Raw genomic sequence first — 288,358 nt, forward strand, 5'->3', positions numbered from 1 at the left:
AAATTTCTCCAGTTGACTCGAATGAATGAATGAATGAATGAATGAATGAATGAATGAAGAGTGAATGACTTGTGAATGAAACCAAAAATTGCATACTAGATTTAAGTTCTTAGGCTATCCCATTTACGTTCTTACTACTCTCATTTAAGGCTATAGACTGTTCGTAGAAATAGACTACATAGTATCATCGATAGTACACTCAGATTGTAACATACTAATATTCAGTTCATTTATTTTAGACTTATATTTGAATAAGTTTTCCTTTGTGGTGGTTTACGTGGGTGGTAACATTCTCTTTGCGATATTCAAGATCCACCCTCGACACTGCTAAACTCGTTAAAAATTAAATAATTGAAAAAGAGGTTCAACCTATTAAATACATAAAAGAAATGTAGTGATTACATTCTTATTTAATAGTAACTATAAATGGGACCGGTTTCGACCCTAGTCCAGGTCATCGTCAGCCGTAAAAACATGTAAAACAATGCATGTGAAAAAGAAAAAGATTAAGTGAACTCTGGATCGGTATAAGATGAAACATAAATTAACGATCGGGGTAGAAATTGTGAGTCACTTAAAAGAAAACAGTACGTAATATTAAGAATGGTAGTATTAATGTAAAATATCATTGTAATCAATTACTGTAATTGAGATATGCAAGTCCAAAAAGGAATTACAATAATACAATTAATTAAGATTACTACTGATGAAAAATTGTAGGATAAATAGAGAGCGGATAATAACAAAAAACATATCAACTTATACCCTAAAGAATATATCTACAACTAGCTAGCTACAACTGACTTTGAACGTCGGATGATCATCGGCGCACGGGTCATTGCATTGCGGAGGTTACACACGGATTCGGGTTTCAGAGTTCAACAGTGTCGAGGGTGGATCTTGAATATCGCAGAGAGAATGTTACCACTCACGTAAACCACCGCACAGGAAGACCACAGGTGTGTAATGAACAGATGTCACATCGCCTCTGCAGAACCATACTGGCGCTCGACAGCCTACTGTGAGTTGGATCACCGCCCAGTTGAATGTTGGGAGTCAGGACCCCATTTTTACCCGGACTGTAAGGAGGCAACTGCACCGCATAGGCTTCACCAGCCGACAACCAACTCTTGTTCTTTTGCCGACACCTCGACACAGAGCTCAACGACGTGCATGGGCCCGTAAACATCGGCAATGGACCACGGACCAGTGGCGACATGTGGTATGGTCCGATGAATCCTGGTTCCCGTAGTATCGAGCTGATGGGCGCGTGAGAGCGTCACATCTGCCCCATGAAGCTATGCCAACAAGGTTGTGTCCAGGCGGGAGGTGGCACAGTTCTGGTCTGGGCGGCGTTCTCATGGTCGCAATTAGGTCTCACTGTCCGGCTGCAGGGACCGCTGACAGGTGCACTGTATGTGGACATTTTTTCCAGACCATCTGCAACCCGTTCCGGCCCTGGAGTACCCTGATAGAGCAGCCATGTTCCAACAGGACAATGTGCCATGTCACCGCTCTGTGGTGGCATGCAGGTGGTTGGAGGAGCACTCCAGTGAAGTTACGACCATGGATTGGCCCTCCAAATCCCCCAATCGTGATCCTATCGAGCATTTATGGGATGCTGTCAATGCTGGTGTACGCTCCAACTACAACCGACCAATTGTGGGTAGCAATGCAGGATGCATTGGTCCAGATCCCTCCAGAACGATCCTCGTAGAATCTATGCCTCGCCGTATTGCTGCTGTTTTGAGGTTCACAGATTAGCAACTCGTTAATAACATCACATTCAGTGTCTTCCCACGACTTTTGGCCACTCAGTGTACAATGATCATCTTTCTGAAGTAAATATCAATCACGCAAAACAGCTGGGAACTTTTAATACAGTAAAACCTCGTCAAGACGTTTCTGCACAGGATAATGGAAAAGAACGTGTTAAGCGAGAAAACGTACTACTGAATATATGAATAAAAACTATCCAATAGGGATATGGAAACTCTAAATACGATTTTTTCTGACATAAAGACATTTTACATCCTGTATCCGTAGGTAGGTACAGTGTTAACTATATCTAGCAAACATGAGAGAACAAATATGAAAACCTATTCTGCTAGGGCTTATAGAATAACAGTGGAGTGGAGGTTGTGAGAAAGACCAAACAAATATGAAAACTCATTCCAAAACAAATGTTAGTATAAGCCTTTTATTTCGGAGCAGTGGGTTATTAAGCATTATTCTCTGCTCGCACTCTTTGACAATGAACTGCAGATTACTCTTGACCATGTGCGACTGGCAGGAATTACTTTGGCCGCCATCTTGAATCAAACAAAACTTCAACCTAATTGAGTGATCGAGTCAAAACTCGCAGGGGAGAGTTCAACATTTGCGGCCTCTGCGTGCTTTTAGATGCAGACGCCAGTCCACTTTCTGACAGATTTTAATTTTGTCTTCATTTGTAAGGAATGTCACGACTTTTTCCGTATCCATAACCAGGCTATCACAAGACAAATATGTACCACGTTAGTCAATTTCACACAATTATGTTCCTAATCCAGATGTAGGCTACTATATCACGCAGCAAATATTCGCTACACTTCACTGTACCACTCAACACAAAATAAATTTCTAACTGAATGGAATGCGAAATACAAGCACAAATACGCTCTGTTAATCAGCAATCTCGCTACAACCGGCAAGCAAAACTGAACATTCCTGAGGCTAACGGCTTGCTCCTCGAAGGTGCAACTTAACCTGTGAAGTTCAGGAATTCAAGTCCTTCTCCCGCAATCACGCAACTGTGGCGACGGCTCTTACCCGAGAAATTACATTTCTTGCACAAGGGATGACAAATAACATTTTCAGGGCTAGGAAAAATGTGATCATACTAAGCGGTAATAGCGAAAAGCGAGGCATTTTTATACAGATTTAATACGGTGAGAATCGGGACTTAGAATTTATGATGTGTTAAGCGGAAAAAACGTATTAATGAGGAATGCACTAACGAGGTTTCACTGTAATTTCAATGTGTCAACTTTTGGTTGAAACAGGCTAGAGCTTGGGTTAACAAGACACTTTGAGCATGCAGTTAGGTTAGGGAAAATAAAAACAACACTATTAGTACTTATTCCAAGTATCAAAAGCTTCCATTTATTCACATTCACAATGCACATCACAACAATACAACATGCAATTACGCAATATAAAAATCTCATGCTTCCCTAATGTTCTGTAGGAAGACCAAATGCGAGTCAAAGCTCTCATTCCAGGGGAGGACCAATGGGTTGGTTTGAGCTGAAAATACTTTTTTACAAGCAGTTAAAATGTATGAGACATTTAAGTACAGCAAATTCAGCAACACGACTAGTTAAATTCTCCCTCAATAACATCCAATAATAATAATAATTATTATTAGTACAATCTTAAATTCTGATAAGAAAATAGTCACTTTAGAATAAAACAGGGTGATGGTTCACTCCAATGGGCATAAAAATTAAACTCTGCTATAAGCAACAATATTTTCCTAACCAAACAAGATTTCTTTTTATGTGGATGGAATTTGAAATTGAGCTTTAAATTTTGTTCTTCACATCACAGTGTTAGTTTGAGCTGTAAAGTCCATTAGTGGCACACAGTACCAGCTACAGACACCAGTGAAGAATCCAAGCAATTGCAAACTTATGAAGGTGCAAGCATTATGGAGGAATTAGCAGTATATATTACATTTAGGTTAATTTTGAATAAACAAACCCTGAAGTACCTTTTAGGGCAAATTATTGTAAGTAATTACGAGATAAAGTCCCCTTCTCTTCTACCTATTGTGCTTCGTTTTCAATTCTTTTATTCAGTGTTGAAGAGCAAACTACCCTCATTAACGTTACCATTGATGCTTTCACGGCCTGTACTCACAGACAAGATATAGGCTTTTGGGCTTATGCCGTATCAAGAAAATAAGGTGAAATTCTTTACATTTCGGAAGCCTCTGTGGCTCAGGTGGCAGCACGCCGGCCTCTCACCGCCGGATACCGTGGTTCAAATCCCAGTCACTCCATGCGAGATTTTTGCTGGACGTAGCGGAGGCGGGACAGGTTTTTCTCCAGGTACTCCAGTTTTCCCCGACATCTTTCATTCCAGCAACACTCTCCATTAACATGTCATTTCATCTGTAAGTCATTTATCATTGCCCCATAGGAGTGCGACAGGCTTCGGCAGCCGGCACAATTCCTATCCTCGCCGCTAGATGGGGGCTTCATTCACTCCATTCCTGACCCAGTCAAATGACTGGAAACAGGCTGTAGATTTTCATTTGCTTTACATTTCGCAGAGAACTTTGTCTGCGTCTTCAGAAGAAAATCTTGACTGTTCACGAGGAAGACTTCTTGAAGAATGAAGTTTGAATTTAGACGTATGCGTTCGGCGAGCCATCTGGTGATGAATGAACGTACCACTTCTATTATTAATATCTAAATTCAAACTTCATTCTTCAAGAAGTCTTCCTTGTGAAATCAGTATTTTCTTCTGAAGACGCAGAGCAAACATCCAATGTCTTCAAGACTTGAAATGGCATCTGGATTTTCAGCACATCATTGGCAGAGACACTATTACGAGAGGAAATTGGAAAAGGTGACAAGAGCTCTACAGATACCGCTCATAAAATTTTAGTTTTAATTTGTGGTGTTCTGGTACCCAAATGATGATGATGCTTGTTTTTTAAAGGGACCTAACATCTAGGTCATTGGCTTTGCTTTTAACATTATAGCGCAAGTTGACGTTCATGTTTTCAGTGACCCCTACCAAGTCCTTATACGCAGACACTGGGAGGAAATCCGAGAGAGAAAGCTGAAAGAATTCAGAGCCAAGGCACTTGATACTTGACCTGTGGTAACAGTGGGCGGGGTGAGCCCGCTCAAGTTACTTTCCATGGTGGTTGAAAGTATTTATGCGAACTAGACCAATTCTACAAATTTTATTAGTAATCTGTATGCTAGCAAGTTTTAGAATTGTATAACCTTTCAAGGATCTGTTCATATCAGTATACATACAATGTAAACCCTGCAGCATGTATGCTTTCAGAGTAAGGTTGAACTGTCTGCCATGATTATAGTCTCAATTTAGTCACATCAGCTCTTTCCACTTGTCTGGTGGAAGGCAGATAGGTAATTCCAGATCCTGGCCTAATGACCCAGATGGAATGCAACACCATTGAAGTGGCTGCGATTTCAGCTCGTGCGAGACGTAAGGTAAAACATAACAGTTCAGTATGTTACGATACCTTAATTTGCTTTCTGCGTATAGGGGTGTTGGGGAGAAGCATTCAAATTTGACTAAGTTGTAAAATTCAAGGACAGCCTATTCTATTTGCAGAGAAACTTGGTAATTGTGCCATGGGCCCAGAAGTTATCGTAACTAAGTTTAATGTATGCTGTTGGTGAAAATGGAAAGTTCCTGGCGAAAGATTATGAAGAGAAGTTAGTCTCTCTTCATAGATATCCACAGGAAAGTAGTTTGGAACGTGACAGCAGTGATGGTGAATACCAGTACAAGAGTAAGTTTATACGTTTGTTTAAAAAAGTTATGTTAATTCCATATTTAATAAACAGTTTCAGTTATAACCGTAAATAAATATATATGTCAATATAAAGGTGAGTGACGGTACCAGGCCTAATCTTTTTCTGCATAGTAAAATGGAAACAAACAGCAGAGAAGCATATTTGGCTATGAATGGAATCCTACAATCTTCAATACTCTTTTGAATATTCAATAACGTGTTAAGAAACACAAAATGCAATCTACTATGTGAAATTACGAGGCTTCATAAAAAAAAAAGGTCATTTTAGTTCTAATCAAATTCAATTTCCTCATTCATCATATATCCTGCACACCAATGTTTTAACTCGCCTTTTGGGGGAAAAGCGAGAGAGATATATACACACGAGTAAATAGGGAAGTACTTTGAAAATATAAATAGACGAGCATTGGGAGTTCAGATCTAGCAAAAAAATTGAACACTTTTCAGTAAGAGACTACGCCTTGTTGACAGGAAATAATCATTTTAAAAATGAAACTTAGTCATCTTTGTTGAAAAATTTTGATGGTTTGCTGCACCAAACACTGATAAAAGAAAAGTACTCTTCTTCCTCACCCCAGTCAAAAGTTATTAACAAGAAAATCATCATCTTCATAATTAATTAACCTTCTATTTCTTGGCATAAAGTTCTTTAGTTCCATTTCTCATAATGCCCATTAGTTAGAACCATCACCATAACAAATTTTTTCTGTTTCTGTTCATATATTTCACAATCATTCAAGCTTATTAATTCTTCTCTAATTAGTTTTAAAATATCATCTTACTGACAAACTTATCTCAGTGAGATTTCGAATCTTACAACTTTAATGAAGCCCAAATACATAGCAAAGCGACTCCGAGCTTCCATCTCTTTGGCTTCCCAAGTAGGAAGATGCCCTGGAAAATTTAACCCACAAGAGGTAACCAGCTTCAGATGAGTAGAGGCTATCAAAGCCTTTTACTATATTACAAATACAATAATTATAATAATATTGCTATCTTTTGAGGAAATATACAGTAATTATAATAATCTCAGTTGACAACATCATGTGCAATGAAAAATAATTATATCTAATAATTCAGTTTTCTTTTGCACTCATCGATAAATGAAGTAATCCATACCAAAAATAGGTAACTCTGTAGAAAATACACTTTGATGTTCAAAATACTGGAGGGAATAGACTCTGAACAAGCGCAGAAAACAGACAAATGAAGGTAATAGAACTCTCAAGCGATTGTTCTACTAAAAGTAGCAGAAAGGCATTTTCTTGGCAGGAAAAAGTAACAAAGCTTAATTTATATTCAGGATCATTTGAGCAACATGGTTTAGGATTTCTGAAAAAGAGGGAAGGTTCATACTACATCCAGTTCAGTACAAAATACTGATCTTATTCTCAAACAGGAGAAACTAACATACAGCCAATTGAATTAAGCCTGTAACTAAAATGAAGGTGACAACTGAGCTGGATGTAGTATTATGCAAGAATTAAAAAAGACAGTTCCTCAAGTAAGGCATATAAATTGAGGCCACTTTGGTTTCATTATTATTGTACGTTACAGCTAAGTTCTGTAAAAATTTATAAGCTTGATCTTTCTCCTTCAATATAACTATGTACATCACAAGAATATAAAAAAGTGTTCATTCAGTGTCTATGTGTTTGCACACCCCGCCCTCATCATCGCAACATCACAACGAGACCAGCTTGGGCGGAACAGAATCCGGGCTCGAAAGATCCACGCACCCCGAGTTGCGCTGCTGGCTCGAGCACGACGGCACTAGAGGGGCGGACACGGGCGTCAGACCCGTGCCGCCTTCCATGAGGGAGTCGAAGTTGAAGGGGATCCCCGACGAGGGCGTGGTGATGGGTACTCCCGCGACCTCCGACACTGCTACAGCGGCCTTGAGGGTACTGTGGGAGGGAGTGAAGGCCGCAGCCACGGGGAGAGAGTTAGGTCGAGGTGGCTTGGCACCGCCGGTCGCGTCCGATCCGATCATCATCCGTTTTGCCGGCGGCGGTTGGCACAGCGGCGCCGAACGAGTCGCCACCACGGCCGCTTCTGCAGATTCGGACTTGAGATGCGCCTCGTCTTCGGGCAGCTTCATGGGAGGAAACGCGAACGGCTTTATGTCCGGAGGAGAAGGGGGGTCCAAAGATCCATTGAGGCGGCAACACGCCTTGTGAGCCTCGAGAAGGAACTCCAGCTCCTCCTTCTGCATCTGCAGCTGCTGTATCTCCTGCTGCAGTCCTTGCTTCTTCTGTTCTAGTCCCTCAGTTTCCTGCAAAATAAATGGAGAAATCAGTGATTAGTTACTTTCAAGAATCTAACAAGAAACTAAATAAACTAAGGTAAATAAACTAAAACCTCAGTTATCCATTGACCTTTAACTGTCAGTTAATTAACCATTAAGACTCCCTTCTTTCCCCTTCCCACGCCCAGGGTCATGGCTGCTGCAGCGTACTCCAACTTTGTTATATGTTATAATGGTCCGCGTTATCAATACTCGCATAAGTAACAATTAATTATTATTCACATATTTATTTTAGGTACATGTTTTGGAACTTTTCCAATGACTTCATCAGCCAGTTATACAATACCAACATGATATACCTAAGAACCTATCCACTCTTATGTTACACTTAAAATATCTAAAACCCTGGCTATGTTATTAAAATATCACATGAATACTCAATGGATTATGCTTGTCATTAATACAGTTGTCATGACAAGCAAACTATTCACCTCGGACGACATCATCAAGCAGTACATTACGAACTGGTTCATAACGCAGCGCCAGGAATTTTACGAGACGACCATTCACTGCCTTGTGTCGCAATGGGACAAGTGCCACAACAGTACTGGGCAATACTTTTGAAATAACAGTATAGGTCTCCATTTTATAGCCTCCGGCTTGTTTCTTTTTGAATGACCCTCATCATCTATCTTTACATGCACCGCTCCTCCATTCCTAACTATGAGAGTTTCCACTATTACATTATCCAAATCTACACATTTTGACAACCTTTTCCTCCCAATCAGTGAAAACAAAAATTTGAGTTACAATTTCCCTTTAAATAATTTTGCAGGCATTGTTCATTGCAACTTAAATGCCTTATCTGTTCTTGCCACCAACAGTACCCTGACCACCCTAACCTCAATTGTAGGAAAACCAGAACCTAAGTTTGTAAACCAAACGCGAGAATGGTGGAAACAGAAAATGTACACCAATTTGAGTTTCATTTTTAATATTATTCATTTTGAAATAATTTCTCTAATATTAAATGTTTGATTACACAGATTTCAAGGGCAAAATATCTTAACACCTTACTGTGCCTCTAGTGCCAGCAGATCTTGAAACATTCCACTGAACTGATCCGAACGTTTCGAAACAACTCACCAAGTCGCTTTTCCCAAGCCTACAACACTAGGTGCAACTATTATTAAGATTAGTTACTCGCAATACTTACAAGAAGTAGAGCGTTGGTGTGGTCCACTCTCCTCTTTCTGCATCTTGCAGCTGCCATTTTGTTTCTCTCACGTCTGATCCTACGTCTCTCCTCCTCTTCGGGACTCAGCTGTTGAAATTAAACCAAACATTCAGGTATTTTGTCATGTTTAACTAAATAGATCTAGAAAATAAATACGTAAGTTTGGAATGGTAATCAGTAAAAAGAAAACTGTAGTCATGCACTGTGAAAAAGAGAAAAAGAGAACCCAAGAACATAGATGGAGAACGGTTAGACAATGTAGAACAGTTTACATATCTAGGTAGCATTATTAATGGAAGTAATGAAATCAACCCTGAAATTAATAACAGACGAATAAAGGTACAACATTTTATCATCAAGTCAGAGAGCTTTTATGGGATAAAGTACCCAAGAGAACGAAATTAACATTATATCAACAGTATTTCATACCAACTGTAACACAGAGACTAGAAGCGCTGGTAACTAATAACGGACGAGATAGTAAGACCCAAGCAGTAGAAATGAAATTTTTAAGAACATCGGTAAAAAAGACAAGAAGAGAGAATTCAAAATATTAAAATCAGAGAAGAGCTAAATATAGTACAGAAGATACAGAAAGCAAGACCGAGATGGTTCGGACATGTAAAAAGAATGGGAAAGGAACGAGTAGTAAGAAGGGAATTGGAAAGAAGTTGAGGGAAAGAGACTAGTTGTAAGGCCGAGAAGAAGGTGGATGGATCAGATTTCTAAGAACATTATAGAAGCTGGATTGGATATGGCGGAAGTAATGGAGCAGGAAAACTGGAAGGACAGAAAGGAATGGAGGAGGCTTGTTAACCACACCCGGGTGACTGGAATAGGACATTGATGATCATGATTAATAAACAATTTAAAAGAAGCAATATTCTTTTGGAAATTTTGCTACAAGAGGGAAAAGTAACATTCAGAATTCAATCAGACATTACTAAAGACAATACGTACATGAGAGGGGGAACTAATTCAGAGTACTTCATGTTGATTAATTTTATTAGAAAGTAATGGGAGACCAAAAACAATTTCTAGCAGGTGAAGCCCTCCTTGTAGCAAAGTTTTCACACAACACAGCCACTTTCTTTTCAGATTTGCTTTACACAATGGTAACTCACCCCTGCATTTTTGGCCGGCCGTCTCCCTCCCGTATTCCTGCGCGTCGTTGTGGATGCCGTGGAGATGGTCGCAACTGCATTGCTCACAAGTGGTCGCGAACTCGAGTGCGCAACCGATGTGATACCCCCCTGCCAGCCTTTGTTCTCCACGAGACTCATGTATGTGCTACCTGCAAAAAAGAGAAGAAACAAATGTAAGATTCCTCTTGCCACAAGCCACTAATTGTGTGGACTGTTCAATATCAAAGTGAACCATACCACTTGGATCAAGAACGTGCTGTGCTGTGTTTTTGCTATCCCAAGATCGGGACAAATATCACAAAGGTACTTTCAATTACTTACTTTTTAATGAGACAGTTTCATAAATGAAACTATAAAAATAAAACTGACTGGATCAAATGGTGCTGGATCACCATTCTGATTATACTGAAGGCAATCTTGAATAAGAATTACTCTTCATTCATGATTGTCAAAACTACAGAATAGAGTAATTTACTTATGAAAAACAGAAACATCAGACAAGAAAAAGAGGAAAATATACTTTTTCATACAAATAATTTTAACACCCACTGAAAATGAAAATCCACAGCCTGTTTTCAGGCCAGGAACGGAATGAAGGATAAGAATTGTGCCGGCTGCCGATGCCTGACTCGCTCGCTCGTCTGGGGCAATGATTATGACTGACAAATAAAATGAAATTATATTGCAGAGTTTTGCTGGAATGAAAGATGACAGGGAAATCCTGAGTACCTGGAGAAAAACCTGTCCTGACTCCGCTTTATTCAACACACATCTCAAATGGAGCAACCAGGATTTGAACCATGGAACCCAGCACTCAGAGGCCGGCAAGCTGCCGCCTGAGCCCGAAGGCTCATCCCATTCATAATCAGTGTATGGAAGTTTACACAAAGTAAGCAATTTTTTCTTTTTCTTTTTCCATGCAAATAACGGATTGGAAGTAATCTGAGGATATTCTTACAGAATGAGATGTGTCATTTGCGTCTTGTGTTCAAAGGGTTAGTTTTCTCAGATTCAATATCTGCCTAACTCTTAGAACTCCTGTAATATTACTGGTTGTCAAAATGTTCACACTTTTCCAGCAGTTCATTGCACATAATGAAAAACAACACTTAACCTGATTTTCAGACATACTGAACCGACGTAATGTGTACCAATAGACCTACGCGTGTAATTACGAGTAGCCTATGCTCAAACTAATAACTGCCCTGTCAACAAAGAGAATGAAGGTTGAGATACATAACTGTGTTGCCAATGCTTCCTGAGCAAGAATTATAATTTCTTAATGATATTACAGGCATTGTGTATTTTCTGTATGGGGTAGCTAGAAAAGTGAGCAGAGAGGTCAGGCGTGTTAACACGCTACAGTTTGGAGCCACGCTCTGCATTTGAGAGAAAATGTGTGGGTTTGAACCCCCACCACCAACTGAGCCATGAAGGCTCGCCCCATTCATAATCAGTTTTCTGCTATTTCCCCCCACTTTCACTTCCAGGCAAATACTGGGATAGTTCCGATTCGCAGGCCACAGCTGATTACTCATCTAATTTAATCTTTATTAGCTCCTCAACTGAGGTTGGCATCAGGAAGGCCATCCTGCTGTAAAAACATACATCTGTTTATTATGGTAAGAAGATCATGCCTTCATCTTATTTTGTACCAATACTCATATAGGAGCCTGGGCCTTGAATCAGAGAAGAGGAGTAGAAATATCGAGTTCCTAAGGAGCTTACTATGAAAAACCAGACGAGGCGAAAACGTGAAACAGAACTGAGAGCAAAACTAAGGTGGTTTGGATGCACGATGAGAGTGCAGAAGAAGAATGGCTTTCAACATTTTTGCATTCTTCCCATTTATGTGGGGTCTGCCTTGTTGCAAAGTTTCCTCCATTTCAATCGATCCACAGCATCCCTAGAGCTGAGTTTGGCGAGTTGCAGGTCGTCTCCCACCCTATCCAGGCAGCGTGTTTGAAGTCGCCCTCAAGGTCGGTGACCTTCCATGTTCAGTTGAAGGGGAGTCTTTGCAACCGAGGTTTCACTGCTACGGAGTATAGGTCCGTACCATCCCAGATGTGATTCACGCAGTTTGTGACTGGGGCAACCTTGAATTTCTTCCACACAGCATCGTTCCCAATTTGGTCTAGTTGAGTCCCGCCATTGGAGCATCGCAACATCTTAATTTCTACTGTATGAAGTGCCTGTTCATGCTCCGATGTTGTAGGCCAGCATTCAGCTCCACAAAGGGCCACCGGTGTAATCACTGTGTGGTAGACTTGAGATTTTAGACGCAATGGAGTTTTCTTATCGGACAGGACTGCAGTAACTTGGTGCCATTTCATGAATGCGGCACCGACTAATCTTGACATCAGGAATCGTACTGCCATGACCCTAGGTATTTGAACTGGGTCGCTTCATTAAGTTGAATGTTACTGGCTTTACGTCCCACCAACTACTTTTACAGTTTTCAGAGGGGCCAAGGTGCCAGAATTTAGTCCCGCAGGAGTTCTTTTACGTGCCAGTAAATCTACCAACATGAGGCCAACGTATCTGAACACCTTCAAATACCACCGGACTGAGCTAGGATCGAACCTGCCAAGTGGGGGTCAGAAGGCCAGTGCCTCAACTGTCTGAGCCACTCAGTCCGGCTTGAGTGTGCAGAACAACAAGATATCGAAGAAAGCATTAGAGAAGATTATCAGCAAAAAAAAGCTAGATGTGGAAAGACTCAGTAGTGGTAAGTATTAAAACAAGAGGGCAGCAGTACAATGACTGAAGAATAAAGATGGAATACAGCTGAGAGCTTTATTATGTTACCCTACCGTGTGTGTGTGTGTGTGTGTAATTGGGATGGATGAAGTTATTAGCTAAACTTGTGGATATAAAGGTATAATTATGTAGTTTCCACATTATCCAGTAGGTGGAATAATAATCATCCCACGTTAGGATGGTTTGTTTATGACCACAGACTAACACCTCCAAAACATAATCCGAGAACTCTGGCAGCTTCTCACCTTGCGTGATGGGCTGCACCACCGGAGGCACAAAGCCAGCCTCGTTCTGATGGCTCTCCACTTCACTTTGCAGCTCAATGAACGTCTGCTCGATGTTGCGGAGAGTCGTTGGGGTCAGCGTTGGCGTCGTTCTTGTTGGTACACCAGAGTGCAGACCATCCAAAGGCACAAACTGAAATAGAAGAAAATGCCATGTACAGTTACAAAAAGTTTGGTTGATCAAGACAAAGGTTAAGGCAAGAAAGATAAAAGAACAGCAGAATTCATAACTTAAATACACTTTTGCTGCACCTGTGATTATTATTATTATTATTATTATTATTATTATTATTATTATTATTATTATTATTGCAAGTGATCGCGGCACTGTTTCAAACACACTAGACGTCACTATATCAGTCTGCACCGACATCGCTGTTTACGCAACACTGCCGCCCTTAAACCCAGATTAACCAAATCTACAGGGTAACCAGACATCGCCAGTTCCAAGTAAACAAGTTGCGACGCTTACCGGTACCCATTTTGTAAAATTTGAGTGTGCGAATGTCCTATTAAGAATTTCATTCCTTAATAACATAGGGGCGATAAGTTCCGCACCTGTAACTTCCTAGGCTCATCCAATCCACACAAGCATTTTTCTATTAAATGGCAGTGTACGATATATCGAATTATGAACAGAGAATGGACCCACAATTCCCGACAACATTCGAAATGTCTGTGCTTTTGCTAATCAAGATCTTTGTAAGAAACACATGGTGCAATCATTTGCGATCATATGGTCTGTAGCCTACAATTGACCAGCTACTGTTTTGCCAGATATTTTTCTTTTCTTTTACGATTCGATATCAAAGTATTTAAATTTAATTACATTTCTAAGCTTATTTAATGAAGAAACGCATTAGCTTTAAAAAAATCTGTTCAGCTAAATAAAGTAACAGAACACACTTCTGTACTTTTCAATGTGCTTATTTGTCTGAAATTGCAGCATTCTTTACACAACCGGAGACTGATTACATTTGCAAAGCCTAAATTTTGTAATAATTATTCAGAAATCTACAGATTATCGTTAAATGGAAGCACAGGGATACAAGCAGGAATGTTTTAAATTGGAAAAGGGGTCAACACAACATGCATCCAGGATCTGATGGTTAAGTTAAACAGGGTACATCTCTGACTAATTTAGCTAAATTTTATTGTAATAGGACGATACTCTCCTCGACAAGAAATAAGAGAAACTGTGTCAATGAGATGCATTCCAATCTATATGAAATTAATTTAAACGGGATGGTATAATAATTTAATTTACGAGCTAAAATGTAGAATTTTGTCAGACATCTCTGCCCACACTACACGATTAACCTGCAGGCATCTCTTTCCACCAGTAAACAATTCTCTGAAGAATGTTGAACCACGAGGTTTGCGAAGGAATTGGAACAGTCTGGAATGCGGCACTGAAATAACCACGCGCTACACAGCAGTCCAAAAACATTATCACCTTTGTTGCAAGTCCACCCCAGGTCATTGTCAGCATATAAAATACAGAACACGTTATAAATAATCAATTCTAATCATTTTACATATTAGGTTGTATAACCGGTATCTTCAAGTACGAACGGTGAATTGGTAAGTTAAATTATACTGTACAACTAAAATAAAATCAGAGGAAAGTATTTTCTTAAACTGAATTTGGACAAAAACAAAACATTCACCTGCTGAAACCACAGTTCCGGTGGAAAGAAACTGCTCAAATCCAACGGCTCCATCATACAAAAAAATAAATATTGCAGGAATTCGTATCTTCGTTGCTTTTTTTCTTCACTTATTTGGCAAAGAAAAGAAAGCTCGTTCGTTCGTTGGAGGGGCACCCCCGCACACCCCGAAGAGCAGGATGTGTTCGATAAGCGAAATCTCCTTGCTAGAAGAACTTCTGATGGGGGTGTCCTCCGGTGTGAGACTCACAGCAAACCCGCACGCTCGATCCGGCTAAACCGACTGAAGTGCGCGCTGCAAGCATCATCATGTTCCGTTTTTAACTCGCTGCTGAATTTTCCTTCTCTCCCACCAAATGTTTTTCTCGTCTTCTTGTTGGAGAGCTTTTTGGCAAGCGGCCCTAATGTACGCTGTGTAGATCCAAAATCCACGACACCCACGACAGTTCCTTCGTTCTCAAACAAAACAAACACCTATTTAATCTGCGATAATGTTCACCACAGAACATTATTCCGCCGAAACGGACACTCCACAAAAAAAATCATTATCTCGGATTACAATTTAACAAGAATGAATGATACGAAATTGTTTTTATTCTCTCTTGCTATTGGGGAGAAACATTTTTATAATATTATTATAACATTCCATATTACACACAAGATAGAAAGAATCCTACAATTTTATAATATCAGCTTACACAGAATCAGAAGCCCAATCGCCAATACTTCTATATTAGAATAAAATTCGCAGACTTATCAGATTTAATAACTTACGAATCACATTTGATCAATCAAATCAGAGGATTAAAAGATACACCTTGCACTTCCAACTGAATCATTAAACCAATGTGAAATCCGGCATTAAAAGAACAGAATATTACGAAAGGGACGGAAATGCTTACGATGTACTAAAAAAAATTCCACCCAGAATACTGGTTTGATTGGCGAATGAATTAGTTACCGACAGAAAATCTTACGGAACTCAGACATTAAAACCCTGGCACAGTACAAAAGAAGTGTAACATTGTGCATAATTAATATGAGGACGCCGTGCGATCAGGATCGCGCAGCTGTGTGCTTGCATTCGGGAGACGGTGGGTTCGGACCCCACTGTCGGCAGCCCTGAAGATTGTTTTGCATGATTCCATTTTCACACCAGGCGAATGCGGGAGCTGTACCTTAATTATGGCCGCTTCCTTCCCACTCCTAGCCCTTTCCTATCACATCGTCGCCATAAGACCAATCTGCGTCGGTGCGACGTAAAGCAAATTGAAAATAATATGAAGACATTTCTGTGCCCATAAATATCGCCGAAAACTAATGGCCCCGCACAGATTTAACAGAACAGTCACCCAATCTCTCTTGTTATCTGAGAAGTGTAGGGTGAATAAATCCTAGTTAAAATTATTTTGAGTTCCTAGTGAACCGACAAAACATATTCACGTTACAGAAAATCGAGTTTATACCGACAGCAATAACCGAGGGCGCACGATTGTAAAAAGAAAAAACAATTAAATTACCAGTATGTAATACAATGAATCATTCTTGTAAGGATGCAAAATGCAAGTCTGTTGGCGACGAAGATTGTTCAAGATTACTAAGAACGGCCGGCGCCAACTCCAAACCGCTGGCATGTCCGACAGCTTCGAACCGGAAATTCTTAACATCGCCCACGCGAAGTTCTTGGCTCCTCCTAGCAGGATCGACAGTGGAGTCGTACAGACAGACCTGCCCCGGCTAAGCGCATTCCATCAAACACACGGCATGCAGCATTCAACTTCACTTAAATCATACATGCGAATAGTATTTTCGCACGTTAAACCAACAAAAGTTCACACGCTAAACAGAAAAATGCAACAAAATTACACGCTGTCCAAATACTGTATTTCTTAGAAACTAAACGGTGAATGCATAATTCAACCATGATAACATGCACCGACTTAAAAATAGAAAGATCTGAACTTCCTCTTACATGAGAAAGTAAGGTTATGTTTTAGATTCATCGAACATTATAGATTACCATGTGGCAAAAATCGCCAGTATTCAAATCAGAAAAGAAGGCATGATCAAAAATTATTTCCTAGACAGCTAAAATTCATGATGTAGCAAACAGTAACTTACTGCAGCAGAAAGGATCAAAATTCAAAAATCAATTCCACACAACTTAACATGATCATGTCGGGCTGACTAGCTCAGACGGTTGAGGCGCAGGCTTTCTGACCCCAGCCTCCTACCTCAGTCCGGTGGTATTTTAGGTCCTCAAATACATCACCCTCGTGTCGGTAGATTTATTGGCACGTAAGAGAACTCCTGCGTGACTAAATTCCAGCACCTCGGCGTCTCGGAAGACCGTAAAATTAGTTAGTGGGGCGTAAAGCCATTATTATTATTATTATTATTATTATTATTATTATTATTATTATTATTATTATTATTATTATTAGAATGATCTTGGCGAATGTACGACTGTGCCTTTGACGTTTTTGAGTAAACAAAACTCGAATGACTTCTACAAATGAAGAGAACGACAAAATTCTGAAACGAGGATTTCTAAAACAGTACTCCTCGTGCAAGACGGAAGAAATGTGTATTCGGGCAGAGTGAAAAATGAAACGCATAAAACACAGTCCAAAGTTCACGAACAGGACTTCATGAACGATCAGTTAAAAGCAGCGCGAATATCCCTTCCTCGTCGTAACGACCTCCTTACGTAATATTGGTATTAGTGAGGTTAACATTGACATTACAGGAGTTCACTTCAAAAGTCTACGACAGGAACATTTAGTCTAAACCATATTAATAGTACCGCACACTAAATATTACTAATGCCTGAATTCACGTGAAAAAGTCATGCTACATGATGCAATATCGCCAAATACCACGCACGCACGTTCTAAAACAGCGCCAATTGAAAGTTCCTCCGGTATTAAAACTGAACGACAATAAAATTCGTACAGCGTAGTTCATGACAGTAAGAACAAAGACAAAGGAGGATGTACGTGAGACAAAGCGCAAGCGTGTAACCAGTAGAAGAAAAAACAACAAAAGCAATGCAATGCTTAGCACTTCTGTCAAACTGCCAACAGCACATGTTCCTGCGCACTCACATCCTTCAGAAGACTCTTGAGGGTTGTTTTTTACCTTCAGTGGTAAATCCGATTTCGCTCTCCACTTGACACAATGATACACAACGAAATACTGAGGATGATTTCGTTACGAACAATGGGTGGAACTCGGGGTCCCTTAACTATCTTTTTTCACGTGACAGCTAGCGGTCATGTGACTATCGCCCAGGCACCGCCCTAAGTGTCATTGCGCAAGCGGAAGTTCCCAACTCGGCGGCTTATTCACGTTCCTAGCCACATTTCAATAATCTAGAACTACACCACAAACCACCGAATTTGATTGATGTCCGTGATGAGGGAGCTAAATATCCACGCCGTCAGTCACGAGGGGAGAGGCCCCTCACCTACCAATTAAGGAGGTCAGTGTACAGAAGATGATATTTAAGGAGACCCAAATTTCAAAAAGTAAAGGTATGTAAATAATATTTTTTATGTCCCACTAACTACTCTTGACGGTTTTCGGAGACGCCGAGGTGCCGGAATTTTGTCTCACAGGAGTTCTTTTACACAAGAGACCCGCAGAAATTCACTGTTTTCTTAAATTTAAAAAAACACTGCACGCGTATAAACGGAATTGTATTCTTTCCCGAATTAATTTTCGAGTTCTTTGTCAAAACAACACAATCCGATACATTCTAGCGTCAATTAATACCTAGCAAAGAAATGTCTGTGGAACGCCGACACCAATGAGAGAAAAAAGAAAATAGCAAGATACATGTCTACAAAACACATCGTCTCTTTGCCTGCGAAAAATCGCTACGTGAAAATATTGTGGAAGAAGTACGGACACCCAGCATATACCGCATATTAAGAGCGAAAATTTCTTTACGTTACTCGCGCAATATTGAACCTTATCGTCCAAAGTTTTACGTTGAAACTTTTCACACAGACACGACATGGCTTCTGACGAGTTAAAATTTAAATCCTTATCGACGAACTTTCAGCTGAGAAAAGAAAAATACGGAGTATTCGTACAAGGCCTATAATACTTTCAAAAGTTTGTGTAATAGAATTTAACCCACCACTCCGAAAGCAGATGCCATTGACACAAATGCAAACTAGTTGCTAAATAGTCTAACATCTGTTACATTACGGAGACAAACCGAAGCGATATGCTGTAGTTTCTAAAACATGCTATACACGATAAAAATTCGCGCAAGGAAAACACATGTGCGATTCTATAAAGCAGATTGACTTTATTCAGGGAGAAGACACTACCTCAAGGTCGTGGAGAAAACGCGGCAACAACGTACTCCATCTACCGACTACGTGACGTCACCCTGACGTCACACATTTTCGTGTGAATGCCACCTGTCTGACGCAATGGAATCATCGACGGAAATGACTGGCCTAACAGGTATTCCAGTCTCATTACAGAAGCAGGACAAATTCCAGTAGAACAAAAAGTCAAATTAAGGTACATCCCCAGCACTCGCCTGATGTGAAAATGGGAAACCAAGAAAAACCCGACAGTGGGGTTCGAACCCATAAACACAGAACAAGGTAATAATAGAAAAGACTGCAGAATTGTTTGACCAAATTAAACAACCACGTTATAGGTTTCAACACTTCATGAAACAGTAACTGAAAGTTTACTGAAGGAAGAATACAGGGCCAGTCTTGTCAGTACTGTGATTTCTAAATTCCACCCACAACCATATCCTGTTCCTTCCTTCAATCGCACATTAGCGGGACTGACAGTGATGACTTGCATTAATTTACTCTTCCCAAGCAAGCCTTTTCCTCCAATAATTTCGACAGAGCTTACGTCAATCGCCAATTACGAACTCGTTGACCTTTGCCTGCGCTCTTTCAAACTAATATACTTCCAAATAAACCATGCGTTCCTGAGATTTAAAAAACAACTTCACAACGTCTAAACCGGGCAGCACATGTGCGCTCTGCGATAATCGAACAAGGTGATTTTCAATTACTGTCAATACCTTCTAATGCAAAACTCGAAATAACTTGTTAGTAACTATTTTTGAACAAACAATGTAAAAAGCCGAGGGACGGAATTCATACCCAAGACGTTATTCGTGACAGCGTTTGTGGAGAAATCACATAGTCACGATTTCAAATGATGGAAAAGAAAATAAATTCTGAAGTTTGTCTGAGGTGACGGGCCTCTGATTCTCATGTTGTGCATTACAGGGTTAAAACAGCGATTTGAATCTATAACTATTCGAGGATTGTTACGTCATGTCAGGTAACCCATCCTATGTGAGAAGTAAGGGTAAAGTCACAAAAATTAAGGGTCTTTTAGGGCAGGAAAAGATGACTAAAAGAGAGGCTGGGTGCGATAGTGAAAGCAAACTTCAGTCTGGTGTGCCGAGGTCACCCCTGCCTCATTGGCAATGAGCCCCTGAAAGGCATGTTTCCAAATATTGTTACTAGATCAGGTCACCTCAGCATGGTGCCAACTTGCTCCTTCTCCCGAGATATGCGGCGCAGTACTATTTCAATATCAGCATATAGCAATCTTACATGAAATTTAGAAGGTGTCCTCACCAGGACTCGAGCCATGTCGGCCGCATGAAAACAACAGGTGTCCAACTGCCCGCGAAATTGTTAATCGCCACACACTCCACTCAGTAACCCACAACACTTCAAACAAACGAGACCTGATAACACGCATTCTTTAACCTGTGAACTTTTCGATTGACATACAGTGGGCTATGTTTCACCTTATATTAAAACTGACACTGAAATCAGCTTACCAACTTCTTGTCATCTCGTCCCCAGTCAGAATACATTGTAAGGTAGCTATTGTCGTCGTCACGGTCCAACAGCAATGGGCCTAAAGGAACCAGCTGCGACATGAATGAATATTCTTGCTTGATTCGAACGGATTCGAACCTCCTCTCCACCAGACTAACCCCCTGTTACACAGTAACAATGATACAGTTCACGTGTGCGTATACTGTTGATGTCACTGAACGTCAGCGCGAGATATCACAGTATAAATAATACACGAAACTACTGCAGAATTATCACAGAACGTTTGAGGTCTTGCTCGCACAACCACTCGAGTCTGCCGTCAGCGAACAACTGCTGATCATGCGGGTCTTGCCTTCGGTTTTACAAGGTCGATCTCGCCCCCCTTTCTCTGCCCATTGCCGTGCTCTGACGTCATGCAGCGTTGCTAGTTCGTGGAAGACCGACTTGTGGCCAAGCAGAGTGAGAGGAGAAGGGGGCTTTGCTTCGCGCAGCCAACTGAGACGTTCTACAGAACTGCCGTCTTGTGCTGGGAACTTCTCTACAGCAGCGTTACTTCGCTCTTGGTTCTTCCTGTCGTGAAATAATGTCAACAAAAATACCACGCCCCCTTCCCGTAACTAGGACCGTAACGGAATGAATTTCCCCACAGACAGGTGATAACCTAGCAGTTGGTTGCTGTGACAGGAGTGGTACCATGATATCCAATGGCAGGAAATCTTATCAAAATGTTTGTAGTCGAGATGTATCCACTCCAGATTTGTGAGCGTATCTTTACACTGCAACCGTACTTGCATAAAAATTAGGCTGAGGCCTTGTATCACAAGTCTTATGGGACGAAGTATCGGATTCCTAAATGTCAACAGACTGTCTGAAGAAATAATTTCGTTTCTAGGACCAAATAATTTACACTCAACCGTCCATCGTAAGCCTTCTTACCTACAGTGATTGCCGAGAGTTATGAACAGGCTCGGAACTTCAGTATTTAGAGTTTATTGTAGAAGTGGGATGTCTTTGTTATCGCATCTTCGCTCACTATTATGTTCTCAGAACTGGCTAATTACTTCAAAAGCCTTGTTGATGGTCGTGAGTGGCAGCAAGGGATGGTTATTATTGGAGCAGGTTGGGAAACCCGCAATATTTCAGAAGTATGTAACTACCGTACTCCTATTGACGAAAGAAGCTCTGGACTACGACGGCCTACTACTCTGTAATACAAATAATAATACTGTGATGTGTGCTGTAGCTTTATCAATATGAAAATCATTCTTCACCTACTGAAATAAGAAGCAGTGATCGGCCCCTCACAAGCCCCGCGGGGTCTGCGAGATCCTTATCGCCGACACTGTTGAAAAGGGTGGGGGACAAACTGCAGCCTTTCCTTTGCACTCTGGATCCTCACTGTAACTTTTCTGAGAAGTTACAGCTGTTTTACAGGTAGGTCTGCAGCCCCAATGCCAGAAGAGTACTGGCTCCTAGAAGGGGTGGGAGAGAGGCATAGAAAACTGAACTACATAGGAGTCATTTATTTTCCAGGCTGAAAGTATCCTACATTGACCAAGGGACTGTGGTTAGCGGTTATAATTGTTTTAAGAGAAAGTGTAACTAGGCAACCATCCTAATGGTGGTGATTATTGTATTAAGCAGACTCGAACAGCTGTTTTTCTTGACCCCACCATCCGGTTCGAAAGAGACTTATCCTAGGCCAAGGAAGCTGACCAGATGAACCATACATCTCATATCTGAGAGAGAGACAACATTCGCGCAGAAAACTGGTCCGTGATGGGAAGCAGAGGCAGTGAACCTAAGCATACGTGGTAAATCTCGAAAAAGCTTGGAATTCAGCACACGAATCTGGAAAAAATAATAGTGGACATTTTAAAAAATTCGGAGACAATATTTTAAATCATTCATACTATTCCGAAATGATGTCATTTAGCGTTTCCTTTCTGTACAATAATTTTAATATTTCCGGGCATCATCGCCTAAATTTTAAAAATTCAGAATCCTTGTGGTCATTCACTGATGTCTTTTGGAAAACATATTTGCAAACATCCCCTATTAATACTACCGCGCGAGTCAGTCGTGCAGCTGTGAGCTTGCATTCGGGAGATAGTGTCGGTAGCCCTAAAGATGGTTTTCCGTAGTTTTCCCATTTTCACAGCAGGCAAATGCTGGGGCTTCCACGGCCACTTCCTTACTACTCGTATCCCTTCGTAGCCATAAGACCTATCTGTATCTGATTATTGTAATAATAACATCATTAATGCCCCTCAAAATATCACAGTTAACAATAACATAATATCTCGGACAGATTGCATTAAATATCTGGGAGAATGGATAACAAACAACACAAAAGAAAAGGATGTTTCATATGACAAAAATATATATAAAAAGAAATCTCTGTCCTGGAACTTGAAATTAAGACATTATCAAACAGTGGCCCGGCCAGAAATTTTATATGCAGCAGAAACTTTTAAACTTACAAGAGTTGGGATCTTGAAAATTAGAAGTTGAAAGAAGAATTTTGAGAAAAATACTGGAACCTATAAGAAACAACAATGCCGAATTTAGACTACGATCAAACACAGAGCTATATTTAAAAGTTGAAAAACTGACAACTGTAATGAGGAAAAGAAGACTCCAGTTTTTTGGACACATTTTTATAGAACGAATAACAACAGACTAACTAAACAAATCCTCAACTTATTGAACAGTTACAAATCTAAGCCAATGTGGTTCAGTGCAATTGAAAAGGATATGAAAAACGCTAGAATTAAAATAGATACGATGGACAACAGAACACATTTCAGAGAAGTATCACGAAAGGCAGAATTTCAGGAGAGAGAGAGAGAAAGAGAAATGAACAACTGGAAGAAAATGGACTTCGTTTTTTTTTTAAATTCGTGTGACTATTTCTAGCCGAGTGCAGCCCTTGTAAGGCAGACCCTCCAAATAGGGTGGGCGGCATCTGCCATGTGTTATAATAATGTTATTGGTTTTTCGTCCCACAAACTACTTTTACGGTTTTCGGAGACGCCGAGGTGCCGAAATTTAGTCCCGCAGGTGGTCTTTTACGTGCCAATAAATCTACCGACACGAGGCTGACGTATTTGAACACCTTCAAATACCACCGGACTGAGCCAGGATCGAACCAGCCCGGCTGGATAGTGTTATGTGTGGTATGTGAGTTGCAGCGATCTTGGGGACAGCACAAACCCAGCCCCCGAGCCATTGAAATTAACCAATGAAGGTTAAAATCCCCGACCCGGCCGGGAATCGAACCCGAGACCCTCTGAACCGAAGGCCAGTACGCTGACCATTCAGCCAACGAGTCGGACAGATAATGGACTGAAGAGGGAAAAGAACAACAATCTCAGAAAATGAAGGAAGTATGGAAACTAAGAAAGTTAAATGCAAAGAAAAGTAACTCAAGTTGATTTATGGCAGAAAGGGAGGGCGTGAAGAAGAACTGACCAAGGGAGGTCGGATAGGAAAGAAGGCCAGCCTGACAAGTGGAAACAGTGGTCGCCAACCCTGGTGGATGCATTCTACCGCCCCGACCTACACAGAGTTGTCCCTTAGAAGTGAATTCGCTAGTCTTAACTGTTAGTCCTATTCAGAAATGGAGCTCACCCAATATAGGTTACTTAGAATTTAATTTTCTACATAAAAATTGAAGTATTCAAGGAAATATGACGAATAATGTTACTCGGGTAGTAGAATAACTGACAATGGCAGAAGTAAGGAGGAGAGACAATACAGACTAGCACAAGCAAGGAAGGACTTTCTTAAGAAAAGACATTTGCTCACTTCGAACACTGATATAAGAATTAGAAAGACGTTTCTGAAGACTTTTCGTCTGGAGCATGGTCTTGTATGGAAGTGAAACGGACGAGAATCCGCTCAAAAAGAAAGAGAATAGAAGCTTTTGAAATGTGGTGTTACAGAAGAATGCTGACGGTAAGATGGACAGGTCGAATAACAAATGAAGAGATACTCAATCGAATTGGTGAAAGGACAACGAGGTTACGTAGCGCATTCCTATCTACGAAATGTCACTGTAATATTTGTCACAAATGGAATATAATTGCTTTTACACAAATGAAGTAAAAAAAAATGCGGTAAATTAAGAAATAGTACGAAATATTTTACTTGCTGAGAATGATATGGATACACACTTTACTACCTTACTAATTTTTTTTTTTTTTTTTTTCCTGCTACGTGCAACGCTTCCGTATGTGTTTTGTTTGTTTAACACTTTGTGTGTGATTCCTTTGCTCACTGAAGTTGTTTGCATTAATTAGGTGTCGTTTTCTTCACGTTGCTCATTCGTTTTGTGCCCTAACTCATTCATTAACCGGTATATTTATTGGTCCAGGGATCATGCTATTTTGCTGTTAACTGCCCGCGCTAGTCATATTGACAAAGATAATGAGAATTCACAGACATAGCACTCCTATTCGTTGGTGCAAACCCTGGACCTCAAGAAGGAAACAAAAGACGACACGAGCAGCGGAATACAACATAAGGGAGTCTTGTCTACAGCCCGTAAGGACGTATGCATATTTCTCTAGTAACGGCGGTATTTCTTAATTTACCGCAGATTTTACACTTCACTTGTGTAAAAGGAATTGTGTTCCATTTGGGACAAATATTACAGTGACATTTCGTAGATAGGAATGCGCTACATAACCAACAACGATTTGGCGAAATTTAACCGGAAGAAAAGTCAGAATTATAGGACATCGTAAGACACCCAGATCTTGTTCAGTTAGTTTTTGATGGAAGTGTAGGTGGTAAGAACGGTAGAGGTATACCAAGATACGAATGTGACGAACGGATTGGATTTAGGATGCAGTTGTTACGTAGAAATGAGAAGGTCTGCATAGGACAGGGTGGCATGGAAAGATGCACCGGTCTATGGACTGATGACCCGAATAACACACAAACATTCATACGCATTTTATTTCAAACTCTGACAAACTAAAATTACCAGCAAACTGTTATTCTTACCTATATTTTTAAAAATGCATGTAGAATTAAAATTCCTACTATGAAAAATAGGCATTTTTCAATTTTACCGTGTCAAGGAAGCATTTCGAGCATGCAGCGCAAGGTGCTCGCATGTCAGCGCCGTACAGCTGGGTGGTTGCGAGTGAAAATCGTTATTTTTATTCACCAGTGGTGATAGAAATTTGGAGGCGAAGGCGGGGGAGGAATGAAATGAAACGAGCACCATGCCAAAGGAAATGTAGGCATATGCCTGGGAATTTGACTAATCTGTTGGAGGTACAGGTTTCCTCGCTACAGCCTTAAGACACGTCAACTTACGTAAAAGACGAAGGAGAATACTGAATTCGTGATTGCTAAATCGGAATTCCAAAGTATCGTACCGAGTCTTCAAAATTATGGAATGCTACCAATCAAGGCCGTACCCAGGATTTTTTCGGAGGGGATTAGGATTGGGGGGGGGGTTCCGAAAACAAAAACTATAGTAAATATTGTTTACTTTCAAATAGGAGCCTGGAAAAAGTGGAAGCAATGCCAGGACTCAGCTAAGGGGCCCGTGGTCGCCAACCCACGCCCCAACGTTCAGAGCCCCTAGGGTCCCTATTAGTCGCCTCTTACGACAGGCAGGGGATACCGTGTGTGTTATTCTACCGCCCCCACCCCAGCCATGAGAGAGACTGACATGAGCATCGTACCCGATATTGTAAATAAATTGCAGGCAAGGAGATCAGTGCTCGTTGAAGTCTAAGTGTCTGTCCCTTGCCATGTCAACTAAAACAACGTCACGACAATCAAGAGTAGGGAGAAACAGAGTCAGTATTAGTCTGGCATTTAGCTCATACGGAAATACATCTCCATGTCGTTCAAGACGATGAAGCGCTCCAAAAAATATTTTTAAACTTTTTTTTTTCCTTTTGTGATCAGACCAATCAAGTGTTTCATTCATAATTAAGCCGAAATTTCTAACCATTTTACTGTAGGGAATAATGTTACCGTTTAGTAGGATAGGTGGGATTGTTGCATTGTGCAGCTCAATTTTCGTAATCCTATTATGATTGCCCGAGTTTTTGTGGTTTTTAGTATAATCGCACGTTTTGTCAGTATCATACGATCTGATATCGTACATCGTGCCAGGCTCAAAATTATCGTACTGGTTGGCAACCCTGATGAAATTTGATAGAGAGGGTGATCACAAGGTAAGTCGTCATTGTACTGTACAGTATGTTACCAAGAGAGTACAAATCTAAATCATTCTAGCTTCAACGCGGGCGGAGATAAAAACAAAGTAGTCTATGGGGCAAAAATATTAATTGTACAGACTAAATTGTAATTTTATTTATGGGTAGAGGTGGTATAAATTACGTGTGACGAAACATTCTTGTGTACAATTTAAAACAGCTACAGTTTGTGAAGCGTGAATATTAGCACGTGTTGAGCGGCGTGTTTATGTTCTGCGGCACACATGTTTGCGCGCAAGCCAACTAAACAAACAGATCGCCACGACTGCTACCAACACCTGTCGCTGGCGTCTTCCTTACCCTTCGTCTCACCGTTATGACAATCATGCATACTTTCGTGTTTCTTCTCTGATTAACTGTTAAGCCTATAGGGCTAGAGAGTTAATTAAAAGTTAAATGCCAGTTGGAAAGACCACAAAGTGAAGCTAAACCCGAGTTCAACGTTTTTCTACGGACATGGCTAAAATGTCACTAAAGGAGGTTAAAAAGAGGAAGCTAGAATGGATTCTAAAATAAAAATACAGTATATATATATATATATATATATATATATAGATTGCTTGGCTTTCGCAGATGACATTGCCTTGATTACGGTCACACTGCAGAACGCCAAAATCCAAATCGAAGAAAGTTAAGAGCAAGCAGGAAAAATAGGTTTACAAATCTCTTTCCCAAAGACAATTTAGAACAAACGGCAAAAATTGTTCTGACAAAGCAATCATAGATCAAAACAAAATCAAAAAATAAACTCTTAAATATTTATGTGAATGACGGAAAATAAGCAATGAAAAAACGGCTTAGAGGTAAGAGTAAAGAAGAAAATTAAACAGTGATGAGACCTGAGACTCTTTATGGCACCGAAACACAAACTAATGCGGAAAGGTGAGAGTGGTGGTGGTGATTACTGTTTTAAAAGTACATATATATAACACTAATCCGAGAGAAGAAATGGAAGGGATCCTACACTTCGAAAAATGAAGGTATCGGTCAAAGAAAGACATGGGCGTGAAAATGAAAGACTCCGTAGCTCTCGCAACCTAATAGGTTCGGGATCGGAAAGGAACAAGAATTGCCCAAGGGAGGTCGGATAGGATGTATGAAAGTGAGGAGCCTAGCACTGGAAACAATGCCAGGACCGCTAAGGGCCTCGTGGTCGCCATCCCACGATCTCAAGATAAGAGCCCCTTTTAGTTACCTTTTACGACAGGCAGAGCATACCGTGGGTGTTAATCTACCGCCCCCATTCACAGGGAGACGAAAGGTGAGAAACAAAATCATGAATACAGAAGACTGGTTACAAGCTTCCTTGGCCCAAGGGCAACAGAAGAATACAACACGCCCCGATCTAAAAAAGAAATCGACGTACATGTAGAGAATATAGTACACAAGATGCGTAAAGATTGTCGTTTTCAAGATATTTGAACAGAATTAATAATATCAGACTGAAAAAACAAATGTTTCATAAAATCATAAAGCTTCAAGTACAACCAGCATGATTTACAGACATTAAATGACCTCAAAGAAACAAATATTGACATTAAGGATACGCATAATGGGAAGTTATTTATGGACAAAATACAGGGATGAGGGGAAAAAAAAAGAAGGAAAGCAACCACATAACATCGAACAGCTACGGAAAGAGATCAGAACGGATGAAACAAATGTGAGCGGAGAGGAAAAAGGAACATGGCAAGAACTGAAGTACTGAACGTACTCTCTAAAAGTGCTATTCGATTAAATAAACAAATAAATAATAAAAATAACTTGTTAATAAAAAAGTGTCTTGAAAACAGGAAAAAAAGTTCAAGACTTACGTGTGGAGTGTTCTAACAAACAGGACTGAAACACGGTCAGGCTAGAAGCAGATAAGATGTGGTTTTGGGGAGACGATAAAACCGAACAGTAGCGCTGAGAGAATAGAATAAAATAAAATAAAATAAAATACTCCCAACTCCTAGTTCCGGATCGCCTGAAAACTGGGAGAAGGCAATCATTTACTTGATACAACCATTAAATATTTCTTGTTGCAACTATTTGTCTATTACAACATTAAATAATACACTGAACAGTGTTCAGATCCATTCTACAAATTATCACACTGGTTTTTTTTTGTCCTAGATGTTATACAATGAGACATATTCTAGAATAAACATGCTTCTTGTCCTTAAATAGTTTTGTTAGCGATTGTTTTGTTTTCTCTTTATTTCCTTTTGCCCCCTTTTTAAAAAAATACGGATATTTTGTTGTTCTTCCCGACGCAATCCACTCTTATTTATTTTTTAATTTTACGACTCCATGGGAATTCTATATCTCAGTCTTCCAGATCGTCTTTCTCCACGATCACTCAGCTCTTCATTTTTCTTACATTTACACAACTTCTTTTTAGCTTATGTCGTTCTTAACTTTACCGAAATAACTGTTTGTATTACACGACAAATTTATAGCAAAAGTATGTAACGGGAGTAATAATCAGCGCAGGCAACTCACTACCAAATCACAGATAAACAGACATCGAGGAAATATGCTGGGAATTTATAAGATGATGATGATGATGATAGTGGTGGTGGTTGTTTTGTACAGCGGCCTAACATCTTTGGTACCTAATGGTACGACGCGAAAAGAAACGTAATAATAATTAACGTTTTAACATTTATCCACTGACTCGAATTTAAAAAATGATTATGAAGAATGAATGTGAATTTAAAATTTTCAGTAGATCTAATTCGCATACCTTTTTTACTTGTAAAACGATATAAAAATAGACCGAAGGCATAGAATAAGGCGGCATCGCATTTGAAGTGATATATATCATTCAAATTAAGAAATTAAAATAACACAAAAATACACAGATTAACTAAAACAGTGTCGATAAAATCAAACTTAATTAACACTCAAATTAAAAACAAATTGAAAATGCACTTTTATACACGATAAAACAGGCTACTAACCCTCATAAAACGGATGACGAGGTCTGCTGACTGCTGGTTATCTCGTAGGTTGAGGAAGATGGTAGTTGGAAGTTTTGGACTACGGCACAGATCGCCCAGGTCCAGAATTTACAAGATGTCACATCGGCTGTTAAAAGGTGACCTTATGGCGACGATGGGACGGGAAAGGGCTAGAAGTGGGAAGGAAACCACTGTGGGCTTAATAAAGGTACAGCCCCAGCATTTGCCTGATGTGAAAATAGGGAAGCCACGGAAAACCATTTTCAGGGCTGCCGACATTGGAATTCGAATCCATTACCTCACGAATGCAAGCTCACAGCTGTGCAAAGCGAATGTCGCTATTTCGTCACTTTTGCATGAACTGATTTCTAACATTGAGTCTCCAATGTATGAAACTTTATTTTCATGGTTCGATTACGTGAAATCCGTAATAATCAGCACCGCTTCCGTATTACCGTAGTATATAAGAGAAAATCGTAGAAACTACGATAAATCCGCAGTACTTCGCAACTCTACACCCACCCTCACGGGTTTTAAAGGGAAACTACTGGATAGAATGATTCTGTATGTAAAGAATTGGAGCGCAGAGCAAATTAGAAAAGGGATTTTATCTACTGCGCACTAGCTACTGCAATGACTGAAGAAAAAAAAAAAACGAGAACTATCCATTCGATTGTATGCATATGAAGCCAGGTGGACCTGATAACCCCGTCATCGGCTCGATACCGACCAGGAGGGGACAGGTCATGAACTCTACCACTGCGCAAACCTAGCCTAGTTGAACTGTCAGTATTAGTATTTCTTTACCGCAATTCTGCTCAGAAATATGGAAGGTCTAGAAAAAAAAAAAGGGGGTGAACCTCCATGTACATAAAACATGTTCGCTAGACCTATCTTAAGATGAGATATTATTTATATAAATAAAATCGTAACGACCGTGTTTCTGTAGATTGAATATTCTTTTCAAAAAGTTTCGTAGAGTTACCCGTTTCAGATCTAATAATGACCATCCGTATATTTTTTTTTAATATTTGTCGTCCGAGTTCTTGTAACTAGAAAGCTACAGTAAATATTTCTACCAAATTTCATATTTAGGATCTACCTGTCCTTGAGAAGGTTTTAGGGCCAACATTATTTCTAAGTCCCTGAACAGACTAGATGTTTATAGGAGGATCGAAACAGTGATTTTACACACGCACAAAATATACATGATCAACTCTAATACGTATTTATGTAATTAGGTCTATCAAAAGTGTATATACACAAACGTTTAGTATATGTTATTTCCGTTATTAGGACTTATTCATCGTACGACTGTAAATAACGGATATGCTTATGAAAAATCTGATTTTTAGTCCAAGTCCCCTGGAATACTTCGTGCATGTCACTTCAAGGTGGGTCAACGGGAAGAGCTACACAGCCAGTTTACTTTTTTCGATAGAACTGATAATAGGGAAGGTCTTCAGCAACAACGCCACGCCAGTGGGCAGAGAAAAACCCAATATGTAACAGAGAATTTCGCACAACTTCACGTTACTAGCATGCGCTTTTAGAAAACTATCAGTTTATCATGCCGTATTCAACGTTTGAATACAGGCATGTAATTTCGCATAAATTCATTAAGGAAAATATGAAATCAACTGCAAATTATCGTGCGAAGAACGGCTACAACTGCTAGTTTACAATATTTACATAGTTCACAAAATAATTTAATACTACTGTGCAAGATATATATATATATATATATATATACACACTTAATTTCTTACTGCTCGTTCCTTCTCTCTATAGACAGTTAGCGAATCACCCACTCATTCAATCATTCCTGTGCTCACCTAGGCTGCTTCATTTCACTCTGCCATTCACTAATTCTTTTTCTCGCACACTTCGTTTCATTCTACCAGTCTGTCATTCACTCCTTCACCCACACTCGCACAGACTCAGGCAGCAGGTCCATTAAAGTACATTTTTCTTTATATACATCTGACATTTTGGAAGAGGCAAGTTCTTGACATCCCCCGACAGGCGAGTTCCATAGCTTTGCGGAGCGCCAATAAAAACCCTTCTGAAAGGCAGAGATAAGGACGCAAGGCGGACAACGGGTAACTCCTTTGCCTCTCTGAGCTGAGCGGTAAACAAGCGATTACTTAGGAAGGGTTGGATTTCTATAGACGCAGAGAGGGATTTCCGGAGAAAAATCAGATTAGTTTGTTTGGCTATTGTCTCAATGTAAGGTAACCTTATTGAACGCGGGAGGGAGTGAAGGTTGATTAGCCTTTCGGCGCGGCGCTGTAGCATGTTCTCCGCTGTTGTGGGATGCCAAGTAGTTAGACCATACGTCAGTACGAGCCGAACCATGCAAAGCTAAGCTGATATTGCTCGTGGACTGAAGCCTAAAATTCTTACATAGAAAGCCCAGGATTCTGTTGCCTTGCGCGTCCCTTCTTCACATTGTATATTCCACTTTAAATTGCCATATAGTTATGCCACGTACCTAGTTTATAGTTATTTCGTGACGGGATTTCTGGACCAATTCAATCTCATATAATTACAATTATCTTTAAATCTTGACACTTAGACTTGCACTCGTTTAAGATCGAGATACACGGCAGAAATGCATCCTGAACCTGACACCCTCCGATAAGCAGTATGTACGAAAATGCATGCAAGCAAGACACATTTCGTGGTATAACACGTGATTGGCTGAAAATGTATCTCTGAAGTCCCGGATTACAAGTACAGGGTTATCATACACTGAAGTTTATCTACTTTTTTTTTTCTAACTAAGTACGTATGGTATGCTATTCGAAGGAGTATAAATTATAGCAAGAAGGTGTCTCAATTGAATTAAATAGTCAAAACAATGAACGAGTAAGTCAGTTCACATACCTTGGGAGCACCATAACAGATAATCTGGACCCTGAAAAAGAGATTAGACGCCGTATTGAGATTTCCAGATCATCTTTTCAAAGGATGAGGTCAATCTAAACCTCAAACTCAGATAAAAGCTGTTGAGATGTCACGTCTGGTTAACACTGCTTTAAGGAGTAAAGGCCAGGACTGCCAAAGCTCCCTCCATGAACAGATTAGAGGCCTCTGAAATGTGGTTACACAGGAGAATGGTCAGAATAGCCGGGACAGATTTTGTAACAAATAATGAAGTGTTAACGAGAGCTACAACTGAGCGAGAACTGGCAAAACAAAACAAAAAAATCAAAGCCAGGAAAACAGCTTATTTAGGCCATATTCTACGAGGTAGAAAGTACTGGCTTCTACAAGGAACGAGAGAAGGCAAGCGAGGAACTGGTAGACCACCGACGTTATGGCTCCAGAACGTCAAACACTGGACTTGCATAAACACCGAACAACTCTTCAAGTTAGCTAAAGAAAGGGATACTTTCTCGAGGGTGATCGCCAATGTCTGGGTCGGGGATTTTAACCTTAAATGGTTAATTCGCTTGGCTCGGGGACTAGGTATTTGTGCTGTCCCCAACATCCCTGCAACTCACACACCACAATTAACACTATCCTCTACCATAACACGCAGTTATTTACACATGGCAGATGCCGCCCACCCTCATCGGAGGGTCTGCCTTACAAGGGATGCACCCGACTAGAAATAGCCACACGAAATAATAATAATAATAATAATAATAATAATAATAATAATAATAATAATAATAATAATTTATTAAATATATTAATAATACAGTAATATTTATTATTATTATTATTATTATTATTATTATTATTATTATTATCTCCCCTATGGGAGTAATGTAAAGAACCTGTACCCGCTCTATCGTCCTCTAAGCCGCATACGCCATAACATGAGTATATTTCGCGTACCGGAGAAATTTACGTATTTTTTGCGTTATTTTCCGCAAAGTTCGTATTAAATTCTTTGCGACTGCTTTTAATTATTGTTACACTACTCGTATGTCACTTCTTGTCTATTTTTGTTTGTTTTAATGCGGAATGTTGAATACTATTCTTAGCAAACAAAGTAAGGGTCCCCATACTACGAAAAACGTAAAATTAAGCAATTTCCTTGCAGTACCAGTCAAAAGTTTAAGACCACATAAAGAATTCACGAAATGTCATGTGTCATCAAACCACGGAAGATTTAAAAGTATATGCTCAAAATATCTCTATGAAACGAGCTCGTAGTGCGACAGACTTCGGCTTCGATCACACTGGAGGCACTCTTATGCGAGTCATTTGGTGGCGCGCGCCTGCGCAAGCGTGCACATATAAACAAAATCTGCACGAAAGCGACCGAAACAAGTGGTCACTTGTCCATCGCTGCTCACACTGCCCGCCACAAGCAAGTGCACGCTTGTGAAAGCTTGATCCGACTCCACTTCGAATATTTGTTTTGTAGTTGCAAGCGTGCGTGATCTCAGTTGATTTCTGACCATCGAGGCTTCTCTTCAGGTGTGATTTTATCCAGTGTATAGTAGAAAGTGTCCGATATCATTCTGAAGTATTCAAAAAACTTATTAGGCTGTCTAAGCAAATCGTTGAATATTCGTGCATACTCTCCATCTTCCTCTCTGTCCAAAAAATACTCGTTCACCCACTCTTCCCTGATTTCCTGCTCATCCAAAAATAAAAACTTTAAAACATTTTCCAAAACAATGTCCTCATCGTCTGACATCTCAATTTCGACTGACCTGTTTATAATAATTAACTTGCACCTGCTTGCATTTAGTGTGAGCACATTGCTGTTCACGCCAGCTTGCGCACGCGCGCGCCACCAAATTACTTGCACAAGCGTGCCTCCAATGTGATCGAAACCTTCATATTATTATTATTATTATTATTATTATTATTATTATTATTATTATTATTCATCGATAGTGTTAGAGAGTACTCAGCTGTGGTTCCCTGCAGAGTTAACCTTATCACGATCCCCATTTTGGAATGTTTTTCGCCGACAATAAAAACACGAAAACTGCAACATTCGTTAGTGTGATATATTTCTGGAATTGGATAAATTAATTGTAAATATTAGTAGGTTTGTCTTGGAAGGTCACACCAAATAATACAAATTTTTGGTAATTTAATATACTGTATAGCCTACTTTAATTGGTTGCAAGTATCATTACCAAGATTTTTTGTAGACTTAGCAATGGGTGTGGGGCCATTTTAGTATAATTATAAAAATTCCAAAAATATGCAGCACCATGATTTTTGCGTGTTTTATGTTTTTCGAATCAGGGCCAAAATGATTTTTCTTTGATGATGCTTGTTTAAAGGGGCCTAACATCGAGGTCATCGGCCCCTAATGGTACGAAATGAAATGGCAACAAAAGCTTCAAAATCATCCACTGACCAAAATAAGAAAATGTCATGAAGAATGAATGGATAGACATAAACCCCACAAAAAACAATAAACAAACAAACAAACAAACAAAAGTGGATCCGACGCAAGAAAAGATCAAACAATAGCATTACTGACCAAGGGACCACTTATAAAGCATAATCCTGAATCGAGGATGCTTGATGTCTAAAGGGGTCCAAAATCCATGTCTAAGACCCCACAGAATGCTACATGTCAAGAGTAAAATAGAACCATGGAATTTGTCATGTTGGGGTACTAATCAAAAGTAGCAAAGACTCACGGTGTTCCACACAAGATGGTACTAGTCATAAGTATTGTACTTCGTACAGGTAACGCAAACCGATGAGGTTCCTCACGTAGGTGTACTAGTCACTGGTGCCGGTATTCTCGTGGTGTTCCTCACATAGTGGGTACTAATCACAGGCAACGCAGACCCACGGTGCCGCTCATATAGCGGTACAACTCACAGGCTACGCAGAGTTGCTCATGGGTACGACGCACGGGTACTGGAAACCCACAGACCAGCCTCTTTGCTGCTACTAATCACAAACCTATTTTGTACCTAATATAGTGATACTACTCGTAAGTACAGGCAACCCATGGTGTTCCCCGCGTGATGGTACGAATCAAAAGTAGTTTCATGGTTCTAATTCAATTATCCGTTGGTCGCCCCTTTTAGTCGCCTCTCACGACAGGCGTGGGTGTATTATTCGTCTGCAGGGGGTAGAGAGAGAGAAAAAAATAAGAAAGAAGGGATCCGCCACTTCGAAAAATTAAGTAACGGACGAAGAAAGGCAAGGGCCGCGAAGGGCGTGAAAATGAAAGACTCCCTAGGCCTCGAATGCTCTAATACCGTCGGGGTCGGAAAAGAACAAGAGTTGACCAAGGGAGGCCGGACAGGATAGACGAAAGTGAGAAGCCTCGCACAAGTAAGTGGAAGCAATACCAAGACTCAGCTATGGGCCCCGTAGTCGCCAATCAAACTCCCAAGTTGAAAGCCCCTTGGGCCCCTTTTAGTCGCCTCTTACGACAAGCAGGGGATACCGCGGGTATATTCTACATGTGCGTCCCCCACCCGCAGGGGGTTTATTTTTCCTTGCCTTTGTCAGGACAAGCTATTGGCGTCAAACTTATCTGACCTGATAGTTTCATTTGCGCTCTGCGGATGGCATCCGAGAACACATTTCTGATGCCGAGAACTCGCACTGACAGCTATGACAAGAACAAGGAAAAATTGACCATTTTAGCGCTGGTATGAAAAAAAAATAACCGCACAAAAATCGGTGCCGCATTTTTTTCGGAATTTTTATATTTATACTAAAATGACCCCGAACTATTGCTAAGTCTATAAAAGAATCTTTGTGGTGATACTTGAAACCAAAGAGTATATAGTACATGTATGTTCAGTCTTCAGCCCTAAGGCCGGTTGGATACTCAATAGCTCTGCCATCAGCTGGCATCACTGAAGAGACGTATTAGGGAAATGAGGAGTGAGGTAGTTTCCCATTGCTTCCCTCAATGAGCCAAAAGTTGCTATTGCATATCAGTCTGCCAAGCCCACTGAAATGCATGCACCGACCGGCCCTATGAGCAACATTTTCATACCATTCATAGCAGGGACTGGCTGTACAAGGAATGGCATTACTAGCATCGCTCATACCTCAGTCACTTTCATATTGTCAAAGCCAAGGATAAGACAGACAGATCAATGAAAGTAACAAAATTGCTCTAGCCTATACCAGAAGACATAGTGCACTGTAAACACTAGGTCCTGCCAGCAAAGGCATATATAACCCGAGTCCAGCCCTTGTAAGGCAGACCCTCCGATGAGGGTGGGCGGCATCTGCCATGCGTAGATAACTGCGTGTTATTGTGGTGGAGGATAGTGTTGTGTGTGATGTGCGAGTTGCAGGGATGTTGGGGACAGCACAAACCCCCAGTCCCCGGGCCATTGGAATTAACTAATGAAGGTTAAAATCCCCGACCCTGCCGGGAATCGAACCCGAGACCCTCTGAACCGAAGGCCAGTACGCTGACCATTCAGCCAACGAGTCGGACAACTTATACAATGGTTGGCGTAAATAACTGAAATCAGGCGACGTATATATGATATTAGATGCGAGAGCTCAGGAAAAAAATACAGATGTCCAGTAGCACAATTTTAGGTTCTCGGTGGAACTTCATGATTTTTTTTTAAATGTAGTCTACAACTTTTGACCGGTACTGTAATTGTGCCGAAAGTTGAAGGGGCAAAGGCCCCGGAAAGGTTTCGAATTGTGAGTTTTTGATAGCTCTAACTAATAAACGAATTTCGAAAATCACTTGCTTCTTTACTAGTTTTTTCTTTGTTATTCAAATCCTAGCCAAGAAACATTTACATAATTCTTTCTGTAATGTGTTCCTTAGTTCAATACCCTCAGCCGTTCTGATTTTTTGAAAAATTGCTACACCAAATGTAGTTATAATGGCTTACGTGAAACTCTGCATTGACTCACTTTAGCGCTCGTACAGGTGCTTAAGTGAAACAATGCATTGACTCACATTAGCGCTCGTACAGGTGCTTAAGTGAAACAATACACTGACTCACTTTAGCGCTCGTGTAGTGGTAGAAAAAGGCAAACTGCTAACCTAATCGAGCAGATAACGATGATTGTGGAAAGGATTGTAATTTTTAGAAATAAATTAAGAATATTATTCTCATACTTCATTACATTTGATTTACGGTACATAAAATTCGTAGCTCACATCCCTAGGATGTTTTCAACACCGAGTTGCTTGCCCAAATGTATAGAACTGGATTTTTCTTCTTTTATTACCGATAAATGTCTCATTTCTATTTAATTTCTTGTAATATTTGGCTTCCATCGAACTGTTTGTTGTATTTTTGTGGTTAAGCAACATGACAAAGTAACTGGCTATAACTTACCATCAGAATTACATCCAACTGTACAAGATCAAATATATAAGAGATTAATCTTTGATTTGAATTTTGAGGGAATCAACGCCACATTACTCCAGTCGTCATGATACTCGTCTGATATGCACGAAGCAGCCGGGGCGGTAGATGAGAGTTAAGTTGGCCTCCGGGTCTTCCAACCCGCCTTAGTCATATCACGTAATCATACCTGCACCAACCTGTTTGTTGTTGCCTTATTTTTTCGGGACTACCAGCCAGCGCTGCCAAATTTCGTATAATCTCTTCATCTACAAACAGAATTACAGGCCGGGCTGAGTGGTTCAGAGGTTGAGGCACTGGCCTTCTGACCAAACTTGGCAGGTTCGATCCTGGCTCAGTCCGGTGATATTTTAAGGTACTCAAATACGCCAGCCTCGTGTCGGTAGATTTACTGGCACGTAAAAGAACTCCTGCGGGACTAAATTTCGGCAGCACCTCGGCATCACCGAAAACCGTAAAAATAGTAGTTAGTGGGACGTAAAAACAAATATTATTAACAGAATTCAGACGGCATGTTTCAAAACTTCGGAGTACTGCACAAGTTGTATCAAGTTCCTACACATGACTACATTGTTGCACAACGTTTCGCACTGTAGAGCAATATATCTTCAATTATTATTGTATTATTCTCCACAGTTTCAATTACCCCGCCTGGTGGCCATGATCGTTAAGGCGCTGAAGTCTAAACTGTCTGACACCGAGGTTAGCCGGTTCGAGTCCCGTTGGTCGAAAAAAAATTCACCAATATACAATTTCTAATCACTAGACTGCTTGCCAAAAGCCTGGATTAAATTCCAAACCTCTCCGCAATGCTCATATGGAGTGAGGGCATATGACGCTGTTGATGGTGACTAGTCCGTCGGATGGGGACATTAAGCCTTGAGCAGACCCCTTGGTGCTATTCGACAGGAGTAGGCTATGTGCCGGCACCGGGTTTCACCCTCTCCCTACTATCATATATCACGTCATTCATTTCATCTCATTAACTCCTCTGATTAGGTTGACGTCAGGAAGGGCATGCGGTCATAAAAACCCGCCACAACAGATTCATCTCTCTTCATACCCGACTCCGCAGGCAAACGGGACAAGGGTTGGACAAACGGTTTTGAAATATGTCAGATCATCTCTCGGAGTGTTGGTTGTTTTATAGTAGTTATAACGGATATATTCAAGAATTAAGAAAAAACTGCGTAGACTTCTGTTTTTTATTTTTATTTGTTTAATAAAAAATGTTTTCATTCTCCTCCCTGAAGGGGAGGCGCGGGCTACCTAAAAGGTAACGCCTTCTCTCTGGCCAGGAGATTCAGGCGGGTTGGGAGATGTAAAGGATTATGAAGGTGGGAATGTAAGAAGTGTAGAGTAAGGAGATTTCGAAGGGGCATTTCGACCTCTGGGATACGTTTTCTGTTCTGTTTTTTTTTTTTTTTTTTTAATTTAATATTAAGGGCTACATACATGTATGTACATTGTACATCCATTATAATTTTGTCGATTGGGACTATACACATTTTGTAATTAGTATTCATTTTATTTACATTGTGATAATTATTTGAGAAACCTATGTTTATGTGAAATGTTAACGAGTGGACGAAAGAAATTTACAAATGTCCTACTCTTTTTCATTGCTGAACCACGGTCTTAAATCCTTGCGAGTGGACATAACATTTCTGTTCTAGCCAAAATAAAGGATCACCGATTTAAAGAGAAAAAAATACCAGGACTTCAGTCCCTCTTACTACTAATCAACTAAAAATATGAGAACGAGAGATTCTCAGACCATGGAAAGTCCGATACGAAAGACGAAAATGTGTAGCCCGGCACAAGTATGTGGAAGCAACACCGGGGCCCCGTGGTCACCAACTCACGCTCCGAAATTGATAGTTCTTGAGGGTTGCCCCTTCTAGTCGTCCCTTACGGCAGACAGGAGATAATGTTGATGTGTTCCATCGTCCCGACCCATAGGGGTAAGGAGAACTGGTCTTTCGGCGTGAAGGTTCATCACAATGTAAAAGGTAACAATACACAGAGGTTTTGTCATGCCTTATAAGTATTTACCAGTCGCGACTGGTTGTATCAAAAGCTGGGTGTTGCATCAACATTTGCAATGTCAAAATGTTATATGAGAAACTTACAAAAGGAAACCCTATTGTCGTTAAATAATGAACTACATTCCTATTAAAACTTAAATATACCCAGCAATTAAAACACAGGAGATAAGAGGCTACAGTTATTCTTAGCTCACGTGAAAAGAAAATTTGCCCTCCTGTTTTTCACTGATGCAAAATGTTGGTAATATTGTGGGTGGGCGTATGTGATGTACCCTTGTAGCGTGGAAATTAAATTACCTTTGAGAGGAGAGAAAGCAGACATGAAGTCATCACCGCAGAGTGGTGCAATCTAACGGGGTCATTTGGAGTTGTTTCTCGACATGAGATTTGCTGGTCTCGTGCAACACCCAAGGACCGATACTGGCTAGCGTGCTACCTCATGTTAACGTACATGCATAGGCTTACCGCTTGGGAGTTGCCGTAGGAAAGCAAACCCCCTGAGTTTGGTTCAGCGTCTAGTCGTCAATTACGAAGCATTAGCACATCGAACGATTAAAGATGGTTGATTTTAACATATTTTAGAATATATATGCTGGGTTTATTAAACCATAAATTTAGAAGAAAGGACGAAAAATAATTGAGAGCTGAACAACTCTGCAACAATACCACGCACCGCCCCTGATTTTTACTCACGGGAAAAGTATGAAAGACCATACAATTTTTAAATACATATGTCGAAATTGAAGTCAACTCAAGGGCAGAGAGAGAGAGAAAGAAGAATTTAATTGAAAGCGATGCTGGTACCTCTGGATTTTTCAAGTACAACAGCGACTAAATAAAAGCTGCTAGGCAGCCGATACGATAGCAATCTCCTGAAGACTAAGATATTTTATGCAGCCATTGGAAGGTTGGCAAGATGTAAGAATAAACATTCAGTATTCCCCACACTCCCAAGTCCCCTCGTATTACTCCGAGCTCCCCTAACAGGAAAACCCATTTCCCAGCCCAGCCCTACCCCCACGCTTATATAAAATGCACAACAGAAAATCAATATTGTCCAACTGAAGCTGCAGTGAACTGCTCTCTAACTGCACCTGAGACTGCACCGAGAGCTCTGAGAAGTTGGGCGAGACATAATCTGAAACTCCAATGTCTAAAAAGACTGACAGCCGAAACCATTTCCCCAACATGCAATATGAGACAGACCGTTTCTTTCAACAAAAAAGAGTTGCAATGTTACACAAGACTGTAACTAGCCAGAAAGCAGATTTATTTTTTCAACTTCCACCGCATGAATTTTATGCTCAGGGTTGCCAGGTTGTTCGTTTTTCCCGTATTCTTACGTTTTTTACTGTTAATTTAGCCTTACGTTTTTTATTTCCCTGTACAGCATCTTTTTAAAAAATTGGCTCTGGCTTGTAGTAGGACCCATAACACTTCTTCCCCTTAATATAACAAAAATACACATTTTTATTATTATCTTTATTAGGGTTCTGTCGTACGGGAGAGCTAATGAGAATCAATCGGGACAACACAGTTCGCACACTGATTGCTGGAAGCCTCAGTAAACATCACTTACAGATCTAAGAAGAAGTAGGATGTCTTTCCACAAATGGATCCACAAGAGGAGTTGATATGGTTGTCATCGACCGGGCGAAAGGTACGGTGACTGAACCCCCTGTAACATTCGAGGAAAATGAACAGCAGCCTCGATTAGTGTGCGAGGAGAAAAATGCCGTCTTATGAACCGTGCACCGAGGATCTCGGAAAGAAGTATAAAATTACAAAACGGGAAGTCACTAGAGGGACAATTCCTAGGGAGACGCTGAACTTCGTAAGAATAAACAAAATCCCAGACACTATTATCCAGACCATAGCGGACTCTGTGTTGAAAAATGCATTGGCTATTCTTAGACACTATTTGGTACTCCCTGACTTGAAGTACCACGTATTGGATTCTCTTTTTCAAAAAAATCTGAAAGACAATCTGCCTGATGGTTGGCAACTTTAATCTTGAGTAATGACTCAAGCCTTGCTTAAACCGAACACCATATAAAATAAATATTGTTCATATGAACTGATCAGGAGGCCGATCTTTCGACTCCCTAATAGGGGCGGTTATCAGGTGGATTATCTCTGCCTCAGTTATGCAAGTTTGGATTGCCGCAATAAACTTGATGTGTATATTCAGAAACAGCTGTAAAACTTTCATGTCGCTAAACGAAGGCAGAAATATTAGTGAAAAACATTAGTATCTAAAAGTATTAGTGATTTTGTTATAATTTCCTGAATTCACCGGAAATTATCAAGTGGATTGATGTTAGGAACAGGAGTCCACCCGAACTCATAAAATCAGAGCTTCTAATTGTAATAAATTTCGCCATTCCCTGCAGAGAGTTTCTTTTAACCTGCTGAAGAATTACAGAAGATAACTACATAACGTTAAATCGGTTTCAAAATACCGAAGTGTTGCGAAGCAATAGGGTTTAAGACAAATATTTTGATCGGAATTGACATTTAATACAAATTATGAAGGTATGAGTTATTTAAAAACATGTCAATAAAAAATCTTCCTTTAATTTTTTGAAAACTGACAGCCCTAATAATATGCTATTATGATGAGTTAAGATGGTTAATCTTCATTACTTGGAGTAATAAGTTTTTAGCAACAAATCCGAGGGGCCATGAAATAATGGTTAATTACAATCTGTATTAAAAAATCAGTCTCCAGTGATAAGAATAGAGGGCTTTGAAAAAGAAGCAACAATCCATAAAAGAGTGAGGGAAGGCTGCAGTTCGACCCCCGTAGATTTCAATGTTTATATATAACAGGCGGTAAAAGAAATCAAAGAGAAATTTGGAAGAGGGAATCACAATCCAAGGAGAGGGAATCAAAACCCTGAGATTTGCCGATAATATTGTCATTTTATCGGAGTCCTCAGAAGATCTAAAGAAATCGCTGAATGGTACGGACAGTTTCGGAGGAGTAGTACAAGAAAGTCCAAAAGAAATGTAATGGCCTGCAGTCGAACAAAGGCAGCTGATGCAGGAAATATTAGATTAAGTCGTAAAGGAAGTAGATGAATATTGTTACTCGGGTAGTAAAATAACGATTGCAGAAGGATATAAAATAGCACAAGCAAGGAAGGATTTTCTTAAGAGAAGAAATTTGCTCACTTCGAACACTGATACAGTATACGAATTGGAAAGAAGTTTTTGAAGACTGTCGTATGGAGCGCAGCATTGTATGGAAGTGAAACATGGACGATAACGAACTCGGGGAGAAAGATAACTGAAGCTTTTGAAATGTGGTGTTACACAAGAATGCTGAAGGTGGGTAGATCAAATCACGAATGCGGAGGTACTGAATCGAATTGCTGAGAGGAGAACAATATGACTAAATATGACGAGCAGAAAATATAGAATTACAGGACATATCTTCAGATAACCAGGACGTGTACAGTTAATTTTTCAGGGAAGTGTACATGGTAAGAACGGTAGGGGTAGAGCAAGATATGAATATAAAAAATAGATGTAGGATGTGGTAGTTACGTAGAAATGAAAAAAGTTAGCACACTATAGGGTGCCATGGAGAGCTGCATCAAACCAGTCTATGGACTGATGACCCTAACAACAAAAACAATATAGCCTTCGAATAATATAATCTATGGTCGGAGTTTTGTCCATGGCGACTTTACAGTGTTTCTCAATCAAGAAGAAGATACCAGCTGTGGGACAAATGCCGAATCCAATTTATTTAGGCCTATTCAATCTGATTATGATGCATATTTTTTGTTCTACTTTCACTTAAAGCACTTATTGTTTGTAGGGAAGGATATTTCTTACAGTCATATTTTTTGACACTAGGTTTCGCAAATGACTGGCTTTTATCTGAATGCGCATGCGTTGCGACACTACATTAGGAAACAAACAATATTCGTCATTTCCAACTTTTCGTGGAACTAAATTGGTAATTTTGAGGTTATAAATGTTTTGGTCCGTTACTTGGTTTGCAACATGAAGTGGGAGATGTGAAGAAATAGTGAAATGTCTCGACTTGTACGCAGTCCAGACGTGTTTATGGGATTTTAACGATGTTATTTTTAAAATAAAGTCGAATGCATTACTGGTATTGAATCTATTCTGGAAGGTAGTAATACGGGTGGGCTGACAGTTGAACTCAAAGACAAAATTCATTAATATTCGGACTATCTACACGAATGAAGATAGAGAATAGTAAGAAGTCCAGTAGTGGCACGGAATACATTTATAAGCCGAGAATTCTAGAGTTCACCGCTGCTGATTTACAATACACGTCTTAAAAGTAATCATGGACGATACCCACAGCACTTGCATCGAATACGGTTTGTTCAATCGCCTACTGCAATAACGCTGAAAGGGACATGAACCACATTGTAGTCACCATTCTGTGCAGTCTACGGCTCTGTTGCAGAAACCTGTATCGCCGGATCATGCGTTGCCAATTACTATACCTACTCTGCTAAATGGGCTCAGTTATGCTACTTATGACCACCTGTATAACTTTTGATTGTATTCGGGAGATAGCGGGTTCGAACCCCACTGTCGGCAGCCCTGGAGATGATATTCCGTAGTTTCCCATCTTCATACCAGGAAAATGCTGGGGTTGAACCATAATTAAGACCACGGCCGCTTCCTTTCCACTCCTAGCCCTTTCCTGTCCCATCGTCGCCACAAGACCTATCTGTGTCGGTGCGACGTAAAGCCAATTGTACAATTTAAAAAAAAGTTTGATTAGTGTACAAATTACAGTTTGAGTGATCTGTCACAGTGAACAATGAGTGACAGCGTGAGTAGATTATTATAATTTGCTTTCCTGGTGATTTTTCAGGTATGGGCATAAAGAAATGAACTACATGTGTGACTATTTAGGTCATCATGCATAAACCAAACAGTGTATAACAGTATTCTTGGCAGAATGGGCAAGACCCCGGAAACCATAAATAAAATTTAAAAATAAATAAAAAATACTGCTGATTCCCTGTTGACGAAAACAGTTTCCAAAATAAGTTATTTAAATATCTTACGCATGATTTATTTACAAGAATATAACATTAAGACAGAGTTAGATATTTTCTTTGTAGGCTCTGAAATCTTCTAAAATTATATTTTTCATTAAGTTTGTAGGGCGTCCTAGATGCCGTCTTCTATTTTTCTATTCTCCATACCATATTCATTCGTTGTTTTTATCAGCCTTTTAAAGACACAATATCTCTGCGACCGAGCTCGATAGCTGCAGTCGCTTAAGTGTGGCCAGTATCCAGTATTCGGGAGATAGTGGGTTCGAACCCCATTGTCGGCAGCCCTGAAGATGGTTTTCCGTGGTTTCCCATTTTCACACCAGGCAAACGCTGGGGCTGTACCTTAATTAAGGCCACGGCCGCTTCCTTCCCACTCCCAGGCCTTCCCTGACCCATCGTTGCCATAAGACCTATCTGTGTCGGTGCGACGTAAAGCAACTTGCATATGAGCATATACAATACTTAAATAACACTAAAGTAAAATGCAGAAGATATCAAAACTACAGTATCCACTAGTATTTCCATGTGAACCACTACCCATGCAATTACTTTCATGAAATTCCTTCATAAAATTACTTAACTCTAGAACTTTTCCTTATTAATGACCTTCAGCATACTATGACTTACAATTTACAAAAGAATATCAAGCTCTTAAGTCAATTACAATCAAAGAGGACAGAAATTTGGAGTGACTTTTATATAACGGACTAGCTGATGTACCCATGCTTCGCTACGGGATTCTTAGGAAGACTGGCTTGGTGGTTTTCCTAACTGAATTCAACATGGGTCATTACAAAAACGTCAGTAAGAATGTAGCGATTGAAGGCAATGTTATCATATAAAATACTCGATCAAATGAAAAACTGCACACTTTCTCACTTTCAACGAACAGTACTACGGTGCCGATCTAACAGTCCAAAGTTCCAGAGCTGGATTAACCAGGTCGCAGACTGCCGTGAACACTCCTCTGTCATTATTCCGTTAAATATGCACACTACTCATTCCAACCAGTGCCTCAGAGTAGGGATTGAATAGCTCGAATGCTAAGATGGACCATTGTATTACGTACCAGTAATATCAGAAAATGTATGAACCAGAGGAATGGCATGCTAAAGAAGAAAGTTAACTCCCCAGCTATTTCCCGCCAATATACAGGCAGGCTGTTACACTCGATACGACCAGGCGAGTTGGCCGAGTGGTTAGAGGGGCGCAGCTGTGAGCTTGCATCCGGGAGTTTGTGGATTCGAACCCCACTGCCGGCATCCCTGAAGATGGTATTCCGTGGTTTCCCATTTCACGCCAGTCACACCAGACTGTACCTTAATTAAAGCCTAGGCCGCTTCCTTCACACCCCTATTCTTTTCCTATCCCATCGTCGCCATAAGACCTACCTGTGTCGGTGCGACGTAAATCAAATTTAAAACACCTCGGTACGCTGCAGTAATCCTATCTATCGGGGATGAGTGGAAACAGAAGACAAAAAGCACATCACAACAAACAATGGTCAATGTAATGTTATTGTTGATAAAGTTTATGAGCTTTCTACATTGCAGGCCTTCACATTAGTTTTCATTCGACTCTGTGATATTAGGGCGTCTAACAAAATTATTTATATCGTAGACTGTAGTTACTTATTCTCAGACTTTACATACCTATTTTCACTCAATTCTGTTTACCCATTTTCTCGTGACTCGGCGCTGATATGACTTAGTAACAAAAATCCAAATTCATTAAATATCTCTGTGATTATATGCGGTACGGTAACAATGCATAAGACATAAGTGATCGGAAATTTAATAACTTCTTACATAACTACTACTAAATTACGACATAACTAAAATTATGTTAGTTATGTAGTATTTATCGATACCTTCCTACCAGGTATCCCTTGAGAACCTTATTTGAGAAATAAATAACTTATTTGAGAATTACATTTCAGGCCTTCCCCTAAACTACCATTTCGCTCAGCGCGAATAAAATAATTTATAGCCTAAATTGTAGCGGTTCATCACCCGACTTTAGATTCCGATTTTCATTAAATTCTCTTCAGCCGTTTTCTCGTGATGCGTGTACAGACAGACATTACGGAAAAGAAAAAAATGCATTTTCTTGTTACTGTGGACATGACCGATACAGAAATACCATTCTTTTAAAATTCTGAACAATGTACAGACAAAACTCATATATATAGATGCAATGACAACAGACAATTGGTGCCAAAGTTGCTTCGACCTCAGACATACAGTGACTCTGCAGCGGTCCAACATAAGGCATGTGTTGTAGTTAGTTTTCATGAACCGAACCATAATTGTGTGTGCCGATGGTGTGAAAAGTTTTGTGGCCGTTACCACGCCCTGGAGTGCCAGAGAGACCATGTTCCCTGACAAAACTTCGTAGCGAATTAGTTTCTATTCTTGCACATTATGCGCTTTACTATTTAATAAAAATTAGCTGTGAAACCTAGTGTCGTATAAACTAGCCATAGGTAAGTAAAACAAATATGTTCACACACACGAACGAAATAATACTGAACTCTACGTATTCGCCGGTATTACGTAAATTCAGTGTAATATTTACAAACCTAATTTTTATTATATGGAATGTAGAAGTGAAAAAATGATTACCGCTAGGGGGCCTATATGCAATTCGTGACATACGAACTGATTATAACTTTTCTTTTTTTTTACGTCGCGCCGACACAGATGAGTCTTATGGCGACGATGGGAGAGGAAAGACCTAGGAATTGGAAGGAAGCAGCCGTGGCCTTAATTAAGGTACAGCCCCAGCATTTGCCTGGTGTGAAAATGGGGAAACCACGGAAAACCATCTTCAGGGCTGCCGACAGTGGGGCTCGAACCCACTATCTCCCGATTACTGGATACTGGCCGCACTTAAGCGACTGAAGCTATCGAGCTCGGTTAGAACTCTATTGCTCGAGTGCAAAATCATCCTCGACTGGGGAGTACTCTTTACCTCCCGTATGGCATACACACTTGGCTTTACGTCACACCGACACAGATTTTACGGGGACGATGGGATAGAAAAGGTCTAGGAGTGAGAAAGAAGCGACCGTGGCCTTAATTAAGGTACATTTGCCTGGTGTGAAAATGGGGAAATCATGGAAAACCATCTTCAGGGCTACCGACGGTGGGGTTCGAACCCACTTATCCCCCAAATGCACGCTGATGACTACGCATCCCAAACCGTGCGGCCACTGGCAGAAATATAATATCTCTAGAAATGCAAAAATGAGACCTCAAACTTTAATTAGATCTGAAGCATTATACGCAGGAGATTCTCAACACTTCGAACACACATCCTATTTAAAAAACTGACAATTAAGGAAAGGAGGATTATCCGAAAAATTCTTGGTCCCAACCTCAAAGATGATGTTTATAGACTTCGGAGCAACTTAGAAATATACGTACACCCCACACCGAAAATATATCAAGCGTAATCCGGAAAAGACTGATAACGTTTCACGCTCACCTCTTCAGATTACCAGCCGAAAGAATCAGTAAACGTTTGTTATCCTACTTCAGGAGTCTGAAAACGATTCCTCCGTGGTTGGTGGAGATCGATAAGGATCTTTTAAAGTGCGGAATCACGGAAACAGACATTTAACTCCGAGCACCACTCTCACAAAGATAGGTTCAACAAGAGGTAGTAGTCCTAATTCGACTGAAACATGTCCATTCTGATGCATGGAAGATAGCACACTTCGAAAGGATGAAAACCTGGTGGGACCGCAAGAAGACAAACTGTTATGATATTGCGGTTCTTGGTGGCCCTGACGATTAATAATAATAATAATAATAATAATAATAATAATAATAATAATAATAATAATAATAATAGCATCGAACTATCTGACATAGGTTCAAAAGAAAGACAGCACTCTACATCCTGAGCCATTCAGTTCGATAGTAGTATGACAATGTCCACAGTCGTACAGTAGTTGTGAAATACACTATTAGGAAATGTTGAAGAAAGAAAACAAAATTAACCGCGATTTGACAAATGTTTTTCCTCCGCAAAATGACTTTTCTTTAGTGGGGAAGGTACAGTACAATACCACCGCTGTCCTTGTCAGGAACAATGTGTCAAGTGTCGCAGAGAAGTGGCTAAGTGGGAAGTTAACAACGTGACTTATTAACGGGTACGCCGCAGCCTTTTGACAGACAAGCCGCTAATTGTAGGGACCCTCACACAACCTGCTGACCTTGTCTCACCACTGGGGTACTTCACCGGCCTATGCGGAAATTTCGGCAATTTTCCCCTTTACAGGGCCGCTGAGGTTGGCGAACTCTTATTAGTTCTGTTACAACGAGAACTGAAGCGGTAAGAGGAAGGACACTTATTCCAAGAAGGTTTACAAAAGTGAATAAATAATAATAATAATAATAATAATAATAATAATAATAATAATAATAATAATAATAATCGTTCAGTTGAGATCGGCCCCAGTGGCTCTCAACTTAGGAGCGTGGGCTGGTGACCATGGGGCCCTCAGCTGAGGCCCGCCATTTCTTCCACTTGTGCCAGGTTCCTCACTTTCATCTATCCTATCCGACCTCTCTTGGTCAGCTCTCGTTCTTTTCCGACCCCGACGGTATTAGAGCACTCGAGGCCTACGAAGTATCATGTTCACGCCCTTCCTGGTCCTTGTCTTTCTTTGGTCGATACCTTCATTTTTCGAAGTGTCTGATCCCTTCAATTTTTCTCTCTGATTAGTGTTATATAGAGGAAGGTTGCCTAGTTGTACTTGCTCCTAAAACAATCACCACCACCACCACCACCACCACCACCACCGGTGACAAACTAATGGTTGACCGGGCGAGTTAGGCGTGCGGTTTGGAGTGCGCAGCTGTGAGCTTGCATCCGGGAGATAGTGGGTTCGAACCCCCCTGTCGGCAGCCCTGAAGATGGTTTTCCGTGGTTTCCCATTTTCACACCAGGCAAATGCTGAGTCTGTACCTTAATTAAGGCCACGTCTGCTTCCTTCCTATTCCTAGGCCTTTCCTGTCCCATCGTCGCCATAAGACCTATCTGTGTCGGTGCGACGTAAAACAAATAGAAAGAACTAATGGTTGTCGTGAAATATCGCGTGGTCATCAGCCCCTACTGATCAGTGTTTATACGAAGAGGACCTAACTAGCCTCTCCTTTATACGTTGTTCAATAACCCAGTAATAGGTCTTCAAAGCGATATCTTGGGAAGTGTTTTACTGCGTTACAGATTCTGAACGGTGGTCTCGTGTCTCGATATAACACGTGTTGCGAGTGTCTCCAGTGACACAGATACCCAAAATGGCCAGACTCTCACCCTCTTATGATGACCAATTATGGTCAAGATGCTTGGGGGGGAACATGATTTACGACAAGCAACACTCCGTCTTCCCCTCGGCAATACAACAATCTGGTAACGTCAACTCATTCATATCAGGGGGCATACAATTTACAGAAACGTAGGATGAATATTGCATAGCATAGCAGACGATAGGCGTAAACTGCATTAAATTACTCTTTTGTACCAGGTACTTTCTGAAGACATTGCTGCCTATCTCTCCAGCAAAATTTCGTCGCCTTGGTTCATTCTTTCGGTCTCTTACCCAGAAATGCATGTACACCAAACAATTACATATCATCGGTTATTCACTTGTTTGGATAGTAAAAGAGGCGTCAACGTTGGAGGCAAGAGAATTTAATGTATACGATTTCCTGATTATGTGGCAGTAATAGCTGAAAAAGTGAAGGACCTCCGCAAAATAATGAGAGAATTAAAAAGTGTTAAGACTAAGGAATGGACATAAAGAGAACTAAATTCACGATACTTTGAGGTAAAGGTGAAAAAAGCGACAATCAAGATAGGGAGAGAAATTATTGAACAGGTGAATAAGTTTAAATATTGTGACGAAGACCTTCACTCTATAACAGTCACAAAAGCTCGAACTGCCTTGACCAAGGAAAGTTTCAACAAGATGAAACAACTCTTGTGGCCCGCAAGAGAAAGATCTGAGGAAGAGATTTGCAAGGTGTTATGTATGGAGTACATGGACATTGAGGAAGGAAGAACAGAGAAGAATAGAGGCATTTGAGATGTGGATATGGAGAAGAATGAAGGAGTAAGCTGGGAAGATAGAATATCAAATGAGGAAGTTCTGAAGAGAGTTGGAGAAGTGAGGAACATGTTGGTCGTAATCCGAAAAAGGAAGAAAAAATTGAATAGGGCATAATTTAAGACATAATACTTTACTACAAGTAGAAATGGAAGGGATGATAAAAGGAAAACAAAGAAGGGGAAGGAGACGATATTAGTTATTAGAGAGCATTAGAAAAAGAAAGGAAGATAATGTAGAAGTGAAGAAAAGGGCACAAGATCGAGAGATATGGAGGTCACAGCCATGACTGGACCTGCCGGATGGCAGAACAGGCTATGATGATTATTATTCACTGTCACTGCCTCAATACGGTGGAATACTGCCCCCAAAGACATGAAGGTTGCTGTACCGAACAGTAGATTTATAACATCCTCCCCAGCAAGGTATCTGTATGAGTGAAACGAGTGATTGTGTATCAAAATGATGAGAGATTCGTGTAGATGTAATTTACGTCAATGATTAAATTTAAAATAGTCTATCGGCATAATCAATTAGAAATAAACGCAGTTAGTACAAATTACGGTAGCAATTTTTATCGGGTACTGAGAGGATCAGTTAAATCTATTTAATATTTTCATTGTTATGAGTAGCATTTTTTACTTTTCTCTGAGGTATTGTAATGTAGTTAATATTTTTCAAATCCGTTCAATGTATATAGTTATTTCTTATGTATGCATTTGCTCTTCTGGCGAGACCTAGTGTTTACAGTGCACTATGTCTTCTGGTATGGGCTAGAGCAATTTTGTTACTTACATTGTTGTGTCTCAGTCTTATCCTTGGCTTTGACAATATGAAAGTGACTGAGGTATGAGCGATGCTAGTAATGTCATTCCTTATGCAGCCAGTCGCTGATATGAATGGTGGGAAAATGTTGATAATGGGGTCTGTTCGTGTATGCATTTCAGTGGGCTTGGCAGACTGATGTGCAATAGCAACTTCTGGCTCAGTGAGGAAAGCAACGGGAAACTACCTCACTCCTCATTTCCCCAGTACGCCTCTTCAGTGACAATTAGGCCATCTATGACAGCTAATGGTGAACCTGTTGAGGATCCAACCAGCCTTCTGGCTGAAGAATGAACACACACGCACTGCCTGGTGTCATTTCTTGAGCATTCAGTACTTTTGCACCCATCTCAAGGCGCAGGCATGGCAAAGTGTAGCTTCCACCAAAGTCACAGTGACCATATGGAAGCTGCTGGGGTATGGTTAGTGACATTCTGAGCACGACCAGTACGTCTGATTCTTATGAAAGGTGTTGCTCATGGGATCAGTCTTGCTGCAATAGCACTTTCTCGCCCAGTGAGGAAAGCAATGGGAAACTACATCACTCCTCATCTTGCCTAGTACGCCTCATTTTGGTGCTGCCATAGATTTTTTGTGGTTTTCCTATAACTTCATAGCCTTTGGTGGTGCTATTTGAGGATCCAACCAGCCCCTCGGTTGGTGACCTATATGTGTGGTTAAGTGTAAAGAGTCAAAAGCCCTAACTTCACCACGGTCAATAACGGCTTTCTCAATCAATCAATCAATCAATCAATCAATCAATCAACACTATCGTTCCTTTGATAATTTATATTTCTATCGTGGACCTAAAGTGTCATAAAATACTTGCTTGACACGGCAGTTGGCGTAATTTCATTGAAGAGACCATAATTATTAACTATTAGAAATCTACATGGAGGAGAACGGTGTACTGATTTTCGCCTAAATGGGTTTGGTTTAGGATGTCAAGTGGAACACAAGTTCAGATTCCAAATCTGGGGCAATCTGACGATGCCAAAGCATGAACAACGTTGATTTGTTTTAAAACCTCCCAATAATCATCGGAAAAATTATAAGAATTTTTCATGATAGAAAAAAAAAAAAGAACTTCAACGAGATTATTAATAAAACAAAAGACGAAAAGAAGTGGTCCCAGGATAGTGTCCTGCGGAACGCCAGATGAGAGACGAGATCTTCCACTGAGATTGTTCTGCCAGGAACGGTCCTTATGTATACTTTACCTCAGAAAAATTAGCCTATATTTAATTTTACACATTCTTTACACGCGAGGATATTCGTACTGTGTGGATGGCCGGTGACCGAAGATTGGAATCTTACCACCTGCACAATATGGCCATTACATTTCAAACAAGGGGATTTTGAAATAACTTTATTGTTAGCTATAGATTACAACAGTTATTTAACGTGTTGACAAGCCTATGAGGCACAGCTATGGCATTAAAACTCCCTTAAATGTCGCCGACCTCTGCCAGGATGATACCGTTATCTTCGGAATAGAAACGCTTTTATTAAGTTCAGCTCGAAGCCGGGACTCCATCAATAATAAAAGAACTACTCTTTTCAGCCCTGTACACTACTGCAAAACGAAAAGCACTGAGAAGTTAGTACCCATTGAAGAGACAATGATATGATTAGCTAACTGCAGATCATCAATAAGCAAGGCGCGCATGCGGTCGGAGTCTGCTCGGCGGATCATTAGCTACTGGACCGGCTGGCGCCCCGACTCAGCCGCAGTGCACCTTTATAGAGAAGACGACAGTGAATGGTCTTACATCACACATACACAGTATGACTTGAACTTTTCCACTGTGTTTCCAAACTCTACACTAGCAACTGAAGTTTCCTGTATGGATCAGTAACGGATTATCGGTCTCTGGATCTCAGGGTAGTGTGATTTCTGTACGATGTAGACATGACGTACGCAGTGACCCAAACCCCCCAAACCACATGGCACTACAGCCCTTGAAGGGCCTTGGCCTACCAAGCGACCGCTGCAGATTACGAAGTGTCGTGTGGTAAGCACGACGAATCCTCTCGGCCGTTATTTTTGGCTTTCTAGACCGCGGTCGCTATCTCACCGTCAGGCAGCTCCTCAATTCTAATCACGTAGGCTGAGTGGACCTTGGACCAGATAAAAATCCCCGACCTGGCCGGGAATCGAACCCGGGGCCTCCGGGTACGAGGTAGGCACGCTACCCCTATACCACGGAGCCGGCGTATGTACTGACACCCGACAAAATTAACTCAGCCATAGCACGACTAAAAGGGACCCTGCCAAGTACAGTTATTTAGTGATTTGATTTTAGGATTACTCAAAGTTGACTTAACTTGGAGATCTATCAATGTCTGATGATTCAACCGCAGGTAATTCCGAATACTACTACTACTACTACTACTACTACTACTACTACTACTAATAATAATAATAATAATAATAACAACTTTACGTCCCACTAACTGCTAAAAGAAAACAAATCGGTCCAGTAGAACGGCCGGATGGACTGAACAAAACTGTTTTTAGTAAACTTTTGTATTATGTAAATAATAAAATTTCGCCCGAAAGGACGTGGGTTCGAATCCCCGTCAGGAAGTCGTAAAATTTAAGAAACGAGATTCCCACTTCCGGAGGTGCATATTGTTGTAACCAAAGTTGAAATTTATAAAACACAACTTTTATTGCTTCACTTTATGATATTTACACAAATAACTGAAATTTATTTTGAAGCAAAAAGGAATATTGAATCTTGAGAAAAGTCTGTCTTTATACAATATGTACAGGTTTACAGTCTTTATATACACTTCTATCTTGAAAAGATAGTCTTTGTGAATTGACACGTTGATAGTCGAAAACTATCTGGCACACTAACATAAATGTCTTTGAGAGTCCTTGCTTGTTGAAGTGCCTGAATTCCTAAAAAGCAAGTTCAATTGATTGAAGAAATTCCACCTAGCGAAACTAAGGGAGCTTGCATAACTTAGGGAATGAAAATGGCTTGTAAAAGAATTACGGAACATAGGCAGCGGAAACAGGTAAGGGAGCGGTGACCAGAGGTGAAACCTCGTACTGCCAGAAATTCAGTCCACCTGGTCGAAGCACATTTTCAAGAGGAGTAGCCTCCGTGCTCGACGTAGGGTGTATTCTGGAGCTGGACACCGGGCAAGTGGGCAATTGAGCAGGCAGGGAGCTCCTATTTATAGTACACTCGATGGTCAGGCACGCGCACTGAGGGCTGCGCGTCGAAGCTAGCAGAATGATACACAGGCGCGCGTGCAGCTGGCTGACGGAGCGAGAAAGGGAGCGCCGGACATACAACACATATGGCCCTGAGGTTCACTGAGCCTACACCAAAAACGAGTACCAGGTTAATTCCTGGGGGCAAAGGCGGCCGGGCGTAGAGCTAACCACTCTACCCCATCACGTGCCGCGGTTAACAATGGAAGCCTTTACCTTCCACTCCTCCAAGGGCCTTCATGGGCTGTACGGGGGTGTCTTTGTCTTTTAAATAATAAAATTGAATTTCTTGCATACCACTTTGATAACGTCGTTTCAGCAAATCTCTTTGTAACTGCCGCCATCTTTGATTTATTCACTGCCTTGTAAACACAATACTACGCTTTAACTTACAAACCGGAAAGGATTGTAAATCACCTTCGATAATTCACAAACCGCTGCCTACCAGGTGCGATAATCTCATTTCGATAATATTTCAGTGATAGTCGACCGTGATTGGTTGAAAGTGACTGGATTGGTAAATATTCAATGCGTGGCGGATGATGTAAATAGTAATTCTAATTTGCAAATACAATAAGCCCATTCATTAGCAGTACGCGAAGTACTCAGAAGAGTTTGTTTGCCTTCCTTCGTGCGCACATGCCTTTTATTCTTTTACTGTACGTTTCTTTTTCCTCTCTACCTAGCGAGTCGGCCATGTACTGTACCTGTGAGCTTGCATTCGGGAGATGGTGGGTTTGAATAGGCTAGATGAAAGTGACGAGCCTGGCACAAGTGGAAGCAATGCCAGGACTCAGCTAAGGGCCCCGTGGTCGCGAACCCACACTCCGAAGTTCAGAGCCCCTGAGGCCCCTTTTAGTCACCTCATACAACAGGCAGGAGATACCGTGGGTGTTATTCTACCGCCCCCACCCACAGAGGGAAAATAGTAAGTATGAGGGGTGTTTGTAAAACTAGGGAAGATCACAATATGAAGATAAAGTTGGAAATCAATAGGACAAATAGGGGAAAATATTATTTTATAGGAAGATGAATAATGGAATAATTTACCAAGGGAGATGTTCAATAAATTTCCAAATTCTTCGCAATTATTTAAGAAAAGAGTTGGTAAACAACAGACAGGGAATCTGCCACCTGGGTGACTGCCAATAACATGTTGGTGTGGTAACAGTCAACTCATTTTCTAACGGGCTTTCTTCGCACGAAGTTAATCATATTTAATGAGTTAATTATATTTTTCAAGCTTCATTTGAACTGTTTTTCCATTTAATTTCGTTCGTATATTTTTATGTTGTAATCGAATATTATAAACGATACTTTACTGAAAAATGAAACCTGTTAAAGTTAGTTTGTATTTAACATCAGAGTGGTACATGGCTGGCAGTTGAGCAGCTCAGCCGTTAAACCATGGAGGTAGTCAAATAAAACGCAATAAAAAAATGTAATCATCTTATAACAACGAATAATCCCTTTGTTTATATAACCTGACAACATATTGCATTGTTTCTACCCGTTATCATTATAGTAGATATTCATAACTTTTTACATTTTATTTGAGAAGACCCGAATTTCATTCCTTACGACCCATTAGTGTGAAGAGAGAATGGTTGCCCAGTCGTGTTTCCTCTCACCACCACTCATTATCTAATATGCTGGAAGGTCGAAGCGCAGTCTTGTGCACAAAAGCCGACAAAAGGCCATTTCTATGAGCTGCAAATCCAGTCCATGAGTAAGTGAGACGCCAGTACTTCCCAGAATACGTATATATTTAGCTGTAAGCTATCTAGATAAGCCAGATTCTCACAACACAATGACTCATGTTCCCGATATCGGAGGGCCACAAACAAAAATGCGATAATGAGCGAGAGACTACATTATCAGAGTATCTCAAAATAAAACAAGAATCTAATCTGCAATTCTCCCACGGATTCCGATATATAGGATCGTCCATGTGTGCGACCTCAAAGAAAGAAATTCCAAGAAAATGTCCTTAAAATAGTCTAATATGATCTAAAACCGTACAAATTTGACCGAACATATTTAAATATATCCTAAGAATAAAGTCTTGTGAATAGTGTGTATGTTGTATGTTGGGTATTCAGCCCGAAGGCTGGTTTGATCCTCTGCAGCTCCGCCAACAGCTGTCATAATTACCCTAGGCGTCACTGAAGAGGCGCATTAGGGAACTGAGGAGTGAGGTAGTTTCCCGTTGCTTTCCTCACCAAGCCAGCCGTTGCTATTACATATCAGTCTGCCAAGCCCACTGAAATGCATGCACCAACCGACCCTATGAGCAATATTTTCACACCATTCATAACAGAGACTGGCTGCATAAGGAATGGTATTACTAGCATCACTCCTACCTCAGTCACTTTCATATTGTCAAAGCCAAGGATGAGACTGAGACAGGTCAATGAAAGTACCAGAAGACATAGTGCACTGTAAACACTACATCTCGCCAGCAAAGGCATTTGTAATAATACTAATACCCCCCCCCCAACCCCACGGCACTTAACGCCCTAGAAAGGGCCCGAAGGCCTGCAAATAACGAGGGGTCGTGTTGTCAGCACGACGCATCCTCTCGGCCGTTATTCTGGGCTTTCGAGACCGGGGCCGCCATCTCACCGTCAGACAGCTCCTCAATTCTAATCACGTAGGCTGAGTGGACCTCGAACCAGCCCACAGGTCGAGAGAAAAATCCCTGACCTGGCCGGGAATCGAACCCGGGGCCTCCGCGCGAGAGGCAGACACGCTGCCCCTACACCACGGTGCCGGCGTAATAATACTAATACTATAACCAAATACACTATAGAGAATGTGTGCTACTCAGCGAGATATTGCAAGACGTTGATTGCCGGCTCTCCTAGCGGTCCCGCTCTTGAAGACGGAGTGTAGTATAGCTGAGACGGGCAAAGAGTACCCAGCGGCATTCAAAGAGTTCGGCAAACGTTTGATCTCCCTGGCCACTTATGGGCCTAGCAGGGGGTGATTTATGACGGCAGTGGGCTTTAAAACGGAAGTTCGCATTCCCCTTCAGAAATCCTCACAACTCTGTTGCCAATGCACCTCTTGTTAAACAGACGTCAGTCTTTTTTCAGCTCAGACAATTCACACTTGCTTTGTTCGCTGTTTGAAAGTTTTGGATTATTTCTTTGCTACTATTTGTGAAGTGTGTTGCTTTTCATTTCACTTCATGCAGTGATGTGGAGACCATGGGAATCACACCTGGATATTATACAACCGGGGAGAATTACCAGTACCCCGCCCAGGCGGCCTCACCTGCTATGCTGAACAGGGGCCTTGGTAGGGGATTGGAAGATTGGAAGGGATAGGCAGGGAAGAGGGAAGGAAGCGGCCGTGGCCCTAAGTTAGGTACCATCCAGGCATTTGCCTGGAGGAGAAGGGGGAAAACACGGAAAACCACTTCCAGGATGGCTGAGGTGGGAATCGAACCCACCTCTACTCAGTTGACCTCCCGAGGTTGAGTGGACCCCGTTCCAGCCCTCGTACCACTTTTCAAATTTCGTGGCAGAGCTGGGAATCGAATGCGGGCCTCCGGGGGTGGCAGCTAATCACACTAACCACTACACTACAGAGGCGGACAATTATTATTATTATTATTATTATTATTATTATTATTATTATTATTATTATTATTATTATCCCAGTGCCTAGTTCGTGATTTTACTTTTCCTTTGTTGGGCGAGTTGGCCGCGTGGTTAGGGGCGCGCCGCTGTGAGCTTGCATCGGGGAAATAATGGGTTCAAGCCCCACTGTCGGCAGCTCTGAAGATGGTTCTCCGTGGTTTCCCATTTTCACACCAGGAAAATGCTGGGGAAGTACCTTAATTAAGGCTACGGCACTTCCTTCCCACTCCTAGGCCTTTCCTAGCCCATCGTCGCCATAACACCTGTGATGGTGCGACATAAAACAAATTGTAAATAATTGTTGTACTTTTCCTTTCTTTACTGAAAGCGAGACACTGATATTAGCAGCATGAAATTACGTATAATAATTTAATAGGCCTAGTTTGGTATCAATTTAAGTTTAGTCTTTGTCGAGTTTATTTGCCAATTCCTTCTTCCTGTTTTTTCTTTCTTTCTTTCTTTCTTTCTTTCTTTCTTTCTTTCTTTCTTTCTTTCTTTCTTTCTTTCTTTCTTTCTTTCTTTCAACATCTGCGACCACCGCACGTGTTAGCCACGAAACAAATTATTCTGCGATATCGGTTAGTGCTGTGGTTCATGAGGAAGTTTTTATATTTATATTTTGACTTTAGAATAAATTAAATGTTAACATGTTTAAATAATCGACGCAAAATATGACAACCTTGCTTTTGACAGAGCTCACTTGTCTTTTAAACGACACGCGCCTCTTGTGTCCAGAGGAAAGAAACCGACTGACAACCCTCATTATCACTAGGGCGGGCAGAATGACAACCCTCATTATTACCAGGGTGGGCCAAGTTTTGAGATCAGAGAATACCGCGTGAGTATGCTTTGAGCGTCAGGACTATAGTAGTGCTACCGATCAGCTGATGTAGTGTGAAATTTTGTTCTTGGATTTGCGTTGAGAACATTTTCGTGAAAATTTCATTCATCCGGGGAAACAATTTTTGAATTGCAATCAGACACGCACTGAACCATCTCTGGGAAGGTTTGTGCTGTTTTCGGCTTCAATAACTTTGAACTTGTGAAGCTATCGAAATCTTTCCTCGAGACAAAACAGTGTAAGTAAATTTCAATATTGTAAAATATTAGTGTACACATCACATTAGGTTTAACATTTAGTTGACAGTAAGTATTCTTATCTCATATTAATTATTGAATCGAAAGTAAACAATGGCCTACGAGTTGCACTCGCAGGTTAGATTTTAATATGTTGGTTTCTTTCGTTGTAGGTGTCATCAATGGGTTATGAAATGATGAAGTGATTTTGATGACATTTACAAGAAAAAAGGAGGTAAATTGACGTTAAAACTGATTTGCCTATATACCCTTAATTCGTTTCTTAACCCTAAATCTAATAAAAATGAAACAAACTGCTGAAACATATTTTAGAACCTTTTTTTTTATATTTAAGAGTTAAGCACCTAAAATAACATTTTAACACCTAAAAATACGAGGTCAAGTAATCACTATTGCATGGGGGGGGGGGTGGTAGTGCAGTGTGTTGTCCGGATATGAAGAGAAAAGTGTGTGTGTTTGTTCAAACACCCAGTCTCCGAGCCGGAAGAATTAAACGCGATTAAAATCCCCGATCTGGTCAGGAACTGAATCCAGGACCCTCAGAACCGAAGGCGTCAACGCTGACCAGCTATCTTGAAAAACACAAGGCGAAGAACTGAACCGACTGCACCTTAAGTAATCATAATCATCATCATCATCATCATCATCATCATCATCATCATCATCATCATCTCGAAGGAGATGGGTTGTCTCCTTTATTGTTTAAATCTTGTTTACGAATAACCCTTTGTAGATTACGTGAAAACAAAATTAATTTACACTCTTTGGTTTTCGCTGATGACTTAGTAGTATTGCCTAATAATAGACGGGAGGAGCCTCCGTGGCTCAGAGGGCAGCGCGTCGGCCTCTCACCGCTGGATACCGTGGTTCAAATCCCGGTCACTCCATATGAGATTTGTGCTGGACAAAGCGGAGGCGGGACAGTTTTTCTCCGGTTTTCCCTGTCATCTTTCATTCCAACAACACTCTCCATTCTCATTTCATATCATCTATCAGTCATTAATAAAACACTTCGGGAGCGGCGACCCCATCGTACTAATAGCCTATATCTGCTTCATTCATTCCATCCCTGACCTGGTCAATGACTGGAAAACAGGTTGTAGGTTTTCAATAGACAGGAAGCAACTGCATCCATTGAAAAACTCCATGAAATTGAACCCAGATCAGGACTCCAGATCTCATACCAGAAAACTCACTACATGGAAGGATCTCTTCAGTACCTAGATGGACAACCAAAGAAAACCCAATATGGCAAATTATCTGAAGTGTCTAAATTCAAATACCTGGGAGAAGTCAACAGACTCGCTTGGAACAGATAATTAAAAAAATCATATCCCGAAATGCAAAATTAAGGCATTACAACGCTGTAATCAGGGACTCCCGAAGTGTTATGAAGAAATTACAAAACCTCCAGTGGAATCTCAATGGTCTTCGGAATGGGAAACATCTCAACTGCATAAAGGTAGAGCTTATGCTCTCGTACTCCTAAGCCATGGTATTATAAATTTCATCGGTCACGAGGTCTAACGGTATCCATCATCCGAATGAGGCTCAATCATGGATCCCTTCACATCGCCATCGCATAGGAGTTTCGGATTCTCCGCGCTGTCGATGTCAGTATGCGGAGGGTGGAGATCTCAAACCACATTTTGTTGAAGTGTGGCCTTCATGATGCTTCCCGAAGCCGCTTTCTATCTGAACTAACTGATCTACAAGTGCCGTTCCCGACTAGCGCTACATTGGTGTTGCACGGTGAAAACATTTCAGTTCTCAATTTTGAGGTGGACTTTTTGCGAACCGCGGATGTAAGAATTCGACTTTGTGCTCTTCGCATTGTTGCCAGTGTTTTGTTTGTTCTCCACATCTTGTCGCGGAACAGAGATTCAGTGTAGTGTTCTCTACATGAAGATGTTGGACGATTTGGTTTTCATTTATTATATGTATTTTGAACTGACAATTCATATTTTTGTATTAGTGCTGTGAGTGTTCCTTGTGCATGGAGGATAACCAAATGTTGTTCCAACAAAGGTCAATTAAATTAAAAATATAAAGAAACACTGTAATCAAGCCTGAGGCACTATATGCATCTGAAACACTGATCATTGGGGGCAGATCATTGATTGAAGATGTAGAAAAGCAAGAAAGAAAAATCTTTAGGAAAATTTTTGGACTAGTGTGTAGGCCTACAGGGGGAATCTGGATGATAAGGAAATCTCATGACCTGTACCAACCCTCGGAGAAAATCTCTCAGAATAAGGTAATCAGATTTACCAAAAGAATTCTGAACCTTGCCCTATCAATGAAAGTAAAAAAGAATTGGCTGCTCGAAGTAGGAAAAGATGTTCAGGAAATATGCATGACAGATGACATTGTATTAGACGGATCCAAGTTCAGAAAATTAGTCGACAATCACCGCTTTACACTCCACCATCCAAGCACTACCGCCAACAAAACCTGGTCAGAAGATCGCAAGAAAAGCCACAGCGAGAAGATGAAGAGATTTTGGGAGAAGAAAAGGACAACGACATCAGCTAAATAAGTTCTACTGCACTCCTTAGTCGGCCACAACGAAGAAATAATAATAATAATAATAATAATAATAATAATAATAATAATAATAATAATAATAATAATAATAATAATAATAATAATTAGCAGTTTCCCGCTGGCTCCGCCCGCAATGTACAATGTATGGTGTTGTTCATTACTATCCTCACGGATGTATTTGCAAAGTTCCGACTTAATGAAATAAAGCACATGATCTGCTGCGGTAATAGAATGTAATATTGTGTCAAGAAAACACTTGAAAATACATCACACAAAGAAACTGAATTAAACGTTCCTTGGAACAACACTACGCGCCGAACTATTAAAAAGTCCTTCAAAGATCTTCGTCATGGAGACAAATGTACTCATAACTATTCTCATAATCTACCAATTTAAGTAGTTATTACCTCAAAAGAAAGCGCTTGATCCACTGGGTGTTTTTAGACCAAAACGAACTGCGTACCTCAATTAGAACGAGAGATATGATTGGTTCAATGAGAAAAAAATGTTGAAGAAATGAGACGTCAAATTTAATGTGCACTCATAACTTTGCTCAGAATGAACCAATTTGAATAGTTTAGAGCTGAAATGAAAGATCTTGATCCACTGAGTGTCCTTAGGTCAAAACGAACTCCGTACCTCAATTAGAGTCAAAGATATAATAGCTTCAAAGAGACAAAAAATTGAAAAAATCAAATAATTTGAGGAAGGCGAAAGTTAAGTGATTTATAGTGCCTGATGACAAATCTGTGTATGAATACCTTTCAGTTAAAAAAAATGAAGGAAATCGACCGGATAGAATGGCCGGACTGACTGACTTTAGTTTTCATCAATTTTTTTTAATATATAGATAATCGTTTTACGGTTTTCGGAGACGCGAGATAATGAAATTTTGCCCCACACTTTTCCCGTGCCGGTAAATATTCCGTCACGAGGCTGGCGTATTTGAGCATCTCTAAAATACCTCTAGACTGAGCTCAACGAGCCAGAACTCAAACTCAACTTAACTCACAAGGTTTAGCAGTTATGTAGAAGAAGTTTTAACTGTTTTGTGTTACACTGACTATAACTTGGTAACTTCTCTGCGTTCACCTCTACATGCACTGTATCCCGTCTATTGACCTGAAACGGGTAGCCCAGACGGCCTTGCACCAATTTGATCCGGATACAGATGGCCGTGGTAGCGTTAACAATCAATTTAACACGAAAAGGGATACCAACTATCCCACAAGGGATGGTCAGGTGAGTGAGGCCTTGATGAGCACCGTAGGGAATTGCTGTCAGTGAAATGAAGTTGGAAAGTGCTACCGTTTTTACAATCCTAGGACCTTGTACTAATTTGATCTGGTCTACTGATGACCTTGCGCATTTACTTAATAGTGAAGTGTGCACGCTTGAACCCTTCTACCACCCAGCAGGCCATGATCGTTATAAATATGGTCTGACACCGTGGTTAGCCGGTTCGAGTCCCTTTGGTAGAAAAAATAATTTTCCCCATCAGAATGTTGGTCGGCAATCACTAGATCACTAGATTCACCTCTCTGCAGTGTCCATATGGACGGAGGGCATATGACGCTGTTAATGGTGATTCACCCGTCGGATGGGGACGTTAGGCAAACCCATTTGTGCTATTCGACAGGAGGAGGCTATGTGCCAGTACCAGGCTTCATCCTCTCTCTACATAATTATCCCCACATCCATACTTCTGCTGTGGGTGGGAGCGGTAGAATAACAGGCACGGTATCCCCTGCCTGCCGTAATAGGCGACTAAAAGGGGCCCCAGGGGCTCTCAACTTGGGAGCATGGGTTTGCGATCACGTGGCCCTGAGCTGAATCCTGGCATAGCTTTCACTTACTTGCTCAAGGCTCCTCACTTTCATCAATCCTATCCGACCCCGACGTTATTAGGTTTCCGAGGCCTAGGGACTCGGCGTTTTCACACATTCCGCGGCCCTTTGGCCGGTAAGTTCAGTTTTCGAAATGTCGGCTCCTTTCCATTTATTCCTCTCTGATTAGTATTACATAGAAGATGATTGCCTAGTTATACTTCCTCTTAACCACCACCACCACCACCACCACCACCACCACCACCACCACCACCACCACCACCAACAACAACAACAACAAAACGCGCAGGTCGCTCGTGGGAGTCAAATAGAAAGATTTGCACCAGCCGAGCCGAACATGTCCTCGGACACTCCCCGGCACCAATGATAATTTCAGTTTTTTTTTTTGACTATATTTCACAAAAGTTGAGATCACACACACAGTGATGGGATAATTGAATGCAAAATAAGCGCTTATTCGATTATTTCATCTTATTCAATTATTCTATTATATTTCCCATTCGATTATTTTTCGATTATTGATTCGAATGAATGAGGGAATCGAATAGTGAATTTTTCCCTTCGATTATTCATTCGAAACTGCATTCGAATGTATGAGGCAACTGAATAGTGAATGCTTTCGAAATAATCGAATGAAAAGTGATGTTATTAAGACAGTTAATTCACTAATTTAGTTTCAACATCTGGAGATATGTTTGGAAAAAGGCGTATTTCTATTTTCACAACAGTTCATCTATTCGCTTATTTCAATCTATTATCCATCCGACGCACTTAAACCGTTGATTCACGACGTATCCGAATATTCCATGCGATACAGCTGAATGATATTTGAAACTCATTCGATTACTTAATTCGATTATTTATGGAAGTTATTCGATTATTAACCCATCACTAAAACACACACATACACAAAATGTTAAATATGTCTTCAAGCTAGCTAGCTTGCAGACTTTTCATTGTTATAATTCGATATGCATTGGATAGAAATTGATCCTTGATCGATCTACTTGGCCTCAGATTTGCTATTGTCGAAGAATGGTGCGTGTGAAGGGAGTACAGTACTGTATTCGTGCGAAAATCCGACATCCTGTTTTTGACACATCTTTACGTTTCATGACAGAAAATATGGGTTTCGCAACATTAACTGTGATTTAAGACGACGTGGCATTTGGCCCGCAGACCTGGTTTAAAACGACATTACGTCACTTGAGTTTGAATCTGCATGAAAAATGCAGCCTAGTTCCTGTCCTCGTGATCTTTGTCACGGCCTCTTGGAAGACATTTCCCCTGTACACATCTCTCCCTCTTGGCTTTTGATTGCGAGATAATTTGTACCGTCACGCAGTGACATTACGCTAGATATATATTTTTTTCGAGGTGTCTGTGCGGCCGCCTTCCATAAGTCCAACCCCTCGTCCACGTCGTGGGAGGTGGGCAACGACATGAAGTAGGGGCTTGCCTGTAAGGGTGATGTACAGCGGGGACTGTTGTGTGTCCCAGGACCGCGACGGTAGCTGTGAAGGCCCTTCAGGAACCTTGAAAAGTGACAGCAAACGGAGCTCTGGTGAAGTCCTCAATGGCAGATGCGGCGCAGAAGGAGACCTTTGGAACGGCAAATCTGGCAGACGAGGCAATCCTTTTCCCGTGGGGTTAAAGAAATGGGGGAAACCACTGGCTTGTGCTGAAGAGGGATCTTCAAAGGCTAAGGGGGACAACCCCTACGGAAAACGGCAGGCTTGGAGCTTCAGGTGGCAGCCCCACCACCAAGCTCGGGTGCTGTGGGGTAATAACTCGCACATCTTAAATGCACTTATTAAAGAAACCGAAGTGAAACGAAACCGGATGGATACCTCAATGACGAACTTTGGCCCGAAACGGAAAATGAGAATTGGTTGTTGGAATGTTAGAACTTTGACCGAGGAAGGTAAACTGAAGCAGGTTGAGGAAGAGATGCAAAGTTCACAGCATTGGAACGGAATCCACAAGGGGCACGGAGGAGAGGTCGTCCTAGGAAGACCTGGAGGACTGTAGAGAAGGCTCTTGAAGCAGAGAAGACTTGGAAGGAAGTTAAAATATTGACAAGTAGACGACCACAGTGGAGACGTTTCACGAATGCCGTATGTTCCAGTGGGAACGAGAGGAAGTAAGTCAAGTCAGTCTGTGTGGCCACTCGAAGGGCTAACTTTACGTCCCTGCTTCACTGTGTTAAAAGTCATATCCAACCCCTATACTTCTCAAAATTACGACATGGCGTCGTTAAAGGAGAGGGGAAAGCATTCCAGAGAGGTCTACCTGCTAACCTAGACGTAGAAAATATGACGACGAAGGGACTACAGACGTCACATTCTTTCTGACATCGGGACCGATCCCGGATTAAGAACACGTTTCAGTAATAACACTACGTCTCATTTTGACACAGTACAGTAGAGACTTACACAAACTTCTCTTTCCTGCAAACTTACGGTTTTGTGGCAGTGCCTCCTTACCATTGCAGTGGCGTAGATACGACTATTCCTTGGAGGGATATAGGAAGGAGGGGATAATAATAATAATAATAATAATAATAATAGATAATAATACATTTTAAATGCGAAGTGGTCAATTTAAATGCAATTTTCGTCGGGGGGGGGGGGAATGAAAATCCACAGCCTGTTTCCAGTTTCAACCGTTCAGAAATTATTATTGACTGACAGATGAAATGAAATTATATTGGAGTGTGTCTCTGGAATAGAAGGTGTAGTACCCGGAGAAAAACTTTTCTCGCCTCCGCTTTGTCAAGTATAAATTTCACACTGAGTAACTGGGATTGAGTCACGGAACCCAGTGGTGAGAGGCCGACGCGCTGCCGCCTGAGCCACGAAACAGGGTCTCCCCCTGTGGGTGGGGGCGGTAGTCTTAACACCCACGGTATCCCCTGTGTGTCGTAAGAGGCGACTAAAAGGAGCCCCAGGGGTTTTCATGGAGCGAGAGTAGGCGACCCTGGGGCCCTTAGCTAAGTCCTAGCATTGCTTCCACCTCTCCCAGGCTCCTTTCATCTATTCTATACGACCTCCCTTGGTTAACTCTTGTTCTTTTCCGACCCCGACGACATTAGGCTGCGAGGCCTAGGGAGTCTCATTTCCACGCCCTTTGTGGCCCTCGTCTTCCTTTGGCCGACCCTTCCATTTTGCTCTCGCTGAATAGTGTTATATAGAGGGACTAGCTGATGTACCCGTGCTTCGCTACGGAATTCTACATTGTATACAGAATTCTAGGTTAGGTAGTGTACACGTTGTGAGTAAGATTGTCTTAAATTGCATAGCTCTTAACGTTACCCTAGAAACGCGACGGGAGGTCACCAAACATGTTTTCTCATATGAAGACTGAGGGAATTTTCACTGTAATCGTAGACCCAATTTCATACCATCAGTCACAATCAGGTTGGGATGTTTTCATTATAATGCCTTTTTACATCCTCAGAAAGACTATCTTAGTGGTTTCCCCAAATGAAATGAACATACAATGACGTCAATAGGAATGGCGCGATTAAAAGCAATGCTTTCATAATACTCGTTCAAATTAAACACCACACATTTTCTCACTTTTAACGAACAGGACTACGCTGCCTATCTAACAGTCCAAAGTTCAAGACCTGGAATGACCAAACCGCAGACAGCCGTGATCCGTGAACACTCTTCGGCTTTCTTCGGCGGGGAGAGGGTCGAATAGTGGAGACTCCCAGGGCAAAAACTATGCCCAATTACTATTCTGTTTCCTAGGAGTATCCGATGAGTCGGAAAATATCAATTCACTACACTGGTGGCGTAAATATTTATCTGACTTGAAGGCAAATTTTTCCTCCAAGCCAGAAGATAACCCCCCTCTTCACTGCTAGTTTGGAATAAATTGAATGTAGAATTTAATAAAAGTGAAGAGAAAGAAGCTTTAATTAAGAAATGGCTCTTTTCAGAGTTGAATTTTGAGTTATTTAGTGAATATTGCGGTGATATAATTTGGAAAAGGCCTAAATTGTTATTCTAAAACAGTCCATTCTTCTTCTTCTTCTACTACTACTACTACTACTACTACTAAGTATGCACACTGCTCATTCAAAACAGCGCGTCAGAGTAGGGATCGAATAGCTGAAATACTATGATGGTCCAGTGTGTTACGTACCAGCTGTATCAGAAAATGTATGAACCAAAGGAATGGCATGCTAAAGAATTAAGTTTTCTAACTCCCCGGCTATTTCCCGCCAATATTCAGTCAGGCTGTTATACTCGGTAAGCAGCAGTAATCCCATCTATCGGAGTTGAGAGGCAGCATAAGAGACAAAGAACATCACAATAAACAATGATCAATGTAATATTATTGTTGATCAATGTTATGCACTTTTCATATTATAGGCCTTCACATTTCGTTTTATTCCCACTCTGAAATACCACTCTTATCATAGTCGGTACGGTAAAACTGAATAAAAGATAAATGATCGGAAATTGTATTCTCTATAACTTTATTATATAGTACTTTTCGATAGGACCAATAACATTGGTTGAATGAAATTGTTTATAGCTTAGACTGTAGTTTCTTATTCCCCTACTCTATACACCGATTTTCATTAAATTCTGTTAACCCATTTTCTTGTGGCTCGGCATTGATATGGACTTGGCAACAAAAATACAAATTCATGAATATCTGTGCTATCATAACCGGTACGGTAAAAATGTATAGGACATAAATGGTCGAAAATTTAATTCTCTATAACTTTGGTTATGTAGTAGTTATCGATACGACAACTAATAATATAAATATTTGAGAATTACATTTAGGCCCTCCCCTAAACTACCATTTTACTCAGCGTAAATAAAATTACTTATAGCTTAAATTGTAGTGGCTAATTTTCCGACTTTGCATACCAATTTTCAATGAAACAGGATCACTAATAACGTAAATATTTAAAAATTAAATTTTAGGCCTTCCCCTAAACTACCATTTCACTCAGCGTGAATAAAATTATTCATAGGCTAGATTGTAGCGACACATTCCTAGACTTTGCATACCAATTTTTATGAAGATATGACTACTAAAAACATAAATATTTGAAAATTACGTTTTAGGCCTTCCCCTAAACTACCATTTCTGTCAGCGTGAATAAAAATTTTTATGGCCTAGATTATAGCAACTTATTCCCCGACTTTGCATACCGATTTTCATTAAATTCTCTTTGGCTGTTTTCTAGTGATGCGTGTACAGACAGACAGACAGACAGACAGACAGACATTACGGAAATGTAAAAAGTGCATTTCCTGGTTACTGTGGACATGACCGATGCAGAAATACCATTCTTTTCAAATTCTGAGCATTGTACAGACAAAACTCTTATTTTATATATATAGATTACATCTCAGGCCTTCCCCTAAACTACCATTTCACTCAGTGTGAATAACATTATTGATAGCCTAGATTATAGCGACCTATTCCCCGACGTTGCATACCAATTTTCGTGAAGATACGACCACTAATAAAATAAATATTTGACAATTCAATTTTAGGCCTTCCCCTAAACTACCATTTCCTTGAGGGTGTATAGACTATATTGTAGCGACTTATTTTCCATCTTTGCCTACCGATTTTCATTAAGACACGACCACTAATAACATAAATATTTGAGAAATAAATTTCAGGCCTTCCCCTAAGCTACCATTTCACTCAGCGTGATTAAAATAATTTATAGCCTAGATTGTAGCGGTTCATCACCCGACTTTGCATTCCACTTTTCATTAAATTCTCTTCAGCCGTTTTCTCGTGATGCGTGTACATACATACAGACAGATAGACAGACAGACAGACAGACAGAAATTACGGAAAAGTAAAAAATGCATTTTCTTGTTACTGTGGACATGACCGATACAGAAATACCATTCTTTTCAAATTCTGAGCAATGTACAGACAAAACTCTTATTTTATATATATAGATGGTTGCCTAGTTGTACTTCCTCTTAAAACAATCAGCGGGCGAGATGGCCGTGCCGTTAGGGGCGCGCAGCTGTGAGTTCGCATCCGCGAGATAGCGAGTTCGAATCCTACTACCGGCAGCCCCAAGGGTGCCCATGCCCGGGGGCAAGGGCGGGCCGAGCCCCCGCCCCCTTCCTCTAGCTCTCAGGTAAGGAAAAAATCTAATGTAGTCAGGTGTTTTTCTTTCAAGAAAATGATTTAGAAGTCGGTATTACTAGAAGTGGTAGTACCACCCCCACCAACAGGCAGGGAATACCGTGTACTGTGGAATACAAGTCGCCATTCATCTTCCAAAATATTAAAAATACTACATACCCCCAGGTCAAGGCCCCTCCCTTCAGACTGTCATATGGACGCCCACGGGCATCCCTGAAGATGGTTTTCCATGGTTTCCCATTTTCACACCAGAAAAATGCTGGGGCTGTACCTTAAGGCCACGGCCGCTTCCTTCCCATTCCTAGGCCTTTCCTGCCCTATCGTCGCCATAAGACCTAACTCTGTCGGCGCAACGTAAAGCAAATGGCAAAAATTGCTACCACTCTTACAGGGGGAATATGAAAAATAAGTCATTTGTATTGTTATTGCAAAATTGATGTTTTTTATTATGTTATGTTTTCGTATCTAAGAGTACAAGCGACTCGTGCTACTGTGCCATTGCATCTCTAAGGCGTTGTTCGCGAATCTGTAGCGATTGGAATACACAAAATTCGTCCGTTCATTCTGGCGCGTCTGGGGGGAGCGTTGCCGTGTCCCTCTTCTAGAAGGCCTTGCACTAATTTGGTCCGGCGGAGCGGAGTGGAGCACAAGGAGCGTGACGCAGGCCGTATGAAGGTCGAGGAGTTCTCCGAGACAAGACCATTTGAGGGGCGGGTCGTTAACACACGAAGCAGGAAGGAGGTAACAAGGAATGAGGTAAGCGCCACTTCCAGAGGTAACATCATCCTCCATCTAAGGTAAGACACTCGCGACATTCCTAACGTTTGCGTGATACACCGCTAATTTTTGCTAAGCATCTTTACTATGAAGGCCCTACAGTATACTATCTGTGAATTGTAACTTCATATGTTTCTATGGCGGAATGTCGATCACAGAATGATACAGTTTTAAAGTTACGAACATAGCAGAATCCTATCTTCAGAAAGTTTTATAAATACCCTCGAAGGGCTGAGTGGATCAGACGGTTGAGGCGCTGGCCTTACCATCTAAACTTGGCAGGTTCAATCTTGTCTCAGTCCAATGGTATTTGAAAATCCTCAAATACGTCAGCCTCGGGTCGATAAATTTACTGGCACTTAAAAGGACTACTGCAGGACAAAATTTCGGCATCTCTGAGTCTGCGAAAACCGTCAAAAGTAGTTAGGGGGATATAAAACCAGTAATATTATAAATACCCTACTTACGTTGCTCAGCGATCCAAAAGCTGTGGCACGAAGTATTATTTGTGAAAAGGTACGTTCAAAGATATAATAATAATAATAATAATAATAATAATAATAATAATAATAATAATAATAATAATAATAATAATAAACTTTGCTTTATGGGAGTGAAAGCTGGGTGGACACAGTTTCCAGTGTATGGAAACTTCACCAGGATTACTTTATCCAAGAACTGGAAAAGATCCAGAAAAAAGCAGCTCGATTTGTTCTGGGTGATTTCCGACAAAAGAGTAGCCTTACAAAAATGTTGCAAAGTTTGGGCTGGGAAGATTTGGAGAAAGGAGACGAGCTGCTCGACTAAGTGGTTTGTTCCGAGCTGTCAGTGGAGAGATGGCGTAGAATGAAAAAAAAATGAAATGACGTATGGCTTCTAGTGCCGGGAGAGTCCGAGGACAAGTTCGGCTCGTCAGATGCAGGTCTTTTTGATTTCACTTCCGTAGGCGACCTGCGCGTCGTGATGGGCACGAAATGATGAAGATGCCACACACCCAACCCCCGTGCCAGCGGAATTAAGCAATGATTGTTAAAATTCTCGGCCCTGCCGGGAATCGAACTCGGGACCGCCGTGACCAAAGGCCAGCACGCTAACCATTTAGCCATGGAGCTGGGCTTGGCGTGGAATGACATCAGTAGACGAATACGTTTTGAGTGTGCCTTTTAAAGCAGGAAATATCACAATATGAAGATAAAGTTGGAATTCAAGAGGACAAATTGGAGCAAGTATTCGTTTATAGGAAGGGGAGTTAGGGATTGGAATAACTTACGAAGCGAGATATTCAATAAATTTCCAATTTCTTTGCAATCATTTAAGAAAAGGCTAGGAACTCTGCTACCTGGGCGACTGCCCCAAATGCAGATCAGTAGTGACTGATATGATTGATATCTTATTCATAAGTTAGGAGTAACAGACGTGAAAGTAGCGAGGGTGGTTGCTGGTACAAAGAGGTGGGGAGAGCAGGAGGAGATAAAGGCTAAGTTAGGAATTAACTCGACGGATGAAGCTGTACGCATAAATCGGCTTCGGTGTGGAGTCCTGTGACGTGAATGGAGTAGGATAGGTTACCTAGGAGAATAATGGACTCTGTTATGGAGAGTAAGGGAAGTACAGGGAGACCAAGGCGACGGTGGTTAGACTCAGTTGCTAATGATTTAAAGGTAAGAGGTATAGAACTAAACGGGGCCACAGCACTAGTTACAAATAGAGGATTGTGGAGGCATTTTCTAAATTAACAGGCTGTTACAGTGAACGCTGAAAGGCATGCCAGTCTATAATAATAATAATAATAATAATAATATAAATAGATCGAAGTCCTAAGAGAAACAGCGGAGAAAGTCTTCAGGTATTGTTTAAGAAACAATACATTACCAGTAAGAAGTACCAAAACACAGCACACAATTTCAATATCTCGGCGAAATAATTCAGGAAAAGAGAATAGATTAAAAAGCCAGCAAAATCAGTTACAAAGAAGAATGGAAACAGCATCCCTACCCACCCTAAATTTCTACTACTAAAACTGCACTTCCATATCTTACGAACTATTACTGCAATTCGGCCATTAAATCAGACTGTCACTAACGATTGGAAACCGTAATTTTGAACAAGAAAAACACATACTGAAAACTGACGGAAAAACAAAAGACCCCCAAAACGTAAGGTGAATAATTCTAGACCCAAAACACAAGGGCGAACAATACAGACTGAGAAACGAACAGGAAGTCAAAATAGTGACATAGTGACGTTAGAAAACGAAGACGACTGCTATGCATATTTACTATGAAAGGCATAAAAATAAAAACCCCATGGTGGAACAGTCCCGAAGGGCCATGGGCTACCAACCGACCGCTGCTCAGCAAGGAGGCCTGCAGATTTGGTCAGCACGACGGAGCCTCTCGGCCGTTATTCTTGGCTTTCCAGACCGTCAGATAGCTCCTCAATTGTAATCACCGTAGGCTGCCCTCAGATGCAGGTAAAAATCCCTGGCCTAGCCGGGAATCGAACCCGGGGCCTCCGGGTAAGAAGCAGGCACGCTACCCCTACACCGCGGGGCCAGCTATGAAAGGCATGACATTTTTTTTTACTTGAATGTCCTCATTTCTTTACAGCCCTAATCATTCTTCACGAAACAGCCTCGTTATTGGCGAGGTTAGGAGACCACTACCAAGAGGAGATAACTCGTATGTTAACTTCATCTATAAATAGGACAGGCCGAGTAACGTCTGCAAAATAACCGAAGTCAAAACAGACGCGAAAACAGCCATGGACAGGGAGAGAACCACTGAGACATGGCTTCCCAACCTTATCGCACAGCAAGACGCGAGCAGAATGTTATTAAATAATAGAAATAAGACTATTATTGGCCTTTAAACACGCTATTAATTATAAAGACTGTCTTATTAGGTTCCGTTATCTCTTCACGTACGAAAACAAAGATAAAAATAATATCGGATCCTTAGCTGTTGTCAACATTGCTGGTGTAATTACATGTTCAAGAATGCAGTAAATCGATTATGTAACAGTATAAGGTAAGCATATGAAAGTAAAGAGGTGAGAAGGCTAGACCCACTTTCAGTAAAATGAGTCATCTACTGTATTCTGCTGTCGTGATGGTGGTGATTATTTTTTTAAAGAGGAAGTACAACTGGGACCCATCCTCTTATTAAAACTTAGAAGAAAATAAAATGAAGAGGTCCAATCCTTCGAAAAATGAAGGTACTAGCAAAAGAAGGCAAGGGCCACGAAGGGAGTGAAAATGAAAGACTCCCTAGGCCTCGAAAGCTCTAATATCGTCGGGGTCGGAAAAGAACAAGAGTTGGCCAAGGGAGGTCGGATAGGATAGATGAAAGTGAGGAGCCTGGCACAAGTGGAAGCAATGCTAGGACTCAGCTAAGGGGCCCGTGGTCGGTAACCCACGCTTCCCATTTAAGAGCCCCTGCGGCCCCTCTTACGAGAGGCAAGCGATACCGTGGATGTTATTCTACCGCCTGCACCTACAGGGGGAACTGCTGCCATGACCTTGCCCTGGACATCAAGATCAGAATAGAGAATACCGTGCGAGTTGGCTATCAGCTTGCATTCGGGAGATAGTGGGTTCGAGGCCCACTGTCAGCAGATTCGAAGGAGGTTACCTGCGTTTTATCATCTTCACACCAAGCTGTATCTTAATTAAGGTAACGGTCTGTTCCTTTCTCGTCCCACTGTTAACACTAAGACCTGTGTGTTCGTGCGACGTAAACAAGCGCCTTGTCAATACTATGTAGCTTTTTATAGCATTGACAAGGATGACCAGTGATTTACAGTGGTTTTATATATCAATACGCACCAAAACCAAACCATAATTTTTAAAATAATTTTAAAAAAACATAGGTCAGTTATTGATCATTGCCCCAGAGGAATGCGGCAAGCTTCGGCAGTCGGCACAATTCCTATCCTCGCCGCTTCATTCAGTCCATCCCTGATCCGGTCGAATGACTACAAACAGGCTGAGGAATTTCATGTACTAAACTTCCGTGAATTTGCGTTGTATAAGCGCTTTGTTCCGAGCTGTCAGATGGGAGAGGTGATGGTGATGGTGATGGTGATTGTGGCTTTAAGAGGAAGTACAACTGGGGAACCATCCTCCTATTAACACTCGAGAAAAAGGAACAGGTCCAAACCTTCGAAAAATGAAGGTGTCTGCAAATGAAGACAAGCGCCATAAAAGGCGTGAAATTGAAAGACACCCTAGGCCTCGAAAACCTACGTAATACCGTGGGGGTCGGAAAAGAGCAAGAGTTGACCAAGGGAGGTCGGATAGGATAGATGAAAGTGAGGAGCTTGCCGCAAGTAAGTGGAAGCTAGGGGAATCGTGGTCGCCAACCCACGCTCACGAGCCGAGATCCCCCTTGGTACCCCTTTTAGTCGCCTCTTACGACACGCCCAGTATACCGCGGATTTTATTCTACCGCCTCCATCCACGCAGGGATCAGTGGAGAGATGGCGTTGAATTGAATTTGTAGACGTATAAGCTTGAATTCTGAATGGAGCTTTTAAAGATAGGAAACAGCATAATGTGAAGATGCAGATATTAATTTATAAGAAGAGGAATTAGGTATTTGAATTTATCAACGGTACGTTCGATAAATTTCAAAGTTTTTGAAATCATTAAAGAAAATGACTAGGTTAACAATCGATAGGAAATTGGCATCCGGGTGACAGGCCTAAATACAGATTAGTAATGGAGTGATTGTGTCTTCCTATATTACAGACTTAACCTTGTCACTGGAGGATGAAGTAATTTTAACCATACCAAACCCCATATAAAGCCCTGTTATTGTCTTGGCGGATGCAAACTGTATGGCAAAAGACAAAGACAAAGTCACCTCCGTACAGGCCATGCAGGCTCTTGGAGGAGTGGAAGGTAAAGGCTCCCACCACTGTTAACCGCGGCACGCGGTGGGGTACAGTGGTTAGCTCTACGCCCGGCCGCCTTTGTCCCCAGGAATTAACCTGGTACTCATTTTTGGTGTAGCTGAGTGAACCTCAGGGGCATATGCACCTCCGGAAGTGGAAATCTCGTTTCTTAAAAAACTGTATAGCAGTGCAGATAATTCTGGCGATAATTTGTCAATGATAAACTTATCTATTTTCACTCAGGTATACTCTTATTTTTGCTTGCGATTAGGCAACCCTTGGCATTGATATGGGATAATGACGATACATCTAAAGAGCCTTGAGACCATAAATCTGACCTAAGCCTAACTGGCTCCTGCCGGCAATTAGTGTAAGGAAGGCCCAAAGGTTCCGAAAGAGAACCACTCAATATGTCTACAGTTGTCGCGAGAGGAAATCCCTCATAAATCTTTGGCTGGGTGTTGGGGTTCTGATGCCAGGTATCAGGCCTACTGTATCATGTTACCAGATCTATCCGTTCCAATACCTTCGGTGTAGTTACACTATCCGCGGATAATCATTCACGGATGCGGAGAGGATGAAGGAACTGAGGATGTGGATAATATGTATATCCGCGCAGGGCTCTGACCCCCTGGCGCAACAGCCTCGAAGGGCCTTGGCCTATCAAACGACCGCTGCTCAGCCCGAAAGCCTGCAGATTACAATGTGTCTTATGGTCAGTACGACGTTAACTCTCGGCCGCTATTCTTGGCTTACTTGACCGCAGCCACTATCTCACCGTCAGATAACTCCTCAATTGTAATCACATAGGCTGAGTGGACCTCGAACCAACCCTCAGATTCTGGTAAACATTCCTGATCAGGCCGGGAATCGAACCCGGTACCTTCGGGTAAAGAGGTAGGCACGCTAACCCTGCATCACGTGTTCGGCGAAGTAATGTTAAACCTTCTACGCACACTGAATGAATCGAATACTTCAAAATCATATAGAGTCCACTAACTTTCAAGGTCCACTTAAGCGGAGGATTATGTTATAGATAGGTTTGTTTTGTTGACACCCAGAATTTATTAGCGTTTCATTTTTGCTCTTTATGAATAATGTTTTGTTGCTAAGCAGGGGCAATTTCTTCGAAATATGATGCATTTGTTAATAATAATAATAATAATAATAATAATAATAATAATAATAAAATTAGGGAGGATTGGAAGGCTATTGGCATAATAGATACATATCCACTAACAACTGTGCAGGAAAGATCAGTTTACAAATCACAGAAGCGGAGAGAAATGGGAGTAGCGACAGAATGAAGAGATGTTGGGAAGAACGAAGACGTGCTGAACAAGACACTCGAGATCCCCTAAGGGTCGAAATAAATCATTAAATAAATAATAGTAGTATATAATGCGTTTTTCCCTCTAAGGAGCACGTAGAACCATTATTAACACTGGACTTCTTGTTCTTATCTTCCCAGAACGTCCTCATCCTTTCACTATGGACTTCTGTCCAAGTATTTTTGAGTTTCAAGTTCCTGGCTGGTGGGTTCTCGGATGTGAACTTACGTGAATTTATTTTCTGTCTGAACGTGGTCCATGTAGTTGCCAGTGCGTAAATATTAATTTCTGCAAGGTCGCTTTGAGTGTCAACCAATCAGCGTAATTTGGTTTGTCGGGTTCCTTTAATGACGATTATATCATTATTATTATTATTATTATTATTTCGTAGTTTAAAATATTATGCCAATGAGTAGGGAAAAAATTTCGCCACAAACTGGGTCAACGGCAGCCACAGTTCATTAGTTGTAAGTGTCTGACTGAAAGAAGTAAATAAAGTTCGGTTGTGTTTGATTACGGAGTAGTAACATAAATACAATACAGCTTACATTAAAAAAAAATGCCAAACAGATTATAATCACTGGCTTTTCTGAACTCGAGCAGGTGCTTGGAACAGGCAGTAATGTGATTCAACTGGCAGTGTCGGACGGTGCGTGACCTTGCTCACTCTCATACACATTATCAGAAAAGTGCAGTGATAATACGACAGTGCTGCGCTCTCGAACTCTTCAATGCCACAAGTTCAATGCTTCACACGGCCGGCATGACGCTATGTTACAGCTTTGGCACAAACAAAAGAACGACGTAGTAGTTGGTATACTAATGACATAAAAAGCAATCCTTCACAAACATACTCACTAGCTCTCTCTGTTAAAGTGTCATATACTACACTCATTTCTTTGTATACAGGTCATCATCGAAATTACAACTCGCTATCGTATTACAGTAAACTGGTAAACCATATCCCTGCAAAAAGGCAACGTTATCTTGTTGACGAAATAATGACCTGCGGCAGTTATTCCATTCTCAAGGTCAATTTTTCAATGCGAACAACTTTCAAGCTTGCGTGACACGAGGCTTCCCGGCCATCTTACAAGCATGTACCGTAATATTTCACATCGTAGATTTTCCACGTACGAATATCATATGCAGTGTAATCAATGTTTAAACGACTACGGACATTATCAGTCCACATAGGCTAATGGACTCGCAGCTTGTGACACAAATAGAGAACATTGGAATAGCCACCGAGCCGTCTCCTTTGTCTCCTCGGTTCTGTATGAGTTGCGCCGAGTAAAATTTGCGCCGGGAGTAGAGGGGGTTATTTCCAAGTTCAAGGAATGTCTGTGAATATCTGTAGTACTGAGATTTTGAAATGAATATATAAAAAATATTTATTCACTCTATCTTCTTTTGCTAGTTTTACGTCGCGCCGACACAGATAGGTCTTACGGCGACGATGGGACAGGAAAGGGCTAGGAGTGGGATGGAATCCGCCGTGGCCTTAAGGTACAGCCCCAGCATTTGCCTGGTGTGAAAATGGGAAACCACGGAAAACCATTTTCAGGGCTGCCGACTCCCGAATACTGGATTCTGGCCGCACTTAAGCGACTGCAGCTATCGAGCACGGTATTCACTCTATCAATGTTGGTTTCTTGCACATTTAGAAAACCTGCATCGTATTTATATCAGTGGGTGAAATGTGTATAACTACGTAGTTTGACTTAATTTACAAACCAAGTGTGGAAACATGGAATCAGTCTTTCAGTCTTATGAAGAATATCCACAGCCTGTTTGTAGCTGACAGGGTCAGGAATAGAATGAATGAAGAATGAAATACCTCTAAAGGAAGAAAATACTGCCGAATGCGAGATCTGGCGTGCTTTTGCGGACGAAGATTAATGGATGGCAAATGAAATGTAGCGAATTTGTTGAATAAAGAATGACCAGTGAAAACCCTACGTTTCCCCGACATGCACCCCTTATGAAATGATAGGGCTCAAGAATGAACCATAGCTACTGCCAAAGAAAGGAAATTGTGTGCCCTGGCGAGGCCTGTCGCATTCCCCTGGGTACAAACGATTGATAAATGACAAATGAAATTGTTTCAAACAGTGATGCTGATATAAATATGAAGAAATTTTGAACGCGAGCTTTGTCCAGCATAAACGCTATCTAAAGTGATCGTAGATTTAACCCCCGGGCCAGTGATGGGAAGCCTACGTTCCATCAACGTCATGAAGCTTTTTTAATCTTAACAATAACTGAAATTTACAGTTTTCCGTCGCAAATGTTCATTCTATCAGCGTTGTTTCATTCCCTGTGGAATTTCCAAACAAGACCTCTAGTTCCTAGAATGATTAATGACGATGGCGCAAGTTTTACTGATTTTAACACGGCGCAACTCATACGACACCGTCTCCTCAACCCGAAGGTTGGTGGGTGGGCAGCATGATCTCCCAATGACTACCGCTCTTGAGCCAGGTGTTTAATTAGTTGGAAGGGCTTCTTTTTATGTCATCCAGAAATTCTGTTCTTGGTCGACCTCTTTTTGGGCTCCCTTTTACTTTTCCTTCGATCAGTGAGATGCACCAGGATGAGTGACGCAAGAGATGACCAATCCAGCTGTTCGGTCGATTTTCAATTGTTGGTAACAATGAGCGTTTCTCTTCTACTCTATTCAAAATTTCATTTTTTACCATACTTGTCCATGGTACTCGTAGCATTCGACGCAAACACCACATTGCAAAAGCTCTTATTCTTGTCTTGTCCCTCTTCAACAGAGTCCAGGTTTCTGAGGCCTAAGTTGCAATGCTCCAAACAAAGCTTTGAGTAAAATGTTCCCTCACTGAAAGTGATGTAGCCTTTGATGTTGGCAGAGTTTTCTTATTGAAGGCTTCTGTGGGCCTGAGGAATACCAGAGCGGACATCATTTTTACATCTTCCAACTGACGAGACGAGACTTCCCAAGAATTTGAACCGTTTTCATTTGGGCAAGTCTTTCTCCATCCAAGCAGACATTTGCCTAGTATGTTTTGATACGGGTTGCTCCTTGGATCCTTGCTGTACAATTCTGGTCAACTCCAATGACCTTTAGAGCCCAATGGAATTAGGTTCACTCGCCCTGCAGGTGAGGATATAAAACACATCAACGAATCTCCTGACTGCCATAAGATGTTAACGTAACTTAGTTACTGGCAGGCGAGTGATGTAGCAGATTTTAGAAGGCAGTGAAAGACAAGAGACAAAAGAAATAACAGAAAAAAAGAAAGGAGGAACCCGATATAGCGAATTCATTAAGATGTGTTTTTGCTTGAGAAGTCTTATTGCTGTATATACAGCAGAGTAAATAAATGCATTAAATACAGATTAGTGACCAAGAGTTATAAGCAGTAACAAGCCCAAGGGACTCTCAACTTGGGAGCGTGAGTATGCCGACCACGGGGCCCTTAACTGAGACCTGGCATTGCTTCCACTTACTGTACTTGTGCTAGGCTCCTTTCCGAACTCCCTTGGTCAACTCTTGTTCTTTTCCGACACCGAGGGTATAACGTATGGAGACTTACGGAGTTTAATTTTCACGCCCTTGATGGCCGTTGTCTTCCATTGGCCAATACATTCATTACTGAAGTGCTGGATCCCTTCCATTTTGTCCGTGTGATTAGTGTTAGAGGATGGTTGCCCAGTTGTGCTTCCCCTTACAACAATAATAACCACCACGACCACACCACTACGTCTCCTTTTCTGAATAGAGTTAAAACGTAATGATTATCCAGTTATACCGTACTTCCTTTTAAACAATAATCACCGCCATCATTACCATTAGTTTTCATGCCGACTGGGTAGCCCATGCGTTTTATGCTCTGTATTCCAAATTCGAATCCCAAGATGGCCGATTGAGAATTAGGAAAATAAAACAGATCAAAATCTGTATTATTTTTAATTTGCAATACGAATACTGTAAGACAAAGTCTTGAACACTGACGGGTGTGTGGAAGAGATATGAACACATTTCATGCGGGTTTTCTTCTGTTTCGTCCTGGTGGGCCACAGGCACGAGCAGTGTCGCACATTGAGCTTGATCCAGTTTTACGGCCAGATGCAGCACCTGACAACCCTAATAATAAGCCTCCGTGGCTCAGACGTCAGTGTGTCAGACTCTCACCGCTGAGTTCCATGGTTCAAATCCCGGTCACTCCATGTGAGATTTGTGCTAGACAAAGCGGAGCGGGACAGGTTTTTCTCCGGGTACTCCGGTTTTCCCTGTCATCTTTTTGGTTGTGATGGTGTTGGTTATTGTGTATTCTTTTGCTTTACGTCACACCGGCACAGATAGGTCTTATGGCGACGATGGGATAGGAAAGGCCTAGGAAGTGGAAGGAAGCGACCGTGGCCTTAATTAAGGTACAGTCCCGATATTTGCCTGGTGTGAAAATGGGAAACCATGGAAAACCATCCTCAGGGCGCATTATCTCCCGATTACTGGATACTGGCCGCACTTAAGCAACTGCAGCTATCGAGCTCGGTGGTTATTGTTTTACGAAGAAGTACAACTAGGTAACCATCCTGTAAATAACACTAATCCGAGCGGGGGGGGGGGACCCGACACTTCGAAAAATGAAGATATCAGCCAAAGAAAGACAAGGGCCACGAAGGGCGTGGAAATGAAATACTTCCTAGGCCTCGAGTGCTCTAATACCGTGGGGATCGGTAAAGAACAAGGGAAATCTGATAGGATAGATGAAAGTGAGGAGCCTGGCACAAGTGCAAGCAATGCCAGGACTCAGCTAAGGGCTCCGTGGTCGCCAACCCATGCTCCCAGGTTAATAGCCCCTATTTAGTCGCCTCTTACGACAAGCAGTGAATACCGTGGGTGTTATTCTACCACCCACACCCACAGGGGGATGTCATCTTTCATTCCAGCACCCCCCTGTGGGTGGGGGAGGTAGAATAATACCCACGGTATTCACTGCTTGTCGTAAGAGGCGACTAAATAGGGGCTCCAGGGGCTATTAACCTGGGAGCATGGGTTGGCGACCACGGGGCCCTCAGCTGAGTCCTGGCATTGCTTTCACTTGTGGCAGGCTCCTCACTTTCATCTATCATATCCGACCTCCCTTTGTCAACTTGTTCTTTTCAGACCCCGACGGTATTACGTATGGAGGCCTAGGGAGTCTTATTTGCATGCTCTTCGTGGCCCTTGGCTGCCTTTGGCCGATACCTTCATTTTTGAAGTGTCGGACCCCTTCCATTTTTCACTCTGATTAGTGTTATATAGAGGATGGTTACCTAGTAGTACTTCATCTTAAAACAATAATCACCACCACCACCACCTTTCATTCCAGCGACACTCTCCAATATAATATTTCAGTTCATCGGTTCATCACTAATCCTTGCCTCAGAGGAGTGCGATAGTCTTCGGCAGCCGGCACAATTCTTATCCTCGCCGCTAGATGGGGCTTCATTCTATTCCTGACCCGGTCGAATGACTGGAAACAGGCGGTGGATTTTCGATAGTAATAATAATAATAATTATTATTATTATTATTATTATTATTATAATAGTAATAATCGTATGGCCTGTGTCAGTGTTTACATTCTGTTTTATCTACCACACGGCTGAGTTTTAATTCATTTTGTCGAGTTAACACCAAATGTGTCACCAGTGATCAGTTTATGTACAGACAGGAAAGGGTGAATTTATCCTTTCCGTTCTTCAAAAATCGAACTACAGTACCTCTGCTGGATTTGAACCCGCGATCTTGCGCAGGCCAACGCTCTACTATTGATCCACAGATGGAGCTACCCTTTTTAGTGCTGTCTCATTTTTCCCACATTTCATGGCCCTTCCCTTTCATCAAACTGTGTGTTCAACATTACTTCGAGGTACTCCCACATGCGAGAACGAGGCGATAAAGAGAGAAGATATATTCATTTTCTGAGATATCATGAGTTTCTAACTGAAGTGAAATTTAAAGAGTCAATAGACATCCGTAAACTCTCTATTACGTGTTCCTATAAATTCCTGGGCAAGCCATAGCATGCCATTTCAAAAAGCCAGTTAACACGCACGCGACGAGCTGAGTAAAATGAAGCAAGCACCAAGCAGTTGAAATTTACAGCACATAACGCAGGCCGGGTGTGCGCTACACAAGCCATGCAGGACGCGCGGGAGGGGAACCAACGCAACGGCATCTGACCATAGCCATGACGCAACCTTGTAACCGCCAGTCGGGAAGGCTAGCACGAAGCAGCGTCAAACGCAGCGAGCGAGCGAGTCTCTACCGCCAGTAAGCAAAATGGCAGCGTTTCGTGCATACGTAGGTCGTCAAGGGCTGGTCGCTGTCGATTCCGTTGAGGGAGAAAAGATCATCGCAGAAGTGCGGAAACATCCTGAGATCTGGAATCTGAAGTGTGAGGATCATCAGGACAAACATAAAAGACAGGAAGCGTGGAGAAAGATTTGCCAAGTCATCATTGAAGATTTTGACCGAAGACCCGAAGAGGAGAGGATCGAAATAGGTATGGTCATTTTCAATAATAATACCTACCATTATTATTATTATTATTATTATTATTATTATTATTATTATTATTATTATTATTATTATGAGTAGTTGTAGTACTAGGCCAACTATACGGAAATTAGTACTGAATTTTACATTTAGGCCGTGGTGCGTAGATGTTGACAAAACATGTTAAGGCCGTTTGAGGTTCTGGAAAGAGGAGGGAGACAGTCATATCGAATTCGAACTTTCAACATAAAGAAAATATAATAGGCTACATCGTAGATCATCACATACCAGGCCTATTTTCTAGCGAAAGCCGGCAAATGTTTTGGAGGTTAGGTTATTCTGCGATCGAACTCCATTCTCCGTGTGTATTTAATATTCTCTTGTATATCTTCTAATATGTACTTTCTCTTTCAGAAGCTTTTTTTGTGTATCTCACACGCTCCCAGCTGGTATAAAAAAAGTGAAATCATTTACGTATTTCACGGCCATACAGCGTAACTGTTGGATACGTAAACATTACAACGCGATTTTTCGACCACCCTGAGCCGTGAAAAAGTTATCTTAGAAAATTGATATCTTTTTTCTTGGAAACAAAATTCTGAAATTTATAAACTATATTTAAATCATTCTAATGTACATTATACTGTGTTAACATTTGGATTCAATCGGATGAGGGGTTTTGGAGAACCAATCTCTTAAAGTTGACGTTTGGTTGAAACACGCTCAAAAACTGGCACATTTTGCGTTCCACTTGCGATAACAAATATTGTAATATAAATTAAAAATTCGAAACCCTACATAACCTAACGTGAAATTAAGCGGGAAAATTGTGTTATTGTATTTTCAATGGACCTACTGGTTATTTCATAAACAACCTCCAAACGCGAGTGCACATAATATTGTGGTCGACAGTAGGCCTAAATTCACTACAAGAGCTTTCATACTTTTTTTAAGCATTGCAGTGAACATTACAGGTTTACCCCAACTGCAATCCACATCATTTTATGAAAAAATTATGAGCTATAGGCCCTACAGTATATTGAACAGCCTCGTGTCGGTAGATTTATTGGTAGACTACGTAAAAGAACTCCTGCGGGACAACATTCCGGCACCTCAGAGTCTCTGAAAAGCGTAAAAAAAAATAGTGGGATGTAACTATTTTTTAACAATCTGCTTTTCGTTGCAACGTCGCCTTATGGCGAAAATGGGAAACCACGGAAAGTCATCTTCAGAGCTGCAGACAGCAAGGTTCGAACTCAGTATCCCCCGAATGCAAGCCGACAGCTACGCGACTCAAACCGTGCAGCCACTCGCCCGGTTTTATTTTTACTGCAATCAATTTTATTGTATGTTGTATGTTAGGTATTCAGCCCGAAGACTGGTTTGATCCTCTGCAGCTCCGCCAACAGCCTAGGCGTCTTGAAGAGGCGTACTAGGAAAATCAGTGAGGTAGTTTCCCGTTTTCTTCACCGAGCCAGCCGTTGCTGTTACATATCAGTCTGCCAAGCCCGTTGAAATGCATGCACCAACCGACCAAATGAGCGATATTTTCACACCATTCGTAACAGGAACTGGCTGCATAAGGAATGATATTACTAGCATCGCTCATACCTCAGTCACTTTCATATTGTCAAAACCAAGGATGAGACTGAGACAGGTCAATGAAAGTAACAATTTTGATATAGAGCATACCAAAGGACATAGTGCACTATAATCATTTTATTATGAAGGGAAAACAGACTTAGGCAGTTTCTTCTTTGTGATAACTTCCTGGCCTGGCTCTAAGGCTATTTGGTTAGCATGCTGATCTTAAGTCCAAAGGGGCAGAGTTCAATTCCTGCCCGGGTCCACGATTTCAACATTCACTGGTTAAATTAATCTGGCTCGGGAACTGAGTGTTTATTATTAAAGGAATTGAACATTCTCGACTAGATCAAATGCAAGGCTTTTGGACTCCATATAACACAGGCATATTCTAGACTTGATATAACAAAAGCATAATAAAATTTCGAAGTTTTATAGCTCTTTCTATCGAGCCATGGTAGAGTACCGGCCTTCGAATGCTGAAGTCGAACCCAGCATAGGTAGGCCTAATTGAGTTTTTGAAGGGCGGAAAATAATCCAACACTCCGTGTCGTACGTTGGCGGGTAACATGTTTGGTTTTACCCGACAAAGTTAATTATTCATAACCGTGCCTTGGGTCGCTCAAAAGATTTCCGGTTTCTCAGCCATCTGGCGGAGTAACATGCAAGCCAACAGCCTAAATCACGTCAGATTAAAAAGTCGCACATGAGGTGGAGTTACAGGATAAGAAAAGAAAGTCCGATACGAGAAACCGAAATAAAATATAATTACTACTACTACTACTACTAATAATAATAATAATAATAATAATAATAATAATAATAATAATTTTCATTTAGGGTATTGCTTGAAATTTCTCTGGGAAATCTTCTTGTATCCATTCTTCGAACACTATTTTTCCACCTTCCTTGTAGCCTATGTACTATACATGTTGGGAGCGGTCTGTTTTCCATTCATGCCTGACTAACTCACGGGATTATTTAAAGTACCTTGGTGTTAATATAATGAAATATCTTAATTGGTGTAATCACAAACGGGATACGGGATTCTGTCCAGCTCCATGGCTAAATGGTTAGGGTGCTGGCCTTTGGTCACAGGGGTCCCGGGTTCGATTCCCGGCAGGGTCGGGAATTTTAACCATCATTGGTTAATTTCGCTGGCACGGGGACTGGGAGTATGAGACCTGCACCTGGCGAGCCGAACATGTCTTCGGACACTCCCAGCACTAAAAGCCATACGCCATTTTCACTTTAACGGGATTTTAAATAAAGGTTACAGATCTCTTCATAAGGTCGAGTATTTAGGATGTTATAGTAAGGATGTATAAGCCACTAGGAAGACCACAAATAGAATACTATTCTAGTGTACGGACTTGCTTGATATGGCAACTGAAAGAGTCGAAGGGTGATTTCCGAGAACAGTAGTGTTACGAACGAAAATTAGGAAGAATTGGGAGTAAGCAATTTTCTTTCCCCTGGCCAGCGACCAGTTGGAAGGACAAGTTACTTTCAAAGTCTTAAAATAATTATTTTACATCCCATCAACTGCCTTTACACTTGTCGGAAACGCCAATATGCCTGAATTTTGTACCGCAGGAGTTCTTTTATGAACCAGTAAATCTGAGGATACGAGATTGGCGCATTTGAAACACCTTTAAATTACTCGCCCTCGTAGCAGTTCAAGTACCTCTGTTTTCATAAATGATTTCAAAGAACTTTAAAATTTATAAAATATCCCCCTTGGTAAACTTTTCTTCCTATAAACTAGCATTTTTCCCAATTTGTCCTTTTGAATTCCAACTTTTAAAAATTTTCATTGAAGCATATTCGTCTGCTAATGCCATTCCACGCCATTTTTCCACTGACAGCTCGAAACATACCACTCAGTCGAGCAGCTCGCCTCCTTACTCCCGAATCTTACCAGCAACATCACTCGTCTGTTGGAAATCACCCTGAACAAATCGTGCTGCATCCCTTTGGATATTTTCCCGTTCTCGTATCAAGTAGTCCTGGTGTGGGTTCCATGCACTAGAACCATACTCTAGTTGGGGTCTTACCAGAAACATGCGCCCTCTCCTTTACATCCTTACTACAATCCCTAGGTACCATCATAACTACATGAAGAGACCTTTATTTAAAATCCCATTTATTTCATTACCCCAACAATGAAACCAACAACCAACCAACCGTCACCGTCAGAGAAGTCTTAAGGTCGTATTCAAGAACAAGACTTTCAGCGAATACTTTGCAAAGCTTACTTTGATACGAAAGTCTAACTGCTCTAAGTCTGTTTCATAGACGTTACTTTCTCCAAAGTCGACTTTGGTTGAAGGAGACTTAGCAAAGTCGAGATTTTATGCACTGTATTTGAGGTTGGCAATTATGTCTGAAACAATAATAGAAAACAAGAGAAGAGCGGCTTCAGTCAAACCCTTTTCATGATTTCTGATCAGGCCTTGCGTATCGTAATGTTGTCTCTTCTTTTTCTAAACTATAGACGAAAATGAAGATCTTCAGCTTGTGAAAACATGACAAACCGAGGCCTTTTCCTGGCAAACAGTACAGATACCCTCCTGATTTTTCTGCTGTTGGCTGGCTTGCACTTCGTAAGTCAGCAAAAACCAGTTTAAAATTACCTACAACAAAAAATTGGCCTATAACTAGAACATTGACGGCATATAAAATAAATAAGCGCAATCGGTTAGTTGCAAAAGCATTACAGTAAATAATAACTTGAGTCTATTAATTCACATTTACCCGTGGCATAGTATCTTAAGCAACTAGCACTTGCATTGGAGGAATAAGTAGTCCTATTTGATTTTCTGTCATTAGAGCATCATCGAACATCGCAAAGATGTCTTAACACAGTTTATCGTATCCGTACCTAATTTTGAATTCCCTGCAGAACTCAGTCGCGTTTTGCGCATCTGTATAACTCGACGGTAAGTATGTGCGGCTGGGATAATCTCCTGGACATTTTCCACAAACTGGATTATGTTTAGAATGTTCGCCATTGTATTACCCTCTACGGTCGACTTCGTGAAGTCAAAGCACGGACCATTGGCGACTCTGGCGCAAAGTCTCGGTCAAAGTCTACTTTCCGCGAAGTCTCGACTATGAATAGGAAAATGGTGACTTTGGTGGGTACAAGGCCGAATTTGCTTCAAAGGTTTGTTCTTGAATACGATCCTTAGTCGTCGATACATGTGCTTCTCTATTGGAAAAGCAGAGTTAAGTATGCGAAAAGTACAGACGTTCTACTCTGTTTCTTTTATACGGCAAAATCTCAAAAGATGATCTTGTCTAAAATAATACATTTGACCACAGACCTAACTCTGTTATTCTGGTGAAGTCACAGCCGACATGTTGAAGAGACTGGAGCTCAAAAGAGTTTAAATGCGAACATACAGTCCGCGAAACTTTCCGTGATACTTCGATTTACCGGGGTGAGGTGTAAGGAGGGAGCTACCCCGGTTCTGGCAATACTGCCAACTGAATGGAAATGAAATTGAATTGAATCGATAGTATGATCGATCGATAAGAATTTTCTAAACCGTCGTTTCCGTGTAGGAGTTCTAGGTTGTTCCTGTGATGTACCTTGATTTTCCTCACTCATGTTCAAACTTAACCTATATTTCGACTTTGCCGTGTAAATAACAGTATTTAAAGTGTTACAATTATACCGCCATATGTCTCACGGCGATGCATAATGGTTTCATGTTTTTTTGTATCGGAGGTTGCCAATATGAATCTCGAAGATATCCGAGGTCTACCGATTCAGCAGAGCCGAAGTATCACTAAACGTTTCGCGCACTGTAAAACCGTATTGGCCGATTGCAGAAACGGTATTTAGACTATGTTTACGGTGAAAATATGTCCAAGTATGGTTGCAGCGTTGCTAAGACGTTATTTATCACATAGACACGGTCTAAAACCTATGTTCAACCTGCCATATTTAAACACTGCCGAGAACACTGTTTAACCTCAAATTTTAGGAATGAATCACAATCAGAGGTTATGTACGATGACACATATGACACAAGGGACAGTCCGGTTACTATCACTTGACTATAAATCTTGGCAACCGATATATTTTATTATATTTAGGATCATTTCCCTGGTATTATAGGTCACTTCGATTACACTCATACCAGAATAACTTCTCCCGATAGTCAGAGGGCTGTCACATACATCAACCAGGAGGGTTTCAGTTATATTTACTGCCAAGTAAGCACACACAATAGTGACTATTCGTCGCGCCAATTCACGTAAGTTATCGGCAAGTATGAAATAGGAAAGGCAGGGACTGGGAAGGAAGGGCTGTGGCCATAACAAGAGCCCCAGTATTTGCCTGATGTAAAAATGGGGGAAACAACGGAAAACAATCTTCAGGGCTGCCGATGGTACGTTTCGAACGTATGATCTCTAGAATGCAAGCTACATCTATATGGTCCGTACAATTCATTCAGTTACACAGTGCTATAGTTCCATCTTCCGATCACAGAAGCTATTTAAGTTTCACTCATCGTAACAACGCTATGATCAAAGCTACACTTCCTCGTACGGTGGCGTGTCGCTCTAAAGTCGATACTATGAGATGTTACTTCCATCGAAAGCGATATTCTTATCTGTGGGCAAGTCGTGCTCATGCTTAGCCATATGTGAGTTATGTAATGTGTAGGACGACGACAGCTCACTAACGTTTGGCGCGCGCACCGACGAAATTAATTGGTTGCGACAAGCAAAGAGTGAATGGAAGGTACTTCCGATTCCATTTTCTAACCAATATTGACATTTTAAACGTCTATAGAGCGTTCCAAACTTAAATTGCAGTACAGCATAGATGGAGGGCGCTGTTGCGAAATCGACTCGTGAAGATCACGCTCGAGTGTGACTCAAACAGGGCGTCAGAGTTCCACACTTTTCGTTTGTAATTTTAAGTTCATTCATTCATAAATTGATATTTGTAGGATGGTAAAATAAATACAACATACCTTAATCACTGTAGTTGCTCTCAGACAATGGACGTACACCTATCATTTCTGCAAGGTCTGATGTTCCCGCTTTGGATGAACTGGGTTCGGGAGATGAACTTGAGGATGATCCGGACGATGAAGAAAGTCTTATTAAAAACTGTTCATCGTCAACATCGTCCTGTAATTCGTCTGCTTTCCACAAAGCTTCCCATTTTTCTTTACTTCTTTCGCGTAATTATCCCAATTGTTCACCGTAATGTTCTTATACGCAGCGGTTATTAAATTTTCCATATCATTTTTCTTGAATGATACGTTATGATACCGGATGTAGTTTTTCACCTGGGACCACCCCATCTCAATAGGGTTTAACTCGCAGCGATAAGGCGGGAGACGTTGAGAAGCGATGTGCAACAATTCTCGCTTGAGCATCCCGCCCTCAAAAGATATTTGCTTTTTACGTAACCTCTGTACGATGTAATCTTTTCGCCAACAAGTCAAAGGTTCCAATTTACGGGAATGATAAGCGGCATTGACCAGCACAATCACGGCACTTTCGGGAGTGTTCGGTAACGGTTGTTCCGAAAAAAACTTCTCATTAATTTCACCAGTCATTTCCTCGTGGGCGTGTTTTTATGGCATAAAAATGTTAGTTAAGCATTTGGAACAATACCATATTCATTACCCGCGTGGACTAAGGCGAATCGCGGTCCTCGGCTTTTCGGTGGCCTAAATCCCGAACTCACCCCTTCAGTGGCAGCCTGCCGTGCACTTTTCACTGTCGTATCCTTCCATTCTTTTGTTACTGTCTGTCCAATATTTACCCACGATTCATCTGTGTAAATTATAGCGTTATTTTGTGCCCTCAAACGTTTTATCTCCCTGAGATATCTGAGCCTCCAATTAATAAGTTCATCGGTTTCAATGAAAGCTGCTTTATTACCCCGTCCTAAATAACGGAAGCCTATATCATGTAAGAAGCGGTGCAATGTAGTTTTGGAAAATCGTGGCAAAGAAACTTCTCCATTTACCCGACTCAAAATCACGTTCAATGTCGGTGGTATGTTAACAAATAAGAGAGAGTGAACCAACGGACGCACTCCATTTTGCACAATTTCATCATATTTAATTTTCCTTGCCATTTTTTCTGCTTTTTTTTTTTTTTTTTTTTTTTTTTTTGCGGGAGCTCGCAAAGGACCATGTGTGTGTTCCTTCCTTATAGCGTAGATTGTTCTTTCGGAACAACCTGTAGCTTTAGCTGTTTCGCTGACTGCGCTAGTCACATTCATAGTCTTTAAAAAATAATCCAGGACACTCATTACAATATTGCGTTCCTTTCCCCTGAGTTTACCTACGGAACGTTTCTTTTTAATTTGACGATCCATTGTACATCCTTCTGCACTTTTTCTTCGAACTAAGATCCCCACGCACAAGCACGAACTCCAGAACCACACAAACGAAATACACTTTCCCCTCAAGAATTGTAGGCCTACATATGTCACTGATTGTATTTAATCACTATTATACATACTACTGACAAAATGAGCACTGCACTGCATGCGACTGTCTGGAAATGTTAGAAAGTGCATGTTTGGGGAATCAGTACCGGTACTTCAGCCAGCCGAGTCACGCGCGAAACCAAAATTCAAGGAGACATTCTTCCTGTCACAAATTAAGAACTAAGCAAGATAAGAACTTCGGGATTGTTTTAAAAATAACTTCCATATATGTAGTCCATTTGCCTCGTTTTGACCCCCATGTAAATTCAATAGGAAAGACGCTGGCCAGCGACTGACTCCATAGTGGGATGTACAAGGAATGATAAGAAGTGAGGTGCTTTTGCCATTGCGTTCCTGAACGGAACGAAAATTACCATGACATCCAGGCGCAACTATTAATTCCTAAACTGTCACAGCATTCCGGCACTAAAAGCCATAAACGTATAGTAATCAGTTAAATATCGAGTTTTGTTTTCCCGTGATACAACGAACAGGCAGGCAGACAAAAAACGATCAACGTACTTTCGGGTTTCGTATATCTAATCTGAGATAAAAGCAAGAACTTAAACTTTCCAGGCACAATTTTAAACCGGCGCCGGAGTCTCAAATTAGGTGCCTGAGTTGGCGACCAAGGGACCTCAGTTGAGTCCTGGCATTGCTTCCACCTATTTGTGCCAGGCTTCTCACTTTCATTTATCCTATCCGAGCTCCCTTGATCAACTCTTGTTATTTTATGACCCCGACAGTATTAAAGCATTCGAGCCCTAGGGAGTCTCATTTTCACGCCCTTCGTGAACTTTTCTTTCTTTGACCGATACCTTCATTTTTCGAAGTGTCGATCCGTGGTTAGTGTTATATAGAGGATGGTTGCCTAGTTTTACTTCCTCCTAAAACAATAATCACTACCACCACTTAAGAGGGAAACGGCCTTGGCCTTAAGGCACAGTCTCCATATTTGCCTCGGGTGAAAATGGGAAACAACGGAAAATCATATCCAGGGCAGACGACAGTGCTGTTGCAATCTGATTCGTTCAATGTGTTTTCAAATCTTCCATGTTAGTCTCTAATCAGCAATTTATTCTGTCTGTATGGGTTCTATGACCTACAACAACAACAACAACAACAACAACAACAACAATTTGCTTTACGTCGCACCGACACAGGCAGGTCTTATGGCGTCGATGCGATAAGAAAGGCCTAGGAGTGGGAAGGAATTGACGTGGCCTTAATTAATGTAAAGCCCTAGTTTTTGCCTCGTGTGAAATTGGGAAACCATGGAAAAACCTGTTCAGGGCTGCCGACAGTGGGGTTCGAACCCACTATCTCCCGGATGCAAGCTCACAGTTGCGCGCACCTAACTGCACGGCCAACTCGCCCCGTGTTTCTATGACTCCTTGACACCATAGTCCTCATGCTTCCTCTGGGGGTTCTCAACATGAGATGCTGAATTGGCGAGACAAGGGGTGTCGTCTTCCATTTGTGGCAGGCTTTTCTCACGTTCATCTTTCCCATCCAACCTCCCTTTACCATTTTTATTCTCTAAAAACCGTAAAAAAACGTTAAATCCAATAATATTTTATCACTATACGAGGAAAAAATGGGAGAAGGAAGGTGCACACGGGAAGGACATGGAAAGCTGCATCAAACCAATAAAAATGGTATATTAAGGAATATAGACGCAGTGCCCCTGTGTGTGTGTGAGAGAGAGAGAGAGAGAGAGAGAGATAGAGAGAGAGAGAACGATTTTGTTTTCGATCTATTTCGCCGTGTTTTATGGCTTTACTACTGTTTTTATGGAATTCGGCTATGTGTTTTTTAAGTGTCAAGGGATATTATTTTGGTGTGTCCGTAATCTGCTTGATCTGCGTTTTCTAATGTTACTGTAAATGAATTACTCCTTATGACTTAGAGTTCTTTTTCCTTTAATGTTTCTGATGTCTCTGTTCAGTATTAGGGTTTCAGTCAATCCCCATTGATCTGCATTTAGGGCAATTGTCCAGGTCGCGCATTCTCTGTTGTTTACCTACTCTTTAATGATATCAAGGATGTTGAAAATTTATCAAAACATCTCCCTTGATAAATTATTCCATTTCTTCTTCATATAGGGCCATCTGGGGCAAATGTGGGACAGCAAAATGTTGGGGTAAAAGAGGGACATCATCATACCTCCTTACAAGTAAATTATCTGTAAGCTTTATTAGTGGCAATACATTATTTTGAGTTTATTGAATGGCATGCAATAACTAAATTACAAAAAATTACCATGTGATAAGCAAGAAAAATAATGAAAAATTTACACTCATTTTCAGCATTAAAAAATTTGGTTTCTGGTAAGAAATAAATAATATTTATACGAGTTATTTGCCCCAATTTGTCCTTTTGAATTCCAACTTTCTCATTGTATGATCTTTCCTATTTAAAAAATTCCACTCACTTATTCGTCTACTGGTTTCACTCCAGGCCATCTCTCCACTGATAGCTCGAAACATTCCGCTTAGTCAAACTGTTCTTGTCCTTACTTCCAAGTCTTTTCAGCCCGAAATGTGCATCATTTTCTTATTACTAAAACTTACTCCTTTGTCGGAAATCAGCCAGAACACACATACACAATCATTATAGACTGTTATGCCTTTCAGCGTTCAGTCTGCAAGGCTCTGTGAATTTACTAAACGTCGCCACAATCCTCTACTTGCAGCTAGTGCTGTGGCCTCATTTAGTTCTTTTATTTTTAAATCGTTAGAAACCGAGTCTAACCATCGTCGTCTTGGTCTACCTCTACTTCTCTTACCCTCCATAACAGAGTCCATTATTGTCCTAGGTAACCTATCCTCCTCCATTCGCCTCACATGACCCCACCATCGAAGCCGGTTTATGCGTACCGTACAGCTTCATCCACCGAGTTCATTCCTAAATTAGCCTTTATCTCCTCATTCCGAGTACCCTCCTGCCATTGTTCCCACCTGTTTGTACCAGCAATCATTCTCGCTACTTTCATGTCTGTTACTTCTAACTTATAAATAAGATATCCTGAGTCCACCCAGCTTTCGCTCCCGTACAGCGAAGTTGGTCTGAAAACAGATCGATGTAAAGGTAGTTTCGTCTGGGAGCTGACTTCCTTCTTACAGAATACTGCTGATCGCAACTGCGAGCTCACTTCATTAGCTTTACAACACCTTGATTCAATCTCACTTACTATATTACCATCCTGGGAGAACACACAACCTAAATACTTGAAATTATCGACCTGTTCTAGCTTTGTCTCACCAATCTGGCATTCAATTCTGTTGAATTTCTTACCTACTGACAGAACAAATCGAGCTATTTTCCTCTGAATCTCTTCCAGTTCCCGTGTCATGTAATACCGATGTGGGACCAATACACTAAATCATATTCTTAGCAGAGACTTATACGCCCTCTCCTTTACATCCTTACTACAACCCCTAAATACCCTCATAATCACATGAGGTCTGTAACCTTTATTTACAATCCTGTTTATGTGTTACCCCAACTAAGATCTTTTCTCATATCAACACCTAGGTACTTCGCAAGAGTTATTGTCATTCCAACAACACAGTAAATTAAAACAGAGTACTTCTCTTTGTGAAACTTACAGCCTGAATTTCATCCCATTCACCATCGTATTGTCTGCTGTGCATCTCACACCCTGCTAGAGTTATTTCTCCCAGTCGCTCACAATCCACAACACATCTATCCATTGATAGATTCTCGTTTGATGACCGTATTATGTCTTAGCCCGCCTGGTGGCCATAATCGTCGCGACGAGGCGCTGAAGTCCAAACGGTCTGACCCTGTGGCTAGCCGGTTCGAGTCCCATTGGTCGGAAAAAAAAAAAAAAAAAATAGACATCAGAATGTTGTCTGGCTGTGTAGTGGTATACAATTTATAATCAATAGATTGCATTCCAAAAGCCTGGATTAAATTCCAAATCTCTCCGCAGTGCTCATAAGGACGCTGTTGATGGCGATTCATCCGTCGGGTGAGGACGGTAAGCTTTGAGCACACCTCTTGGTGCTATTCGACAGGAGTAGGCTATGTGCCGGCACCAGGTTTCACCCTCTCCCTTCCTACTATCATATATCACGTCATTCATTTCATCTCATTAACTCCTCTGATGAGGTCGACCTCAGGAAGGGCATACCGACGTATTAAAAAAGGCGATATGCTGTATCCATGTTTTGGTACCGTCAACTGGGGTGACTAAGATCAAACTGTAGTACTAATGTACTAAATAAAAACTACAGTACGTGGGATTTAGGAAAAATTAAAAAACTGATAAATATTGCATAGAGCACTTAATATTTTTCGTCCATAGTTACCCCAGTTGACTATCCATGTTTCACACGTTCATTATTATTATTATTATTATTATTATTATTATTATTATTAACTAAGGCCTGGTTTCATCAACGTGGGTTAAATATTCTCTAACCCTGGGTTTGTTAACTTAGGGTTAATATTTTAACTCATTCTTACAAGTCACGCGTTTCACCAAGCTATTTCGGCAGAGGGTTAACTAACACCGCGTTAACCCTCGCAGGAAACAGCTGTCCTAATAATCAAGGAGGCAGTGACTAAAAATCAGAGATCATGAACACACTTCTTGCGTGGTTCTTTTGTTTATTTCTTGCGCTGTATTTCGTTTTCTTCCTCAGGTCCATGGTAGATATTTTTCTTTCGTGATCTTGAACGAAAAGTGGAAGAAGTGCAGAAGAAAAATAGTGGCACGAATTTTTCTGCTTTAGAAAAATCATTACTTATTGAATTAGCCACCGAGTACCGAAGTATTATAGAATGCAAGAAGATTGACGGTATACAATTAAAAGAAAAGGAGGATACATGGAAAAGAATAACAGGGGAATTTAATAATATTGCCCACGTTACAGTGCGATCTACGAAACAACTAAAACAGTTCTATAAAAATGTTAGCTTCTCTGTGCCAAGAGTTGTTTTGAAAGTTGGCACACCTTCACAGCAATATTATACATGGAAGTAAATATACAGTTTAATTTCAAAGTGCATTTCTGTATAACCACTACGTAATACACAGTATAATGTTCATAAGTGTTGTACTATTGAAGTGGTGGTGTGCAGTTGCATTCTTATATGCCACTGCAGTGCTGTCGTTATCAATGTGAAGAATGATGTCATTCTCAGTTCCAACATTCCTGTTCCTTCTCCTTCCTGTGAGATACTGACGCAGAGTCAAGTCCTGTGGGGGAAGTTAATCTCGGGTCTCCACAGCAATATTGTGTAATACCGCTGTTGCTACTATTACGGTCAATGTAGTTTCTTTTAGTTACAAGCCCAAGTTTGTTTCGATCAGCTGTGTATTCTAACCTCTCGCGAACTTCATCGACGAATTTTCTGACGACGGTTTTTGAAGTCTATCTCTTCAGAAATTATTCCTCAGATAGATTTTCAAAGTCTTTCCTTCTTATTATAGGCCTATTTCTGTTAGGAACACCGTTTAACAAATCTAAATAAAGCGACTTTGCATCAAATGCATGATTTACTGTGGCCATATTGCTTTTAACCTCGAATAAACAGTTTAACCCAGGTGAAAGGCGGGGTTAACTTAACTCCGGTCTTAACCTAGAGTTAAAAATAACCCTCCTTGATGAAACGGAATGAACAGTCAAACTCAGAGTTAAAACTGTGTAACTCGGGGTTAAGGTTTAACCCACGTTGATGAAACCGGCCCTCAGAGAGTTAATGTTGACTAGATGATTAACGTTATACTTTCATATACATTGAAACTTATTGTCTTCATTTCAGGTAAGAAGTTAACGTGCAGATGGAGAAGCATCAAGGACAACTACACGAGGATCTTGCGGAAGAAACAGTCCGGCGAGATTTCCCCCGATGGAAAGGAGTACGTCTATGCCCGCCATTTGTCTTTCTTGGATCCCGTTACAAGGCCTGGAATGCGACACTGGAAACCCGCAACAGCAAGAAGAAGAACCACCACCTCAAAAAGACGACTCAGACCCATCAGAATAAAGCGATCACCAGCGAAACAAAGAACACAGGATTTCGAAACTGTATTTGTAAATTCTGCGGAAACTGTCGCGAGCTACATTGAGGAGGATGCTACACCGGTACAAGTAACAGAGCTCGCCGAGAGCGCGGAGGACCAGAACACTGTTTCCGTGAATACTGCTACACATCCAGATGATTCTTCGTTTTTTGATTCCCTATTACCGATCATTAGAAATTTCAATGTGGATCAGAAATTGGAATTCAGAATTGAGGTTCTGAACCTCGTCAGAAAAATTAGAATGGCAAACACTTTGTACTCGTACCCCGAAGTCTTCGTGCCAGAAAATGCGCTGTACACCTCATCTGCAGGAGACCAAGTCCCATCCCAAAGAACACTTCTCCAAATTAAGACAGCTAATTCCTCAGCGAGCTGTTCATCATTTGGGGACAATTAGACACATAAGCCCAAATCTCTGAACATTTAAATGCTTCTCTAATACAATGTTATAATTTGTGCAACGTTTTCTTGTATGTGTAAAAAACAATCATGACAAAATAAAATATAAAATAAATCAATTCTTCTGTAAGTAAAAGTTCGCGCGTGGTTTTTTTTTACGAAAGTATTTTTTTATAGGGTTTAGATTTCTATGACCTATGAACACTGGAAATATGCATTTACTAATGCAAAATAACAAAATATGACAACGACTTTGAAATATTGTCCAAAATACTTAGAAAACCAGTAGCTAACAGGTTCTAACGAATTCTTTCAGTCCACAAAACTACTTCATTTAACCACACAATATTTCTAAGAAGAGGAAATCCAAAATAAACATAAAATCACTGGGCAGTATCAGCAGAAAACGTGTGAATAATATTTGGAGACAGGCAAAAAATATTATATGACCAACAATGATCCGAGATGTTTTAATGATAAAATACTGTAAAATAAAAACCTTATCATGGTGTTCACAAAAGTTAGAAAGATGTTTGATTAAGCTTACATTGTAGAAAGAGCCGGGATAAAAATCACTTGTCATAGAAATCTGCACCCTAGTTATTTATGTTAAAAGATACATGAAAGTATTTCTTACCCTTGCATGACATATGTTTTTCCATAGCTTGTAATATTTATACAACCTATTTATTTTTATGTAATAAATGCGTTTGTGCCTTGCTATCGAGGGCTGATAACCTGGATGTTAGACCCCTTTAAACAACAAGCAGCAGCAGCATCATCATCATCATCATCATCATCATCATCTCGCTGCTTCTTCATCCCTTCCCTTTTCCAGATTCTCTCTGGGTAGGGTAGTGTACCAAAGCCCTCCACCTTACTCGATCTTTCCACCATTCCTCTTCTAGTACTTTATTGCTTTCGACTCATCTATTTGCAATACAGTCCACAACAGAGCTCCATCTCATTCTAGGACGTCCCCTAGGCCTCTTTCCAGTCTCTGTATCCATGAATGTTCTCTTTGTTATTCTCTCTCCTGGCATTCTCATGTGTCCAAACCATTTTAGCTTTGCTATATCAATTTCTTGAAGTTTACACACTCCACGCTTCTCCTTATTTCCTCATTTCGTATTCTATCTCGTCTTTTCCTGTATGCTCCTCAAGAACCTCATTTCAGCTGCTTGTATCTTACTTTGGTTCCACTTAGTCAACGTCCAGGCTGCTGAAGCACAGGTCAGTATATGTTTATAATAGGACGAGTATAAAACCCTCTTGCACTTCAATGGCACATCTTTGTTCCATACAATGTCTCACACACTGGCAGAAACTTGCAGACTGCTGTATTCTTAAATCAATTTCTCCATCCAAATGTCCATCTTGTGATATCACGCTGCCCAAATATTAAAAAATGTTCACTACTTCAAGAGGTTCATTTCCTATTTTTATCACTCCCCTGGATTTTCTGTTACCTCTTGTCATGATCAAAGTCTTACTTTTCACAGTACTAATCTTCATTCCAAAATGTCTTATCTCCTCATTCCATAAATCAACTTGTGTTTGTACTTCCTCTTCATTATCTCCCCAAACTTCAATATCATCATCTCGCTACCGACAGAAATAATGATAAACGGGGTTAAAAGTCAGGTTGTGAGTTTCACAAATAGGAAAAGTCCTCTCAGTTTTAATTACTGCGTTGATGGGGTGAAAGTTCCTTTTGGGGATCATTGTAAGTATCTAGGTGTTAATATAAGGAAAGATCTTCATTGGGGTAATCACATAAATGGGATTGTAAATAAAGGGTACCGATCTCTGCACATGGTTATGAGGGTGTTTAGGGGTTGTAGTAAGGATGTAAAGGAGAGGGCATATAAGTCTCTGGTAAGACCCCAACTAGAGTATGGTTCCAGTGTATGGGACCCTCACCAGGATTACCAACTGGAAAAAATCCAAAGAAAAGCAGCTCGATTTATTCTGAGTGATTTCCGACAAAAGAGTAGCGTTACAAAAATGTTGCAATGTTCGGGTTGGGAAGAATTGAGAGAAAGAAGAAGAGCTGCTCGACTAAGTGGTATGTTCCGAGCTATCAGCGGAGAGATGGCGTGGAATGACATTAGTAGACGAATAAGTTTGAATGGCGTTTATAAAAGTAGGAAAGATCACAATATGAAGATAAAGTTGGAATTCAAGAGGACAAACTGGGGCAAATATTCATTTATAGGAAGGGGAGTTAGGGATTGGAATAACTTACCAAGGGAGATGTTCAATAAATTTCCAATTTCTTTGAAATCATTTCGGAAAAGGCTAGGAAAGCAACAGATAGGGAATCTGCCACCTGGGCGACTGCCCTAAATGCAGATCAGTATTGACTGATTGATTGATATTGGTGACTTAAAAAAAATTAGTGTTTGTTGACGTGTAAACGTTCAAAATACAAAATGATATATTCATACCAGAAGATGTATTATCTCTAATCATAAAAAAATGTTTTCTCCCTTTACAGTTTGCTTTACATCACCCCGCTATCTTATAATTAGAACTTCCGTACCACCACCTCTTCTGATGTTGAGAATGTTTTCTACCAACAGGTTAACCACAGTGTCAGATTATTACAGACTTAAAGCCTTAACGATCATGGCCACCAGGCGGACAAAGACTGCCTTATAGCAAAGTAACTACACAGTTTAAAAAAATAGGGGAACATGTTTTTGAACGTGTGCCATGCTCCACAAAACAATACCTCACATCCGGATATATTACCAACTAAACCTTTATTCTTCACCGTTGAAGTATACAAAAGAATATTGATCGATTCGCGTTCATTTTCAGAACACAAACGGAAATTTCCAAATAGGGGCGAAAACAAAGTGATAACCGTCCTCCACGAGCATTTATCACAGCTTGGCACCTACGTGGCATGCTCCGTATAAGTCGACGGAGGTCACATTGCGGTATCAGGTCTCATCCTTTAATGAGAGCCTGTTCAAGGTCTTTGAGAGCCTGTGGTGGAAGAGGACGCCCACGAACACTTCTGTCAAGCCTATCCCACACGTGCTCGATGGGATTAAAGTTGGGACTCACTGCTGGCCATTCCATCTCTTGAATGTCCAGTTCTTGCAAGACAGCTATGATGATGCGTGCTACACGAGTCCTGGCATTGTCGTGCATGAGTACGAATTCAGGGCCAACACCGTATGCAGCAACCAACACATGCTGTAGCAGTATCTGCTCGGTGTACCCCGCAGCGGTAAGATTACCACGGACGACGACGACAAGATCCGTACGGCCATCAATACTGCTGCCACTCCACATCATCACAGAACCTTGTCCGAATCGGTCGCCTTTCTGGACAACATTTGGCATACTGCTCACCACGGCGTCTCCATACACGTTGACATCCATCACGCTGTGTCAGGGGAAATCTGGACTCGTCTGTGAACAACACAGATCTCCATTGGCGAAGGTGCCAGTTGACGTGGGTACGGACAAACAGAAGGCGAGCTGCGTTGAACGGGGCACTCTTAACAGGACGTCTGGGTCGTAAGGACACTTCCCTTAATCTGTTCCTTACTGTCTGGTCAGACACTGTGACTGCAGTGACCGTCCTGAGGTCTTGTTGCAGTTCTCTGGCAGTTGCTGAACGATGCCACAACGCACAGATGGTCAGATATTGGTCATCCTGTGGGGTTGTCATGCGTCCACGACCTTGTCCAACCCTCCTTGTGAACTGGTCTGTCTCATTGTAACGACTCCACAAGCGGTGAATAACTAACGGAGAGACACTGAGATCGACAGAAATACGACGAAACGTCCATCCTTCCTGTATCAAAGTGACGGTCCTTGCGACTTGAACCTCGTTAGGATGTCTCATGGGATGTGGCTGACATACAGCGTGTTCAGATAACCGCAGTAGTCTGTGTACCTCACAACGACACACGGACTCACCGCTATTCACTTTGTTTTGAGGGGTCACCTGACAGTTGAATGCATGGCTACGCATATAGATTGAGTGTAACTTCTATTTGACATACCCTGAGTAGCTAAGGTCTCAAAGTAAGCTGTACGACCATTGGAACCTAATCTACAAAATTAACGTTTCACATACCAGACGTTACAAAACATATTATCCTAATTTTTGTAACTGTGTAGTTATTTACTCACCAGCCGTGGAGAGCGATGTTTTATCTTAGAAGTAACGGGTAAGGTAAACATACCACTTTACTGGCTGTAGTAAACAATATTTTACAATATTATATTATAGCGAGTGAATTTACTTAATATTGTATTATAATTCTGACACGTCACCACCCAAAACGTGCATGATCGAGATGGCCGTGACAAGAAAATCAATAAGTTACAAGAAATTATAAATCTGGAGCGTCCAAATAATAAACATGGAGAGAAGAGTTCGGGAGATCAAAACCCAAAGAGTTAATTTGAACCAATCAGAGAAAATGTTGGAAAGCGAACCGGAGTTCAACTAATCAGAGGCTCTTTAAATGAAAGTGTATGTAAAGTGTTCTTTTCCGTACACTTTTGAGTGAACAGTAAGGAATAAAAGTACTGTATTTAATATCCCATATTATAGCAAACACAAAACAACTGCCGGCGCTGATGCGCATACGTCGATGTTACAAGACCATCTGCAATACCAGCGAAGATTTTCTCGACCTATATCTCAGCTCCGTTTTGGAAACCTTAGTCATGTTCGCGGGCCGCAGCTGAATAAGCCAATTTTCGTAAAATTGTGCAAATAGTACAGAAGCACCATTATGAAATAATATGCATAGTTCAATTGAAATGAGGGTTTGATCATTTTAATTGCTTAAAACATTTTAAAATTGCATAATAAAAGAGTGAAATTTGGAAGCCGGGCTGAGTGGCTCAGACGGTTGAGGCGCTGGCCTTCTGATCTCTACTAGGCAGGTTCGGTTCTGGCTCAGTCCGGTGGTATTTGAAGATGCTCAAATACGTCAGCCTAGTGTCTGTAGATTTACTGGCACGTAAAAGAACTCCTGTGAAATAAAATTTCGACACCTCAGTGTCTCCAAAAACCATCAAAAGTAGTCAGTGGGACGCAAAAATATCATTACTACTTGAAATTTGGATTTTAAATGTTTTAAAATAACAAATGATCTGTTGAGAACAAGGGAATACTTGAAGAGGAACTAGTATTAAAGAATCATTAGTTCTGAATTGGGTCTATAAGGTGTATAAAAATTAATACGTTTTTTTAAACGAGCTAATAAATGTTTGTGACTTTTCTTCACATTATTTCTTGCAGTGTATATACGAATAACGCAATGTTCTTAATGAGCAGATGCAGCCGCCACCATCGTCAGTTATCACTCCTCCTCCTCGTTCCCTGCCAAGGAAAAATGTGCGCCTCATTCTGTGAATTATCACCGTGTAATCACATTTCTTCTCGAATGAATCGCCTGCATAATGCGATCCTGCACTGCAGTACACATCATGTAGCTAACGAGCGTTTCTTGCACCAAGCATGCGACTGAGATGCAATCATGGATATAACTTTTTTTTTAAAGATATTTGACATGACTCAATATTACTGCTTTGTGTCCGTAGCTCTTCAACCTAAACACTTCTAAGTGATGATGATATTAATAAGGAATGTTTCTCTGAATTTCAATGTGTGCTTAGCATCAGTTGTCTGTTAAGTTTTTCTAAAGAGAACGAATCTCAGAGTTTTATGCAGTATTAAGAAATACTACTTGGAGACATTTTTCGGCTATTAAGATCATCATCATGCCTTTGCTGGCGGACCTAGTGGTTTGTTGGGTTTTTTTTGTTGTTGTTTTTTTTTTTTTTTTTTTTTTTTGCTATTTGCTTTACGTCGCACTGACACAGATAGGTCTTATGACGACGATGGGATAGGAAAGGCCTAGGAGTTGGAAGGAAGCGGCCGTGGCCTTAATTATGGTACAGCCCCGGCATTTGCCTGGTGTGAAAATGGGAAACCACGGAAAACCATCTTCAAGGCTGCCGACAGTGGGACTCGAATCCACTATCTCCCGATTACTGGATACTGGCCGCACTTAAGCGACTGCAGCTATCGAGCCCTGTGACCTAGTGTTTACAGTGCACTATGCCTTCTGGTATGGGTAAGGTAAGGGTTATTCTGCCCGAAGGCAGGTCCGAACCTCCGCATAGGCGTTCCTGAGCCGGAGTTTACGTGCGGTAGGGCGGCCAGTTCCTTTCCGCTCCTCCACTCCCTTACCCCCCACCAACAGCGCGTGGCAACCCATCCACTCCTGACCACGCTCAATGTTGCTTAACTTCGGAGATCTCACGGGATCCGGTGTTTCAACACTGCTACGGCCGTTGGCTCTGGTATGGGCTAGAGCAATTTTGTTACTTTCATTGATCTGTCTCAGCTTTATCCTTGGCTTTGACAAAATGAAAGTGACTGAGGTATGAGCGATGCTAGTAATGCCATTCCTTATGCAGCCAGTCCCTGCTATGAATGGCGTGAAAATATTGCTCATAGGGTTGGTTGGTGCTTGCAGTTCAGTGGGCTTGGCAGACATATGTAATAGCAATTTCTGACTCGGTGAGGAAAGCAACGGGAAACTACCTCACTCATTTCCCTAGTACGCCTCCTCAGTGATGCCTAGGCCATCTATGACAGCTGATGGCAGAGCTGTTGAGGATCCAACCAGCCTTCGGGCTGAGGACTAAAACAAACAACAACAACAACAAGGCCATAATCAGCACACAAACACTTAAATAAGATTAATAGCCTTATAAATTAAACGAAGGTCTTCGTATTTCAATTCGGAACTAAGTTAATGTTTTTACTGATGTTAGCTATTTTAAGTTTAAAATTAAAGTAAGTATTTGCCGTTTAATGCCTGGTTTGCATTATTACATGTCAACATATGTTGGATAAATAATAATTAATATTTTTAGATTATATTGTGTATTGATTAGGTGGTTGATCATACTTTTTTTGTCTCAAGTTAGTCAATACGGACCAATATGAACATGATTACTTGTAGTGAAAATGTTTAGTTTATTGTGTAGTTTTCCTTCAATGAACTGCTAGGTAAACACGAGTGCTCAACTGTGGAGCTGACGTATCAATTTCTATTGTTTTGCTGCTCCCATAGTAGTTGGAAAACAAATGCGCAGATACCAACATTTGCGCTTACGAAGCATGCGAAAGTCTTAACTATACTTTTATCCTATTACAAATGTTCCTACCTGTACGTAACAGCAATAATGCTCTCTGTACTTTCATTCTACTGTTTCCGATTTAAGAGGAAATCATGTGTCCACGCAACTTTCACTCCAATTCAACAATTCCACCAGAAAACCAGACAATGCAAGGGTAACTTGTTTTGCGAAACGTCTTTCTTGTAACAAAATACAGAACACTGCAATTGTACACATATTAGATTTATTTGACTAAACCTCCTTTCCTCCCCCGGGGCTCTCAACTTGCGAGCGTTGATTGGGTGTTTGCCGAAGTCCGGCATTATTTCCTCTCTTGATCCGACCTCTTTGGTTAACCACGGTTAACTCTTCCTGTAGTGGCGTCTCAGAACTCACGAGTATCGAAATTCACGAATTCCAAGAAGAGGATTAGTTAGAGTAGATTTCTTTACCCCGGCCAGTTCTCCTTTGAATGGATAAATGTCCACCCTACCCACATAACGACTGTAGATATTGGAACATTTAATCGGAACTGTGCGAAAAGGTCCATTGTTACGTTAGCTGGAACTGCGTGCCCTGTGGCAATTGGAACTTCAAGATGGGAACCTGTCGTGTAGCCTCGCACAGAGAATGCGCGACAGAGGGTTGAGAACCCACGGACGCGGTGAACCAGCACACTGAGGCTTGTGTCATCAGATACACAATGATGGGTTCCTTAAATTAAAACGCTATTGTCACTTTAAATTGTAACTTTACCAGCACACGCGGATGACAGTGTTTTATGACAAATCATACTGTTTCGCTCGCTTTTTCTTCTCGCTGCTTATAAAACCTATTACCGTCGTACACCCAATTTAGTTTACCCTTTTGCAAAGTAATGAATTCCATGTTGTGCGCTGCTCGATGACACTAAGCAGAATAACTGAGGAAAGTACTATACTTGGAGAATTAGGTCTATGGTAGTGTGACAATTTCTTTTAACAATACCTGAGAATACTATTCTAAAAGTGGGTGGACGAACAGGGGTTGAAGGGCAGCGTGAGTCACCGCTTACCTCATCCAAGGCCAACTAGATTTTCTTCATCCCTCCTGCGGTTATCGCAGGTGCTTGCTCTCCAGAGTCGTGCGTTTTCAGAATCATGAAAATGCCAATTTAGCTGCTAGTTCGTAGTCGCGAGTTTTGATACTATTTTCTACGAATTTAGGCTCGTGAGTTTTGAGACGTAACCCTTTCTCTTACGACCCAGGCCTAGAGTTTCACTTTTCACGAAACCTGTCCCTTTCTTTTACCGACACCTCAGCTTCCCCTGTCCATCAGCAGTGGAGTGTCTCTGCCTCTGGAACCGAAGATAACGGGTTCAAACCTGGCAGAAATAACTTGGTCACATTTTTGAAGGGTGGAAAGAAGTCCATTAAGCACTTTATGTCATACGATGTCAGCGTGTTAAAGATCTCTCGCAACTCATTTGATGTTTAAACATAAAATCAATTCACAGGCCAATAAAAAAACTTTTTAACTTTAATAGGCAATTCTTACGGTTTTGTTGTTACTGATTGCAGATCTGACCTCAACTGTTTTCTACCATTCGCGGTTTCTTCACAATGTGACTTCGTTACAAACCAGAAAATTAGCGGAACATAATGTAGGAATGAAAACTAAATATTACAATATGTACAAAGTCTAAACAAGAAGGTATCTATTAGATAGGCGTATGTGTCCATTTCCTTATACTTCCTTTCCCTCTTCTCCTTATAGCTTTCTGTATAGCTTTTTCTCCTGTGAGTCGCTTGCTAAACTTCTCGGCGAAGTAACCAGCAGTAGTCTCCCATCATACTGGTCATTTTAATATGTTCATGGAAATGGTTATCTTGCTCCTCACTCACATCCCCCAAATAGTCTGACAAAAAAATTCAAGGCGAGTGTTCAAAAAGTGAATCTTAAAGTTCATCAAACATCGTAACCTGTGGGTCCTTTTTGTTGCCCAAGAACTTGGTAACAATCTGCCTGAATGATACCCAAGTCTCCCTCTCATCGACTTCCATTTTTGATTCCAAGTTGGAATCTAACATCATATTTCGGATATCAGGGCCAACAAACACGCTTTCTTTCATTTCTGCTTCTGATAAATGAAGAAAGTTCTTCCTGAGATACTTGAAACATTGCCCATCTTTGGGTAAGGCTTTCACGAACTGTTTCGTTAGGCCTAATTTGATGTGTAGAGGTGGCAGCAGAATGCTGTCCGGATTCTTGAGGTTCTTGCACAAGAAAAATAAGAATCAAGAGGACCGTGATCTAACTGTCCATACATTCTACAGCCCAGTGCAACCACTTCCATCTTAATTTAAACTCATTTTTACTTGTTTCATAGTGTACAAAATACCTTCGAATTTGCTACAAATTTAATTTCCTTAGGCCTAAATATTTAGTTCTGAAATGTAAAAAAATGAATGATACAGCTTTTTCATTCTCATAATCGGATTCAGGACGCTAAAAGCCGTAAATACGGAAAATTTATTTAATTTTTTTTTCATCGTTGGTATGTATTTACAAATCAGCCATAAGGTCACCTATTTGTCTAATACAGTAAAACAGTATGCCTAAACTGACATACAGGAAGCCTGAAGGATCGGACGTCTACCATTCTTTTAACTACTGTTAAGGTAGGATGATTGCCCAGTTGTACTTTTTAAAACAATCCCCACTACTATTTTTTTCTCCACTGTGTACTAAGGCAACTCAGACAACAGGAATGTCATGGAACAGACATGACTACTATTATTGCCATAATTAACAGCACGAAACGATTTTATTACATCAATAATCACTAATGCTGTTAGTGATAAGAAGTTTCACAGATACGCTACCGGCATTTGATAGAAAAACTATAGTTGAGTAGCCATAATTACTTCCGCGTACGCATTGGATGTCCTGGAGCTATGCGAGTTTTGAGTCCTATTAACATGCAATTATCTTCATTGAGTCAAGGAGGACATAGCTCCGTCTCCGAGACGACGTAACAGAGTTTAAATGTCCTGGCGCCGTAGAAGGATATAGGACCTTGGTTACGTACGTTATATAATACTAGTAGACATCGGATTTTATGGAAATGTATATTTTGTTTGCCGATATGTATGGCAGACCTCCAAACACAAGGAAGTGCGTTTGAAGATTAAACTGGACGAATTATTAGGTTTAATTATGCTTATAAATGCATATTTGCACATATTTGAGACTGGTGTATACATTTCAAATTTAGGATTTAAAACCAATGTGGTTTCGGACCACAGAGGGGTTGACAGGATCAGATTTTCAGTATGCTCCAGGTAATTGAAAAAAAATGCTACGAGAGGAATAGGCAGCTGTGTTTATGTTTCGTAGATCTAGAGAAAGCATATGACAGGGCACCGAAGGAAAAGATCTTCGCCATACTGGGGGACTATGGAATTAAGGTTAGATTATTAAAATCAATCAAAGGCATTTATGTTGACAATTGGGCTTCAGTGAGAATTTATCGTAGAAAGAGTTCTTTGTTCAGGGTACTTACAGGGGTTAGACAAGGCTGTAATCCTTCACCTTCGTTGTTCGTAGTTTTACATGGAACATCTACTGAACGGTATCAAGTGGCAGGGAGAGATTCAGTTAGGTGGAAATGTAGTAAGCAATCTGGCCTATCCTGAGGACTTGCTCTTAATGGAAAATTTTGCCGAAAGCCTGCAGTCTAATATCTTGGGACTTGAAAATAGGTGCAATGAGTATGGTATGAAAATGAGACTTTCGAAGACTAAATTGATGTCAGTAGGTAAGAAATTCAACAGGAGTGAATGTCAGATTGGTGATACAAAGTTGGAACAGGTCGATCATTTCAAGTACTTAGGGTGTGTATTCCCCCAGGATGATAGAGAAATTGAATAAAGGTGCAGTAAAGCTAATGCAGTAAGTTCGCAGTTGCGATCAACAGTATTCTGTAAGAAGGAAGTCAGTTCCCGGACGAAACTCTTTACATCGGTCTGTTTTCAGACCAACTTTGCTTTACGGGAGCGAAAGCTCGGTGGACTCAGGATATCTTATTCATAAGTTAGAAGTAACAGACATGAAAATAGCGAGAATGATTGCTGGTACAAACAGGTGGAAACAATGGCAGGAGGGTACTCGGAATGAGGAGATAAAGGCTAAGTTAGGAATGAACTCGATGGATGAAGCTCTACGCATAAATCGGCTTCGGTGGTGGGGTCATGTGAGGCGAATGGAGGAGGATAGGTTACCTAGGAGAATAATGGACTCTGTTATGGAGGGTAAGAGAAGTAGAGGGAAACGAAGACGACGATGGTTAGACTCAGTTTCTAACAATTTAAAGATAAGAGGTATAGAACTAAATCAGGCAACAGCACTAGTTGCAAATATAGGATTGTGGCAACGTTTAGTAAATTCACAGAGGCTTGCAGACTGAACGCTGGAAGGCATATCGTTCTATAATGATTATGTGCACGATTTCGACTTTTATTATGCACATTTTAACGAATTTTATAAGCAGTCATCAATAAAATGTTAAGTAATTAATGCCGTTAACTATTTAGGGAACTGGCACCTATCAAGACACACTTTCAAATCATATCAGGAATATGTGGAATGCGACTTTGTGATTCATTGGACTTTATGGAGAACGTGAAGCATGATCTGGAAGGTATCCCAGGAAACCTCGGACTCCGCCTACAAACAAAATATCGCGATGTCCTTAAACGAAATCCGGGCTACGACATCACGATAGTAATAAACAAATATTTGGCTGATAATGAGGATCTACGAAATTGTTTAACACCTGCACTCGCCCCCGAATTCAAGTACTGCCCTGCCACATCCATAGAAATTAGTCTTCACAGACAGATGCTACAGATTTAAACTGGAAAACTTGAAGACTGGACGGGAAAAAGACAAGCAGTGTCAAATAAAAGACGAAGGTGTATTTAAGTATGTTTCTTCACGTTTGATTTTATTCACACGGTTTTCTTACAACCTTACGGTACTGATTTAGCATGTGTATTAATTAACACACTGTGTTTTATCTAAGAGACGTGTGCATATCAATGTTACCGAATATTAATTTCTTGTTTTTCAGTCATTTTTCTTTGTTCTGCGTCCTTTCGTGTCCTTAATTATGCTTCACACCATACTGCGATACGCGTTAGGTTCAAAACGATGTCTTTCCGTGCTATACATATTCCTCAAAGTGTCTGTTTGGTTCAAAATGCTACGAGTCTACTTGCGTAGGCGGAACAAAGTGTAGTGTATCCAAAGATGAGTTTGCTGCGCTTCTGACAGGCGCGAAACAGAGCAAGTCAACAATCACTGTTGTTGCTTATCCATTACGAGAAAGTCTTTCGGTAACTTCAGAACTTTAGGTTAAATTCTGTGGCAAAATGATGGAGAACGGTGTTATCGAAGAGAAATCAGCAGAACCCCGTAAGAAGAAACGAAGATTGAATACGCGCACGGTAGAGCGTGAAGCCATTCATTATTCAGAAATTGTAGAACTCGTGCGTATAAAATACAACCTGCCGAAGAAGAACGACGTAAAAACCTACTGAAGCAGACGACTGAGGAGCATTTCAGTTCTGCTCAGGATCAGGTGGATGTAAAACAATGACAATGCTGCAGTTGACACGAGCGACTGCCCCAATGAACAATGATTTTAACCGGAAGATAAATTACATTGTAATGTTAACAACTTCCGTAATTTAAAAAACAAAAAATAAGTATGCAAATGGAAAATTATGTGTTTATATTTACTTGGAATTGTAAATTTTTAACATTTCATGTTTAATTTAGTCTGTGTCGCTCAAAAAATAAATATTTAAACAGACAACTGGTTCACTCATTTCAGTGAGTTCGGAGCAAAAAGCAATTTGTCCCTACGTTTTTCTGGTATTTTTAACTTTATTTCTTTGACATTAGCAGTGGCGAAGTTAGGGCTCGTGGCCCTCTCTTACACTTAAGCACATAAATTACATGTTAATACATATTATATAAAAGAGATGTACTATTCTATTATAAAATCAAGGATAACTAACCTAAATAACACATATGGAGAACGTATAAAGAAGAATGAAAGCAAATCTCACTGGACTATCATTAAACAATGAAAATGCCGGGAATAGTTTTCCGGCCATTGGTGACCGGTCAGTTTTCCGTAAACTTCACTCCAACGGAGTTACGAGGTTTCCTTCGCCCAGCAACGATATACAGTGGAACCTCGATATCTCGAATCACCTCGGGAGCTACTTTTTATTTCGAGATATAGAGAAAAACCGTTTTTGAGCATATATTTAACTCCTATTATAGCAACTTTTTAGAAGACAGGGTACAGTACCTTCGTTACTGTAACACCTTTAGAAAAAATCCGTTAGTCTCTTCTGTTTGTTACTGTTAACCTTTCCTTCCTTCACGTTCAAACTTCTCATCAATACCACACAGCCAAGATTCGTAAATGGATCTTGTCATCCGCAACGTTGCTTTTGTACGTGACCGGTAATTAATTCATACCCGAGAAACACCGAGGCTTCGCCGATTTTCCGATCACTAGAAGTTTTAGTTTTTCGGTTCCCGTCATATTAGCTCCCAGCATCACTGTAACCCTTTTATTTGTTAACTGATCCTCACAAACCACAAATGCCATATCGCACAGCTAACGTTGCACAAAACTCGAATTACAGAGTACTTTTTGCTTCAAGGGAGGAAACGTTTGCTTCGAGAAATCGAAAAATTCGTGTAACCGAATTTCCAGTAATACACGTGAAGAATAGCAAAAACGGCCGGGAAATTTAAAGTCACTTCGAGATACTGAAAATGTGAGTAATGGAGGTTCGAATGTAAGTTATATAGAATAGGCTACATTATTGGGGAACAGGGTGGTGAAGAGGCTTAGCTGCTTGCCGCCTCCATCTCAGCGACCTTCGTTTGATTCCCAGTGTTGCTGGAGTGGGATTTTCCGTTGAAAAAATTCCCTGGTGTCAGTTTTTCTTCCGGCGGGAGGGAGCGGGGGGGGGGGGGGCGGGCGAAGCCCGCTCCTCCTCGCGTGGCAATCGACACTCATCTACATTGCCTTCGACATGCTATTATAGTAGTTCTACGAAGAAAGAGATAGCAGGAAGGAGTGGAATGTGATACTACGAGTATCGGCCTGTTTGCACGTCAGACGTGTTACCAGGCAGATTTGTCTTAGGCGTGGTATTAAGGGTCAGGACAAAACCACATAGGCGAAAAGAGAAAGAGCCTACATGTAAAAGTTGACTTCCTGGTGTCAGGAAGGGCATGCGACCTTAAATCCCCGGAAGATGATATTTATTATTACTTCGCATCCAGCAACAATCATTTATTGTTTTGATATAATCGCAATATACTTAGTACTTAGGTGGTTACGAAAGTAAAACAATTGGATTTTGTTTGAATATTATGTTATTTATTTATTTATTTATTTATTTATTTATTTATTTATTTATTTATTCATTTATTTATTTATTTATGTGGTTAAGTTGGGCTCTTGGCCCTCTCTTACACTTAACCATACATTTTTTTTACAGCATTAATTTAAAATATGATAATTACAGTTATTGATAAGTAAGTCAGATAAGGAATAACAATAATACAATTAAGATTACTATTGATGAAAAATTACGGGATAAATAGAGAGTGGATAATAAAAATATATCAACCTAATACCTAAAGAATTTATCTACCAACTACCTTAAAGGAAAAACTTATTCTAATATAAAGCAAAAATAAATTAACTGAATATTACTATGTTACAATTTGAATATACTTAAGTATATGTTACTATGTAATCTATTTCTAGGAACAGTACATAGCCTTGAATGAGAGGAGTAAGAACGTAAATGGGATAGGCTGAGATACTTAAATCTAGTACGTAATTTTTTTTTTCATTCACACGTCATTCATTCTTACATCCATTCGAGTCAACTGTATGTATTCTGGAGGAATTTACGGTAAGCTGTTATAAATGTCCCAGACGAGCAAGACTTTTTAAATATCTTCCTGGATCGTATTCCATAACCTCGAAGCAGAGACCAGGAATGAATCGCTGTAGGTATTATTGTTCGATGCGGTGCTATTTCAAGTTGTGATCCGGAACGAGTGTTCATTTCGTGGAATGAAGAAAGAAGCCTAAAAATGCACGATAGATAGGTGGGGCTGTGTGTAGAAAGCAACTGATAGACGAGGGGCATTTGGTGGGTTTTTCTACGGTCATTTAAACTTATCCATCGCAACTTTTTGTAGTATGGTGTTATATGAGCATCATGTCGGAGCTGGAAGGCATATCGAACGCAAGAGTTCTGTACACATTGTAGTTTTGCTGCTTGTTCACAGGTTAGGTTAATCAATATACTGTCACAGTAGTCAAAGATTGAAGTGTTTGCATTGGTTTTAATTTAAGGTCCAGTGCGAGAACACTTATGACGCCTTAAAGGATAAAGAGATGCATGTACTTTTCTGCACACATTAGTTATATGCTCATTCCAGGTCAGCGTCTCATTTAAAGTGACCTGAAGGTTTGCAACCATCTTGGAGTATGGCACTTCAATATCATCAATGGTAATTGGAGTATTATTATTTAGAGCACATAGTAAACTTTTTTGTGCCCAATTATGCTTTGGGTCTTTCGTGGGTTGATGAGTAAGGCGTTTCTGGCATACGTCAAGAGTACTCGTAGGTCTGTGTTCATACGTTGGATGGACCACTGTGTTAGGGCATAACGTTTTTATGGTTTGCTGAAAAGTTAGTATTCGTGGACAAACTGCTTTTTTGAAATGATACTACTCGTATGGTTTCATTACACTCGAATTCTGTACAATTCATAATGTCAAAGTTAACAAATCAATGTTAATATGAGTTTTTGACTGAGGGGTGGATTTCGCATAATTTCTTTAAACAGCATCAAATCCGTTGCGTGACGTCATGGCAGTCTCGCTCGCTGGCCCGCAACACCGCAGGCGGGAGGTAAATGAACTGTGTTACAGCCGCTCCTAGTTCGTTTGGGGAGTGCAAGCCGTGGTCAAAGGTAAACTGAGGTGACTCACAGGTGCTCACACTGGGTTTCTAGCTCAACCTCATGGCAGAACAGAACAACAGGAAGTTCTCTTATCTCTCCAAGGCCTCTTTCTTTTTCTACACAACAATTAGCTGGCTGGCCGGCCTGGCGACATGTCACAACACGCACTGTCTGTCGCTGAAAACTGATCTCCAATTGCCGGCACGAATACTTCCAAGGTCGCTGTACTCATATCGACAAGTGACGGTATTTTATTTATACAGTTGTTACTACGTGCATTTCAGACCTTTGTGCTTTACGTCGCACCGACACAAGGAGGTCTTATGGCGACGATAGGATAGGAAAGGGCTAGGAGTGGGAAGGAATTGGCTGTGGCCTATGAATAGGAACTGTCGCACCATTTGCCTGGAACTGAAAATAGGAAACTGCAGAAAAAACAATCGTCAAGAGCTGCCGACACCACTCCCCGAATGCAAGCTGATAGCTGCGTGACCCAAACCGTGCAGCCACTTGCTTGGCGATAATGTCTTTCAAAGTGAAAACAAGGTTATCACTCCTTTGTAACAATAACAGGAAAAAGAGTTCCCACTCCTCCGAGAATTAGGGGGTGACTGTAGACCTGCTCAACAAAGTAGTGTAGCCCAGTTGATTGCTTCGCCTACAACGCTCTAGACTCCCGCTCGGCTGGCAGTTAATGTTAAGAATCTCTATCAGGAACATATTTTAGCATACAGGTGAGTCCTAAAATCTACGATACTGAAAGGAATGCGAATAAGCCCATTAGGACTACCCAAAGTATTTAGCGGCGTGCATTTCCTGTCCTTTGTGCCCATATTTCTATCATTCGTTTACTGTAGGCTTCCTTTCTGTCTTTAGACCAGATTGTTCCACTCTTCTTCTTTGGCCTTTCCTCTTGGTGAACAGCTCTCTGTAAATTTTGGATCTGAAGTGTATCCTGTTCTGGACATTACTGGTGTAATTTTTGCCTGTTTCAAATTGGTTCTGATTTCGGCAATCCATTTCGTTGTGTTCTGTTTTTGTAGAATTAGACTATTTGTTTAGTAAGCCAGCCTGGGTGGATTTTTTTAATATGTCCATAGAATCATAAACTGTGTTTTCTCATGCCACCCAATATTTGTGTATTGTTTGATTTCCCGTCTGCCTCCGAGTCGGTATTGTCCATCTGCGAGTATTGGGCCTAGAATTTTTCTTATGATTGTGTGTTCCTTTTTATCAGTGTTTTTCAATGTATGTTTTCCTATTTAAAATTAGCGTTTCGGATCCATAACGACATTCTGGTTTAATGACTGTATTGTAATGTGTTCGTTTTGTGTGCTTGGAGATACATTTTTTCTTGAAGATAGCCTACTGTAGGTTAGTCGATACGCACTTTCCATCTTTTGGCATATGATTTCATTGGCTTTTCTCATTTCGGGTCCATTTTCCTTAAATGTTTCACCAAGACACTTAAATCGTGATACTCGTACAATTTTGTCTCCATAAATTTTAGTGCTTGTTTGTTGCAGGTAACGTATTCAGTTTCTTCAAAAGATACCTGACGCCGACTTTTCCCGCAATTTATTTCAGGAGTTCAATCTGACTGTGGGCTGTTGAATGCTAGATCGTCTGCAAATGCTAGGCAATCTACCGCTAATTTTCTTCTCTGAAGTGATTGATTGGTGAATTTTAAGCACTAATTCCTGTTTGCGCCATTCTTGTATTGCTTTTTCAATTTATTAATATTATTTTTATAATTAAGAATGTTTTGGGTTTCATCAGTTGCCCTGAACAAGTTTCTGTTAACAAGATTCAACATTTAAAATGACAACGAAAACACGAATTATTCCCCGTATTTACACGATACACATTCATATTGGCACAGAAGCTACGTGACCTCCCGTTACACATGAAATTGTTGGCAAGTTTTCCTTGAAGGCGCACCTCGCCGCTACCTAGCAGTTCCGAGAAGCGAGCCACTGGCAGTAGTTGCACAACACATCAAACACCAGGAACGTCCTGACGAACAGCTGCGCAGAGATAGAGAATCCCAAAAGTCGGGCCCGCGGACAATTTCAATGTGTCTATCGATCTGCGGCAACAGTAGGTTGAACCATTCAAGAACATGGCTCCTACAGTACTGTCAAGGTCGCTAAAAACAGGTGAATATCGGCATGCGGTACGCTCGTTGCCATAGGAACGGCATCCGTGATATAATACCAGGATTGTCCACGCCATTCGTCACGCGTAATCTCGTAACTGGGTGTTCATTCATATCCTATGCGCACTGAATGGAGAGGTATTACGATATTCGTGCCAGCTAATAACACATTTGCCAAATGTATGCTTTTGTACAGAACCAAGCAGCTGCGCGGTAGGGGTCACGAAGCTATCAGCTTACATTCGTCAGATAGCGGATTCAAACCCCACTGTCGGCAGCCCTAAAGATGGCTTTCAATGATTTCCCATTTTAACGTAGACTTATGTTCTTCGACAATCGGTACACGGAAGAAAAAAATAAGACGCTTTTAGTGTTTGGACAGAACGCGTATATCGCCGAGATTATTTATCATACGATTATGTTTAAACAGCGTTTCAAAGTAAGCCAAAATGTGTGCTAAATATGTGACGTCACACGTATACTCGGTGTCGTATGAGTAGCGCCGAGTAAAAGTTGCGCCGTGTTAAAATCAGTAAAACTTGCAACGTGGACATTAATCATTCTAGGAACTAGAGGTCTTCTTTGGGAATTCCACAGGGAATGAAACAACGCTGATAGAATGAACATTTGCGACGGAAAACTGTAAATTTCAGTTTGACGCTGATGGAACGTAGGCTTCCCATCACTGCCCCGGGGGTTAAATCTACGATCACTTTAGATAGCGTTTATGCTGGACAAAGCAGGTGTTCAAAATATTATTTCTGATTTGTTCATATTTATATCAGCATCACAGTTTGAAACAATTTCATTACTCGTTTATACCTAGGGGAATGCGACAGGCCTCGCCAGGGCGCACAATTCCCTTTCTTTGGCAGTAACTATGGTTCATTCTTGAGCCCTATCACTTCATAAGAGGTGCATGTCAGGGAAACGTAGGGTGAGACAGTTTTTTTCTGTTTTTACTGGTCATTCTTTATTCAACAAATTCGCTACATTTCATTTTCCATCCATTAATCTTCGTCCGCAAAAGCACGCCAGATCTCGCATTCGGCAGTATTTTCTTCCTTTAGAGGTATTTCATTCTTCATTCATTCTATTCCTGACCCTGTCAGCTACAAACAGGCTGTGGATATTCTTCATAAGACTGAAAGACTGATTCCATGTTTCCACACTTGGTTTGTAAATTACGTCAAACTACGTAGTTATACACATTTCACCCACTGATATAAATACGATGCAGGTTTTCTAAATGTGCAAGAAACCAACATTGATAGAGTTAATACCGAGCTCGATAGCTGCAGTCGTTTAAGTGCGGCCAGTATCCAGTATTCGGGAGATAGTAGGTTCGAACCCCAATGTCGGCAACCCTGAAAATGGTTTTCCGTGGTTTCCCATTTTCACACCAGGCAAATGCTGGGGCTGTACATTATTTAAGGCCACGGCCGCTTCCTTCCCACTCCTAGCCCTTTCCTGTCCCATCGTCGCCGTAAGACCTATCTGTGTCGGTGCGACGTAAAGCAAATTGAAATAATAATAATAATAATAATAATAATAATAATAATAATAATAATAATAATAATAATAATAATAATAATAATAATAATAATAATAATAATAAAGTGCTCCTATATTTCCGAAATGCCTGCAGCTACAACTTCGACATCCTATAAACTACCTTGATTCACTTAGAAGACCTCATAATCCCCAGCGAGCGAGTAGTGATGGCGGTGATAACTGATTTAGGAAGAAGTACAACAGAGCAACCCTGAAGCACTGGCGCTCTAAGTTATGCCTCGAGTACTGGTGCCTAGTCCCACAGACCTGTGTATACATTTTTAAAATATTATTCTAAACTTTAACCAATATGTAGTTTATTTTAATATAGGCACATTCATAAATCTAAACACGTATACTACATTTTACAGGCGCACTTAAAATTCTAAAAATCACTGTAAAAATTTGTAATACTAATGTATATTACAGAACTACAGAAGTCTGGCATTCGCAATTACATATACACAATGTTCTAAAATACCAAACATTTCCTTAAAAATATTTATTTATGTATTCATTTATTTATTTATTTATTTATTTATTTATGTCCAACCTTTGTCCCGTTTCTCTACGGAGGCGGGTATGAAGAGAGACGAATCTTTGTATCGAATTTCTACGACCGGATGCCCTTCCTGACGTCAATCTCAGAGGAGTTAATGAGATGGAAAAAATGACGTGATATATGACAGTAGGAATGGAGAGGGTGAAACCAGGTGCCGGCACATAGCCTACGTCTGTTAAATAGCACCAAAGGGCTGGGCTTGAAATACTGTAACTGAATTTGCTATTTATAAACCATTTAGAAATTGGACACACCTGGCATGAAAATTCAGCATAACTAAGACATAAAAACCTTTACGAAATTTGCAATAGTACTTGGTCTTACTGTCTTTTCTGCAAACATAGAACATTATCTTCCTCTTCTTTGATTCGTTAGGATTTGATTCTATATCACTTCCACAGTCTTCTTCCATTAACATTCTTATACGCTCACACTCTTGTTCGCTGGCGATATTTCACTAAATAAAATGTCATTAATATAAAAGTTCACCCTAAACCATCCAAGAAGTACTTAATCAAAACATGAAACAATTTTTAAGATTTTAATGCGCACAGACGTCATTTTATGGATGTGCGCTTGCAGTTATTCCTACACGAGCAATGGCGCCAAACGGCTATTATTTCGGGTTGTATAACTGATCATGTAACCCGACAATACGACCTCGCCCTGAAACAAGATGAGGAAAGAGGACGGTGCACAGAGCAACAGGCTGCAGAAAGCTTCATTAAATCAATCTTCGATGGCAGATCAGTTGATTGCCCATCGACTTTGATTTTATGATTGCGTTGCAGAAAACCCCTGATCAACTTGCTCCGAATTACTGACTGAAAATCTGAAAAGGAAATTAATCTGGCAACAGTGCACTTCGTGACCACTACCATGTTGGTTCGTTAAGGATGGTGTCGAGCAGACAAAGTGGCCGTGAATCACGAAACAGCTGATAGTGTTCTGCGACAGCTGAATGATAGCGCTTTCGAGGCTTTGTTTTGATTTAGTTTTCGACCAAATGAGTGATAGACCCACTAAGAAAATTAGAAGGCCGATTTTTTTTATTGAATGGCAGAGCCCTCTTACTTAATATGTCGGAAACATTTATATTATTGAAAGCAAAAAGCAGATGCTGTGTGGGCAAAACAAAGAACCATTATGGAAAGAAAAAGATTTGCGACTTCAGTGAAGCCAGTTGTGAATAACTGGCACAAAAACAAACATAAGAGTTCTCACTTAACCCAATATTTTGACAAACCCACTTTCATTACTCGTAAAAAAACAGTTTAGTCTATATCTAAAATGAAAGATCTTCTTAATATGATTTCTTTTTATTGTTCGAAGATGTCTTAATCAGAAGAACACGTCCTAAATTACTAGATATCTAACTATCAGACTGGCGAACACTGCATGCGATGATCGGAGTACGGTACGAAAATTACAAAAAAGCATGTTGACTTATTAATTCTAAAGTTTAGTTTTATATGAATATTAATATGCTAGGGATTCGTATTTATTTCAAGACTAAGTATTTTGTTGAGCGAAATAAACTTCCTTTGGTCAATACTGGTATAAGATTGAGGTTTTATCTGGGAGTATTATCCGCGAAGCTTTTAGCGACACTTCGTTTTACGGGGGTGAGGAGTAAGGAGGGAGTTTACAACAGTTCCGGTAATACTGCCAACTAAATGGAAATACAATCTGAATTGAATCGATAGTATGATCGATCGACATGAATTTTCTAAGCTGTCGTTTCCGTGTAGGAGTTCTAGGTTGTTCCTGTGATGTACTTTGATTTTCCTCACTCATGTTCAAGCTTAACAATTTTTATAACAGTGTTTATAAAATGTTGCAATGATACCGCCATATTTCTCACGGCGATGCATAATCGATTCATATTTTTTGTGTCAGAGGTTGCCAATAAGAATCTCTTAGATAACCAAGGTCTACCGATTCAGCACTAGAGAGCCGAAGTATCACTAAAAGTTTCGCGGATAATAGGAATTGCGTAAAACAAAACATTACGTCATTCAAATCGCACATTGTACATCAACATCAATTGAATAACATTTAAACGTTTAATCACATGTGTTTAATGAAAGAGTTGAGTTTAAAGAGAGCAGGGATTGACTGAAGATTCAGTGCTTGATCAACATGAGGGGTGGTGGTGGTGATTGTTTCAAGAGGAAGTGCAATTGGACAACCATCCTCTATTAACACTAAGAGAGAAAAATTCAAGGAGTGTAACACTTCGAAAAATTAAGGTATCGGCCAAAGAAAGACAAGGACCAAGATCGGCGTGAAAATAAATAAATAAATGAATTAATACTCCCTAAGCTTCGATACCTAACACCGTCTGAATCGGAAAAGAACAAGAGTTGTCCAAGAGAGGTTAGATAGGATACATGAAAGTGAGGAACCTGGCACAAGCGGAAGTAAAGACAGAACTCGGCTAAGGGCCGCGTGATTGCCAACCCATGATCCAAGGTTAAGAGCCCCTCTAACGACATGCAAGGGATACCGTGGGTGTTATTGTACCGTACCCACCCACATGCTGGTCAAACACTGACTGCTTTTTCTGCAACTCAAACAGAATGATTGCCAATCAAATTCCAGTCAAATTGTGATTGGATTTTCTCGAACCTGGCATAAGCGCTAGTGCTGCAGCAACATTCCTCCTCTATAAAGAGGAGTTCGGTTAAAATGTTATCAACCTAACTTTACGTTATCTTGGCACGACTTTGGTACGTTTTGCACACTTTGTGTATTCTTATTGACTTACGGCATATGTACATGTAATAGGGCCTATATTTGCTTGTGTGGATTATTACAGCGTGGTTTCTCTTCAGTCCGGCAAATAATAGCAAATTTCAATAAGGGAGCCGAATTATTTACACAAGACAAACACCTGCATGTGGTTATAGAGGGCTAATGCGTTTATCAAAATAAAGGCAGAAATATGTAACATTAAACTGAGTGAAGGTGAGAGAGAGAGTGTGTATCCTTAACTACTCATTAAGCTTGAAAACCTACTTAATTATGAATATCTTGATTGATCATTTATTACCATTTACATGGTTAAGGTAACCACCGTTACAGATACTCACATTGAGTTTAGTTTGTTGGTGGTTACGTCTCGAGATTTCCACACGTAACTGGTCAAGTTGGCAGCTGCGATAAAAAAAAATTTAAAAAAAGGAATAGGGCAGCGATAAAGACGAGTACTATGTAAGATGTACTACTGCCCAACAGTGACATAAGCAGCGGAGACCCGGATAATGACGAAAAAGACAGGAGAATAAAATCCCAGCCACTGAAATGAAATTTTTAAGTAGTATGTTACAAAGACAAGAAAGGACAGAACAAGAAATGAGGACACCAGGAAGGAAATCGCAGTGGAAAAGCTTTAGGACAGAATTGAGAGAGATAAACTTAGATGGTTTGGACATGTAAAGAGGATGCTGAAGCGGATGACAAACTCAGACAGGAGGAGGGAGGGCAAGAGGGAGGCTCAGAATATATGGTGATTGGAAACGACCACGAATAGTACGACTAGAAGAAACCTGGATTTCAACACACGCTGTTTTAAGACGTTACGTTAGATTTAAGTTATAATTTTGACGATTTTCATTCCCCAAATGATTGGATGCGCTAGTTACTGCCTAAATATTTAAATCTCAATTTTCCTAATTGTATTTTTGAGTGTTCAGATCTTTGCGATCGTGCTCTAGCCAGTATCGTACTATAAACATTACATCTGATCAGAGATAGAAGCTCTAAAAGTGCCAAGTCATTTAGCAGAGTGCGCGCGCTGTGCAATGACGTGGTGTACCACGCCAGACGGAGCTAGCCAAGCCCAGACAGCCTTCAGGTGAAAGTCAGAACACGGATCTGCCGCTTTACAGGGAAATACGAAATGAGGTCGCCCCTCACCCACGTTGGTAAAACCCCGATACAATTCGCGACAACAAGTGGACAATTCATTTCTTTTAACGGATTTTCCTGCCATTTCACCATAACAGAAGCCATCTAGTGCATGTTAATTTCCATCAGGTGGAGGTTTGTGAAATGTGTGTTAGGTATTGCATCTGCGTAACACACATTACACTTCCATAAAACCTGGTGTATTATTATTATATTATTATTATTATGAAACAGAAACAAGCTCGTCGGGGGAAGAGAAAAATGGATGCAGAACCGGTTTTGATGACCTAATAAATGCAAAATCTCGCCTAAAAATCTAAAAATTTTCAAAAATGATCTAAAATGGGCGAGAAAATGACCCAAAGGCCTACATGTTTATCAACAATCGTAAAAATGTGCACTGTCCACATTAGGATGAACTCATAATGGAGTGAATAAAATAAATAAATAAATAAATAAATAAATAAATAAATAAATAAATAAATAAATAAAATACTACAGCAACGTCTGAGAGAAAATTTCAGTCATTTAAAAAAAAAGTTTCTTACAAGCAAAATAACTGCATTCGTTTGTCTTTGATGTGTTGATTCACCAACGTAAATGCATAAAAATGACTAAATAATAACGCAGAGCAAAGAATTTTAAAAAATGTAACGAATAGTTGAAAATGACACAATGAGACAAATTTGCAAAAACCGGGCGAGTTGGCCGTGCGCGTAGAGGCGCGCCGCTGTGAGCTTGCATCCGGGAGATAGTAGGTTCGAATCCCACTATCGGCAGCCCTGAAGATGGTTTTCCGTGGTTTCCCATTTTCACACCAGGCAAATGCTGGGGCTGTACCTTAATTAAGGCCACGGCCGCTTCCTTCCAACTCCTAGGCCATTCCTATCCCATCGTCGCCATAAGACCTATCTGTGTCGGTGCGACGTAAAACCCCTAGCAAAAAAAATTTTTGCAAAAAAGACCTAAAAGTAAAAAAAAATGCAACTAAATAACGAAAAAAAATTTCATAAATATGCACTTCTGTAATCAGGGCGCCACGATCAGGATTTTGTGTAAGTTAGCAATGTGTATAATGGTGCGACAGTTAAAAGATTACCTGTCATTAAAATCCCGTCCCTGGTTACGCCAGTCTATCAATTAGTTAGGCAATATCAAGAAGACTGATGAATGAAGAATTGTACACTGTCCTTGTAAATTTGCATTTTCATGTTTGTCCTTTTCTTTTCTTCCTTCCTCTTGCTCTCTCTTGCATGCTGACGAATCATGGAATGTATCCTATTGTTAGGCCTGGTTTCCGCCTCTGTGGTGTATGGTTAGTGTGATTAGCTGCATCGCCACGAAATTTTGAAGGTGGTACGAGGACTGGAACGGGGTCCACTCAGCCCGAGAGGTCAACTGAGTAAAGTAGGCATCCTCGGAGTGGTTTTCCGTGGTTTCCCCGCTTCTTCTCCAGGCAAATGCCGGGATGGTTCCCAACTTAAGACTACGGCCGCTTCCTTCCCTCTTCCTTGCCTATCCTATCCCCCACACGGTCAGCATAGCAGGTGAGGCCACCTGGGCCAAGTACTTGTACTCCGACCAAAAGTCTCACGCTCCAGGACACTGCCCTTGAGATGGCGGAGTCCGAGGGAATAAACCAAACCTGGACGGTGAACTGATTAAATAACAATCATAATTAGGCCGGAGATTTTTAGCATTTATCATAATTACCTACAGTGTATACATTATTTTGTAAAATAGTTTTCTAAAGAAAAACAACTCTGATAAATGTATCATATTTTGATAATATTAATGTGAAGTTAAAATAGCATTTGCATAGTATATGTACCAATGCATTAAATATAATAAAATTGTATTTAAACTGATATAGGCTAAAGCATAACAGAAAATATATTTAATGCAAAACCAGAAAAATGACAAGAAAATCTACAAAAATTAACCAAAGTCACGTTCATGTATCAGTTGTACTGTTGAAGGGAATCGTAAAACACGCCTGATCTTATTCTCTGCCCGGCTCCATGGCTAAATGGTTAGCATGCTGGCCTTTGGTCACGAGAGTGCCAGGTTCGATTCCCGGCAGTGTTAATTTCTCTGGCACGGGGGCTGGGTGTATGTGTCGTCTTCATCATTATTTCATCCTCATAAAGACGCGCGGGTCGCTTACGGGTGTCAAATCAAAGGACCTGCATCTGTCGAGCCGAACTTATCATCGAACACTCCCGGCACTAAATGCCATACGCCATTTCATTTCATCTTATTCTCTCATTCGTGTTCTCAAACTGTATTTACTGATGCACAAATATCCATGGTTAATTTTGTGATCAATAGTTACGAGTGTGACATACCTGACTATACGTTATTTTCTAGCCAATGCCGGTTTATTTTCACAATATTCTAAAAATCAATCTTATAAAGGGTTATTTCATTACATTTTATTTGAATGGCGGTGATTACTGTTTTAAGAGGAAGTACAACTACGCAACCATCCTCTATATAGCACTAATCAGAGAGAAAACAGGAAGGGACCCGACACTTCGAAAAATGAAGATATCGGCCAAAGGAAGACAAGGGCCAGGAAGGGCGTGTAAATGAAAGACTGCCTAGCCCTCGGAAACCCAATAGCGTCGAGGTCGGAAAAGAACAAGATTTGACCAAGGGAGGTAGGATAGGATAGATGAAAGTGAGGAGGCTGGTACAAGTAAATGGAAGCAATGAGGGCCCCGTGGTCGCCAACCCACGCTCCCACGTTCAGAGCCCCTGTGGCTTTATTTCAATGGCATGATTTGCCTGGTGTTCAGAACTCTTAACTTGCATAATATACTTTATTTTACTTTTACGTCGGTGATTTATTATTACATTTTAATTCATGTTTGTTTGTTTTTCCAACCCTTGTCCCGTTTCTCTACGGGTTGAAATGAATCTGAATCTGTCATGGCGGGTTTTTTATGACCGGATGCTCTTCCTGACGTCAACCTCATCAGAGGAGTTAATGAGATGAAATGAATAACGTGACATATGATAGTAGGGAGAGAGTGAAACCCGCACCCGGCACACAGTCTACTCCTATCGAATAGCATCAAAGGGTCTGCTCAAGACTTAATGTCTCCATCCAACGGACGAATCACCATCAACTGCGTCGTATGCCCTCACTCCATATGAGCACTGCGGAGAGGTTTGGAATTTAATCCAGGCTTTTGGCACGCAATCTGTTGATTATAAATTGTATACCACCACCTCCCCTACCCTGCCGCCTTATATTCTGATGATGAAATTTTTTCGACCAACAGGACTCGAAAGGGCTAACCATGGTGTCAAACCGTTCAGACCGCCGTAACGATCAGGACCACCAGGCGGGTTTTAATTTATGTTTTAATCATTTATGGGAATATACGGCACTGCGAATCAGATCCACTATTTTAAATTCATCATCATTTTCGTCATTATTTTATTAATCCTAGTCAGCTGGTAAATTTTAAATTATAATCTTTCATTTTTTTACCATTAGGGGCCGATGACATAGATTTTAGGCCCCTTCAGGCAATAATAATAATAATAATAATAATAATAATAATAATAATAATAATAATAATTATTATTATTATTATTATTATTATTATTATTATTATTATCATCATCACTCGTGAAGATGTGCATTGTTTTAAAATCAAGAAACATAATATCAGACTCATATTTTATCACACAGCTTCTGGTACAGCCCTGTTAGGAAGTGTGATATCTTGTTCTCAAACCGAACAGTCTCCCATCATACGAATATTAAAGGCTTGGTTTCTCAGAACTGACGCATGCGAGGTGCGAGGTGCGAGGCCGACGTTGCGTACTTTCATCCCAATGACGCTGCGAGGCTCGTGGTTTCCCAAGCTGCGAAGTGGATCAGTTGCCGAGCACATGGCTCGCAGCCTGTGCGCTACTGTTGGAAGAGGAAGCGGATTATGTGTCAGTACTGGAGGGTTTTCTTCACCCCTATAGCAGTATCAATGGAAACTGATGATGATCTTGTGATGTCAGCCTGTATCGTCCACAACCTTCTCCGGAATGAGCAAATTCCTTGCCCAAATTAATACTTTATTGGCCATTTGTAATTAACAGAAGAAAACATGATTCCTCTGGCAGCTGACAACGGAGGTAATTCTATACATGATGCTTTCATGATAAGAGACAGCTTCAAGAAATATTTTTGTAGCAGGGAGAGAGAATCGGAATGACAAAGAGAATATGCTAACAGGGTAGAGTGAAAGTTCTTTTTTCTAACGGACAAACATATATTTGTTTACCTATAGTTTACTTTTTCTGTGACCCAATTAGCATAATAACGGAATGAACACCGTTATTAAAATAAAACACGTGATTTTATTAAATGAACAATACTGAACTCAAATTTTGTAAAATTATATATACTGGCAAATTTGATATTAAAGTAATGGATTTATTGATTGATATATCATTTCTAAATCTGTTAATTATTTAATCCTTTGAAACTGAACTCATTATATTTGTTATAAGTAACATCAATAATAATAATAATAATAATAATAATAATAATAATAATAATAATAATAATAATATACACCCTACCACCAATCCACAGAGGCAGCTACCACATCAATGAAAAAGCAAAGAATCCCAAGAACGGAGGTTCCAAATGACAGTAAATTAACATTAATCGTCTGGTACCTCCGTTTTTGGAGTTTCTATTTTTACGAACTCTTTCCTTCTCAAGACCATCGTATAATACATAAAACTAGCAACATTTATTAGCTGTTCTATCCATCTTCAGTGATATCATTTTCCGTAAGTTGTCTTTCACAACGTTGTTTTTGTAGCTCTTGTGTTGTAAGTTATACAACACTGGGTGTATTCGAACTTCTTCAATCAGTTCCTCGTCCACTTCGTCCGTAAAGCTCATCGTGTTGCTTAAAACAGTAAAAACAAGAACAGAAACAATGTCGCCTCGCACTGCTGTCGCCTCGCACAAATCTGGCCGGACGAATCAGTGCGCGGTGACGCTGCGAGGTCTCACTGCGAGGTTGCGCACACTGCGCACCGCGCAGCTTGAGAAACCACTTGCATAAGCTCGTGTAGTTTGGATTTGTGCGAGGCGGGCCTCGCACCTCGCACCTCGCATGCGTCGGTTCTGAGAAACCAAGCCTTAAGAGTAACGCCGAGCACACCAGGCTCTGCCTCTGGTAACTGTTTCTTGAAACTGCAATTTCCTCCTCCTTACAAGGAACTGAAACTGCTTTACAAGCGAAACCCATTAAGATGATGGCGGTCAACTCTCGCTTCTCGGAAGACCAGTGTGGGGTAACAACGTCCTCGCGCCGTTCACCTGGAGCCAAATTCTAAACGAGGAAATAAGATTCCTGCAGTGTCACAGCCAAACTAACAAGTTTCTGCTTGTCGATTCAAAGACTCTTCCGTTTTCCTCACCTTTCATAGCCCTTCCAGTTCCCTCTGCGGACCAGTGGTAGAGTGTCTGCCTCCAGTCCTGCCGTGCTAAGGCTGGTATTACACTATTAAAAAAATTTGTCGAAGATCTTTTGTAAAATATTTTATCATAGTTCAGCAAAAATGGATGAAGGACAGTTGAGTGCATGTTTGGCTACTATCAGATTTTGTTTGCATCGTCAGTGACAAAACTTATAAAATGTACCGGTATGTTTTAAATTAAACCATCACAGGAGAGTACACCATAAATTTTATATCTATCTGCTTGTTCATACAAGTTTAAAATCCAGTTTTAATTTGTCCACCCGGTATTAATATAAAAACTCCTGCATAGCAACTCTATACATTTCCTCTCTATCTGCTAATGCTTAACGCCGCATTGACACATCGACGGGTTTTTCGCGACGGAAGGATGGGAAAGGGCTAGCATTTGCGTGGGATGAAAATGGGAAACCATGGAAAAGCATTTTCAGAGCTGTCGACGGCGGGATTCGAACCCGCCATCTCCCGAATAAAAGTTCACAGCATTTCACTTTCTCTCGTCCTTTCATAACAACAGTCGCGCTAGCTATTCCTCTTTACCATTCGCTTATTGCGACCGGTTCCAGACTTTGGAATTCCTTTCCAGTCAAGGTCAGGGACGATGATTCATTAGCTAAATTCAAGAGATCTTGCCGAGATTACCTGCTGAAAGCTACCGACTGACGTGTGTACAGTACAACTGACCGTGTGAATGACGGAGGACTGCGTGTTTCACTTGTATATATAGACCTAGCTGATAATAGTGTAATCATCTATATACAGCCTAATTATTGTGTGTATCTGAGTAATATTACTTCATATTGCTTAATGCACAGTATACTATTTTTTATAAACATGGAACTCTGTTAAATTATAGGTTAATGCAGGGATTTCCAAATGGCGGCCCGCGAGGGCTTTGGAAAATATTTTAAAGGAATGTGAAGAAAATTTACAAACAAACAAAAAATCCCATAGCTCGTTCAAAAATGTATTCATTTTTGTACCCAAGTCAGAATTAATTCGTTCTTTAATATTATTTCCCCTTTTTGAAGCATCCATTTGGGGTGAATAGAATATTTTTTATTAAAATTAAAATTAAAATAAAATCCAAACTTCGGCGGAAAATAAGTCGTCACAATCTCTTAACCTTATAAAAATGGCTATGGGATCCATACCGATTCTTGAAGTCCGTGCCAACCTCACTGTGGATATTTTATGAAACGTAGCACGTAATGAATACCAAGAAATACTTGGTCACTGGTGTAAGAAGAGGTTTCAATTCTTCGTTCTTCTCTCATTGGTAGTACTGGCTGGTACAGAGTGCTGCACGCTCGAAGAAGTGTTCATAGAAGTTCTCCAGGAAGTACATTGCTGGGATTTTAGGCTCTTACGACTGTATATCATTGTTCCCTTCGCACTATTCCAACTAATACGTCCTTTTGCTTCGACTACATTATTAATTTCAGTTTGTCTTTCGGTATTTTTTTTATTTTTTTTGCCTTTTGTCATTTGTCAAATAGTAATTCAGCAAATGAACTGACATTGTTGGGTGCTCTTCTTCCAAATTCAATTGTGCTGAACGTAAGCGTTTATTTTTAATTTCACTCTTCTGTCTGTTAGGTCATCAGCCCAGAGGCTGGTTGGATCCTCAAATAGCACCGCCAAAGGTTATGCGGTTATGAGGAAACCCCAAAAACCAATGGCAGCACCAAAATGAGGCGTACTAGGCAAGATGAGGAGTGAGGTAGTTTGCCATTGCTTTCCTCACTGGGTCAGAAAGTACTATTGCAGCACGACTGACCCTATGAGCAGCACCTTTCATAACACTCAGATGCACTAGTCATGCTCTGAATGTCATTACTCAGCACTACCCATACCCCAGCAGCTTCCATATTGTCACAGCCATGGATGTTGACTGGGACTTCGGTGGAAGCTACACTTTACTCTGGCCTGTGCCAAGAGATGGATGCAAAAGTACTGTATCCATCAAGAAATGGCAGCAGGCAGTTCCACTCTTATGGAATCGTAAAATAGTATTTTAAGGAATTATTAAACCTTCGTTTCAATTGATCTCTGCATATTATTTCATAATGGTATCTCCGTTCTATTTGCGGAATTTTACGAAAATGGGCCCATTATTAAAGTGCGTCCCGCGAACATGCATAAGGTTTCCAATGTGGCCCTCGAGCCCTTACAAATTTGAAACTCCTGGGTTGATATACCCGTTGGCATTGGTTACAAAAAAATTGTGTTTTTTAAATTTACAGTTGGTTTTACGTCGCACCGACACAGATAGGAAAGGGCTAGGAGTGGGAAGGAAGCGGCCGTGACCTTAAATAAGATACAGCCTCAGGTTTAGCCTGGTGTGAAAATGGGAAACCGCGGAAAACCATCTTCAGGGCTGGCGACAGTGAGGTTCGAACACACTATCTCCCGAATGCCAGCTGATAGTTACATGATTGTAACCACACGGGCAACTTGCTCGAGTGTGGTTAAGTGTAAGCGTGCCAGGCGCCCTAGCTTCACCACTTGTTGAAAAAAGAGTAATTGATAATTGAGTAAAACATTTCTCAAGTAGCCTAACCGTAACACTTTTTTCTTGTATTCTTCCCATCACTGTAAATATAGCAACGAACAAAATGCGACTTCAAATAAACATCCGAGCCCAATATATCACACATAGGAGCAATAATGGCCGCTCTTATCGCTACCTGAGATTCCCCTTGTCACCACTTACTGGCAAGAGAGCTACAACAACAGAGACGTTTGAACTTTGGCTCGTTGACACACTTCCTCCTGCGTCCTCATGTCTGTTAGTGGAAGCTACGGCATCGTCATACGACAGATCGCGCCTTTGCCCTTCTGTACCTTCAGCCCGAGATACTGTAATCAGAATGTGCTGGCCATGCACTGTAGTACTGCCATCTCTCCAGCGCGAGAAACTGACTCGTTTAGCAACATTCTTCACATCGCGCCCGCGCTGTGAGCTGCAGTTGTTGAAGAAGTGTCTGTAGTAGTAATGGGATAATCGAATACTTATAATAATCTAATCATCTCCTGATCATTTAAATAATCGAATAAAATAATCGAATGAGTTTCAAATATTCAGCTGTATCGCATAGAACATTCGGATGCGTCATGAATCAATATTTCGGTTTAAGTGTGTCGGACGGATAATCTACTGATACAAGCGAATAAATGAACTCTTTATGAAAAATACGCCTTTTCGAAATGTTGAAACTAAATGAGTGAATTAACTGTCTTAATAACATCACCTTTCATTCGATTATTTCGAAAGCATTCACTATTCAATTGCCTCATTCATTCGAATGAATAATCGAAACAATCAAATGGGAAATATAATCGAATAAGCGATTATTTTGTATTCGATTATCTCATTACTAGCCTGTAGGTCTCTGGCTGAGAGTCCCTGAGGTTTCCCTTTTTAGTTGCCCTTTACACGACAGGTAGCAGATCCCATGGGACTATTTAACTGCCACCAGGGCCGGCGACAAGGGGGTGGGGTGGAGGGGAAAATGTCACAGGGGGCCCGAGACAAAAAAAAAAAGTTTAAATAAATGTAAATGCCAATATGAATACGAACTGTTGTCGTTACCAATTTATACTACATTTTTGGGGTAAATGCGAAAGTATGTGCACTAATTTTACAACAAAGTGGCTCAAAGGTTAATCCACAAAGGTACCACAATGCTTGCTTCGTAAGATACACCAAAAATACACCAACTTTAAACCAAGATTACATCAATTTTGAACCATTATATTTGTGGGCTAAATACGAAGAAAACAGCACAAATTTTGCACTAAAATGACACCAAGGTGATTCCACAAATGCACTTAAACCTTTGGTGAAACCTTGGAGCATTTTTGAAGCAAATTTGCTTCAGCAGTGGTGTTGATAATAAAGAAGGTTGAAAGAAAAACATTGGCGTAGTTTTGGCGCGAAATTGGTGCAGAAAATGTCTGATTAATGGATTTCATTTTTGGTGTAACTATGGTGTACATCAATGTGGAAAAAATGTGGTGTAATTATGGTGCATTTTTCATGGGTGTTAAATCGGTTCATCCATTATCACTTTGGCACCAAATTAGCACTACAAATACACCTTGTTTCCATCGATGAAAATTTTGCACCATTATTACACCAATTTTTGGTGCAAACTCCGCCGCCAGGGACTGATAATCAGGCAAGTCCTGGTTATAAAATAACGTGTAAGTTCGCAGTTCTGTCCTAAATTAAGTGAGGGGAACAGGGATTTAGAGGGCCGAGAATCATGTCACCGGGCCTGACTGCTCCAGAGCAAGTGGCTGTGTGCTTTGGGTCATGCAGCTGTCGGCTTGCATTCGGGAAATAATGGGTTCGAACTCCACTGTCGGCAGCCCTGAAGATTGTTTTCCGTGGTTTCCCATTTTCACACCAGGAAAATGCTTGGGCTACACCTTAATTAAGGTCACGGTCGCTTCCTTCCCTCTCCTAAGCCATTCCTATCCCATTGTCGCCATAAGACCTGCCTGTGTCGGTGCGTCGTAAAGCAGACTGTCAAATTCTACTGCCCGCATTAACCGAGTAATTCAAACTCACGAAAAAATAGTGTTCTCATGTCCCTGACATCTGGTAGTGGAAAACGGAACACGTCTACGGGTGCCTACTTCTTAACACTGTCTGCCTGTATGAATGTGGATTGGCCAATTCGCCATCACGTGACATCTTCGAGTGTCATACGAGGCCCTTCTTAAACGAATCGATGAGCTTCGTCGTTTTACTTCAGAAAATGAAGAGTAGGTAATAATAATAATAATAATAATAATAATAATAATAATAATAATTTGCTTTACGTCCCACTAACTACTTTAACGGTTTTCGGAGAAGCGAGGTGCCAGAATTTAGTCCCATAGGCGTTCTTTTACGTGCCAGTAAATCTACCGATACGAGGCTGACTTTTATGAGCACCTTCATATAGCACCGGACTGAGTCAGTACCGAACCTGCCAAGTTGGAGTCAGAAGGCCAGCGCCTCAAGCGCCTGAGCCACTCAGCCCGGCATTTTATTATTATTATTATTATATTATTATTATTATTATTATTATTATTATTAATAAACAACGGTTCCACTTGTTAAACGTCTAACACATCGAAGGATTTCGGTGACAGAAAGATGGGAAAGGGCTTTGACTGGGAAGGTATCAGCCGTGGCCTTAAAGTACAGCCCCAGCATTTGCCTGGTGTGAAAATGGGAAACCGCGGAAACCATCTTCAGGGCTGTCGACGCTGAATTTCGAACCCATGACCTCCCGAATGCAAGCTCAGAGCTGCGCGACTCTAGCCGCACGGCCAATTCGCTCGGTAGTTCCATCTTCGGGTGCCTACTTCGTAACTTTGTCGGCCTGTATGAATGCGGATCGGCCAATTCGCCATCACGTGACATGTTCGAGTGTCATATAAGGCCCTTCTTAAACGAATCGTAGAGATTCGTCGTTTTAGTTCAGAAAATGAAGAGTAGGTAAAACATGTGGTTGTTATACATGCAAATCTCAATGTCTTGTAAAGTAATTTCGTTCCAATGTCATACCAATAAATAACATTCAGGAAAAATGATGTATCATTAAATCCAAGGTTCTGTTACTGAAAAAGCTAAGAAACTGGGTCAGAAGTAAGGGAAATGTTTCCTGAAATACTTGCAGCTGAGACAATATGGAGGTAGGTGTGCTAGTGTTAAAAGGGAAATTGGGTCGCCTTCACTCGAAACACTTTACACAACACTTGGCAAGTCCTCCCCTACCACTTCACCTGCTGCACAAACAAGTCATACGGTACTTTAACAGAGGGCCATAACTTACCGCTAATTGTTACAGTTCACTATACACTATACTTGTGCGTCTGGTTACAATTTACAATACTGCACGTAGAGTATTGCTCTCTCTTTTTTTTTTTTATGGCTCATTACTGTTGCTAAATTGACTGCCTTCATATTGAAATGACGCGACATAATCATTAACAAACTAACTTCAGTATACGTATCACGAATGGAGGTTCCTTTACCGAAGTAAGCGATCAATGCATATATTCATAATTTTTATAAGTCTGTTTTGAAGCTAAATGAGGAATTAAGAAAATAAACACTCTCTCTCGCTCAACCACACTATACGTATTACTATAACAATTTCTTCGGTGTCTGCCTGGTGTAAATTATTCAGCTCCCTTCTTGAAATGTGCTGTTACTTGTCTGGCTGAAGTCAAACCACGCTGTAATAATTCACACTTATTTTTCACGAGCTCCTTTACGTCGCACCGATACAGATGGGTATAATGGACGACGTAGGGCCAGGAAAGGGCTAGGAGTGGGAAAGTAGCCGTGGCCTTAATTAAGGTATAGCGCCAGCATTTGCCTGCTGTGAAAACAGGAAACCACGGATAACCATCTTCAGGGCCACCGATAGTGGGGTTCGAACCCACTATCTCTCGAATACTGGATACTGACCGCTCTTAAGCGATTGCAGTTATCGAGCTCGGTAAGAGTACACAAAGGCTAAGTCTGCAAAGCGTACCTAAGTCACACAAGACAAGGTAAGGTTAGGTTGATAACGAAATTTCCCTCCATTTCAACTAAACTGATCTTTATATAGCTAACGTTCTTGCAGATTTTTCTTGCTTCTTATACATCATAATTGAATTCTATACATAACAATTGGACGAAATAAGACGGTATTAATAATATGCTTCGTTCGGTATTTAATATCGACTACGTGATTAAATGCATTATTCGAATATGCCACAATTCTACTTACCTACTATTAGAAAAAAAAAAAAAAAAAAAACCATATTTACAATCCTACAGAAAAGAAAATATGCGTTACTTATTTCAACAAATGTAACGCTAGTGATTTTCACAGTACGGCAGTGGCAGCAGTAGGCCCTACGTACAAGTTCGCAAGTCACGAACCACTGGCTTAGTGTACCTGCAAGCTGCCGCACATACAGTAGAAGTGGTGCGACAGACGCCGAATCTGTATTGAATTCCCGCACGTCAGCGTGCTTGATGTGGTCCGATATCGAAAGCGATCTGTCAGTTTCCTGATTGATATGCACGTGGAAAACATCGTCACACCAGGCAAATGCTGGGGCTGTACCTTAAGGCCACGGCCGCTTCCTTACCAGTCCTAGCCCTTTCCTGTCCCATCGTCGCCGTAAGACCTATCTGTGTCGGTGCGACGTAAAGTCAATACCAAAAAAAAAAAAAAAAAAAATGTATCGCATGTCCGGTTAATTTTTGTATTATCGAATAGCCATGTGGGAGGTTCGTTAAATGGCTGGTGATTGTAGAAAGGGGCACCTGGGTGTGTGGATGTATTTGTAGGTTATGGAAGGAGGCGGGTGAGGCGGTGATAGAGAATAATGTGGCTGGCGGTTCGTTTAGGAATCTGCCATTCGGCCGTCGTTTTCGGCTGGAGTATCCTCAAGGCAGTATCATCGGACCTTTATGTTTTCTTATATATATAAATGATAAGAGTAAAGGAGTGGAATCGGAGGTAAGGCTTTTTGCGGATGATGTTATTCTCTATAGAGTGATAAATAATTTACAAGATTATGAGCAACTGCAACGTGACCTCGAAAATGTTGTGAGACGGACAGCAGGCAATTGTATGTTGATAAACGGGGTTAAAAGTCGGGTTGTGAGTTTCACAAATAGGAAAAGTCCTCTCAGTTTTAATTACTGCGTTGATGGGGTGAAAGTTCCTCCTCTAGGTGTTAATATAAGGAAAGATCTTCATTGGGGTAATCACATAAATGGGATTGTAAATAAAGGGTACCGATCTCTGCACATGGTTATGAGGGTGTTTAGGGGTTGTAGTAAGGATGTAAAGGAGAGTGCATATAAGTCTCTGGTAAGACCCCAACTAGAGTATGGTTCCCTAGAGTATGGGACCCTCACCAGGATTACCTAATTCAAGAACTGGAAAAAATCCAAAGAAAAGCAGCTCGATTTGTTCTGGGTGATTTCCGACAAAAGAGTAGCGTTACAAAAATGTTGCAATGTTTGGGTTGGGAAGAATTGAGAGAAAGAAGAAGAGCTGCTCGACTAAGTGGTATGTTCCGAGCTGTCAGCGGAGAGATGGCGTGGAATAACATTAGAAGACGAGTAAGTTTGTATGGCGTTTATAAAAGTAGGAAAGATCACAATATGAAGATAAAGTTGGAATTCAAGAGGACAAACTGGGGCAAATATTCATTTATAGGAAGGGGAGTTAGGGATTGGAATAACTTACCAAGGGAGATGTTCAATAAATTTCCTATTTCTTTGAAATCATTTAGGAAAAGGCTAGGAAAGCAACAGATAGGGAATCTGCCACCTGGGGGACTGCCCTAAATGCAGATCAGTATTGATTGATTGACCATTTTCAGGGCTGCCGACAGTGGGGTTCGAACCCATTATCTTCCGAATACTGGATACTGGTCGCACTGAAGCGACTGTAGCTATCGAGCTCGGTACAAAAGAAATTGAGAAACGTAAACAGTACTCTAACTTGGAATAATCTTACCAATTAATGACAAGTCTGCGCCTCACGTCACGGCTCACTGTCCACTTTCGTTCCATGGCTAAATGGTTAGCGTACTGGCCTTTGGTCATAGGGATCCCGGGTTCGATTCCCGGCAGGGTTGGGAATTTTAACCATAATCGGTTAATTTCGCTGGCACGGGGGCTGGGTGTATGTGTCGTCTTCATAATTTCATCCTCATCAGGTCACCTAAGAGTGTCAAATCAAAAGACCTGCATCTGGCGAGCCGAACTTGTCCTCTGACACGCCTGGCACTAAAAGCCATACGCCATTCCATTTTTTACGTTTGAAAAGGGATATTTTCGTTCACGAATAAATTATTAAAACGGCTTTAAATATCAGTATTTCGTAAGAACGTAAGTTCACACTGAAGTAGTAAGCCACAATGAACCTCCCAAAGCACTTTCCGGCTGTAAACTGGCCGTTTCGTGTGGATGTCCCAACATAACTGTACCTATATAATCCCCCGTGGAATGCAGTACGTCTTTCACTCTACGGGGAAGTCTGCAGCTGTAATTCCAAGAAGCGAATGGATACTTACTTCATTTTAAGGTGGGAATAATTATACAATACATCTTAGAACCTTCCGACATCCCAGTGAAAAACATCTCGTCAAGAAGAAAACTACGAATAATTCGGAGATCTTTTTCCGTAAATTACAAAAAAGTTCTTACTAACTATGCTTTTCAGTATCTACGAAAGACAAACTTAAGCACATTATAAAAACTCGGCCAGAGGGTCACATAAAATGCCGTCACGGGCAGATTCCGGCCCGAAGGTCGTATCTTGGGCACCCCTACTCTAAGCTACGAACATTAGCGGTGATAAACAGTGCGAGCTCTCTGGGACATATGCATGTTCATTATTAAACTGTTCATTACGCAGTACTTACCCGTGACGCATTTTATGTGACCCTCTGGCCGAGTTTTTATAATGTGCTCAAGTTTGTTTTTCGTAGGTACTGAAAAGCATAGTTAGTAAGAACTTTTTGTAATTTACAGAGAAAGATCTCCGACTTATTCGTAGTTTTCTTACGTGTAACTAAAGCACAATTGCACTACAACTTTGAAACCTCACGCCAACACCTCAGTTCGAAAGAATCACTGCGGACGGAACCGATGTTTATTGTCAGGCCTTGAGACTTGAGATTTGCGCATGCGCAGCCACGTTTACCCCTCGCACCACATACCCCGAAACCATGCGACTTCTCGTCAGATGACAATAGTAATAATGCGCATACCGAGGTGTATTAGATATGTAAAGATTGCCCCCAATGAAGATCTTTCCTTATATTAACACCTTGGTACTTACAGTGAACCCCAAAAGAAACTTTCACTCCATCAACGTAGTAATTAAAACTGAGAGGACTTGTCCTATTTGTGAAACTCAGAACCTGACTGTAACCGCGCTTATCATCATACCATTGCTTACAGTCCATCTCACATTATCAAGATCATGTTTTTAGTTTTACACAATCGTGTATATACACATTTCAATATCAAATACCTAGGTATTACCCTACAGGGTACAGGGAAGACAAGCAAACAACCGCCGCAATAAAAGCTATGAACCACATTGTCCACAATCTCATCACTCGAAACAGCAATGGCAGTTTTTCAAAGGAAGGTACTGCCCGTGTTGGTATATGGACTTTCTTAACTAACTACTGACAATTGGAAGAGATATGAGAGAAGATATACCGTGCGGTGAGGGTCGCACAGCAGTGAGCTTGCATTCGGGAGATAGCAGGTTCGAATCCCACCGTCGGCAGTCCTGAAGATGGTATTCCGTGGTTTCCCCATTTCCACACCAGGCACACCTTAAGGCCACGGCCGTTACCTTCTCAATCATAGCCCTTCCCCATCCTTCCGTCCATGTGTTAGTACGACGTTATACAAGTGGCAAGAAAAAATCCGGACTCCTCAAAAAAGCGCTCAGAGTATCGAAGACAACCAAATTCAGACTGGTATGCGAGCTTGCAAGATAAACGTTTCTAATAGAACCACCACCACCACCACCGACTACGGAAAGTTACAAGCTGATCCAAGATGTACAGAGTAGAAGGCGAGACATACCGATGGAATTTTGCACAACAAATACGAGCTAGAGAGAAGATGGACACAGGTACTCTGTAAAATGGAACAATTAGTGACCAGGCTTGCATTTCATGGTTTCCAGCAGATAATCTGTTCCCGAAAAGTCCTCCATGACCGAGATGAAAACTGCTTGTGTAAACTGTGTAACAATGTATGTGGAATTTATCGCAAACACATGCACAAACCGAATCACATCAACAGTGGCATATAGCAAGGAAAATAATAGTAAATAATAATAATGTTAATATTTTACATCCCACTAACTACATTTTTATGGTTTTCGGAGACGCCGAAGTGCCGGTATTATGTTCCACAGGAGTTCTTTTACGTGTCAGTAAATCTACAAACACGAGGCTGGCGTATGTGAGCACCTTCAAATACCAGCGGACTGAGCCAGGATCGAACCTGCCAAGTTGGGCTATGAAAGCCAGCGATGTCGTGGTACCTGCTTGCTCAAATTTGACGACATGTGCTATCGCTGTGAGCTACATGGACACGCCTTCATTAAGTCAGACTGATAAGGAAAAATATATCGGACGGCGCGGCGTGCCTACGTGATGATCGGAGCAAGACGGAATGGCAAGTGCTGACTGATTAAACTTGACTAGACACAAAACAGGAAAAGCTACTTTGTGAAGGGAACGTTGCAACCACGCAAATGCAACTTGAGTGTTATAAGTCCCTGCCATGTAAGCTTATATACTATGGGTATACAATCTTGCTCTTTCTCCCGTGTTAATACATAAGATTTGATTTATAGTTATTTTCCAACTGTTGGATCCGATTCAGTGCCGCTAACCGTACAGGGTTTAGGGACCCTACTTGCCGATACGACGTCTTACAGTCACTGTTAATCTTGCACAGGTTGGCATTGTGTACAGGTCCCACCAAAAGTTTAAGGACACCTGCACATTTCATAAACATGATTCCTATCCTTAAACTTTTAGTCTCAGGCATACGATTATTTACAGGGAACTAGAACATATTCAGAGGAACATTTGCTGAAATTGTCATTCAAATATCGCTCTTTTTTTCGAAGTTATTGAAGTTCTTGTTATAATAATCGGAAAGAAAATAGCTATTTTTTAATACTTGAGATCTGGACAGTAAAATATGGAGATTGCAGTAATAATTTTTGTGGTGGAGAAACACGTATCTTATAACTGTAATAGAGAAACAATATATTCCCATTTAAAAATATCCCCCTCCCCCCGTTTTATAGCATGCAACAGAACCACCCGAATTGGTTAAAAAAAAACATTCGTTGACCTTGGATGGACACGAGAACCCTCAAGCTACCGAGCTCGTTTTTGTGTTACGTTGTAGGCTACTGTAGATACCCCGCTACAAACTGACAAAATTAATTAGTACCGGTATTCTGTAACAGGTCGACCGCGCCGATTACATGGTTCAAATCCTGGTCATTCCATGTGAGATTTGTGCTGGACAAAGCGGAGGCAGGACAGAGTAGTTAGAAAGGGAGAAGTAACATGAGAAACATGGCATACATAATTGGTAGTAATGTCACACACTCAGCGCCATTTTCTCCCGCAAGGACAAGTTCACGGAATCACTTTCAATGGAGATGCCTGAGGCTGATTGGGATCCCGATCATATTAAGTTTGTAAGGTTGTGTAGTCTTTCATTCTCTTGCACGTTACGATCCTTGGAAATTTTCCTTGTTTTTCAAAGGAGTGAGACCATTAATATTTACCCAAAGCTTACCGTTTATGACATGCAAATAATCTCAGTTATATTCTTTTTAAACAAAAAATACCTGGCGAGTTGGCCGTGCGATTAGGGGCACGCAGCTGTGAGATTGCATCCGGGAGATAGTGGGTTCGAACCCCCACTGTCGGCAGCCCTGTTGATGGTTTCCCGTGGTTTCCCATTTTCACGCCAGGCAAATGCTGGGCTGTACCTTAATTAAGGCCATGGCCGCTTCCTTCCCATTCCTAAGTCGTTTCTATTCCGTCGTCGCCACAAGACCTATCTGTGTCGGTGCGTCGTAAAGTAAATTTTAAAAACATATCACAATCAAAGAAGCAGCGAATCTAACCCGTCGGACTGATTCAAACAACAGTCAATTGGGTTACATTTAAATTAGTGATAGGATAATCGAATACAAAATAATCGCTTACTCAATTCTTTCATTTTATTCGATTATATTTTCCAATCGATTATTCATTCGAATGAACAAGGTAATCGAATACTGAATATTTTTCTATTCGATTATTTTTTCATTATCAATCCGAAACTCCATTCGAAACAATGAGGCAATCGAATATAGAATTTTCCCATTCGATTTTTTTTTCGATTATTCATTCGGAACTGCATTCGAATGAATGAGCCCATTGAATAGTGAATGCTTTCGAAATAATCGAATAAAAAGTGATGTTATTAAGATAATTCACTCATTTAGTTTCAACATTTGGAGATACGTTTGGAAAAAGGCGTAATTCTAATTTTTTATAAGAGTTCGTCTATTCGGCTTATTTCCATCCATTATCCATCCGACACACTTAAACCGGAAAACGGATTCATGACGCATTCGAATATTCTATGCGATATGACTGAATTTATATATTAAGAAAATTATGAAAACTTAAGTCAGTCAGTCAGTCAGTCCGGCCGTTCTACCCGGTCGATTTCCTTCATTCTTTTTTTTTAACTGAAAGGTATTCATACACAGATTTGTCCTCAGGTACTATAAATCACTTAACTTCCGCCTTCCTCAAATTATTTGATTTTTAAATTGTTTGTATCTTTGAAGCAATCCGGTTCTAATTGAGGTACGGAGTTCGTTTTGACCTAAGAACACTCAGTGGATCAAGCTCTTTCTTTTGAGGTAATAGCTACTTAAATTCGTAGATTCTGAGAAAAGTTACGAGTATATTTGTCTCCACGACGAAGATCTCTGAAGGACTTTTTAACATTTCGGCGCGTAGTGTTGCTCCGAGGAACTTTTAATTCAATTTCTTTGTGTGATGTATTTTCAAGTGTTTTGTTGACATAATATTACATTCTATTACCACAGCAGATCATGTGCTGTATTTCATTAACTCAAAACTTTGCAAATACATCCGTGAGGATAGTAACGAACAACACCATAAACTGCGGGCGGAGCCAGCGGGAAACTGCTAGTGATATTTGAAACTCATTCGATTATCTAAACAATCGGATGGAGATAATTCGATTAAGAAAAGTATTAGATTATCCTGTCACTAATTTAAATAGTCTCGTACTAATGAAAGAGCTTCAGTGATGACGAGGTGGCAGTTACGTGAGCCGACAGTGAATCCATACACACGTCGGTAAATAACTTCTTGTTTGAGGAAACCCTATTAATTCTATGTTATTGATGTCTGCCAGAGGAGCAACTTACGATTGTTTCTAAAAGAGACCAATCATGATTCACAGATCACGTTATCGGATGTCCCGCAACGAATTTCATATTATACAAAATAGACGTAAACAAGAACACGTGCATGACAATATTCTTGTACTACTAGAACACATGGCGGAAAATACGCTCCAGGTCGGCGGTTACACAGTAGGCTTCGGTTGATCTGTGGTGCGACAGCTCTGCACTCCGACACGACAAACAGATCAGAGATCGGGTGGCCACGCCTCTCTATTCGGGAGACTGGTCCCCACTGTCGGCTGTCGTGAGAATGGTTTTCCGTGGATTTCTATTCGCCTGCACTAAGAAGAATGCCGGGACAGTTCCTGGGCTACGGCTACCAGCCCTCTCACCTTCTCCACACATCTCCTGACCTGAGAGACGCCGTCACCGTCTAAGAGAAGTGGTAGTGATTACTGTTTTAACGGGAAGTACAACTCGGCAAACATCTTCTATATAACACTAATCAGAGAGGAAAAAATTGGAAGGGATCCGACACTTCGAAAAAATGACAGACTCCCTGGGCCTCGAATGCTTCAATACCGTCGGGGTCGGAAAAGAACAAGAGTTGACCAAGGGAGGTCGGATAGAATAGATGAAAGTAAGGAGCCTGACTCAAGTAAGTGGAGGCAATGCCAAAACTCAACTAAGAGCCCCGTAGTCGCCAACCCACGCTCCCAAGTTGAGAATTCCTGACGCCTCTTTTAGTCACCTCTTACGAAAGGCAGGAGGTCCCGTCAATGTTATTCTACCGCCCCCACCCACAGGGGGATAAATGAATAAGCGTGTATGAGGTTGACTTCAATACATACAATTAATTTTGTTAAAACTAAGAGCTAATACAACTGTTCTGATGTCATATTATGTTCCTTGACCACTATTTACTTGGAACTGACCATTTTTGTTAAGGAAACTGACAACTTTTATATCTTTTCTGACCAGTGTAATTACCATAATATACAAATCTCACCTGACTAAACGGAGAAGACAGCAAAGCAAAGCCATCTCCATACAGGCCATGAAGGCTCTTGGAAAGGTATCCGTAACTAACCGTAACCTCGACACTTGATGGAGTAGAGTGGTTAGCTCTACGCCCGACTGCCTTCGCCCCTAGGAATTAGCCTGTACTCATTTTTGGAGTAGGCTGAGTGAATGTCAGGGCCGTATGCACCTCCAGAAGTGGAAATCTCGTTTCTTAAATTTTTCGTCTTCCTGACGGGGAATCGAACCGACGTTCTTCACTCCTTTACCGCCCCGGCCAGGCAGCCCCTAAATGGACAATATAAAAATAATTCTACGTGTAGAGATATTAACGCGAATACTCAGTCTGTTGTAGGATGCTTTGCCTATATTGTTAAACGGTTTATATCTTTGATACCAACCGTCCTTTTACAACGGATTTTTCTGAATTTTCAAGCATTAAGTGAAAAAATGAACGAAACCTTTGAATGTTCACGTTTTTCGAAAGTTCAGAAATCCCACCCAAATGTAAATAAGCACTTGCATCGCACAGTATCTGTAAATTCGTCCAAGGCCGCACCCAGGATTTTATCGGAGGAGGTTAGGATTTGACCCTCCCAAAACAAAAGCTACGGTAACATTTTTCAAAACTTTCAAACAGGCTTTACAGAAAGAAACATCGACATAGTTTTAGAGCAGTACCTATTACAACTCAACGGGTGACTTAGAAAGGTAAATTCATAGCGGTCTGGTGGCAGAACACGTACGAACAGTGCGACACAGAGATTTGTCATTTGTTTAAAAATGGAGGTAATACTATGTTTCAGTGTAAGTAGGCTATTAAATATAATTAGAGTTTGATTCATTTTTTAATCTTCTAGCGGCTCGATAACATGAAAATATGCCTATTATAATTATGTTTATTGACACTGATTTTATGGCGCAAAATGTATTAGGAACATTAAAAAATCCGTATATCTCGCCAAATTAAAATTTCCATTTATGTTTTCAGTAAATTTCTTAACTATATTCATACAGAAACCTTCAAAGATGGCACAGATTTTATAGGTTAAATTCATTTGTTTATTTTGCAAATTTTTGGTTTTATAACATTTCAAATTTGTTATAGGCAATTTTAAAACTCGTATAGGCTGCACTGTTTAAACTTCCCCCTTATTTTTTTCCTATTTGCTTTACGATGCACCGACACAGGTCTTACGGCGACTTTGGGACAGGAAAGGCGTAGGAATAGGAAGGAAGCGGCCGTGGCCTTAATTACAGTACAGCTCCAGCATTTGCCTGGTGTGGAAAATTGGAAACCACGGAAAACCATCTTCAGGGCTACCGACAGTGGGATTCGAACCCACTACCTCCCGGATGCGAGCTCAAAGCTGTGCGCCCCTAACCGCACGATCAACTCGCCTGGTCCACTTATTTCAGAGGGGGTTTGAACCCCCCTGATAGGCCTTGAATTCGTCTAAATTCCTTGTATAGCAAATGATTATGTTACTTTCAGTTGCCCCTTCAGTTTTCCTTAAATCCACGTCCTTGATATGGACGAATTGTGGTAAATAATAAATTAGAAATTACTGTGTTAAAGAATTCATATTTCCACTAAGCAGTCTCCTCAGCTGATTCTAAACCTCGCGCGGAAACTCAAGTTTGATAAGTCATCTGTCTGTATGATCTCGGCAACATCGCTCGAATCGTGAGGACTAGACTCGCATATCACGTGACAGTCGGGATATGAAATTTATCGACAGTCAAAACGACCGGCTCCGTGCAGAGCCGTGTGTAATCAAAGACCCCTTTAGGGACTGACATTGTCCCCCTCCACGACTGACCCAACGCCCTCTTCCCACACACACGACACGATGGGATGGGGGTTACGCTTGGCAGCCCCCTTGCACACAACAGATGTTAGTACGGACATGTTTCTGCGGGTACAAGTCGTCGAACCGAAACAATTGTCTCCCCAATGCTAGAAGCCAGTTTAATTAGTGGCTGTGAAGATCTTTAGTAAATAATAATAATAATAATAATAATAATAATAATAATAATAATAATAATAATAATAATAATAATAATAATAATAATAATAATAATAATAATAATAATAATAATAATAGAGCTGGCGTATTTGAGCACCTTCATATGACTGGGATTGAGTCCACCGAGTTGAGCTCATGACGCCAGCGATCACCATCTGAGCTATTCAACCCGATATCATCATCATCATCATCGAATACGCCCATTACGCAAAGTACCTATAGGCGTGCTTTTGTCTTCCTTTGTGCCCATATTTCGATCATACTTTTACAGGGGGCTTACTTTCTGTCTTCAGACCAGGGTGTTCCACTCTTCTTCCTTGGCCTTTCTTCTTGGTCAACTTACCATTTGTGAATTTTGGATCTGAAGATTACCCGGCTTTGGACATCTCTTGGTGTAATACCTACCTGTTTCACATTGGTTTTGATTTCGCCAATCTATTTCAATGTGTGTGTTTTGGCTTTTTTACTATTTTCGTAGAATTCGACTATTTGCTTTGTAAGTCTGCCTGGGCCCATTGTTTTAATATATCCATAGAATCATAACCTGCGTTTTCTAAAGCCGCTGAATATTATGTACTGTATGATTTCCTGTCTGCCTCTGGGTCGGTATTGTCCATCTGCGAGTTTTGGCCTAGAATTATTCTTATTATTTTGCGTTCCTTTTTATCAATGTCTGCTTTCCTGTTCAAAATTAGCGTTTTTGATCCGTAAAGACATTCTGGTTTAATGACTTTTGTAATGTCTTAGTTTTGTGTGCTTTGAGATACATTGTTGTTGTAAACATTTTGGGTAGTCGTCATGTAGTTTGTCTTTTTAAAATATCTGGAGGTCGACTTTTTCTGCAGTTTCTTTCAGTTCAATCTGATCTCGGGCTGTTGAAATGTATCGACGTGATAATAATAATAATAATAATAATAATAATAATAATAATAATAATAATAATAATACTGTAATAAAAATAGAGAGAGGAGGCCCTTTTAAATGTTCTGCCTTTTCCCTCGTCTGTACGGAGCCAGACGGAGGGAACATGCGATCTCTTTACAGCTGGCAGGGGGGCGTGATCCACAGGCTGCCAATTGCTAGTAGTTTACATAGCAGCTGCTCAACACATCCCACGCTATATTACACGCAGCTACTAAGCTTCCTCTTCGCATAGCGGAAAACAATTCCTGGCAACACTACTTAACCTCGTAGCTACTAATAGAAAGAATTATCAGCAGCCGGAAATTATTTCTCTTTATCCAGATGCAGTTGGAAGTTACAAAGCTTTTCTGTCTGTCGAGCATACAAGTTCAATATAAATATTACGCTATAACATAGCTGTAAAACACACACACACACACACACACGCACACACACACACACACACACACACACACAAAGAATGACATGTTTCGTTCTGAAAAGAACAGATTTTATCAAGTCACATTCAATATTTGGAAATATCTATCATTTCAATGTGTAACACAATATTGTGAGTAAACCGCAATATTACCACCTATGTACTGTATTATGTATCAAAAGAAAGATCTCTATCTCAGAATTACTAGAAAAATATTATTAATTTCATTAAGTCCTTTATTCGAATAAGACAAGGCGTAGGTCGTTTGATTTGACTGTATTCACCGTTAGATGCCTCTATCATTGCCTTCGTAATACCAGTGCCTCTATGAAAGTTGTCTCCGCTGATCTTCGTATGCTAGCCCGATAGAGGGCTCTGTGAAAGTTGTCTATGCAGTTCTATGTTAGTCCGAGAGATGGTTATATTTCAAAAAGTCATTTATTATGAAACTTGCACTGAATTATTCAGTGTAGGGTTATCAAATGAAATCTGTATGCACTACCAAGCACGACATTTCGCTGCGGAAATGGTAAACGCACAATTTAATTCGTGTTGCCGCAACGGTTTGGTTTATTTTCCACAACTTCAAGTAAACGACGTACATAAAGGTAAGATTTAAATTGAGAGTTTTTGAAGCATAAAGAGTTTCAGGTTTGATCACTGTTAAGTAAGGACGAACTTTATAAAGTTCCTGGACAAGCACTCTTGTGTGTTGAAAAGCAATTTCCATTTTCCGAATTCTTGAAGCTACTGATTTATTTTCATTGGCATTTTCAGGGATCCATTCACCTAAGTAATTAAATGCCTTTACACTTGGAATTTTATTTATATCAATGGTAAGTTCAAGTGGACCAGTTTTGATATTTGTCAAATTTCGCTTTTTCATACAAGATTTTAAATCCTATTTTTGCTGCTTGCTCTTCGACTATAGCCATCTGTTTCTGTACATCGGATATGTCTTTGGCAATTAGCTCGTTTAATTATCAGACTATAGTAAAATAATTGCCGAATTTCATCCGATATCTGATATAATTATTTCAATTGCTCAAGTTAACTTTAAAATTTCTTTAAAACTGGGATTTCTAACAGTTCTTTCTTTCTTTCTTTCTGTGAAATACAGTAGGTTCGAACGCCTCAACTGCATACACCAGCACTAACCCTTTCTCAGGATCTGGTATGGCTAGGTGCCCCTCATTGGTCAGAGTTAACAAACTCCAAATCCAAGTCATTGAAGTATTTCTAAATGTTTACAAGATCATTTGTGGCGAACAAGTAGAGCCCCGGAAGATATTTCACCCGGCTAGTTTTATCTTTTAAAACACGCAATGGTGACTTCCTGCAATGTCGAACGGTCCTTCTCAACCTATAAGAGAATTTTATCGGATCAGAGCCAAAACATCACAATGGGAAACATGGAGAAGTACTTGGCGACATACTACCCCATCACGATTAAAGAAACGTATTATTTGTGTTACGTAATAGGGGTTGAAAGAGAGCCTCCATGGCTTGGACGGCAGCGCGTCGGCCCCTCACCGCTGGGTTCCGTGGTTCATATCCCGGTCACTCCATGCGAGATTTGTGCTGGACGAAGCGGAGGCGAGGCAGGTTTTTCTCCGGGTACTCCGGTTTTCCCTGTCATCTTTCATTCAAGCAACACACTCCACTATCACTTCATTTCATCTGTCGGTAATTAATTATTATTGTCCCAGAGGAGTGCGACAGGCTTCGGCAGCCGGCACAATTCCTATCCTCGCCGCTTCATTCGTTCCATCCCTGATCCGGGCATTGACTGGAAAACAGGGTGTAGGTTTCTACTTTTCAATAGAGATTTAAATACAGATTCTATATTCACTTTAGTTAGCAACATTTATTTGTTTCATTTTCAGGGCACGAGGACAACAGCTACAATGTGCAATATATTCCGCGATGTACAGTGCATAACATTATTTTGGAATATTTGAATTATTTCGATCATGCCGTTAATGTGATTATTTTAAACAAGCTACTGTCAAAATTAGAAAACAGTAGGCTATATAAATTATCCAATGCAACTACGATCGGTGTATGAATACTTTTTTCCAGTATCTGTAGAACTGCCAGGTTAACTAAGGAGCACTTCAGTCTCTTTGCCAGAAAGTACTAGAATAAAACACCATAGACATTTAAGGAATGAAAGAAGAGACTGGGAATGTATTAACTAAGAAATACCGGTAATAATATACCAGCGTGAAACATATAGGCTAGGAAAACACAGATAGGGAATCTGGCACATGGGCGACTGCCCTAAATGCAGATAAGTAGTGATTGATTGACTTTGTCACCAAATATCGAGGTATTTAAAACAATATTGTCTCATATTGAAACCAGAAGTCGTAATAAAACATTTTTGTAAATTTAGTGCATTAATATTATTATTATTACTACATATTTTATGAATATTACATACTTTATTTTATATATTTCGCTGATATTTGCAACATTTTTATGTACATATTTCGCACTTTGATACTCCATAAAAATAACCGAAGAAAATAATTGAAATGATGCGCTATAAACAAACAAAAAAGTTACAAAAGATGTTCTCATTAGCTTAATTTAGGACGCACGCGTAGAGTTACGTTTCGTTTAGTTGTGCATTAAAAACCCTACCAGGGTAAATAATTGTCTATTAGAATGAAATAGTACCTGAATATGAGTCTAGTTTTCTCTATTACAATTACAACCTGGTCGTTTAAAACTAAAAAGTATTTTAGCCTCGCCCACAATTGTCCGCCATGTTGTTCTATCGAGGGCTTGACCCTCATTTCCTCTGACTTCACGAAGGTCCCGTTCCACTTGATCTCTCCAGTCAAGTCTAGGTCTTTCGCCATCTGTCTGTCCAGTCACAGCATAGTGCATTGCAGATATGCCTTCCCCATACCAGTCGTCGTTTTCGGAATAATGTTGTTCCATCTGACTCACTAAGAGATGTTCTTATAACCTGAACACAAGGGAGCCTTCGGGTATGATTTTATAGCACCAAAAAAGAAAGTATAGTGCTTACTTTTGCTCTGTAGACTTAGTTTTTCATCTATTCCCAGAGACAAAATAGAATTTTGTTTTCCAAAAGACATGGGTTTGTGCATCCAACAGCTGCTGCGTGGGGGTTTATATATCCTGGCATGTAAGCCTATACACTAAGGGTACAACCTTGCTCCTTCTCAGCTGTTAATACTGAAGGTAGTGATTTATAGTTATTTTCTAACTGTTGAGTTCGATTCAGTGTCGCTAACCAGACAGTTTAGGAACGCTACTTGCGGTTACGACGTCTTACGGTTACTGTTAATCTTACAGGTTGGCACTATATAGCCATGGTTTTTTCCTGACTTGCGAGATTATACGTACTGCAGTCCGGCTCCAGCGTGCTGGCCTTTCGATTCCCGGCAGGGTCAGGAATTTTAACCAGCATTGGTTAATTTCCCTGGCGCGGGGGCTGGGTGTATGCGTCATTTCATGCTCACGATTACGCGCAGGTCGTCTATGGGCGTCGAATCAAAAAACCTGCACCTGGCGAGCCGAACTTGTCCTCGGACACACCCGGCACTAAAAGGCGTATGCCATTTCATTGCGTACAGCCACCGTTGTATTGTGAAAATGTCCCGACTCGATGGCTAAATTGTTAGCGTGCTGGGCTTTGGTCACAGGGGTCCCGGGTTCGATTCCCGGCAGAGTCGGGAATTTTAACCATAATTGGTTAATTTTTCTGGCACGGGAACTGGGTGTGTGTATCGCCTTCATCATTTCATCCTTATCACGCCGTGCAGGTCGCCTACGGGAGTCAAATCAAAAAACCTGCACCTGGCAAGCCGAACTTGTCCCCCGACACTCCCGGCACTAAAAGCCACACGCCTTTTCATTTCATTGTGAAAATCACTAGTGTTACATTTGCGGGGGTATAAGTAAAACATACTATCTTTTTTCGGTAGGATTGTAAATCTGTTTGGGTAATACTAGGTAAGTAGAATTGTGGTATGTTGGAATAATGCATTTAATAATGTAGTTAGTGTTAAATGACGAACGCAGCATTTTAATAATACCGTCGTTTTTCATCCACTTCGTATATATAACATTCAATTAGCATGTGTAAGAAGCAAGCGAAATCTACAAAAAAAATCCTCTGGAAAGGAAAGCAACATTACCTCCTCTACAAACATGGGTTCACTTGAAATGGAAGGAAATTTCGTTCTCAACCTAACCTAACATTGGAGAGTTACTATTGTAGTCCCTGTGTATAAAGGAAAGGGTGATAGACATAAAGCTGAAAATTACAGGCCAGTAAGTTTGACATGCATTGCATGTAAGCTTTGGGAAGGCATTCTTTCTGATTATGTTAGACATGTTTGTGAAATTAATAACTGGTTCGATAGAAGGCAGTTCGTCTTTAGGATAGGTTATTCCACTGAAGCTCAACTTGTAGGATTCCAGCAAGATATAGCAGATATCTTGGATTCTGGAGGTCAAATGGACTGTATGGCGATTGACCTGTCTAAAGCATTTGATAGGGTGGATCAAGGGAGACTACTGGCAAAAATGAGTGCAATTGGACTAGACAAAAGAGTTGTGACTTCCCCTCTCGGAGAACAATCATCAAACGAGAAATGCAACCAAGCAAGCAAAGGGCGCCAATCTTTAAGTTGAGGACTTAAAGATAAAATTTATAATCAAGCTTGGACAGACTCTTATCACAGGGGTGGGGTGATAGTGCACTAATCATTAAGCAGGAGAATTAAAAATCAAAAGGCTAATTAAGTCAGATTGATTAAAGTGAACAAGAAAAATACTATTTATTATATTTAATATAAATGACGACGGTTTAACGAGAACTGAATTAAAAATAGAAAATGAATTTAACAAAAAATTGAATGACTCTACTTCGCGAAAACTTGCAATATCTTTAACTCGCTTGCTCACCATGTAGTCTTGTTCTGCTGGTCCTGGGAAAGCTTCCATCCTTGTAGCGGGAACATCATCGGTCGTCTTTAAGATCTCTTCATCTGCAGCTCAGTACCATTCCTGCCTTGCAAATTGCACCCACCACTAATTGGAAGATGACTTCAAAACTAACACTCCCTATTATGCTTTATCCCATATATTGGAGATAAGCCCTAAGTCATAGTTAGAAGAACCACCTTGGGTTATATGGAGAGGATACTCAATTAAGAATCCTTCCAACTTTACTGAAAATGTTCTCAGAAGTTTCATTTCTATCTAGATTAAAACTATCTATTGACTTAGACTGGTTCAAACCGGTCTTGTAGCCGTGCTGTACGTAATTCCTGATGAGAGTGGCTCTACACCCCTCATTCAGAATTTCTAAGTATCGAGACGAAGAATCAAGTAGATTATCACGTAGAAGATCAAGTAGCGAATGAATACGTAGAATAATGTAGAGAGACTCGTAGAAGATCATAAGAAGATCAGAAGAAGATCATAAGATCATAAGATGAAGCCACGAGCTCCAACACGCCCTTTTATAACCTTCTCTCGCGCTAATTACAGGTCGCTACAAATGGTCCAATCAGATGACACGTCTCTCCCCACTCCAGATATTAGAGTTGACGGGTCTTAACTATGATATCAACTGTTCTTCTATTAGTCCTTTCACTCAGTATCCATGGCAACATGACGCTCCTTTGAAAATATAGGCGTTGATCAGTTTGAATAATTCTGGTCGAAATACGGTAGCTTACGTTACCACGCTTGAACACGTGCTCGCTTTTCTTAGAACTTGATGTCTAAATTTGTCCTTCCAACTTCCTCGGTGATGTGGCAAGATAGAGGAAATCTACTGCAAGTTAATTTTAACCGACTGTCGCAAGAATCTAAGTGAATATGAGGATATTCAGCCCTCGTTTATAAGTCGTAGTTACAAAGTAATGAAATGATAATGAGCAAATGATTAAACATGAATTATAATACAATTACATACCAAGATAAATATCATGACGTTAAATTCCTGAATTAATTACACATAATAAAATTAATATAATTACACTGTAACGTCTGGAACGTTACAGAGTGACTGAATGGGTTGCTCTATTTCTAGAAAATAGATCTCAGAGAATTAGAGTAGGTGAAGCTTTATCTGACCCTGTAATAATTAAGAGGGGAATTCCTCAAGGCAATATTATCGGACTTTGTTTTCTTATATATATATAAATAAATGATATGAGTAAAGGAGTGGAATCAGAGGTAAGGCTTTTTGCGGATGATGTTATTCTCTATAGAGTGATAATTAAGTTAAGATTATGAGCAACTGCAACGTAACCTCGAAAATGTTGTGAGATGGTATGTTGATAAACGGGGTTAAAAGTCAGGTTGTGAGTTTCACAAATAGGAAAAGTCCTCTCAGTTTTAATTACTGCGTTGATGGGGTGAAAGTTCCTTTTGGGGATTGGTATGTTCCGAGCTATCAGCGGAGAGATGGCGTGGAATGACATTAGTAGACGAATAAGTTTGAGTGGCGTTTATAAAAGTAGGAAAGATCACAATATGAAGATAAAGTTGGAATTCAAGAGGACAAACTGGGGCAAATATTCATTTATAGGAAGGGGAGTTAGGGATTGGAATAACTTACCAAGGGAAATGTTCAATAAATTTCCAATTTCTTTGAAATCGTTTAGGAAAAGGCTAGGAAAACAACAGACAGGGAATCTGCCACATGGGCGACTGCCCTAAATGCAGATCAGTAGTGATTGATTAATTGGTCTTGTCACGACTTTGATATCGTTTGCAGACAGCCTTTGTGTCTTCTTATTGACTTACGGAATATGCACATGTGATATATTTGCCAGTGTGTATTATTACAGCGTGCTTTCACTTCAGACAGACAATGGCAAATTTCAAGAAGGGAGCTGAATTATTCACACCAGGCAAACACCGAAAACTACAGTTATAGTAATGCGTATATCAAAATAAAGGGAGAAATATATAATATTAAAACGAGTGAGGGTGAGAGAGAGAGTTTATTTTCTTAATTCCTCACTGAGCTTCGAAAGCCAACTTAATTATGAATATCTTAACTGATCATTGACATGGGTAAGGGAACCTCCATTATTGATACACTGAGGTTAGTTTGTTGATGATCATGCCGCGTGATTTCAATATGGAACTAGTCAAGTTGGCACCAGTGATGAGCCATTAAGAAAAAAAAGAGAATAGGGCGGCGATATTTGCTTTTTAGTGTATAGCTTTACGTGCTGAATGACATTTTCCTTGAGAATCTGCCTGTTTTTGGTAATGCAGAAGACAGACCAATTACTTCTTCGACGAACTCCCTCAGTACGGATCAACGATGAGCTCTTGACAATGGCCGTCTGACAAATTAATGTGATGAGTCACGCGCGCTGTCTATCGGTAGTTATCCTTGGTTTTGCATACATAACGGTTAAGTCACGAGAATCTCTTGCCCAGTAGGCAACGTTTTAAAGACAAACTGCACGTTTCTCTCATCATCGATAAATCTATCGATTACATTGCACTTTCATCAATATGATCTTAAAAGCAATCAGAAGTAGGAGGGGTAAGTAATCGAACCGTAATACATGGAATACCGCTGGATCTGTATAGTTTCACGCATGAATAGTAGATTGAGATTACAGTATGTACCGAAATGTTAGAAAGTAAGCAGAAGTAATACAAAAAGAGAGTATACATTTACAGTGTAATTACAGACGGAGAAAAGATAACTTATTATTTACAAAGGCAGATCCAGGATTCCCTAAAGGGAGGGGTTAACTTAAAAAAATACCACAAAACAAAAACGAGTAATTGGGACGTTTTACTTCCGTAATGATTACATTTTCCAAGTTTATTTTAAGGAAGCTGTTACAGTATAGTAAACTCTAGTTAAGGTAATTTGATAGTCATTTCACCATAAAATTCCAGCAGATAATGTTTAAAGTATCACCCGTACATCAACGTTACTTATGTATAGTTACCTATTAGCAATTCACATCAATCAACGTTTGTCCAGTTAAGATATGCAACCATTAAGCTGCTTCTCTCTCATTGTCACTTTCAGGTTTTTAGCGCTTACGTAGGGCCGACAAACTTCCCTCTGCGGAGGCTTTTGTGACAGGCAGGGTGGCAAATATTGGGAAAAAAATCTCCTTTATATAGAGCTAATATGTGCAACTTTTTGGCCTTATATTTTCTTCTAAATCAGACGCTGTCCAATTATCTCTCCATAGAAATATTTTCGCTCTAAATGAAATACTTGTTGCCGTGCAATCTGCATCATACATTTCTGCTGCTTTAATCATTTCGTCCACTGAAAACTTACACAAATGCTGGCTTTGTTAACGGTAGTAATCTTGTCAACGTCACTAGAAGAAGCCTTCACTACAACCATTTTATGCTTTATTTTCTGCCTTTTTTCGGCTTTTCAAAGAACGATGAAATGAAATGTCGTATGGCTTTTAGTGCCGGGATATCCCAGGACGGGTTCGGCTCGCCAGGTGCAGGTCTTTCTATTTGACGACCGTAGGCGACCTGCGCGTCGTGATGAGGATGAAATGATGAAGACAACACATACACCCAGCCCCCGTGCCGTTGGAATTAACCAATTAAGGTTAAAATCCCCGACCCGCCCTGGAATCGAACCCGAGACCCTCTGAACCGAAGGCCAGTACGCTGACCATTCAGCCAACGAGTCGGACCAAAGAACGATAACAGTGAAACACTAGAAGATTTACGTTTGCTATTCACTGCATAGAAAATAGTATACTTTCAGCTAATATTTTAAGTATTACTTGTGAAGTATGAAGCATATTCTCTGTGAATGTTAATACACCGCACCCACAAAAACCCGTCGTAACTTGTGAAGCGGCGGTTGCTGCCAACATGCAGACTGCCGTTGCCAGTCCTCCGGCCACTGCTAGACCGAGTTCGAGTTCAATACTTACTCTCCTATAATCACTAACCCCAGCGAACTTTAGTGACAGAGCCTAGTATTTAATGAAGGAACAAAAATGTTGGGTATAATATCATTAAACAAAATTGTAAACGTCTAAATTAAATAAGGAGGGAGGGGCCAAAACCCTCCTTAACCCCTCCCTGGATCAGCCTCTGATTATTTATGCAATTATCTGAACTATTTTTTCCCGGACCAGGATTTTTTTAAAAGTGATAACTTTGTGAGAATTAATACAAGAAAGAAATCCAAAAGTCTATGTAATAAACTGCTAGTATTACATGAAACAGTTCATCAATATGTAGAAGATCATTTCAGGCTTTCGAAGTCTGGGACTAGGAAATTGAGGGCTGAATGGAAGATTATTTGCGTGCCAAATAACGAACGACGCCAAACTATTCTAGGTTTTCTTCTTTGCAGAAATAGTTTCGAGTGTGGGAAGACTAGTTAATGTGAAAACCCTAATATCAACAGTTGGGTATTAAGGAACTAAGAAAACCATAGTCCCATTGGGGAGGGTTTAGGTTCAGCAAAAGTCATCCACAACCACCTGTCTGTCTGTCCTCTTTCATGATACTGGGTCGGGGATGAGGTGAGATATGGCATGTTTTACGGCAGAATGCGCTTCGTGACACCAACCTCAGTTGGGGAGCTAAGGTAGCTTAAATTAATGCTGGTGTATGAAATTGGATAGGAAGATGAAAGAAAATGCGGAAACCACAGAAAACTATTCTCAGGACAGACGACGGTGGCGTAGCGCGTTCACACTTTGCTCGGTTATGCACAACCATCAATATCCATCGATAATTTAAAATAGGTGATGCACGAAGGAAGTACATGCATACTGTTACTTATGTAAACAGGCTGTAGAGGCGAATGTGTCATCAGATTTGTTTTCCATGCCGACATCGTACGACATGGAGTGTCGAATGCACTTTTTTCTTTTCCGCCTTTCAAAAATCCGACTAACTCTACCAGCTTTTGAGCCTGTGATCTGGAGATCGACACTCGATCACCATCATTCGAAGAAGTAGTGTTAAAACCTCGCCAAGTTATTTGTTTCCACGACGCTGAGCGAAGAACGTGTCTCGGGTGACATTGCGTTGTGGGTGAAACAGTTTTGTTATGAAACGCGAGCAGGCTAGAACAGTTAATTATGCGGCCTTGACATGAAACTCAACCGGCAATGCACTTTTCAGTCTAGCCTGAGAGCGTGCTAGCGGTATCGCAGCGTTACAGATACGAATCTTCGTCTTGTGTTTGAATTCTATGAGGATCGTTTTCGGATCGGAGGCTCAGTTCTTAAATGTGGTCTTCTTGGAGAGAAGATATAGACAAACAATGTTAAGTAGAATCAGTTTCCCTATAATTCTGATTTGAGATGTGTGCTTTTCAGTGTTGACCTGGTTTCTTTCAGTCTGTCAACGTAAGTTACAAATTTATGAAAACAGAACTTAAAAAAAAAAAAAAATCTGCAGAACTTAAAATGTACTAGCATTACGTTGCAGGTTATGTAACATTACCCATAAAATGATTTCGGGAAGAAATAAATGACCAGTTATACTTGTGCCACAACTGAAAATACTTAAAGATTTCCACTCCAACAAAATTTTGAGCCATAATTTTTACGACCTCCAGAGCAGTTCTTTGTCACAACTGACTGCCTCTGGTTATTTTGAGATATCGTATGGTAATTCGTGATGTTTAAGACCATTGTAATACTATTAACACCTTTATTTATTCTATAAAATTGAAATATCCCTTCTTTTAGCAAACAACCATTACAAAGACGTCAACAGAAAATACAATTTGCGGGACGGGATGTTGGAATTAAGGACTATAAAATAAATACCATGATATCGTATTATCTTTGAGTTCATTAAAATGCACAATGAAAAACTTCTAATATTTGCAAAATTGTAAGACCGAATACCAGTTCATTCATATCGAGAACACATTTATGTATTAGTCTTCAAGAAAGTAACTGTTTGCCAAGTTTTGGGACGCCGTTCCCGACATCATTTTCACCTTGTCAGTTTTAAAAACTATTTACCGGACGAGTTGGCCGTGCGGTTAGGGGCGCGCACCTGTGAGATAGTGGGTTCGAACCCCACTGTCGGTAGTCCTGAAGATGGTTTTCCGTGGTTTCCCATTTTCACACCAGGCAAATATCGGGGCTTTGCCTTAAGGCCACGGCCGCTACCTCCCCATTTCTAGGCCTATTCTGTCCGATCGCTGTCATAAGACCTATTTGAGTAGGTGCGACGTAAAGTTAAAAAAAAAAACCATTTTAGAGTGGACCTTGGCACCTCACACTCTTTCGAAGATTTGTAAGAGTAGTAGTGTTGCTCCTGTACCAGCTTTACTGAATTCAACAAGTTTTCGTTTTTGTATTGGCGGTACTTCAGAGGCAACAAACATTGAAGAGGAAAATAAGGATATTGTAAGTTCGTGATAACTTTGTTAATTCTTGATATGTTAATTTAAACAGATATATTTTAAACATGATATATTAAGTCCATATTTTTATGTAAGAGTCAAACATAGCAAAATTATGGTATAAATATGCAAAAAACCGAAATATATTTCACCAACGCCATATTGGTTAAAATTTTCCCGCAACATACTAAAATTTACATCTGAAAAGCTAAAGATATTAAATACAAACCGATGTTCACAATAATAAAAAGTGTTCAAAAAACCGTAATGTCGAACGTACCCGTATACTAAATTATAACTTCTTACTTTTCGTATCTTCGTAGATAACTGCCATTAAAATAATGTAAGAATTTCATAGCATAAAGAAAACAAAAACTTCCCGATGTGGTAATAATTCTCTATGACCCACGCTGCTCGGGTGTCTATACTTTTTTCCACAACAATAGGTGAAAGTAGAAAGCCTAAGGGGACGTTTCCAGAAACAAGACATAAGACTACCTGTGGGAGGAAAATATATAGGCCTACTTCTAGGACGAAGGATTACTTCTAGAGGGAATTTCGAAAATTTATCACGAAATTACCAAGGTTTACCCTACTTTAATAAGCAATTTATTATCCATATTCAAAACTTTTTTTTCATTGTTACACTAAAATTATCCTGAATAGTATAAAGTTACCCTAGATTAGGGTAATTATCTGAGTCTGCAGAAGATCTGGAGAAATTGCCGAATGGTATGGACAGAGTCTTGGAGAAGGAACACAAGATGAAAATAATTAAGTCAAAAAGTGCAGTCAAATGAAGTCAGGTGACGCAGGTAATATTAGATAGGATATTAAGTCTTAAGGAAGTAGAGTAATACTGTTACTTGGGAGGTAAAATAACGATGGCAGAAGTAAAGAGGACATAAAACGCAGACTAGCACAAGCAACGAAGGACTTTCTTGAAAATCCACAGCCTGATTCCAGTCATTTGACAGGGTCAGGGATGGAATGAATGAAGCCCCCATCTAGCGGCGAGGATAGGAAATGTGCCGGCTGCCGAAGCCTGTCGCACTCCTCTGGGGCAATGATTAATGACTGATAGATGAATGAAAATGTGAATGGAGAGTGTTGCTGGAAAGAAACATGACAGGGAAAACCGGAGTACCCGGAGAAAAACCTGTCCCGCCTCCGCTTTGTCCAGCACAAATCTCACATGGAGTGACCGAGATTTGAACCACGGTATCCAGCGGTGAGAGGCCGGCGCGGTGCCGCCTGAGCCACGGAGGCTTCAAGGACTTTCTTAAGAAAATAAATTTGTTCACCTCAAACATTGATGTAGGAATTAGAAAGATGTTTTTAACGACTTTCGTCTGGAGCGTGGCATTGTATGGAAGTGAAACACTGACGATAACTAGCTCAGAAAGAAAACAGCTTTTGAAATGTGGTGTTACAGAAAGTTGCTGAAGGTGAGATGAGTAGATCGAATCAAGAGATATTGAATGAAATTGGCGAGAAGAGAACCATTTGGCTAAATTTGACAAGAAGAAGAGATAGAACGATAGGATACATCTTAAGACACCCAGGACTTGTTCAGTTTATTTTTCAGGGAAGTGTAGGCGGTAAGGTTTTTAAAATAATTTTCACCGGGCGAGTTGGTCGTGCGGTCAGGGGCACGCAGCCGTGAGCTTGCATCCGGGAGATAGTGGGTTCGAATCCCACTGTCGGCAGCCCTGAAGATGGTTTATCGTGGTTTCCCATTTTCACATCAGGCAAATGCTGGGTCTGTACCTTAATTAAGGCCACGGCCGCTTCCTTCCCATTCCTAGGCCTTTCCTGTCCCATCGTCGCCATAAGACCTATCTGTGTCCGTGCGACGTAAAGCAACTAGCAAATAATAATAATAATAATAATAATAATAATAATTATAATAATAATAATTTTCTTCGCGTCGCACCGATAGGTCTTATGGAGCCAATCCGCGCGGTCGCTTGCTCGGTATAGGTAGCGGTAGGGAGAGAGCAAGGTATGAATATGACAAACAGATTAGAGAGCAGATGTAGGACGTAGTAGTTCCGCAGAAATGAAAAGGGTTGCACAGGATAGGGTGACAGAGAGGGCTGCATCAGACTAGTCTATGGACTGATGACTCAAACAACAACACCCTAAAAGCGGCAACACTGATTCTCGACCTGACATTCAGTTCTCTTAATTTCCTTTCCAACAGACGTCACTTCTGTATTGGAAAATGCTATCCCTCATTATTCACTGCACAAGTTTTCAAGCTCGCTGTGCTTTCAGCGCAGACCTACCATAGGTCTAGGTTTATGATTTGCATGCATTTTATCCGGCAAACCAATCAAAGTACTACTGCGGGTATCAGAAACAGAACACCTGATTCGATAAGAATTTTATTCCCGCTACGTAAGTAATTTCCATAATCCATGGAACAATGCAGATTACATGGCCACCTGCTCTTGGAAGTGCAGCTCAGCTGTATGTTCTCTTATCGCACACAACGATTCTGATTGACGTCACGACATATCTGACTGCTGAACAGCCAAGCCCCAGGAATTTGGACGGAAGTATTATTAGTTAGATCCCGTCTGAATATCCAAGTTCTTAGGTCTGAAGGCGACGTTGTCAAGTCGGTTCGCTGCAGTCGAAATGTCGAAAGCTGGTACGCCAAGCCGCCATGATCAAGTGATGATGAGCTCTGAATATAAAGCACATACACTGCTCACAAAAACAGTATCACAACTTTGGTATGAACTAGCGTACACACATGCTGTTTCACATCCATGGTGCTCTACAGGGTTCTTTTGTTTATCCCTTGGTGACAATGTGGTGGAATATTAAAATCAAGTACATAACCCTCTAGTGGTAGCAGTCATCTTTGTGACCTCACCCCAAACAGGAGTAGTTCGTGACCTACGGTATGACCTGTCATATTGGTAAGCAGCACAGGCAGGATAGTGCACAAGACACGGGAAAGTATTTACCATCAGAAAAAATCATGCGTGCAATAACCCTCTAGCAGGAAGGACGCACGGAACTTTGCGTGGCAGAGCGGCTCGGACTCAGTGCCTCAGTCATCTTCAGGTTGTGTCAAACGGTGACCTGATTGAGGGAGAAAACGGAAAACACCGATTTCTTCGTTTACAGGCCTTCCGAAATCGCCACAGTACAGCCAGGAACCTATGAGGTGAGCTAATTCATAATATGGGACTGTCATCGCACACAGACAGTCCGCAATAGACTAAGGAAAGGTCAGCTCAATTCCCGAAGACCGATTACAGTGACCCGGTTGACCCCTCACCACCGAAGATGATGTTTGCAGTTTGCACAACACAGGATTCCAACTTTCTGGGTCAGCTGGTCGTATTCGAGTCTGGAGACGTCAAGGAGAAGGAAATTCGCCTTGCAACGTGCAGGAAACCATCGCTTACAGTGGCGGATCAGTGATGGTTTGGGGACGAATTTCTTTGGATCATAACAGTGACTTCGTAGTTATTCAGGGGTGCTAAATTGACGAGGTTCTGGAGAACCATTACACTACCCATCGCAGATAATATTGGGCAACATTTCACGTTAGTGCATAATGGAGCCACTGCACATCCTGGGAGACTTCCTTGCAGCTGCTGGAATTCAAGTAATGGACTAGCCCGCATGTAGCCCCGAGCTCAATTGTATCGAGCATCTGCGGGATAAACTTTGCAGGAGTTTCCAGAATTGCCCTCAGCAAACCCCGCACACTCCAGGAGCTGATTGCAGCATTATTGGAAGATGGGGAGCCATCCCCTAGGATGCAATCCGGAGGCTTATCAGAAGCATACCACGCCGGTGTTCTGCTGTGCTACGAGCCAGAGTGGGAACACAGTACTGAAAAGTGTTAAGTGTAAGTTTGTTTTGTTTCTGGTTGCATTCAAGTACAGTGACTTTCGGTTTTGGACCACTGTCTGTTTGGGACAATCGAGCGAAAACGTGTGTATTTTTTTCATTTTTGGTTTCTATACAAATAAATGAACATGTTTTGGTTCTGTATAATAATCTACGTCTGCAAAATAAAGGCACACAAGTATGACGTCTTGTTTTTTGTGAGCAGTATACATATATCTTCGTTACAGCGTTCAATCTACAAGCCTATGCGAATTAACTAAGCCCCTCCACAATCTTGTTTGCAATCAGCTCTGCGAACTGGTTTATCTTCTTTTAATATTATTATTATTATTATTTGCTTTACGTCGCTCCGAAACAGATGGCGACGATGGGATAGAAAAGGTTTAGGAGTGGGAAGGAAGCGGCCATGGCCTGGTGTGAAAATAGGAAACCACGGAAAACCATCTTCAGGGCTGCTAACATTCGGTTCGAACCCACTATCACCCGGATACAAGCTCACAGCTGCGCGCCCCTAACCCCAAGGCCAACTTGGCCGGTCGTTTAGTTTCTAAATCATTAAAAAGAGAGTAACTATTATCGCCTTATTCATCCCTCTACTTCTATTACCCTCCATGGCAAAGTTCATTTTCTCCATTCGCCTCACATGACCCCACGGTGCAACATCATACATTTCATCCTTAACAGTCTTTGTCTCTTAATTCCGATTACCTTCCCATCATTTCTCCGATCTGTTTGAACCACCATTCCCGCTACTTTCATATCTGATACGATCCAGCTCCTTGTCCTGGGTTCGATTCTGAACCGGGTCGGGGATTAATTTTTTCGGATCGGGGACTAGGTGTTTTCCGTCACATAAATATGCAGTTTTCCATACAAGGTCCACCTGTTGGTGGGGCCGATAGAATAACACCCATGGTACCCCCTGTCTGTCGTAAAAGGCGACTATAAGGGGTCCCACGGGCTCCAAATTGGGAGTGAGTTGGCGACCAAGGGGCCTTTAGGTGAATATTGCCAGTGCTTCCACTTACTTGTGTTAGGATCTTCACATTCACCTATATTATCCGACCTCCCTTGGTCAACTACTTTTTTGACCCTGATTGTATTAGGGCCTATATGTGGGGGGGCCTAAGGAGTCTTTTCACGCCCTTGATGGCCCTTGTCTCCTTTTGGCCGGTAGCTTCATTTTTCTAAGTGTTGCACCCCTCGTTGTACTTTTAAAACAATCACCACCACCATCCCCTTCCATAAAAGACAGAGAAAGCTCTTGGATGAAATCATCACTGACAGTTATTGTGTTGATCGCTAAAAAGATAGTTTCTTGTTAAAGTGTTTCTGTTAATAATAAGTAGAATGACAACATTTAATTTCGTGTCGTAATGAGAACTGATCTTGTGTGACGGTCACGCCCACTCCAACGACAACGGTTAAAGCTATTTCAGAAAACCATAGTAACGGAAGCACAGTTCCTTCGTCTTCACGTATGTAGAGATTCATAGACATAGACGAACTCGTGAAGTGAAGCTCTCTATACATATAAATCAGTTTAATGCAACGAGCTAGAAACTCCTTGGTTTAATGCGAGAGAAATTCTCTTACTTCAGTGTTTAGAGTCCCCCTTCACTCCCTGCGCGACCGAACATGTTTTCCTCAGATAACACGATCAAAACAGAGTCGATATGGCTACTATCAGCTATGTTAACAGCTACATGCAATTTGCGATCGATAGAAAATAAGCGCTCCTTATATTGCGAAGAACGTTTTTGTATACTTTTAAAACATAGAATGGCATCATCATCACGTCTCCTTTCATTTAATAGTGTTTTCTTTTAGGACCTGCTTTACGTCGCACCAACGTAGAAAAGGGCCAGGAATTGGAAGGAAGGGGCCGTGGCTTTAAGGTACAGCCCCAGCATTTTCCTGGTGTAAAAATGGGACACCACGGAAAACCATCTTCAGGGCTGGAGTTCGAACCTATCACCCGAAGGCAAGCGCCCACTTGCTCGGTAATGTCATGGTAGGAACCTTAGTGAATATGCTGTGCCAAGTCTTGAAGGACCCCCCCCCCCTCTCCCTCCCACCCTCGGTCGTTCTCGGCCTTTCTTCCCCGTGATTTTTCCTCCCAGTAGATAAAAGTATTTTTTAAGTCACCTCCGTACAGGCCATGAAGGCCCTTGGAGGAGTGGAAGGTAAAGGCTTCCACCACTGTTAACCTCGGCACGTGATGGGGTAGAGTGGTTAGCTCTACGCTCGGTCGCCTTTGCCCCCAGGAATTAACCTGGTACTCATTTCTGGTGTAGGCTGAGTGAACCAGGGCCAGATGCACCTCCGGAAGCGGAAATCTCGTTTCTTAAATTTCACAACTTCCAGAACCCACGTCCTTCCGGGCGAACCGAGCACGCCTTTACCGCCTCGGCCAGGCAGTTCCTAGATAAAGTTATTATGTCGCGCAATTTGGTTACGTAGTTGTCAACTTGCGTTTGGGAGATAGTGACCCCCACTTGTCGGCAGCCCTCAAGATGGTACTCTGTGGTTTCCCATTTTCACACCAAGCAAATGCTGGCTGAGGCTGTACCTTAAGGCCACGGATGCCTCCTCCTTACTCCTAGCCCTTTCACATCCCCACAGAGTGCGCCGATCCCTCTGGCGTAAGACGGAATCTCGGCCCGCAGGAGACACTTGAACTCATACCAGCCGATAACGTGATCACTGCTGATCGCGTCATTCTCTTATGCGCGAGAGTGGACTAATCAAGGGCTGACCGGTATATAAATTTCAAGTGTCCTGTTACTCAGGGAACTTACGTTTCCTCCTGAATCGTTAATAACCTTTTCGGCTTTCGTAATTCATTTTGAAACTCCTTCGTTAAATAAATATATATTTTTTTAATTTTCTCATCTCCGCTTAATTTGTTCAGAGAGGATGATTCTACTTGCAATTTATCTCAAAAACAAACATCACCACCACCACCACCTTTCCTATCCCGCCGTCGCCACAGTATCGGTGCCGCATCGGTGAAAAAAAAAAGCATTAGTTCTCTCTTGCCTTGAATTTCTTGCAGGATGCTTTCGATTGTCCTCTTTTCAATCCATCATAAAATGACACCAATCAAAAATATCGACCGGGCGAGTTGGCCGTGCGTTTAGGGCCGCACAGTTGTGAGCTTGCATCCGGGAGGTAGCGGGTTCGAATTTCCCACTGTCGGCAGCCATGAAGGTAGTTTCCCCATTTTCACATCAGGCAAATGCTGGCGCTGTACCTTAATTAAAACCACGGCCGTTTCCTTCCCACTCCTAGACCTTCCCTATGCCATCGTCGCCATTTAGACCTATCTGTGTCCGTGCTACGAGAAGTTAATTCAAAAATATCGAACGAGGCTGTTTTGTCAGGGCTGCAAGTGTTAACATACAACACGCACCGCGTGATGAATGCCGTCAACAATACTATATTATCAACAAACATCTCACGCCGCAATCCATAGCTACACTAATAGGCCCTACTGGTAGTCACGTGATTTTAGTACCTCAAGATGACGGGCGGCGCGATTACGTCGTACCAAGGTCAGAGACTAGCTGCTGGCTACAATAGCTCTTCCTGTTTCTACTGAGATATTGAACACTGCCCTCGTACATTTTGTCTGGTGGTGGTGATTATTGTTTTAAGAGGACGTACAACTGGACTAGCATCTTCTATTAACATTAATAATGATAGGGAAAAATGAAAGGGGTCCAATACTTCGAAAAATGAAGGTATCTGCCAAACAAAGACAAGGGCCATGAAGGGCGTGAAAATGACACTCTAGGCCTAGAATGCTCTAATACCGTGGGTGCCTGAAAAGAACGTGAGTTGACCAAGGGAGATTGGATAGAACAGATAACAGTAAGGAGCCTGGCACAAGTAAGTGAAATCAATGCCGGGACTCAGCCAAGGGCCCGTTGGTCACAACCCACACTCCCAAGTTAAGGCACCCGGGGCCCCTTTCAGTCGCGTCTTACGACAGACAGAGGATGCCGTGGGTGTTAATTCTACCGCCCACACATAAGTTGTCTACTGGAAATGACGTACTGACGAACATCAGAAATTGCGAAATCAGGGTCTTTCATTTTCACCCACTACAGGGTCCTTTTACCGACACACGCTTTCAATTTATTTCTCCGACTGGTGTCAAGAGAACATGGTTGCCCAATCTCCACCTGAACTCTACCAGTCCCGATGATATTTCTGACCAGTGCTATCAAAATACGACCCAACTTGTTTGTTTACACGTCGAACAGTTAGTGCAATTTCACGCTGCTCACTGACGAGAAAGATAAAACCAACTGGTGTAATTATTCCATCAGTCAGCGGAGATGATATCTAAGAAGATGATAATCCACAATGTAACTTAACTCTACTAGTCTTGGGAGATGAATGTCTTTGCCCGAAAATATTTACCGTTTTTTGCTTTATCTTCCATCGTTTGGGAATGCAAGGTCAAGTGTTTTATCTACATATCCTTTTACGGCACCTCCCTCTTCAGTTATCTTTGTAGTATATAATGTAGTACAGTACCATCATCAATCTATGTAACAAAGCCACATCGCTAACTGACCGATATGTTTACCCACTTCCAGATGAGCTACAAACTTGAAATTCGGCCAACTAATAGCTTTTGTTTTGCCTGTAACCCAATGGAAAATTTTAAAAAGTTTCATTTTTTTAGCCCCGAAAAATCAAAATGCTGGATAAAACGTTAAAGCCGGTGTTTAATGCGACTAAACAGTAGACAGGTAGAACCATCAAATTTGGCAGGCATATTGCCACGTCGAACTACCCGAAGCATGCAAAATTTGCCGGTTCTAGCTGCCAGATAAGTTGTGCAGCAAGTAAAATAACATGTGAAAAATGTACAGGGCGAGTCAGAAATACGACTATATGTTCGATTATAATTCTTACAGATGGAAGAATGATACCGTCGGAGAGTCAAGGCTCCTTCCTATCGACACACAATGCAACAACAAAATTGGTTACATTGTTAACCAAAATGGTGCTGAATATGCAACAGCATGTTACCGTAGCTGCATGGGTGATTGCATTTCAGAATGATCGTGAGGCTATGAGACGCGCCAGACCGGATTTTAACATAACATTGCTACCGTCGACTGTGGGAAAGCGGAGACAACTGGAAACATTCAGAAGGGAAAACCTCCTGGAAGACCTGGCAGCAGCACTGATACAGCAACAACAGAAAGGATCGTGGAAGCATTTGGGAACAGCCCCCGGAAATCAACACGTCAAGGTGCAGGTGAACTTGACATCAGTCAGTCCAGTGTGTCTTGTGTGTTGAGATGTGAAAAGTTCAGAACTTTCAAGCCAATTTGTGTTCATGAACTCAGTGAAGACGAACATGACAGGCGGTTGCAAATGTGTTAATTTCTGTTAAGGGAATGTGAAACTGACTAATCTTGATACAAAACATAGGATATTTTCAGTCTAAGCTGTGTTCCAGATTAATGGGAATGTTAATCGAGACAACTGTCAAGAAAATCCTAAAATGATTGAAGAGAAGCACATGAAATGCGGATTAGTGACAGTTTGGGCAATGATTGAATGGGAAGGATTGCTAGGCATGCGAATTTTGGGACAGATAAGGTGTAAAATGCTCAATGAAGTTGTGGTGCCAGTGATGTGAAGTGTTAGCATCAACACTGCATATTCCAGCAGGATGGTGCACCCCGTCACTACGCTACTGCGGAGAGGAACATTTGGAATTGCGAATTACAAAACAAGTGGGTGGGAAGGAGAGGGCCGACAGAACGGCCATCTCGCTGTCCCGATCTCACACAGCCTGTGATTATTGGTTGTGGGGGCATGTGAAGGAGAAAGTTTACGCTCGAAAACCACGAGACATAGACATGCTGAAAATAGGAATTGAAGAAGAAATTCGTGCTATACCGTGGTTCGTGTATCAGAAAGCAATGAGTGATTTTCCAAAGCGCTGTCTACTAAGATGTGATATCAACGGCGAACAGTTTGAGGCAGTTATGTGAGTCGGTACTGTTTATGTTTTTTGTTGCACTGTTGTGTGCTGATAGTGTCAGGCCTGCCTTGACTTTCTAACGGGGTCATTCTTTTATCTGTAAGAGTTATAATATTAAACATAAGCAATCGATCAAACTGTTGTGCGAAATGTGCGGGAAGGACAAGAGTGCTTCCTTCTCTTCAGTACCTTCCTAGCTTGAATGACACTCCGTGCACTGCTTAGAAAACAGTCGCGGCCTTTCTGAAAGTACCTAGTTATTTTTACGATAGCTTGTACCTTCGTTACATCTAACAAGGTCAGTAATGCTTAACGATAGAGGTTTATAATTACTTGTATTATGTGGGTTATCCAAGTTCACAACACCAGCTACGAAAGGAAGAATGATCCATAGAGGAAACACTTCCTAATTTGACTCAGTGACGAGCTACTCTCGCCGTGAAAATACTTTTACCATCAGAATGTTGGTATAGAATTTCTAATCACTAGAATGAGTGCCAAAAGCATCTCTACACTGCTCATATGACGGACGCTGTTGATGGTGATTCGTTTTGGACTGTTGTATGTAGCTCTCTCAAGAGTATTCAGATCCATAGACGAACTTCAACTGCACTCAATATGGTTTGTAAAGAAATACTGCAATATTTCCCTCCCATTCGAATGCCATATAAAACTTGGAAAGTGTAACTTTTATTCTTAAGATATATTAATAGTCTAAACCAGCAGATTCCTTCAGTAGTAGAATGGAGTGCAGTACAGAGAACACGTTTAAATAAATGGCATTTTCTCTCGAGAAGAACTTGTCCTATTTTTAAAATTATCACTTGTCAAACCGAGTATATGCGATTTTGGCCCAATTTCTCGAAAATAATGTTCGAAATATATAATCTGTCTTTTTTTTTATCAGACATTTGTATTGATTTTAGTCATGTTAAAAGTGCAAATCAAGCATTATACATGTCAGAACATCCGGGAAATTTGTGGTGTGAAAGAGACTGATTCAGATTATATTTTCTATCTGCCATTTATGTCATTTCTTTCCTGTGTCTGTCATATGTACACCGGCGGACATAAATGTTCACACAGAGGATCATTAACTCATTAATCAGTATAAAATAGGCACTGTTGCAAACTGCGTACGGTGTTCGGTCCATCATGAATTGAAACGATATATTATCCATACAAACACTAAATTACGTACAGTAAAATCCTGATCATACATGAAGAGATGAGGAAAATAAGGCCGTGCATTGAGATATGCACACACACACACACCGATGAAAGCTATCCACAAAACAGTAGTACGCATTAGTTCTGGCTTGACAATTGAGTGAACACAGTTACGAGCCTTGTTTATATTAGAAGTGGATACCGGGGATTCACAGCGGAATGAGGAAAATTAGGAAGGAAACTACAATTGAAGAAAGAAAAATAAAAGTTAACTCTGCATGAAGAAGGCAAATGATAAGCCGAAATTGCACAAATCATTAAACGAAGCAGATACATAGTGTGCAGTATCAGTAAGAAGTACGGTACGTCAAAAACATTGATAAATAAAGAGAGAGGTGGACGTTCCCGTAAGCTTACTCTAGACAGAAGAGAAGACTGTAATTAGGATAATGCAAAAGACTCCAAAAATAGCATCCTCCGAAACTGCTGCAGAACTTCATGAGTACCATGGTAAACAGGTACATCCTAAGACCATTCGTAGAACTCTTCATAGAGCGGGATTTATCACGGCCGAAGTCCCACGAGGAAGCCATTTATCAGCCCAGTAAACAAAAAGGAGAGATTGGCATTTGCTCAAGAGTACATAATGAAGGATGACGACTTCTGGAAGAGAATTTTTTCAGATGAAAGCAGATTTAACTTGTTTCGCCATGATGGAAGATTGTCGATGTGGAGGAAAATGAATACAGAGTTTGAAACAGCCAATCTCCAGGCTACAGTTAAACACGGTGGTGGAGGTGTTATGGTGTGGGGGTGCAAGGTGGCTTCAGATGTTGGAGACCTAGTCTTTATAGATGAACAATGGACCAGTATGTTTTATTTGCGTATTTTGAAAAACATTGCGACATAGTGCAAAAAGACTGGGTCTACAGACTGATTACTGCTTTCAGCAGGACAATGATTGTTTGTAATACACGTCAAACTCTGAAAACCCCTCCCCAGTCCCCCGACCTTAACCCCAATGAACATCTATGGGATGAACTCCGACGAGTCAGAAAACACCACATATCCAGCAAAAACCAGATAAAAGAATTGCTTCTACAAGAATGGTATACTATTGGTGAAGAAATCACAAGAAAATTAGTAGCTTCAACGCACAACAGATTAACAAGTGTTATTCGCAACAAGGGAATGCACTCATGTTACTAAGCCATGCACAAATGGTGAAAAACGTCAAGTTTAAGTTGTTGTGGGAACACTTAAGTCCACCCATAAAAATACTAGAAGACTATTTTTAGCATAGCAGTTCTTTTGAGTTTGTGTATACTGTAACTAAATATCGAATTATAAACTAAATATATTTCGGTTTTATATATATATATTAAAAAACAGTTACTATTGCCAATATGTGCATATGTCAAATGTCTCCAATGATTTCTGAACACTTATGCCCGTCAGTGTATATACATTGTTGTGAGATTAAGACATTTTTAATGTTTTTGCTGGCTGTACGGTTGATTACTGCGTTGAATTTGTAATGTTCGTAGGTTTAAGGCTACCGTACGTGTAGAAAACTGTGTAGTTCGAGTTGAGAAAACAGGTTAGCACTATTATCTCAGAAGATAGTGACGCCATGAAAACGAACTGCCCCTTGGTACCACTACTGTAAGTGAAAACAGAATCTCGATATCTTTAACGGTTCACGAGTTATTTGAGGTGGACAACTTAGCTAAATAACCCTGTATGGTTAAGGCTGGCAACACTGGTTCGTTTCTTTTTTTTCTTTTAAGTACGGAGACAGTAGCTGTGTTGCAGTAAACAGGTGCTAGTTGCAGTGGTCCAGCCTCACTGTACAAGATATCGACCGGCAGCGGTCTCCCCCAAGCAAGCCGCGTGCGGGGGTGCAGTGCATGCATTGTTCTCTCCCTAGGAGTAAAACCCCCTTGCACTTAATTCGCGTGCCGAGCAAGGGGAGGGGAGCTGGATGTGGTTCAGTAGTTCCAAGGGAGATAGACATCTCCTCGCACGCGTACACACACGGGGTTATTTAAACTCCTTCAATGTGAGCTTCTCACAGAACCTCTCGCCGAAACCTTTAAAGGCTGGTTAACAGACCACAGACTGAATCATGAGCTACGACAACTATAGACAGTAATTCTTATCGTGGTTTCCCCACAAGTCTCCAGAGCAGCGGTTCTTAAAAAGTCTGACCTGCAAATCCCTTACTGTGCCGCGAAAAATAAAGAGTTTTGTCTGTAAATTGCTCAGAATTTTAAAATAATGGTATTTCTGTATCGGCCGTGTCCACAGTAAAAGGAAATGCACTTTTTAATTTTTAATCATCTCTGTCTGTATGTATGCGCATCACGAGAAAATGGCTGAAGAGAATTAAATGAAAATCTGTAAGTAAATTTGGAGAATGTGGCACTACAATCTATGCTATTAAATAATTGTATTCACGCTCAGTGAAAAGGTAGTTTAGGGGGAGGCTTAAAATGTAATTATGAAATATCTATGTTATTGGTCTTATCGAAAAGTATTACATAACAAAACTTATAAGAATACAACTTCAGAAGTTCCGTTCTCCGTTAAGCAATATCCAGGGAAAATCTTTTGATCATGCGACTTCTTTAACTCCAAACCAGCAGATTCCTTCAGTAGTGGAATCGAGAATTTGGTAGAAATTCGTCTTATGCATCTACCTCAAATTTTCAACAACGTGTCTGTGCGAACCAAACAGCGGTTTTCTCAGTTTCCAATATTAAAATCAGAAACGGAGCGTTTGCGATTCTTCCCTATATTGAACAGTTCTGCAGAAATGAATCGCTTCAAATTTCCCGCTTGCTTGCAGCAATAATGTAACTATAATACTTGAGAGAACATGCTTAAATTTTCAATTATTATTACATCTTTGCAGTTCATCGAGGTTAACAAATAGCGCTCACTAGATGTAGTGAGACGATCATACAACACGTGCAAAGCTCACAGCTGCAGACGGCCAACTCACTCTGTGCTCCAGGACTTGTTCAGTGTAGGCGGTAAGAACCCAAACAACAGGCTGTGTCCCACCTACCCAAACGTCAATCGCACCAGAACTGACCAAGGCACATGGGGATGACGGAACCCACCGAACTGCGACTGTGACGAGCAGTTTCAGACAATAAGATCTTTCCAGGGCACTATCTCACATGTAAGGAAGGGTCGAGATGGGGGAGGGTAGCATATCTCAAAACAACACAAGATCCCTATGAACCACTGAAGGCCATAAAATACGGGGATGGTGTGGCAGTATTAGTGGAATCAGAAAACAGATCTACAAGTCTCGTTGGAAAAGAGTTCGGAATGAAGGTTAACATGGCAAAACTAAGGTGCAGAGAGTAGGAAAGGAGGAAAATGCCTTTAATATAACACTAGAGGGAAGGGAATTGGAACAAGTAAAATCATTCAGATATTTGGGGAGTTGTACAGAAGTAAGGCGAGGAAAGCAACGGGAAACTACCTCACTCCCCATTTCCCTAGTACGCCTCTTCAGTGATGCCTAGGCCATCTATGACAGCTGGTGGCAGAGCTGTTGAGGATCCCACCATCGCTGACGGACTGAACATACAGAAGTAAGAAGCAGAATATCTATGGGAAAAGCAGCTTTCGGAACGGCGAGAAGGCTTCTGACGTCTTACCGAGATGAAACATGGACATTAAGAAAAAGATACGAAGTATTTGGGAAGTTTTAAATAAAATGGCTGTGGAGAAGAATAGAAAAAAGTGAAGTGGGCAGATAAAATGAAAAATAATGAGGTGCTAAGAAGAATAGGAGACAAGAGAGACTTGATGAAAACTATAAGAGGAAAATGTCTTTGTTGGGTCACATATTACGCAGAAGTTGGAGGGAAAAACAGGTGGAAGGTTCGGCATGTTAACAAATGTCAAGTACGGTAGAAACTATGAACTGAAACAAGGGCAGAGAATCACGGAGGATGTCCATCCATCCCTTAAATCACAGCCTGCACGGCTGTTAGGTTAAGCTTCCTTTTTTCTTTTCAATATCTCCTATGGATCTGCATGTCCCACGACTTAATCCTGGACGCTGTGCATGTATCAAATCTAGGGGTTTTTTAAGGAAAGGAAAACTCGCCTAAGAAAAGTGTCTACCTACCCTAAAGATAATCTCTATCGGGGACAAATTCATATCTGTTTAAGTATTAAATACATAATCGGAACGAAAAAGAAATTATACTTTAACACATATCAGTTCATCTTTTATATAGTAACCGCGGTCCTCGAATTTTTCGCCTAGTGGCTAATATTGAAATTTGAAAGCCTCTCCTAATTAATTTAATGCCGCGATCGCAAGGACCGACAGCGATACGATCTAGCACAGCTGTCTTATTAATCTGGAGGCGTTACCGTCAGTATCTGCAGGGATGTGTGTAGCTTTCGTAAATTTGTGAATCGTGGGAAGTATGACATTATGGATATTAACACTTGTAGCGCCCTTACGTAGATTTTAGGGATATATCCCCAGGCTTTGCAGCCGTACATCAGGACAGACCTAATGCAAGGTAAGTACAACCTCTTTTTGAATCGAAGAGGCAAATTCACGTCTCTCAACAGAGGGTACAGAGCACACATACGAACTTTCGCTCTGGCGATGTGATCGCACCACAACTTCCTGTCCAGGATCATACCCAGATATTTAGTCCTGGGTTGCCATGGCAGGGGTGTGTCATCGAAAGTCAGGGGCGGGACGTCCAGTCCAGTCTTCTTCTAGTAAATATCCGTTTTAGCCGCGTTAACCTTCATACGGTTGACATTGCACCAGTTCATATTGTCTGGCCATCTATCCATACTTTACATCACAACCTGCACGACGGGTGGGTTACGCTTTCATTACACATGTGACTGTACACCCCCAACCTTTAAGACATATTGTATTTAAATCAAAAATCTACTCATACATTTCCATTGTTAGCTGTATGATTCGAACTTCTTATCGTCCAACATTACAACTAGCAACAAATGCTTTGGATTATTTGTCATGTGGGTCGTCAATTGGTCGGACAGATGGCTCTCCAACTCAGCTCCGCTTGTCCACTTGACTTTAGGAACCTTGATTTGGAAGTTTTGGCCCACGCAGTTGGCAATGACCAACAGCCATGGAGCAGTTAAAACTAGTTCATCTCGTGGTGCGTTTTGTTATGGTTTCACAAGTCCAGCCAAGGTAAAGTGTGCTCGCGTATTTCAAAAGATTCCCAAGGGTCTGGAGAAAGACGCGATCATAATTATTTTAATTATATGTACTTTTGACTTTCACTGCAGATCTAGAAAAGGCATTTATAAATGCTGAATGTACCAAGCTGTCAGATTCCAAAGGTAATCGGAGTCAAATATCAAGAACGGACGATTAACTACAATGTTAATATCAGTATGCAGTGATAATAATCAAGGGCTATGAAGAACTAGAAATCCAGAAAGTAGTCAAGCAGAGCTACAGTTCATTCCCACTCCTCTTCAATCTATATATAAATTTACAATTTGTTTTTACGTCACACCGACAAATAGGTGGGGTTCGAACCCACAGTCTCCCGAATGCAAGCTGTCCGATACGTGTCCCAAACCACACGGCCACTGGCTCGGTATTATACGGTTTTGGGAGACGCTGAGGTGCCGGAATTTAGTCCCGCAAGAGTTTTCACGTGCCACTAAATCTACCAACACGAGGCTGACATATCTGAGCACCTTCAAATACCACCGGACTGAGCCAGGATCGAACCTGCCAGGTTGGACTCGGAAAGCCAGTTCTTCAACCATCTGAGCCACTCAGCCCGGCAGTTGTTGAGTAGTATGGACAGCCTTGGAGATGGGGTGTACAAGATGAACAACCGTAAAGGATTGCAGTCAACTGCAATATGTGACTTCGGCAAATCGCGCACAAAGTTTAGCATCTTGTTCTAAGGGAAAGAGAACGAATCTTAACCAAAACGACAATATTCAGTCATGGCGACTTACACTTAAAATACACAACTCTTCTTTTTCTGCTTAATATGTTTGTTGTTCAATGAACTTATCAGACGGATCTTGAATGGGCAAAGCAAAGAACTGCAATCAGAGGTAAGGCTTTTTGCGGATGACGTGGTGTATAAAATAATAGATGTTACAAGATTGTGAGCAACTGCAAAAAGATCTCGACAATGTTGAGATGGACAGCAGGCAATGGTATGATGATAAACGGGGTTAAAAGTCAGGTTAATATAAGGAATAGTCTTCATTGAGGTAATCACATAAATGGGATTGTAAATAAAGGGTTCAGATCGCTGTACATGGTTTCGAGGGTATTTAGGGGTTTTCCTAATGATGTAAAGGAGAGGGTGTTTAAGTCTCTGGTAAGACCCCAACTAGAGTATGCTTCCAGTGTATGAGACCCTCACCAGATTATTTGATTAGAGAACTGGAAAAAATCCAAAGAAAATCAGCTCGATTCCGAAAAAAAGGGTAGCGTTATGAAAATGTTGCAAAGTTTGGACTGGAAAGACTTGGGAGAAAGGAGACGAGCTGCTCGACTAAGTGGTATGTTCCGAGCTGTCAGTGGAGAGATTCCGTGAAATGTCAGTGTACAGATATGTCTGAGTGGTGTTTTTAAAAGTAGGAAAGATCACAATATGAAGATAAAGTTGGAATTCAAGAGGACAAATTGGGGCAAATATTCGTTTATTGGAAGAGGAGTTAGGGATTGGAATAATTTTTCAAGGGGGGTGTTCAATGAATTTCCAAATTCTTGGCAATTATTTAAGAAAAGTAGGTAAACAACAAATAGGGAATCTGCTACCTGGGCGACTATCGTAAATGCAGATGAGCGGTGACTGATTTATTGAAAATGAAAATACCCCTTCCAGAGAAAAAATAAATAAAATTAAGACCTTAGCTGATATTTCGTCTGGAAGTGGACCATAAAGATAATACTGACTACAGGGTAAATCTCGCCGGACTACAGTAGGTCTCCCTTGGCAGCAGCCCTGCCCATCCCCTTTAACCCTCAACCAGTATCCTATATTTTTGCAACATAAGCGGTATTTGTGATGGGAAGAGTGCAATTACCTGAGAAATATTTTACTCAATCACGGTTTCAAATTACGTTTTTCAACCAATAATCAGTAAAACTTCAATTAATTTAAAGCACGCTCGTCTTAAGGAAATCACTTTTTCGTATGGGACTGGAAAAATACAAATATTTGCAATGGAAAGATATTAATTCATTTTGTATTGTTTTTAGCATAGAGGTCGCTCAGAGTGACTGAACATGATACCTTCGAACTTTATAAATAATCTTTTAGCCTTTCAAATAATTTGCCATTTACTTTCCAAATAATTTAATCGGTTCTTAAAATTCTCAGCCTTCCACAAGTCGTTGACAATTAGCGCTGTTTCAGCAAATGCAAAGGCTCTACAGGGGCACTTGAAAGAATACCTGTGTTCAATTTTAAAACGTCGTTGGTATAAGAATGTGTTTGGAAGTACTAGAGAGGTAAAGTAAGGAAGAACTGGTGAAGTTGCTGGTTCTGCTATATGAAACTGAAAATGTTATCTTCATTTTTCTTACCCCTTTCTGCTTCCGTGCAATTTGTATCAATTGTTAGCAAGACTACTATTACAATTTTGTTTCAGGAAATAAATTACAAATAAAAACTGTTAAGAATGTAATCGTTACAAGTAATTTAGTTACTCCCCAGTTGTGTTGGTATTATTACATCTGTCAGACATCAGATATTTACAAAATAGAACTGATTTTTGTTTTGTTTTAGTGTTGAACATAATTCCTTTAAAAATATAACTTCAATCACGTCGCATTATCTTAAAGAAAAAAATTATACATTAAAAAAACATTCTAAAACGAAATTCCGAAGAAGTGGACCTTCCTATTTTTGTCAACAATCTAGAGAAAGTAACTCAGGGTGCGAAATCAGAAATAAATGGTGGGGGGAAGGGACATAGCGCTTAACTACTAGTGTGTTTCAGACAGTATTTCGCGGTGGGGGGATTAAATTTCTCCTGTAATTTAATTACCCCCTCCCCCAGACAAATGTAAATTGCAGATTTTTTGTTTGAATTTTGTTGTTATAACGAGAATGATAAACATTAGAACATTATTCCAATCACTTGAAAGTTTTGAGAGACTGCCGCTTTCTTACGAAAGGCCAGACGAGGCGCGATTTGTTCTGATTTGTTGCTTTATTAGTGGAACCTTCCTCTATCAGGGCTAAGATTTAACTGGAAAAAAATGTCGGTTTGTACACTGCTTAAGTGAATATTGTCCTATTGGCTACTTATAGCAAAAACACCCTCTCCAAAAAGTACAGGAGTGGTGTAAGCTCGAGCTACTTCGAGAAATGACAAAGGACGAGAGCTTCAAGTAATTTATATTTTTTCCCGGGTTTCAGACGGACTTGTCAGAGTGAAACATGAATAGTAGGTTGCAGGTCCGGATTGCCACTGCTGCGTTGTTTTATTGCTGAAGGTCTGGCAGTCACTTAAATTATTGCTGATGTTTCCATAAAAATTAGTAAAGTAAAAATCATTAATTTCAGTCATAAATTATATGTGTTCTACATTTTCCTCATAATTTTATAATGAAAGAATCCCCCCCGGGCAATTTTAGTGGGAGGGCGAATCTTTGAGATAAAATCGTCGGTGGGAGGCGAACCCCTCCGTCCCCACCCCCGCGATTTCGCACAATGAAGTAACTTGTGATAATTTCTCTGCTAGGTCAGTCTTTTGTAAAGAACCTAGAACCATTAAAAGGACTTTATACAGATAGGTCTTATGGCGACGATGGGATAAGAAAGGGCTTGGAGTGGGAAGGAAGCGGTCGTGGCTTTAACTAAGGTACAGCACCAGCATTTGCCTGGTGTGAAAATGGGAAACCACGGAAAACCATCTTCAGTGGGGTTCGAACCCACTATCTCCCAGACGCAAGCCCACAGCTGCGCGCCCCTAACCGCACGGCCAACTCGCCCGGTCGTCCAAAATTCATGCTGGTTAATGCACAATTACTTATCACAAGGTACGCCAGTCTTTTTTCATATGAAATGGAGGGGGTGGCTGTGGGGAAGTTGGACAGCAGTTTGGAGATGAAGTCGGAGAAGAATACGAGTTGATAAAAAGGAAGAGGAACAGAATGAGTGAACGAGACAGTACTGACAAATAAGATGGTGCAAATAATTAGACTGGACTTTTTTTTTCGTGGTTTATATCTGGAATAACCATGAGCACTTTATTAAAAATTGTCCCGACGGTTTTCATTCCAAAAGAGCTCTATGGTGTAAATCGATATATGCACATGCAGTAACTTGTAAAACAGTTTATAGTTACGACCATTTGAGAAACGTTTCTGTAGGACCACCGCATTGGCCGGGTTCGAGCTCAGCTAACACACCCTCAGAATATAAACTTAACTACATGTTTATAATTTTCGGAGATGCCGACGTGTCGGAATTGTCTCTCGCAGGTGTTCTTTTACATGATAGTAAATCTACAGACACGAGGCTGACGTATTTGAACACCTTCAAACACCACCGGACTGAGCCAGGATCGAACCTGCCAAGTTGGGTTCAGAAGGCCAGCGCTCTACCACGTAAGCTACTCAGAGTTTAAACGCAAAAATAGGTTGGAAGGAAACTGAACATATCGCGTTGTTCCAAAGAAGTGGGAAGTTGCATCCGGGAGATAGTAGGTTCGAATCCCACTATCGGCAGCCCTGAAAATGGTTTTCCGTGGTTTCCCATTTTCACACCAGGCAAATGCTGGGGCTGTACCTTAATTAAGGCCACGGCCGCTTCCTTCCAACTCCTAGGCCTTTCCTATCCCATCGTCGCCATAAGACCTATCTGTGTCGGTGCGACGTAAAGCTCCTAGCAAAAAAAAAAAAAAAAAGAAGTGGGAAGGCTACTTCGCATAGTACACGTAGGGGGGGGGGAGATAATCTTATTCGGCTTTACGTCCCACTAACTATTACGGTTTTCGGGTGCGTTGGAAGAAAGAACAGAGAAGTTCATATGAAGAAATGTGAGAAACTGAACTACGATTACGAACAACATAGACCTTATATATGCAAAGAGAGAAGTAGGAAGCTGACGGTATATTTTGTATACCTGCGATCATTTTTCTTCTATGTAGTTCCGCAATTACTTTTTTTTTTTTACATAATATACATATAACTTCATATTATAATATGGATTGACTATCTGGTATATTTGCGGAATATATAGAAGTATTTCGTCAATTTAGCTGAATAAATTACTTTTGCTTTGCTAAACAAATGAATAAAATTATGTCTCTAACTGCTATAGATTTTTAATAAAAAGGACTTTGACCTGCCCATAAATTTATCAACATAGATCTATCATATACCTAATTTTAAAAACAATTATTACGAACCGAACGCATCTGGGTTTCGATCCCACAATGAGTCCAGCGTATTAACCAATTAACCAACGTTAACACAGGATAGGTTGACATAGACAACTGCATGATACAATAACACAAGCTCCAGTTTTCTATTGTTACCAAAATCTAGTATAAAACTTATTTTCATGATGCAAAAATGAAGCATAAAAGATAAAGACGTAGAAGGATAAAGAAAAAATATCTACAGGAACCTGAAAAATAGAAACAAAAAGCGCAGTATTATTTGTAATCCAACTAGAAGATTCCGTCAAGGCCTCCATAATAATGGGGAGCAAAATCCTGTCATTCTCAAGACATTTCACAAACATCCAGTGCTTCATAATATCGCAAAAAAATCACGAAATTTTGCCACGTAAATAACGGTGCATAAACCTAGCAGCAGATCAAACAGAAAATAATCTTAGCTGTGTGTAACATTTAATGCTTGATGGACGCTGCATATACTGTACAGTTATGTAAACATAAAGCACGAAAGGAAGTGAGGAGGAAGATAACACTGAGCGGCTGGCTGTCACTGCATTTGAAATGAACAAAAAGATGGCTGTGTTAAGATCAAGCGTACACAATGATGCTGGGTGTGGAATATCTTTCTGTTCACTGCCTGTCTTTGCGTTTACGCGCCTTTCTTACAACCAGTAACACAAGGTATCTCTTCTCTTAGTTATTTTAAATAATCATAAGTTATAAAACTTTAAAACACACGAACGATAGTTATGCCGTCAAAAATGCGAAAGTAACAGAAACTTCACTTTATTCTAAGTTTATGGTTGACACAGATAAAGAGGTTATGTGGGAAACAACATGTGACGATAGTAATGACAAGTACATACAACTGTCGGATGCAACCAATAACGTTTAACGAGAGTGAAGGTAACTTGTCCATATGCTACCTTCAGTAACGGATCAAATGAAATCCCAGCCTCGCTATTGGTGGCCAATCATATGTGAAACTAAATGCTTACACAATAACTATTCATAGAGAAAGTAAGGACACATGCAAATCTTGTTGGTATATTACGAAACGTCGCAGCAGCTGTTCAAGATTTCTGGAGAAAATTTCGACAAAGAAACAATTTTTCAACATATTTACAGCCAGGGATTTCTCAATTGGGACGACAAAACCAAACAAAAATTAAAACAATTTACTTATTAACTCGGCACTGTTGTGTATTGAGCGAAAACAAAACAATTTCAATTATAAATATTGTTTATCTTTCCAAAGCTATGGCAAAGTTACTACCTCTCTTTAATTCGTATTTATATTTTACGTAAACAAAAAAAAATCACTTTCTCTGTTAATTACAACCACGAGGCAACGACCGATAAAGATTACTTTCTAATTGACAATTACACGTATTTATTACAGCTGAATATTATTCTGGCGTAAACCCTGACCTACCTATACGTTACGCTGAAGAAAATCACTAAATTATAAAGAACAGCAATAATTAAAGTAACCAAAATATAACATCCCTCGTTTCAGGTCTGTTTTGTAGGTTATCGAACGCTTCCCACTGCCCCAGACACAGATGCAATGCAGTAGCGAATGAAGAGAGAAAAAACATTATATAATAGCTGTACAACATAATACAGCTTCTGCGAGCAACAAGACACATGACCATAAAAGGAAAGAGATATTCTCTCTGCCTTGTTACAAAGTCTCCTAAAGCTAGCACAATAAGTAAAGAAACTGGCCATGTGGGCAGGTCGCTTGACGGCCGTACCCCTCCCCTACAAAGGATGAGTCATAGTCACACTTACGGCTGTTGGTGTGATGACCCCTGCGGTCACTCCGGCTGCAGCCATGGATGTCAAGAAATCCGCTGTAGACATTCGAGAATCCTGACTGTCCGACTCATCACTTGAATGAAAAGACGAGTTCGAGAGCGTAGAGAACATGTTTTCCTGTCACTGAAGCCACACCGCGAAGCGTGCAAGGTTATTGTGATATAATGGATCCACCTGCTTCTCGTTGTTTTCGTGTGTTGCTCTGCCACCAGCCTGGCGATGACTCACTAACAGACACCCAGAACGGGGGAAGCCCTTCTCCTTCCTTCTCCCCTTCACACATACATACACACAACCGTTCGCTTCTGCGCTCTACGAAGACTCTCTCACAATGATGTCATACCCACCCCGAGCTATTATTAGACGGCTGAGCTCACTGCTATAGTCACGTGGGTGTGACGACATCTCCCATACGAGCGACTGCTACCGAGAAATGCCGAGCCTGCACGAATGACGCATCGGGGTTGCCGGAAATGGTTAAGCAGAATAAAAAAACTGCATATATTCTAACTCCCGCGCACAAATTTTCAACTATTACTCATCGCTTTGAAATTCCGCATCTTCTCGATTCCACATTAGCCATAAGTTAACCAGGTTACTACACTAAAAAGCTACTATCACAAAATACATTACTGAAACAACAGACTACAGAGTGACACCCAGATTACAATAACGCCCACCAATGATTAAAGTTCGACCGTGGTAGTATGAGTCATGCTGGCATAAAATCTTACCTACACCTTTCAAACTCATGCAAATGAGGTATTTTAACTAATTTAATGCATTATACTTTGCATTTCTATTATGCTGTCAATGTATTATCATGCTGCATAGTTAATTTTATTATAGACTGAGGCATTACATCAGAGGTTATGTTTCGTTTATCTACAAATTTATAATGACAGATGAATACCTTGAGCTTTAGGTTACACAGTAGGCCTATTCATCCCTCTCCACATCCCACGGCTATCTATGATCAAGTGAGAGAACAGCACGTGTTAATGCACATATTTCAAAGGTCTGAATTATAAAGATTGTTATGAATAGGTTAAAAAGATCAACGATGAATGTGTACCAAAGCTGATAGGAGTGACAAAAATAATTTAACTCAAATTGGGTCAATCATAAATTTTAAAGCAAAACGATCCAGTAAGTTTTTAAAAGTATAGGGAACGTACAGGTTATAAAATGAATCGCATATTCTAGCTGTCATCCTTGCAAAAATGAGTGCTAAACAAATTACACATTCATACATCAATCTTGTAATATAGAAACGTTGCATAACTCTAATCCTGTTAAGACAGGGTAATGTCAAATTATATCAAGAGCTAGGGGTAGTGAAACGATACAACTGAAATGTAATGTACTTACAGTAGGCGAAAGATATCGTGATAATCGAAATCTTTCTTCTTTTTTAATCTTGTACCGCATAATGAATTCAGTAAGTCACACGATTGTCAACTCCCTGAGTAGTGATATTTAATAGATGCATATATTTGCGTAAAAGCTTTCGTCATCTCATTTTGCGAATTAGAGGGCGTGTTATGTGTGTTTTTTAACAGAGAAGCACACGGTATTTCGCCGCCACAGCTATCTTCCACCAGCTGACTGCACGACTCCAGTCGAACCAGCACAACGAGGCACTTGTATGAATCATCCGTCGCACGCCTCCGATGATTCATCGCTTTAGCTCGAAAAGAGCAGACAAAATTTTCATGGCCACACGATGATTACTGAAGACGATAAGTAATGATTACTTGGGTTATGACTCAGTAGGACTCGTGATCCAGTTCTTCAAAACTACGCCATTTTATTATTGTTTTGTTTGCCTTATCAACTCTTTAATTATTATATTTACATACTAGTTGTTGACACGTTAGTTTTTGTGATTCTACCAGTAATGCCACGTGGAGCAGAGTAGCAGCGGAAGAGACAGGATACACCTCAACTAACAACAATAATCATTTATTGTTATCGAGTGAATTGGTTGCAAAGTTCGGGCCGTGTAGCTAATAATAATGTCCGCCTCTGTGGTGTAGTGGTTAGCGTGATTAGCTGGCAGGCCCGGGTTCGTTTCCAGGATCTGCCACGAAATTTGGTACGAGGGCTGGAACGGGGTCCACTCAGCCTCGGGAGGTCAACTGAGTAGAGGAGGGTTCGATTCCCACCTCGGCCATCCTGGAAGTGGTTTTCCGTGGTTTCCCACTTCTCCTCCATGCAAATGCCGCGATGGACCTAACTTAAGACCACCCCGCTTCCTTCCCTCTTCCTTGTCTATCCCTTCCAATCTCCGATCCGCCTGTTCTGTTAAATAATAATAATAATAATAATAATAATAATAATAATAATAATAATAATAATAATAATAATAATGTCCTCCTCTGTGGTGTAGTGGTTAGCGTTATTAGCTGCCACCTCGGACGCCCGGGTTCGATTCCCGGCTCTGCCACGAATACACCGCCACCTGGACGAGGTACGGGTTCTCCTCCCCATTTGTAACACCCTGACCCGAAGTTTCACGCTTCACGACACTGCCCTTGAAGCGGTAGAGGTGGGATCCCTCGCTGAGTCCGAGAGAAAAACCAACCCTGGAGGGTAAACAGATTAAGAAAGGAAGACAGAAGATTAAGATTGGAAAGAAAAGAAATAATAATAATAATAATAATAATAATAATAATAATAATAATAATAATAATAATAATAATAATAATGTTATTTGTTTTATGCCCCATTAACTACATTTTACGGTTTTCGGGGACGCCGAGGTGCCGTAATTTTATCCTGCAGGAGTTCTTTTTCGTTCCACTAAACCCACCGATACAAGGCTGACGTATTTGAGCACCTTCAGATACCACCGGACTGAGCCAGGATTGAACCTGCCAAGTTGGGCTCAGAAGACCAGCGCCTCAACCGTCTGAGCCACTCAGTACGGCACCGTGTAGCTATCTTGCATTCGGTAGATGGTGGGTTCGAACTCCAACAGACTACCAGTAGCCCTGAAGATGGCATACCCTGTAGAATATGCCCACGGTATCCCTTATCTGTCGTAAGAGGCGACTAAAAGGGGCCCTCTGGGCTCTTAGCTTGGGAGAGTGGGTTGGGAACCACGAGGCCCTCAGCTGAGTCCTGGCATTGCTTCCAATTACTTGTGCCAGGCTCCTCACTTTCATCTATCCTATCCGACCTTCCCTGGTCACCTCTTGTTCTTTTCTAACCCCAACGGTAGTAGGTTTGCGAGGTCTTGAAAGTCTCATTTTCACGTCCTTCGTGGCCCTTGTCTTTTTTTGGTCGATACCTTCATTTTTCGAAGTGTCGGACCCCTTCCATTCTTTCCTTCTAACTAGCGTTAATAATAATAATAATAATAATAATAATAATAATAATAATAATAATAATAATAATAATAATAATAATAATGATAATTTATTGCAGCCAAATGGCCATGAACTACTTCACAAAATTATAGTGTTTAAAACATCTTCATTATAGTCGGTTATGCCTTTCAGGCCAACGGTCGTAGCCGTGTTCAAATACCCGATCCCGTGAGATCTCCGAAGTTAAGCAACATTGGGCGTGGTCAAGATTTGGATGAGTTGCCACACACTGTTGGTGGGGGTAAGGGAGTGGGAGGAGCGGAAAGGAACTGGCCACCCTACCGTACGTAAACTCCGGCTCAGGCACACCTCTACCGAGGTTCGAATCTGCCTTCGGGCAGAATACACCTCCTTATGCCTCTCAGCGTTCAGTCTGCAAGCCCATGTGAATGTATTAAACGCCGCCACAATCCTATGTAGGATGCAGCTAGCTCTGTGGCCTCGTTTAATTCCGCACTACTTATCTTTAAATCATTAGAAACCCTTCTAGCCTTCGTCGTCTTGGTCTCCCTCTACTTCTCTTACCCTCCATGACCGAGTCCATTATTCTCCTAGGTAACCTACCTTTCTCCATTCGTCTCACATGACCCCACCACCGAAACCGGTTTATGCGTACAACTTCATGAATCGAGTTCCCAGTACCCTCCTACCATTGCTCCCATTTGTTTGTACCAGGGATCATTTTCTAAGCAAGAGTGTTTAAAACATAAGTGAAAAAGTTTAGATGGAAAGGCTCAGCGTTGGTGACATGTATCTATATACAGTAGAACCCCCATTTAACCGAACTTCGCTTAACCGAAATGCTCTGGCAAAATTATATTTTAATATTTTGTTTTTACCCTCTCTTTCTTAGCCGTCGATATTAGTAATTATCCTGCTATAAGCTGAGAGCTACTAGGCGAACCCTAATTTTATACACTGACTGACAGAGCAAATGCAACACCAAGAAGGAGTAGTCAGAACTTTATGCCAATTGCAGGGTAGACTGACGTCACTGAGGTATGCTCATGATGTGAAATGCGCCGCTGTGCTGCGCACGTAGCGAACGATAAATGGGACACGGCGTTGGCGAATGGCCCACTTCGTACCGTGATTTCTCAGCCGACAGTCATTGTAGAACGTGTTGTCGTGTGCCACAGGACACGTGTATAGCTAAGAATGACAGGCCGCCGTCAACGGAGGCATTTCCAGCAGACAGACGACTTTACGAGGGGTACGGTGAACGGGTTGAGAAGGGCAGGTTGGTCGCTTCGTCAAATCGCAGCCGATACCCATAGGGATGTGTCCACGGTGCAGCGCCTGTGGCGAAGATGGTTGGCGCAGGGACATGTGGCACGTGCGAGGGGTCCAGGCGCAGCCCGAGTGACGTCATCACGCGAGGATCGGCGCATCCGCCGCCAAGCGGTGGCAGCCCCGCACGCCACGTCAACCGCCATTCTTCAGCATGTGCAAGACACCCTGGCTGTTCCAATATCGACCAGAACAATTTCCCGTCGATTGGTTGAAGGAGGTCTGCACTCCCGGCGTCCGCTCAGAAGACTACCATTGACTCCACAGCATAGACGTGCACGCCTGGCATGGTGCCGGGCTAGAGCGACTTGGATGAGGGAATGGCGGAACGTCGTGTTCTCCGATGAGTCACGCTTCTGTTCTGTCAGTGATAGTCACCGCAGACGAGTGTGGCGTCGGCGTGGAGAAAGGTCAAATCCGGTAGTAACTGTGGAGCGCCCTACCGCTAGACAACGCGGCATCATGGTTTGGGGCGCTATTGCGTATGATTCCACGTCACCTCTAGTGCGTATTCAAGGCACGTTAAATGCCCACCGCTACGTGCAGCATGTGCTGCGGCCGGTGGCACTCCCGTACCTTCAGGGGCTGCCCAATGCTCTGTTTCAGCAGGATAATGCCCGCCCACACACTGCTCGCATCTCCCAACAGGCTCTACGAGGTGTACAGATGCTTCCGTGGCCAGCGTACTCTCCGGATCTCTCACCAATCGAACACGTGTGGGATCTCATTGGACGCCGTTTGCAAACTCTGCCCCAGCCTCGTACGGACGACCAACTGTGGCAAATGGTTGACAGAGAATGGAGAACCATCCCTCAGGACACCATCCGCACTCTTATTGACTCTGTGTTTCTGCGTGCATCGCCGCTCGCGGTGGTCCTACATCCTACTGAGTCGATGCCGTGCGCATTGTGTAACCTGCATATCGGTTTGATATAAACATCAATTATTCTTCCGTGACGTCTCTGTTTTTTCCCCAACTTTCATCCCTTTCGAACCACTCCTTCTTGGTGTTGCATTTGCTCTGTCAGTCAGTGTATTATGACTTATACCGGAATGCACGAGTAGCATAAAACAAAACCGTTTCTTACCCTCTAGTTCGTTCCATGATACATTTTTTCTTGAACAAGCAGCAATTATTATTATTATTATTATTATTATTATTATTATTATTATTATTATTATTATTATTATTATTATTATTATTATTATTATTATTATTCGTCACGAAGATTATGCAGACGACTCCGAACTTGACAATAACAGTTCTGAAAATCGAGTTACATTAGATGATGGATTTAACGCATTGAAGGTAAGATTTATTTTGAATTTTTATTAAAATACAGTACCACACGCTTTAATTACATTACTGTAATAAAATTACTGTGTACAGTATTCAGTTCAGTAATAACAAAAAAATTATTATTTCAGATTATTTTGTGCTTTTTTGAACAAAGCAATGAATCTACACTAGCTGAAATGAAATGTCGTATGGCTTTTAGTGCCGGGATATCCCAGGACGGGTTCGGCTCGCCAGGTGCAGGTCTTTCTATTTGACTCCCGTAGGCGACCTGCGCGTCGTGATGCGGATGAAGACAACACATACACCCAGCCCCCGTGCCGGAGGAATTAACCAATTAAGGTTAAAATCCCCGACCCGGCCGGGAATCGAACCCGGGACCTTCTGAACCGAAGGCCAGTACGCTGACCGTTCAGCTACACTACACTACACCAGCTGAAGTATTGTTGATTAAACGGTGGCACGATATGGCTGCATGACAGCGCTGCACCAAGAAAATTCAGAAGAAAATCACTAATTTTATATAATGAGTTACATTATGTAGATATTTTAATGCTAATATAGAGTGTGCAGCTTTGATTAACAGAGTTTATGCATTTTTATTTCGGCATTTAACTTCCGAAAATATTTACCATGTGTCATCCGAAAACACGCGTCAACCGAAGTGCCTCCGCCTCCTTTATTTCGGATAAACGGGGTTCTTCTGTATATAAAATAACATGTCCTGACTGACTGACTGACTGACTGACTGGATGATTCATCATCGCCGAGCCAAAACTACTGGACATAAAGAAATGAAATTTTGGGAATATATTTATATTAGAGTGTAGGTGCTCACTAAGGAAGGATTTTTGGATATCCCGTCGCTAATGAAAAGGGGGCGGGGGTGAATTGTTTAAATGTGTATATCAGTATCTCAAAAACTTAAAAGTTTACAGACATAAAAATTGGTATCTGGGATCTCCTTTAAAAATAAAGAAACACGTACTTTTGTTTCTGGAAAATCCCATTAAGGGGGGTTAAAAAGGTGAACAAATTGTTTAATACCTTTTATGAGGATACTTACATCTCAAAAACTGAAGATGTTACAGACATGAAAATTGATATTTGGAATCTCGTTTAAAAATAAAGAAATACGTATTATTTTTGTTTTTAGAAATTCCAATTATTGAGGGATGAATAGGAGTAACAAAAGGGGAGTGAATTTTTTGAAAAACTGTATCTACTATATGTCTCAGAAACGTAACGCGTTACAGACGTAAAAATTGGTATTTGGAATCTCCTGTAAGAGTAAAGAAACACAGATAATTTGTTTTCGGAAAATCCACTAAAGGGGAACTAAAAAGGGGATGAATTTTTAAAATGAGCTTTTCGACAGTATATCTCAAAAACTTAATACGTTACAAAAAGGAAAATCGGTATTTTAATCTTAAAAAAACATGTATTTTTTGAAAAAAAAACACTTTGAGAGGGCGGGGTAAAAAGGACTGAAAAAGGCTTGACTTCTTTTTATTAAAAGACTCATATCTCAAAAACTGAAGATGTTACGTGAAAATTGGTATTTGGAATCTCTTTTAAAAATAAAGATATACGTATATTTTGTTTTCAGAAAATTCACTTAAGGAGCGGGGGGGGTGAAAGATTTGAAAAATTAATTGAATTAGTTGTATGAGGACACTTATATCTATAAAAGCTAAAGATGTTACAGACGTGAAAATTGGTATTTGGAATCTCCTTTAAAAATAAAGAAACATTTATTTTTCGGAAAAACCACATAGGTGGGGGTGGGTGTGTGGGTGGGGGAAGGACTGATAAAGGGGCTGAATTCTTTTTATGGGTATACTTATATCTAAAAAACTGGAGACGGTACAGACGTGAACATTGGTATTTGGAATCTTCTTTAAAAATAAAGAACCAAGCTCGATAGCTGCAGTCGCTTAAGTGCGGCCAGCATCCAGTATTCGGGAGATAGTGGGTTCGAACCCCACTGTCGACAGCCCTGAAGATGGTTTTCCGTGGTTTCCCATTTTTACATCAGGTAAATGCCATGGCTGTACCTTAATTAAGGCCACGGCCGTTTCCTTCCCCTCCTAACCCTTTTCTGTCCCATTGTCGCCATTAGACCTATCTTTAATTAATTAATTAATGGCGTATGGCTTTTAGTGCCGGGAGTGTCCGAGGACATGTTCGGTTCGCCAGGTGCAGGTCTTTCGATTTGACACCCGTAGGCGCCCTGCACGTCGTGATGAGGATGAAATGATGATAATAATGCTATTTGCTTTACGTCTCACTAACTACATTTACGGTTTTCGGAGACGCCGAGGTGCCGGAATGTTGTCCCGCAGGAGTTCTTTTACGTGCCAGTCAATCTACCGACACGAGGCTGATGTATTTGAGCACCTTCAAATACCACCGGACTGAGCCAGGATCGAACCTGCCAAGTTGGAGTCAGAAGACCAGCGCCTCAACCGTCTGAGCCACTCAGCCCAGCGAAATGATGATGAAGACAACATACACACCCAGCCCCCGTGCCAGTGAAATTAACCAATGATGGTTAAAATTCCCGGCTCTGCCGGGAATCGAACCCGGGACACCTGTGACCAAAGGTCAGCACGCTAACCATTTAGCCATGGAGCCGGACATTAGACATTTAAAAAAAGTTTTTTTTTGTTTTTTTTTACTTGATCCAAGACTGTTTCTCACATGTGCTGTACAGTTCTATATCGCATGATCATCTTAGCCCCAAAACGCGATACCACAAACGTGGTTTACAAAGAGTTTCTGGGGTAAATGAAAGTCAATTTTCCGATGATTTTTTATACTTTCGGGATTTTCAGATAATGTCATAGTACAGTAGCGAGGAAGAATTACTTTTATCAAATTACGAAATCCACCGCGAGCGAAGCTGCGGGTGACTGCTAGTCTGATGTATAGTGAATCGAGTGATATTAGAAGTGCTATTTTTGAAGAATAACATTTATCATGTAGTTTATACATATGTACACGTGTTATAGTAACGAACTCGAGCCAATTTAGTTTAGTTCATTCTTTCTTTCTTAATCTGCTTACCCTCCAGGGTTGGCTTTTTCCTCGGACTCAGCGAGGGATCCCACCTCTACCGCCTCAAGGGCAGTGTCCTGGAGTTTCAGACTCTGCGTCGGGGGATACAACTGGGGAGGATGACCAGTACCTCGCTCAGGCGGCCTCACCTGAACAAGGGCCTTGGTGGGGGGATGGGAAGAGCGGAAGGGATAGACAAGGAAGAGGGAAGGAAGCGGCCGTGGCCTTAACTTAGGTATCATCCCGACATTTGCCTGGAGGAGAAGTGGAAAACCACTTCCAGGATGGCTGAGGTGGGAATCGAACCCACCTCTACTCAGTTGACCTCCCGAGGCTGAGTGGACCCCGTTCCAGCCCTCGTACCACTTTTCAAATTTCGTAGCAGAGCCGGGAATCGAACCCGGGCCTCCGGGGGTAGCAACTAATCACACTAACAACTACACCACAGTGGCGGACGGTTTAGTTCATTGCCTTTCTTACATGGCGGGGCTCAGGCTACGAAGCCTCCCTTTATGCCAAACCGTATAATGCAACACCATTATACAATTTATAGAATAATGTAAATCTTCTTCTTTTCTACCACTTTTCCCACAGTTATGGGATCTCGGATGCGAACTGTGTAGGACATGTATATTTGTCCCTGTTTTACGGCCGTATGCCCTTCCTGACGCCAGCCCTATATTGAGGGATGCAATCACAATTGCGTGTTTCTGTGGTGGTTGGTAGTGTAGTGTGTTGTATGGGTATAAAGAGGAAAGTGTTGGGGCAACACAAACACCCAGTCCCCGAGCCAGAAGAAATAATCAGACACGATTAAAATCCCCAACCCGGCCGGGAATCGAACCCGAGACCCTCTGAACCGAAAGTCTCAATGCTGACCATACAACCAAGGAGTCGGACTTATAGAATAATGTAAACAGTGCATATATAATTTTTAGTTAAACATCATATTTCTGAATATCACGAAAATGAATTTGCTTACCGTCTATAATGTTGTATCCTTCATTCTCTCGCGAACAGCTTCTTTCCTTTCAGGCGTGCAATGTTGTTTCTTCTTAGCCGCTGTTTCTGGCTCTAGGAACCCCTCAGATGTCTGTTCCCGAAAGAGGTTCTGTTGTGGATGTCTTGAATCACGACATTCATTTCTTGCAGATTTTTTCTTCCAGTGAAGCTCAACTTGTAGGATTCCAGCAAGATATAGCAGATATCTTCGAATCAGGAGGTGAAATGGACTGTATTGCGATTGACCTATCTAAAGCACTTGTTAGGGTAGGGGACTACTGGCAAAAGTGAGTGCAATTGGACTTGATAAAAGAGTGACTGAATGGGTTGCTATATTTCTAGACAATAGATCTCAGAGAATTAGAGTAGGCGAAATTTTATCTGACTTAATCATTAAGAGACGATCGAAAAGGAAATCGCAGAGGTTGACAAGACCTGGAGCGAAGTGAAGAGAATGGCCAGGAACCGTACTGTGTGGAGAAATTTCGCCAAGGCCCTATGCTCCAGAAGGAGCAACAGGAAATAAGTCAAAGTAAGTCAAGTAATCATTAAGAGGGGAATTCTTCAAGGCAGTATTATTGGACCTTTATGTTTTCTTATATACATAAACGATGGAGTAAAGAAGTGGAATCAGAGATAAGGCTTTTTGCGGGTGATGTTATTCTGTATAAAGTAATAAATTACAAGGTTGTGAGGAACTGCAAAATGACCTCGATAATGTTGTGAGATGGACAGTAGGCAATGGTATGGTGATGAACTGTGTTAAAAGTGAGATTGTGAGTTTCACAAATAGGAAAAGTCCTCTCAGTTTTAATTACTGCGTTGATGGGGTGAAAGTTCCTTATGGGGATCATTGTAAGTACCTAGGAGTTAATATAAGGAAAGATCTTAATTAGGGTAATCACATAAATGCGATTGTAAATAAAGGGTACAGACCTCTGCACCTGGTTATGACAGTGTTTAGGGGTTGTAGTAAGGACACTAGAAGTAGGAACTTCAAACAGACTAACGCTGCAGATGCATTCGGACATACATTACATCTTGAGAATAATTTCATTCCAGATTGACAACATTGTTTACTACGGACATCCAGGTCTACAGGAGGCATTTTCTGTTACACGAATTTGTCGTCCAGCCTACCTTCTTTTATTCTATATTTTAGCAGCGTTTTACGGCAAATTCTTCGATGTTTTTCAGCACTTCACGACATACCACTATTTTAATCCAACTTTCTAAGACGTCATAAACTGCACTGCCTTCAATTCAACTAGTTCTTTCCATCCTTATTTTAAATATTGGCTTCAAATATGAACTTTTACTGCATCTTTTAACCGTCTTGTTCTTATCCTGTTGACGCCTTATTTTTGATATTCTGTTTTCCTAATGTAATATATATTGCTTAAGCTTCTCATCAAGAAGATCCATTTCAGTGTTAGACATGGACTACTTTTTAAAAACAATATATGACTATTACTTTTAGATTAACACATCAATTTTTCAAAGTGATTTTAGTATAAGTTCTGTTTTAATCATTTTTACTGTAAACATTTTGCATCCACAGTATTAACACTTGTAAATATTCATGAATATTTTTTACGTAAGTTATTATGACTTCTTAGACCATATGTGTGAGGCTGCTGATGCCCAATAAATAGTGGGCGAAACATGTACTTCAAATTTCTGATAATTTCCATGTGTATTTAACCACACTATACTGGAATAAATTTGTATTGAATAGGTGGTATTAAAATTACTCCTTGTATAAACTTTCCGTGGTTTTCCATTCTCCTGCACTAGGGCGAATGTCGAGACAGTTCCCAGTATAGGCCACGGCCGCCAACTCTTCACCTCCGAGCATCTCCTTCACCGTAACACATCTCCCGGCCTGCGAGACGGCATCACCGTCCAAGAGGCCCGCCTCCCCCTTCAGGGGAGGAATGAAAACATTTCAGTTGTAGTAGTAGAGTAAATCTGACCTTGACAAAAGATCATAAGCATGTCGAGACTCTAACAACACAAGAGTCCACGTAGGATCAAAAGCCGGTAATTAAAAAAAGAAAAACCAGCAGAATTCATAAGAATAATGAAGACAGCGCACATCCTCATTTGAGTGGAGATGAACAACAGGGATCACATCAATCAATCAATCAATCAATCAATCAATCAATCAATCAATCAATCAATCAATCAATCAATCAATCAATCAATCAATCATCAGCATTTAGGGCTGTTGCCCAGGTGTCAGATTCCCTAGCAATGGTTTACCTAGAACTTCTTAAACGTGGACATTTAGCGAACATTTCCCCTGATAAATTATTCCAATCGTTTACTCCTCCTCCTATAAAAAAAGGTATTTACTCCCATTCCTGTTCTTGAGTTCCAATTTTATCTTTCCTACTTTTAAAAGTTCAGTCCAACCTTATTCGTCTACTAATGTCATTCTACTGACAGCTCGGAACATACTAGTTCGTCTCCTTACTCGCAAGTCTTCCCAGCCGAAAGTTTGCAACATTTTCTTTTTTTGCTAGTTGCTTTACGTCGCACCGACACAGATAGGTCTTATGGCGACGATGGGACAGGAAAGGTCTAGGAGTTGGAAGGAAGCGGCCGTGGCCTTAATTAATGTACAGCCCCAGCATTTGCCTGGTGTGAAAATGGGAAACCACAGAAAACCGTCTTCAGGGCTGCCGACTGCGGGATTCGAACCCACTATCTCCCGGATGTAAAGTCACAGCTGCGCGCCCCTACCGCACGGCCAACTCGCCCGGTCAACATTTGAAGACTGGACATCAATAATGGGCTAAGTGCCAAAAAGTTTATTTTGAGTTATTCAATTTTTTGTTCTTGTCAAAAATCTTTTGATAAAGAACCTTAACCATATTTTTTATTTAATATCTAGGGTAAGATTCATATTCCTATTGCATTTTTTTCTTAATTTCCTTTCTCGTATGAATGAAACATAAAATTTTACTCAGCAAAATGTAGAACGTGCTAAGTGCCACATTTTTTTTTGTCAGAAAAAAACGGGGTAAGTGCCAATGACAAATCTCAACCTTTTATTAATTTTAACTGTTTATTTCAGTAATTCTACAATAATAAAAAGTGTCCAAGTACATTTTCAAGCATTTAATTACAGTTTACCTTTTTTACTTCTAGTTAGAAAGTCCTAGTATAGTTTTTCTAAGAATACAAAACAATTTTAATTGATTAATTCTTCGAAGAATACTCGATTCTCTTCCTTCAAATCTCTTCTTCTCAGCTGACAAGTTCTTGATTGTATTAGTTGTTGTAACCAAGGTTGAAGTTTACAAAACACAACTTTTATTGCTTCACGTTATGATATTTACACAAATAACAGAAATTTATTTTGAAGCAAAAAGGAATATTGAATCTTGAGAAAAGTCTGTCTTTATACAATATGTACAGGTTTACAGTCTTTATATACACTTCTATCTTGAAAAGATAGTCTTTGTGAATTGACACGTTGATAGTCGAAAACTATCTGGCACACTAACATAAATGTCTTTGAGAGTCCTTGTTTGTTGAAGTGCCTGAATTCCTAAAAAGCAAGTTCAATTGATTGAAGAAATTCCACCTAGCGAAACTAAGGGAGCTTGCGTAACTTAGGGAATGAAAATGGCTTGTAACAGAATTACGGAACATAGGCAGCGGAAACAGGTAAGGGAGCGGTGACCAGAGGTGAAACCTCGTACTGCCAGAAATTCAGTCCACCTGGTCGAAGCACATTTTCAAGAGGAGTAGCCTCCGTGCTCGACGTAGGGTGTATTCTGGAGCTGGACACCGGGCAAGTGGGCAAGAGAGCAGGCAGGGAGCTCCTATTTATAGTACACTCGATGGTCAGGCACGCGCACTGAGGGCTGCGCGTCGAAGCTAGCAGAATGATACACAGGCGAGCTTGCAGCTGGCTGGCGGCGCGAGAAAGGGAGCGCCGGACATACAACACCCTCCCCTCCTAAATACGCCGGTACGGCGTGAAACGGCGGCGGCGCTGGCGGCGAATGCGATGCTGGGGCGGAGCTGCTGATGACTCTGTTGTATTGTCCGGAGCTGGAACTGGGCGGAGTGGCGCTGTCTCGTCCTGAAAGGAACCCATTGTTATTAAATGATCTAAAGCTCGTTCAGCAATAGATTTATCTGGTTTAGCAAGAGCATCAATAGCTGGACAGGGGCGGTAGCGCAGACGTATCTGATCTTGATGGCGGCATCAATACCGGGCCAGTAGCAGTGTTGACGGGCGAGTTGCTTTGTTCTGGAGATACCCCAATGGCTTTGGTGTAATAACTCGAGAACTTGTTTCCGTAGGCTAAGTGGGATAACCACTCGGAAGATGGTGCCTGCTTCTAGTAATACAACTCCGGCACGAGTCGTGAGACGATGCTGCATACGATGATAAGGTGCCAGGTGTGCAGGAAGTGTGCTCTGAAGAGGCCAACCGTTGCGGATGTAAGTACGTACAGTAGCAAGTGTACTGTCCTTATCCGTAGCTTTAGCTATGCAGGTAGCATCAATAGGAAAACTGGATACAGTATTTTCAAGTTCGATGTCCAACTGAAGACATTCAGATTCTTGAGAATCGAAGGCAGTATCAGGACCAACGGGTAAGCGGGAGAGGGCATCAGCATTACAATGCTGGGATGTGGCTCGATATACAATCTGATAGGAATAATCAGAAAGGAACATGGACCATCTTTGAAGCTTTCTGAGGGAATTCTCTGGGATCTTATTACCAGGATGGAATAAGTGTACGAGAGGCTTATGATCGGTAATGATCAGGAAATGGTTGCCATAGAGATATTCATTGAAACGGCGAATACCAAAGATGATGGCTAAAGCTTCTTTCTCTATCTGAGAGTATCGACGTTGATGGTCATTAAGTGTTTTCGAAGCGAAGGCGATGGGGCGTTCTTGTCCATGACGATCCTTCTGGGAGAGAACGGCACCGACACCGTAGTCTGAAGCGTCAGTAGCTAGCGTGATGATCTTGTCGGGCTGAAAATGAGTGAGTTGTATAGCTTGAATTAAGGCGTTGTTGATTGTTTTCCATGCCTGTTGGCATTGCGGAGTCCACTGAAACTTAACACCTTTTTTACGTAGAGCGTTTAATGGAGCTGCCACTGTAGCGAAACGTGGAATGAACTTATTATAATAGTTCGCTTTGCCTATGAAGGACTGAAGCTGCTTGAGGTTCTGAGGTGCTGGCATGTTTACTATCGCGGAGACATTCTGCATACTAGGACGAATTCCATTCTTATCAAGTATATGTCCGAGGTAGTGAACTTGAGGTTGAAAGAAGGTACATTTAGCGAGATTCGCTCGTAGGCCATTGTCTTTCAATTTCTGGAGAAGGAGGCGTAGATTGGTTAGATGTTCCTGATGATCTTTTCCAGTAACAATAATATCATCCAGGTAGTTAGCACAACCGGGAATGGAGGCGGTGAGTTGAGCCAAATAGCGCTGAAAAATAGCCGCTGAGGATGAAACACCAAATGGGAGCCGCTGGAGCTGGAGCAGTCCAAGAGGAGTGTTGAGTGTGAGAAATTTCTTAGATTCTTCGTCTAAAAGTAGCTGGAGATATGCTTCTTTAAGATCAACTCGAGAGAAGAATTGTCCACCAGAGAGACGACGGAATAAGTCTTCTGGACGTGGAATAGGAAAGATATCTGTGTCGAGTTGTGCGTTGACTGTAGATCGAAAATCGCCACAAAGTCGAACATTACCATCAGGTTTCTTGATTACCACGAGTGGAGTAGCCCATTGACTAGAAGTAACTGGTACTACAATTCCAGTTTGTATCCATCTTTCTAATTCTTTAGTGACCTGGTCTTGAAGTGCTAGGGGTACTGGACGTGATTTGAAGAAGCGAGGCTTAGCTCCGGATTTCAGCTGTATGTGAGCTGTATAGTCTTTGGCTGTTCCGAGCTGAGAGTCGAAGACTTCAGGAAACTGCGCTAGGAGAGCGGTAACGTCAGAAGTAGGATGCAATGTAGATACGACGTTAATGTTGTCATGTATCTGGAAACCAAATAAGTTAAATAGATCCATGCCCATAATGTTTGATGCAGTGTAGTTGTTAACTACGAGAAGAGGAATGGCTTTCTGAATTCCTTTATAACTAGCCTGAAGCTTGATTTGACCTTTGATGTCAATTTTCTTCTTGTTAAACGTCACGAGCTGGATGTCAGCTGGAGAGCATGAAGGTGAACCTAAGTTGTGGTAGGTAGTCAGGTTAATAATAGAGACAGGTGATCCAGTATCTAATTAAAATTCGACAGATCGATCAGAGAATGAGAGAGGAATGATAATTTTGTGAGAATCCTTTGTGGGAAGAATAAGATGGATCTGATCAACTTCCATGTCTTGGCGGGGCTGTATATGCTTCCGGCGTGCTGCAGTAGTCTTAGCAGGGCGGAGCGAACTTTGACAGACAGGCTTAATGTGTCCAAGTTTATTACATCGTTCACAAGTAGCTTTGAAAAAACGACAGTCACGACGTTCATGATGCTTGAAACAACCTCGGCAGGAAGGCAGGAGTTTCGAGGTGCTTTTAGAATTGGGCTTCCGTGTAGCATTACGAGAGGGAACCTGGCGAGAATGCTTGGTGGAGAGCGCCGTATCCGTACGGTTCACTGTAGCAGAGGACTTGCGGGCCTGAGGCGAGACTTGTGCAACTTCGTGTGGAGAAGCTATGGCTGCGGCAGTCTTGGTAGTAAGCTCATAAACCGTAGCAATACGCTGGACATCTTCTAAAGAAGGGTTACTCTGCTTGACAGTGTCAAAACGTATTTTGTCTTCAGGAGTATGTAAAATTATCATGTCCCGAATAAGAGAATCAGTGTAGGATGAACCACAACCGTCCTTGGAGCAGATGAACTGGCAGGGTTTAGCTAGACCACGCAATTCAGTTATCCATTCAGTATGTGTCTGATGGGGTTGCTTTCTGCTCTGAAAAAATTTATAGCGAGCAGCCACTATGTGAGGAGCTTTGGCATAGTGTTCCGTGAGACGGGCCAAGAGCTGTGTGAAGGGTACCTCAGATAAGTGTTCTTCCGGACTTAATTTACGTAGTAATTCACACGTAGCATTGCCAACCGAACTAAGAAATAATGCGCGGCGGCGTTGATCATCTGTGACAGAATGGCAGATGAAATGCTGTTGTAAACGGGCTAAATAAACTGACCATTCTTCCTTAGCCGGATCAAAAGCAGAGAACGGAGGAATAGCTGATGGCTGTGGAGAGACAGAAATAGCTTGAATAGCCTGAATTAATGCTGCCTGTTGTTGTTGCATAAACTGTTGTTGTTGCTGCTGTAAGGCTTGGAAGACCGTAGCAAGTTGTTCCGCAGTAGCCATTGTGAGATGCGTGCAAGAAAGAGTAAGGTAAGCAGTGTGTCAGAACTGGTTGGAGTGTCGTTGTTGTGTAGCACGTCGCCGTAGAGTTGACAACTGGGCCTGTTGAATTGTAGTGTCGTGTTTACCTCGTTGCTATAGAGTTGGCGATTGGGGCTGATGACGTGTAGTTTGTTGCTTTTTACCTCGTCGCCATAGAGTTGGCAACTAGGGTCGAAGAATTATAGAGTTGCTGCGTTTTTACCTCGTCGCCATAGAGCTGTGTTGTAACCAAGGTTGAAGTTTACAAAACACAACTTTTATTGCTTCACGTTATGATATTTACACAAATAACAGAAATTTATTTTGAAGCAAAAAGGAATATTGAATCTTGAGAAAAGTCTGTCTTTATACAATATGTACAGGTTTACAGTCTTTATATACACTTCTATCTTGAAAAGATAGTCTTTGTGAATTGACACGTTGATAGTCGAAAACTATCTGGCACACTAACATAAATGTCTTTGAGAGTCCTTGTTTGTTGAAGTGCCTGAATTCCTAAAAAGCAAGTTCAATTGATTGAAGAAATTCCACCTAGCGAAACTAAGGGAGCTTGCGTAACTTAGGGAATGAAAATGGCTTGTAACAGAATTACGGAACATAGGCAGCGGAAACAGGTAAGGGAGCGGTGACCAGAGGTGAAACCTCGTACTGCCAGAAATTCAGTCCACCTGGTCGAAGCACATTTTCAAGAGGAGTAGCCTCCGTGCTCGACGTAGGGTGTATTCTGGAGCTGGACACCGGGCAAGTGGGCAAGAGAGCAGGCAGGGAGCTCCTATTTATAGTACACTCGATGGTCAGGCACGCGCACTGAGGGCTGCGCGTCGAAGCTAGCAGAATGATACACAGGCGAGCTTGCAGCTGGCTGGCGGCGCGAGAAAGGGAGCGCCGGACATACAACATTAGTAGTAGCCCTTTTCTTGAGAACCATGCAAGTGCTCCATGCTTCAAATTCATTAAATATTGTTCTCTTCTTAACGAATCCGGGTGCGGCGTTTTGAATTTTAATCCAGCTGCATTTGGAAATATTCAGTTTTGTCGTATTGATGTATGAATCAGCTGCTTTTTTTTAAATCAAAGAAGTCATCAGGTTGAAGCATAGTAACCGTAAATGAATTGTTCGGTGTTGCATTCAACATAAGTTTGACCAGGTCAGGAAGTTGACAATTTTCAACCCTTTTACGTTTCTCGATCTGTGCAAAATCTCTGTCACAAGATAAAACTGAATGGCCAGAGACTAAAAATGTATGGTTTATCTCATCATACTTGCCAGTAATCGTCACGTAAATCCAAAGAAACATCATCATTTTGTTCTTGTTCTGGCCAATGCTGTTATTAGACTAGACATTAAGTTTTCGTTTCGTCATAAATTCAGGACTACTGAGTGCTTTAAACGGACATGGAGCAATTTCATTACCGCCTCGACCACTCATACCCTCGTGCCGCAAGTACGACGAGCCCCTTGTTGTTGTCACCAACATGGACACACAGATTGTAGCATGAAAGCTGAGGGGAATAAAACATTGATTCTCCCTTCTTTCTATTTTGCTTGTGTCACTGTTTAATTCCATCGTTCTTAAAATGTACTATCACAAATTAAAACTTTCAACAGGCTTTTCTCAAAAGAATTAGGTTAAAATTCACAGCGATGTTGTTGTCATGACGCTCAGAATCAACAGTAAAAGCTCGGTGGCACATAGCCCTTAATAGCTTCACCAGCGGCCCGGCACATCCCTCTCATGCCATATCTCGGGCCTTGTATGCACTAAAATCATGGTCATGGCAGATAGCGCGCTTTATAGGTTGTTGGCAATGGCACAGAGCTCACTTTTTTGGGTCTAAACATTTTTTAATTGTTTTGGCACTTAGCCCGTTATTGATGTCCAGTCTTCATTTGTGTAACACTACTTCTTTGTCGGAAATCACCCAGAACACATCGTGCTGCTTTCCTTTGGATCTCTTCTAGTTCTCATATCAAGTAGTCCTGATGTGAGTCCCATACGCTGGAACCATAGTCTATTTATTTATTTATTTATTTATTTGTCTAGCATATTAGCGCTGTAACTACTTACCTTAAATAGTACAAAAATATAATAATTTACAAATTTTTTGAAGTGAGTGATTACACACACAAATTAACTAAACTGGGAGAAAAGGAAACACTATTCTTAATTTTGTTCTAAAATAAACTGCATAAACTTAAAAAATTCATTCAAGCAACAGATCTTGTGAAATATCCTAAAAATAGATTTGACTAACATTACTGTACAACAAGTTGTTCCAAATATATATCTAGCTTTGCTAAAGAATGGACAATCAAAAATAAGGTGACTTGCAGTTTCTTCATCTCCACAAACACAGCTGTTATTACTACTCATTCTGAATTTATATAAATAAAATTTAAATTTTCCGTGACCCGAAAGAAACTGAGTGCTGGTGAAGTTTGGTTTCAATAAACTGCAGTCCGAACGGTCCTGTACCGTGGGAAAAAGAGATTGTTTTTGCAACCTGAGATACGATCCAGACTGGACATCCTGAAACCGGATCCCGTTAAGGACGTTATTGAAAAAATGAGAAAGACAACATCCTTCCACGATAGATATTTCCCCGCAGGCGGAAGGGTAGCCGTTCGTGACTGCAGTTATTCCGATAGAAAAAGGGCCATACTACAGTCCTAAGTAAGGATGGAGCGCTGAACTACACGATATCTGTAAATGGCCAGTTATGGCGAAGATATATCGACCAGATGAAGTCATGCGGACCTTCAGTTCGAGAGACACCCATTACAGTTCGTGTCCTTACCTTTACAACATTCAGAAGAGAAGACCAACCATAATGACAACAATAACTCTACCAGCGACACCGACAAACCGATCGTGACGCCTTTTTCAGCCGATGAGGACTCCACCCTGCAGCCTGCACCGCGGAGGTCCGGCAGCGGATTCGCAGCCAACCGCGACACCTGAAGGAGAACAAGACTTGCGGTGCTCTACTAGGACTAGGAATGCACTGGAGAGATGTAATTTGTAAAGCACTCCCTTCTCTCTCCCTCTTAACCCCCGGAAGAGAGGGGATGTCATATCTCTTTGGATTTTACTATCGATTCTAATTGTAGCACCATTCGATATGTGACAGATTCGTTCTTCTTTTTTTTATAAAAAAAACGTTTACTCAGGTACACTGGACTCTCGATTAACCGGGATAAATGTAGGGTTAAGCCTTCCTGGATACGTAAAATCGTGGTTAACCCGCAAAAATTTAAAAATAGGACAGGCGTACTGAAAGTAGAGTTAAAACGATAACATGATACTACTGTATTGTTTTTTTTATTAACTCACCCAATGCGTTGCAGTAAAAATAACACTTAGTACAATTATTAAATGGAAAAATAAACAGCACTTTTTGTTCAGACTAATAAGGCAAATACAAATATTCAGACTACGTAACTTTACTGTTTCTGAAAAAAAAATCAGTCAAGGTTTTCTGCTTTTGTACCGAGAAACACTTTTTCTTTATTTTGCTTCTCAAGTTTCTCAAAACAAGTTTTTCGGTGATGAGAGCATCGTCCTAGCAATATTAACCCGACCCTTCGTAAATCTGTATTACTGTAACTCCTAACACTCGTGCATTTTTAGTGTTTTTGATATCGCGGTTAAGCCGCAACGCGGTTGATCCGATTACGGTAAATCGAGAGTTGAGTGTAATAGGTTATTTTTCAAGACAGTATTCATTTTATTACTTGTTTGGATCATTAATCAAATACATAACATTAACGATGCACTTCTTGAAGTATTACTGTTTGCTGATGATGTGGCATTGGTCAGCGAGAACATGCTTTTGCTATATGAGTAGGGTTGGAGATAACGGTTTTGCCCGAAATGTTACTTTCTTTTTTTTTCATTTTGTTCCACGTACGGTGCACCCTTTAAACCGTAAGCCGAATGTTTCGTTGTTCTTTAAAATTGCGTTTTTTACCGGGCGAGTTGACCGTGCGCGTAGAGACGCGCGGCTGTGAGCTTGCATCCGGGAGATAGTAGGTTCGAATCCCACTATCGGTAGCCCTGAAGATGGTTTTCCGCGGTTTCCCATTTTCGCACCAGGCAAATGCTGGGGCTGTACCTTAATTAAGGCCACGGCCGCTTCCTTCCAACTCCTAGGCTTTTCCTATCCCATCGTCGCCATAAGACCTATCTGTGTCGGTGCGACGTAAAGCCCCTAGCAAAAAAAAAAAAAAAAAAATGCGTTTTAGACAATACTTTATAGTATCGAAAAAGATCGCGGTTATGATCGAATACAAAATATCCTGTATTCTGGCCAAAGTTCAGGCATCCACAGTTGAAAACAGCGCACCTGGCAGTGTGCATGTCGAGCATGTAAAGAATGGGGCAGTCAATTTTGGTAACAAAGTGACTAATATGAAAAATGAAAACCTACAACCTGTTTTCCAATCATTGACCGGGTTAGGGATGGAATGAATGAAGCTCCCATCTTACGGCGAGGATATGAATGGGTGTTGGTGGGATGAAAGATGACAGGGAAAACCGGAGTGCGCGGAGAAAAACCTGTCCCGCCTCCGCTTTGTTCAGCACAAATCCCACACGGAGTGACCGGGATTTGAACCACGGAACCCCGCGGTGAGAGGCCGACGGGTTGCCCCCTGAGCCACGAAGGCTTTAAAGTGGCTTATATATTAAATAAATTGAACGGTTTGAGGTTTGTTTTTTAGTAACGGCTTGATTTTAGTGATTCCAATGTTTTTACGTTGATGAATTGTAAAACTAAAAAAAAACTCACCTCACTTCAGCAAGGTTCTTAAGTTAGTGGAGGCGCTAGGTTTAGAAGAAAAGCTGAATATGGACGACATGAGTTGACAAGTTGTTGAGAAAGCCAGTTTGTTTTTCTGGGGAGAAAGGTGCTGGTGAAACAATACCAGAGACGTGGGTTTAACTGAACCAGAAAACCTGAAGGACATTTTGATGGTAATTAAGTTTGTGTTAATTATATTTCCATCAAATGCAAATACTGAAAGAATATTTTCAATTATGACAATAAAATGGAAATATGACAGAAACAGAAGCTCTGTAGATTTAATAAAAAATTAACTGTTTGTATAAGTTTCTTCAACTAAGGAATTTCACAAGAGGTTTTGTTGAATAAGAAATTGTTGCAAATTGCGTCTTCAAATGACAAGTACTTTTTTTTTGCTATTTGCTGTACGTCGCACCGACACAGACATGTCTTATGGTGACGATGGGACAGGAAAGGGCTAGGAGTGGGAAGGAAGCGGCCGTAGTCTTAATTAAGGTACAGGCCCAGCATTTGCCTGGTGTGAAAATGGGATACCACGGAAAACCGTCTTCAGGGCTGCCGACAGTGTGGTTCGAACCCACTATCTCCCGAATACTGGATACTGGCCGCACTTAAGCGACTGCAGCTATCGAGCTCGGTGACAAGTACTTGTGAAATGTATATTTCAATCCAAAGACGAACGTATTAATAGTTTATAATGAAAATATTTCACGCTGGTTTATTATTACCGGTATTTATTATTAGTACATTCCTGGTCTCTTCTCTCACTCATTAAATGGCTATGCTTTCTTTTAATTTAGCGCCATATGCACAACACAAGTGAAGTTTTGATAATTTGCCATTTGGAAATCTGGCAACCCTATTTAGGAGGAGTTTGAAACACGGCAGGAAGTGCTAGAAAACAATGGGCTGAAAATGAGCCTCTCAAAGACCGAACATCATTTCAAAGACGCAGTGGCTTCAATACCAGATATTTTGCTTGACTCCCAACTACTCCCGAAATGTAGCAGTTTAAAATACCTCGGGTCCATGGCGGAAAAACCGGGTGGGTGTGATGAGGATATAGATCACAGGATCAGTGTTGGCTGGCTGAAACGGAAACAAAATTCGCCTGTGTTCTGCGATAAGAGGACGCCACTGTAGCTTAAAGGAAAGTTGTACATGGCAGTTGTGGGTGAGGTCTGCACTGATTTACATTTCGAAATGCTGAATACCACAAGAGTTGCCTAAATGTCTCGAAGATGCTGAGGGTGTCAGTAGGAGTTTCAAAGAAACATCACATCCAAAATCAGCGCATAAGAAGTATGTTCATGGAGATTCAGGAGGTCAAATGGACTGTATCGCGACTGACCTATCTATGGCATTTGATAGGGTAGACCATGGGAGACTACTAGCAAAAATGGGTGCAACTGAATAGACAAAAGGCTGACCGAATGTGGCTATATTTGTAGAAAATGGAACTCAGAGAATTAGAGTAGGTGAAGCATTATCTGATCCTGTTATCATTAAGAGGGAATTCCTCAAGGCAGTATTATGGGACCTTAATATTTTCTTTTAGATATAAATGATATGAATAAAGGACTGGAATCAGGATCAGGATGATGTTATACTGTTTAGAATAATATATAAGTTACAAGATTGTGAGCGACTGTAAAGTGTTGGGAGATGGACAGCAGACAATGGTATGGTGATTAACGAGGTTAAAAGTCAGGTTGTGAGTTTCACAAATAGGAAAAGTCATCTCAGTTTTAATTACTGCATCGTTAATAATAATGACATGTGACCTCCTAAGAGGCCTGGTGCAGGTCTTTTGAGTTGACGCCGTATAGGCGACCTGCGCGCCTATGAGGATGTGGCCCTATATATGAAGAATTCTAATGCTGAAGACGTCACACATATCCAGCCCCCTCCCCAGCCATCGGAGTTAACCAATGAAGGTTAAAATCCCCGACCCGGGTGGGAATCGAACGTGGGACCCTCTGGACCAGAGGCCAGCACGCTAACCATTTAGCCATGGAGCCGGATACTGATTCGATGGAAAGCGGGCATTGTACGTCCTCTAAAAAAGTAGCTTCCTCTTCTGAACCACCTGACTACAGAGCCATCTGCATAATTTCTGATTTATCCAAAGCGCTAGAGTACTTCCCTCATAGACAAATAACTACATAACGACTTACAACTTACTTGACCCACTGCAATCTGGTTTTCGTCAACCACACAGTACTGCAACGACAGTACTGAAGGTCACAGAAGACATTCGAGAAGCAATGGACAACAAGGCAGTGACAGTTTTAATATATTTAGACTCTGGTGACATTGACATTTTGCTCTCGAAGTTGTATTGCCTCCATTTCACGGACAGTGCCTTCCTTTGGTTGCATTCCTACCCGCATGGCCGTCGGCAGTGTGTTAGGATAAACAAATCAACTTGACGGTCCATGCAGTGTGGTGTGCCCCAAGGGTCCGTGTTACGGCCCCTTCTTTTTTATTTTTACATTAACGATGTATCCATAAACCTAACGCACTGAAAATACCATATTTACGCTGATCATGTACAAATGTATCTCCATACATCTCCAGATCTAATATTTTCGGCCATAGACAAAATCAATCAGGATCTAACATCGTTTTCTTCTTGGTCTTTAAGATGTTGTCTTACGCTAAACGAAGCAAAAACGCAAGCCATCATCCTTGGAAACCCAAAATTACTCGCGAATATCAATCGACCAGAGATTCCATCTATAATGTTACGTAATACTAACATATCATTCATGTCATCGGTAAGTTATAGGCGTTACTTTCGATGATGACATGTCATGGAAAACGCATAACAGAACATCACCCAGAAAACATTCTCTGCGGGTATAAATAATTGTTTCCTGAACTAAAAAAATGCTGGTAGAAGCTCTGGTTTTCCGTCATTTCGACTGTTGTGACGCGTTTTATAGAGACGCTGGATGCAAGTTATTGAGCAGATTAGAACGTGATCAAAATGCATGTGTGAGATACGTCTGTAACCTATGATACTATGACCATGTAAATCCTTCATATAACCACCTATCTCGGCCACGACTAGAAATCCGTCGCACTGTGCATACCCTATGCCATCTCCATAAAATCCTTCATTCTTCACAGCCATTTTACCTTACACCGTATTTCAAATACCTTTCTTCTTATCACAGTGTTAACACCAAATCTACTAATAATTCCAGCCTTGCTTTACCTGCCCATAGAACTGCCATCTACGGTAATTCATTCACAGTAATTTCCCGCCGTGAGTGGAATCTCCTTCCCAAAAATATCAGAGGGTTACGCGCTATTCGCACTTTCAAAGAAGCACTTTGAAGACATTTTATGCACCAGTAAGGATCATAAACGTAAACTTGATGCTTCTACTCACAACCATTCTATTTGTCAAGGATACCCTGGTAGAAGATTACTTTAAAATTCTTAACCGTTTTGTTTTTCAAATGTTATTACATTTTATATACTATCTCTTTGTTACATGTAGGATATTAGTTTTAATAATTTCTCCTTTTATTGTATCTAATTTATTTCATCTTAATTTAATTTCATCACTTATCATTCTTGTATTATTATTGATTTAAATTGTATTTAATCTAATTAGTGTAAATTAATACAATGAAACATATGTATATTTCTGTGTCTTGTTAGATGGAAGGCCTTAACCTTGCCAGGTAAAATAAAACATTACCAAACTAAAGTTCATTATGGGAATTATTGTAAGTACCTAGGTGTTAATATATAGAAAGATCTTCATTGGGATAATTATATAAACGGGATTGTAAGTAAAGGGTACATGGTTATGAGGGTATTTACGGGTTGTAGTAAGGATGTAAAGGAAAGGGCATGTAAGTCTCTGGTAAAACCCCAACTAGAGTATGGGTCCAGTGTATGGGGCCCTTACCAGGAATAATACTTGATTCGAAAACTGGAAAAATCCAAAGAAAAGTAGCTCGAATTGTTCTGGGTGATATCCGACGAAAGGGTAGCGTTACGAAATAGTTGCCAAGTTTGAGCTGGGAAGACTTGGGGGAAAGGAGACGAGCTGCTCGAATAAGCGGTATGTTCCGAGCTGTCAGTGGAGAGGTGGGTAGAATGACATAAGTTCGAGTGGTGTTTTTAAAAGTAGAAAAGATCATAATATGAAGATAAAGTTTGAATTCAAGGGGACAAATTGGGGCAAATATTTGTTTATAGGAAGGGGAGTTAGGGATTGGAATACTTTACCAATAAATTTCCAAATTCTTTGCAATTATTCAAGAAAAAACTAGGTAAACAAGAGAGAGGAATCTGTCACCTGGGCGACTGCACCAAATGCGGTTCAGTGGTGATTGATTGATTGATTGATTGACTAATTGATTGATTTATTGATTGATTGATTGATTGATTGACTAATTGATTGGAGAAGGTTCAGCTTGAGCTGGTGACATGGTTCGAGAAGATGACCCTTAGCTCCCTGGGATACGGAGAGGAGGGAGTCCTGGGAAAAGCTGAGGCGATAACAACAACAACTACTACTACTTTATGGCTCCACTGACGCTGAAACACAAGCAGCTGCCAACAGCAAAGTGAAAGCAAATACTTTACTGTGACAATATCAGACAGCTGCATGTCATTACTACGTTTATTGAAATCGACTTACCTTACTGAATACGATCCCCGCTCACATGTTGTACTGAGTATCGTATTGAATCCAGCACGCAAGATCGACACAAATAAATAAACGATACAGAATAGCGGTAAGATCGGTAACGCCTACATTCTTAGATCGATATAACCCATCGTGGCATGATAGAATGTAATGTTTCTATTTTCATAGCGAAGTGAAGTAGCAATTATGATTTTTATTCAATCAGTTTACCCTACAGGGTTGTTTTTTCCCTCGGACTCAGCGAGGAATACCACCTCTACTGCCTCAAGGGCAGTCCCCCTGTAGGTGGGGGCGGTAGAATAACACCCACGGTATCCCCTGCCTGTCGTAACAGGCGACTAAAAGGGGCCCAGGGGCTCTGAACTTTGGAGCGTGGGTTGGCGACCACGGGGCCCTCAGCTGTGTCCTGGCATGTCTTCCATTTACTTGTGCCAGGCTCCTCACTTTCATCTATCCTATCTGACCTCTCTTTTTTTTCTATTTGCTTTACGTCGCACCGACACAGATATGTCTTATGGAGACGATGGGATTGAAAAGGCCTAGGAAGTGGAAGGAAGCGGCCATGGCCTTAATTAAGGTACAGCCCCGGCATTTGCCTGTTGTGAAAATGGGAAACCACGGAAACCATCTTCAGGGCTGCCGACAGTGGGGCTCGAACCCACTATCTCCCGATTACTGGATACTGGCCGCACTTAAGCGACTGCACCTATCGTGCTCGGTAATCCGACCTCTCTTGGTCAACTTTTGTTCTTTTCCGATCCCGACGTTATTAGTTACCGAAGCCTAGGGAGTCTTTCATTTTCACGCCCTTCGTGGCCCTTGCCTTCCTTTGGCCGATACCTTCATTTTTCGAAGTGTCGGATCCTTTCAATTATTTCTCTCTGAGTGTTAAATAGAAGATGGTTGCCTAGTTGTACTTCCTTTTAAAACAATAATCACCACCACCAACTCAAAAGCAGTGTCCTGGAGCGTGAGGCATGTAGTCTGGGATACAACTGGGGAGAAGGACCAGTACCTCGACCAGGCTGCCTAACCTGTTATGCTGAACAGGGTCTTGTGGGGTGGATGGTAAGATTGGAGGGGACAGACAAGGAATGGGGAAGGAAGCGACCATGGCCTTAAGTTAGCTACCAGCTCGGCATTTGCCTGGAGGAGATGTGGGAAACCACGGAAAACCACCCTTTGAGGATGGTGAGGTGGAATCGAACCCCCCGCTCCACTACTCAGTTGACCTCCCGAGGCTGAGTGGACCCCGTTCCACTCCTCGTACCATTTTTCAAATTTCGTGGCAGAGCCGGGAATCGAACCCGAGCCTCTGGGGATGACAGGTAATCACACTAACCACTACACCACGGAGGCGAACATAAATAAAATATATTTAGGTAAATACAATTATTATCCGAGCCTTAATTATTATTGGGTATGTATGTTCAGTCCTCAGCCGGAAGGCTGGTTGGATCCTCTACAGCTCCACCATTAGCTGTCATAGAAGAGGCGTACTAGTTTCCCGTTGCTTTCCTTCTTGAGCCAGAAGTTGCTATTAGATATCAGTCTTCCAAGCCCACTGAAATGCGTGCACCAACCGACCTTATGAGCGATATTTTCACACCATTCATAGCAGGAAATGTCATGTTGTCAAAGCCAAGGATAAGACTGAGACAGATCAATAGAAGTAACGAAATTGCTCCAGCCCATACCAGATGACCTTTTTTTTAAAAAAAAGTTGTTCGTGGCGTTGACCTCTATAGATCTTTTACCACTACTTGCACCATATGATATGAACCTGCGTGTAATTGTAATTATGGAAGTGTAAAGTGTTGAATGTGAGGACGTTAAGAACGACACAAACACCCAGTCCCCAGGCCAGGGATATTTACAATTAAAAACCCTTAGCCCGGCCGGGAATCGAACCCGGGGCAGCCGGGTGTCAGGCGGACGCCTTGCCCCTCTACACCGCGGGGCCGGACTACCAGAAGACATAGTACACTGTGAATACTAGGTCTCGCCGGCAAAGACATTATTATTATTATTATTATTATTATTATTTTGCTTTACGTCGCACCGACACAGATATGTCTTACGGCAACGATGGGATAGGAAAGGCCTAGGAATTGGAAGGAAGCGGCCGTGGCCTTATTTAAGGTATAGCCCCGGCATTTTCCTGGTGTGAAAATGGGAAACCACGGAAAACCATCTTCAGGGCCGCCGACAGTGGGGCTCGAACCCACTATCTCCCGATTACTGGATACTGGCCGCACTTAAGCGACTGCAGCTATCGATTGTTGCTAGGGGTTTTACGTCGCACCGACACAGATAGGTCTTATGGCGACGATGGGATAGGAAAGGCCTAGGAGTTGGAAGGAAGCGGCCGTGGCCTTATTTAAGGTACAGCCCCAGCATTTGCCTGGTGTGAAAATGGGAAACCACGGAAAACCATCTTCAGGGCTGCCGATAGTGGGATTCGAACCTACTATCTCCCGGATGCAAGCTCACAGCCGCGCGCCTCTACGCGCACGGCCAACTCGCCCGGTGCAGCTATCGAGCTCGGTATATTATTATTATTATTATTATTATTATTATTATTATTATTATTATTATTATTATTATTATTTTATAATTTTCATTATTTCTATTCAGTCCATTTTCTTTGAATTATTAGATCATCATCATATGCAGTTTCCAGCTGTTGGCCGGAAAATTATATATTTCTCTTAGTTTCTTTGGCGTTCTTTTGTTGCAGATTTTAAGACTTTTTGAGGATGAAGTTGGGTCTATTTTCGGTTATTAGGCATTGACATCACATGACAGATTCGTGGCCATCGCAATGTTCATCCTGAATATATATATTTTTTTCTTTCGCATGTCTTCTTGCCTGATCCCACATTTTTAAAGGTCATGAACATTTCACAATAGGAATAGGAAGTGGAAATATGAATATCTTAAAATGACTATTAATTTCATTTCTACCATCAAGGAATGAGCATCTCGCGACATCATGTGCAAGCAGATTAAAGCACCGATCCAGTAGAATCAAGACTTGGTGAGAATACTCAACTATATTGGGACAAAAAGGAAAGTAAGTAGGTTTGTTTAAGAAAATTAGAAGATGATTCATAGGATGCGTCATAGCACCTTGAACTTAGTGCATGCTTCAGCAATCCCGTTGTAGGAAGGAAGTGGACACATACTTTGTCAGCAACATCGACAATAAAATAATGGAGACCTTTTTCCAATGCGTAAAATAAGGGGACAAGGTCACTTCTAGATTTGGATGACAGCCAGATACTTGTAACACATACTTCACGGTCGTATTCAAGAACAAGTCTTTGAGCGGATACTTTGATACTTCGCTCTAAGTCTGTTTCATAGACGTTACTTCCTCCAAAGTTGATTTCGGCCTGGAGCAGACTTTGCAAAGTCGAGATTTTATGAACTGTTTGAGGTTGCAATGGTGTCTGTAACAATAATCGAAAACAAGAGAAGAGCGGCTTCCGTCAAGCATTTTTAGTCATTCCTGATCAGGCCTAGCGTTTCGTATTTTTCTTTGTTGCTCAACCATGCAATACAATAAAAAAAAAATTCAGCTTGTGAAAACTTAAAAAACTGAGGTCTTTTCCTGGCGATCGGTACAGATACTCTTCTAATTATTATGTTGACTGTTGGCTGGCTTACAATTCGTAAGTCAGCAGAAACTAATTGAAACTTTTGCTATTGACGCTTTCACGGCTCGTACTTATAGGCATGATACTGTACAGGCTTTTGGGCCTATGCCGTGTCAAGAAAATAAGGTGAAATTCTTTACGTTTCGCTTCTTTTAAGAAGCCTTTCTCGTGGACAGTCGAGATTTTCTTCTGATGACGCAGAGCACAGTTCTCTGCGAAACGTAAAGAATTTCACCTTATTTTCTTGACACGGCATAAGCCCAAAAGCCTATGCAGTATCATTTCTATAACTGAAAATTGCTTGTAATACAAAATGCCTATAACTAGAACATTGCCCTTATTCCATTCACATAACCTCAATCAGTTTACAGCTAGTAGAGATTCAAAAATATTGTTCAGTCTACACCGTCAACTCAGGCTCAGGGCATCATTCAGAAGCCGAAAAACAGAGAGATACTGTAGATAAAACAATATACAGTACATAGAGCCTAGATATCGTGTTTATACGTGGTGAGCTTAGGGTTCAAAGCCCTCTCTTACACTTGACACATTAGCAGTCTTACTAATAAAAAGTCCTTATACAGTTTTTTTTTTTGCTAGGGGCTTTACGTCGCACCGACACAGATAGGTCTTATGGCGACGATGGGATAGGAAAGGCCTAGGAGTTGGAAGGAAGCGGCCGTGGCCTTAATTAAGGTACAGCCCCAGCATTTGCCTGGTGTGAAAATGGGAAACCACGGAAAACCATCTTCAGGGCTGCCGATAGTGGGATTCGAACCTACTATCTCCCGGATGCAAGCTCACAGCCGCGCGCCTCTACGCGCACGGCCAACTCGCCCGGTATACAGTTGTTTAACACTAGTATAACCGTTGCATGTTTTTCCTGCTAATAAACGTGGTATACGCATTGTATGACTATACTGCACGTATACACTCGTTCCGAGCCGTACGAATCTCTTCCTGAAGTTCACTGGCGTATTTCTTCACGTTCACCGCCTTTATGATCGCTTTTGCTGGTTGTCTAGGAGCAATACCTTTCGAGAAGCCGCGTAGTAGCACGAATAGAGTAGAATATAATAGCATAGTAGCACGAATAGAGTAGAATATAATAGCATAGTAGCGCGAATAGAGTAGAATATAATAGCATAGTAGCGCGAATAGAGTAGAATATAATAGCATAGTAGCACGAATAGAGTAGAATATAATAGCATAGTAGCACGAAGAGAATAGAATATAATAGCATAGTAGCACGAAGAGAGTAGAATATAATAGCATAGTAGCACGAATAGAGTAGAATATAATAGCATAGTAGCACGAAGAGAGTAGAATATAATAGCATAGTAGCACGAAGAGAGTAGAATATAATAGCATAGAATGCTCGAATAAACAAGAACAGAACAGTACACGTATTTCAGCGGTATCTTATTCTCGCTAGTAATAATTATGTCGCTGATGAAATGAAATGGCGTATGACTTTTAGTGTCGAGAGTGTCCGAGGACAAGTTTGGCTCGCCAGATGCAGGCCTTTTGATTTGATGCCCGTAGGCGACCTGCACGTCGTGATGAGGAATGTCACTGATAATAATTAGCCTACTAACTTCATTCCGCGCTCCTGTCCATAGTGCTGTGAGAACATGAAGTTCACAAGTTATAGAGCCACATCTTGGATCTCTCATTAAATCATTTCTGCCTGTGGTAATGGCAATTCAAGCATACTCCTTCGTAAATATATATTTCATTTTAAAACTTTCGTCATCTAGGAGCAATGGGTCACTCCGTCTCTTAAAGTGTTCTATTTTACGAACATGTCCAGCTTCCATTACCTCTAAATGTGTTCTATGTCTTCTGTGTTACAAATGTCGTGTGGAGATCATCAACGTTATTTTCCATTCCTTCAATGTGTGCTTAATGGATAAGTCGGATATTTCAACACGAATGTATTACTGCAGACAGTAAATACCCCTAAAATAAACTGATGGCTCGTTGTTTCTTTTTCGTCACTCGCTCCAGAGTGGCCTGTTCCACGAACGAATTTTGCAACTTTTCAGTTCAGATTTTGTTGCACCATCACTTTTTAGATTTGTCTTGCAAAGTGAAAAGTTAAGTATCTTTTCACTTTTCAAGCCTGTTATGTTCCTCCATCGTTACAGAAATGGAAAGTGCAAAGATATGAAGTGAAAAGTTTTCAGAAATATTGCAAAGAGTCGATTACCTTTTCAGCTGTTAATTAACAAGTACCTGAATTCGTTTCTTGGCGTTGAATTTAATTTAGTGACATAAGCTATACATATGATGACGAGAGCTTTTATTTTCATCAAGTGAGAATAGTCATCCAAGTAGAGAATGTACAAAGACAGGATTGATTTCCATAACCTTACTTCGACGGAACTTCGTGAATGTTTTCGTGTTACCCCAATACAAGCTGACTATATTCTTGAAATGATTGGTCATTCATTGAAACCTGCAGCAAAAAGAAGTCAATCCCTTTCGGAAAAAGAACAAATTCTTATATACTCAGCTGCACGGTGTAGCGGCAATGCATGGGACATCAAAATCAACTATTTGCAGAACTGTTACTAAAGTCGTAGATGCTATATTAAATGTAATATTTTCTTAAAAAGTACGTTGGCCTGATAATCCACATAACATAGCGAAATAATTTCTAATGAAGAGTGGATTTCTTTCCATGTGTGGGTGGATTGACGGTATTCTCATTAATTCCTTTCCTTCTACTACGCACGAAGAGGTTTATGTTGATAGACATGGACATTATTCTCTCAATATTATTTTAAAGTTGCGAAAAAGGATGCCCCGTTTCTCCTTGACAACTTATAGCACAGCCAACCTCTCGTAAATATCCTTTTTTCCCATTATCAAAAATCAAAACTTTAAAACTACCGGTACCACAATTATATCGTCTTCACGGTAAAAAAACCAAAAAAAAACAACTTTAAAATCATGGAGTATTATAAAGTTTGTTCATGGTATAAACTTGATCGATTCACTCTTACGCAAAGACTTTTCACTTTGCACTGAGATTGAAAAGTAATACCTACAGTAGATAATGGTGAAACAGAAAGACTTTGCACTTTGCAATAACCGAAAAGTGCAAAGTTGAAAGTTGCAAAGTTCGTTCGCGGAACAGGCTCGGGCCGGTGTAAGCAATTCAGTGAATAACTATTACAGATGTATACACAGGAGGTCTATACACCGTTTGATGATGATGATGATGATGATGCTTGTTGTTTAAAGGGGCCTAACACATAGGTCATCAGCCCCAATATACACGGTTTATTAGTAACGCATTGCACATAAACGGTGTATAAAACTTTTACAAAAGTTATACACCGTTTATTGGTAAGAGTATAGATACTACTGTGGGAGTGCTATCCAGTAAACGCTGGAAATATGAACTGTGAAAAAACAAGAAAGAAGCGCTTTCGCGTGGGTAGAGACAAAGTAGAGACCAGAGGAGACTGATATGAAGATTGTATAAAGTGACTGTTTTATTATTTGTCATGTAACAGTATTTTGTGTCCTAAAATAGTTCATGTTTATGGACTGGAGGTCTATCTAGAACTAACGCGGACAGTTTAGCGACAACACGGTAACCATGGCAACAAGTGTACGTCATCGAAAAACATACCGATGCTTTCTGTGCTTCTCTGAGTAGCGGAGGAATTTCATTACATTTTTTCTCATGCCTTTCTAGTTGATTATTGCCTTTCCTCCAAATAAACCCCACACTATTATGTAATAGAAATAGGAAAAATTACAACAAACCATGAAACAATTACATACTCCCTGCCATATAAGATTATACATACTAAGGTCACAACCTCTCTCTTCCTCCTCTGTTAATACTGAAGGTAGTGATTTATAGTTATTTTCTGTTGGGTTCGATTCAGTGTCACTAACCACACAGTTCAGGGACCCTACTTGCCGATACATCTTACAGTTACTCTTACTCTTGGGCCGATGACCTTCGATGTTAGGCCCCTTAAAACAACAAGCAAGCAACTCTTAATCTTGCACGTTGGCACTATATAGTATTTTTTTTTTTTTCTCGTGATTTGCGAGATTTACGTGTTGCTTTTGTCGTATTGTGAAAATCACTAGTGTTACATTTGCGGGTATAATTAAAGCATATTTATTTTTCTGAGATATTGTAAATCAGTTTGAATAACACCAGGTAAGTAGAATTACGGCATGTTCGAATAATGCATTTAATAACGTTGTTAGTGTTAAATGACGAACGCAGCAGTTTAATAATACGGTCGTATTTCGTCCATTTCGTATATACACAATTCAATTAGAATGTAAAAGAAGCAAGAACTCCTCCGAAAAGTATAGTAACATTAACTCCTCTATAACGATCAGTTCAGTTGAAATGGAAGGAAATTTCTTTATCAAACTAACCTAACCTAACCTAACTTTGTGTTGTCACGACTTTGGTACGGATTGCAGACTTAGCCTTTGTGTATTCTTATTGACTCACGGAATATGTTTTCTTGTGTGTATAATTACAGCGTGGTTTCACTTCAGTCTGGCAAGTAATAGCGAGTTTCAAGAAGGAAGCTGAATTATTTACACAAGACAAACGCCAAAGAATACTGTTATAGTAATGCATATATCAGAATAAAGGCAGAAATATATACCATTAAACAGAATGAGGGTGAGAGAGAGTGTTTATTTCCTTAACTCCTCATTGAGCTTGAAAACCGACATAATAATTATGAATATTGATTATTTACTTGGATAAGGGAACCTCGTTTGTTCATACTTACATTGAGGTTAGCTTGTTATGGTTATGTCTCGTGAGTTTAATATGTAGCTAGTGAGGTTGGCAGCAGTGATGAGCCATTATAAAAAGAGAAAAGGGCGGCGATATTTGCATTTTAGTATATAGCCTTAAGCGACGAGTATTTTTTTACTTTTTTAATAGATGTGCACGGACACGGTGCTGCAATCAGGCGGAGAAACAAGGTTAAGTACGGAGTTCCTTGATTCATGTTCTCTCTGACTATCCGTGTTTACATTACTGTGAAGTGGAGTTCAACCAATCAGAGGCGAAACAGTGTGAAAAGTAATTACAGTAAATATGCAGTAAAAGACAATACTATACGCGAACCTTTTCTTGAGCCCGATTTTTACGGGTTGAGGAGTAAGGAGGGAGCGCTGCCGGTTCCGGTTATACTGCCAACTGGATGGAAATGAAATCTGAATTGAATCGATAATATGATCGATCAATATGACTTTTCTAAACATTTATTATCTTACGTCAACAACTGTGTCACACATACATTATTTAACATTATATAACATTTCTCGATGCGCATGAATTCTATAGTTTGGCTTTGTTGTGTAAACAACAACAATACTAGTTCGTAAAGTGAACGCCAGATGTCGCACAGCGATGCATAAGCGATTCATAGTTTGTGTTTCAAAGGTTGCCAATATGGATGTCGAAGATAACCGAGGTCTACCGATTCAGCACTAGGAAGCTCAGGGCTCAAGAAAAGGTTCACGTATAGTACGCGACAGTCTGCGAGATATCGAGGGACAGCGATTAGAGCTCTGTCTAGCGGAGTGACCTGGAGTTACTGATTCTGTCATAAGAGCACGTGTATTTGTTTGTGAAGATTTTGACATTATGTATGCGTTTGCAGTAAGTTGATATAAGTAAATAGTAGCGTGTGTCATTCCTTTATATCTCCTCTCAGTATGAGTGGAAAGATATGTGCTGTGTTTGGATGCAATAAGTATGAAGTGCAGAATAATTTGCGGTCTTTCTTCCGTTTTCCTCGTAAGAAGAAAATGTAAGTAAATATTGTACTTGCATATATATCCTTCCAGTTACAAGGAGATTTTTACAGTAGGTACTTCCTAAACTTCTGCGCGACCCATATTTTAACTGGTTTAACATATAATAAGCTTATTTTATTGTAGACTATAGTGCAGCAGTTAACCTTCAATACCGATGTGTTGTTGTAGGTGTAATCTGTGGGTTTTCATTTAATTCAGGAAAATGCATATGCATATGAGTGTGGCTGGTTGTGTTCCAAGTTACCCCATTTGGAATGCCGTAATGCGTTGTCAGGCACTGAAGAAAAAAATGAGTGACTTACGAAATGTACCGGTACATATTTTGTTGAAACAATATGATAATGCAAATTTGCTTTACCCCAATGTAATGGCAAGTATTGCTTATAGGGAAATGTTGAATGTTCTTGAGGCTAAATTTATAGTGTTTCTTTCTGTTAGTAGTTAAGAGGAAAATTGTCCAGCTCTTAAATGTTAATTCATTGAATCATGTGTGTAAGGAATGTGCCGACATTTTTAATGACAAGTGTCTTAATGTGATGATACAATGTTTTTAAATGAGAAAAAAAAAAAGACAAATCTAGCCGTAAAAGTTCAGGCAGAAATGCTAATACTAAAAAAAGTAATGCACAAATGAAAGATCAAGCCCTTTCACAGCAGTCCATTTCACATGTTGATTATCTGTCTAAATTAAGTCTTTAAATAATAACCTGTTAAATGATTCTTCATTCATTTATCCAGAATTGCTTTAGCAACTTTGAAGTTAATATCATAATAAGACTTTCTTTCTAGACGTAATTTATTTATCCATTACGTATATGCATTTCCATTGGTATTTGAATTTAGCGCGAATTTCCAGGTCACGCCTCTAGGAGCGCCACTTGCGAACTGTCTCCCATTTTATCAAGGCTAAATCCGGAAGTGTCGCGTATTTTCTCTACTTTACTTGATTACAGTTCGGTAATGTGTCGTCTTCCGTACTCTTGAGTCATCATCATCATCATCATCATCTGTTTACCCCCCAGGTTCGGTTGTTCCCTCGGACTTAGCGAGGGATCCCACCTCTACCGCCTCAAGGGCAGTGTCCTGGAGCTTCAGACTCTTGGTCGGGGGATACAACTGGGGAGTATGACCAGTACCTCGCCCAGGCGGCCTCACCTGCTATGCTGAACAGGGGCCTTGTGGAGGGATGGGAAGATTGGAAGGGATAGACAAGGAAGAGGGAAGGAAGCGGCCGTGGCCTTAAGTTAGGTACCATCCCGGCATTCGCCTGGAGGAAAAGTGGGAAACCACGGAAAACCACTTCCAGGATGGCTGAGTTGGGAATCGAACCCACCTCTACTCAGTTGACCTCCCGAGGCTGAGTGGACCCCGTTCGAGCCCTCGTACCACTTTTCAAATTTCGTGGCAGAGCCGGGAATCGAACCTGGGTCTCTGGGGGTGGCAGCTAATCATGCTAACCGTACTCTTGAGTACGGGAAAAAAATACATCATAGTATGAAATAAAATAAATTTACTAAGCTTTTCGTTAAAAATACACAAGGGAAACAAACACTGTAAAACATTATTTTTAGCTCTCCTAAAAATTGCTTATTTGCGACAGAGTTCCCTTTCTTTACCTTCGGGCTACAGATATAAAACCTTACTGCACGTAGGCCTACACACTAAAATTCATCGACACCAAGAATCGCAGCAAACGTTCATATCACGTGACTCATTCTGCGTAGCTGATAACACGACGTGCTATTGTAGTTCATTGGAGGTTTTCTGAAGAATAAACATGGTCGTGCGGCACTGCTACCTTCCTAGAAAGAGAACAAATTAAAATATTGTTAATTTAAGTATACAGTATGAAGTTATAAACATTTACAGACATACGTAATGAAAACACGATAATATACAAGAATGACATATTAGTAGCTGCTCTCTTTTCCTTGTTTCGTTGAGGCCCATTAGACCACGTGGGTCCTAACTCTAATATTCCTTCATATTTGCGCTTTCCTGCTCCATGGCTAAATGTTTAGCGTGCTGGCCTCTGATCCAGAGGTTCCCGAGTTCGATTCCCGGCCGGGTAGCTTTCTTCTGACGCTTCGGGGGCTGGGTAAGTGTGTTGTCTTCAGCATTAGAATTCATCCTAGGTAGGGCCCCATCCTTACAGACGCGCAGGTCGCCTATACGGCTTCAAATCAAAAGACCTGCACCAGGCCTCTCCGGAGGCCCTAGGCCATTATTATTATTATTATTATTATTATTATTATTATTATTATTATTATTATTATTATTATTATTATTATTATTATTATTATTATCATCTTTGTACTGCGGGTTGCTTTCTTTCCCCGAGTCCACTTCACTGCCATTCAAGACGCAGTGTTTTATCTGTCAGTGACTGGAGAGTGTTGGATGTCCTGATCAGCATTCTAAATTTATCCCTACCGGGCCAGTTGGCCGTGCGGTTAGGGGCACGCAGCTGTGAGCTTGCATCCGGGAGATAGTGGATTCGAACCCCACTGTCGGCAGCCCTGAAGATGTTTTCCCGTGGTTTCCCATTTTCAAACCAAGCGAATGCTGGGGCTGTACCTTAATTAAGGCCATGGCCACTTCCTTCCTACTCCTAGCCCTTTCCTATCTCATCGTCGCCATAAGACCTATCTGTAATAGAGAGCTTCTCTCTTTGCTATCCAGATGAAAAACCATCATCCTGTAGAATTTAAGAAAAATTCATCTCGAGTTCCAGAGCTATACTACATAAAACATGGCCACATCATCCAGTTGGAATTGCCTGGTGTGAAAACGGGAGGACTGAAGTTAAGGTTTCGACATACTTTGTTCCAGTTAGAGATATCAGGCATTACATTACACAATACATTAACGTGAAATACACATCCATTCTCAGGACAGTCCTAAATAAGTAAGCGGAAGTACTCACTAATGGGCACAGAAAGAAGTGAATTGAGAACAAGAAAATAGCAGAACCGTTACCTTCAAAACAGTCCCTACAAAAGCGAAAATGCATAAATTGATAACCTGGGTCTTCCTATCATTCCTCGGTTTTAATGGTCCCAATATTACATCAAGGTCAGGCACAGCATTTGTGGACACTATATATTAAGTACTACTTCGCATTCTTCTCTATATAAGGTGTGCACTTTGTACAACAGTGCTGTTCGTAACAACCAGTCTTGATTTCAGAACTCCAAGTTAAATAATAAAAAATAATCAATATAGTTTCTACGTATATTTCGCGAAATAACGCGAAAATTAAGTTTTCTTTTCACGAAATTAATGTGAAGAAGACTCGTGCCTCTAGTAATGATGTATCAATCAATCAATCAATCAATCAATCAATCAATCAATCAATCAATCAATCAATCAATCAATCAATCAATCAATCACTACTGATCTGTATTTAGGGCAGTCGCCCAGGTGGCAGATTCCCTATCTGTTGTTTTCATAGCCTTTTCTTAAATGATTGCAAAGGAATTGGAAATTTATTGAACATCTCCCTTGGTAAGTTATCCCAATCCCTAACTCCCCTTCCTATAAATGAATATTTGCCCCAATTTGTCCTCTTGAATTCCAACTTTATCTTCATATTGTGATCTTTCCTACTTTTAAAGACACCATCCAAACTTATTCGTCTACTGATGTCCTCCCACGCCATCTCTCCACTGACAGCTCGGAACATACCACTTAGTCGAGCAGCTCGTCTCCTTTCTACCAAGTCTTCCCAGCCCAAACTTTGCAACATTTTTGTAACGCTACTCTTTTGTCGGAAATCGCCCAGAACAAATCGAGCTGCTTTTCTTTGGATTTTTTCCAGTTCCTGAATCAAGTAATCCTGGTGAGGGTCCCATACACTGGAACCATACTCTAGTTGGGGTCTTACCAGAGACTTATATGCACTTTCCTTTACATCCTTACTACAACCCCTAAATACTCTCATAACCATGTGCAGAGATCTGTACCCTTTATTTACAATCATATTTATGTGATTACCTCAATGAAGATCTCTCCTTATATTAATACCTAGGTATTTACAATGATCCCCAAAGGGAACTTTCACCCCATCAACGCAGTAATTAAAACTGAGAGGACTTTTCCTATTTGTGAAACTGACAACCTGACTTTTAACCCCGTTTATCAACATACCATTGCCTACTGTCCATCTCACAACATTTTCGAGGTCACGTTGCAGTTGCTCACAATCTTGTAACTTATTTATTACTCTGTAGGAAGCGGAACCCTAGTGTCGGCAAATAGCCTACTCCTGTCAAATAACACCAAGAGTTTTATCAATGCTTAACGTCCCAATCCGACGGACTCACTATCAACAGCGTCATGTGCTCCCACTGCTGAGAGGTTTGGAATTGGCAAACTTCTGTAGGTACGGGTGATAGAATAACACCCACGGTATCCCCTGTCTATGGTAAGAGGCGACTACTAAAAGGGGTTCTTAACTTGGGAGCATGGTTTGGCAATCAAGGGGCCCTTAGCTAAGTCCTAGCATTGCTTCACTTACTGGTGCTAGGCTCCTCACTTTCATATATTGTATCTCAACCAATCTCCCGTGGTCAAATCCTGTTCCTTATCGACCCTGACGGTACTTCTTTTTTTTTTTTTTTTACAATTGCTTTACGTCGCATCAACACAGACACGTCTTATGGTGACGATGGATTAGGAAAGGGCAAGGAGGAGTGGGAAGGACGCGGCCGTTGCCAGCATTGGCCCAGTGTGAAGACTGGAAACCACGGAAAAAACATGTTCATAGCTGCCGATAGTGGGGGTCGAACCCACTATATCCCGATTGCAAGCTGATTTTCGCGCCCCTAATCGCATGGCCAACTCGCGGCGTTCACTTCATTCTTTGTAGTATCGGAAGCCAGTTTCCCTCCCATTAGTGTTAATACCGGTAGATGATGGTTACCTAGTTGTACATTCTCTTAAAACAATAATCACCACCATTCTTGGCGTACTGCAATGAATCTACACGACAAGTCCTTCAATGTATCGGACACCTCGAAATAACAATCCTCGTTACCACATCATCACATCATTAAGAACCCCTGCAAGTGCCCTGATAGATTTTCCCTTCCCAGACGGCAATGGAGGACGCTAAACCGAATTAGGACCGGCCAAGGTAGACGTGGAGCCACTCTCTTCAAATGAGGATGGAAGACATCACCGCAATGTGAGTGTGGAGAAGAGGAGCAGACAGTGGATCACATTGTATTTAAGTGTCCTTTGCGTGCTTATAGAGGACTTACACTGTGTCTCAAGCAAATACAGTAGAGACAATACGCGACACTGAGCGAGATATCGAGGAACAGCTATTAGAGCTCTCTCTAGCGGGTAGACCTGAGAACTACTGATTCCGTCATAAGAGCACGTGTATTTTTGTGTGAAGTTGTTGGTGTTATTTATGTGTTTTCAGTGAGTTGACATAATTAAATAGTAGCGTGTGTCATTCCTTGATATCTCCTCTCAACATGAGGGGAAAGGTATGTGCTGTGTTTGGCTGCAGTAACTATGAAGTAGAGAAGAATGCGCGGTCTTTCTTTCGCTACCCTCCTGACAAGAAAATGTAAGTAATATTGTGTTTGCATATATATTCTTCCAGTGACAAAGAGATTTTTATAGTACTTCATAATCTTCTGACCTGCTCGACCCATATTTTAACTGGCTTAAAATATAATACGCATATTTTATTGTATAGTGCAGCAGGTAACCTTCAATACCGATGTGTTGTTGTAGGTGTGATCTGTGGGTTTTGAAATGTCACAGAAGTTATTTGGATAAGGTGTACAAGAAAGAAGGGACCTTACGCTTACTTAAGAATTATAAGATTTGTTCAGATCATTTCCAGGCCAGCGACTTTAAAAATCCTCGACTATACAGCCAAGGGTATGTTACATTTTTACTCTAATTTTACGTAAATATTCCTCAAAGTATCACTATCGACAGCATTTTCATACTTTTCTTTCTTTTATCCCTCTTCTCAGTTTAAAGCCGGGATTTTATAGATTTTCTTTCTGTTAGTAGGCTTCATGTTAAGAGGAAAATTGTCCAGCTTTTAAATGTTAATTCATTGCATCATGTGTGTAAGGAATGTGCCGATATTTTTATTGACAAGTGTCTTAATGTGATGATACAGTGTTTTTAAACGAGAAAAAAGACAAATCCAACCGTAAAAGTTCAGACAGGAATGCTAAAGCAAAAAAAGTAATGCATAAATGAAAGATCAAGCCATTTCGCAGCAGTCCATTTCACATCTTGTTTATATGTCTAATTTCAGTCTTTAAATAATAACCTTTTAAATAATTCTTCACTCATTTATCCAGAATTGCTTTAGCAACTTTGAAGTTAATATCTCAATAGTACTTTCTTTCTAGACGTAATTTATTTATTCATTTTCGTATATGCATTGCCATTGAAATTTGAATTTAGCGCGACTTTTCAGGTCAAATCACTAGGAGCGCCACTTGCGAATTGTCTCCCATTTTAACAAGGCCAAATCTGTAAGTGTCGCGTATTGTCTCTACTGTATTTGTCTCAAGCGGAGCTCTTTTCTAGCTCTCAACTTTTGATATAGAACTTTAGTTATGAACTTGAGATGGTAGTTATACATATTGTATATAATATTGTATTAATCATACGCTAAATAAATAAATAAATAAATAAATAAATAAATAAATAAATAAATACAATTCTGGACAAAACCATTAGTTTTGCGGGCAAGCAAGCAAAGTGGGTCTGGGGTGTGAAACTCTCCCCTGGAGTACAGCTAAAATATGACAAAAAGTAAGGTTATCCGGTGCACGCATAACAAAGTCAAACTGCGCCGATTTCTTATTTTTACTCAATGTGGCCACACACGATGCGAGCTCCATAGGAGAACATAGGAAACTTGTTTTCACAGTCGGCCAATAGAAAGACAGGAAACGGTCTAATTTCTTACTTTTACACAGTCTCCATTTTAATTCTTCTACACAAGTAAAAATATTTCTAGGGGTGAAGGAAGGATCTCTCCTCTACACTACTTCAGATATTCTGTAACTTGCCGTCATTTTCTATGCTTTCTTACCTGCGTTTGATCAATGGAAGCGCCACCGTGTCCGACCTCCATTGGTCAACTCCCTTCCTCTCCATACCCCTATGGTCGCCATTCCCAAACTGTGGTCCGTAGACGCCTAGGGGGTGGGGGGGGGGGTCCGCAATAATAATGTACGAGGGCTGAGGAACACAGACTGAGATTATTTTTTCCTGTAGCTTCCGTGATAGTTTCCTATCTGTAACATAAATATTTGAAAAGAGCGGGTTTTTATGAATAATGTCCGTAGGCGGCAGCACTATCATATCGGTAGGTTGGTAGTAACGCTCTGTTTTGTAGACGCTACGTGCATTTCGCATACGAGACAATGGAGGTGACGCGAGAGGAGCAGTAGAGCGCAATCAAATTATGTTTTCGTTTAAACCATAGAACCACTGAAACTTATGAAAAGCTGAAGCATCATCATGGTGTCCGGCTCCATGGTTAAATGGTTAGCGTGCTGGCCTTTGGTCACAGGGGTCCCGGGTTCGATTCCCGGCAGGGTCGGGAATTTTAACCTTAATTGGTTAATTTCGCTGGCACGGGGGCTGGGTGTATGTGTCGTCCTCATCATCATTTCATCCTCACCACGACGTGCAGGTCGCCTACGGGAGTCAAATCAGAAGACCTGCATCTGGCGAGCCGAACTTGTCCTCGGACACTCCCGGCACTAAAAGCCATACGCCATTTCATTTTCATCATTATGGTTCTGAAGGAAAACAAGCTAGCACAGAGTGGAAATCGCCAAAAAAGGTAAACGTTGTTGCATCTGCAGGGAAAGAAAGTGATGGTGATCACATTTTTTACTGTAATGGAATTATTTACCAGCATGCAGTTCCCCCTCACACTACTGTTACTACACATGAGTATTGGCTACACTGAGGAAGCACATTGCAAAGAAACGACCAGAGCTTTCTCGGACTGGGTGGTGACTTCATCATAACAATGCACGGCCTCACGTCGCAAATCAAGTCACGCAGTTTCTGGCTCGATTCAACATTACTAGTGTACCTCATTCACCTTATAGCCCTGATCTTACACCCTGTGATTTATTTTATTCCCGTCACTAAAGGCAAAGCTTAGGGGCATTCGATTTGAGAACTCTGAAGCAGTGCTCAAGAAAAGTGAGGCGATTCTCAAGGACCTGACAAAGAATGGTCTGCAGCATGTATTCAAGGACTGGCAGAGACGCTATGAAAAGTGCATTGAAGTAGGAGGGGACTAATTTGAAAAATATCGTGTAAACATTGAAATGGAGTAATAAACATCTGTGAAAAAAAGTCTCAGTCTTTTTACAAGTTGCTTTACGTCGCACCGACACAGACAGGTCTTACGGCGACGATGGAACAGGAAGGGGCTGATGATAACATACCTTATGAGTGTAGCTTTTCTTTTATCACACAAATGAAAACGAAAGACAGAAACAGAGCTAATGGAGAGGCTGATTTTCAGTTCGAGTGGCTACGCATTTAAAACGCTTGGTCTTTGAAAAACAGCACCATCCGTCCTATTTAACCAACAACCACAACAAGTGAAGTAAGTTTTGCAGACCAGACTGTTGTAATTATTAGCCAAGTGTCGCGTTGTTTTATAATTTCTGTGCATTTATAAAGTATCTTTCAAAAAATGTAAATATTAGTCCTAAATATTATGCGAATAAAATCAAAGACGGTATCATTACAAATTCTGCTTATGTTCTGTGGTTAAGGGGACCTTCGACATGCATGCGATATGCTGACGGGTCCTCAGGGACAACAAGTTTGGCACACCCTGCCCTATGGTATTACGATTCTGAGATTTAGGGAGTCTTTTCATTTTCACGCCTTTCGTAGCTCATATATTTCTTTTGCAGTTACCTTCATTTTTTTCGAACTCTTGCCCTGTGATTCGAGTTAAGAAGGAATAGTTGTCGTCTATGTGTCGTTTTAAAACATTAATCACACCACCTTTCTGCTGTGATTGAAGTTATGAATGTTATAATCACACTGTTTCACCACTTAATAACATAGTGTAATATTCTTTAACCACAATTACCAGTTGGATCCTTCCTAGAATTCCGCAAGGGTTAAAAGCGTACGAGACATAGAAAGTAGAAAAGAATTCATATTATCAACAATCATGCTGCGTAGCTTACCGAGGATAAAAGACCTTGCAGTTCCTGGAAGTAACCATATCGCCAATAATAAAAGGACTAATACAGCGAGTGTGTCCTTCAGCGAATGTATTCACTGCCTGCGTGAACCAGGGACGGCACACACGCTTGTGCGCGTCTTTGTCTTCTTTTGTTTCTTCCTTGTTATCGTGAAGTTTACAGCGGATTACACTTTCACAGCAAGAGGTCACTGTTATTGCCTCTGTTTCATTTAGAGGCTTGGGAACTTGAAAACCATACCCCCTTTTACTATTAATTTAATCCTACGAATAATAAAAAACGATTCAATGTTTCTTTTCAACATCAAGTTGCTTGCCTGAGGGCTAGAACTGTGGATTTTTGCACATTTGAAAAACTAACAAGTATTGCAACACAATACCATAAATTATATAACAGCACTGTAATTCTACCAACCACAAAACTCCAAAATAATGAATGCCCACACAATGCAGTTCTAAATGTAAGGTCATGCCTAGTTATTCCTATACATAATCCCACACAGTGTTGGAAATCCCTATCAACAAGGGAAAAAGTAAGGACAAGGAGAGGAGGAAATAAGAGAAAAAAACCTGTTTGTATTATATTGTAAATATACAGTTTAGTAATTGTTCGGTAAGTTCATAAATAGAGTGTTTTAACTTCTCCACATAGGTTATTCTAATCATTATTACAATGTAAATAACTATTAAAAATGTGTAGTCCCGAATAACAAAATTATTACAATGTAAATAAAGTTAACATTAAAATGTAGCAATTGCAATGTGTAATCAATGTATATATATCTATGTATCATGTACCATGTAATTTATGTAAACACTAACATAAAATATTTTAAAAGGAACAAAAACAAAAAAAAAACAAGAAAAGTAAAGCTTAGCCCAAAAATTCGCCGAACAAAAGAGAAAGAAACGAAGATCGGTTTCGATTAGGCCCCAACCACAAAGGAGTGTATGTTGACTGTCTGGCTTTTGTGGATGACTTAGCCATCTGCCAAAGTCAAATAAATAAATAAATAAATAAATAAATAAATAAATAAATAAATAAATAAATAAATAAATAAATAATCACGTCATTCATTTCATCTCATTAACTCATCTGATAAGGCTGACGTCAGGAAGAGCATCCGGTCATAAAACCTCTCTACGAAGGTTCATCACACTTCAACACGATCCCCCGAAGAAGATCGGTACAAGGGTTGGGCATACATTTAAAATGTGTAAATAATAGCAGATAATATTCATAAAAAAAAAAGAAGAAGAAAGGCAAGAAAAGGTATACATACCTAAAATGTGCAATGACAGCTAAAGTAAGCAAAAATAAAAATTGTCCCTACCATTCTCAAATATGCCAAAACACGTTTTCCTATATTTAATTCATCCATAAATCAACCCGGTAGGAAAAGGCATTTTGCTCTAGTTAGAAGCAACAGTGAGTTAAGTAGAGTTTACCTCTCTTATAGATTAAACAACCATGAATTAAGCTCCACTTAACAGAAATGGAGGCACAACGGAAATAGAGACTTCATTGTATGTAGTTGGGCTGTGCTTTATCAGAACGAGGAAAGGACTTCTTGTGATAGCTGAATGTTTTCGATCGGTAGAACCTTGTTATTGTTTCTATCCGCCGCCAGAGTGAGAGAGATACAGACAGCTATTAAAAGAAGAGAAATAGTGTCGTCGGTCGGCTGTTCGCCAGACGCTAACTGCTACGGTTATGTTAGCTGCTCTACCACCTACACAAGTTCACGAAACATAACCTAATATTTGAGGTTCTAGGAAGGCAGAAGATACATCTCAATTGTCCCTGGACTGTATTCTAGGAATAGCTGGCAGAGAAGTAGGACCCTACCACTAGTTAACTAATTGTATGTCTCATTCCGGGTAACGTGTGTAGGCGAGGGAACAGCGAAAGCCAGCTGATACCAGTATGTAAAGCATGACCAGCTTCCAGCTAAACGCATGGAATAAAGAAAAATAACAGAGAGCGATATTCATGGAACATAGAATACAGACAATTCTCTGATAGGGTTCAGGTGTACCCAAACGTCCACTCCCTTCTAACGGAACTGTATTGAACAGAATAGAATTGTATTTAAATGGGAGAGGCAAACGGCCACTGGAATGTAAAGAATGTAATGCAATTTCAGATAATATTCATCAGTGTATAAAGTGTTTAAGTTGGCCGTGACCTTTCAAACATTCAAAGCTGGGAAAATGGGACTTGTAAAGCTTGGTTGCAGAGACTGAACGAGTTTCTTCATGTCGCTGATCAATCAATCAATCAATCAATCAATCAATCAATCAATCAATCAATCAATCAATCAATCAATCAATCAATTGTGAAATGTGTTTATATCAGTCTCTGTTCTTTACCTAATCTTTTATTAAATAACTGCAAAGAATTTGGAAATTTATTGAACATCTCCCTTCGTAAATTATTCCAATCCTTAACTCCCCTTCCTATAAACGAATATTTGCCCCAATTTGTCCCCTTGAATTCTACCTTTATCTTCATATTGCGAACTTTCCTACTTTTAAAGACTCCACTCAAACGTATTCGTCTACTAAAGTCACGCCGTCTCTCCACTTACAGCTCGGAACATACCACTTAGTCGAGCAGCTTGTCTCCTTTCCCCATGTCTTCTCAGCCCAAACTTTGCAACATTTTTGTAACGCTACTCTTTCGTCGGAAATCATCCAGAACAAATGGAGCTGCTTTTCTTTGGATTTTTTCCAGTTCTCGAATCAAGTAATCCTTGTGAGGGTCCCATACACTAGAACCATACTCTAGTTGGGGTCTTACCAGAGACGTATATGTCTTCTCCTTTACATCCTTACTACAACCCCTAAACACCCTCATAACCATGTGCAGAGATCTGTACCCTTTATTTACAATCCCATTTATGTGATTACCCCAATGAAGATCTTTCCTTATATTAACACCTAGATACTTACAATGATCCCCGTAAGGAATCTTCACTCCATCAACAAAGTAATTAATACTGAGAGGACTTTTCCTATTTGTGAAACTCACAATCTGACTTTTAAGCCCGTTTATCATCATCTGTCCATCTCACAACATTGTCGATTTTTTTTGGTTTCTTTTTTGCAGTTGGTCACAATTTTTTAAGTTACTAATTACTATATACACAATAACATCATACGCAAAAAGTTTTATCCACTTCTTTACTCATGGCGACTAGTGTGATGAGTGAGCAATTTTCGCTCTGTAAACATCCTACTCGATTCGCATAATAAGTTGCAGAAAGCGTTTAATCTGTGCGTAGTTGTGGAACATAAATTGACAAGCGTCAGTTCTACACTCCCGTCATGGCTTTGAAAGAAGCAACTAGGAAAATAACTGAATTTGAAGAAGTGATGAAGGACTTTCAAGCTCGCTTGGACTCCGCTGTAAGTGCTGCCAACCCTCCGACTGTACTTCAAACGCTGGACGGCGAATTCCAGGCATTCAAGTCGCAAGTAACAACTGCAATTGGTGACCTGAAGAAACAACTAAGCGCGATAGAGGATAAAATTCAGAAACAGGATGAGGCATTGGATGAGGCAGAGCAATATAGTCGCCGAAATTGCCTACTGCTACACGGCGTCCCGGAAGAACCGTCTGAAGATGTATATAATAAGTCTTTGGATATAATAAAAACTAAATTTTCGATTGAGCTCTCAATGAGTGACGTTGACCGCTGTCACCGGCTGGGGCGCCGAAGCCGGACATCTGCACAAGTGGTTGCGCAAGGAAATCGCCCGATTATAATTAAATTCCTGCGCTATCATGATCGTGATCGTGTGTGGCGAGCCAAGCGTGCACTGAAGGGGAGTGGACTTCTTATCACAGAGTCCCTCACAAGTGTGAGGAAAAGTATATTAAATCGTGCTAGGGACTTTTGGGGACCAAGAAACTGTTGGGCTCAGGACGGGAGAATATGTGTTTTGAAAGATAACACAAAGTTTCAAATATGCACGATTGCGCAACTAAATGCCTTAGCTGTGTAGGATGAACGAGTGGACTGTTAAATTTTATTATGTGTGTTTTCAGTAGTTTACGTTTGTGTGTGAGTGAGTGTGTGTATGTAATAGTCAGTGGATGTATTCAGTGCTGTTCTCAGGTAAGCTCATCTTATTTCATGTACCTACTATTAGTTTTCCTCTTATGTTGGTAGACGAATCTATCCCTTGTGTCAATGACCCGCATTTCTCACCTCCCCTCTTAACTCAACCCTCAACCCTCCCATACTCTGAAGCAACGGGATCCATTCTGAGGCGACAGCTGATGAATCACCCGAGAGCTCTCTCGTTTTGTCACCTAAATTCACTATCCATTGCAGCTCACCTAGAAGAACTACAGGCAATTTTCGAAAATAATAAGGTGCATTGTATTGGCATATCAGAAAGCTGGTTACGTGGAGATTTGCCGTCATGTGCTGTAAATCTCGACGGATATTCGCTCTTACGACATGACCGTACTGACAGACGAGGTGGTGGAGTAGCCTTTTACTACAGGAATGATTTAAAATGCAAGATTATCTGCACCTCAGACCCAAGCCTTCCCCTGCGACCTGAGTATATGTTTGTTGAACTCGACTGTAATAAGAAAATATTAATAGGAATTGTATATAAGCCACCTAATATTAGACAAATGGGGGAATTCGAAGCAGCTTTAACTGATCTTATCTCGGTCTACGAAGATGTCATAGTCATGGGGGATTTTAATACTGACTTGTTAAAACAAACTAGTGAATCGGATAAGTTGTCACATATTCCATGCTCTAAACATGGAAATCCTACCACTTAACGCTACGAATCATGTCTACTACCCTGACCACTCGACTCACACTTTAATTGACCTTATAATTTCAAATCAACCCCAGAAAGTCGTTAAGCACGGACAGATCCCAGCTCCTGGGATTTCAACTCACGACTTATTGTATTTATGTTACTCTATCAGAGGACCGAAGTATAAAGCACGCTACGTTACTTTAAGAGACATAAAACATATTGAATTAGATGACCTACGTAATGACGCATATAACTTACCGTGGGATGACATACGTAATTTTCATGATATTGACTCAAAAGTCAACAGATTCAACTCATTAGTGCTGAACTTGTATGACAAACATGCTCCGGAGAGGCAGGTAAGATTTACCCGCCCCCCTTCTCCCTGGCTGACGACCGAGATAAGATCTGTTATGGCCAGCCGTGACCGTTGGTACAGACAATTCAGACGAACACGTGACAAAGATGACTTTGAGCAATACAGGATACTTAGAAACAAAGTTAAACAGCTAATTAGAAACAGTAAATGCCGCTACTTTCAACAATTAGCTGGAAATAATAATTTAAACCAAACCTGGAAGAAGTTACGATCTCTGGGCATAGGCAAAGCCGTAGAAGAGCACATTCCCACCATATCTCTAGATACCTTAAATGATTACTTTTCTCAGCCTAAAGTCGGACCAGTTCCATTACCGGCTAATCCCACAAACTTAGCACGCTCTTCCGAGCGCGACCAGTTCTCTTTCCACACCGTTAGCGCAAATGATGTTAAACGTGTGCTGTACTCTATCACTTCCGATGCGACAGGTAATGACGGCATCTCTATAAAATTCATTAAAAACATCATCGGGGCTGTACTACCAATACTGACTCACATATTCAACTACTGCCTGACCAATGGAGTATTCCCTAACGTTTGGAAAGACGCACTAATAAGGCCTATCCCGAAAAACAATACCTTGGATTCTCCATCAGATTACCGCCCTGTGTCCATCCTGCCACCCCTCGCAAAAGCACTCGAACGTCTGATTCATGCACAAATCACTGTATACCTGACCCAAAATTCCCTCCTTGACCCTTTTCAATCCGGCTTTAAAAAAGGACATAGTACCGCGACAGCATTACTGCGAGTTACGGACGACATCAGACAAGCGATAGACCAACGATATGTGACTGTAGCAACACTACTAGACCTAAGCAGCGCCTTTGACACAGTTAGCCCTGGGTTACTATTGCTGAAACTCCGTAGTCTAAACTTTAATATGACATCTCTTAAATTTTTTAGCTCCTACCTTACTGACCGTCGGCAACGAGTATCAGTAGGAACAATGTACTCAGGATGGCACAACAAATCCATAGGTGTCCCGCAGGGGTCGGTTTTGGGCCCACTTTTATTTGTTATTAGTGTGAACGACATAGGCGACGCATTGAAATATAGCAAGTACCATATCTATGCAGATGATCTTCAGATTTATTATCACTCATATCCATAAGACATAGATGTAGCCATTGACAGAGTAAATTTTGACTTACGACGACTGAATGACTATGCAAAAAATAACAGCTTGTTAATAAATCCTAACAAAACTCAGGCTATTATATTTGGTACCAAAATAAACCTCAACTTGTTAAAAAGTAGACATGTACCCCCAATTATTTTAAATAACATTGTCGTGCCCTATTGTACGTCAGTAAGAAACTTAGGCGTTATAATGACTGAGACCCTCAACTGGACTGAACAAGTGACAAATACATGCCGTAAAGTGCAGAAATCCCTTTTTCCTCTCAAACGCTACTCTACTATATTTCCAAAAAATCTTAAAATACAACTGGTAAAATCCCTAATCTTACCAATTCTAGACTACTGCGACACTGTACTTACGAACATATCTCCAGACAGTAACAAGATGCTTGAACGGAGTTTGAACACCTGTATTCGATTCATATTTAAGCTGCGATATGGTTCTCACATTTCACCTTATTACAGGGAGTTGTCATGGCTTCGTGTTCATGAGCGTCGCAATCTCCACATGTTGTCTCTTCTGCATGGAGTTCTAAACACAGGTGTACCGAATTATCTCTCTTCAAAATTTAATTACCTCTCCTCCTATCATAACCACGATACACGATCTGGCTCCTGTTTAACAATATCTCTCAGTCACTCCAGGACCTACAACCGCTCCTTTGTAGTCACTGCCGCGAAGCTGTGGAATACCCTACCTGCTACCATTAGGGATTTGCGTTCTCGTAGGAGATTTAAGATGGATTGCCGAAATCACTTTCTGAATACCTCTAGCTGACTTTTCGATCTGTGTAGTGTGAATGAGTGCGTGAATGAGCATATATTCATAAAAATTAGAAATATATTTGCCAGTTATAGTTTTTTTTCTGTGTTTCCGTCTCTTATTATCACTAGTGTTAGTTTTATATTTATTATCATGTACACTTAGATTGTAGTGTTGTACATTCTATAATAGTTTTTTTATTACAATCTCCAAATTTTCTATTAGTACCATATTATTTTAAAAGATCTGTTGCATTTAAATATTATATGTACGTTAATCATTTTAAATATTGTGGTTAAGTGTAAGAGAGGGCCTTGAGCCCTAACTTCGCCACGAATAAAGACGAATTACTTACTTACTTACTTACTAAAATATAATGTTCCAATAATATTGCCTTGAGGAATTCCCCTCTTAATTGTTTCAGCATCAGATAATTCTTCACCTACTCTAATTCTCTGAGTTCTATTTTCTAGAAATATAACCGCCCATTCAGTCACTCTTCGTCAAGTCCAATTGCACTCTTTTTTGCCAGTAGTCTCCCATGAGCTATCCTATCAAACGCCTTAGACAGGTCAATCGCGATACAATCCCATTTGACTTTCTGAATCGAAGGTATCTGCTATATCTTGCTGGAATCCTGCAAGTTGAGCTTCAGTGTAATAATGATACCGTTTTCAACAACATATCTATGTAAGGGTAGGTTTTAGTCCATGGTGAACCTAAAAAATAAGTACTGGATTGAACTGCACTGTTCACTTGGAAGTTACACCTGGACAACCAGACAGAAAAATGTGTTAAGCCATGCAGGTACACCGATCTCATTGAAAATTTTGTTTCATAATTTATGAACTCCAGAATTATAATCAATCAATCAATCAATCAATCAATCAATCAATCAATCAATCAATCAATCAATCAATCAATCAATCAATCAATCAATCAATCAATCAATTATATCTCCCTAGATGAATTATTCCAATCTCTAATTCCTCGAGGTTCAGGAGATGCAAGGAATATTATATTAGGAAACGAAAACTTAAAAGTAGATGAATATTGTTACATGGTAGTAAAATAACTAACGATGGCAGAAATAAAAGAGAACATAAAATGCAGACTAGCACAAAAGCAAGCAAGGAAGACTTTTCGTAAGAAAAAGAATTAGCTCACTTTGATCACTGATATAGGAATTAGAAAGACTCGAACTTCAGGCATCATTTTAAAATATATTTCTCTCTACGTAATTAATATTCCAAATTACCACACACAAGGTTTCACCTTACGTGGTATTTAACTGATATATACTCGACTCTGTTGAGGTTGTTGTGATTTTGTTATGAATAATAATAATAATAATAATAATAATAATAATAATAATAATAATAATAGATTTAATGTGTACAAGAGATAGTTACATGTTCAATTTATTTTAAGTATTAATATGTTAATAATCATACTACTTCTGTAATATATGTAAGAGTTAGTTACAAGATTATTTTTTCTCAAGTATTAATGTTATTAGAAGAGTTACGTATATAAGAAACAGGGTCCTGTAAATATGTAAACAACATAATGAGTGAATAAATACTACTACTACTACTACTACTACTACTACTACTTTCGTCTTTAGCGTGGCACTGTGTAGAATTGAAACAGACTATGACTGGCTCAGAAAGAAATAGAATATGAACTTTTGAAATGTGGTGTTATGGAAGAGATAGGTAGATCGAATCACAAATTAAGAGATACTGAATCGAACTGGTGAGAAGATTTGGGGAATTTTGACCAGAAGAAGAGATAGAATGATAAGACAGATCTTTGGGGGAAGGGTAGACGGTAAAAACCGTAGGGGCAGACCAAGGTATAAATATAACAAAGAGATTAGAGCAAATGCAGGATGTGGTAGTTACGTAGAAATAAAAAGGTTAGCACAGGATAGGATGGCATGGGGCTGCACGAAACCAGTCTATGGACTGATACTCAAACAACATTTTATTTGTAATAAATCCGAAAATATCTCTTTAAGATTTGCTGTCAAACTTAGTAAAACAAGCTTCCACAGCTGGTTGCACCTTTCAAGATCGTACTGCAGATCTTATCGTCACGTGAACACTAGCCTTCGTGCTACACAGTTCTCGGAAGGAAGCAGGCTGCGAACAAGCCGAGATTCCGCGAAGGACTAGCGTCCACGTGCTTACCACACGCCCATCTGGAGGAAGTGTGAACCTGCTCTTGAGAATCACCATCTAATGAAGACAGAATGTGTTGGTCATTTGTAGAATTAGCAGAGGCGAGTCGTGATTTGTTTTAGTTGTTGCGTGGATTAAAATCTTCATTATAATTCATCACCACACCTTACACAGCCACTTTACTGTGAAGTGTTGTCAGTTGAGAAGTGGACTGTACATCAGATAAGGAATACCAGTAGATACGAAATTGAAACAGGTCGATCCTTTCAAGTACCTAACCGGGTTGTGAATGTATAATAAAATGAAAAAAATCCACAGTCCAGTCTTTCACGCAAGCAACTCAATGTTGAAAATATCCTAGGGATATGAGCTATGAATTTTAGGTGAATAAAATATAATGAAGCATTAGCATAATTATATTCTTTATTTATTCCTTAAAAATTACGATCTTTTTCTTAATCATCGTTATCCGGTCGATTAGATTAGCAGTTTGCCTTTTTCTACCATTACGAGCGCTAATGTGAGTCAATGCATTGTTTCACTTAAGCATCACTACGAGCGCTAATGTGAGTCAATGCATTGTTTCACTTAAGCATCACTACGAGCGCTAATGTGAGTCAATGCATTGTTTCACTTAAGCATCACTACGAGCGCTAATGTGAGTCAATGCATTGTTTCACTTACGCACCACTACGAGCGCTAATGTGAGTCAATGCATTGTTTCACTTACGCACCACTACGAGCGCTAATGTGAGTCAATGCACAGTTTCACTTAAGACCTTATAATATAACTACATTCGGTGTGGATATTTATAAAAAAATCAAACACGCCTGAGGGTATTGAACCAAGGAACCCATTACAGAAAGAATTACGTAAATAAGTTAATTTAGCTAGGATTTGAACCAAAAAGAAAACGAGTAAAGAAACAAGCAATTTTAGGCTGTTTTTTCCGGAACTGCATTTAGGCCGGAAGTGATTTTTTCGAAATGTGTCTTTTTAAGTTTGATAGAGCTATTCAAGACTCACAGTTTGAAACCTTTCCGGGCCCTTTAGTTTTTCAGCTACCGGTCGAGTTGGCCGTGCGGTTAGGGCCGCGCAGTTGTGAGCTTGCAACCACACTGTCGGCAGCCATGAGTTGGTTTTCAGTGATTTCCCATTTTCACACCAGGAAAATGCTGGGACTGTACCTTCATTAACGCCAAGGCCACTTCCTTCCCACTCCTAGGCCTTTCCTATCTCATCGTTGCCATTTAACCTAACTGTGTTGGTGCGACGTAAAGCAAATAGTAAAAAAAATGTCCTGTAGTGGGCTGTCTACCTGCAGCAATGCTTAGTGAGCCATGCTTTGTTTATATTGGGACACCATTTCTATGCATGTGTGTACAAGCCTTACAGACAGCTAGCGGGACGCGTGCTGTGTTGCGCAGCCCTGTGAGCTGCCTAACTTTCAAAGAAGAGAGAGAGAGAGAGATGGTACACTCACCTGGCAGGCCTGCTGTATGCTGGGATACTAATTTAATTAGAAATTCACACTTTAGATGCAGTTTTCACATTTAAATGCAGCATTCGAACAGCTATCGCAAATGCTGCATCTGCAATGCAACAAAACGCGTGGAATAAAGTTTCGACGTCTGTCGCGCCATTAATGGTGCGCATATCGAGGTGTATTAGATATGTAAGGATCATTTTGGGTTTCTCTACGTGTAGAACCAAGCCGCCAATGATTATCTCTATTATTCCTCAAGATATTCATTTCTATTTCATTATACAGTCAAGCCGGACACTCTGTATTTAGGACATGTATTTTTTGAGGATGTTCGCCTGTGGGTGGGGGGCGGTAGCGATGGGACTATGGAACAGTGTTGCCAACTTATATTTTCAAGATCCGCTAAATACTACTAAAAATCCGATAAAATTCCGCCAAGAAATCCGATCTCTAATAATAATAATAATAATAATAATAATAATAATAATAATAATAATAATAATAATAATAATAAAAGTGCCGTGTGCGTTGAGGCGCGCGGCTGAGAGCTTGCATCCGGGAGATAGTGGGTTCGAATCCCACTGTAGGCAGCCCTGAAGATGGTTTTCCGTGGTTTCCCCACTTTCACACCAGGCAAATGCTGGGGCTGTACCTTAATTAAGACCACGGCTGCTTCCTCGCAACTCCTAGGCCTTTCCTATCCCATCGTCGCCATAAGACCTATCTGTGTCGGTGCAACGTAAAGCCCCCAACCAATAATAATAATAATAATAATGTCTGCACTCATCTGATCTGTGAGTTTCACTTGTAGGCGTTTTACTGCCGGGTCCACACTAGGTGAATCCCCTCCCTCAAGGGCTACACACAGAACAGCCCAGTTCATTAAACGGTCTTCCTTCATAACATAAATATAAATGCTGCTCTCACAGTTTCATTATCTGTCGTCATTCGTCAATTAAGAGATAAGTACCCATTCCCCACGCTTCACAAATTATGATACCATCATCTCATAACATCAAATCCAAACAACATGTTTTCCTCATATGACTGCTAGCTCCTGACAAGAAATACGGAATAGCTCGGAGACAGACTGCAGTACAAATTTTTTTAAAAACGGAAAATGGATAAAACAATAAATTCCGCTATAATAAATCTAGAATTTCGCCAAAAAATCCGCTGTCCGCTAAATGATATATTTCTCCGCCGACAGTCTTCTAATTCCGCCAAATTTAGCGGAAAATCCGCTGAGTTGGCAACACTGATATCGAATGAAAACTACCGAATTATTCGATAGTCGCCTACTATTGTTACAACCGACTGTTTCCGTTTGCATTCGGCTTTCCATTCGGATCACAAATTCCAATTGTTTCCACTAGTCAGCGCTGAAATCGGCCTCCTCTTTCGTTATCGAGGCCGACGAGAAAGACAGGCCGCAGCGCGCACGTCATACACTGAATGTCACGTGACTTGGCCGGTCTTGCTGTAGAGAATGCATCCCCAGGTTCACGCGAGAGACTATCGTAGCGTGGTAAATAAAACACATTTCAGCGTATTTCAACCTACTAAAATAACACTTCTGAACTACAGATCAAATGAAACATAGTGTATCTTACTATCCTTGGTTGAACAAACACTAAAAATCTTACTCAGGTACAGATATGCACACTCAATAATGTTATTGGTTAATGTACAAGTAATCCTATATTCGCAATAACATTCATGTACGAAATATCTTATTGAATCCAGGGTGAAAAGTAGGCCTGCTCTAAGCTATTTACAAGCCTTACATTTGTTCCACTCCATACCTGGCTTCAGCATCATATCTAATACGTAAATTTTGCTGCCTTCGTGGAAGTTACCTTGGAACCACCCTATTCATTTGGAAATTAAGTAAAATACAGTGCATCTTACTAGCCTTGGTTGACAACATCTAAAAATCTTACTGCAGTAAAGAGATGTACACTCAGATAAGTCAAATGTTGCTAATGAAAGTGGTTAATGTACAATTAAGCCTATATTTACAATAACATTCATGTAAGAAATACCTTATTGAATCCGGGATCAAAGGTAGGCCTATTGTAAGCTATATACAATCTGGTTTCAGCATCATATTTAATACTTAAATTATGCTCCCTTCCTGAAAGTTATCTTGGAACCACCCTATTCAGTTCGAAATTAAATGAAACATAGTATCTCCTACTAGCCTTGGATGACAAAAACTGAAAATCTTACTGCAGTAAAGATATGCACACTCAGATAAATCAAATATTGCTAATGAAACTGGCTAATGCACAATTAAGCGTGTATTTAAAATAACATTCATGTAAGGAATATCTTATTGAATCCAGGGTGAAAGGTAGGCCTATTGTAAGCTATTTACAAGTCTTACATTTGTTCCACTCCGTACCTGGCTTCAGCATCATATCTAATACTTAAATTTTCATTTTCATATATCTTTAATTAAATAGGATATGAATGCATTACCTCTAAATCGTCAGCACTGGTGTTGTAATTTATCCAACTCGTGTACTGCAACCCAACATTGCTGAATGATGTGAACAACGTTGAGGTTATATACACATTTTTGTAAATTAATACTTACTTACACTTCCGCACACAACACTATGAATGTAAGGAACTGTTGCACAACACCAACATATTAACATAAACACAAAATCTCCGTTATTTCCTTCCATAATCCACAATAAACTAGCAATAACACCGCAAGAACACATGTAATAACCGGCTTCACTCTACCATTGCTGGGACTGGACTTGTCACGTGACTTTAACGGGCCGCGGCCTGTCTCTCTCGTTGGCCTCGTTCGTTATGGAGTGAAGTCAGAGTCATTTATTATAAATGAATAGATATCTCACTCAAAGTTGTATAATGATAAAATGCAATTTCATTATTGTGCACTTTATCAATAGATAATCGTGTTATAGTTTTTATAAACACTTTCCATAATAACCATGAACCTCTAATGATTGAACATTAACCTTAAATGAATGGAATCATTTTTAAATTAATATATGCACTATTACTTGGTCCTAGGAAAATAAATATGTTGTCTTTTCATTTAGTTGCATAACTGCAATATGTGGTGTTATTAAAATAAGGTGTAAACCTAACCTTCGTCTGAAATTACCTAACATTTGTTATTTTATGAGCAGACGATTTTCTATTCATTAACTTGTGGTTAGGGAAACAAAAATGCATTTTATTTAAAATGAAACATAATGGCCACAATTACTTTAACCGGGACATTTTATCTTATAGACTTGTGCACACATGGATAGCTCGATACGGCATACCATCTGTTATCACCACTGACCGAGGCTAACAGTTCGACTGTTCTCTTTTCAGTAACCTGATGAAACTCCTAGGCATTCACCACATCAAAACAACTGCGTATCACCCTGCTGCTAACGGGAAGATCGAACGTTGGCATCGTCAACTAAAAGCTGCACTGCGTACACAACTCTCCAGCAACTGGATGCCCCAACTTCCACTAGTTCTTCTTGGTCTCCGATCTATCATCATACTTCACTTAGGTTCTACTCCTGCTGTACTTGTCTATGGAGAACCAGTGAGGTTACCAGGAGACTTCGTGGAGGAGACGCCACCAATGACAGATGTCTTGAAACTCAAAGAGCACATCAAGTCCTTACGTCCAGTTCAACCAGTACACCACTCAGTGAGGAAGACATTCATTCCCTCTGACCTTCTAACTTGTTCCCATGTCATGACGCGGTTCGGAAACCATTACAGCCAATCTACGACGGACCCTTCAAAGTACTTACTAGAAGAGAGAAACATTTTGTGATTCAATTACCCAACGGTGAACAGACTGTATCAATAGACAGACTGAAACCTGCTTTCCTTCTAGATGACAAATTTCCTTCACGAAATGAAAAAACAGCCCACCTACCAAGAACTACAGAACAATCCTCCATCTCCTGCAGCAGAAGAGAAGTGCACCCGTTCTGGACGAACTGTTCGCCTTCCAGCTCCTGCAGCAGAAGAGAAGTGCACCCGTTCTGGACGAACTGTTCGCCTTCCAGCTCCTGCAGCAGAAGAGAAGTGCACCCGTTCTGGACGAACTGTTCGCCTTCCAGCTCCTGCAGCAGAAGAGAAGTGCACCCGTTCTGGACGAACTGTTCGCCTTCCAGCTCCTGCAGCAGAAGAGAAGTGCACCCGTTCTGGACGAACTGTTCGCCTTCCAGCTCCTGCAGCAGAAGAGAAGTGCACCCGTTCTGGACGAACTGTTCGCCTTCCAGCTCCTGCAGCAGAAGAGAAGTGCACCCGTTCTGGACGAACTGTTCGCCTTCCAGCTCCTGCAGCAGAAGAGAAGTGTACCCGTTCTGGACGAACTGTTCGCCTTCCAGCTAAATACCTTTCCGTTATCACTGGGGAGGGAGTATGTGGTGGCTCCATCTACATTAAAACGACTCCAAAGGCTTAGTGACCAATCTGTACATTCTCTCTTTGCTCCTTTTAAGTTTGTATAACCTCCTTGTGGAATGTATGTTTATGTGGCTTTGTTTATATCTGGTTGTTAATTGCTTTTTATAGTTTTCATTCTTGAATAGCAATTTAAGAGCACGAATCAAATTAGCTTACTCTAACAGAACAACGCATTCCAGTTTCCAATCACTTCACTCGAACATTGTGTAACGTTTGTTACTAGTCTCATTATTTCCGCTTATATCACTATCAACAAAAGAAACATGGTATAAAAATCGGTAGTTTAATACAATAATACACATTGCGGTAGTTACTAGCACATGACTTATTACTAGTTACTAGTACTGCCGCAGTACAAAACGTATATTACTACCGACTTCAAACCAAATGAAAACTATAGTTATCGATAGCGACCACTATCGTCATACATCGATAGTTAGTTGCCTATTATCGGTAGTCAACGATCTTTCTTTCTTTCTTTTTTTTTTTTCATTGGCTTAATTTTTGCGGTAACAGAAATTGTACGGCTATTAGCCGTTTAAGTATCTCTCCGTACCTGCGACTTCAGTGCCGGCAGAAAGACTATTTAGCATTTTGGAACGTGGGATTCTCAATTCAACCTAACAAAAAATGAGATTTATATGTTGTCAGAGACTGTATGTAGGCGAGACAAGATAAGGCACATTTTAGGTTAAAAACTTCATGAAAGCAACTGAAAACCCTCCTGCCATATGTTGAGAATGCTGTTAAACATTTTTCCAAAGATATTACAGTACCCGAGAAAATGTCGGGCGATCGCGAATTGAACACTGCAGCTGAACGAGAATTTCTCGGGCGGTCACGTTATGGGCAAGCGCGTGCAGCCCGAGAATGTCTCGGACGTGCCACTGAAGAGATTTATAAGTGATTCCGATTTGAATTTCAGAAATTTTTTTGTGGATTGTGTTCAATAAATGTTCTATTTTCGGGCATAATATGATTCGTTCCACTTTTTGTAAACTATCGATTACTATTGATAGTAGAGCTCATAATATCGGAAAATATCGATGGCGATTACTATCGATAGTAGAGCTCATAATATCGATGGCGATTACTATCGATAGTTTGCCGCCTCTAATCGGTAGTCTACCGATAGTTTAAAACATTCGATATTCCCATCACTAGGGGGCAGCAGAAACGCCTACGGTATCCCATACTTGTCGTAAAAGAGAGACCAAGTTCGAGCGTGGGTTGGTGACCACGAGGTCGTTAGCATAGTATGGCACTGTTTCCATTTACTGTACTTGTACCAGACTCCTCACTTTCATTTGTCCTATACGACCCTCCTTGGTCGACCCTTGTTCTTTTCCTACCCCGACGTTAGTAGTTACGAGGGCTAGAGAGTCTTTCATTTTCACGCCCTTTGAGGTCCTCGTCTTGTTTTTGGCCGATACCTTCAATTTTCGAAGTGTCGGATCCCTTCCATTTTTTCTCTTAGTGTTAACATAGGACGCACGCATGGTTGTACTTCATCTTAAGACAGTAATCAGTAAACCGAAATCCGACGCATCTCTTCCGTTTTTCCCAGTGAAATGGAAACGGGGTATGGCTTTTAGTGCCGGGAGTGCCCGAGGACATATTCGGCTCGCCTGGTACAGGTCTTTTGAACTGATCCTTGCAGGCGACCTGCGCTTCGTGATGACGATGAAATGATGATGAAGACGACACATAAACCCAACCCCCCTGTGGGTGGGGGAGGTAGAATAACACCCACGGTATCCCCTGCCTGTCGCAAGAGGCGACTAAAAGGGGCCCTAGGGGCTCTGAACTTTGGAGCGTGGGTTGGCGACCACGGGGCCCTTAGCTGAGTCCTGACATTGCTTCCACTTACTTGTGCCAGGCTCCTCACTTTCATCTATCCTATCCGACCTCTCTTGGTCAACTCTTGTTCTTTTTCGACCCCGACGCTATTAGGTTTCCGAGGCCTAGGGAGTCTTTCATTTTCATGCCCTTCGCGGCCCTTGTCTTTCTTTGGCCGATACCTTCATTTTTCGAAGTGTCGGACCCCTTCCATTTTTCCATCTGATTAGTGTTATATAGAGGATGGTTGTCTAGTTGTACTTCCTCTTCAAACAATAATCACCACCACCACCACCAACATACACCCAGCCCTCGTGCCAGTACGGGACTCCTGTGACGAAAGGCCAGCATTTAGCCATTGATTAGTGTTAATAGACGATGGTTACTTACTAAGTTGTATTTCCTCCTAAGACAGTAGTCACTAACACCACCTCTTCGAGGATGATACAGTGCGATCAATATTTGATGGCACAAATCTGCGCGAATCACGAGCTTGGAGGGGAAAGTACGGGAAGGAAGCTAGTGGAGCTGTGCTACTGGGAGCGACACACGTAGTCGCCAGCGGGCCCGGTGATAGCGCAGACAAAGGTATTCAATTACGAAGAGCCGACGTGAACGCATCCGTACAAGGATCATATAAGAGAAATAAATCCGTCACTCCTGTATAATAAAGTTGGCTGAGAAAACAGGTCATGGAAGCTACAGTGGCCACTTTCTCTCTGCCAACATAAGGAAATAAATCCCACGATAGTACCTCGTAGTAAACACGATGATGATAGTTGTTACTTTGTTAAAATTTTAATTGTGATAGAGATAATGATTGTATTTCGGTAGGAAAGTTGTATCTAAAGCTTCTCTCGTGTCTTTTACTTGAAAAGTAAATTCCAATTACCGTATTTGTATGTTGGCAATACTGTTATAACGCTAGCTTGTATCGTTGTTTCACCGTTCGCATTTTAATGTAAATTTACATCTATTAAGTGATAAATGCAACATTGATTACTGAAAATGTTAATGCAATTCATATAAAACCCCAAAACGCTCATACTTGCCTAAATCACGATCTAACATAACCTCATTCTTTCGTTCGTTCATTGAACCCTTCCCACGACTTTTATGTATGGGAATGGAAAACACGAGAAGGAAAGGATGAAAGTAAAACACAGCATAATGCACACAGTTTATATTTTGAATTTATTTATTCCAAACAGCAGGTAAGAAGCACAATCACACAGACGTTTACTCGCAACAGCTAGGTAGTTCAATGTGAAGTACGTTCATGATCATAATACTATTTCTTCACACTAAGAACGCGCATAATTATAATTTCACACCGACTCTCAAAAAACTCGATCAAAAATCTCGTTCAATGCGAAAGAATCTCTACAAATTTTCGTCTAACAAACACTATTACATACCGTACGACCAAGGTCCCTTCGCGCGCAACGATAACGGTGTTGTGTTTTGAATTTGCTGTACCACGCAACTGAATGTGTAATGCCAACCTCTGCCTTCTAAATTAACCCTCTAGAAGAGAATTTTAGTTTTCATTAGTTGGCGGAGATCGATTGGCCCATCTCAGAACTGCTTCGGACGCTCCCTATGAAGTGTCACCCGCCTACATCCGTAGCAAGTAGCGAAGTGAAATCACGATGCAGCACATGGGCTCATTTAGTGCGCAACTAAGGTTTAGCGCCAGCAGACAGTAATCGCACTGTGGTATGGTAAGTGTTCGAAAGGTAATGCAGTGAGTTCACAGATCAGAGTCTGTAGAAATGATTTTCCGGGAGAAATTATTTTACACTTTAGTTTGTTTAAACATCGTCTTTGATGTAGGGAGTGAAAGCTGGTTGTACACAAGATCTGTTATTCATTACCGGAAATAATAATAAAAATAATAATATGTGGCAAGGACTGATAAATTTACGTATCTCGGCGAATGGATTAAACCCAACTTATCAGAAAGAGAGTAGTCCGACTCGTTGGCTGAATGGTCAGCGTACTGGCCTTCGGTTAAGAGAGTCCCGGGTTCGATTCCCGGCCGGGTCGGGGATTTTAACCTTAATTGGTTAATTCCAACGGCACGGGGTCTGGGTGTATGGGTTTTCATTATAATTTCATCCTCATCACGACGCGCAGGTCGCCTACGGGAGTCAAATAGAAAAACCTGCACCTGGCGAGCCAAACCCGTCCTGGGATATCCCGGCACTAAAAGCCATGCGACATTTCATTTCATTTCATCAGAAAGAGCATCATTACCCATGAAAAAATAAAATGGCGTATGGCTTTTAGCGCCGGGAGTGTCCAAGGACAAGTTTGGCTCACCAGATTCAGGTCTTTTGATTTGACGCCCGTAAGTGACCTGTGTGTCGTGATGAGGATGAAATGATGATGAAGAGATACATACACCCAGCCCCCGTGCCAGCGAAATTAACCAATTATGGTTAAAATTTGTTTTTATCTAATGTAATAGTATATAAATAATATGTGTTTCACATCATGAGGTTTGTACCTGTCTGAAGCACAATAAATAAATAAATAAATAAATAAATAAATAAATAAATAAATAAATAAATAAATAAATAAATAAATAAATAAATAAATAAATAAATAAAAATTCCCGACCCTGTCGGGAATCGAACCCGTAACCCCTGTCAGCAAAGGCTAGCATATTAACCATTTATCCATGAGAGTCAACAAGTTGGAACTGGCCTATCGACTAACAAAGAACACCTATAACAAAAAATGCCTATCACGCAATCTGAAACTGAAACACTTCACATCAGTCATACGATCAGAAGCTCTGTATGCCATGGAGTGTCTTCCATTGAACCGAAGAGGTCTGATGGAGACACTGGAAGTCAGAGAGAGGAGAATTTTCAGGAAGATCTTAGGTCCAGAAAAGGAAGATTAAGAATTCCGTAGACGGCACAATTCCGAGCTTTACGAACACATACTGTAGAGGGCCTCTCTGATTGTGTTAGGAAAAGGAGAGTGGCCTTCTATGGCCATTTAGTAAGACTGCCTTCCAAAAGATTGAGCAATCGCCTGTTCATCTTCTGGCAGAACAAGAAGATCCGTACCACTTCGCTGACAGTAACCGAGAACTGGGAATATCAGATCTTCAAGATAGACGGTCTGTACGACGCGACGTACCCTGAAGGAAGTCCATAAATTTCAAGAAAACCCCGAAAGAAAGGTACCCTCTGGACTGATGAAAGAAAGGAGTTACACCAGCAGAAAATACGCCAATACCGGGCAAAGATCAAAGTCCAACAGTTGAACAAGCGTGTTCCAAAGTAGACCTATTCGAACAAAGAAGAATAATATGTGGCAGTTTTTGAGGACTTCAGAAAGGCATATGATTCCATTGACTGGAAATCCCTGATGGGGGTTTTAGAAGAGTTTGGAGTACACAACAAGACAAGAAATTTAATCAGGCAGACAATCAACAACACTTATTCCAAACTGAAGTTCAGAGGGGAGATTTCTGGGCCCTTCGAAATCCAATGGCGTGCGATGAACACATTCGCTACCCCAGCTGCAAAAAATGTTTTCTAAATATAAGCAATAGTAGCCCCACTACACTCTGTAAAGTCGACATTACCATTTTATAAGGCTGCATTTTTCGTGGAAAGGTCTACCTGAGAAAGATCTTTCAAGAGTATATTCAACCACATACTTCCAAATTGATATTCGCGGCAGTGACGACACCATCATAACTTAATCTACAGCAGATTTTAAACAATGTACTTACAGTTCACCCAGTGACGCTTCGTGATAGTACAGTCATGGTTTTCACAAAAATACACTGGGACTACTTGTTTTTAACTTAAAAAGCTAAATCTAAACTGAATCAGCATAATTTAACTGGTATTTTACCGTCGTCGAAGTTGTATAGTTTCACTCGCATACTGAGTGCACGCGCATCAGCGACAAACGAGGGAAAATATTCGTCACGGCGTATAACACACGTTATATTAATGAAGAATGCCACAGAACTCGCGAAACCTTCACCTACAGTATAATCCAAGTGGAACACTACAAAAAATCGCTATATACCACCATCGCAGACAACCGCATACAAAATTATTTTACTTCGCCCTTAACTCTGTGTTCATGCAGGCAACCTAAATATTTTTCTGCGGCTATCGGAAAACATTCTACACGTGCCATTAATGAACTGCTCGAAAAAAACTTTATACATTCCGAAATCAAAAGATAAAATATATTCTTCTATATTACAATTGAATTCATGAACTGGCTCTATTGTTACTAGCAAGACGATGTGCTTGCGGCCATACTGTTAACATGTTGATACTGTATTTGTCTTGGAGTCTCTAGTGTGTGGTGCTCAACACTTCGAGTGTCTAGTATTGAAACTAACATACCTTGCCTAAGCTAGCTGGCCTGCCGCCGTAAATTGCTGTCGGGGGAGGACCCACAGCCCCGCCCCGCAAGGAAGCTTGAAGTGCATACGTCAACCAAGCGCCTTAGCCTATAGTAATAGCCACGTAACGAAATACCCCAGAAAGTAAATATCGCCGCCCGATGCTCTTCTTTTCTCTATTTTGTAATGGCTGATCACTGCTGCCAACCTGCCTGGTTACATATTAAAATCACCAGACATAACCAAACAAACTAACCTCAATGTAAACACCGATAATAAATGTTTCCCTACCCTAGTAAATGATAAAAGTTAAGATGAAATAAATCAAGATATTCATAATTAAGTCGGTTTCCACGCTCAATGAGAAATTTAGGAAATAAACACCCTTTCTCACTCAAATTAATGTTACATATATCTGTCTTTATTTTGATATGCAGTAGGCGTACTATAACCATATTCTTGAAAATAGGGGCGTGTTAAACGATGAAAGTTGTTTAATAAGTCTTTGCAGTGTGATTTTCGAAAGTCCAATGACTTCCCTTTCTTTTGCGCGAACATTTCCTTCTCTCTTCAATACCGGTAACCCGTAGCCAAAGGAGAGAGATTGGGCATATTTTCAGCCTGCAGGCTGGTTATATCTTCACGGTTATCAGGAAACATATAGGAATACTAATGTGCCAAGCTACGTGAACGGAAATTAGGTCAGCTTCAAGCTCACTGCAGAATTGAATATTAGTTCTACTATCTACTTCTATCGTTTTCACATACACCGAGGTGCCAGTATTTCGTCCCGCAAGAGTTCTTTATGTACCAGTAGATCTAGACATGAGGCTGGAGTATTTGAGCACTTTCAAATACCGCCGAACTCGAATCCGCCAACATGAGCTAGTCATACATTCTCTCCTTCACTCGCTTAAAATAATGTTAAACATTTCCTGCCTTTATTCTGATTCTGATGTATGCATTACTATAACTGCATTCTTAAAGAAAGGGGGGAGGGAATATAGATTGAATAATTCATTGCGGTTTCTGCAAGTTCAAGGACTTACCACATAAGACATATGTCCTTCCTTTTAATAATAATGCTAACAGCTTTACATCCCACTAAGAACTTTTACGGTTTTCGGCATTTGGCATTTTAAACATATTTTCAGCTTACAAGTTGGTGTATCTCAAGCTTACAACATTACCAGATTTTTACATATATATTGGCTTAAATCACATGAAGACAGGTTGCGATGCAAGAATTGGATAGGAAAGAGGGCTAGGATTTAAGATGTAAATAAGCGTACAGACACAGCACTAGCCTGAAATGAAAATGACGGGCAAAAAAAAACTTCAGACCTGCCAACTGTGGGGTTCGAATACATCACCATCTCCTGAAACCAAGCTAACAGCAATGTGATCAAACTGCACAGCCAGTTCACTCAGTTTCCTATGACGCGTAATAGGCCTACCACATGGGCGACCCACTTACCTGTATATGGATCTTCAATTCTTCAATTATACATGTATGCAAAAACATTATGCACCTTAGTAAGAGGTACTTCCCTAGTTGGTTCTCTGATTGGTGCACGTATAACAAATATGTTTGGGAAGAAATACTTTTATTTTATATTTATTTATATCATAAAGAAGTCATGTTGTCATAGCAAAACGAATACACAACGAAGAAATGAATCCGAAGAGATAAGCATTATTTACTGCATTAAATATTAGTTTATTTACATGTTAAGCGATATGTAGTAGTAATAACAATAACAACAACAAACGTGTGCAATAAGGAAAAAGGAAATAAATACAAGTAAATATAAATATAATTTACAACATTTAGAGCCATTCCATGGTCACTGAATTACAAAGCAGGGGTATGAATAAACAAACATAATAAACATGAATACTAATATTTAAAAAGCAAAAAGCAAAGTCATCTCCGTACAAACCATGAAAGCCATTGGAAAGGGGGAAGGTGAAGGCTTCCACTATCCATGACGTTGGCACTTGGTGGGGTGGGGTGGAGTGGTTAGCTCAACGCATGACCGCCTTTGCCCCCAATAGTTAACTGGTACTCATTTATCATACGCAAAACATTCCTTCCAAATTACGTTAAACCTCTGTCACTCATTATTATTATTATTATTATTAATAAATTGCAAATGGGAAATACCCCGGTGGCAACGGTCACTTACAGTAATGTGATAATAAAGTTAACATAATTACCCAACTACAACAAAGAAACAAACAAACAAACAAACAACAAGAGTACAAGAAGCAGATATATGGAAGGAAAATATAACAAGAATTACTGCTAGTTTAATATTCTAAATCGAGCAACATCATATACAAATTCACACACAACTTAAGTATTTACAGTGCTTAACAATTTGGCTTACAATATTATAGGTTGACCTTACTACTAGCTTAACATTATAAGTGATAATAAAGTGAAGTTAAACCGTAATTACCCTACAACAACAACAACAACAACAACAACATTACAACAAGCAAGAAATACTACTAATTAAACTTTCTAAATCCAGTGTCATTATATACATATTCACACACAACTTAAGTATTTCCAGTACTTAACACTACAAATTACAATACTATAGATTGAACTTACTACTAGCTTAACACTACAAGTGATAATAAAGTTAAATCATACTACCCAACAACTACAACAACTCAAGTACAAAAAGGAATTCCATGGAAAAAAATATTACAAGAAATACTACTAGTCATTCTAAATCCAGCATCATGTACAGTTTCATACACAATTTAATTATTTCCAATACATCCGTATGCTGGTTTCTGGCCCTAATTTTATGCTTATGATAATTTCTCGATAAGTATGAGGGAGGTTAGATAGATAGATAGATAAAGAATGGGTGAACCCTGCCTTCGCAGGGCTCCACACGTAGGTCTGTGAAGACCCTTTGTGTCCCTTAAACGGGTTTGCCTAGTCCAGACCTAGTGCTCCTATAAAGGATACCAGTGCCGGGATGTTGGCATTCCTGATGTCTTCCAGGCTCACGAAATGTGAGCCAAGGTATCGATGTCTAGTGCTTGCAAGAGCCTCACACTGACATAACACATGCGCGGAGGTCTCCTCCTCCCTACCGCATCTTCTACACATCGGATCCTGACTGATTTTCATGATGTGTAGGTGTCTCTTTAAGGTATTGTGGCCTGTCAACAGTCCAACTACCATTCGCATTCTGGTCCTATTCAAATTTATCAGGACCTTTTTATAACTTTGGCTAGGCCCTTTGATAAGTTCACGTGCCTGCCTTGCTATAGTTAACCTCTTCCAAATGTCTTAAGTGAGACTGGTTTGTCCACTGGGATATTACTAGTTTCACGCTTCGGAGTGACACTCCCAGGAAGGGCTCTGGTCCTATAAAAGGACCTTTTGAGCCTTGTTTCGCTAGTTTGTCAGCTTCTTCATTTCCACTGATACCTGTGTGCCCAGGGACCCGTAATAGGGTAACTGAGCTAAATTCACACAGCTGATCTAACATCCTTTGGCATTCCCATACCATTTTTGATGTTGTTTTAACTGCACATAGTGCTTTTAACGCTTCCTGGCTATCGCTGCAAATAGTGATACAATGAGGGAGGTTATAACCTATTCCTAATACAACTCCAAGCAGCCCTTCCCGTATAGCTCTTATAAAGACCACACAGGCGAGCTCTAGTTCTTCTAGATTCAAGACTTTCCCAATTAATGGTATTCCTTCTATTCCCAGTTACGAAACGCATCGCTCTTCTTTGAACTTTCTCTAGGGAATTTATTAAACCAACATGCAGATCCATATTCGAGAATGGGTCTTACAACGTATTTATAAGGTTTATTTAAACCTACTAGGGTGGTGAGCACATAAATAAGAATTCAATGAAAGTATTTTCCTTCTGGACCTTCATGCCAGACAGATTTTTTTTTTAAACAAATTTTTTTTCACTATAATATGATTTATCTATAGAGCAAAACCGCTATGCAGTGTGCGTATCATAGCAATCGAGATGGAATTGGTAATGTACTATGTATCTGTAGAGCCTATATACGACTTTTTACAATTACTTCTAAAGTGAATTTCAGCTGTGTGACAACGCTGAAAAGACTATGGACTTAGAGATTGGCATTCCTGAAGAGGGTTTTCTACACTTTCCCATTTTCACACATTGATTCAAGAGTCTGTATTGACTTGTGACAAAACCACTGTATTCTTCCGAAAACCACTGATAGGGACAGGTTTGGTTGTGATCCACCGAAAACAAATTATAATGACCGGTTAGGTAGTGATCCATCGAAAACCACTGATTGTCGCAGGGTTAGGTTAGGTTTGACAGGATTTGTAATTGAGCGACTGTTGTCATTGAAAAAACTGTCGTGACGACTGAAGGCAATAAACATAAAACTGAATCCATTGGTCTACAAAGTTTTCATTCAGTAGATACGCTAGGAACTGGCGAACCAAAACCGTACATACAAAGTTTACAGGAATCAACAAAACAGGATATTAATTCGTGGTACTCATTGTTCTTTAAAGAGAAGAAATATCCTGTCAACAATAGCTGCAGTGAACATGCTTTTTCACTATTATTGTCTGGCCCCATGGCTAAATGGTTAGCGTGCTGGCCTTTGGTCACAGGGTGTGGGTTTGATTCTCGACAGGGTGGGGAATTTGAACCACCGTTGGTTAATTTCTCTGGCACGGGGGCTGGGTGTATGTCGTCTTCATCAACATTTCACTATTATTGTGTAAAATAGAAACTTACTAGTTTTGACAAGTACAGTATGTTCAACAGCGACTCCTGAATGATGACGCGCAGGATGTCCAACCTCACTAATCTATGTTCCAGACTATTTCTACTTAAAAAATTGTATTTGTCCTTTAATGTGATTTTGCAATTTTTGCTGAATATTTATGTGGCTGAAATGAAGGTGGATAAGCTACATGGTCTCCTTTATATAGGAAGAATGTATCGTGGAAATTAACTCAATTTCGGTTTCATGTACATTACAGTTTCTCTAAGATATATTGATAGTAATTCAGTCATGTACGACGACGATGTATTTCATGGTAAAGACAGCTGCCTCTGTGGATCAGTGGTAGAGTGACGGCCTCCGAATCCCAATATAGCGGGTTCAAACCCGGCAGAGGTAGTCGGATTTTTGAAGGGCAGAAAAAAGTCCATTCGACACTTCATGTCGTACGATGTCGGCATGTAAAAGATCTCTGGTGACGCATTTGGTGTTTACCCGACAAAATTCATTAAATCTCAGCCACAGACGCCCAAGAGAGTTTCGGTTTACTCGGTCTGCCATCTAGTGGGCCTAGAGTATAACGGAACGTCAAAATTGACGAGCAGACAGCCAGATGGCGTCAACTTGAAATGTCTGCACATGGTAGCTGAGGCCATACGATTATTATTATTATTATTATTATTATTATTATTATTATTATTATTATTGTTATTATGGTAAAGACAAATTACTTTGCAATGCTATCTATCTTAATGGTAATGTACTATGTACCTCTACTATTGTAGGCTACTGAGTGCTTGATTCGAAGCAGTGTATCGATTCATTCAGTGTCCGAGTGAATCGATTCACAGGAACGGCAAGCTCATGGCACACAAATCATGCACAATCACGGCTCAGTGAGCCACACGACACACACGGCTCCTTATAGGCACACTGGACACTGGCGGGGAGTCGAGCTTTCGCTGCAGTGAGCCACAGTGAATCATGGCACACTGAAAGAATCGTACGCAGTCATGGATCAGTGAGACACAACACACACATGGTTCATTATCGGTACACTGGACATTGGCGGGGAGCCGAACTTCCTCTGAAGCAATACATACAGAGTCATGGTACACTGAAAAAATCGTATGCTATAATGGACTCTCGAGCTCAGCTCATTTGAAAATAATACCTATTCGCATCCACTGTCCTCTTCTTACAGGGAGTTTTAAACAATACATGGATTTATTTGCAGTGTTAAAAAGATAGAACACAATTCCAAAGTACCTAGGTTGTAAGTAGGTAGTCAATTAGGTTATTCTAATTACTGTATTAGTTTAATCAATCAGTATCTTTATAACTAGTTGATGTTCGACAATTACTTAAACTCAGCTCTCTAGCCTCCACACCTGGCTGAGTGGCTCAAACGGTCGAGGCGCTGGCCTTCTGAACCCAACTTGGCAGGGCCGAGCTCAGTGCGGTGGTATTTGAAGGTGCTCAGCCTCATGTCAGTAGATTTACTGACACATAAAAGAGCTCCTGCAGGACTAAATTCCAGCACCTCGACGTCTCAAAAAAAACCTAAAAGTTGATAGTGGGACATAAAGCCAATAACATTATTATTTAGCCTACCCTATGACTATGAGTCATGCTCATGACCACTCGAAATTGTCTGTTTTATATTTGGAAGAACCACTCGGTATTCTCTTAGTTTGTATGTCGCATCATTGCACAATACTTCAATAATCGAATCACGAGGTTACCGATGTACGTGGACAGTGAGTATGTAAGTAGACTGATGCAATAGATTAAATAAATGATGTTTAATCAGAAAACCAGTGGGCTACTGTACATCTCCTGTAGCCTATACAAAATATGACGATTCTAAAAAAGCCTCTGCTGATAGAAAAAGACATTTTCAAAGATGACCGAGTTAGCTGGCCGTGCGTTTAGGGTCGCGTAGCTATGAGCTTGCATTCGGGGAATGGTGGGTTCAAATCCTACCGTCGGCAGCCGTTAAAATGGTTTTCGGTGGTTTCCCATTTTCACACCAGACACATGCTTGTGCTGTACCTTAATTAAGACCACGGCCACTTCCTTCCCACTTCTAGCCCTTTCCTATCTCTTCTATCCTCTTTGTCGCCATAAGACCTATCTGTGTTGGTGCGACGTAAAGCAAATTGATTTATATTTAATATGTGGGCTACTTATTGTGTACACAGGTATTTTTATATGTAATTCTCTCTATATATATACAGTATACGTGAGTTGTGACTTTCAGAGAACTGTGGAAAACCATTAGATAGTGTATAAAATTTAAGTTATGTCAGTATTTTAACAGGCGTACAATGTTTACATCGTGTATTGGTGACAGAGTGCTGTCTCCCTCTCTCTCTCCCCCCCTTGCCCGCTCCTCATCACATTGCGCCACAGCATTTCTAGATAATTCCACTCCGATTGGACACTGATCCCCACCTGCACATCTATACCGCCCTGTAACTTGTAGATACACAATTCCCACAATTTTGAAATGTAACTTCGTTATATCAGAAAGGACGGGGCAATCAGAAATGTATTATTTCCCAGCAAAGTTATAACATTCTTAATCTCATGGAATGGCTCTTACAATGGTACAGCTAACTCCTCGGCTTCTCTTCTTTCTTCTTCTTCTTCTTCTTCTTCTTCTTCATCTTCTTCATCTTCCTCCTCCGATTCACTGCTTCCATGATGAATGACTAGTTCCTCCACTTCAGGAAGACCTCTCACCTCATTATTGTAGAACTCGACAATCTTCTTCTCTGTGTGTTTTACTTCATTTCTCCACATCTCTGCTGTCACCTATAAGATATATTGAAGTATCACAACCTGACAAATATATTATAAACTCCACTTGCATATATCCAATAAATAACATTTCCACTTGGCCTACCTGATCAAGAGATTCTTTCCACACAGCTGTAGCTCTGTCCAATCCGTGACCAGGTCTTGAAGCCACTGTTTTGTTATAATACTGTTTTGCCACAGACCATACAAATTCGATGGCATTGAAAAATGAGTGGTATGGAGGAAGTCGTAAGACAGTATGGCCTTCACTGTGCAGCATCTCGTCAACAATGTACCTGGTTTTAAAGAAACAGAGAAATATTGTTATGCATACATGAAAGTCAAATACACGAGTGTAAACAACATTATCTAAACTTATGTTTACGTGCTTCTGTACCTCTTTAAGTGACTTCGATTCATATTACACAACCTTTGCAGCTCATCTTTTGTGGCATTTTCTGGTGGAGAAACTCCATTCTGCCTTAACCATGACTGTAAATTAAAGGAAAAATAAAAATTAATTTCTGTAACATCATTAAACATCATTCAGTAGAAGGAAATATTCAATTAAGTATAATTACCACTAATTGATCCTTCCTCCATTTCGTTGTTGGTTGATGCTCAACAAGCTTACAGTGATATGGTGCATTATCCATTACAATAACACAGGGTCCTATATTTCTTAATCCTACGATTAATTGCGTCTTCACCCACATCTGAAATTTCTCGCTGTTCATAGCACCATGGTAATCCTGATTTCTCTTCAAGTTTGTAGCAAATATCAAATCAGCACCTGTAAGAATTTTAAGTTTTAGTATGAAGTTATTTGTTCTAAAAAAAGTATAGGCCTATTAATAAAAAATGTGATTTCTGTTGAATGATACAAAAAGCTGTCTGATTTTAAGTAAAACCAACTACTGTGTAGCAAAGTCACCTGATGATGAAGTCAATTAATTACTACTTACACTACTTTATCGTAACATCTCTCATGAATGTATCTCCATTAGTAGGCCTATATCTGGATTAGAAGTCCACGATCACTTGCATAAAAGATATAAGTATAAACACCCATTTCAATACCTTAGAACAAATGTAATTGCTGCGAACACTGAACCTATATCAGGCAGTAAGAAATAAGAAGCTTGGAAGGTGTTCAACAGTCAGGTATCAAGCACTGATTCAGGTGGAGATTGTCGAATGCAGAATAAACATAATAAATAGGCCTACAATACAAGTAATTTACTGATACAAATATCCAGTAATATTATATGAAAATACACTGAGTAAGTTTTGATTGAAATACCTCTCTAAGGTTAATCATTGGCCTAAAGTGAATACCTGCAAGTCTTTTTAATAACAGTGGAGAAGTCAAAATCAAAAACCACGTACAGAGCTCAATGAGCGGTAAGTTATAATGCCACTTCCGACCTAGTGCCAGTCAATTTCAATCAATCAGTCACCACTGATCTGCACTTAGGACAGAAGATGTAGTTTCAGGGATAGGCCTAGTATTTTCTTCAATAATTGCAAAGAATTTGGAAATTTATTGAACATCTCCCTTGGTAAATTATTCCAATCCCTAACTCCCTTCTTAAAAAAAAAAAACAAATATTTGCCCCACTTTTCATCAACTTTAGCACTGTACTGTGATCTTACCTACTTTTAAAATACCACTGAAACGTATTCGTCTACCAATGTCATTCCACACCACCTATCCACCGACAGCTCGGAATATACCACTTAGTCCAGCAACTTGTCTCCTTTCACCCAAGTCTTCCCAGCCCAAACCCGACAAAATTTTTGTAACGCTACTCTTTTGTCAGAAATCACCCACAACAAATCGTGCTTCTGTCTTTTGAACTTTTCCAATTCTCAAACCAAGTAATCCCAGTGAGGGTCTCATACACAGGAACTGTACTTAAGTTGGGGTCTTATCAGAGACTTATGTGCCCCCCCCCTGCATCCGTACTACAAACCCTAAATACCCTCATAACTATGTAAAGAGAGATCACCTCACTACAATAAAATGAAGTAAAATAAATTAAGAACATACCAGGTACAAAGCCATCCTTCGTTCCAGCATGAACAATAACCAGTCTTCCTCCCTCAGACACAGGTCGACGAATTACTCCTTGAACATCATGTCCAGATTTGTGTGGTTTATTCCAGGAGTATGTGGGTGACCCTGAAAGACAAATGCACAATTGAAACCAAAGACACCTGATGAAGATAAATTATTCCAAGATTTTTTAAATATAAAATGTAATATATAACATATATATTCACCATTCATAAAAATCCAAGTCTCATCCAAGAAAACAACAGGTTTTGGTTTCTCACTGTCCTTATTACGCATGTATTCCCTCAGAAAACAAGATCTCTTAAAACAAATGTCTTCATTTTCTCTAACATACGCATAGGGATCACCTTTACTCCACACAAACCCAATGGCCTTCAAAATTCTTCTTAATGATGTTTCGGAGCCCTTGTACAAATAAGTGTCATAATTTGCTTTCATGTGGTCGAAAACCTTTCTTACAGTTACGACTTCTCCTGTGGGAAGAAAAAAGAGAGTTACAAGGGACTCAAAAGAGCTGTATGACAATACATGCACAAAACATTTCTGGGAGCTTATCTCACCTGCGTGCCAATTTCTATAAATAATGTTGCAATAGATTCCTTATGAAGTCACCTTACCTTTATGTAATTTATCATAAATAAACCTTGCTATCGCTTCCTTAGAAAAACTGTCTATGCCGGTCACTGGATGTTCACGCTTTCGGCGTTTACCTGGTGTAGAAAATTCAACTCCCTTCTTGAAATTTCCTATTACTTTTCGGACTAAACCGAAACTACACTGTAAGAATACACACACAGAAATATATTACATACACATATACCATAAGTCAACATGAATACACAAAGGTTAAGTCTACGAACCGTATCGAAGTCGACACAAGACATGGTACCGGTATAGGCCTAGGCCTACATGATCAGGTTAGGTTAGGTTAGGTTCAGAATGAAATACTGCTCCTTTTCAACTGATTGTCATTATGCCAGAAACTTATCATAGAAACAAGATAAAAACGAACACTTACCCCAGTTAATAATGAAACTCTTGCCATTAGCTTCGTATCACTACGACTGATACCTTCTTCGTCGTCTTCCTGTTTCAATTGCTCGTAGCAATGTACAAGCATTTCTTGACCTGAAGCTTGTAAAGGACGTAACCTTGGTTTCCTTTTCGGAGGAGTTTTTGCAGATTTTTCTTCCTTCTTAGACATCCCAATCGAATTCTGTTCGTATAAGTATGGGACGAAATAGGAACGTAATTAATAAAATGATGTGCTCATCATTTCACACAAACTATGTTATTAAATGCATTATCCGAACATGCCAAAATTCTACTTACCTGGTATTAGCCAAATAGATTTACAATCCCACAGAAAAAGAAAATATGCTTTAAATATTCTCGCAAATGTATCGCTAGTGACTTTAGAGGCAATGCGGTGGCAACACACAATTCACGCTAGAACAGTGACTGAACGTTGCCAACGTGCCAGATTAACGGTAACAGTAAGACGTCGTATCGGCAAGTAGGGTCCCTAAACTGTATGGTTACCGACACTGAAAAAGACCCAACAGCAAGAAAAGTCACTATAAACCAATACCTTAATATTACAGGGGAGAAAGGGTAAGGTTGCACCCTTAGTGTACGTCCTTACACGGAGAGGACTATACATATGGCTGGGGTAGCTCTCTTTCGCGGCGGCAAGGAAACCCACATCGCTGGAGAAGCTGAACTGCGGTAGTGCGAGCTGATTGTCGAGACAGCTGTAATTGGCTTGGCTTGATGTTCGCAGATTTGTAAACGTTATAAAGAGCGTTCTAAGGAATAATAAGAAAATGTTAATACAAAGTTCTTTACCCCAGCAGCGCTGTATTCTGGAAAAAGGTCGTTAGGGAATGGAAGTGGTGGTGGTGGTGGTGGTGATTATTGTTTTAAGAGGAAGTACAACTGGGCAACCATCTCTATATAACACTAATCAGAGGGGAAAAAATGGAAGGAATCCGGCACTTCGAAAAATGAAGATATCGGCCAAAGGAAGACAAGAGCCACGAAGGGTGTGAAAATGAAAGACTCCCTAGCCCTCGCAAACCTAATAGCATCGGGGTCTGAAAACAAAAAGAGTTGACCAAGAGAGGTCGGATAGGATAGATGAAAGTGAGGAGCCTGGCACAAGTAAGTGGAAGTAATGCCAGGGCTCAGCTGAGGGCCCCGTGGCCGCCAACCCACGCTCCAAAGTTCAGAGCCCCTGAGACCCCTTTTAGTCGCCTCTTACGACAGGCAGGGGATACCGCGGGTGTTATTCTACTGCCCCCACCCACAGGGGGATAGGGAATGGAAGAAGGGAATTCCTAACAAAGAGACTTTCAAGGTTGGAAGAGGTAAGGAGAGTATAAATATAGATTGTTTGGCATTGACTGATTATTTAGTGATACTCTCCAACATATAGCAACAGCTAAGATTTTTTTTTTTTTTTTTTTTTGCTAGTTGCTTTACGTCGCACCGACACAGATAGGTCTTATGGCGACGATGGGACAGGAAAGGTCTAGGAGTGGGAAGGAAGCGGCCGTGGCCTTAATTAAGGTACAGCCCCAGCATTCGCCTGGTGTGAAAATGGCAAACCACGGAAAACCATCTTTAGGGCTGCCGACAGTGGGGTTCGAACCTACTATCTCCCGAATACCGGATACTGGCCGCACTTAAGCGACTGCAGCTATCGAGCTCGGTCAGCTAAGAAAAGGACTAAAGATGATAGCAAAGAAGAACTACGTTCATGACCAACATTAAAGAGACCCCTCAATTGTTGAAGTTAGGAGACAAAAAAATAAGGAGGGTAAAAATGTTTAAGTATTTGGGAGAAACATTACAAGAGAATGGGTCGGGAAAGAGTGGGCGAGAAAAATGGAAATGGCATTTCAACTTACAAGGAACACCTACAATAAAAATGGGCTAAATTGAGGCATCTTGACAGCGTTGTTAAACCTGAGTGTCTGTGCGACGTAAAGCAAATTTAAAAGAGACTCGGTTCGCAGCAGTAATCGTATCTATCCTACATGAGTGGCAACAGAAGACAGAAAGCACATCACAACAAACAATGATCAATGTAATGTTATTGTTAATCAATTTTATGAGCTTTCTATATTTTAAGACTTCACATTTAGTTTTCTTTAGACTCTGTGATATTAGGGCGTCTTAAAAATTATTTATTGCGTAGACTGTAGTTCCTTATTCTCCGACTTTACATACCAGTTTTGAATAAATTCTGTTTACGTATTTTCTCGTGACTCGGCGCTGATATGGACTTAGTAACAAAAATCCAAATTATTGAATATCTCTGTGATGATAGCCGGTACGGTAAAATGTATAAGACATGAATGATCGGAAATTAAATACTATATAACTTTAGGTATGTAGTTTGTATTGATACGACCACTAACAACATAAATATATGAGCATTAAATTTTAGGCATTCCCCTAAACTACCATGTTTTATGGTCTAGATTAAAGCGACTTATTTCCGGACTTTACATACCGATTTTCATTAAGATAGGACCTCTAATAACATAAATATTTGAGAATTAAATTTTAGGCCTTCCACTGAACTACCATTTTACTTTACATCTTCTTCTTAATCTGTTTACCCTCCAGGGTCGGTTTTCCCCTCGGACTCAGTGAGGGATCACACCTCTACCGCCTCAAGGGCAGTGTCCTGGAGCTTCAGACTTTGGGTCGGGGGATACAACTGGGGAGAATGAACAGTACCACGCCCAGGCGGCCTCACCTGCTATGCTGAACAGGGGCCTTGTGGAAGGATGGGAAGATTGGAAGGGATAGGCAAGGAAGAAGGAAGGAAACGGCCGTGGCCTTAAGTTAGGTACCATCCCGGCATTTTCCTGGAGAAGTGGGAAACCACGGAAAACCACTTCCAGGATGGCTGAGGTGGGAATCGAAACCACCTCTACTCAGTTGACCTCCCGAGGCTGAGTGGACCCCGTTCCAGCCCTCGTATCATTTTTCAAATTTCGTGGCAGAGCCGGGAATCGAACCCGGACCTCCGGGGGTGGCAGCTAATCACGCTAACCACTACACCACAGAGGCGGACTCCGGACTTTACATACCGATTTTTATTAAATTCTCTTCAGCCGTTTTCTCGTGATGCGTGTACAGACAGACAGACAGACAGACAGACAGACAGACAGACAGACAGACAGACAGACAGACAGACAGACAGACAGACAGACAGACAGACAGACAGACAGACAGACAGACAGACAGACAGACAGACAGACAGACAGACAGAAATTACGCAAAAGTAAAAAGTGCATTTCCTTCTTACTGTGGACATAACCGATACAGAAATACCATTCTTTTCAAATTCTGAGCATTGAAAATGAAAATCCACCAGAAAAAACTCTATTTTATATATATTCCAAAATTACAATGTTCAAAAATGAAAAACCAAACCCCACGGCACTTAACGCCTTTGAAAGGGCCTTGGCCTGCCCAGCGACCGCTGCTCAGCCCGAAGGCCTGCAGATTACGACGGTTGTGGTGGTGATTATTGTTTTACGAGGAAGTACAACTAGGCAACCATCCTCTATATAACACTAATCAGAGGGAAAACGAGAAGGGGTCCGATATTTCGAAAAATGAAGGTATCGGCCAAAGGAAGACAAGGGCCACGAAGGGCGTGAAAATAAAAGACTCCCTAGCCCTCGCAAACCTAATACCGTCGGGGTCGGAAAAGAACAAAAGTTGACCAAGGGAGGTCGGAGAGGATAGATGAAAGTGAGGAGCTTGGCACAAGTAAGTGGAAACAATGCCAGGACTCAGCTAAGGGCCCCGTGGTCGCCAACCCACGATCCAAAGTTCAGAGCCCCTGGAGCCCCTTTTAGTCGCCTCTTACGACAGGCAGGGGATACCGTGGGTGTTATTCTACCGCCCCCACCCACAGGGGGGCAGGTTACGAGGGGTTGCGTGGTCAGCACGACGCATCCTCTCGGCCATTATTCTGGGCTTTCGAGACCGGGGCCGCCATCTCACCGTCAGATAGCTCCTCAATTCTAATCACGTAGGCTGAGTGGACCACGAACCAGCCCTCAGGTTGAGAGAAAAATCCCTGACCTGGACGGGAATCGAACCCGGGGCCTGCGGGCAAGAGGTACGCACGTTACCCCTACACCAGGGGCCGGAAATGTTCAAAAATACAAGAACAATGTATATTTTAAAACTGCTGTCAAGTCACATAATTGTTTTACGCGTTAGTTTAGAATAATAATAAGATCATATATCAAGCAACAATTTCTCAATTGTCAAAATTAATATCCACTAACAATGAGCACATACAGAGGATTTATTATTTTAAAGCAGTCAAAGCAAAGGTTGCTCAAGATAATGTCAATTACTCATATCAGAAACTTTGAGTGTGACATGCCTGGTTCAAAACAATCTCAAATTCTTCATACTTACCAAGCGTAGGTGTTCGAGACTTCTCTTTTCCTCAATGACGGAGTACCAGAATGTCAAAACATATAAATAATGCACAGTAGCGTTTTCCACCTATTCAATACTAAGTTATCTCAGTTCAATCAAGGTTCTTAAACACCAAACACTACTACGGACCAACAATCAGAATGGTTGAGTAGCAGGCTGATGTGCTGATGTTCATCTCCCGGCATGCACTGCAACACAACCAATCAAAGAGCATGCAAAAATGGCGTGAAGACTGTTTAATTGTTTCTCCACTATGTTCTTTGAGAAGAGTTTGAAATGATGGACATACTAGTTCATGCATGTCGATAATTTCACATGTTGGTGGAAGATACTAAATACTTTAATATGACAATACCGGACAGCCTTTTTTTTTTTTTCAGCGAGAAATTCGATAGTGCTGCTACCTACTGTACATGGCTTGGTGTGGCTAACTCTTCAATAACATATGGCCATTTGGGTTACGTCGCCCATTCCTGTCTACGAAATGTCACTGTAAAATGTGTCACAAATGGAACATAATAATTGCTTTTACACAGTTGAAGTCGAAAATCTGCGGTAAATTAAGAAATATTTTATTTTTTAGAGAATATGATGTACACCTACTTTACTACTTTACAAGTACCTTTGGTGCTACGCTCACAGTAACACACGTATGTCTTTTGTTTGTCTTACACTTTCAACAATTTCGTGTGTGATGTCTGTATTCACTGAAGTTCTTTGCTTTCGTTTCATTGCTTCAGTAGTCAATGACAATTTCCTGAATTGTATCGCGATATGTAAGATTTAATAGGCGACCAAAAGCTATGGCCAATGTACATAAGAAGAATTCTGTGGACTGGTGATTTATTGGTTCGAACAAAAATAAAAATTATTTTTTGGTCCAGGGATCATGCTATTTTTCTTTCAACAAAAATAATTTTGTTTGGTACTTAAGATATTGTCCGCCTCTGTGGTGTAGTGGTTAGCGTGATTAGCTGCCACCCCCGGAGGCCCGGGTTCGATTCCCGGCTCTGCCACGAAATTCGAAAAGTGGTATGGAACGGGGTCCACTCAGCCTCGGGAGGTCAACTGAGTAGAGGTGGGTTCGATTCCCACCTCAGCCATCCTGGAAGTGGTTTTCCGTGCTTTCCCACTTCTCCAGGCGAATGCCGGCATGGTACCTAACTTAAGGCCACGGCCGATTCCTTCCCTCTTCCTTGCCTATCCCTTCCAATCTTCCCATCCCTCCAGAAGGCCCCTGTTCAGCATAGCAGGTGAGGCCGCCTGGGCGAGGTACTGGTCATACTCCCCAGTTGTATCCCCCGACCAAGAGTCTGAAGCTCCGGGACACTGCCCTTGAGGCGGTAGAGGTGTGATCCCTCGCCGAGTCCGAGGTAAAAAGCCGAACCTGGAGGGTAAACAGATGATGATGATGATGATGATTGTCTGTAATGTGCAGCACCAAGTTGTTGAATGCGTCCTTAGTTGTTTTTCCGTAGAGTTCCAGCCACATCACTATAACATGGTCATTTGCCTCATTGAAGAACGAAATTACATCGTGAATGCTGTTGACCTCCATTTTGCTGTTTGAACTGGCCACTCTAGTCATATGGACAAAGATAATGAGAATCCAGAGACATAGCACTCCCATTCCTCGGTGCCCTGGACCTCAAGAAATGGCACCAGCAGCGGAATACGACATAAAGGAGTCCTGTCAACAAGCCTTATGTATTTCTCTAATAACGACGGTATTTCTTAATTTACCGCAGATTTTTCACTTCATTTAAGTAAAAGCAATTATTATGTTCCATTTGTGACAAATTTTACAGTGACATTTCGTAGATAGGAATGCGCGATGTAACCGACCATTTGTATGATTCTTGGCACACTGGCGTGTTTGTCACTAACTAATCATACACTGGAGCTATATTCCAAGAACAGTGTTATGCGCTTATCAAATTACCCAGCAAGATAATGGCACGGCAGCTGACAAGGACCGCAAGTATTAAAAACAAGTAATGACCTCAGGTTACATTTTATGCCCCTTATATTAAGATCAATCAAATACATCCCACTAACGGTTCATTCGAGTAAAACCAATAATATTAACAAATATGGAACTTATGTACACTCAAACCTGAAGGCCCACGTTGTTAAACAGTGCCATAAATTTCACAATCGAAAACTTGGGGGCCTGTAGCATAATGGTTATCGTGGTAGTCTTGAAATTGTAGGAGCAATCCAGTCAATTTCTTTTACTGTAAGATAATAATAATAATAATAATAATAATAATAATAATAATAATAATAATGCCTCTATGGATCAGAGACACTAATTTTGAACAGGAAAACTGATCTAGAAAATATTCAGAAAAAGGAACGCAAGATCATTAGAAAAATTTTAGGCCCAAAACTCGTAGATGAACAGTACCGCCTTAGAGGGAAACAGGAAATCAAACAATTTTCTAACATTCACAGCGACATCAGAAAGCGCAGATTAAGATTCTTTGGACATATAAAAAGGATGAACCCAGATAGACTTACCAAGCAAATAGTTGAATTTTATGAAAACCGAAGTAAAGCTAAAACGGACACAATAAAATGGATTGGCGAAATTAAAACAGATCTCAAACTGGCAGGAATTACACCTGAAGACATCCAAAGCCGGGTTATCTTCAGAACCAAAGTTCATAAGTGGCAAGTTGACCAAGAGGAAAAACCAAAGAAGAAGACCGGAACAACATGGTCTCAAGAGAGAAAAGAAGCACACAGCAAACGAATGAAGGAAGTGTGGGCACAAAGAAAGGCAAATGCCTGTCTCTAAGTACTTTGCGTAGTCCTAATGGGCTCATTCGCAATATATATAATAATAATAATAATAATAATAATAATAATAATAATAATAATAATAATAATAATAATAATAATAATAATAATACTACTAATAATAATAATAATAATTTTATTTACGTGCCAGTAAATATACCGACACGAGGCTGACGTTTTTGAGCACCTTCAAATACCACCGGACTGAGCCAGGATCGAACCTACCAAATTCGGATCTGAACCATCTGAGCCACTCAGCCCGGCATAAGAAAATGATTTCAGTGTATTATTGGCATAGGGTTGAGCACCAGTTCGCCTAATAAAATACGTGCGTATGGTAATTTTTCATGCATAAATTTGTGAAAGAGACTTTAGGAAATTCTGAACACTTCTTCCTTGTCGGGAACATCGTAGTTCACTCACGTAACCCCAATGTGTATTTTATATATATACAGATTATGTATTTCTGTCTTCAGAGGCGAAACAGAAAATCTAAGTAGGCCTACAGCAAAAGCGAGATACCAGCGTGAGGTGAGTTCCCTTGTAGAGTTGGGAAGATCGGCCGTAACGAAGAAGAAGTCAGAAATAATGGACCAAAACTCATGTTCCTTAATTGCAGCTTCTCTTTCTAGAAATCTTAATAAATCATTGATGTTGTTAAGTTTTCTGCCTCCTTCTGGCGCTTTGGCAGAATGGTTAGCGCTTCGTGGCCCTTCTTTTTTGTGTGTTTGTCTGTGATATCTTCATTCTTCGGAGTGTTGGACATCTTCCATTTCCCTTCTGATTAGTGTTAATAGAGGATGGTTGACCAATTGTACTTCCTCTTAAAGCAATAATCACCACCACGGAATGGTCAGCGTACTGGCCTTCGGCTCAGAGATCCCTGGTACGATTCCCGGCTGAGTCGCGCCTCTAATTCCTGTAGATCGGGGGCTACGGGTTTGTGTTCGTATTCATACGCATCTTCAAATATATACAACACATTACACGAAAAACAACCACAGAAAGACGCAATAGTGAATGTATATCCCTCCACATGTGATTGGTACCGGTATTAGGAAAGGCATCCGGGCCGGGCTGAGTGGCTCAGATGGTTGAGGCGCTGGCCTTCTGACCCCAACTTGGCAGGTTCGATTCCGGCTCAGTCCGGTGGTATTTGAAGGTGCTCAAATACGTCAGCCTCGTGTCGCTAGATTTACTGGCACGTAAAAGAACTCCTGCGGGACAAAATTTCGGCACCTCGGCGTCTCCGAAAACCGTAAGAGAGTAGTTAGTGGGACGTAAAGAAAATAACATTATTATTATTATTAAAGGCATTCGGTCGCAAAGCTAGGCTAAGTCCATACAAAGTGCTGCGCCAGGTAATAGGGAAAAGGCTAGAAAGAAGAGGAGAGAGTAGTTGTTAAATATTCCTCCCGGAGGCTGGGTGGATCCTCAAACAAATCCTGCTTTTAATTTTTAAGACATAGCGAAAGGTACGGCTAACATAATGCTCGTTTAGAGGTTTATGAAAGAAGCATTTCATATGTTAAAATTGCTTTCTTAATTATTATTATTATTATTATTATTATTATTATTATTATTATTAGATTCGTTGTGCCCAACTGTGGAGCGCGTTTGAACTTATTTTGCACAATGTTTCTTCTTCTTTTCTTCCCAATATCTCTTCATTTTTTCACTGTGTTCCTTTTTGCGTGTTTCTGTCCAGCCTGTATTTTTTCTTGTTGGTTTCTCTGCAAATTTATGTTTGTTATTATTATTATTATTATTATTATTATTATTATTATTATTATTATTATTATTATTATTATTCACTAATTGTAGACACAATTCAGATCCCACTGTCGGCAACCCTGAAGATGGTTTTCCGTGGTTTCCCATTTTCACATCAGGCAAATTCTGGGGCTGCACCTTAATTAAGGCCACGGCCGCTTCCTTCCCACTCCTAGCCCTTTCCTGTCCCATCGTCGCCGTAAGACCTATCTGTGTCGGTGCGACGCAAAACAACTAGCAAAAAAAAAAAAAAAATACTGCTGATCTTGACGACATACTCTTCTCATCAATACAGGAATAAACGTATTAGGCAAGTTGCCAACAGAGTGCATCACCATTCCAATTTCGGATTTTAGATGTTATTTTTATCTCCAGTCGATGCAGACAGAAAAAACGGGAGAATTATACGTCCCATTAAGTTTTAGTTGGAATAACGGGACAGGCAGTAAAAAAAAAGAAAAAAGATACTCCCTTTAAAAACAAGGCTTTGGCTACCGTAAAATAGAGGATTGTGAAGACGTTTAGTTCATTTACAGACACTTGCAGACTGAGTATTGGAGGCATCTAAGCAGTCTGTAGTGTAGTGGTTAATGTGATTAGCTGCCATCCTCGGATGACTGGGTTCGGTTCCCGGCTCTGACACGAAATTTGAAAAGTGGTACGAGGGCTGGAACCGAGTCCACTCAGTTTCGGTAGGTCAATTGAGTAGAGGGGGGTTCGATTCCCTCCTCAGCCATCCTCGTAGTGGTTCTCCTCCAGATAAATGCCGGGATGGTACCTAACTTAAGGCCACGGCTACTTCCTTCCTTTTTCCTTTTGTATTCCTTCCAATCTACCCCCCCCCCCCCACACACACACAAGGCCCCTGTTCTGCACAGTAGGTGTGGCCGTCTGGGCAAGGTATACTTGGGGACAAACATGACGACCTTGCCTCACACCACTACTCTCCAGCGGTATCCCGGTGTCTGTTGTCAGCTTACAGGATTTACTACCTCTACTGCAGCCGGAGTTGCCAAATCGTCTACTACTCTCGACACGAAGAAAGGGTAAAGGCTGAAGAGTTTGTGACGAAAGCGGTTTGGCAACCTCTCGACACCAAACAAGGATCACTTAGAACTCGTCAACTCAGCATGGTGCAGGGTGTGATTGACTACTGGCTTCCAGGAACTGAGGCCGTCCTGTTTTGTCTCCAAGTATACTATACTGGTTCCCTTCTCCCAAGAACAGTGCCTTTAAGGTGGTGGTGGTGATTATTGTTTAAAGAGGAAGTACAACTAAGCAACCATCCTCTATATAACACTAATCAGAGAGAAAAAATGGAAGGAATACGACACTTCGAAAAATGAAGATATCGGCCAAAGGAAGACAAAGGCCACGAAGGGCGAAAAATGAAAGACTCCCTAGCCCTCGAGTGCTCTAATACTGTCGGGGTCGGAAAAGAACAAGAGTTGACCACGGAAGGTCGGATAGGATAGATGCAAGTGAGGAGCCTGGCACAAGTAAGTGGAAGCAATGCCAGGACTCAGCTAAGAGCCCCGTGGTCGCCAACCCACGCTCCCAAGTTGAGAGCCCCTGGGGCCCCTTTTAGTTGCCTCTTACGACAGGCACGGGATACCGTGGGTGTTATTCTACCGCCCCCACTCACAGGGAGATGCCCTTAAGGCGGTAGAGATGGGATATTTCGCTGAGTCCGGGGAAAAAAACCAACACTGCAAAGTAAACGCATTAAATAAATAATAATATAAATAATCTGTAATGAAGGTACATAGATTTACATTCCCTGTATTGCGTTTTATCAATTGTTTCGTAATTAAAGTTTCAAATGAAGACAAGTATAATTTCTTCTTCAAAAAACTTTCGTTCAAATTAGGAAACATTTCCATGGGCCTACTACCTCTTAGAGGAAATAGCTTCTCCTACACGGACAGACATTTTCTGACACTTGCAGATAGTAAGAAGGTTATGTGTGTGTGTGCAGGATGTTTAAAACAAACACACATCTCTATCTCTTGTGTCCATCCCTGCAGGCGCTGTAGAGCTCGCATATCCTAGCTTCCTGCTCGTTATCTGAAACCCAGAGTGTAAACAGAGCCTCTGCCTGTGACAGATAATAAGATGGACATTCAGAAAGTCTTGGATGATGAAATATTGCCCTCAGTGTTCTCATTTTACTCGGAATATATTTTTGATATAGTATATTTGCAGTGGATCAAAAGTATTGCTCTGTCGAGATATGCTACATGTGAGGACGAGGAATCGAAAGAAATGATAAAAATTGACATATACTAGAATCCTTAATTATTTATCATCTTGTGTAACATGTACATTGTAAGAAAAAAAATTAATTCTTCCATGTCCATATAACAAAAAACCGTAACTTAAAATACGGTAATCATTTTCACTTGCCACCAAAAATATATGGTGTGGGTTACTGTAGTCACGTCCTAGTTCGTGAACCATGGGCAACGGCTGAGTGGCCTAGTAAGTGGTCCTGAGAGTCGGGATACCAGTTTCTATGGAATGGGAGTGGGCATCTCGGACATATTGAGTCGTGGCCCTCCTTGTGCTCAGGCGGCTAGGACTATACAATTCACCGGTGGTCCATAACCCGTTAGAGGAGAGATCCTCACTTGGGCTATGTGCAAGTAGGGCAGCATCCTGCTTCATGAATTACCGAGCTCAGAACATTTTAATCAGGCCTCGGACCTATGGGAGTAACGGAGTCCCACTCCCATTTGACAGGCGAGGGACTCCTTGGAAACACCTTGGCGAACGAAATGGAATTCGATGGGGAGCTATCAATATTAATGAGGCTTATGGAAGAAAAAAGTAGAATTGGCTGAGTCAGCAAAGAGGATGCATCTGGATGTGCTAGGACTGAATTATATTCGGGTAAGGGGAGATAACGAGGAAGAGATAGGAGATTATAAACTGTACTTGACGGGTGTTAGAAAGGGAAGGGTTGAGTCTGGGGTAGGGCTCTTTATCAGGAATACCATTGCACGCAACATAGTTTCTGTTAGGCACGTAAATGAGCGAATGATGTGGGTAGATTTGTCAGTTGGAGGAATTAGGACTAGAATTGTCTCCGTGTATTCACCACGTGAGGGTGCAGATGAGGATGAAGCTGACAAGTTTTATGAAGCATTGAGTGACATCGTGGTCAGGGTCAACAGCAAGGATAGAATAGCGCTAATGGGCGATATTTCAAGATGAGAGTTGGAAATAGAACTGAAGGATACGAAAGGATGATTGGTAAATGTGGGGAAGATATGGAAGCTAAAGGGAATGGGAAGCGTTTGCTGGACTTCTGTGCGTGTGGATTTAGCAGTTACGAATATATTCTTCAAGCATAAGGCTATTCACCGCTACACTGAGAGGCTAGGGGCACCAGATCCATAACAGACTATATCTTAACCGACTTCGAATTCATAAAATCTGTCAGGAATGTACAGGTTTTCCTGGGAGTTTTCGATGATACCGACCACTATCTGATCTGTAGTGAACTATGTATCTCTAGGCCTAGGGTAGAGAAAGTGACATCTGTCTGCAAACGAATAAGGGTAGAAAATCTCCAGGACGAGGAAATTAGACAGAAGTACAAGGATATGATTAGTAAGAAGTTTCGAACAGTAGACAGTAAGCAGGTTCAGGATATAGAAAGAGAATGGGTGGCATACAGGGATGCTGTAGTAGAAACAGCAAGGGAATGGCTAGGAAAAACTGTGTCTAAAGATGGGGAAAGGCGAACTTCTTGGTGGAATGATGAAGTGAGAGCAGTTTGTAAACGTAAAAAGAAGGCTTATCAGAAATGGCTCCAAACAAGGGCCGAGGCAGACAGGAATTTGTACGTAGATGAAAGTAACAGAGCGAAACAAATAGTTGTTGAATCCAAAAAGAAGTCCTGGGAATATTTTGGTAATAACCTGGAAAGGCTTGGTCAAGCAGCAGGGAAACCTTTCTGGACAGTAATAAAGAATCTTAGGAAAGGAGGGAAAAAGGAAATGAACAGTGTTTTGAGTAATTCAGGTGAACTCATAATAGATCCCAGGGAATCACTGGAGAGGTGGAGGGAATATCTTGAACATCTTCTCAATGTAAAAGGAAATCATCCTGGTGGGTTGGGAACAGCCAAGCTCATGGGGAGGAGGAAAATGATGTTGGTGAAATTACGCTTAAGGAAGTGGAAAGGAGGGTAAATAAACTACATTGTCATAAAGCAGCAGGAATAGATGAAATTAGACCTGAAATGGTGAAGTCTAGTGGGAAGGCAGGGATGAAATGGCTTCATAGAGTAGTAAAATTAGCATGGAGTGTTGGTAAGGTACCTTCAAATTGGACAAAAGCAGTAATTGCACCTATCTATAAGCAAGGGAACAGGAAGGATTGCAACAACTATCGAGGTATCTCATTGATTAGTATACCAGGGAAAGTATTCACTGGCATCTTGGAAGGGAGGGTGCGATCAGTCGTTGAGAGGAAGTTGGATGAAAACCAGTGTGGTTTCAGATCACAGAGAGGCTGTCAGGATCATATTTTCAGTATGCGCCAGGTAATTAAAAAATGCTACGAGAGGAATAGGCAGTTGTGTTTATGTTTCGTAGATCTAGTGAAAGCATATGACAGGGTACCGAGGGAAAAGATGTTCGCTATACTGGGGGACTATGGAATTAAAGGTAGATTATTAAAATCAATCAATGGCATTTATGTTGACAATTGGGCTTCCGTGAGAATTGATGGTAGAATGAGTTCTTGGTTTAGGGTACTTACAGGAGTTAGACAAGGCTGTAATCTTTCACCTTTGCTGTCCGGAGTTTACATGGATCATCTGCTGAAAGGTATAAAATGGCAGGGAGGGATTTAGTTAGGTGGAAATGTAGTAAGCAGTCTGGCCTATGCTGACGACTTGGTCTTAATGGCAGATTGTGCCGAAAGCCTGCAGTCTAATATCTTAGAACTTGAAAATAGGTGCAATGAGTATGGTATGAAAATTAGCCTCTCGAAGACTAAATTGATGTCAGTAGGTAAGAAATTCAACAGAATTGAATGTCAGATTGGTGATACAAAACTAGAACAGGTCGATATTTTCAAGTATATACGTTGTGTGTTCTCCCAGAATGGTAATACGAGCTCACTCCACTAGCTTTACGACACCTTGTTTCAATATCACTTACTATAACATCGTAAAGCTAGTGGAGTGAGCTCGCAGTTGCGATCAGCAGTATTCTGTAAGAAGGAAGTCAGTTCCCAGACGAAACTATCTTTACATCGGTAACAGACATGAAAGTAGCAAGAATGTTTGCTGGTACAAACAGGTGGGAACAATGGCAGGAGGGTACTCGGAATGAGGAGATAAAGGCTAATTTAGGAATGAACTCGATGGATGAAGCTGTACGCATAAACCGGCTTCGGTGGTGGGGTCATGCGAGGCGAATGGAGGAAGATCGGTTACCTAGGAGAATAATGGACTTTGTTATGGAGGGTAAGAGAAGTAGAGGTAGACCAAGACGACCATGGTTAGATTCAGTTTCTAACGATTTAAGGATAAGAGGTATAGAACTAAATGAGGCCACAACACTAGTTGCAAAACGAGGATTGTGGCGACGTTTAGTAAATTCACAGAGGCTTGCAGACTGAACACTGAAAGGCATAACAGTCTATAATGATAATGTATGTATGTATGTGTGTATGTATGTATGTATGTATGTATGTATGTATGTATGTATGTATGTATGTATGTATGTATGTATGTATGTATGTATGTATGTATGTATGTATGTATGTATGTACGAATTAACATAACGCAGTTTCTTGATCCTTCGTGAACGTTTCAGTACTTGGTAGTTCCTCCTTTCCTCGTTATAATCTCAGCTAACCTATTTGGCATGATCGTACCAAGGTTTCCATAGTTTCCTTTGGTATGTTATTCCATTCGGTGAGTAAGGCCGGTGCCTACGAGATACACAAGGCCGGGAAATACAGCACACTAGACTCGTCCTCGAGATACTTCCGGCAAGTGCCGCTAGAGTTCTCTTTACTGATCTGTCTCGTCCGCTCATTGCAACACGTTCGATTATGAAAAACTATAAAAATTCATTAAAACTAGTAATTTCAGAAGGCAGCGAACAGATATGAGATCAAAGATAGACGAAGAGCAATTGTTTGACTTATTTCCTACAACAGATTTCTTACAATATGCTTAAACGAAATATAATTCACGAAAGAAGCAGATAAATCTGATAGCGAGTTTGTCACTTCTTACCGATTCCTTTAATTGTGCCTCAGAGTATCCGATAAGCGGATCGAGATTGCGGTCATAAGTAACTTTGGGTTTAATCACCCTTTCACCAATTATCAGCGATCCGATCTTTTCCTCCGCACATCTGATGTTTTGACATTCGTATTGAAGCCGCTGTCTGGTGAGCGATGTTATGCCCGTTACGCAAATATTTAGCGGCGTTTCACCGTATTTCTCTTTTTTTCTTCCCGTAAAATTAAATATGTGTTCGCCTCTGTGGTGTAGTGGTTAGTGTGATTAGCTGTCACATCCGGAGGTCCGGGTTCGATTCCCGGCCCTGCCACGAAATTTGAAAATTTGTACGAGTGCTGGAACGGGGTCCACTCAGCCTCGGGAGGTCAACTGAGTAGAGGTAGCTTCGATTCCCACGTCAGCCATCCTCGAAGTGGTTTTCCGTGATTTCCCACTTCTCCTCCAGGCAAATGCCGGGATAGTACCTAACTTAAGGCCACGGCCGCTTCCTTCCCTCTTCCCTCCTTGTCCTTTCCAATCTTCCCATCCCTCCACAAGGCCCCTGTTCAGCATAGCAGGTGAGGCTGCCTGGGCGAGGTACTGGTCATCCTCCCCAGCTGTATCCCCCCACCCAAAGTCTGGTGCTCCAGGACACTACCCTTGAGGCTGTAGAGGTGGAATCCCTCGCTGAGTCCGAGGGCAAAACTGACCCTGTAGGGTAAACGGATGAAGAGAAAAGAAGAAAATTAAATTCGTTCTAACAGGAATAAAGCTCCTAAATGGCCAATTTCAGCATGTTTTTCAATTTGGTTTGCTTTTTGGTCAAGTTCAGATACCGTACCGTAAAACTTGTTTTCTGATTTCATTACCCGTATCGTACTTCTCAATTTACAGATTGTTTTCTATAATCTGGTATTTAATTTTCTCATCCGTATATATATATTTTTTTAGATTTAACAGAGATACTCGTAGACTTTCCTTGATATAGAAACGAGACTTGTACTTCTTTTTCGTTTGTGGCTGACGCATGAAGATATGGTATGTTCATCTTTATCTGAATAGGAACTTTTACTTACTTTTGATGGCAATACATTTTTGGGAGCTGGACGCTTCCTGCGTTTGACATTTTCCTTTTTGTGAACAGGATATACAATGAAAACAGAAGGAAGTTTGATTGATGTGCTTACACTGAAATCTGTTTTATGAGAAGAATTGCTAAGTACCTAAAGAGATCCTACTCTATCACCTCGCCTAGAAATAGTTTGCTTCCATTTCTCCCTTAAACCGCACTCGGAAGGGAAACTCTGGAACGTCAATTTTCATGCTTTTTTAGTGTCATCCGAAATACAGAGAGGTACACAACAGTGCACCTTCTTCTCAACCTCACAGACACTCACCGACAGAAACAATATTCACAATAAATTGCACAAAATCAACACAGCATCACAATTAGTCCGCATATCACAATGTTAAAGCCTGCCAAGAACAGAACGGAAACCTGACATCTAGCGACCAAACCGTGAACACGGTCGGGCCGTCTTTTCAGCGACAAATTATTAGCTATGTCCCGGCCTTGTATATCTCGTAGGCAACGGTAAGGCCAAATAGCTTAATATGATAATAGTAGAAACTTTCCTCGCTTATACCACGCAGAGTAGCGTGTAGTGCTGCCATCTAGCGGCTTGAGGAGAACACTCACACCGCGAGCTATTAAAACACTACATATTTCAACTTCGAAACCCAACGAAATACGGATTTTAAGACGTTTGCGTCATTCTTGTAACATAATACAGAGAAAGAAGGAGGTGGATGTTGGTCTGAAAGAAGCAGCGATAAGAATAAAACAAATGTAGTGTTAAACTAAAACATTCGATCGTCTTGTTATGGCTACAGCAAATCCCACATGCAATATCTCTTTTAAGTTTGATATATTTACTGGCAAGGTTTTTCTCTGTTAAATCATTGATTCTATTCACAGGAGCCTTAATAAGGATATAGTTTTCAGTCAGTAATTGTATACAGTTGTTACGTATACCCTCATTACATTCAGTCACTGACGACCTATAATTTTGTGTTTGGAGGTTGACATTCCTGTTCCTCAGCCTTCTTCTTTATTCCGTGGGCTAATACGAGTGATTTCTATTGATTCAGTCTTGAAGGTTGTCCGACGTAACATACAGCATTTTAGCAGCAGCGGAGGGAAGATAAGTTCTTATACGTGTCGTCTATTATGACAGTAAACAAATTATTGTGTTATCTCTGCAAAGATTTCCATTCTACGCCGCCATTCATCGACTGGTCGTTATGGTGATGATGAGCTCGCCCGTTAGCAGGTGGCTTTGATTACACCAGCGACCCCAATCTAAACAAGATACACAACAACAACAACAACTTCTTCCCTCATCGAGTCCAGAGGCTATCCTGAATGGCCAATTCAGGGGATCCCGGGTTCGATTCCCGGCCTGGTGATAAATCCTCTGGGTGTTTGTGTTCGTTGAACCCCACTGTCGGAAGCCCTGAAGACGGTTTTCTGTAGTTTCCCATTTTCACACCAGGCAAATGCTGAGGCTGTACCTTAATTAAGGCCACGCCGCTTCCTTCCCACTTCCAGCCCTTTCCTATCCCATTGTCAATGTAAGACTTATCTGTGTCGGTGCGAAAAATATTACCGAAAAAAATGAAAAATGAAAGAAATGTACTAGTGAATATATCCTGCCGTATAGGGTTGACATCGGGAAGGACATCTGCCCTTAAAACTAGTTCGAATCCCCACAAATTGTCAGCCCCAAGAAATTTAGAAAGAGGCGAGGAATAATAATAACAATAATGTCCATCTCTGTGGTGTAGTGGTTAATGTGATTAGCTGCCATCGCAAGCTGAGGACGAAACAGAAATACTTCTTTGGAACACTCAGTGTAAACACTCTACTTAAGACAGGCAAATAGACAGAACTAATAAAAGTACTTGAAAAATATCAGATAAAACTACTAGCCGTCCAGGAAACGAGGTACATATCAAATGAAATCTCAGTAGCAGAACTTCAGGATATTAAAGGGAAAACCTGCCATTAAAGTTAAGAAATCCGAGAAAACCAAGAACACGATGGTAATACTTGGTGCATTTGTTCATCACTCAATAGTAGAATCCATCGTGGATTTCAGATCTCCATCTCCAAGACTACCTATACTGACTCTAAAAAGCGGCAACAAACTGTGTACTGTGTTCAACGGCCATGCCCCTATTAACGACGACAACAAAAAGAATCACCGAAAGTACACGAGTTCTGGTCTCAGCTTCAAGAAGAAATATTCAGAACTCCAGACAGGCACATCAAGATTCTAATGGGGAGACTTTAATGCTCAGCTAGGGAAAGAGAGAAAGCACAGAAAAGTGATAGGTAGGCCTAAATACCCAGCTCACCATAGGGCTAACAAAAGCGGTGAGAGTTTTATAGATATATGTGAATCTTTCAGCATAAACATAATGTCCAGACACTTAAAGAGAACCCCAAATCAGGTGAAGATATGGCGGTCACCCAACCCTCTGCTAGGAGAGTTCCAAATTGACCATGTTGCAACCATTAGCCCCAGAGAAATAATGAATGTTGGAGTACAACGAGGAGCAGTCCACTATCTGACAAGGATCAAAATGAAATTTATTCCTAACAACACCAAGAAGAAATCTTGCAGGATACAAAAGTACAGAATTATAATTTCTTGTGGCTATTTCTAGCCGGGTGCAGCCCTTGTAAGGCAGACCCTCCGATGAGGGTGGGCGGCATCTGCCATGTGTAGGTAACTGCGTGTTATTGTGTTATGTGTGGTGTGTGAGTTGCAGGAATGTTGCGGACAGCACAAACACCCAGCTCCCGAGCCACTGGAATTAACCAATGAAGGTTAAAATCCCCGACCCGGCCGGGAATCGAACCCGGGGCCCTCTGAACCGAAGGTCAGTACGCTGACCATTCAGCCAACGATTCGGACAGTACAGAATTGAAGAACTGAAAATAAACCAAGATATAACAGAAAACTACCATAAAGAAATGGATTTATTGAATACATATAAATGGGATGAAATGGCTCGAAAAATTCAAGAAGCTGCAAAACATACAATATTTCTCGCCAAAAGAAAAAAAAAAAAAACATCCACGGTGGAATGATGAGTGTGAAGCTGCTCTAAAGAAACGTTCTGAGCCATGGAATATATGGATCTCCACCAAAGAGGATTTTGATGGGTTCAGAACTCAAAGGAAATTGACGGCCAAAGTGTTCAGAAATGCCAAACGAAAATTTGAAAGGGATATTGAAGATAACTTCAAGAAGAACAACACAAGAAACTTCTATAAGACCTTCAAATCAAAACTTAGAAAATATTTTCCACCCACTATCTGCTTCAAGAACGATTTCGGTAAACTGATTCTAGTCAAAAAACAAAATTGTGAACATTTGGCCAAATACTTTAAAGTATTACTGAACTGTGAACCTCCAAAGAAAGAGATGTCCTTCCAAGAACTCCAATCCAAACTTTTCGACTCAGCCCCACCAGACAAAGAGGAAATAAAAGAAATCATCAAGAACCTCAAAAACAACAAAACATCCAGTAAAGATTCAATATTGGCGGAACTTCTAAAATACTCAAAACCAAACCCCATGGCGCTACAGCCCTTGAAGGGCCTTGGCCTACCAAACGACTGCTGCTCAGCCCGAAGGCCTGCAGATTACGAGGTGTCGTGTGGTCAGCACGACGAATCTAAAATACTCAGGGGACAAAGTATTAGAACAGTTAGTGAGAGTCTTCCGAAAGATTTGGGAAACGGAAAATATACCATATGAATGGAAGGATGCTATCATTCACCCGTCACATAAAAAAGGAGACAACTCTAGAGGCATATCACTCCTGTCAATCGCATACAAGATATTGTCTAAAGCGCTCCAGAATAGAATAGAGAATCACATAGAACAAGAGTTGGGTGAATACTCAGCGGAGTAGATATTTATCATCAAGACTTTAGTCAAAACTAAAAGTTTAGCAGCAGACAAGAAGGTAATTATGACATTTGTACATTTCAAAAAGGCATATATCTTTGTTAACTGGGACACATTAATAGAAGGTCTGAAAGAATTTGGAACTGATGACAAAACAATCTAATATAATACAACAGACATTAACAAATACCCGGTCACAAGTAAAATTCCTTGGAGAGATTGAAATCAAGACAGGTGTGAGGCAAGAAGATTGCCTCTCCCCAGTCCTTTTCAACTGCGTCTTGGAGAAGGTGATAAGGGAATGGCTAAAAGAAATGAGTCGGCAAAATATCCTGAATGGAATCAGGGTACAAAAAGGCTGGACTTAAATTTGAATGCCAGTAAACAGACAGAGGTTTTACAAGAAACAGAAGAACAGGCAGGACTGCAAATATCCTTTGAGAAAACTAAGTACATGAACATAGTTCCCAAAGAACCAACATGGACAATGAAGGCCAAGTATGGTGACATAAAGAGAGTCCTCAATTTCAAATATCCAGGGGAGATTATGACTCCTAACAACACCGAGAAGCCAGCTATCGGAGAAAGAGCAAAGACAGTCGAGACTGCATTCAGACTATGCCAGGAAACTTATAAGTCCAAATCCCTCTCCTATCAAGCCAAACTCAGGCACTATAATACCGTGGTGAAACCTGAATGCCTCTATGCAGCAGAGACGATTGCCAGAAAGGGGATTACTGAAACAGACAAGAAAGAGCGTAAATTTCTGAGAACAATTCTGGGACCCAACAAAGCAACATAACTCTCTTCCCAGTCCTTTTCAATTGCGTCTTGGAGAAGGTGATAAGGGAATGGCTAAAAGAAATGAGTCAGCAAAATATCCCGAATGGAATCAAGATAGGACACAAAAAAAGGCTGGACTTACATTTGAATGTCTTGCATTTGCAGACGACTTAGTGTTCTTCGCTGAAATTCTAGAGACTGCCACTAAACAGACAGAGGTTTTCAAGGAACAGCGACTGACTTTCTATGGACACATTAAAAAAAAAAAAAAATTAATTGACCTTTGTTGGTACAACATTTGGTCATCCTCCATGTACAAAGAACACTCACAGCACACATACAAAAAATAAATTGCCAGTGCAAAGGACATATAAGAATGAAAATCAAATTGCCACAGTCTTCAAGTAGCTATGGACACTTGAGAATAATGGGACCGGAGCGCCTAGCAAATAAGATCCTCACTTCCAGGAAAGAAGAAAGACCCAAGTACCATGGCTGAAAGAAGTTCATCAGGATCTTAAAACATGTGGCATTGAGGAGGGAGATATTACAAACAGAACAGTGCTCAGAAGGAAAATTACGGAGGTGACGAATCTGTTCCTAGAGAAACCGAGGAGAACAAGAAGGGTGTTCTCGGATGAGGAACGAGCAAACGCGAGCCAGAGAATGAAGGAGTATTGGCGTAAAAAGAAAGAAGAGCAACAGTCAAGGGAGTAGTGTGATCGTAACCCATAGGAGGTTGAAACGATCATAAGCAAATAAATAATAATAATAATAATAATAATAATAATAATAATAATAATAATAATAATAATAATAATAATAATAATAATAATAATAATAATAATAATAATAATATGGTCTGAACTGTCGAGCGCTGTCTAGGCACAATGGCTGTCAGTTCCGCTTTGCTGTTGAAGATAGCGGAGATACTAGAACCTCACGGAGATGCCTATTTTATCGAGCACGCATTGAATGTATCTCAAGAGATTGTTTACATGCTGACACCCGCAGGTGAGGGCCGTTGAAAACATCCACCGTATATATCCCCTGCCTGTCGTCAGATGCGACTAAACGGTGCTAAATGGGAACATGGGTTGGTGACCACGGCGTCCTCAGCTGAGTTTGGTATTGCTTCCACTTGTGCCAAACTCTTCACGCTGGTGAATGGTGGTAGTGTTTTAAGACGAATTACAACTAGGTAGCCTTTGTTCGGCTCTATGCGGTATGGAAGAACAACAAAATATCTATCAGGACCAAACTTCGCATTTTCCGAGACCTGGACAGTGACTAAAGTAAAAGTGATTACCTCCAAGTTGCAGACCATTGTCAACATCTACTGGCCGGAAGTAATCTCCAATCATGAACTATGGAGAAGGACGGGTGAAACCGAGATGGCCATACAGATGGAAATGGATAGGGCATACGTTGAGTAAAGGGAATGAAGCCACTGGATTGAAACCCTCAGGGTAAAAGGAGGAGAGGAAGGCCCAAACAAACGTGGCGAAGATCTGTATACATGGAGGCAATGGAAGAGAGGTGAAGAGGTTGGCTGGCAACAGGATCAGATGGAGATGTTTTGTTGATGCCTTATGTTCCACAAGGAACAGCAGGAATTAAGTCAAGTAAGTCACAACTAGGCAACCATCCTCTGTGTAACACTAATAATCAGAAAAAAATATAATTGGAAGCGATCCGATACATCGATAAATGAAGGTACCGCCCAAAGGAAGACAAGGGCCATGAAGGGCGTGAAAATTAAAGCCCTCCCAGGCCTCGAATGCTCTAATACTCTCGGCGTCGGAAAAGAACAAGAATTGACCAAGAGAGGTCAGATAGGATAGATGAAACTGAGGAGCCTGGCACAATTAAGTGAAAGCAGTGCCAGGACTCAGCTAAGGGCACCGTGATCGCCAACCCACGCTCCCAAATTCAGAGCCCCTGCGGCTCCTTTCAGTCGTCTCTTACAACAAGCAGGGGTTACTAGAGAACAAGGTCAATCTCTACAGTATATATGGCATTCACTGATATCTGAAGGATTTCGATTCAGTAAATCGAGAAACTCTTTGGATCCTATCCATAATTAGCTGCCCTCCAAAATTCTTACAGATTCTTCGATTAGGCTTATTGCATGATGATATGAATGGTGTCCGACTCGTTGGCTGAACGGTCAGCGTACTGGCCTTCGGTTCAGAGGGTCCCGGGTTCGATTCCCGGCCGGGTCGGGGATTTTAACCTTAATTGGTTAATTCCAATGGCACGGGGGCTGGGTGTATGTGTTGTCTTCATCATCATTTCATCCTCATCACGACGCGCAGGTCGCTTACGGGTGTCAAACAGAAAGACCTGCACCTGGCGAGCCGAACCCCTCCTGGGATATCCCGGCACTAAAAGCCATACGCCATTTCATTTTTGATATGAATGGTGGAGTCAATCAAATCAGTCAATACTGATCTGCATTCAGGGCAGTCGCCCAGGTGGCAGATTCGCTATCTTTTGCTTTCCTAGCCTTTTCTTCACTGATTTCAAAGAAATTGGAAATGTATTGAACATCTCCCTTAGTAAATAATTCCAATCCCTAACTCCCCTTCCTATAAATCAATATTTGCCCCAATATGTCCTCTTGAATTCCAACTTTATCTTCGTATTGTGATCTTTCTTACTTTTAAAGACGTCACACAAACTTATTAGTCTACTAATGTCATTCCACGCCATCTCTCCGCTGACAGATCAGAACATACCACTTAATAGAACAGCTCGTCTTATTTCTCTCAATTCTTCCCAGCCCAAACTTTGCAACATTTTTGTAACGCTACTTTTTTGTCGGAAATCACCCAGAACAAATCGAGCTGCTTTTCTTTGGATTTTTTCCAGTTCTTGAATCAAGTAATCCTGGTGAGGGTCCCATACACTGGATCCATACTCTAGTTTGGGTCTTACCAGACACTTATATGCCCTCTCCTTTACATCCTCACTACAACCCCTAAACACCCACAAGTGGCCACGGCTCTACTGTGGCTCTACGGCTCTGCATTCGGGAAAGGGGGCAGGACTGGACCTAACGGCTGGCCCCAACCGTCCGCTGTCCTGAGAATGTTTTTCCGTGGTTTTCCATTCTCTTGCACTAAGGCGAATGCCGGGACAGTTCCTAGTATAGGCCACGGCCGCCGACCCCCCTCAATATCTCCGTGAATCTCCTTCACCGTAACAGATCTTCCGGCCTGAGAGACGGCGTCACCGTATAGGAGGCCCACCTCCCCCCTTCAGGGGAGGAATACAAACGTTTTAGTAGCGGTAGTAAAATGTGTTCCTGTGATGGTTGTTGACTGGTCATGTACAGAGTAATATCGTGACGGCTGCATTATCACCTCTTCTCTCTCACACTCACATTTTTCTTGCCAGTCTCATGATTCGGTTTTAGGATAGGTTATTCCACTGAAGCTCACCTTGTAGGATTCCAGCAAGATATAGCAGATATCTTGGATTCTCGAGGTCAAATGGACTGTATCGCGATTGACCTGTCTAAAGCATTTGATAGGGTAGATCATGGGAGACTACTGGCAAAAATGAGTGCAATTGGACTAGACAAAAGAGTGACTGAATGGGTTGCTCTATTTCTAGAAAATAGATCTCAGAGAATTAGAGTAGGTGAAGCTTTATCTGACCCTGTAATAATTAAGAGGGGAATTCCTCAAGGCAGTCTTATCGGACCTTTATGGTTTCTTATATATATATATAAATGATATGAGTGAAGGAGTGGAATCGGAGGTAAGGCTTTTTGCGGATGATGTTATTCTCTATAGAGTAATAAATAAGTTACAAGATTGTGAGCAACTGCAACGTGACCTCGATAATGTTGTGAGATGGACAGCAGGCAATGGTATGTTGATAAACGGGGTTAAAAGTCAGGTTGTGAGTTTCACAAATAGGAAAAGTCCTCTCAGTTTTAATTACTGCGTTGATGGGGTGAAAGTTCCTTTTGGGGATCATTGTAAGTATCTAGGTGTTAATATAAGGAAAGATCTTCACTGGGGTAATCACATAAATGGGATTGTAAATAAAGGGTACAGATCTCTGCACATGGGTGTTTAGGGGTTGTAGTAAGGATGTAAAGGAGAGGGCATATAAGTCTCTGGTAAGACCCCAACTAGAGTATGGTTCCAGTGTATGGGACCCTCACCAGGATTACCTGATTCAAGAACTGGAAAAAATCCAAAGAAAAGCAGCTCGATTTGTTCTGGATGATTTCCGACAAAAGAGTAGCGTCACAAAAATGTTGCAATGTTTGGGTTGGGAAGAACTGAGAGAAAGAAGAAGAGCTGCTCGACTAAGTGGTATGTTCCGAGCTGTCAGCGGAGAGATGGCGTGGAATGACATTAGTAGACGAATAAGTTTGAGTGGCGTTTATAAAAGTAGGAAAGATCACAATATGAAGATAAAGTTGGAATTCAAGAGGACAAATTGGGGCAAATATTCATTTATAGGAAGGGGAGTTAGGGATTGGAATAACTTACCAAGGGAGATGTTCAATAAATTTCCAATTTCTTTGAAATCATTTAGGAAAAGGTTAGGAAAGCAACAGATAGGGAATCTGCCACCTGAGCGACTGCCCTAAATGCAGATCAGTATTGATTGGTTGATTGACTGATATTGTCCTTGGTGAATTGAAGTTCTGTGTAATTAAAACGCACATTCTTTGTCGGATAAATGACGAAAACACCGTCCTTAATCAACTCGCTGATTCATTAGGCATTCCATGGTCAACATTAAGAACAGTAATAAAATATCGTCATTCAATCACTATAATACACCTGTCTTGCAGCTGAGGAATGCGGGAAACACAGTGCCGGATTAAACTCTATACGATCGGAATCAGATGGCGAGAAAGAACAATTATCTGTATAAAAGTCAGTCTGCAGTGATAAGAATAGAGAGTTTTGAAAAAGAAGCAGCAATCCAGAAAGGAGGGAGGAAGGCTGCTGTTTGACGACTGACACTCTCAGTTGGAACACTTGCACTGAGCCTCCGGTATTAAACAGTACTTCTCATAGAGCTGTCCCTTTATCTCTTCTGCATAAATTGTTGAGATCATATTCTTGCTACACTTTTTCTCACTTCATTCGCCGCTTCATCCGGAATGCAAACGGGAATTGCCTCCCCTTTACAGTCGGGCTGAGTGGTTCAGGCGGTTAAAGCGCTGGCATTCTAAGCCCAAGTTGGCAGATTCGATCCTTGCTCGGTCCGGTGGTATTTGAAGGTGCCCCATGTCAGCTGCTCAGCGTCCCCGAAAACCGTAAAAGTAGTTCATATCCTTGTCGCTGCAACCACATTTGTCTCTCTTTTGCTGAGCGTTTCAGGTCAACATTTTTTTTTTTCCAAATTAAGCCTGTCCCACACGGAATCCAGATACTTCTTCCTCAGCCTTCCTCTTTCCTTCTTACCCAGAACTTTTCCTCCCAGCATAGTCGTGAGGAATGTGTTATGTCGAAGTGCGTTGGCAAAGGAATTTGTTTTTTTCTTTTCTACAGTATTGATCAATTCCCTTATTTCATCTATTTCCTTAAGGACTCTATTGTTTGACTTTTTCTCTGTCCAACTAATTTTCACCATCCTCCTCCATATCCACATTTCCATTGCTTCCAAGCGTTTTATATTCTATTTTGTTAAGACCCATGTTTCGCAACCATACAACAAAACACTGCACAGAAACATTTTGACACATTCTTTCCTAATTTTAATGTTCCTGCTTGTCAGAAGCCGTTTCCTGTTACTGAGCAATCCTCCTGATTTCTGTGGTGCACCTGTCGTCCTGAGTGATAACGCTTCCCAAGTAGCAAAATTGACTTGTACATTTTCATCACCTACATCAATGTTTATTGGTATTTCTTCAGTTGATTTCTTGACAACTAAAACTTTTGTTTTCGAGGTGTTCAGTTTCAATTTTGATTCTTGTAGTGTTGATGTTAAAACTCTTTGCTAGTTGCTTTACGTCGCACCGACACAGATAGGTCTTATGGCGACGATGGGATGGGTAAGGCCTAGGAGTCGGAAAGAAGCGGCTGTGGCCTTAATTAAGGTACAGCCCCTGCATTTGCCTGGTGTAAAAATGGGAAACCACGGAAAACCATCTTCAGGGCTGCCGACAGTGGGATTCGAACCCACTATCTCCAGGATGCAAGTTCACAGCCGCGTATCCCTGACCCCACGGCCAACTCGCCCGATGTTAAAACTCTTACCATTTTACTTATTTTCCTCTCTGAATCTGCAATTAATGCAATGTCATCGGCAAACCTTATACAGTGGATTTGTTGTCCGTTAGTAAAAGTAGTTAGAGGGACGTTATTATTATTATTATTATTATTATTATTATTATTATTATTATTATTATTATTATTATTATTATTATTATTATTATCCTTTTACCGGTACATTTAGTTTTCTTGAAATATACACGGTAATAAGTCAGTCCCCAATGTTGACTACGGATGTCTGTTGTAAACTTCATAGCTGTAGCAGTTCAGCATGGATCACTAGTTGTCCTAAGGTATCAACTGTAACAGTGAACTCTATAGAATTGTATCTAGCTATCTCTTTACCGGGTGGGCCTTCCTCTCCCCGGCTTCTGCATTCCAATCCTCCTCGGACCTCCGTGCAAGTGTGACACCTTCGTGACACTCAGGAGCCGTCATCGGCTATATTCGCCGACATTCGGCTCATAGTGCCGAACGCATCGTGTCACAAGTGCCGCTCATCTTAGATTCTTTGTGAATCTTGGAGCGAAATGATTATATAAGATAGTGTATTATTTAAATGTAAATTAGTCTCGAATAATTTCGGGTACCCAGTATGTTCTACTGCTGCATCATTTAATCACAGACATGACTTTCTTTCCTTTCTTGTAGTATATGCATCCCCGAAGATCTCATTCTCTCAATCTGTAATCTGTAGCTTGCGGTAGTCAGATGAAATCTGTTAAGACGTCAACTTGATTTTTTTTTCTTTCAGAATTTTGGAGTGAAATTATTAATTAAGCTAGTATACTATTCATTTCTGAAGTCTTCGTGGCTCAGGTGGCAGCGCGTTGGCCTCTCACCGATGGATTCCGTGGTTCAAATCCCGGTCACTCCATGTGATATTTGTGTTGGACAAAGCGGAGGCGGGACAGGTTTTTCTTCGGATACTCCGTTTTTTTCTGTCAACTTTCATTCCAGCAAAACTCTCAAATATCATTTAATTCCATCTATCAGTCATTAATCATTGCCCCAGAGGAGTGCAACAGGCCTCGGCAGCCGGCGCAATTCCTATCCTCGCAGCAATATGGGGCTTCATTAATTCCATCTACCGTTCTTATTCCCTCAAAAACCAACTGAACAAGTCCTGCGGGTCCTTGTTGTCGATTTCCAAGAGCGCCCACATATTTCTGTCTTACTGTTGGCGCGCGCTGACGTTCTTTTGTCTGCGCGAAGCCGCCATGATAAGGTCGTCCACTATCTAATCAGGATCGGAAACACGCGGTTGACGACAAGGATGTGGTGTCGGTCCGTTGTTCGAGGTAGTGCTTCCCGGTCAGGATGTCTGCGGTTCTCCTTGTTCTCTTGTTGTTGTTGTTGTTGTTGTCGTGTCCTCAGAAGAACGTCTAGTGGAA

General features: G+C 40.8%; 2 protein-coding genes across 4 annotated transcripts; one reads left to right on the forward strand and one right to left on the reverse strand.

Moving 5' to 3' along the window:
• Positions 1-7,059: 7,059 nt before the first annotated feature.
• Positions 7,060-182,021, reverse strand: kay (transcription factor kayak). Of its 3 annotated transcripts, none has more exons than XM_067156690.2 (5): positions 181,869-182,021; positions 13,199-13,370; positions 10,173-10,342; positions 9,028-9,135; positions 7,060-7,838 (listed from the first exon to the last, which is right to left on the reverse strand). In XM_067156690.2, the coding sequence occupies exons 1-5, from the start codon at positions 182,004-182,006 to the stop codon at positions 7,248-7,250; spliced, it is 1,179 nt and encodes a 392-aa protein (XP_067012791.1). In that variant the 5' UTR covers positions 182,007-182,021; the 3' UTR covers positions 7,060-7,247. The 3 variants fall into 3 exon arrangements, with proteins under 3 accessions (XP_067012791.1, XP_067012792.1, XP_067012793.1); XM_067156691.2 differs by lacking the exon at positions 181,869-182,021 and adding an exon at positions 20,753-21,036; XM_067156692.2 differs by lacking the exon at positions 181,869-182,021 and adding an exon at positions 14,908-15,215.
• Positions 83,937-98,995, forward strand: LOC136884490 (uncharacterized). Its single transcript, XM_067156693.2, has 2 exons — positions 83,937-84,350; positions 98,196-98,995. Exons 1-2 carry the CDS (start codon positions 84,128-84,130, stop codon positions 98,852-98,854), a joined length of 882 nt encoding a protein of 293 aa, XP_067012794.2. The 5' UTR covers positions 83,937-84,127; the 3' UTR covers positions 98,855-98,995.
• Positions 182,022-288,358: the final 106,337 nt, after the last annotated feature.

Source organism: Anabrus simplex, chromosome 12 (assembly GCF_040414725.1).
Source record: "Anabrus simplex isolate iqAnaSimp1 chromosome 12, ASM4041472v1, whole genome shotgun sequence".
Lineage (NCBI taxonomy): Eukaryota > Metazoa > Arthropoda > Insecta > Orthoptera > Tettigoniidae > Anabrus > Anabrus simplex.

Bases quoted from the DNA above. Each gene is read 5' to 3' on its own strand.
- LOC136884490 (XM_067156693.2), top strand. From the start codon at position 84,128: ATGGCAGCGTTTCGTGCATACGTAGGTCGTCAAGGGCTGGTCGCTGTC. The intron at 84,351-98,195 runs GTATGGTCATTT...TCTTCATTTCAG, and splicing joins AGAGGAGAGGATCGAAATAG to GTAAGAAGTTAACGTGCAGA.
- kay (XM_067156690.2), bottom strand. From the start codon at position 182,006: ATGTTCTCTACGCTCTCGAACTCGTCTTTTCATTCAAGTGATGAGTCG. The intron at 9,136-10,172 runs GTGAGTTACCAT...TAATTTCAACAG, and splicing joins GGCCGGCCAAAAATGCAGGG to CTGAGTCCCGAAGAGGAGGA. The intron at 7,839-9,027 runs GTAAGTATTGCG...TTTATTTTGCAG, and splicing joins ACACCAACGCTCTACTTCTT to GAAACTGAGGGACTAGAACA.